The following is a 254185-nucleotide window of genomic DNA, read 5'->3' as shown; positions in this document are numbered from 1 at the left end:
GTAGGGCAGTCTTGAAATTCTCGTAAGTATAGGTGGGACTTCCTGCTTGACCCAAGAGACTTCTGCCTATACATTTGAACCAATTAAGCGCTTGGCCCCTCAAAGCGCTGGTAGCTAAGGTAACTTTTTGAAATTCGTGCACGGGGTAGAGCATGAAGTGGTCATCCAATTTTTCCAAAAAACTGGTTACCGGTGAGTTTCCATTAAATGTTGCTTCTGGTTTCATCGAAGCGCGCATGGTCTGGACGATGTAACCAAATCCTTCCAGGGCGGCAGCTGGCATTTCTGGATTCTGAGCCGCTTCTGCAGGCAGCACAGGTTCTTCTTGAAACTCGGCCATGTTTATTCTTATTCGTTGGGCGCCACTATCAGGTTCAATGTTCCGTCTTACTTTCTTCGGGAACATGCAAGGACCTGACTCGGAACAGAGAGCTTACTAAAGCTATGTTCAATCACTGTGAGAAGTAGACAGGATACACAAGAAGGGTATACAAAACCCTTTATTTTTTTCTATTTACAATAACTTCCGTACTTCGGAATACACAGTCCCACTACTTGTGGTCTAAACGTAAAAATATAAAAAATAAAACTAAACTCTAATTTAACTTTAAAATAATAAACGTGGAAGATTGGCCTTATATTAACAGGAAGCCGTATGTAGTACAGAGAACTGTGAACACTACAATACGTTTAAAAATTATCAAGAGGATTAAAACCTCTGGCCTGGAAGGCAACCAGCAACTGAGTAAAACTTCTAAGGTAAGCGGCCTGCTTCGACTCACTGCTTCCTCTCTCTCGCTTGGCAAAAAGCCACAACTTAAATACTTGGCGTTCGCCAGACAAACTTTGCATAAATACATTAACGCTTATAATTCTGGCCGGAAGTAGAAAATAAGAAGTGATAGTAAAGATTTAAAATAAAATAAACGTTAGTAAAACTTAAGATCCTTACAACTTCCCCGTTTGTTTATATAATCAAAAACACGTGTATGCGAGTCATGCTTCTCTCATTTCAAGCAGAAGGTCTAATGTACATGTATCTGAAACCATATGGACATACAGTGCCATCTTGTAGCAGAAATTATAGTTTGAAAAATGTTAAAAAGTACTGGCACAAATACGTGACAGTCGGTAGACAACGGAACAATCCTCTGGCACGCGTGTCGGCCGGTAGATAAGTGTGTTCGTTGCTGGCACATATACGTGACATTCGGCGCGAAGGGGTTAAGAAACCAGTTATTAATAACTTGAATTAAGGACACAGTTGTAAACTCACGTGATTTAGATTCATTTATAATTCAAGTTATACATCAGCCATGTTTTCAGCTTCATAATTTAGTTTAGTAATAGCCTCTTAATTCCTTATTTTAAATTTGGGTATTTCCTCTCTGTATTCTAAAAGTAGTAATAACATTTTTGGACTGCGCCATTTCTAGATGAATCTATGCCACATGGCTTTCGTAACTCTGATAACGGAATTAAAATAATAATAACTCTGATAACGGAACGAACTCTGATAAGTTACTGATAAGTAACTCTGATAACGGAACTTAAAATTTTGAGAACAGAAACCTGAACCAACCAGAAACCTTTTCTAACCTAAACCAAAAACCCTCTCTTGGTGAGCTTCCATGTTGGATAATTGCGTGCTTTAGCTTCTACCTCTGTGCCGCTTGGAAGGTATTTTATTTTGTTCTCCTTCTATTGCAACAGTATCAAAAATGTAAATATTCTGGAAATAGGAACGGTTAGAATGCCAAGTAAATTGTGGTCCCAAATGTCTGTCGAAATAAAAAATGAATATTTAATCTTACTCGGCTGCTAATTTTCGTGGTCATTACTGATTCAATATTTTGGCATTCTATGCAATCGGAATTCGTCCTTTTCAAAATGGATCAATGTTCTACGCTATCTATATGCTGCGCCATCAAGTATTTCTGAGTTTCTGTGTCTCAGTGTTTCTACATTAGCACTCCTAAATTTCTTTTTATTACATTTGAGCCGGTAGGATGGTTTACCTGTGTTCGCATGGAACTCGGACAGAAAAATTTATTCAGCCATTTCCTCTAACGCTCAAGATATTTACAGGACTGTGCTATTCTATGTGCGAATCGTCCTAAAACAAGTGTGTTATAAATTTTATCTTCAATCTCATGGCAGTGTCTGCACCATCAATCTCCCATCTCTTCAAATCGCAGATTGTGTAACAGAATTCAACACAGGAAAAAATGAAAATGCAACCTAGTCCCAGCTGTTCAAAAGTAATCCAGCATCTGTCTATAATAGATTGATTTAAGAGTATTTTCAAGGGTGCTAACATTCCAAATTATTCCATTGCTTTAAAAGTCAATCTGCGTCAAGTGTTGGATGTGGAAAAACTTTCGCTTTTGCTTTCCCCAGTCACAATAATATTATCAATAATTTATTTCTTAATTGGACCTATTCTGAAATATCAACATGTTATTTATTACTCTATTGGGTTATTTCAAAACTGTACTACTGTTTGATAAAAATATGGAATTAAAATTTTATACAGTCAAAAAAATTAACTAATTATGCATGATATACATAATTTCATAATTATGCATGATAAAATTAAGTAACAAATTTTAAGGTATTTAAACTACTTTTAGGGAAGGACATTAATACAACTAATTATAATTTTTAATTTATATTGAAAATTTTGAATTGTTGATAAGAAGATTTTAAGCAAATGAAATAATTTTGAGAAATTGATATAGAATACCATAAAAAATAGTGTTTTTGAGGATTACCATAGAAAATACCAAGTGTATTATTATAGAGTAGTGTCATAACATATAAAAATATGAGTAATTCAAGAAACTAAATAATTATCACAAGTAGTATGGAATTATGTCAATTAATTAAAAAATTATGTATGATTATATGTTCAAATAAATTTTGATTTTTCTAATATAATAGAGTGGGGTTAATTTTTTTTATGGAATATTATATTGCAGTTCAAAAAGGAAGGTTGCCTTTAAATAAAAAGCGGAGGCTCTTATATGTAACTGCCTGAGCACGGATTAATCATTGGTAAGTATACACCAATTTGTTAATGTGAATTTACCTAATCGATGGAAATGTTTGTACTAAGAGAAAGCTGTGGGGCATTCCAGTTTGTACAACAAAAGTACATTAGAAATGTCGATAATAATAGAAAGCATAATTTTAGTAATATTATTTCAAATGATGTTTCGAATAAAAAAGTATTACATTATAATATTTCAGAATTTCTTGTTAATTTGGTTAATAGATGTGCTTAAAATTTTTATGTTTCAAAAGATTAAAAAGCCTTCCCTGAACAGATACAATTATGAAGTTTATTCATTTTCTTATTTTATATTCACAAAATTATATGTAAAATATATGTATTAGCGAGGTGAACGACAAAGTACTAGGTAGGATTTAATGATATTTGCGATTTAACCTGGGAAACCTAATTTATTCATTTTGTACATGAGTGCATTCAACCAGCTACAAACAAAGGCTTTGGCTTATACACAGAAAACCTTCCGGTGTTTTTCTTCCTATTTTATACAGAAATTTTCTTCCTATAGAGAGCTGGTTTTAGAAACTTAATTGGTTTAGAACATGTATCTCGTTTTCGTCCACAAATTAAGTTCATAATTTCGTTCATAAGCGAATTATGTTTAGGATTACTGTTTGTAAAATCTTGCTTAGCGTAGGAAAAAGACGTATCGGTCGCGTGATTCAGGTGACGTTTACAGTTCCCTTCAGAATTGAGTGTCATCATTGCAGTTTTCCAGATGTTTGGAAAGTAAAATAGTTGCTCTATAATGCTATTTATGATTCTGATGACTCTGAATATCAGCTTCTTGTTGATCTTGTCATTGATTCGAAAAATGCCCGAGATTTTGTCATTCGAAGACCTTTTGATGTAGTTAAATACCTCTGACGATAAGATTGGAGTAATATCATTTATGTTGGGGAAGGTGGAGTGCTGCGAGAAGAGAATGTAGACTGCTTGCTGTGTTGAAATGTCATGAATATCGCTTTTGCAAAACTGAGACTCTAGATGCTGCACTAAGAATTCTGCTTTCTCAGTTTCTGAGTAATGGATCCTTTGAAGGACATTAAGAGTAGGAATGGTGTTGTCATATTTCTTATATCGAGAAACTATTCTCCACAGGGAATCATCAATAGTAGACAAAGAAGTAACACAATTAGGCCAGTAGAGTTGTGTTTGTTTATTTGTTTGAGACCTGTCTAAGCGGAAGGAAGCTTTCCTGCAGGAAACTGGATAGTCTAACCCGTTTCGTTAACGCCTAATACAGTTTTGTTCAACAAGCGGCAGAGCAGCGTCAAAGTCGTTGAACAGTGGTAATTCGACCTGGGTTCGATTCCAGACGAACTGACTACATGCATGGGCGTTTTCGTAGTTTTCCCCATAAATAACTTGGATACAGGCCAGTTTTCGTTAGAAAGTCCTTTACGAAAGCATCCCTCCCCTTAGACACATAGTCTTAGAGTGTTTTGCCATAATAAGATAAACAAAAATAGTTAATCTAATTTCGCTTCGTCTAATACAGTTTCGTTATCTAGTTAGTTTCGTTTTAAACATTATGCATGAGGAAATTCGGGAAAACCTCATGCGGCAATTATCCTCCTTGCTAGGATATCAAACTGAGTCTACGTATTTGTGGTCAGTGGTCTTAACCAATCGAAAATGGGAAGTTTTACATTTCTACAGAAACGAATCAACTGTCACATTAAATGGCGGAATGATAAAGATATAGTTTGAAAAACCCGAAGGAATTTTTGTAAGTTATGCGTAGTAAAATCAGTACCCTTCTGAGAAGCAGTTTTAACTGTTGAATATTATAATACGAGAAGCATGACGAAAAATATCACCCATTGTAGAAGTCTTTCGAGGTTGAGCGCAATGAAGAAAAACCAAAGCTACACAGCTCCTTAAGCCTTGTTTCTGTTTATGCCGTGCGAATGCGATGCATAAATTGGAGACACGCTTCCGTAATAGCGACGAGTTCTGTGAATACCGTAAATAGTTCCTTCCTGAATAAACTTTTGACTTAAACTACACAACGAGAGTTTCGCTTCCTGTCGTCGTGAATCTTCTTTGCACGACGCTGAGCGTTTTACTAAAATATGTGATTGGTTTAATTTCTGGCATGAAGACCGCATCAATTCCAAAATATATTTTCCTTTCTGAGTCAAGGAATTTTCTGAATCAAGGAATTTTCAGTTTCTCACACGCTGTGTTGCCTACGCTTAATAGTTAAACTTAATAGTAGTTCCTAGTAGCAAAATCTTCAACGACTATAATGTAGTCTGAACGTATTTCCAGAAAGTACAATGACGCTTCTTCTGGCTGTCAGCGGTGAACAACTTCTTAATGGGCTTCAGATATTCTCTCTTTATCCCCTTTTATAAAACTTTCTACCAAAGATATGCAAGTTCTTCTGACACAAATTTACGTTTCTCGACCTTTAGACCATACTTTTACAACAAAGTCAGAATCTGTCCCACCTCCTAACATTCTCATCTGCAGCCCTGACCCCAAAGATAAAAAAAACTAGACAGTTGAGGATTCCATTACCAATTCAAATCATAGGTACACAGCTCAAAAAAAAAAAAAAAAAAAAAAAAAAAAAGGGGGGGGGACAGTGCTATATTTCCCGTTCTACTGGGCCGATTGACAAAATTAAAAATGATTTTTCATGTCTCAAAAGCACGACTTAGGATATATATTAGATTTATATATAGCACTATTCTAACATAGGTATTTTGACACAAATTCGGAATTTTTCTGAAATAACATACCAATTTTTTTCCATATTTCGATTCAACGACTCAAATTATGCCAGAATGCCAAGTTTTGCAAAAATCGCACGAGTAGTTTTTAAAATATTAGCTCTCAAAATTTTAGCTCCTCAATGTTAATTGAATTTGGCAAATATTTATTAATATCTCTTTTTTTATTAAACGTTTTTGAATTTTCCTTTCACATTTCGAAATTTCGGTTGATTCCAAATAAAATTTACCCATTTTTTGTGTTTTATGTTTTAAATTTCTATTTTTAAATAATGTTTATAAATTTTTCGAAAAACCTTTTGAATTATAACCTATAAAAATTTTACCATCATCTTAAAGTATGTGTATTTCTAAGCATACCTGCAAAAAATTAGAATTTCTTATTCAAAATTTTCTAAGATGTACAAGAATTTACATATTTTCGCGTTTTGAAATTTAGCAATTTTATATTATATGCAAATAATAATATTATATGCAAATAATTAAAGAGAAATTCTATGTATATTTTTACAGAGTACTAAAATATGCACCATCAAATTCCTGTAAATAATACTCAAAATACATCCGCGCAACCTCACACGATCCAAGTCATTTAGTAGGCGCGGTTAGAAAATAAGAGTGGAGTTGCATATCAGCAAAGTTTTCGATATAAAAGAGTGAAAATTGTAGTTGCCAATAAAATGTTACACAATCGCGCTTTTAATTTCCTACAAATTTGAAAGCATTAGGAAGAGCGAGATTGGAAAATTAATATCATTAATTAAACATGAAAAATTATTAATGATGTGAAAATGTTCAAGATGTGATTCTTCCCCAGATGTCCTAAATGTCTTAAAACTGGTCAAATCATCTAATTCTTAAAAATAAATGGCCCGAAAGCCCAGTACTTATGGTCCAATAATTCTGTTGCCTGCTCCGGGTAAAGTTCGTCCTGAAACGTTGTAATCTTGGAAGGCTAAAGCACCACTTCTATCATGAAGGACACATCGCTAACTGACAGAAAAGGTTCAGAGAGCAAAAATCCACAACTGAAGCCATACAAACAGACCCAAACCAAGTTAATATCAATAAAACAACAAACTGCACTCGGACATCCTGTGTTTTTAATCTTAAAATTGCTTTTGATTCGTTATGGTGGCCCGCCATCCCCCAGTCTCATCGCAATATTTGATGCCCTGTCAACAACTACAAACTCACTGAAAATTTCTTCCATGACTGCAATAGTATTATATTGGACAACAACACACAACACAAACATGTGGATGCTCCCAAAGAGCCTGCATGAGAGCAGATTTTTGGAACATAACGTTCAACGATATTCTAAGCCAGGAATGGCCAAACTTTGCTAAAATTACAACATTTGCAGATGATGTCGCGTTCGTGGTCAGTGGGCAAACACAAAAAAATTCTCTAGCAAATCTGTCAAGAAATATTTAATATTCTCGAATATCAGAATCATGCAAAAGACAAAAACTAGAAATCTCCATTCCCAATTGGCAAGTAATAACCATTCGTAAGCCAGGACAGAACATCAACAAACAACTCTCAATTAAAATAGAAACATGTAAAATTAAAAAGTCTGATGATTAAAATGGCTTGGAATATGGCTCGTTAAAAAATTCAGCTTCATAGGATATCTCAAGGTTATAAAGATTCGCTAAATTAAACAAAATCTTCGCAGGATGCAAGGATTTAACTGGAGACTGAACCCCTAAACCACCAGGATCTTACATAAAACCGTCATCATAAAGATCGTCAGATATGGAGCTACGCTATTGGCCCTACCAATGACGGAAATAAAAAAGAGATTACTAACAGGCGTACAACGACAGTTCATGCTAAACACCCCGTGCGGCTTTCAGGCCACGGAATAAATAAAACCACCCATGGTTTCATGACCTCCAGCTGAGACCTCATCTTTTTTTTGGCAGGCATTATGCCTCTACATCTTCAAACAATTGATGAGGTCATTTGCTGTTTAGTTTTCCAACTCAGAAAAGTATCAGCTTCAAGGATTACATCTGTTCTACAGACGATTATGAACAATGCCCTCCTGCATACAAAAGACATACGGCCGATCGCCATACTAAAATAAAAATCCAGAAAAACATTGATCCAACAACAAAGGAACCGAAATTTACAACGACGGATCAAAAATAGAAGAGTAGGTCGGCTGTGCAGCATTCTGAAGTAACTAAAGAAGGAACTAAAAATATATTGTCAGTCACCGCTGACTGACGTGGTCCGAAAAGAAACTTTAGTGTCAGTTAACGGTGACTAACATGGCGCTTAACGTGTTAAACAAGCCATAAAGTACTGTAGCAAAATTCGTTGGACTGAATCTCTGCGTAATGTGGAAAAATGGTACATGACATGACACTTCGGCTTACCTTTGAACTTTTTCAGTTTCCTTCCATCACAAATGAGCCATCGCCCTTTCTTCAGAATTTGAGGGAAGTGAACAAAACTTTGCTTCCACTTTCACAATAAATTCACCTATTTTATTCATCTCGCACTGGACATATATACCTACGTCTTCGTCAGAAATGATGAAGTGAAGCCTGCTCTTACACCTTCTTACAGCAGACGTTTTAACGATGTGCCATGTAACACAAATCGTTTTACTATGCTAATACACTACAAGTAAACTCTGATGGAAACTGATCAGGCAAAACCAACGTTTCTTGAGATTCTGTCTCCTTTTAATCTTGTAACCAGTAATACTACTGTTCCAGTGCTTCTTCATTTCGTCCCAGTCCTTCACCAATTTCTATAAACCGTGGGGAACCAATCTGATATCACTTTCAAGCGCGATGTTAGATTGATTCATTAATAATGCTTCATGACAATATATTATAGATTCATGCGAATGCCACGTGCTTCGTATTTTTCTTTCATGGTTCTATTATATTTTCTGTAAAAAAATTTGATGTATATATGTAACCATTTTTTTTGTGTCAGTAATTAAAGGTTTAACATCAGAAGTATTACTCTTGTATTCTTGTGCATATGTTGCAAAGTGTCATTTACATACTTTACCTTAATCAAAAGTTTTAAATTAGTATTACTTATAACTTCATTTGAACTCATGTTTTGCGATTGTAAACCACATCTTCTCTTGCCATATTCCGGACAGAAAAGAGAAAACTAGGGATAATGTTTTTAAAGCTTTCTTTCTTTGAAAATCTACTTTTTAACCAGAATCTAACGCTTTAGAGTCGCATCTCTTCCCTGTTTACCTATAGTCACACTTGCGTTAACTACATTTACAATGTTTTGGCCTCTTTAAAGCATTCTTAATGACTTCATGTTTTTTGTCACTAACTCAAGGAGAAATCACAGGTATTCAGGACAAAATGATTGGAAGCCAGTTGATTCCATTTAGAGAGAAGCAAGGAATAGCCGAGGGTAACTCGGTTACACAGAAGTTTCAGAAACTTCGAAACCTAAGTGTCAGGTTTTCCACTTATTAAAGGAATGTGCTAATCATTGCACCATGAGAAGTCATTCGAAGAACAAGTTTAATTTATTGCATTCCCCCTTAAAAGGTGACTTTTGAGAAGAAGGTGATACCCAGTTCGCTCAAGCAATTTGTGTATGAATTAGTTAAAAATTAAGATTAAAAGGTCCATCCTATTCAATTTGGGCACCAGTATACAGTCTGTCATTTTTTTTTTTGGAAGGAGGGGAAGTGAGCAGGAATTTGAGAATTTACCTCTGGCCCCTCGCCATGACTCGAACCCAAGAATTTCCAATTACTATCTGAATGTGTTTACAATTAATAGGGGGACCGGAAAGTAATGTCGCTTTTTTACATTAAATTCAAACGAATAAATTTGTAACAAGTTTTTAATTTTAATCAATAATATAATCACCTTCGTTATCAGCAACCTTTTGCCATCTAGTATGCAGATTTCAATCCCAGACCGATAAAAATCAATTGGTTTTTGAGTAAACTATCTCGAGATGGCATTTTAGACATCATCCAAATTTTCAAATTTTTTGTCACTAAGAAAATGTTGTAGGGATCGGAATAAATGGAAATCCGAGGGTGCGATATCGGGCGAATACGGCGATCGAGGCAGTACCTCCCACCCCAATTCATTATATTTTTCCAGTGTTCGTCTTGCACAGTGAGGTCTTGCATTGTCGTGTTGCAGAATGACGCCTTTTCCATTGACAATCGCCAGATATTTTCGATTAAAGATCACTAGCACTAGATCCAATTGTTCACAATAAAGGTCTACATTAACAGTTTTTCCGGGTTTCAGCAATTCAAAATGAACAATTCCGTGAATACTCCATCAAACATCCAGAAGCGCTTTTTTGGGATGTAAACCCTTTGTAATCCCTATTAAAACTGCCTTTTGAGTTTTAGATTATTATATAGGACTTATTTTTTTTTTGTCTCCACTAATCAAACGATCAAAAAACGGTTCTGTACGGTGCAGTTGAAGCAATACGTTGCATGTGATGGATAGGTTGGCTTTGTTCTTTTCGGACAGATTACGGGGGACTCAAACACCTGCTTTGCTTATTTTTCCATTCTGCTTTAAATGTTCTTGGATGGTCGACCAAGGTTGGTTAAGAGTGTTTGACAGTCCCTCGATTGTTTGACATAGATTTGCTTCCACTTCTGTCCTTAGCATGTTGTCTAATGTTGTTGTCGACATGAGCAGAAACGACGTTACTTTCCGATCTCCCTTTTGTATCACTAGAACACATGGATTTATTTTATTAGAAAGTATCAGTTTAAACAATGGAATACTTATCAGTTCTATGAGGCTTTATCCCATCTTGCATAAACCAGCAATCATTTATCGTCTTGAGTAGCACGATGAAGGAAAGAGTTCTCACAAACTATGTTTTATTAGGATTTGAGTCGATATTTCAAAAAATAATAATAATAAATAAATAAATGAATAAATGAATAAATAAAAAAAATTAAAAAAAAAAGAATAAAAGGGGAAAAAACACAGGGAAAAAAAAAGAAAAAGGAAAAAGGGGAAAAAGTTTGAAAATCCTCGTGGCCAAATAAGCTCGTCAAGCTAATACTGTATGAGAAAGCAGATGAAATTCTTCTCAGTATCAAAACATGTGTCAGCTGTTTGTTGCTTGGTGTATTGATTTAAGGCAACGCACATGAGGCTATTTTCCAACGGAAGGGTACCGTTATGAAGGAATTTTTTAAGGGCCACTATTCTCCATTCATGTTAATTATAGAGAAAAACCACTGAAGTTCCAACTGTTCGCTAGGATTTGGATTCACGTCGAATTAACAAGGCTCTTTAATTTTTCCGTTGATGAAGTAAAAAAAAAGTATGCAAAAGTACTCTATATTGGTATATTAAATATTAGATGACTTGATTTGCTTTCTAGTGAGGAATGCACTTAATGTTTTTCAGATTCTATTAGATTCTACTCTTTCTCTTTGCAGAGTTATCGCATTCCCTCGTGCTTGCTCTTGTGGCAAAAGTAGTTAAGAGATCCGATAAATAGTTGGAATATCCATGGTTCGAATTCTGGATAGAGCACAGTGTATTTTTCACATTTGTTGCATCAAAGGGTTTAGTAATCTCTGCGCTGGAACCTGAGCTAAAAATCAATTGGTTACGAATGATCACCACAGACAGATTTTTAGCTCGGGTTATCATCATTGCCTGATTTTGGTCTCCTAGGTTTCGTGCTTCTTCCCATTCCTCTTTAAAAAGGGGAAGAATGTAGGTAATAATTGTATTCGCTTGTGTGTGTGTGCTCTTGTGTTGTGATGATGTTTAGTAAATCCAGCTAGTATGGATCCATGTTTCGAATTTCGACAAGGCGCTGGTGACTTTCCACGTTTCTTGTTCCAGAAGAGATTAACAGTTCCCAAGTCTTTTTTCACAAGCATCAATTAAAGCCACTTTGAACAAACTGCAGTAAAGCATTTGTAGGGATTATAATTCTAATTCTTGTAGAAGCATGAATAGAAAGAAGATTTAGACTGAAACTGAGGCTGTTTTAGGTTGATATTGTTGGTTTCTCCTTTCTGCTCATTGCGTCAATGATAGCCTCGTTCACATCCAAGTATGAACATCAAGCAGTGTGCAGACGGTTTCAAACTTTCAGATAAGATAATTTATCGAAGGAGCGTATGTCTCAAGGTCTTACAGCTAAAGATTTAGGAATGTTTTGTAGAATTTTTCTTCACAGGTAATAAAGAGTTCAGAATTTTTATTTAGAGTCATTATATTCTTCAGTTTAATGTCAATGTTCAAAGACCAGAAGCCTACACACCTACAAGAAAGTTCAAGAAAGTTCTGTTTACTTGAGCTTTCTAAAAATTCACTTAGCATCACTCACGAAGGGCAGGAAGCAATCAGATAAAAATTCTTTGAATTAATTAGTGTTTCTTTCTTCGTTCAATTGTAGGACAAAGATCCATTGTTTAGCATTAAATGTAATCTACTACCACATAAATACCTTTATTTTTACTTTAATTTCAGGAGAAACTAGAATTTAAATTTCACTCAGGCAAATTCTCCCCCCCTTCTCCTTTTCTTTTATCCTCTCCCTTTTTTTGAAGCATTGCATTTACGAAACGTTGAAACGTATTTGAAACTAAAAACGTGAGTTCTCAGTTCTATCTCTGCAAAATAAAATTCTCCTACGTTTCTGTTTAAAATTAGCAGTTGAGGATTCAAATCATTTCTTAATATTTATGTATAATTCTAGTACTAAAAACACATAATTTTATCAACTTTTTTTGTGACTCTAAATATATGAGCCACTTCGGTAAAATTTTGATAATATTCATGTAAAACCGCCCTTTCCTATAGTGGTTGGCGATGCTGGCTGTCGTATCGTTGGGCTCAGGTTCGAAATTTCCTGCAACAAACACAGACATTCAAATACAGGTATTCAAAATACAGACGATCCGAAAGTCGTTTTGAGAGATTTCGTGGTAGGGAAAGAGGGGTGACATATTCTCTGATCCGAGATCTTTTTCCATCAAAATTGGAAGCGAGCTTCTTTCTCAAAGGTATATTTCGATAGTCCCTGTGGTGCAACCTGGACAACACGTTCTCGTTGATGAGCCGACTAAATGACAGATGGGCTTTGGCCATTCTCAACGAATACAGTACGTTGCAAGTGCCCCCCCCCATTTGGAACAACAGCATGTTCATATAAATAACTAAGCTGTACTATACCATAAACATTTGATGCTGATAAAAATGGCGATAACTATCATAATGTGGTACACTGCTTTCGGAAAACAATGTTTGACGCAATGTACACATGAGATAGGCTGTATATTGGTCACGCTGCCTTTGATAACGCTTTCAGGTTAACTTTGCTTGTATCGTAAAAGATGAAATAAAAAGCAGGGAATCTTCCAGTCTTTCTCCAGAAAACGAAAACATTAACACAATCGACATCGATAATGGGGCCTTGGCATTATAATTTAAAGTACATTTAAAAAATAGGATAAAAATTTTGATATTTTGAAATTTATTCAACATGACGATCTGATATAGCTGCAGTTTTTCTAATTTTTAATTCCTACCTCATTATCTAAAACTAATTTTTAAAATTTATGATAGTTTTTACATGTAAAACTTCATATTACAACTATGTTAAAGACTTAAAAGCTATAAGATATAAGATTTTGACTGTAACAGCAAATACATGTTTAGGAAAAAATTCATAAACATATGCTCACAGACAAATTTCAGTTGAAAATTGTTAATTCAAGCATAAGCAAACATTTTAAGAATGCGTAAAATCTTACTAATGAATTTCATTACTGTTATTCAAATCAACAACAACCGAGTAATTAAAAGCAGTTTAATATTGAAATTTGAATCCTAGAGTCGACCACATAAATGCTTTTATGGATTACTTTCTGGAAACTTTCAGATCGCTCATCGACTCATTCTTTTCTCAAGCTAGAAATCTTTTGATTCCTTGTCATGTTTAACAGACAATCATTATATCTTTCGATGACTTCTTCTTAAGAGTCTGAAAATTGTACCCAGAAAGTTTTAACTCTGTTTTCGTTTACTTTAGGTGCTTTAAAATGTATAAGTATTGTTTCTGAGACCAGTGGCTATGTTTTTAATATTAGACAGGTTTTCTCATGCTTTAAGATAAATACGTGGATGAGAAAAAGTGTTTTGAGCCAAACGCTGCTTTTTATCATTCATATGCGAGCTAAAATGTATAGTTTAGATTTTTAATGATTCAAGAAATTTCAAGTAAATAATCAACAAATGGACATCTCATTTTGATACAAGTTTATTTATGAGGCAATGTCAATACAGGAATAATTAATCTAAAAATAAAATAAAAACACATTTTACTTAAACGTTACAATGGGACTCGGTACCACATATGTCATTATGAAATACAACATTTAATGAAATGAAATATCATGTCCAGAAAACTCTCGTAAACAAAATTTTTAAAAAGTAATGGCTAAGCTTTTGAATCTCTGTTTCACTACTATGGATTTCTATGATGATTGAAAGCAGTGAAACACTGTAAAAAGAAACACTGATAAAAATTCCTGAGTTCATTTATTGAGTACAGTATGCGGTAAGATTTGAATATTTTTGATAGCTATCCATTAAGAAGTAGTAAAAAATATAATAGACGTTTCTAAGCAAATGTGTTCCAACCCTTCCTCCCCCCCCCCCGAAACAAAAGGAGAGGAAAAATTTCTTCCACTTAAAAAAGGCCGGGATTTAGGATCTTTTTAAGCTAAAAGAATCCCAATAGATAGAAAATATTAATGCAATTAACATTGGGCGTTTGTTTAACTCCCATTTCATCCATTCTTTTCCTCAACTTCTTTTACAATGAAAATAATTTTGACCACGAAATGTGTTTGAATAAAGACAACTTTTTCCTCGTCACTGTAGATTTATTGCAATCACTTTCCCAAACTATCATTCACATTCCGTTCACTGATGATGTGCACTAAAGCTGAATTATAAATACAATGAATATTTTGAATGCTGAAGATAAAGTTATTTTGAATGTACAAAGAGATTATTTATAAGTCATAAATAAAAATAGAAATATATGCTTGTATGGCACACTTAAATTAAAAAAAAAATATATATATATAATGTAAACTTTTAGCAGATAATCAAAGTTAGATTTAAAGATGCAAACTGGTAGTTTCTTAATATCACCAGTTTCTTCTTTCGAATGGTGCGGTGAAAAAGCAACTATTCACAGTATCCCATAAAAGAAAATATTCTATCTTTGTTCTTAGGCTAGACTTGAAAAGTAAATAGTTACTACAAAAATATTCATTAAAGATGTTCTTCCGTATTATAATGCCACATTGAATACATTAATGCAATGAAAAAAAAAATATGAAAATTGTACTGTTGCATTTTTGTTGACTAATTTTAATATTATTAATCAAAACTTTAATCAACGATAACCAAATAGCTGGCAGAAGATATTTTTAACAGCATATTCTATAAAATCAAGATTTTTTCCAAGTTCGACCAAATTAACCAAACTTATAACTGCTTCAATGGATAAACTGCATTTATTAAATATAATATTTTATATTATAATTATTTAAAAAAATTTTAAGTACCTAACAATCTCTCCTGCTTACACTTTTAAAAATCTGAAAATTACTCTTCAAAATTAGCTACAATTGCTTTATTCCTAACTAAGGCCGCGTATTCAAAATACATGCGGCACACTGCAACCTTAATAATGAAATTTGAGAAACACTCATAAGTCCAATTTTTTAAATATTGGTTTAGATTCTGAATGTTGTCCTCAAACTGTCTTAGATACGAATTTTCTTTCCGACGATTCCTTGTATCAACAAATTTTCTTTGTGTTGGTTCATTTTACACAGTACATACTACAGTAAAAAGTGTAAGCTGAATAAAAGGAAAACTTTTATTATATTTCTGAAATGCCGTAATTTCCTTTTATTTTTAAAGTCCTTCATGTTTGAATATATTTTTTATCTTATGTTTTTTTTCTTCAAACCTGTATAGATATATCGCACGAGAAAACAATATAATACAATCTTCATTTTTAGAAATAGATTTCTGCTTGGATGCAAATTTCATAGTAAAAAACTTGCCTTAATCGAAAAAAAAAATTCCCTTTCTTTTCGGGAATATTCATTTGCTGACAAATGAACTACACTAACTCAGAGTTTGTTTATCCAAGAATCCTGATAATGTATTACCAGTTCAGTCTAGGATAGCATTTTTATCTAGGGTAGCAAACACTTTTGGGCTCTATAGTTGAAAACATAGGATGAGAATAACCACTAGTTTCTAACAATGTAGCCACAGATGTCCACAGAAGCGTTTTGATGACATTTATTTACATTAATTTAAATTGGTAAATAAGTTTTTAATACTTTAAATTCTAACTACTCTTTACAATGTACTTTAAATGATCGAGTGCTGATTTTATGAAACAGGATTAACATTTAACTCTGTCTTTACGGTGAAACAGCCATCGGCGCTGTTCTAAAAGGAAGCAAAATTTTTATAATAAACATCGTTTGCAAATTTTCTTGATAAAAATGTTTCTAAAATGAACTGTACACGTGGTTAGCCAACACTTTTTTAATGTATTCCACTGCTCTGTTCAGCTAGCTTCATTAAAGAATAAAAATCCTCTTATGCAACCCTTCATTATTTGACATTTATTATTTGAGTGAGAGTTATTACATCTCGTACACTGTGGAAGATAGGTGTAATAGAGCATTGTGCCCAAGAGACGCTGAAACGCATGAATTGTTTATTTCCTTGCAACTACGGACTCTCGAAAACTGTTCTTAAACGGCAGTTACTGAACTCATACCATCTTCTCGTATTTTTCTTTGTCGAATCTCTTCCTGAATGTTTATATCTGGTCTGCAAAGCTTCTTCATTCTCTACAAAGAAAAATAAGTTTGATTAAGCATACATTTATGAATTATCATTACTTCTATAAATAATCTCTGCATTAGCTTACACTTTAATTCAGGAGAAAAGGTCATACTCTTACTTTTGTTTCGAAACAAGAATATTGCACTTTTGTTAATACAGGGTCCAAAAGAAAGTGCGTACGCACCCCTTTTAGTTGGGAATGATGGACCCAGACTACACTAGTTTCGGCTTACATCAAATCAAATGATTATAGCAGATCGAATGAAAGCTAAGATAAATGAAAAAGGTTACTTATGAAGCAGTACAACATCGTCTGTTACTATGGAATCGTCATCTAGAAACGCACTAATTTGTAATAACTATCTGCTACACATTACTAACTATAAATCTACTACAAAATGTTTTACTATGATGCAAACATTATTATAAACAAAATTTAAATTTCACTTATTCTAATAATGCCAGATGCTCATATTTTAGGTTAAGTCAAGCTTAATTATCTTTTATATTTGATGCAAAGCAGCTCAAAAGTATAGCGTTGGAAACGTTGGAAGAATTTATATTTTGTAACCTCACACCAGCTAATCTTGCTTAGAACATGATGTTACATGCACTAATTTTAAATTCAGGTTATGGTTATGGGATAAATAGTTTCACTTACCTCTTTAAATGTACCTGTAGTCGTAAAGTACTTATATAGAGCATAACTTGGTATGCAAAGCATAGATGATAAACCAAGCAGCCAGCCAATGAATTCACCCCATGCAGGATATTTATATCCGATATAAGAGAGAGGTTGGTATTGAACCATACTGAAGAGGAAAACTCCCTGAAAAAGAAATGAAATTAAGGAATGGAATGGAATCTAGCAATACATTTACTTTTGCAACCAACAGGTATCTTTTTCAGGCTATCAATGAAATACGTTGTTACCCTACATTATCATTTACATCAAACTGGCATCGTTTATTGTCCCTTAAATGCATGTAGTTGCTATTTGACAACATACTCATATTCAGTCATGTAAATCAAATCTAAACACAAATTTTTGCTTACTGCATTGTGCAACCAATTGGATACATACTGTTTACGTATATAGTTTTGAAAATTTCAGTGTGGTGGCACCACTAACGGTGTAACGGTCATTATTGTGTGAGTTAATGTGTGGAAATCTTTTGTGCTTACGAGTTTTTGATTGTGTGATTGTTTTTATTGTGATGTATTCAAAGTTTTAAAATTGCTTGAACAACTTTAAAGTTATGTGTTATTACATAAAATTGTTATTACGCATTTGCCTATCATTTTCTTGGTGTGTGTGTGTGTAAAAGTTGATAATATTTTTTTCAAAAATTGGAATAAAAACTTAGTTTAGAATTTTTTTTTTTTTTTTTATTGTATTTTATTTGATATCAATTCTAATGTATTTTTGACTTTAAAAATAAAAATTCATGCATTTAAGGGTTATTGAAATGATGGAGAAAGCCTTAAAAATTTACGCCTTTTGGATTTACAATAAAATCATATCATTTTTATGTGTGTTGGAGATATATGAAATAAAAATATGAATATGAATATAAAATCAACAAATTTAGCAATACAGGTAATGGTTCATAAAAAAAGTAATATAAACATATACATGCTATATTATTTCAAACATTGTATCAGAATAATTATTTCATTTTATATTTATCTATCAGAAAATTAAGATTTTTACTAGATAATCCTTTATTAGTAGATAATTGCAATGCTAAGAACTAAATACACACCAAAAATGGCATCATTAAATGGAATTTGGTGAAAAATAGGCAAAAGATTATACTTTATAACTTTATAACTGAAGATTTTAGACATTTTAAGTGCGATAAAAATTAGAAAAATAAAATGATTACAAATCATAGGTGAAAAAAGCGTTTAAGTGAAAAAAGAAATATTACTTTAGAACAGCGTTCTTAAATTGCGGGTCGCGACCCAAAATTGGGTAGCAATGTGAAATGTTGGGGTCGCGAAAATGTCATTCAGATTAATGAAGTTAAAGAAATTTCGTTAATAAGACTTTTAAAGAAATTACATTACTTGACATTAATGAGAATAATCACATGCCGTATTAAGCTTAAAAGGAATTTGCTGAGCTATCCAGTGACTTCAGTTTCCACAAATACCTTGCACTGAATTTTGGGATTGGAGTTAGAACTGAATTTCTCACAATTTCTGAAATGTCATTAAATTTTATTCCGCCGTTCAGCACTACATACTTATGTGAGCTTATTAAATTGTTCAACTCTGAAACATTTTGAAGATGCTTTACATCCAGCAATGTCAAATATTTCACCAAGATTTAATTAGTTATGCAACAAAAAGCAAACACATCACAAACTATCTCATGAAAACGTGATTTTTTTAAAATTTAAAACAAATTCTAACAATGCTTTATTTCATATGCATAAAGTTTACCAAAGAAATAAATTATTTATGGGAAAATATTTATTTTTATATATTTAGTCCATATTTAATATCTAGGCTCGCAAAAAATTCTCCATGGTAAAAAAGGGTTAATCAATGAAAAAGTTTAAGAAGCACTATTTTAGAATATATCACTTAATTTATTTCTCTATATTCGATTTACACAAAATGGAATTCCTCAGCCTATCCAGAAATCAAAGTTAATTAAAAATTTGCGATATGAACAGGAAATAAAATTTCAGAAAAATATTTGCCAAAAATTTCTAATTACGTCCCTGAAATCGATATCATCATACTATATAAACAAATTCTGTTTATCCAAACAGCAAATCTTCTTACCCCACATACACAAGGCGTGAAAAATACCCAGCACAGTTTCCACCAGAAGCAAGGGTAGTATCCTAGCATGTCACGAAGATTGTCGTAATATCGATTGACTCCTGAAAGATTGAATGATAATAGATCTGTAATTATATTCCTTCTCAAAAATCCTTAAACAATGATAATGTTTCATAAAACCTAGGAGCAAAAATTATAAAAACTGAGAAATACAGATATAACAAGATATATGTTTCTCTTTTTGAAAAAACAGACCTCAGATGATATACTATGGTCACATTGTTCAATCCATTTTTCAAAGCATGTGGTGGAGGCATTTTGTATAAATTGTTTCAGTGAATCTTCTACAGATACAGAAGAAATAATATCACCCCTTGGATTGGACTTTCTTTCACGGAGCTTCTCCAAACGAAACAACTAACGTAATGTAAGAAAGAAAAGTAGAAAATACATGCAGCGAATTGTCTGGACTTAAAGCAGGCTGTGGCATGGTTTTAATTCTGCATTTTGCAAGTAAACGTCGAGTGGAATCAGTGATAAAAGGACGGACGTTATAGTTTCGAAGCATCGCCATTCCTACAAATTCACATCACTTTCTGGATATGTATTATCGCAGACTTTAGAATAACTTTAGAATGCTTAGAATATGTACCACCTTAAAATATGTCGTTCTACCATAGACTATGTACAATTGACAACTGATCGCGACTTTATAATAAGGAAAATATCATCGTTATCTTTTCGACTGATTTGGTCTGAAAACGTCCTATCATTTTTCTGCATTATATTTTTTCTGCATATATATAGTTTATTTGCTTATATAGCATGAAATGTTTGACTTGGGATGGTAGGAGTTTTGATGTACATGACCAGTAAAATGTTAATAATATAGCACATATGTACACGTACCGAGCAACGCATTTCAAGCTTATTAATAATCATAAATATTGTACATTATTTCTAGTATCATTTATTTTTTTACTTTGTATTTCAGCTGGTTTCATACTTTGTTCTTGTAGTTAATTGAAAACAAATCCTACTTACTCACATGTAATATTCCTAAATTTATGTGCTGTATCAACTAGTCTTTATCATTTATCCGTTTAATAATATGCTTTATTTATTTGCTTGAAACAATGATAATGTATTTATTGTTTCAGTTAGACTTTTCTATTCATCTGCATAACAATAAGTACTGTTTATTTGGTTGTACAGTATATTGCATGTAAAATAACAACATAAATCTTACTCTTTCTCCCTCTATATGTTTTCTCTTTTGAGTCTTTTCTGTTTTGTTTTGTTATGTTTTCTCTCTATTCTTATTTTCATTTCTTTTTTGCTACTTTTTAATCTTTTTTTATCATATTATATTCCCTCTTCTCTTAAACGTTAAATGCGAAATACGCTACGCACACACAGCAACATAAAAATCACTGTGAATAATGTAACATTCTAACGAAGCACGAACTTCTGCACCATGTAATATTTTGTGTAACATAACGATAGATAATATGTAATGCTTGAAGTTCAGAAAATGCATGCTTGCTGATCGCTTTTTTTTTCCGTCGGAATGACTTTAATCCGTCAGGTCTTCCAGCTTTAGATGGGATGTCATCTTGATGATGAGAAGTAACGAGAAGTAGAGTAGCCTATTTGCAGATGAGCGAAGCGAATCAGCGTATATTCAGATATTTATTGCGGACTTCGATTAAGTTCCCATTTTTCATTGCCGGTTACTATTTTCTTTAGAAAATTAATATTCTTTTTATTTATTTGTTTTTACCCGTGATACTAATGAAATCTAATTGATATTTATTTTCTCGTCAACTAATGAGGGGAACACAGCTGGAACACATGTGGTGAAGCAGTGAAATACTATGTGAAAGAGATATGGATGTCTTGTTGTTGTTGTTGTTGCTAATCCTCAAGTCCAGGTTCTGCTAGACGAGGTCCACGAGTTTATTCACCTTCAAAAAGTCATAGACTAGCATAGGAAAATTTGACCAGGTCGTCGCAGGACAAACCCAGACACCTAAGAATATGTGCCGGAGAAGCCTGCTCATTGTTACATTTCGCACCCACTATGAATTGTCACCCTTCTTTGCCAGGGCGTCTGCCTTTTTATTTATCCAAATGTGCACATGTGAGAGAATCCACTGAATGTGTACATCACAAGAGGACGAGACTTGTTTTAATTATTGAGAAATTGAAGTTCCAATTTTGTCAACAACGTTACACCAGTTTGACAAAAAGTGGATGATGTCTTAGAAATATTAATCGACTTTTTTTATATCTTCATACGATATTCCCCAATATTCTTATAAAAGTGCCCAGAAAATGCTGTTTTTTCAACAACGTTACACCAGTTTGACAAAAGGTGGATGATGTCTTAGAAATATTAATCGACTTTTCTATATCTTCATATCATATTCCCCAATATTCTGATAAAAGTGCCTGGAAAATGGACATTTCGCAAATGTAATCTCCACTGCTTTTTGCAACACTTTCAAGTTGGTCAGGCCCAGGATTTGTTTTTAATTCCCGGTATTTTAAAAATAAAAGCGGATTACGAAAAATGATTTCCTCTGTAATATTATTTCATTATATTAACTGTTTCTGAAGTATTTTGCTCCAGAATACAACTGTACGATATACTACTGTATTTCAGAATGCTTCTTAATTTTTAACTTTGAATACCTCAACCGCATTGCAGCATGTAAATGCTAACGCCTTCCCCTTTCTAATATTTTTTATATTATATTGTTTTATGAAAATTTTACTAATACGTCTTTATAAAAGAGGTTAATTGAACAATATCATAGCAGCATAATTAGCAATATAAGTTTAATATTACAAAATGCTATATGTAATATTAAGCTTTACTAAATTCCAGATTTCGAGTTATTAAGTTTCTTTGTTGCTTTGAAGAGAAAGATTTATTAATTAATACCAAAAATATTACTTATTTTTAGTTATGCTCACAAATCATTACGCGAAAAATTCACTTAAAATTTCAGTCAAAAAACGCTTGCCTGTAATGTAATCATCATGCGCCACTCTACTAGGATGTTTTATAGCACGGCATTTTATAACTGCGATATTTCATTTTTTTGTAACTTCTTTTCTGCTACGATGTTTTGTCCTACGATGCTTCCCCTTTGCGTTGTTTTGTTTTTGCAGCAATGCTTTCGGCGAATACATTACTGATTAAGTCTGTGGTTCCGACTAATGTCAAATCTACAACTTTAGCTGGAATGGCTTAGAATCCTGATTAACTTGGGATTATATCGGCCACTATCAGTAAAAAGTTCTGTAAGATTTTTATATAATCTATCAGAAAAAAGCTGTACCTGTAAGTTGCTTAGACCTTTACAAGGCAATTATCATATTTTCTCAATAAAGTTTTGAAATATGGAAATACGAGTAGAAATAAATGCTTCGAATTAATCAAGGAAACATAGTAGGTTAATTTAAGCAATTAATTTTATTTGAAATACCTTATTATTTAACTTCATGGAAGGAGAACATACCATAATGAAGACATCATTAACATTAAAAATTCTTAAAACCAGAAATGATTTTTTATAAATGCTGCTCTGTGTACTTACCATAAGACCATGAGATGGAAACAACTTCAAAGAATATTAAGAATAATAGGGAAATCCCGCTAGCCGCGTAGTAATCAAATAACTGAAACACGTACATTCCACCCTACGAAAAAAAAAAGAATTTTGAGAGAAGTATGCGTAAAGATGATAATAGATTACTATTAATACGATTACTATTAATACAGATACTTCAAGATCATAAAATGTTGGTTCAGTTAAGGATTGCTCCACAGGTCCGAAGTTTGGTTTAAATATAAGAAAGAATGAAATACTAGGCTAATATTTTGAATGTTCAGATAAAATGTGTAACGAAGAAATTGCGTTGCAGAAATTTAACACTCAACAATTTTTTAAATCAAAGAGCTTCTACTTTTCTTTCAGTTTAGTACGAATATATGATATTTTCGAGCATGTGTGGTGTTTATAAAATCCGCTCCTCTTAAAATATAATAAATTCAACGTAAGAAAAACATAGATATTGAAACATTCAAAAGAGTACCATTTACAAGAAAACATATTTAAATATGTTTACATCAAGCCGTATCCTACTTCTTATACATCAACCATTTTTTTGGGAGATCTTCGTACAGTATTATCTTCTGAGTGTTTCAGTTTCATCAGAGTGAATGCATACAATAAACATGGCTATTAATACAATACTCACATTCATTTCTTTCTTTCACAAAGTGTAGTATGTTTCAAAAGCATGAAGAAGCATGCATATGATGCATAAGTTTAAGCTGGAATTTTACAAAAACGCAATGACGCAATTTTAGTTAAGGAGATAATAGTCTAAGGTGACATTGTACTTTTAATGGCCTCTTATTTTTTCATTTGTGGTGATACAGCATGGTACGTTATGGTATAAGAACGAAATGTGTTTGACCCTTTCAATGGTGAAACAAACTTATTTTGAATTTTTTAACAAGCTTATTTTTAATAGTGAAACAATGGTATTATTGTTGATGAGTTTAACAATCTTCAACCCAAGAGAACTAACAATACTTATGCTGTAGCCAAATTATTAGAAGAACAACAGTGAAACGTGATTAGCACATGATAAATACTGCAGTAGTTCTTTTCTTGAAAGTCCTTAACTTTGAATGCTTACCCTTGGAATCGGCTACGGCTCGTCAGTGTCCCGAGCGGAACAATCGCTGAATACTTATAGTTCCGATCTGAACTCAGCTCCAGGTGAACGGGCTGACCTGAATGGGTGTTTTCATGGTTTTCCTCATGTATAACGTGTATATGAGTAATTTTCCTTTAGCAAGTCCTCCGTAAAGGAATCTATCCTGATAGGCAGATAGCTCAAGTGTACTTTGCCGTAATCAACTAAACCGAAAACTGGAACCGGATACCAGGAAAGCTCGATTGTATGTGGTTTACTCTGGAAAAATAGCAGCCATTTCAGTTTCAGCTTATGCTATAGTGAAATGAAGATGACCCCCACCAAAAGAAACGGTTCCAGTTCCCAGTAAAGGCTTCTCAGGAAGCCAATATGAATAGCATGCTCTTATGAAGGACTGTATTTATTGACAATTTTTTTTCCATTTTGAATGGTGAAATTAACAAACAGTACAGATACCGGTGGGTGATTTAAATCTGTTATTGATGCATCCTGTCAAAAATGTTGCTGATGCCAAAACCATTATGCAGTGCTTCTTTCACCCCTCAAAGAAGTGAGCTCAGATAATTCCTGAACCAATGTTATGGTGAAAAAGTTGGAAGGAAGAAGTAATAGGCCATTAGAAGTTCATTTACGCCAACATTATAAGATTTCGGTAATTCAATAAGTAGATGTGTAAAGAAAACTGACCACAGCTTTAACTCTTTGAAAACATATATGAGCTTAAATTTACATATCACATGCATTTTTCCAATTTAAAAATCTCGAACAAGATTCAGAACGATTGAACAAGATTCGGATGATTATAGAGATCAGATTCAGATTATTATTGAACAAGATTTGTAGTAATTATTACGAACAAACATGGTTGCAGAAATGGCTTTCCGAAGAGGGTTTACTTTTTCAAAATGCTGCACTCTAAATGCAATTGCTTTATTTTCTTTGTTGATTCGCCTTTCGTTTTCGTTTAATAAAGAGCGCTATCGTCTAATCCATATTACTTCGGAGTTTCGCTTCGTATAATTTCCATCCAACAAGACGTGAATTAACATGTAGTAGGAGGACTGCCTATCTTTAATTTGACTTGTAGATAATGAAAAATCATGAAGCCTAAAAGAGGTCCATGCAAAAAGCATCTGAATTCCTTGGTCTGAAATAATAAAACTAGAAAATTTATGCATCAAAAATCATTTAGAAATACTTTGAGAACCCAGGATTTGTAGTTAAGGTATTTAACTCCATCTGTAGAATTATTCAAAAGTTAAGCTTTGTATAACGTCTCATACTTGCGTGACGAAACAAAGGCCCATAATATAAGACACGACGCACACTCCCGCAATGAAGAGCTCTTTGTGAGGTCTAAGCTGCCGCGGCCATTCGTCAACAACTGCAGTGATGAAACCTTCCATCGTACAGAACTGCAAAAGAGAAATAAAGAGATTTAGGATCGAAAAATCGCAATGAAATTCTTATTGTTCCACAATTGAAGAGTTAAATACTAAAATTCTCAATATTGTTGCCTATTTATATAGGAAAGTTGTTATTTATATTCTCCTTTTGATAAACAAATTAATACTTCCACTAAGTGGATGATATAAGTTTTATTTTAACATGTTATTGGCAAACGATCGAATATAATAGAAGATCAAATAGAAGACTATTTAGGGCATTTCAGAGAAGACAAGAGGCACTCTGATGCATTCAAAGTAGTTTCCTGCAACATTAATGCACTCACGCAGGCGAATTTTCCAACGATTAATGTTCAAACGATCGATTTCGTGGAATCGATAAAAATGGGCTTATATGGCTTCATCAGTCTCATGTTCGGAATGAAAGCGATGGTCATATAATATTTCGTTTTAGATTAAAAAATAGTTAAAAATCACATATAGCAAAATCAGGAGAATAGGATGGATGTTTTATCTTTTTGATGTCCGTGTTATCATAGTGAAGCACGAGTACCCTAATATTCACTTCTCGAAGAATTTCTGGAAGACAGTAGTGTACCAATTAGCTATAACTGCCTTTTGTCCGTCTAACTTGATGGTTTTAACGAGTCTTGCACATCTGAAGAAAATAGCGTGCATGACTGCTCATTGTTTTTCACAACTGCTGCTTGGTCTTCAAAATCCTATACAATTCATCAGCAGTTAACAACTTTAACGTGGTGTCTGCAATCATTAAATAATTTTAGGGTTTATTGGTTATTTCTGGAAAGCTCCGATTTTTTTGTTTGTTTTTGTTTGTGTGTGTGTGTGTGTGTGTGCTCTGTTAACCTCATGACAAATTCATTTTTTCATGTGCATCTCATCACGAATAATTTTAAATATATCGGCTGATCCAAAGTTTTCGATCTGTATGAAATTCTATAAAACATTTCAACATAGTGGCATGACCTAGAGCTTCATTTCCATGTGCTAATTTTAGCTGTCAAAGAAATTCTTTTCAATCTAGCCCCACTTAGAAATCATAGAAAATGTTAGCGTGATAACGTTCTAGCGTCAGTTCCATTTTCCTTCTTTCAAAAGTTATTCTACGATAGATGAATAGCAGTTATTATCACAAATTATTGTAGCTTATATTGTCTCCTCCTGTCTCTAAAATTTCAGAGTTACCTATATACCGCAAATGTAAATAAGCAGTACAGTAGTATGTTGACTTGATTTACTTACGCAAACAAAGACTATTTGCGGAAGTGGGTGAAGCAGATTAGACCTTTGACACATCATTGTTTATACAACCATATTAATTCTTTGAGGCAGTATTTTATTTTTTATATTACGTATGAACTGAATGTTTTAAGATATCAATCTGTTCCAGTGATTTTTCTGAAATTTCAGAAAATGTGATCACTTTGCTTCGAGCTAAAGAACCGCTTTTCATGCAAAATTAAAATTTAAAGAGGGGAAATATATTCAGTAGTTTAAGGATTAAATTGACGCCATTTTGAAGAAAGGCTTTGGAAGAAAGAAGAAAAAGGAAAAAGAGTTTTCTTCTTTTCACATTTATTTTTTGGAACACAGTTTTTATAAAAACTCATGTATCTCATTGCAACTTGAACCCAAAAACTTTGAGTGTCCCAAATTTAATAATATAAAATTCATTATTAAAAAAAAGACAGATTTATCATCGTTTTTCAAACTAATATCAGAAACCAAGTCGAAAAGATATTGTAAACTGTAAAGCTAACAAAGAACTGCCACATAAACTGTAAGGATCCTAAGTTTTACTAACGTTTATTTTATTTTAATCTTCACTATCACTTCTTATTTTCTACTTCCGGCCAGAATTAAAAGCTTTAACTTATTTATGCAAATTTGTCTTGCGAACGCCAAGTACTTAAGTTGTGGCTTTTTGCCAAGCAAGAGAGAGGAAGGAGCTATTAGAAGCAGGCCGCTTGCCATAGTAGTTTTACTCGGTTGCTGGTTGCCTTCAAGGCCAGAGGTTTAATCCTCGTGATAATTTTAAACGTATCGTAGTTTTAGCAGCTCTCTGTACTACATACGGCTTTTTGTTAATTCACGGCCAATCTTGGAGTTAGGCACTTGTTTATTAATCCAAAGTTAGTTTAGTTAGATTTTTAGTTAATATTTTTTATATTTTTACGTTCAGACCACAAGTGGTTGGTCTCTGTATTCCGAAGTTCCGGAAATCATTGTAAAGAGAGAAAAATAAAGGGTTTCGTATACCCTTCCTGTGTGTATTGTCTACTTCCCAAATTTATTGAATATAGCTTTAGTAAGCTCCCTGTTCCGAGTCAGGACAGTTAATGTTTCCAAAGCAAGTAAGGAGGAACACAGAACCTGATAATGGCGCCCGACGAAGAAGAATAAACATGGCCGAGTTTCAAGAAGAACCTGTGCTGCCTGCAGAAGCGGCTCTGAATCCAGAAATGCCAGCTGCCGCCCTGGAAGGATTTGGTTACATCGTCCAAACCTTGCGCGCATCGATGAAACCAGAATCAACATTTAATGGAAACTCACCGGTAACCAGTTTTTTGGAAAAATTGAATGACCACTTCATGCTGTATCCAATACATGAGTTCCAGAAAGTCACCTTAGCTACCAGCGCTTTGAGGGGCCAAGCGCTTAATTGGTTCAAATGTATAGGCAGAAGACTCTTGGGTCAAGCGGGAAGTCCCACCTATACTTACGAAAATTTTAAGACTGCCTTAGTAAAAGCCTTCCCTGTCGTAAGAGATCGTGCAAGATTAGAAACGGAACTCTTCAGCATATACCAGAAACGAATTGAAAATCTCTCAAGCTTTATTTTAAGAAAAATTCACGTCTTCAAACTCTTGTATGGAAACCGTCCGGATCCTGAGATAATTCAAGTGATTTTGCCGAGGTTACTTCCCCAAGTACAAGACTTTATTGAATTAAGGAATCCGACTACACTGGAAAAGTTATTTAAGCTAGCAATCCAGTTTGAAAGTAGAAGAACGGCGGACATTGAAAGAAGACACAAGTATGAGCAACGAAGCCAATTTGGTGCGCCAAGACCACAGGAAAGTCAAGAACACGGCTACGGAAGCAAAGTGAATCAGTGGGCAAGGAAACCCGAGTATCCAAAAACAACCGGCGAACGTGGACAGTTCAATAGTAAGCCAGAAAAAAAGTCTGAAGGCCAGCGGAAAAAGAAGGAAGGCACGGAAAGGAAGAAACAAGATTTAAACTAAAACGGATTTCTGCTGACGGGACGGTGCGGAAATCCGAAGGCCAAGAAAAACCCTCTTCCTTCAAGTTAAATACAGTGATGGTGAAAAATTTGACTCTTCCAAAGATTGAAGTGTTGGTGAATAACATCCCAGCCACCGCACTCCTGGATACAGGCGCGCAGTGTTCCTGTGTGGCAGAAAACGTTTTTAGGAAGTATTTCAGTAAATACCGCATATATAATTCGGATAATACGACAGTGTTAGCTGCGCAGGGAGAAAGATGCAAGTGCATAGGTAAATTACCGTTATACATTCGTATCAAGGACGAGCAAGTAAAGATTATGTTTTTTATCGTAAAGAATTTGCAAGCACATGTCATTTTAGGGATAGATTTTCTTTCAGAGGCAGAAGCAACGCTGGATTCTAACGAAGCGTCCCTTAAGCGGACGATGAAACCAGTTCGAGAAGAAAAAACAGAACCACCGACGTTACACCTCGACCACCTGCCTAAGGAAGAGCAACAAAAAATTCGCCAAGTGGTAAGTGAATTTGCTTCGTTATTTAGTGATATTCCCGGATTTACTCAAGTTACTAACCATAGTATCGACACCGGAGATTCACTGCCAGTTCGCCACAAACCATACCGATATGATAAGAATAAAGAAAAAATTATAGAGTAGCACATTCGAGATATGTTACGTAAAAAGATCATAACGCCCATCTCAAGTAGTTATGCTAGCCCGGTTGTGTTATGTAAGAAAAATAATGACTATCCGGTAACACATCCGAAAAGGTGGCGTTTTGCAATTGACTATCGTAAATTAAACTCCATGACTAAATATCCGGTATATCCGTTACCTATTATTGAAGAAATTCTAAGGAACATAACTTCTACCAAATATATGACTACCTTAGACTTAACGACTGGTTATTTTCAAATAGGGGTTAGACCGGAAGATGTGCTGAAGACTGCTTTTATAACCAAGTCTGGAACTTATGCCTTCCTGCGTATGCCGTTTGGCCTTTCAGGGGCACCGGCAACATTTCCGCGATGTATGGACATTGTGCAAAGGCCTGTTCTTGGAAAGTCCACATTTATCTATGTAGACGATATCATTAATACTAGTGATAATCTGGACCAACATGTACAGGATTTAAGACAGGTTTTTTCATTATTAAATGAGGGCGGTCTAAAAGTTAATGTCGAAAAGTGCAAATTTGCAGCCCCTGAATTAAAATACTTAGGTTACAAAATATCTCAGAAAGGAATCGAGACAGACGAATCAAAAATAATCGCTGTACAAAAGTATCCGACTCCAAACACGGCGAAGAAGCTCTCTTCTTTTCTAGGACTTTGTTCATATTATAGGTCCTTTATAAAAGATTTTGCAGCTATTGCTGAACCATTGTTAAAATTAAAAAGGAAAAAGGCAAGATTCTCGTGGACGGCCGAAGCCAATAGTGCTTTCGAAAAATTAAAGCAAGCATTAACGCAAGCCCCTGTTTTGAAATTTCCTGAAAATGATGAGAATTTAGAAATTTCAGCGGATGCTTCGGATTATGCGGTAGGAGCGGTACTTTCGCAAAATCAGCAGCTCGTGGCATTTTTTAGTCGAACTTTAAATCAAACACAAAGAAATTATTCCGCGACTGAGAGAGAGGCACTTTCAGTTCTGTTAGCAGTGCAAAAGTTCCGAGTCTATTTTGGAAGGGCGCCAATAACAGTGTATTTGACAGTGTATAACAGTGTATGTGCCAATAACAGTTAACTGATCATGCGGCGGTAACTAGATTGTACTCATTGAAAAACTTATCCTCAAGGTTAATACGATGGGCACTCAAGTTACAAGAGTATAATCTGGTAATCAAGCACACCCCCGGAAAGGAATATATCGTAGCAGATGCCCTATCCAGAATAAAAATAGATGAAGAAGGTAATACTGTAAAGATGGCAATGCTCACAGCATGTACGATACATTCCCGAGAAACTGTAATAACCGAACTGGGTAAGGATCCTGAATTTAAAAACATTTATGAGTATTTAAAGGATCCTGAAAATTTTAGCCACCAAGACATTGTGGCGATAAGAAATAGGGCGGCCCATTACGAACTAATAGATGGTCTATTATTTTATACAAAAACTACGAATTCCAACAACGAATTTCGACATGTTATCCCAGCTAGTCTTAGATTAAATATACTGCAGGAGTTACACGACTGCCCATTAGCTTCTCATGCTGGTATTCGAAAAACCAAAGCGTACGCGAAGCAGTTTATTTTCCTGAACTGCAAAAGTTAACAAGGGCGTATGTCCAGTCCTGCCCAACATGTCAAGCAGTTAATTATATTAATTTCCGCCCGGCCGGGTTTCTAAATAGTATTAAATCCGAATTTCCAAATGAAATAATTGGCATAGATTTATTGGACCCTTTCCCAAAAAGTCAGTTAAATAAAAGTCGCTATCTCCTTGTTATGGTTGATCATTTTAGTAAATGGACCGAAATTGTTCCCTTAAAACGAGCCTCCGCGAAATTAGTTACTGATTCTATTTTAAATAAATATATTTTAAAATACGGGGCGCCCCTAAAAGTTATATCAGATAATAGTCCTCAATTTGTAAGTAATATATTTGAAGACATGTGCCAAAAACTGGGCATACGTCATTTAAAAATGATCCCGTATCGGCCGCAATGAAATATAGCGGAACGGGTCAATAGAAATATAGTGAAAATTATCCTAGTTATGTTAAAAATTTTCATAAAAGCTGGGATAACTATGTCAATGAATTAGCTTTCGCCGTTAGGACCGCAAAACATGATACAACGCGCAAAACTCCTGCTGAGTTATTTTTAGGCAGAAAGATTATAACGGCGTTAGATAAATTATTTTATGTTCAACAAAGAGCCCCAGAATTTAAAATGGGCGATATAGAAAAATTAATTAAAGAAGCAAAAAAGAACACTGAAGTATCACAGAGAAAACAGAAACTTTATTATGATATGAAACGACGGGGGGTAACTTATAAATTAGGAGATGAATTGTTAAAAATGAAGCATTCACTTTCTTCAGCACCAGAAGATAAAACTGCCAAATTTTATCCACGATTTGAAGGACCATATGTCATAGAAAAAATAACTCAGGCTGTAGTGGTGTTAAAAGCCAGGAATGGTGAAACATACTCCGCAAACATTGACCAGATAAAACCATTCTATAATCGTAATAAAATGCCAATATTTAAAGATCTTTTGCAGGATCCGGCACTGCAGGCACAAGCTCCAGAGGTGGAACAACGACAATCACAAGGGCAGGCCATTAGGAGGCAGGAGCAATTGGAAAGAAAGTTTCCCCGTTGAAAAATTGAAGGTAGCAAGAAAAAGAAGCCGTTCAACCGACCAAAAAAGAGAGGGCACGACCACCCCCAGAATGAAGAAGGGAGAAGTAAGACGAATGAAAAGAGAGCCAGGAGAAATGACGGCAACTATAACCCGGCTCCCAAACGGAAGATCTACCAATCGGATAGGAGTCTACGCAGCAAATGTCGACGAAATGATGAAGGAACACCAGCTGCGGAGGCAAAGAAACAAGGAAAATTTGAACAGCCAGCAACGAGATCCAAGCAGGAACGAGAGAGAACTGTCCCGGCTCCGCCAAGACCAGCTGCCATCAAACGGCCGAGACCAGAGGCAGAGGCTAAAAAGAAGGTCTTCAAGGGTGACCGAACTGGAAGGAAAAGAAAGCTCTTGGAGGAAGGAACTGAAGGGCGAACCCGCACAAGAAGATGAACCAAACCGTAGTCTTCGCTACCCTTCCAGGACTGGGCAGAAAAAAGGATGTCGGAATATCACAAAGAGAAGTAAAACTTTATGTTACTTTGAAACCTTAAGTTAATTTTTCATTCTTACTGCAAGTGGTAGAATTCAAGAAGTTTTACCTCACGTGAGGCCTACCTTTATCGCCAAAAAGGCGAGAAATGAGTTGTTACCTATTTTGATATTGTTTTTCAATTACTCGCGAGTAAAACTAAAATTAATGTATAATAGGAATGTGTAAATACTTGAATATTGTAAAAGCATTGATAATCTTTAAGAAAGGTACCTTAAGAAAATTGTAAAAATTATTGTATAAAATTTTATTTAAAAGATTCTGGCAAGAAAGAAGTTTTAGTTTGAAAGACTTTTGAAATGTAGTATTTCAATGTAGAAGAATTGGCACTTGCTTGGAAAAGAATAGAAGTTAACAATGTACTACTAATGTATGTTTTAAAATGCGTAAAATTAACGGCATGTAAATATGTCCTTATATACAATGTGAACTGTTATTTTAAAAGTTAAGAAATACTGTGATATGTTAAAAGTGAAAGTAATGCCAAAAACGTTTTACTTATTCGTGTGACTGTAAAAAGAGCAAATTATTGTGAATATGTGTTAAAGGTTGAATGAATGTAGTTAGGCTCTCTGACGCTACACTTCAGAGTTAGCCACTTTTCAGAATAGTACCTCAGGGTTTAGAGATGAATATAAGGTGTGTTCTGAGGTCTTGTTATGTTGAATTTTAACACGTTAGTGTTTTGATTGCAGGCGGTAGTGTTGAACACTTGTACATAGACACGTTCGTGTTTGGTGTTTTCCTTTACAACACATGCCAGAGAGCACGGGGAGATAATTAAATAACGTCATGAATGAAATAAGAATGTTAAAACAGAAATATAAGTATTCATGTTACTTGCCATTTAATTGTGTAACATTTCATTAAACTAGTTTTCCTTCCAGAGATCTGGAAGGAACCAGATTTCAACTAAGAACTCCTGTTTAGATGCAGTACAGATGAAAAATCTTGTCCAAGGAGTTGATAATGTAAAAACGACTTTTTTTTTTTAATTTCTAGTTTCTAGTGAGAAATGTTTGTAAAAGATTGGCCTCGCGTTAGATTCTAGAGCTAAAAGTTTTCAACAAGGTCGTTTTAGACCTCAGTTTCAAACTAATTAACTCTGGCAGGAAGTATGTAAGGATCCTAAGTTTTACTAACGTTTATTTTATTTTAAATCTTTACTATCACTTCTTATTTTCTACTTCCGGCCAGAATTAAAAGCTTTAACTTATTTATGCAAATTTGTCTTGCGAACGCCAAGTACTTAAGTTGTGGCTTTTTGCCAAGCAAGAGAGAGGAAGGAGCTATTAGAAGCAGGCCGCTTGCCATAGTAGTTTTACTCGGTTGCTGGTTGCCTTCAAGGCCAGAGGTTTAATCCTCGGGATAATTTTAAACGTATCGTAGTTTTAGCAGCTCTCTGTACTACATACGGCTTTTTGTTAATTCACGGCCAATCTTGGAGTTAGGCACTTGTTTATTAATCCAAAGTTAGTTTAGTTAGATTTTTAGTTAATATATTTTATATTCTTACGTTCAGACCACAAGTGGTTGGTCTCTGTATTCCGAAGTTCCGGAAATCATTGTAAAGAGAGAAAAATAAAGGATTTCGTATACCCTTCCTGTGTGTATTGTCTACTTCCCAAATTTATTGAACATAGCTTTAGTAAGCTCCCTGTTCCGAGTCAGGACAGTTAATGTTTCCAAAGCAAGTAAGGAGGAACACAGAACCTGATAAATCAAAAATATCAAATCTGATATAAAAACAAACAACTAGCAGCAGGAACGGAGGATGTGGTTGGCCAAACCAAAAATTTTATCTTCAAGTAACTTTCCTTCATTGCGACTAACATAATTATTTTTGCATACTTTCATTTGCTCGTTATTTATTGCGATCTTACGATTGTGCACTAATTCTTTTAGAAAATGTTGATCTTAGACTTTTCTATTAAAAAACAGTGTGTTATAAATCATATAGGCTCTCTACAGTTGGCGTATTAGCCTGGTGAACTTGAATTTCTCGTACTTCGCCTTTTTCTTTATTATTAGAGGTTGACTATAATTATCTCTGTTTACGCAGCGAGATACGATCATTATATGGAATATTTATAACAAATACCAAACTTGAAATTTATATTAATTAAAGCACCTGTGACATGAAAATATTGCCAATGAATTCATAACTTGCTGATTAGTGAAGTAAAAAAAATAGCTGATGATGTTCACAACTTTTATTACTGGCGGGGTGGAATCTGCGTTATCTATGTTAAAAAAAAATGACCCTGGAATAAATCTGGATAATTACACTATAGAATCTGGCAATACATTGAATGAAAGTGACACCTGACTGGCAGAATTCAGTTGTGAAAGATGAAGCTAAAACAGCTAGCAGAAGTTTGAAATTTTTAAATCATAAGATTGATTTGTTTGTATATTGTGAGGTTTATCTATCTATTTTCACGTAATAGTTCATTTTAAGTCAAAAGACTTTCCTATTACTCTATTTTCACCCACGCTTTTTATACCAGAATGTGCATAAGAAAGCAAGAGTGTATTCAGATTAAGGTAGAAAGAAGTGCTATTTAAGCAAGAGCTTCGGAAGTTAATTTTAAAGCGTATCTGCCTTATTCCAGGCCATGTTGTGCTGTGATTATTAGCGACTTGCTTTAGCGACCTTGAGTGTTCTAACCATTTAGCTTTGTCTCGCCGGTTTACTACAGAGCCTTTCCTGCGCGTTTAATTATTCTGTGAAACGTTAGGCTAATCTAATACGCTTTGAAATTACTATTTGTTACGTATTTCTGTTAAGCCAGACATGCTTGGCTTATTGTAACCCGAGTTGGGTCATTTGTTAATTTTATGTTTGAATAAAAAGGCCTTATACATCCTTCTCCTGATTTCTGTTTTGTTTCACAAGGCTAGAAGATAATTCTTTAATAATCCTTTTTTAAAAGTCTATATTCCCAAAGAGACATAGGCTTTAGAATATAATGTAAATATACTGCCATTAAAATTATCTTTGTGTCTTCCTCGTAAAGCTGTTGAAACCATTACTGGACTATGAACGAATTCTCAAGATGAATGGGATACAACTCGGAAATAACCACACCTTTAAAGACATAACGTTTTATTTTAAGAAACCATTTCATGGTTAATTTGTGAGCTTGAGAAACAGTTTAAGGCTGGATTTGTTCACGTTTATGAAACGATAGATATTGTACCTTGATCCCTTAAATATGTTGACTTTTCCATGCTTGTTCAAATGATATGTTTTTTGAAGCCAAAAAATATTTATAAAGAGCAAAAACTAATTTTTTGATGCTTAGCTTTTGTTCTTTTCTCTAAAACGTGGTGTGCGGGCTACAAAGCATGCCACATTATATGTCTAAGGCCAAGGCATCATTTTAGTGTGTTGACATATTCAATATTAATTATAAAGAAAGAAGAGAAAAATATTATCAGTAAGAAAACTGAAAGAAGGAGCCGCAGTTTTTATTTACCATTCATCTATGGAGAAGTTACTACGGTGATAAAAGCAAGCATTTGCTTCAAGAGGAATTTTTTAAGCAAATTGTCTTCGCAGTCTTTCTTACATCCATATCAAGATAATTATTAATGTAGTTTTACAATTAGCCTGTCCCAATGGAACTCCAGAGCAGACATTGTGTTGCTCATTCAGTAACTGGCAGCTCTACTATTCCTTCCCTGAAGCGAAAAGTTAGAACACTGTTTTTATGAACATGCATCATTAATAAAATCTATCGAATGAGATTTCGTAAAAGAATCCGAAGAAATATTTAATGGCATTTAATAAGTTATTGACGATTATAATATATTTCGCTGTTAGATAGTAATCTGTTTGGGGTTATATTTGCATTCTAAAGTTGCTGTTAACGTTTGTTTGGATTTGTGGTTGGTTAGATTAACTGTTGGATTTGCATTCTAAAGTTGCCTAGTTGCTGGAGAACCTATTTGTCATTTGCACATTTTTTCCAGGGGACTGAACGTCAGCGAAGTTCGCAAGGACTAAGGCTTTCCATTTACAAGCCACTAATATGTTGCAACTCAATATTTGTTTATTGAATACGTAAAAAGATGTGCATTGTGAAATGTCATTCATAAGCAGAGGTCTTTACGTGTGTGATCCAACCGCGTAAGAAAGTAAATACTCATTATCTTAAAAAAAATCAAATGATTTCCTTTTTAAAAATGCACTGCTTTCTTAAATACTTAAACAAAGGAATTAACCGCTAAAAGAAAAAGTAGTAATGCGACGTCTGATCCCCTTTAGCTGTGAAGAGCTTATAAGGAATAATATTTTCCCACGCAAATCAAATGTTAATGACGATTATGACAATTTCAGTTGCTTAATAATTTAAAATCTGAAAAATCAGAAGATGATAAATACAATAATTTTGGACCAAATTTATAAGTTTAAGCTATTTTCGGTCTGCTGGATTTTGCAGAGAACTGTAAGTGTACTTGTTACGTTTTTTTCTCTATTTTAAAATGAAAATGCAAGGGGTCGATGAGTCGCCATCTATCACGACCTTATTGCAGATCAATTTCAGAAGTATTCAGAGTTTGATTGATGATATTAAACGGCGAAATACAGTGAGGAAAGTCCCGTTACTTGATAATCAGGCGATTTTTGTTTCAAACTATTTGTTCAGCTTTAATTGTTTGTTATGTCGCAAAAGTCAGTAACATAACATTTGATTACACTGCTGTTAATCGCATCATATTACCCTTCAATGATAAGCAGCAGCACAGGAAATGCAGACTGACTCACAGGATATAAAACGGGGTCTAATGCTCTGGAGCTCTCGTGACTCTAATTTCCGCTTTCATTCTCGCTGAATATGATACTGAATTCGTGTTCCAAAGAGTACTTACAGACTCTTCGTAATGAATATGGTTTTGCTGGACAAAAAGCTTCCTATTCTGCAAAGTATTCATTAGTGTTTCTTTGATGCATCTCAGAACATTTCATAAATATGAGGTGGGTCGAAAATTCGAATGAAAATTTATTATAATTCATCAATATTTGTTCATAAATCGTTATTTCAAGTACAGTAGAGGCTCTTAAAAATGTTTATTTGGTGTTGATTCATCTCGTAAAAGTTACAATCAGAAAGTTTGTATACAGTTCCATTTATGAATAATTTACCTTAATTACTCGCACATTCCCCCCCCTCCCCCTTGGTTTAGTAATTTTACTACTTGGAATCGAGAGAGAAAAATTAACCGAACTATGCCATTTATGAAGTAAAGGATTAAAAGATGAATTTTAAGCAAGAAAAACAGACATGAATAAATGCATTCATATCCTACATTCGTAAGAAACTGATTATCACATGTACAATTTTAGTAAGTAGGAATAATACTTACTGGAATATAAGTGAGTAATATATTTTTTTTTATCTGCATTGTGTCTTAGCTGTCTCGCGATATCGTTTACATTGCTCTCACATATAAAAAGATTCTAAATCATGGGCTGAAAATGCTAGGGAGAAAACACGCACGGCAGAGAAAAACGTGTGTAAACATAATATTAGCAATGCTTAATACTTGGTATAATACTATTCTTCAGAATTATGAAGTTATTCGTTTGAGACTAAATGAAATTATCCTCTTTAATTTGCCACAGTTTTCAATAATATCTTTTCAACGATAGTAAATGAAAGAAAGGTGGCAAAATTTCAGGATTTCTGACTATTCAGACTGCGATATAGAACTATTATAGCGATGTTAAGAACTCATTTACGAAGCAAATTTAATAACCAGCCTATCCAAGTAACAATTCTGCAATACTTAATAGTATCTTTCCTGTCTTTGACTTGCCTGTTAACAAAGAGTTTTTGATTAATGTTGATGTTAATTAATGATATGTGTTTAAATTTTAGACTTGCTTTTTTGATTTTTGACAACTTTTTATTAAATTGTCAAAGAGGATGATGCTTGTTAATGTTTAAGTAAAGCTTAATTAAGAAAATTCCCACGTGAATTTATATATTCTTTCAATGTAAAAATTTCGTTTTAATCAAGTTTCAAGAAAGTTATTACTTAGTTTGAACGAAGAACGTTCAATGTATTATAGTACTTTGAGCGAATTTAAATATACTCGAAAAATGAAAGTTTTCTTCATAAAAGGAAGTTAATGAGTATAAAATAAAACTTTCATGTTATTATGGATCTTACACATATAAGAAACAGCAAACGAATATTAATAAACGTACTACGAGAGGGCGCTAAAGGCGCTATTGTGTGTGTTCGGGGAGATGGATTTGAGACATGACAAAGGACGGGAGTGTAAAATCATCAGCTTGTGATATGTTAATTATAAATTAAATTAATTTTATTATTATTGATTGTGAATTGACTTAACATTTTGACATAATGAACACTGTGCCCATCGATCATTTAATTGATGAAGCGATCCTGTATAGAAAACAGAATATGTCAGAAAGTAAGACATACAATTAGAGAACACATTTAACAAATGGTAGATATTAAATAGAACAACACTTTTCAAGCACATTTTAGGTATAAACTACATACAAAATTTAACGTACCTTATTTTAGATCCTATTTTAAGTCTTCCAGCCAGAAAATAATAAAACTTACCTCTTAAATGAGTCATCCATTATTAGAAACAAACTAAGAGCAGTTCTATATTGACCGCAAGAAAATGCAGAAGTATAATAATGCCATGGAATTATTAAGTATAATGTTCATTAAAAGTAAAATGGCAGGTTATATAAAAAATTCTCTAAAGCTTTCACTAATTATTTCTCCTAAAGTCCTAAATAACTTTTTACCATTTTAAAGTAGTCCACTGGCTTTTGAATTAAAAATGTGTGCAAATAAACATATCTGCATAGAAAACGTAATTTTGAACATTTTCATTTTAAAACGGGTGAACTGTTGATCGTGCTAAGACAAAGTGACTGTTTGTTTTAAAATTGTATTTTGGTGAGTATTTCCCATATTTATGTAGTTATGAGCTACCAGTTTTGATAATTGTAAAATTATTAGTTGTATTACCTGACTGTCAAGACCTAGCATTAATATCATGAGGAAGAAAAGCACAGCCCACAGGGGTGATATAGGTAGCTTCAACACAGCTGAAGGATAGGCTAAGAAGGCCAAGCCAGGACCTAGGTTGGAAACAAAAAGAGAGCATTTAAGATCAAGAAATTTTCCTTTCGAAGTTATTTAGTATCGACACGAATAATAAATCTATAACAAAAGGAATACATGTAGAAACTGGTAATTTTAAGAAACGAATACTTGCAATTTTTTACATATTTTTTCATGCTTGTATTTAAAAAAAAAATAGATAGGGATTATACAGATTTTTTAAATTTAAAAAAATTAGCCCCCCTTTTTTAAAAAAAGAAGGGCCGTAATTTAATTATATTTTTCCATTGCATTATGTTTCCTGAAAATGCTTATAATTTTGCAATGTAACGTTAATTTTTTATAAGAGATTATGGTTTTTTTTTAAAATGTTGACTGCCTAACATTTACAGTACTGGGCATGAAATTGTATAATTCAGTAATCTCAAATTTATATTTACCTTTCTGAATGTTACAAAATATTTTATATCTAAATGATCACACATCATCATTAAAATGTATGAATAAAGTGTTTTAAATATCCTTTACGTTTGTTTTACTGTTGATCCAGAAATAATAACTTACATAAATGAGCGGCAAGAGGACATATCTCGACTTAATAGCTTTCAAGAAACAGAAAAAGTGCTGATTAATAATATTGTTAAGGGTTTCATAGGTTTTAATGCTAATTTTATGACAGAATTTTGGGATAATTAAAGCCGGAAGTTTCAATCTCTATAGCTGTTAAAATATCCAGGACGACAACTATATCTCGACATATGAATTCGTACAAATTTTTAACAACTTTGACGAAACATAAAACGCTAATGATGACATGAAATGCGACTGATACACTCGTGCTAAAAAAAATAAACAACAAACACTAAACGAAAAGGTACGAATATAAAAAGGTAAAATAAAACATACAATTTATATATGAGGTAGAGGTGTTGCATCGCCGAATGTAAATAGGCAACCAAAATTAATACAAAACGCAATCCCGCAGTCACATCACAACGTCTTAAAAAGGGACATGCCGCACTTTTGCATCAGTTTTCAAACAGCAATAGTTCCGTATAATCCGAGATAGTGAAAGAGGAAAGCATGAGTTGAAGAAACCATTTGCAGAACGAAATACGTCGGAGGCTATAGGGGGCATGCAAACAGGTGCGAGATAATCTGCTGTTGCAAGAGAGCTGAATGTACATCATAATGTCATCAGTAGGCTCTGGAATCGTTACCAAAGGGATTAAAACCCCTGCAGAAAACGTGGGTCTGGATTCGAGCATTTACACAGTGGCAGACAATCGCTTCCTACTGCTATGTGCAAGATCCCCGAGTATCACTAACAGAACGACAGCTGGCGTCGCATCTTTCTCTTGCTGCTGAACGGCCCATATCCCGTCAAACTATGTCGGGTCGACTGCTTGAAGGTGGACTGTACGCCCCCGACTACTTGAGGATTGTTTTCCTTTGTCCCCATTGCATGTCAAACCGCGGTTGAATTGGACCCGCGAACATCACAGGTCAGTTTGGAAAGAGGGTCAGTTTGAAAACCTATCAAGCACCGGACACCAGAGCAGTGGGGCCACGAACTCTTTACTGATGAATCTCGATTTAACATCCAGAACGATTCCCGAGAAGCAATAATATGGCAAGAGCCAGGGACATGTTACCGAGTGCCAAACATCTTCGAAAGAGACTTTTACAAAGAAGAAGGCTTACTTGTACGGGCTGGGATAGCAATGAACGCATGTGCATTGAAACGCATATGCGATTGCGTAAATATTGTACCCAAAATCTCAGACAGGTTGTAATAATTCTCAGCTGTCATCCTCGTCACCAGCACAGTCCCCGTATACTCTGTACCTGTAATGAATTTATTTTGCCTTAAGTTAGCTTTTTCTGCTTTTTCCCCCCCTGTTTATACTTATCTCCTTGAACTGTAAACCCTGAATTGTGAACCTTGAATTATGTATTTTGCCTTATTTTATGTATTATTTTCACTGTTTTGCCTTTTTTTATTTATGTATTATTTCGCTTTTTAGTGTTTTACTTTTTATTATTTTTAGTATTGCTATTTAGTATTTAGCCCTATTTTAGAAATTATTTTTACTGCTTTATCAGTCACCCTGTTAATTGTTCATATATTGCACTGAACTCATTTATTGTTCACGTTGTGGATGCCTTTCGTAACCACCTATCCATAACTCTGTAAATATGTAACTGAAATTGTTCTCCTCACCCGCAATGCACCCTTCTTCCATCACTGCACTATCGTCTCGTCCAGCATTTGTTTTCACTGCCCCCAGCACTCGTCTTGAGCACAATATATACCAAAGTGTGTTATGTTCACCAAGTTATTTCTGTCAGCGGGGCTATCTGCCCCAGTGGATCGGCTGCCTCGCTGTCGGTGGAAAGCAAGAAAGAAAACGAACGGCCACACCGACTTCTACGTGATTCTGGTGGTTCTGTTACAGTCGCCCCAATATCTCAACGAAATTCTGCATTTTTTTATGTGCCCTTTTATATGGTACTCTGAGTTGGGTACCGACGCGATATTTCTGTACGATAACGCCCGTCTGCATAGAGCTCGAGTGGTGCGGAGTTATCTAGAGAAAGAAACCATTTCACATCTGCCGTGGCCTACTAAATCACTGGATCTGAATCCCACAGAGCATGTGTAAGACATGTTGGGACGACAGATAGCAGGTAGCAGTGGGCCGTTAAGCAATGTCCATTAACTCCGACATGCATTACTACATGACTGGGCACTACTGCCACGATCAATGGCACTATTTCCAGCTTGCCTCGCCATTGTTAAGTATGCATTTCAGATAGAGGGTATCGTACCCGTTATGTTTCCATTGCACTTTCTTTCGAGTCATTTGGTCTTTCGCAATGTGAGGGTCGTTATACCTGTGTTTTTGTATATTGTTATACCTGTGTTTGCTCTATTGTTTGCTGTGCAGTCTAGTAAGGGCACGCCAACCTCTTAGATCAGTTCCAGGCATACCCATTGAATAGTTTTTGCTTTATTCCGTGTTTTGCCTTTTTTGCTTATTTTCTCAGAAGGAGTGTGTTATTGTTTTATAAGAAGTTTCAATCTCTACAGCGATTAACACATGTCTACGAATGAAGGTATAAAGTAATGCGCTAGTGTTATTTAAATGTAGCGTGCGTGTGTGTAAATCTATTTCGTTGGACATCTAAATAATAATAAGCCTCTTTTGAGCTTCAACGCACAAAACGTTTCCACTTACATTGAGGTAAAATATTCAACGAAAGAGAGAAACGTAGAAAATGCAAGATCTTAGCGCTTTGTGTCCATATTATATTTAAAATAACTAGTATTTGTGTTACCTTCAGAAAAGTGGGCTAATTTGAAAGATCTTAGAATTAATTTGATAGATCTCAAGATTTCGAACATTTTTAATAGGACGCAGTAATCTCTGCAGGCTGCCTATTGAGAAAAACCTGCTTTAGGATTTTTTGTGGCTGCAGATAATTATGTGCCTTATATTATTGCGTATTTTATTTAAGAAAACATTAAATGCTATCTACTTCTTTGCTACTTAATATCCCTAGGTTTTCTCCTTAAGTTTTCTACTGATATATTTGTTTTTAATGCACATTTCAGAACACCAGAGTTCTCTGCTTAATATATTAGGTTTCTTTTGGTGCACAAAATTAATAGACCTAAAAATGTGCTATTGGAAGAGATTTTTGCATAGTATATCAGATAAATCGTCGAATTGTATTTGTAATTCAAATTTAATAATTTCTGTGAAGAACATTGAAACTGGCACATCAGAACTCTTGTGTCATATTCAAAAATAAGTAGTTTTCTATATTTATATCTATCATGCTAATGTTTTTTATAAATCACTGACTACAAAGGATATCTATACTAGTGAGAGAAAACTTTCGTACATAAACTGATAAAATTGCCATACATTAGCATTAAATTTGACACAGGTACCAGAAATTTTGCGCAGTTGTTACATTCTTTTCAAGATATAACTAAGAAAACAAAATAGTTTTATCTCTCAGTTTGGGTATGAAGACTCAAAAAAGAAACGCCCGCCCTCACAAATATTGCAATTAGGGATAGAATTAAGAGTGTAGAGTCATTAGTTTTTTGGAGTAGGAGATGTGAAAAATGTGCAATGCCCTCGCCGGGACTTGAACCTGGACCACCGTTACACCACGAAAGCATGCAGAAAGGGAGAAAATACCTTATAAGAGATTTGATTTAAATAGTAATCTATGAAACTAGATACGTTGCAGAAAATGCAGAAAACCTTGAATGATTTGACAGTGGCGGGAAAGATTTTTTTAAAAAAAAGTGGGAGATAGTTTTATCAAATGATATCTGGGAAAATCTGGCAGGAAGAGAATGTTCTATACGGGTATGGATTTTTATAGGTTAGTATTAAAGTCAATAATTAGTGAAAGCATTGCTCTGACAATTTGTGCACGTTCTCTAAAATAGCATGAAAGTGACGAAAAATGTGAATCTTAGAAAAGGTTCATTTAATTTTTGCACGAATTAGGAATAAATGTTAGGTAAATTTATTTGTTAGAAACAAAGTAAACAGAAGAGAGTATTTTCAGTTTTTGATATGGAAATACTGTGAATATGGAAATGCTGTTTAATAATTCTAAGGAAACTGAATCTAACATTTCTGAGTTCCTGAAAGCGAAAATTTTGGTTGATATAAAAAATTTATGCTACACTTACCATGCAACAACGACACTGAAATCTGCTGTAAAGTGATGAAAGCAAACAAATTTAAAAATTCAGTTTTATGTTTCACGTGATTTTTTTATCCTTCAGAGAGGTGAAATTTTAATGTTTTCTAAGGGAAAAAATAATGTTTTGCTAGCTCACCTGATGCGGCGACTTGACTAACAGGTTTATTTTGCTCATGCGCCATGAATCCAACTACAGAGAATATAACGAATCCAGCAAACATAGATGTTCCACTGTTGATGCAAGAAACAATCAACGAGTCCCTAAAAATAATAAAGAACGCACTTCAATCCGATTATTTTCACAAAATATGTACTTGCATAGACGTTCAGATTTTCCATAAGTGAACGCAAAGCATAATTACAAATAAGATGCATATTGTAGGTTTCAATTTGAATTCTACTTCTCGAATTAAACAGCTCCCTGGCCTCGGGAAGTATCTCCATGTCACTACTACATTATCAAGCTGATAGTCAACATTACTTTTGATTGAAATTAATATTTCAGTTAATTATGTTATTTAGTTATTATTTAATATTCCAGACCACGTCCTCACTGATTAATTCCTTTTCCAAAGCTCTCTAGATCGTTATCAACGTAAAAATTTCGTTAATAAAATGAAAATATTAAATGCGCATTAGAAGGATGTTTTGATTAAAAACAAAAACCTTCTAGTGGAGAGGAATTCATTAGATAACCACAAAGATGGTATGAGATCATATTTAATAATGATAGTGAAATAACGGAACAAGAAAATGATCCAAACTTTGTGTTTCTTGCGTAAGCAATGGAAAAACGTTTTCTGCTAAATCCTGGATTGAATTGGATTATTAAATTATGGCAAAGCACACGAGGGATGGCAAATTTTGGCAAAGCCTAAAGGGAGGGATGCCTTCGTGGAGGTTTTTCTAAGGGAAACTGGCTCGTATACACGTTACACATGGGGAAACCATGAAAGCTCCCATGCAGCCAGTCCGTTCGCGGGATTCGAACCTCGGACCGAACTACCAGTGTTCAGCGTCTTTACCGCTCGGCCGCTTGTGGGCCTTCGATAATTCCTGACTTGAATGTAGAATGTGATATAACCAGGCGAGTCTTTTATGAATTAACGACCGAATCAAAATACTAGTTCGGCATTAAAACCAGTCATTTCTATACTTAGCTGCCCTTAACTGAAATTATAAAGAAAGATGGCATTTAAAATCTTAGTAAAATTTTAAAAGTTTTTAATAGAGAATTCCATATTTCCATGTACTGCATTATAGTCTGTTCCTGTACACTCTTTCTAAGACTTCTCAGTGAATGTGACTGAGAAAGTCTTAACATACAATATAAAGTATTATTTGTTAAATCAAGTGAGAACAAGACATTTTTGTACTGTGCTCTGCATTCTAGTTAATGTTCTCTGCATACTAGTTTAATTTTAATGAGTGATGTAAAAGCATGGTCCGAAGTAGAAATTGAAATGTAGCAGAAATTGAAACCGCAGCAATGTTTGCTATCATTTTGAATGTTAATTCATTTATTGAATATTTAAGAATTTAAGGAGATATTATCATAGTATAATGAATTATTAAAACGAAGCAACTTCATAAATATTGTTTAAATTCTGCTAACATTTACACTTTAAGAGTGTAAGATAAGCAACGTTGATTGACGCAGGTTTTACTTTAGGATAAGCGTTCTCAGTACCTCAGTACCTCTCAGTACCTTCATCAGCTGTAATTAAATGCAATATAAGTACCGCAAAAAGAAGTCTCTCTTTTCTGTAATAGAGATCTCTCTTTCCAGGATGTTTCTCTTTTTGTAACAGAGATCTTTTTCTGTTTTCTTTTTGTAGGTGATACTTGCTTTTAATTTAGGTGTAGCTAAAAAAGGTGATTGCATCGAATCGCTAAGAGCGCTTTTGCAAAAATAAAATCAACGCCAACCAGTGTTTTGCTCTTATACTCAGTTTTACTTGGCATGTCATTCTTATCCATTAAGATAGTGTCCTTTGTTATTAAATAATTTTTATTATGAATATAGCTAAACATACCTGTAAACATTGTTGCTGTACTTATTGTAGCTCCCCAAAGCAATAAGTGAGCCTAGACCCAGACCATACGAAAAGAAAATTTGGGTAGCTGCATCGATCCAAACCTATGAAAGCAAAAGATAACATTTTTATAACCAATGAATTTAATATTTAGTAAAGGAAATTTTACTTCAGGCGAGATGAGGTATAAATAATCATTAAAAACCACATGAAGGCTTTTTTTAAGCCTTTATTCTTGAATATGCTAATATGTAACGACTTACTAATCGTTTTCATGCTAATATATAATGAATGTTAATTTAGAAGTCAAACAACGTTATATTTTCAAATTTTCACAGGACTAGTTTCGATGGTTTTACCGAACCATCACCCTCAGCTGCAAAAGCGCAAATGAACGACATACGATATAATGATTAGATATGATAAGAAAGCCTTGACAGGATACCAGCCACTGGCGCCATCTGTTGATGAAACCAGAAATAAAACATAATTTCTTTAAAGGCTGAAGGCAAAGATGGATTGGAATTAGGGTCGTTAACTAGAACAGAAAGATTTTTAACAATGTGAAATGCCTCTAGAAAATCCAGTTCACCAATGGAAGATGTTTTTTAAATAATTTTGGCAGCAGAAAAATTGAAAGTGTGATTTTCGGACCAACAAAGTTGGGCAACAGAAGACTTCTGCGTTTCCTTTTTTCTAACATGTGCCTCATGTTCCTTAACGCGAAATTTTAAGGCTGTCTTAGTTTGGCCAATGTAAATTAAATCACACTGGCAAGGAATCCTGTAAATAGTAAATACCCCAGGAATTCATATCCGGAATGGGGGTCCTTGACTATGGAACTTTATTGATGGGAGAATAAACGACTCGAAAGTTAAATTTCTGCAAAATACGTGCAACTTTATAGCTAATTGATGGAAAGAAGGGAATGACAACAGAATTTTTATAATCTCCTAAAACAAGAGTGTGCCTTTTGGTGTGTTGAGATGAGAATTTTTTAACTGCTTGATTAATAATGTTGGGTGAAACGTTCTTTGACTTCTAAATTAATATTTGTTCGGCGTGTTATTGTATCTTAATTATATAATGAATGGTTTAAAACATGATTCATTACTAAATATGAGGTGTTCAAATTACATAATGAATTAGCTCTTATTTTATTGTATTACATTGAGTGAAATACATATTATGTAGATAGAAGTATAAATTTATGAGTGTATTATTTCAAATGTATTTCTTCTGCAATAACTACAATTCTTTCCGCAGACACTGAATCCCCTCCCCAAGCTATTTATTATATTCAGCAGATATGTTTACTTTACTTTTCTTTTTAGCATATTTTGACTGAACAGGTATTCCCTATTACGCATGAAGTTTTGCTGCATTTTTGAAAGCATCGACTTGACTTGTACGCCATGAATATCGCACGAAGTATGATGTGTCCGACACTTAGTGTCTTGATGGACCCATGATATGTTTGTACGGTATGCTCTCCCTTCTTAGCATGTGGCTTCGTTGTGTACTTGGAAGCACGTCCAGCTAGCAATCCGGAGATGTCTGAATCCCGCTTAGGGTATAGTTGATTTCCCTCGTTTTCCGTTTTTTGCGTATGAAGTTTTAATGCAGGTTTAAAATCATTGGCTTGACTTTGATTCACACGCCATGAATATTGCGTGAAATATGATGTACCCGACTGTTTGAATTACTGCCTTATAATAGTCTTTGAATAACTTGTACTAGCATATTAGTACAAGTTATTTGGTTTGAAGAGAACCTGGAACCCATTATCATCAATCAAACATCGTGAAAGAGATGCATACGGAGGAGGCAGTGTCTGTTTTTGGGCTCTTTGAGTGGACGCACTCCATGTCTTTCCACGTGGAGCCATCAATGGTCAGGCCTGCATAGATGACATCCTTATCCTTATGCCAGAGAAATAGGTGATAATTTGCTGCTACAAGGCGACAGCGCTAGACCGTATCGTGGATGATTATCTTCAGCAGCAAACAATTTAACGCATGAAGTGGCCAGCTCGATCACTGGACCTGAATCCTATCGAGCATGTTTAGGATGCTTTAGGAAGACGTATAGCTTTCCTCATTCCTCCTCTTCAGACCTTGTCACACCTGCAACTGCTTTGCAAAAGCACTGGCCCTCATTTCCTACGGAAGTGATAGACTGCATAACTGACAGCATCACATTTCTCTGTATGTGTTGTGTTGCTTCTAGGGAAGATCATAGACCATAATGAAGGTAATTTTCCTACAATAAACTGACACATCCATTTTGTTCCTTTTATACATATGCTAATTTCTATAACCCCATAATTATCTGGTAATTTCTTTTCATGTTATTTCTTTTCATGTTATTTTATACATTACTATGGCTATACTGTGGGTTACTTTCATTAAATTCTGCGTGTAACCTTTTGAGTAAACGTCATTTTTGTGATTTTTCCTTAATTAATGATAAACAGTGTATTAAATAATTAAATGAACTATTTCAGCAGCTTTTCCAATATATATCTTTCTTTTCGATGCAAATAAAGAATTATCTGGTGATTTCTAAAGTTATTGGTCTTTTTTTCGAAATATGGGTACAAAATATTAAAATAACACGAATTATAAGAATATTGCTTTAAAAACTCAAGGAAAAGATCCTTTAAATGTAGCCCTTTGTTTGATTCAAAATAATGTAATGAACTTACATACTGTATATATTGTAGATAATTTTATTTGCAGTCTCAGTATTGTTCGAAGACCTTTTGATAAGTCTTTCCTTCTTAAAACAGAAGATACTAATTTTAAACTCAATTATTTATTTAAAAATGTTTATTATAGAAAGAAAATTAAGTAAACGTAAACTGCAAGCAAAAAACTTAATTTATGAATTTTTCACTTTATGTACTTGCTTTATGAAATTTTCGCATCGTTTTCGGAAACTAAAAGCGTTCGCTGACTTTTGTGAGACACGGCACGTATTATTTTCAAAGCACATAAACGCTAGTCAGATCTTTGTCTTCAAAACTAAAAATATTCTCGAATGAAGTAAGAAAGTTTACAGGTTTTAAGCAATTGCGAGAGCCTGATGCCAATAAAATATTCAGTTACGACAGGATTATCAGTTGGCCCCCAAAAATGGCGAATCTAAAAATTCTCTAAGAAATTATTATTTCTGAATCAGTTCTGGGCTTTCGAAAATATATTAATATAATACATTATTTTCATATCACTGTGAGACCACAGCCTTTTTCCTATAATGGAGATTTTTAAGACAGACAAAGTTAGGTTAACTATGAATTACACTAAAATGTAAAATATACATTACCTGAGAATCTGCAAGTTTATTCATGTTTGGCCAAATATAAAATCGGATTCCATCTCCAGCACCTGGCAGAGTTACTCCTCTAATGAGCAAAATGAAGAGCAGAACATATGGGAATAACGCCGTGAAGTAAACAACCTACGAATATTAATACCGGCAGGAATAACACATACAGCAACAGCATATCAAAGCAAACATGCGTACAAATCAACCGACTGATATTTTATGTATTAATGTTTAACATTGTCATTCGCGTGCTGATCTCGCTTTAAAGTTAAAAAAAAATTTCAGCTAAACACTTAGGATTAGCTTTGTAGTTTCATAACTAATCCTCACAGAAAGGAGCTTAAAATCACGCGTTTAATGCAAGATATTAAAAACAGCAATGCGAAATAATGGGGCGACGGGAATTGCTATGATTCTATGAACTGCTATGCTATGCTTTCATCATAAATTATCGTTACGGGAAGAGTTACATGCTTATCTGATAAAGAAAAATTTTAATTTTCAACACATATCGCTGTGAATTTATTTAAAAGGAAAGATTGAAATACATGTTTCTCTCGAATGACAATACTTTTTATTTTATTAGGTTGTTACGATATTACTTCATCATAAATTAACGTGATATTGCAACTTACACTCGTATGTAGTGAAAAAAATGTTAATTATTCGAGATGTAGCTATGCATTTATTTCGCTGAATCGCTTGGGCGTGAGGCTTGCAATAAATGTTTCACCTAAGAAACGAAAATGTTTCATCTCGCTTTTTTGTTTTGCGAGAACGTCAAACCCGCTTGCTGTAAACAACAAACACTTCGTAAGAGGTTTTCTTCAAAGTTTTTAAGTAATCAGAAATGAAGCACCTACTAAAATATAGAGGCAAAAAAGGAAGGAGAAGTGAACATTTTGGCTGTCCTTTTAATTGAAATATTAATCAACACATTATAAGCAATAAGTAATATTATTTCATAAATAAGTTTCCTTCAAAATTAAGCTTTTGTTACAAAGTGACACTATTTTTTACTATTTTGAAATCCGATCTAAGCTGAAAGGTAAGGTTTTGTGGCAAAAACTCAGTTCAAACTGTAAAACCTGTATGTAAAGGGAATTTAAATTTTCTTTATAAATTCAGTTATGTACTTCTAAAGCTAAAAATTTGTCATCTAAATTAACAAATTACCAGACTAGCTGAAAATGAGTGCCAGTTCGCTTTCACCTTTCATTTGAAAAATAAGGTTGACAATATTGTAAAATGAAAGGGTTTTAATTCATAAGACATAAAGACGATTTAAACATAAAGGTGGAGAAAATCCCAGATTTTCTCCACCTTTATGTTTTCAAATTTAAGGCATATGTATCATTTGGCGCTTTGGTAACAGCATATCAAATTTGACTTTGGTTGTTTGTTGTGGTAAACATTTTCAAGCAATCGCGAAATTTTTTTTCCTTTAGATTGCGCTCTCGATTTTACGAATAAAACTCTGCACTTCTGCGGACTCTGCACTTCTGCGGACTACTAAATTAAAATCAAAAGTTATCACTTTTGTTGGACAATGCTATGAATGGAGAACTAGATGATATTATCTTCAAGGCGGATGACAGCAATGCCAGTGATGAAATTGAGGACGATGACATTCACTCGGAGTTTGCTTCGAGCAAAGATTTTGGAGAATTGCTAAAAAACTAAGTAGGATTTCAACAATTTGTTAACCCACAATACAATTTTTGAAAATGAGTTATTAATAAATCATTTTGAACTCGTATATAACCACCGTGATCACCGTATGCAAAGCCTTTCACTCACAGCTGCTTGAGATCAGATTGCGTGAAAGGCAATCTATGTATGTATTCCGTTACAATTACATAACATATACCCCAGTAAAATATGGTAGTTTTATACTTCACATTAATGGGAGTGTATATTTGGTGAGACTCAAAGGAGGCATTATTTCATATGTCGAAAGGGATCATTTTGGAGATCAAGAACTCTTTCTCTAAGCTGATGTAGTTGAAACTAACATAGTTCTGTTTCTGTTTGGCACTCGTAATATCTGAGGTTTGTCGAGCTATATTCCTCAAAAACGCTCATGTGTATTAGAATCTCAGGTAAATTAGGAATGAATTTGGTCCAAGATTCCAACTCTCTCACCGGAATTAAACCCACTGAATGTGCAACTCACTTCCTTGCTCCTAAATTATAACGCCACACTTTCTGACACGGATTATTCAACTGAGAACAATCTCTATTCATGAAGGAAATTCTCTATGATAGGAAAGGCTAAACAGATTTATCAACAGTATATCAGGCCTTTCACGTCAACTGAAAGCCGAATTAAATATTTCTAAGGCCACAAGGGGGCGGGGAGATTCATGTACAAGCAATATTAATCTACACTCTGCCTTCTTTTCACTTTTCCTTCGATTCAATGAACCCATACTTATAATGTCTTCTTCTGCATATAAATAGTGTACTCATCCTTTCGTCCCAAGTTTCCCAGATGTCATGACGTGATGAGCACGCATGCGCAGTTTAGCCGAACGGCCTGCAACCCCTCTCTCTCTCTCATGTGACTTACTAGAGAAGAGTAGTTAGTTAGTAGTTAATAGCGAAGTAACGAAGGTAACATGCTGTATGCCAGCGTGGATGAAAATACGCAGTTATACTTTTGTGTTAATCGTTTGTTCTTATTATTTTGTTCGTGTGTTAATAAAGTCTTTGTGCCGTTAAATGCTTGGCTTTATGCAATACCCACATTACGATACGTCTACGGTAGAAATTAAATATATATCCAGAACCTACACGCCCAAGAAGCAGGATATGACACCAGACATGAATGAAACAAAATCCTCACAAACAGAAATACATGCATCACTATAGTAATTCTTTAGGTGATACTGCAAGTTTGATAAAAACTTTATGAGGCTGGATAAACCTACTAATAATGCATAATTCTAAGAACAAATTCTTTAGAACAAGTGCAAAGGAAAATATTCATTTATTATGAGGAAAAAAATTGCGTGCATCAAAGAACTATCAGTTTACGGGATTTGCCGCTTTACAGTGAAAATTAAACTGACAGATGTATTTAAAATAAATAAAATAAAAAATAAGGAGACATATTTTTATTTACATGATCGAAATTTAAACATTTCCTTTTATATGAAGATTCACGTATTACGAGTTCCTCCAGAGGTGCCAGAAAAGGCATTTAGGGAGCTTTTTAAAACATCAGTTGTGATTTAATTTATAAAATGCGCGATAAAAAATAAGTTGTTGTGATATATTTCACTTGTCTGACTGTAGCAACAGGTCAAATTTCTGAAATTTAGTGAGGAAAAGAATGCAGAATTGAGTCTGTCGCTGACATGAGCTGAGTTTCGTCCTTCTTTTGAAGGAGAATACCTGGCGAATGGATCCAAAGATCTCCCATTTCCTGCTACTGAAACATTCGAAAGGACTTTCGGCTCGCCATGCACTTTAAGTGTCTCCATGCCACAAGGACACTATATATCTACAAGCATCAAAGTTATCTCCGGGATTTAAATTCGGACCCAAAGACGTTACTGCCAGCAACGCTTACCACTTAACAGATCAGGGTAGCTCATATTGTTTTAAAAGACTCATTCAGTTTTATGTAGTCATGATTAATATAAAATAAACACATTTTATTATGGTATTTTATCATTCAGCTTTCACCCATAAATTTACTGATAATTAATTTCGTGATCACCTGACAGAACAATTCAGACAGTAGTAAAAGTTCAAATTTTATTAATTCACTCAAGTATAAAAGTTCTCTGTAACCTCAGATATAGCCTCTATAATCAAGTCAATAAGCAACATTTTTAATGGTGGTTTTCATACGTCTCATGACTTGATTGTTGACGTAAGAGCTTGTAATGTTGTAAACTAATAAGATGCTTGCTCCCTTTACAAAATAGTTGTACTAAACCACACTTAAAGAAACCTATTTTTCTATTTCTGCTCATTTACTGCTCATTTTATTTTATTGCAGAGTTTGTTAAAAATAAATTTGACTTAGTTGCATTTTTGTTATTTATTTGTTTTATTTTTCGCAGCTAATTACTTCATTCATCTAAAAAAATTAGATACGAGACGAGATTTGAAATGTTAAGCATTTACCTTTCCAGTCCATTTGACTCCTTTCCATATACAAAAGTAACAAAGGACCCAGGCTAAAGCTAGAGTTCCAGCGAGAGGCCAGCGCACTTCTCCAGGTTCTCCAAGCCCAGGAGTGATCTGCAGAACATTTCGTCTGAAAAGCAAGATGTCATTGCACATTCCTTTCGAAGGACAGGAAGAAATGAATTTATATACGATTTTGTCACTTCTTAAGTTAACATTTTTATACATAAAAGTTCCCATAATACATAAGTACAATAAAATTAAAATATAGTTGTAATCTACAGCCTAAGTTGTCTTATGTAGAACAGTTCAACCAAAATTTAGCGCAAAATAGAAAAAGAAAATCACGCATCTAGTTAAAAAAAATAGGTTATGTTTTCTGATGACAGTTATTGCTTCTTTGTTAAATCAATAATAATTTAAGAGACAAAATAACTTTCCTTTAGAGAAACCTGTACGCTGTAAGACAGAGTAACTCTAGCCTTTTTTTCACTGCCAGAAATGTTTCAAATGCAACGAATTTTGATCACGGTTTTATCATTTCTAGTCAATTATGTAGTTTTACACACTTTAAGATAATTAACACTTGCTTGGAAATCAAAACAAGTTTTATTCCAAGGACTTTCGCCATTTTTTAAGCTACATTTCAAAAGAAATTAAATTTGAGTAATACATAGTATGTCTAAAATTTTTAAGACACAATGTTTGAGTCAGTCCCAAGAGACTGCCAGATTATATGCGAGAAAAACTGCCTGAACTAATGGGAGTGATTATTAACTTTTTCTCAACTTTTTTTCTTTCTTCGAAATGTCGTCTGTTTATGGAATAAATTTCTAAATAGAAATTATTTTGAATGTACATTGTTCTCACCTGTGATTAAATTTTAGACTAAAAAATGAAAAGCAATAAGGATTTGATTGAAATGGCAGCTAACAATTTCAAAATTTTTAAGCAGATCATTACTAGTGATAAACAATGGTATTTTATTCACAACCCGAAGACAAACCGCAACTATCAGCAAGGATAAGAGATAATTAATCCTAAAACCTTCGTTTTTAGATGCTTCGAGTAAATATTCATTGAGGATTAGTTTCATCGGCATGGAGTAATTCACAAGAAATTTTTATCTTAAAAATGGGACAGAAAGTAGATTCCGAGTTCTTCAGATAGGTGTCTGAATTTTTTTTTGTTGGTTTAGGCAAAAACGCTCAATTAATTAACGGGGTTTTGTTACCTTTTCATATAAAACTGAAATCACACCTACGAAAGCAAAACACATTACGAAATTTGCTTGGAAACTCATTAACTCTGAAACTAATTTGAACAGCAAACTTCTAATTGTAATAGTTTAAAACGATGGAGAACTTGTTTCTACTTTATGTTTCGAGTCTAGAAACCAATCAGAAGGGATGAATGATCTTGGTTTAAAAATTATATAAAATGCCTCGAAACAAGGAACTAACTAGAAATTCACTAACTAAATTTTAACAATGGAGCAGATTCAGCTTATTTTGTCATTACTTTCAAATGAAAGTTTTCAATGTTGTGAAATTTTCCAGATAAATGTAGAGAGTCTTTCTATTTGTAGTGAATGCTAATTAGATTAAAATCTACATATTTTTAAAACTACTGTTTCAGTTTGTCAGGCAAAATTATGCTATCACCTGATCCGTTGTAAAGTGAACGAGAATGCAAACTAAAATTAATTATGCTACTCCAAACACTTTCTTCTGTTGAGTATTATACGCTCAAGAATTTAAAGGTCAAAGCACACACACAGCCTTGAGCGAGCCTATTTTGATTTAGTTTACTGCTATGTTATCTCACTTAGTGTCAATTTAGGCTACCTAGAGTTCAATTAGAAGCAGGCTAGACTAGACGCCTACACTAAAATTGTTCAACAAATGCCTCACAAAATGTCTCTGAGATTGCGTAACATTTATTTATAAGAAAAAGTTTTAAAGATTTAAAAAATATTATTTCATTTTATTTCAAAATATTTGATTCAAATTAGATAAAAATTTAAAATAAAATAAAAACTGTTATTATTTGAATATGGCTTAAAATGTCAAAGAAGAATAATTTGGATGATACTATAGCGTTCCTTTGCGCTTGCATGTAAGAAATATATAATGATTAATTTATTATAATTCTATTAAATTATACAGCAGAGATATTGGACAATGAAACTGAAACTCTTGGAGGATATGGCTCGCAAAATTCAAGCTTGCACTCAAATTTCCATTCCGGAAAAACCTGGATTTATTTCGAAATTTATCAGCAGTAGTAGAATGTGAAGTTGAAATTTTCAGCGGTATTAGAGGTACTGAATTCCGACATTCAAAATCATGAGACACAGATGAGAGATATATGGGATTTCAAAGGAAACAAATTCTTAGTGCTACGCTAATCGGCGTAGCTACCAAACTGGCGTATTTGCTAAGTCTTTTAGATGCGTTGAAGGTCAGGATGTCCCTTGTCAATATTTGTCTACTAGAAAAGCGAAGGTTTAGAAATAAATCATTTGAAATAAATGAGCTAACAAAACGATTTTATCTGAAAAGAGTATTAGCGAAATAAAAATAATTGTGCTACAAATATGGAAGAGCGATTCCACAAATTTTGGGAAACATAAAATTCTCCCGAACTCACATATATATTCACATATTTCGGGAGATTTGAAGGATTTAGGCTCATGGTGGGCAGCTAAAGCAAAGCTTTTGATAACTATTAAGCATGCTAAAGTCTAGTTTCATGGGTGACAGAAGCGTAAAACATGAAAAGTAGACAATGCAGAATGTGTGTTGCTCAGCCATGAAGCCATTTTCATTGCGTTTCTAACTTCTCGGACGGCCTGCGTGTAGAGACGCGTATGATTGTATTATCCCATGTCCTGAATGAAGCGCGAAGGTGGATTGGAGACGGCTGGGACAGCAGTATCGAAGAAATCTTACGGAACACTGATTGGATTCTAAGGTCATATCACTATGAAGAACTATTGATGTATTCTAGACAAATATTTGTTTAGACACTGAAGCCGGAAGGAAGTGCCAGTGTAGCAATTCCAGCTGCAAAACTGGTGATAAAAAGTGATTTGAAAACCATGGAATCTAGATTGAGAATCTTTCATGTCCTGCACAATCATCAGATATCAGTACCATTGAACCTGTCTGGGATGTGCACAAGACGGAGTTGGATTCCATTTTCTTTTTAGTATCAGAAAAAAATAGCCACTCTTTGCAAGAAAAATAACTAAAAATACCTTTAACGTTTAGAAGACGTCTACTGGTTATTTCTTTTTGTATATATAACAATATATTACACTCCAGATGCAAGTGTTTCAGTTTCGCTAGATCAAGCATATTTTATAGAACACTTACGCGAGTATTACTATAAATGGCTTTTAATAATGGTTTCATAAATATATATGTTTTGTAGTACCATTTATAAATCCACAACATTCTTAGTTATATTGAGGCTTTAAGTAGTTTTATAGATAAAAAGGTTAACCTTGATGAGCTCTTTCGTATATTCGCCGTTCAAAATTAATACAATTAGTTATTACCCTATTTCGATAAAATTAAAACTTTGCAGAATTTTAATCTAAACAAATCAGAATTAAAATAATCAGATAATACATACTCCCAGTATTCTTTTACGGGGCTTGTGTAATTCTTTGGTATAACAGCCGATGGACAAACATCTTTAGTACAGTTGACAACAGTGTCATATTCAGAGTGGCAGAGAGGGGTATTCCACCAATTGTCACATGTCCTCCACAAAACGTCCCACCGCAAAGAGTTGAATATATAATAGAGAGCCCATGAAAGCACTACAATGTAGTATGTGTTTAACCAAAATGCCATCACAGCTGCTGCATAACCTACACCTATAAAAGAATGAAGTTTGATTACTTTTATCATGAAAACTGCTTAAAAGGAAAACTGGATGCTGAAACAAAAGAGTTTTATTCATTTCTTATTTTAACGTTTAATTTAAACGAGCGGATATTTATATCATATCCCTTAACGTATACATATCAAACTGGTATATGCTAAGGGAAACCAATTTTTTCCCTTAACATATACATATCAGTTTGAGATGGAGATCTCAAATGTAATTTTGTAATTTATTAAGTAATGTTTCCAGCATTAATACATTACAGCGAGTGTACAGAAATCATGTAACAATTTTAGGTCTCAGAATATAGCGTTATGCATTTTCCGAAATTTTTCTCTCGGATTTAAAATTATTTATTTATTTAAGTGTTGATAAATTAGTAGCGTAAAGAAAATCGTGCGTCGTAAAGTAAAATAAACAGATATCTGTTAAATATTTAACAACAGACATTGGACTTTCTGAAGCTCAAACATCGCTTGAAGGTCATCATATGGCTCACTGCATTCTCACGGAATGCTATCTTCAGTATTTCATAAGTTAAAGTGGCCGACTGTTTCAGCTTAAAACAAATCCAAGCCCAAATTCATTGCTTAATTATATTTACTATTTCATACTATGAGGTGTTACCTCGTACTGCTTACATGCTATCATGTTTCTTGACACTGATTGGGGGCATATTAAGAAAACTGCGCTGACGTTCTCATGAGATGCTTCTACATCTACAAAAAAATATTATACCGGTTCTCAATGAAACTGAATTTAAAGAAAAAATTCAGTCCTGGAATTAACACTAGCATTGCGCCATTTTCCGTTTACCTGACTGCAACAAGACGGACGAAAAAAAATCTGGTATGTTGAAGTTTTTTTAATGAAACATGTTATAATTTAGTTTATTAAATTTATTTTGCTTACATGGTTAAATTTCTTCAAAAACTACTCTTACATTACTTTTTTCCATAATTGTATGGCAGCAATTTTCTTTTTACAACATAAACCATTAATATTAATGTTATATCCTACGCAATTTGTTTTTGCACAATTGTGTTAACATAACTAAATCCTTTATTTCTTAACTTTTTAATTAATTCAAGGAAGTAAAGAAATTTTCAGTAAAAACATTTCTTTCGGTGTTAAAAAAGGCTTAATCAACCAATAAACGGCAGACTTCCTAAGAATTTTTTCAACTGGTTTGTTTTCTTCTTTTCCCAAATAAGCATATACATTTAGAAAGTATTTTACATTTGCATCTGCGAAAAGCCAAATTCCATACCAAATTTATCGGGGGTTTCGGCATAGACTGAATATAATGGCACATTACCTTTGTGGGAACAATTATTCGTCAACTGTAAATTTTCCTCTGCTTTATAACACAATAAACAATTCTCAACAAATGTATACCATATCTCTGAAGCAAGAGAAAATGCACAGTATCTTTGCAATCTAGTTGTCTTCAAGTGAAAGATCAAATTATCCATTATTTCCAAGAATCCGTCCCATGGAATTGCTTCATTAAAGAATTTTCGGACTAGGATTTTTATCATAAATTCAAAATATAAAGTTCTTTGGCAACCAAAGCACCACAAGCATATAATAGAGCAATAAAAGTGTCTAGCTCATCAAGCGACAAGTTCCGGTTTAGATTTCCGTACTTTTGATGCGCTTTGGCTTAAGTGCATTTCTGTATATGATGCAATTCCCTTTGGAAAATATCTGTATATGATGCAATTTCCTTTAGGGAATCCATTTTTTAGAAATAACTAGAAATCACATAGAATTAAGTCAGTTAAATAGTCAGGATGATCTAATTGGGTAATCGTGTTTAGCGTGTGAGAGACACAGATTTCGCAGAAAATTATTTCTCAATTTTTCAGTTAAAATTAGATTAATATTTTTTTGACTAATTGCTCGAGAGACTACATCTATCATTCTTACACTTAATCGTTTGTCAGATCGTAACTTATATCAAATTCTGTTAATAATTACGACTATCATTATTGTTTTTCGGCTCTCTAATTCTGAGATGACATTCCTCACGTTCTTACCAGTCTGAAATCTCTCATGCAATTCAAAAGCTGAATGTTTCATGACCTTTTCACGATACTACATTTTTTATAAATTACCTTTCAATTAAATCTTAGTCGATTTTTAATCAGCAAATTAGATGTTAACATGATAACTCTAAATTTTGATCACTCACGTCTAAGCTAAAGGTACATTCAGATGCATATTCCCAGTCATTTAATTAACACCTCTCTCTGTCGAAATTTAGAATTTTATTAAATCAGTTATATTTAAAGACGAGTTTCAAGTGAATTGGACCAGTTATATGTGTATGGTATTAAACGTCTTTTCCATTACGCTCCCTGTAACCAATAAACTTAAACCCTGATGAAATATTAATGCAGAAATTATTCTGCATTACATAATTATATGTAACGGATTATTCTGATTAATATAGTTGAAACTAGTAGTATGATGAATGTATGATGCAAAGTATAATGTTGCAGAATATCGAATTAAGGAAAATCATTAAATAGGTTTTTAAAACGAGTTCGCATTAATTTCAGATTCTGCTACTTATCTAATAAATGTATTAAGTACAAATTGAAGGTAGTTAGTCTTACGCAGAACTGACAGTATGTTTTACGCGACTTTTTTTCTGTCATGCTGTGTGTAACCTTATAACCTAAGAATACGTAATTACTTCACTCGCAGCCAAATGTTAACAGGGTTAAACGTTAGATTTTTTTTTCCTTTCAGAAAAACCTAGAAGATGTTTGAGCTCCTTACAAAATTTTTTTGTCTATTTTAACCCTAAGTCGAACGTTGACAAAAATAGACACAAGAATCCTCCTGCTTTCACAGAAAAATCTAAAACAGGACAGCAAGAACATGACCGTCTTTGTTCTATTATATAATACGTCATAAGTTATTTTCTCCCTCTTTTCTGCACACTCGGCGCATACTCGAGAGGTCCAGGTTCGAGTCCCGACGAGGGCATTGCTCCTTTTTCCCGTCGCCCACCAGCGGCCGAGCGGTAAAATCGCTGCACACTGGTAGTTCGGTCCGAGGTTCGAATCCCGCGAACGGGCTGGCTGCATCGGTGTTTTCGTGGTTTTCCCCATGTGTAACGTGTATACGAGCCAGTTTTCCTTAGAAAGTCCTCCACGAAGGCACTCCTCCCGTTAGGCAGATAGCCCTTCTGTGCTTTGCCGTATTCTCAATACACACCAATACACCTTTTTCACGTCTCCTGCTTCAAAATAACTTAACGACTCTAGGCGCCCGAACTAAAAGGTGGTGGATGATAATTCTTCACCACCAGGATTTGGCGATTGGGTCCGCTAATGCCCAGTCGCCTTTAAAAGGGACAGTATATAAGGTATTTTCTCCCTTTTTTCTGCATGCCTTCGGGGTGTAACGGTAGCACATTTGGTGGGTATTCGAGAGGTCCAGTTTTGAGTTCCGTCGAGGGCTTTGCTCATGTTTCACGTACTTCTGCTTCAAAAATACCTAATGTCTCTACAATATAATTAAGTGAAATGAAGTGTAGAAAAAATTTAGTTCTGTAAATTAAATCAAAATTCTATTTATAATCAGAGGATAATAGCCATTTTTCATTTGCAGAAAAATTAGAAAAGGTAATTTTCATGGCTATTTATTTCATCATTGGAGCAGAAATTGCACATGCAACTAGACGCTGACTTCTGTTTTAAATCATGATCATATTGCACAATTTAGTAAGAAGTCCAGCAAGCAGGAGAGACATTAATTAATAAAATTTGTTTAAACAATGAGATTAGTTGTAGAGTCATTAGGTTAATTGGAAGCAGAAAAGATGAAAAATATGCAACCACCTTCGCCGGGAATCGAACCGCGGACATCTGGAATACCAGCCCAGCGTGCTACCGTTACACCACGAAGGCACGCTAGGGAAGTGGGAGAAATACCTTATATACTCCCCTTTTTAAAGGGCGACAGGGTTTTAGGGGACCTAGTCGCCAAATCCTGAGTGCGGAGAGTCATCATCCACAACCCTTTTTAGTTCGGGCGCCACTTGTAGAGACATTAGGTTAATTATAAGCAGAAACGATGAAAAATATGCAACCACCTTCACCGGGAATCTGGAATACCGGACCTCTGGAATACCGGCCCAGCGTGCTACCGTTACACCACGAAGGCACGCTAGGGAAGTGGGAGAAATACCTTATATAGTAATTAATTAATAATGATGATAAGATTAAAATTGCTTATTGTCGTAGCAGAAAAATGCAGACCATAGTTCAATGCATAATTATATAATATGATCACAAATTTATTATACAAAACAGATCTGAGGCCACTAACTACATATTTAATTTGTACTGCTCTAAAGAAATATGTTACGACATTTCTATAAAAACAACATCGAAGGTCTCTAAATGCATGGTTAATTTTTTCTCTCATGACAAAATATAATTATAGATTTACCGCAGAAAGTGGATCAAAAGTATGTCTAATTTCAAATCCTCTGACGGAAGGATTTGGTCATGAAATTGTTCTTTTTGTGCCATTTTGTGACTGCATTCCATAAGCATATATATATGTAGGTTTCCTTAAACTAGACATTAATTTTAGTTTTGTATTCTTTTTATTCGTTTTATAGCAAAACTACTGATTTGTATCCTTTTTCGGGGATCATATTCTAAGAATTTACACGGAATTTTGAGTTTCCTTGCGTTGAAATTTGTCTATTTATTCCTATTCTGCTTAAAAATATTTTGAACTTTAACATACATTTTTCCAAAATGTTTTAGAATTTATTATTTTAGTACTTGAAAATTTACTTTTTGTTTCAAGAATTCAATGAGTTTATTATTTACTGCTCATTTCTATATTGCTGAAGGATCTTACTTCATTTTTTATTCTTATTTTTTAGGTAATGGTACTTTTTTGTTTTCGCAAGTCTATTTCTTCACTCACACAAAACATAAGCTTTTTTTTACATTTTATTCTATAACCTAAATTTGACTGAAGCTTACTGTGAAACTAGCGAGTAGTTTGTTACATCTGCGCCTTGTATATTCTAAAAGAAATATACAATACGATGGATATGCAGCATTGCTTAAAAGACTGATTCACAGAGAATATCAAAAAGCAATCCCTTTAATTTGATTTCTTTATTCTTAAAATAATTAAATTCTACTAAAGAACTGTTACATTGACGAATCTTTGAACAGATAGGAAACATTTTGATGTGTCCAGGAATTAATCAAAATTCAGTTTTCGTATTGTGAGAAATTATATCGTGAGTGCAATAGTAAAATACATCCCATTACTATTATATGCCTGAGGATTTGGACAAATTTCTTTAGAAATCACCTAAAAAATTTGCTTTTTTTTTTAAAGAAAAGATTACTATATAATCTGCATGGGATAGTTACGTCCTTGTCAGCAACTGGAAATGACTTTAGTGGACGGAAAAAGAGGCCGACATTGACGTCAGAATCTCGCACTGTTAAGTTAATGAGGGATCTTTTCCTGCCACTCTGTGTTTAATGACATAATGAGTTAAAACAAGTAAGTAGGATGAGAATACATTCGTATCTTCCTTTGTATATTTTTAGATGTATTTTCTTATTTAAGTGTCGGGACTACTTTTTCTATTAATATTGAGAATAAGAGAAACAAGAGTTCAAGGTTTCTTTTTTATTGCTGCCAAAGAAAAATATTGTATTTAAATAAAAATACAATTCTGACGGCATTTATTTAAAAGAGAACAGATAAGAGAACTATGAGTACATATATTTATTTATTATGAGTACATATATTTATTTATTTACAAATGGCCTGAATTTCACCAGCTTAGCTACCAGTGGCCTTGACTCCCAATACCTTTAGGTTACAGCATTGAAACCGTGTAACACAACAGTATTTTAGAAAATGCTGAAATTTTGAGAAAAGAAACATCCAGTATGATTGTCTTTGGTAATAATCAGTTGTTAACTTCGGAAATCATGGTAAGAAATCATGCATTTACCATTCATCTAAAACAAACGCAATATTAAGAAGAAATTTGTTGACATAAATTTAACACAAATCGTAAGATTACCTTTGAAAAGTGGGCATATCTTCCAAACACCAAGACCTCCGATGCTTAGAAATTGGCCTAAAGATGTTTCTAATAGAAATGTAGGTATTCCCGCTAAGAACAGTGTAAGTAGATAAGGTATTAGAAAAGCACCTGTAAATAAGAATAGAAATTATTTTACTTTCTGCAGAAAGAATTAATTCAAAAATCACCTCAAATGACAAGTTATTTTTATTTCTTTATCTATTTAAATCCTCCGAAGAATATTTCAGAGATATCTTCCACAAAACTAGGTAAATACTTTAAGCTTAATTTATAAAATGCATATCATAAAAGTTACAAATTTCAAATAAAATACAGGATGTCTCAATGTATAAAATATCTTAAAACTGATCATTGTACAAAGAAATTTCAAATGATGATTAAAGAGAAAGTGTTTACTTACACTTGCAGGGATTCGGAACTGTATCGTGTATCGTGGTATACAAAGAGTGTGCGGAAAAAATGTCACCCGGAAAAAAGGGAAACGGAAAGAATGTCCTCGGAAAATAAGGAACGGAAAAAATGTCACCCGGAAAATAAGGAACGGAAAAAAAGGGACTCTAAAATCTCGCCAAATAATATCGCCAATCTGATTTGGGGAAAAAGCCAAATTCACATTTAACCAGGAGGGTTATAGCTGGCTGTCTTGAGGGAGTGTTAAGTGTAGCACCTTACCAAGGTTTTCTTTCAAGATGCCTCTGAGAAGATCTCATTTCTCCCACACTTCCCACACTTTGTTTCGTACCGTTCTGGAAAGAGATCCAATTTCAGGGTAGGTCCTCCGAAAGAAAAGAATCAGCGGGGAAACAATTTTTCTTTTTTGCGCTAACGTATTAATGATTACCGTCAGTGGAACTAAACGGTTTCATCTGTCCCTGACTGTAACAGTTTATTCACAGCTCGATTTAGTCCCTTACTTATGTAGGTCTGGAATTCGCTGTTTCATAAAATAACTATATTTCATGAATTACCGTAATGAATCAGTTAAAGTATATTAATTTATTGGATTCTGCGATATAACTAGTTATTTTATAGAATAATGATGACCTAATCGTTATGAAGTATTATTAAATACCTTGGTTATTGTATTAGAAAATGCCTGATGATTAGCAAAGATGGCACGAATAAGCTGCTTTATTGAAAGCAGGACTGAGTAGCCTAATTATTTTTATAAGTTGTAAAAATATAAATATAACTATTGGTGTAGTATAGTCTGTTATTTTTTATTGCTGTTTAATTAATATAGCAACAATATTTATTATTAGTCAAAAGGTAAGACTATTGTTTTCGTTTTGAGATTTTGGGTCGAATCGCTCCGTTTCACTTTTCAAACTGTTGCCACCAAATATTATCGACATATATTATATTTAAAGAAATTAAATAATGAAGAATCTGCATAAATGTATGTATGTTCCTCGCCTTGTGATAAAACAACGATACATAGAGCCATCAAATTTTGAATAAAGTAATCCTCCACCGAATATGGGTATCTGGAAGCTCTAATTTGGAATCTGGAATTTGTTTTATTATCTGTTTCATATTTTGTCAGACATTAAAGAATTTTTGATTAACAAACTTAATGACTTCAAAGCGAAGAATGGCAACACTGTACGGGGGCGGGGCAATTTGTCTCCTGCGCGCGAGACTGTGTATCGGAAATTCTAAAGGATATGCTCATTTTAAAATTATTTTGAGATATTTCTGTTGAATTGAATTTTATGGGTTAAGTGCGAAAAGCATGATATTTAATAAAGGTAACACACAAAATGTTAAAAAAACACCCTTTGGACGTAATTTAAAATCTGAAATCTTTCAGATTTTCTTTTTATGTATTCTGTTTTATTTTATTATTTATCATTTAATCTATCCGCAATATGAAATGTATTTTTTGAGAAAATAGAGATTTATCATCAGCTGTTTTATAAAACAAAGGATTTGTTTTAAAGCCAAATTGTTTATTTTTTACTTTAACAAACTATTAATTTTTAGTTAATCTACAAAATAACTAGTTATTTTACAGAACAATTAGTAAGTGTGACATTATTAATCCATTGTTGTTGTTGTTAATCCATTGTTGACTTATCTCCCATGTCTGACAGTAACATCAAAGCAAGCCCACAAAATTCATTGTGGCATGATTGCGCCTGTCGTTGACAAGAGCCTTGCGCTCTCTACTGTTGATAGTAAGACTTTGCTCAGTTCCGCCCTGAATTTTGAAGGACGGCCAAACCCTATTGAAGGAGGGCTATTAGAAACTAGGGAATTAAAAATTGGAATCCTACATAACCAAGTTAAATAATTAAATTTATTTAATTTTCCGTTCTGATACGTATTAGGTTCTGATTAGATTCTGAATACGAAAAGCTCCCAAGTATGATTTATTTGGGGCGCAATTTAGAGAGTAAAACGAATAAGTTTCTTTAATTTGGTTTGGTTTAATTTGGTTTGAATTATAACAAAGCGAACGAAAGCTATCTGAGAAGAGTTGTTTTTGCGGAGGGTTTTCTAAGGAAAACTCGCTCGTAGGCACGTTATATGTGGGAAAAACTACGAAAAGCCCCTTTGCTAGGAATCGAACCTAGGTCTAACTACCAGTATTCAGCAACTTAACCTTTCGGCCGCTTATAAGTTTCTTTAAGCTTTACACGTAATTGTAATGAATGTAACTACTATGAGTAAAAATCTTTCTAAGATATCCATTCATGTTTCTAGTTGATTTTTGGTATTCTCTGGAAGTTAGAAAGGTTACCTTAGAAAGATAATGTTTAGTGCAGGTGTTTATTTATACCTTTAGAAATGCTGGTCACTTTTGGAAGTGTTCGTCTTAGGGAGGTGGTCGCCAATCGTTTATGGGCTACTAGATGATCCGGATCTAGGTGGATCACGCACTGGTAATACCGTTATTTTTGGGCGAAAAGTAGTTGTACGCACTGGTGTTTTGTAAAGTGTACTCTGTTAGACGTGTCTACATTTCCAGTTATTTTGGTTTTCGGCGGAGGTGGCCGTCTTAGAGAGATAATGCTGAGTACAAGCGTTTATTTCTACTCTGGGCAATTCCTTTGGAAGAAGTCGCCATAAGAGGGTTCATTGTATATTAAATGTTTATATCCAAATCACATGGTTATAGGATCTATTTTAATTAGATTTTAAATTTTTAATAGAATTTTGAAATAAACCTCTTAATTTTTAATAACTATGATTTTCTTGTTTTTCTATTCAGCCTTAAATGCAAATTAAACAATTGTTTCCTGTGCAAATACGCTACTTTTAATTAAAATCAAATGAGAAAAAAAATATGCGACAATTAATTAGCTAAAATAAAATCTGAAAGTTTTCAGATTTTAAATTACGTCCAAAGGGGCGTTTTTTAAACGTTTTCTGTGTTACCTTTATTTATTACATATCATATTCTTTGCATTTAAAGCACAAAATTCAGTTCAATAGCAATGTCGCAAAATAATTTAAAAATGAGCATATCTTTGGAATTTTCGATACACAGTTCCACGCGCTGGAGATATAGTTCGACCGTCTCAAGTGCAACCCTGGTTGGCATTCTGCCAAAACACATAGACTTGCCCAAAAGGGACGGTATTACTTGCTGCGACGTGAAAGGTCTTTTCTTCTCCGGAGCTATGCTGGAGGGAAAGAAAGTCCCTATCCTTCCACCCTACTCTGAGAATAATTCGGTCCGAATGGCTCATGCGTGTTTGCGCTCATGGTCGCAGATGAGGCGGTCGAACTATAAAAAGGTTCCCCCCTCCCGTAGAGTATTGCCATTGCTCGCTTTTAAATCGTTGATTTTGTTACTCAAAATTCGTTAAAGTTTTACAACATATGAAATCTATAATTAAAACAAATTCCAAATTTCAAATTTGGTCTTCCACATGCCCATATTAGTAGGAGGATTACGCCATTCAAAATTCGATGGCTCTATGTACCGTTGTTTTATCACAATGCGAGAAACAGACATACATTTATGCAGATTTTTCATTATTTAGTTTCTTCAAATACAATGCAGGACTCTAACATTTGGTGGCAACAGTTTGAAAAGTGAAACGGACATTTATAGTGAATCAACTCAAAATCGCAAAGCGAAAACGATAGTCCATCAGGGACAAAGCCCCTTTGGACTAAAAATTTTCAATTATGCGACAATCAATGTTTCACTAAACCGCAGCTTAAGGCTATGGGGTCATGGGGTGCGAGGAGAGCAGTTACTAATGTAACAATTACTGACAATGACACCCACTGGACAACCCGCCTTCGCCCGCTGGATACCACTCTATTTTTACCATAATAAGGGAGAAGCAGAAGCTCGCACATCTTCTTGCAATAATTCTCAGAAGTTTCCGTTTATCCGAAGCTACGGTTACTGTGATAAAAAAAAAACTTTTATCTCTCAGCTTGGCGATCTTTCTAAACATGCCTTACATTTTCCATTGCAGACGAAGGGTGACTTATTTTCCGGTGCCCATCTTTCCGTTCCTTTTTCTCCGGGTGACATTTTTTGTTACAACCATACAAAGTGGCTATTTAAAGAACTAGTATTTTACATTTGTACTTAGAACAGAAGCAAGTACAAATGCTAGAAAAATTCACGGAATGAACATTTGTGTGTTGTTAGAGAATAAATCGATGTTTATCTTAGTGCTAAAGTATAAGCCAAATGGCAATCTGTGGTAGGAAATATTTTAATTATCCATTAATTCCTTTAAAACGTTACACGATTTAATTTACTACAGCACGGGATATCTTAAGTTTTTGATATTACCAACAGCAAATCTTTCAACGAACTATCGAAATTTCATCAATTTCATATTTATTTTAGGTCCTATGTCTTAAAATAATTAAACTGACCTTATTTATCTTCATGACCTTCATGAGAGTGACCTTCATGAGTGACCTTCATGAGAGTCGAGTTTGCGAACAAACAGCCTGCGTGTTTTTCTGAAACCTGCGTGCATCTGCAGTAATATATTTATCAACTGGAGTAATTCTAGCGCCGATAAGATGCCATTTTAACTATAAATAAATCAAAGTTTTACATTTTAGGAAGAAAACTATCTAATAAAGATACTGGATAGGAAAAAATATTTACATATCAAGAATGGAAAGATAGATGACAATATGTTACTTTAGGATAAGTGATGATGTTTATAAATAACTAGAATGACTTGACCGCTATTTTCAGTTACCTAGTAATTTAACTTGCATTTAATAAAAAGTTTTAGGAAGAAAGACTGCCCGTCACAAATAGAATTTTATATGTAAAATGGACTAAATAAGCTATTATTTTGAGGTTCTTCTTGAAAATTTTATGTAAATACGAGCAATTTTAATTAATAGAAGGTGGGATGCATTAATGGGTATGATGCATTAATCCCACCCATTAAGTGGCACTTATGGGTGGGATTAAAGGGACCACTTTATAGCATTAACGTGATGTCTTCCACTAATGTATCCCACCCTTTAAGCAGACAGCCCTTATGTGTTTTATAATAACTGATTAAATATACCAACATGGATGATCTTGATGGAGAGATGAGTGATCTTCAAAATTTATTGTCTTTAATCTTTAAACCGCACAGTATGTTATAGTTATAACCCATATGTGAGCTGTATCGTAGAAGGTACTGAAAGAATACAGCAGAATGTTCTTATATTGTATGTTATAACAAGTATGATTGAATTTGACAAAAAAATATCGGAGAAAGTGCTGAGGAAATACAGAATTATGTTAAAGTATTGCCTTTGACTATTAAGTCTTGACCTTAAAATTAGCAAATTTTGTAACATATTTATTTGCTGTTTGAGTAATTTTAATCCTTTTCATTTAAAATTTTATTTCCAAAATTGTTTTCTTAGTTATTTCATAGCGGTTGTTTTTCCTGTTGCATTTTGCTTCTTTGAATTTCAATGTTTATATGTTACATTCTTTAAAGATTATTTACTGTAAGAGGAAAATCAGATGATTAAATATATAATGATGAAGTATACATATCCGTAAAAGTATGAAAACTACTTATGAAATTTTATCCATAGTGCCACATTAAGATTCTGTGCATATTTTTTCATCACTGTTTGTATAAATAGCAGAGAAAGAAAAGAGGGGTGAAAAGAGGGGTTCTCAAGAAATGAAACAAAAATAACAAGATTAACATTTAGAGAAATTTGCATAAAAGGTCACATAAACAAATGAATAAATCAGAGTTATTCAAAAGAGTGGTGCGTAGTTTTTACCGAAGGGTACTAGGGATGATGGAAAATTATGAGCCTTTCTGAGACGACTGAGTAAAGGCAGGGTTGGTGGTCGTCTTAGGGAGGGGAAATTCAATACCAACATTTATGCTCTCAGATATACTGGTCACTTTCAGAAGTAGTGATCTTAAGGAGGTGGTCGTCACGACAAGGTTTATTGCATTTTGAATATAAAAATGAATGGCTATAATAATGGGGAAATTACTCCAATGAGGAGAAGTTAATATGATTTTACCAGAATATATATTTTTTTAAAATTCTGATGAATGTCATAAAAATAAATAATTAGTTAAAAACACTTTATATAAAAAAGCTCACAAGGCCAACAAAACAGGTTAGCCTTTTTTTTTTACTCTCTCTCTTCTTTTTTTTTGGGGGGGGGAGCGATGGGGGCATATCATTAATAATTTTAAAATTATATAATATTCTACTTTAACTGGTACAATGCTTCATGCTTATACAAATGAGAACATCTGGAGCAGATCAATATTTTGCCATTATTTTTTCGTCTTTTGAAAATATATTAACCCAAGAAACATGACAGACAAGCGATCGAGATCATAAAATTGCATAGTTGCCAACTCTCCCGATTTAGGCGGGAGACTCCCGATTTTCGACCGCTCTCCCGCCAACCCGATTTACAATATATTTCTCCCGACTTTTTCTTATTCTTAATATTTCTCACGATTTTTATGGAACTTGGCTTAATACTTCGTTATATGAACCAAAAAAAAAAAAAAAGTGATTTTGGACGTCTGAAAGCAACTGGATTTTCTCTAGATTATATCTAAAATAAAACCTTGCGAATCAGATGAGAATTTCTGCTTTGTGAGTGACAGCATACGTATCCAGAAACGTCGTTCTCCAGTTCTCCAATGGGCATCGAGCTCCACTGCGTGTCATCTGGCATATATTAGCCAATGAGCACAAAGCAAGCTCAAGGCCGTTGCAAAGAAGATTCTTTGGCCGTTGGGCCGTTATTTGGATGTTCTTTCGTTATTTCGTTCATCTTGTCCTGAGTTGTGTGAGTACACGTGCCTTTGGGAAATAGTTTTAGAAATTATCGTCTTTTGTTATGTCTGCGAGAAAGGTGAAATACTCGTGCACGTTTCAAAAATCGTACACAGTTGACTTTCCTTCCATTATTTCTTCAAGGAAATGTAATAAATTTGCGATGTGTACCATCTGCCGTTGCGATTTTTCGATTTCGCATGGTGGAAGGGCAGATGTTCTCAAACATGTGCGTACACAAAAACACAAGGACAACATGAGTTGTTTTGAAAAAAACGAAAAATTAAATTTTTCTTTGGAAACAAAAGACCAAAAAGTGATTAATGCAGAATGTCTGTTCTCTGCCGTTTTACTGGAGCACAACCTGCCACTGAATGCATCGGATCACGCTGCAGCTTTATTTAGAAAAATGTTTCCCGATAGTGAAATCGCTAAGAAATACTCAAGTGCAAGGACCAAATCAGGTGCAATTGTTAAAGAAATGGGTTTGAAAAAAAATCTTCAGTTATTGATTGCATTAAAACAGCTCCGTTCTGTCTCTCTACGGATGGAAGCAATAATACCGATTCAAAACTGTATCCAATTGTTGTTTCTTTTTTTAATCCAGAGTCTTCAGAAATTGAGTGCAGTTTACTTTCTGTCCCCACTTTAGAAGGACATTCGACAGGCTTTAATATAGCACAGCTAATTATTAAAACTTTAAAAGAAAATGCAGTCCCTCTGGATAATTGCTTAGCACTTGGTGTCGATAATGCACCAGTAATGGTAGGCTTGAAGACTGGTGTTGCAGGCATCTTAAGAAAGGCAAATTCAGATTTGCAGATAATGAAATGCACCTGTCACCTCTTAAATTTAGCAGCTGAAAAAGGGGCAGCTTCTTTACCATTAAATGTGGATGAACACATTGTTGATATTTATTATTATCTTGAAAGAAGTTCTAAAAGAAAGGAAAAATTGAAACAGTTCCAACAGCTGCATAATACTGAAATAAGAAAAATTTTGAAACATGTGTGTACACGCTGGCTGTCTTTAAAGAAATGCTTATCTAGAATCCTCGATTAATGGAACCCACTTCTTGCATTTTTTAAAGAAGAAGTAAATGCTTCGAGAGTTAAGATAAAAGGCTCTATTGAAAGTTATAAAGTACCTAAAGTAAATGGAGATGTAGTTACTACTTCCATTGTTAAAAATAGGTTTGAGAAAAATAAAGTAATTTCTGCATCATTCAGCAATTCAACTGGCAGTTCTCAAAATAAGACTGCAAAATATAAGCGTAAAGCTGATACAAATTTCTCTCAAAATAAAAAAAAATTGCTCAACACACGAAACGTTTTCCGATTACTGTAAGTTTATCTTGTGAAGAACGAATATTTATGTTTTTTTCTTCGGACCTTAACAAAGCTTTTTGCTTTTTTTTACAATTCATTTTGCCATCATTCGATGTTCTTAACGCAATTCTACAAAGCAGAATTCCATTAATTCATGTTTTGCAATCAATGATTTATGATCTGTTTAAAGACATTTTATCAAAGTTTGTAAAACCAGTCTGTGTTTTGTCTTGTAATTCTATATATGATGTGATTTATGGTGAAACAGAAAATCAGAAGAAAGATGAAGATTTGGTAATAGGAGCTGCAACTACAAAAGTAGTGGAAGAACTTTCAGAAGAAGACAAAAATAAGTTTTATCTTCATGTTAGAAGTTACTTCTGTCGAGTATGTGATTACATACTACATAAATTCCCAGTCAACGATGAACTGATTTTGCATGCTAAAGTTGCTGATGTTTCTGCTCTAGCAAATGCATCTTTTTCTGATATAAAGTACTTTTTGAACAGATTTCCTGTGTTACTTCGTTTAGTCATGAAAGATGACGATATTGATGTTGCTACTGATATACTGCAGTCGCAATTTTGCAGTTTACAATTAGAAAACTTGGATGAAGTTATAAAATCAGCTAGGATTGACACCCAGTGGAGTTTAATTGGAAAATTGAAAGGTGCTGATGGAATTTTAAAATATAGTGAACTCTCTAGAATTATGTTGGCCATCTTGACAGTTCCCCATAGTAATGCGGAGTGTGAGAGGATTTTCAGTGTTGTTGCGAAAACGAGGACTAAATTTAGATCTAATATTAGTGATGACACATTAGAAAAACTTTTATTAGCGAAAGCAGGCCTACGTGGCAATTGCTATGAACAAAATTATGAAGTTTCTTTCTTAACGAAAGCAAAATCTGCCACTGTCCATAACATTTGTATGAAAACTGATTAAAGTGTCTTTTTTTTTTTTTTTTTTTTTTTTTTTTTTTTTTTTTTTCTTTTTTACGGTGCAAGTAATAAAAATGTTTTTCATGTCTAAGATATTTTTGTTTTGCTTGCATTTAAGACTTAGTAAGTATTTAAAGTTAATTCATCATTAAAAACTATATTTTTATCATTTAAAAAGTATTTTTAACATTGTGAAAAATCTCCTGATTTCTTAAAAAAATCTCCTGATTTTTGAGTGTCATAGGTTGGCAAGTATAATTGTAACTCTGACGGCTAATGAGCGTGTAATTGTAACATGGTATCAGAAGTGAGTAATGGCCTTCCGTACCAGTTCCCTTTCATAAGCCTTGGAATTATTGCATTAATATATTTTATTTCGCATTATTTCACATGCCATAAGAACGCTTTCCTTAAAATCAACTAAAATATTGCACTAAAAATTAAAATATTTTCTGTCATAAGAATCGTAAGAAAATTAGAATTTCTTACACGTATGCATGGAAGTTAAGCTATGGTAGTTATAGTCTTTTCTCTCATAGAACCAGCAAGACAGAAGCTTTCAACCCCAATTCCTTTGAAAACCCGACTACACTGGAAACTACACTCACTTTGAAAAGCGACTAAATGATGTTCTTCAGTGCTTTTGAGTGTTAGGTAAAAATATATTTGAAAGTTTTAACGTATAAAATGTTAGGGGACTAGTGTAGTCCCTCTAGTTTACTGAAAGCACGCCGTCGGTTCGAACATACACGGCGTTTCTAATAAGAGATTAAGAGAGCAACAATTTGCAGGCAGAGATATCAAAATCCTTTCAATGAATTGTTTAATAAACAAAGATTAATGCAAGAGACACACGTTAACTTCAAACTTAAACCTGAAAGACTAATTTGCTTCTGACGCTGTGGAGATGCATATTCGCTTTTCGAATGTATACGAAAAAAAAAAAAAAAAAAAAAAAAAAAAAAGAAAAAAGAAAAAGAAAATCTGAAAGGTTTCAAAGTTTAAATTACGTCCAAAGGGGCGTTTTTTTTTTCTTTACATTTTGTGTGTTACCTTTATATATTAAATATCATATTCTTCGCGCTTAAACAATAACATTCAGTACAAGAGCAATATCGTAAAATAATTTTAAATTGAGCATATCTTTAGAATTTCCGATACACAGTCTCACGCGCTGGAGATAAAATTGTTTTTTCTGTACAACGTTGCCATTGTTTGCTTTGGAATCCTTGAGTTTGTGAATTAAAAATTTGTTAAACTTTTAGAAAATATTAAATCGATAATAAAACAAATTCCAAATTTCAAATTTGGGCTTCCAGATGCCCATATTCGCAGTAGGATTACGTCATTGAAAATTGGATGGCTGTAGGTACCGTTGTTTTATCACAATGCGAGAAACATACATACATTTATGCTGATTCTTCATTGTTTAATTTCTTCAAATATAATACAGGGCTATAATATTTGAGGGAAACAGTTTGAAAAGCAAAACGGACATTCAGAGTGATTCGACGCAAAATCGCAAAACGAAAACAATAGCCCCTCAGGGACAAAACCCCTTTGGACTAATATTCTGAATACTAATGCAATGCCAAACTTTGTAAGAATAGCCAATTTCCTTCGAAAATGAATCCTAAATGAAATTAAATCCTAAACGAAAACATTCATCCCTTCGCAGATAGATTTCGAGAGCTTTGTCTTAATTGAATTAATTAATTAGCTAATTGTCTAACTATCCAAGACTAAATGTCACTTATAGACAACGTGAAGTTAAGAAATACCATTTTTAATGCTACGCAAAGACATAACCGCTAATATTCAGATTGTTTTCCAATAATTTGCATTCGTGAAATGAATGTATTGCATGCTTCCCTACGATCGCTACAACCAATACTCTTTTTTTTAACACCCATAATCAAGAGTTTTAAGTAAAAATGTCATTATTAATTACTATGTTGATGACTTATTTACTTAAAATAAATTCTAGCTAGAGACATGCTGAGGCCGATAACGCGCAACCAGCGGCATACTGGCAAGTTGCGAAGTATACCGGAGCAGATCGCTTTAATTCCTGATGGATGCCACACGTTATTTTTATTTGCTTATCTTTTTAACAGGACCGACCAGTTTTAAATTCGACTAGGTTTCTTTGGTTGATCTCACACTGAAAGAGAAGTACTCCAATGTGAACTTTAAAATTAGGCAAAGAAAAAGCAGTCGTAGTTTACCATAGCGATCGAACAAAATTAACGATTTCGAAAGCGATCATGAACCAAATCCGTAGTTACAAGTGAATCTACGGACAAACGACGGTTCCAAGTGAATCGCGGACGAGAATATAGAGAAGAAAACCACACAAAGGGAAAACGCAGTCGTGAAAACATCCTGGGAGATAGAAAGCAAGAAGAAAACATTTTAAACTCTGAAACCTCGTAGGAGAAAATAAAGCGATGCAAAAACTTCAATTTTGTTAACGTTGTCGTACAAAATATCGTGGTTAAAAATGAAGCATCTAGAAATCATCGCCTTTTCTGAGTGCAAAAATTTTACGTGAGTTTAATGTAATGATTTATGAACAAAAGAAAGAAAAAACAAGTAATATTTTTACTTCTGTATTTTATATTTTTACATGAACTAATAGATTTTTACTGAAAAGGCAAGGAAGAAATTTAAGCATTCGGAATCAAGAAATTTATGCTACACAGAGCCAGTTAATATAATTTTAAACTAATCAGTCTTCCTCTCTCTAATATTTTTTATGCTGTATTGTTTCATGAAATTCTACTAATCCATCGTTATAAAAGAAGTTAATTAAATAATGAGATGACATTTAATTTTTAGCAGCATAAAATTAATAGTCTATTAACTGCTATCCCTACCATTAATTTTTACTAATTTGCAGGTTTTGAATGTTTAATTTTTCTTCACGGTTCAAAGACATCACTTAAATGTTAGCAAGTAAGTTAATTTTTTTTATATAAGACGAAATATCTATAGAATGTTAAAAATTAAGTGCTTTTTTAATCGCATTAAAGTTTTTCTTCGTTTCAGCTGATTACTTATAAAAATGTTTCTTCACGGAAAAAAGAACAGCGTTAGTAAATACATTTCAGTTACTCGCTGAATCATATGTAAACAAAATTCTATTAGATATTTTGGGTTATGTCTTGAATGTGAGTCTCAGAAGAGAGGGGAGAGAAATTCTTGATGCCTTAAAACACATTTCCTGATGATGAAGGAAAAAATACACTGAACGCGAGCTAGAACGGATAAAAATAAGCATTTTGATGTTTAAGAATGATGTGGGTGTCACAGTATAACCTGCTTGCCAGGATAAAAAATGCAATTCTTACCGGCAGGAAAAGCCAAGATTAATCAGAGCTACCTCTGGCAGGATTCAGACCGCCAAAAATATGTACTCTCATAGGCTAATATGAATCTATTTCGAGAATAAATGAGAGTTTCGTAATAAAAACAGACTGTCATTTTTCTCACTTTCATGGAAAATCAATCATCTTAATTCTCGCATTCGATTTCACAATGTATTATAAAAGTTTAAAGATTTTACTCTCCTCTTTCTAACAAAGAACATGAAGTTTCATTAATCATATTTCGTGAAACAAATTCCCGTGAACAAAAGCTCTTTGTGTAAATACACTTACGTCTTTGACTAAATAGGTTACGTAGAGGGAAAACATACAGCTAGGCATTTAAACTATTAGAAGTTAACCAGTGTTTCAAAGCTTTAGTCTCGAGCACTATTAAAAGACCCATATTCTGCTCGTTGTTTGACATAAATGATTTCTTTAGTGGAATCTCATCTTCATATTGCGAACTGATACTAGTGGAGTTGCAACGAATAAAGATCTTAGCTCACTTCCAGGTACCCATGCTCTTTCGTAAGACAACAGAATACTGGTAATTCGACCAGGTTCGAACTAGACAAATGGGCTAGTTGTTTTTCGTGGATTTCTCCATGTGTAGCCTGTGTACCTTATTGCTTGTCTTCAAAGTGAAATTAGAAGCATATCGGAGTAACAATCGGGAGATCCGAAATTCGAATCCTGAAGAGGCCATTTAAGGATTATTCATTGACTTACTAGCTCAAAATTTAACTTTCTTCATCTCGCGATCTCGGCAGTTAGCTGTGATTCGACATCTACTGATACTGACACTGTAAAATAACACCTTCTTACCTGATTACCTGATAGCAGATTACAATGGACAAAAACATACACATTGCTATAAATACATGCAATCAGCTCCTGACTAACCCGGTGCAGATTAACAGGACTATGTCTGCAAAAGAACTATATTTGTTTACTGCGAAGCGATAGAATTAATACCGTCACAAATCATCAAAGTAGAAAGAAAATTTAAAACAGAAAATGTAAACTGGAAAGAATAATGGCCTTTATAACAGTAGTGATAGTAGATGACGTCAAAGTATTTGGAAGTTGTTTTTATCCACAAAAGTACATACCTGAATTATGCGCAATCTAGAATATTTAAGCATCATGCCATAAAAATTTAAGAGCTCTAAACAACATTTTTGTGCGGGTTTGAATTCAGTGACATCATTTATGCTCTCTTGTAAGTATTGTTCTTTAATTTCATTTATACCTTTTTTAGTTTCCTCATTTCTGATGATGTTTATTCTTCTGTTATTTACAACACGTTAAAATTATAATGTGAACTATTCCCCTTTCTTGCATCTTTTTACTTTCGTTCGAATTACCGTTGTTTTCAGTTAACTGTAGACGTCATCCTTGGTATTACTCCGGATAGATCAGGAGTTAATAGTAGATGGTTTAATTAACGGCCGATCTTATAGCTTTATCCAGCTAAGTAATTCCAACTCTAACAAAGTAGTTTTCCAAATGTAACCATAGTACACATTACTGTAATTTATTGACACGTGATTACTTAATTTTTATCTGTTTTCATATATCTTAATATATGACGCTAGTGCATTATTCCATATAAGCATATATGTAAGTGAAGTTCCATTTGTACATTCATTTATCAATTTTTTACATTTATTCTCTGTTTCATCTCACCTTCGAATCATTTCTATTCTCATTAGAAGTAGAATATTTCATTTACGTGACGTATAATTTTTTTATTCGTTGTTTTCCCTTCTTCAATAATACATTGATGTCTATTTGCACAACTCAGATAGTTTCTTTGCATGTCATTCCATTCTTTAGGTTGTATCAGGTCTCTCAGACTGGTACAGGATTTGAAATCCAGTAGGCTGATGGAAGGAGAGGTCACATGGATGGGTCGATTAGATAATGCATTTTGCTGAACGGAATGACTTGCTAATTGGTAATGTTTTATTTCTGTACCATTTGATCAACATATTTTATTTCAATTATTCGTCCTTTGTTATTATATGCTTAGCTAAAAAAACTTGTTGCTAAAGTATCTACAAGAAAGGCTTTCTCCTTAAAATACAGAAATGAAATTTTAAAATAATTTAACAAGAATACAAACTTGAAAAAGTATAATAATTTTAAAAATAAGTGTTTTTATTTCAATACTGAAAACAAATGTTTTCGAGAGAGTAAAAATAGGAGAAAGAGCAATAGCTTAAATCGCTTCTAAGAAACTGCGAATTCAAAGGCGAAAATTTTCCACTGGTTCACAGCATATTAGCCGAAGTTTGCCATTCAGTACCATGCATCAAATATTCCAGTGAACTGGCTTATTGTAATGGAAAAGAAGGAAAATAAATAAAGCATAATAACACTGCAAAAATAAAGTACGGTTTTTTTTTTAACTATCAGTGGCTTCTTAAATTTAAACAACGCTGGGAAATCTCACACCATACCATAATCAAAGAATCCAAAGATGTTCCCCTCCCCCTTGAATCTGCTAGACAGTTTCAGGAATTTATCGGAAGAAGTGGACGGATATTAGTTGAAAGACAGTTTTTACGTAGATGAAATCGACTTCATCTTTCATCTCCCGCCTGCGAGAAACTTTAAAGAAGTTTGCAAAAATGGAGGCTGGAAAAATAACGATCGCTTTACTATGTTACTATGCAAAAATGTTATTTAAAAGGAATTACGGTCAGTAAAGGCCGATTCAGGTAAATTTAGAAGCTGGGTGAAAACAGTGTTGAGACTCTTAGCGGGCGCTGTCGAAAGCTTTCTGTTAATTTCAAGAACTCTGTCCTTATATACGTTAACTAAACTTCATCTGGGTGGGAGCCAACGAAAGTAGAAGTCATAGTACAGACGAAGTAATAAGATAAGGGATTAACAGACGAAAAAAAAAATAACTTAAAATAGCTTACAACTGTTAATTCTGCCACTGATGGGACATTGAATTCAGCAAGACTATAGAAATTACATTCATAAATTAGAAAATAAAGTAAATTCATAAATTAATAAAACAAGAAACATTAAATCGCATTATGTAAAATCCATTACTTTTCAAACTAAAGTATTAAAACAGCGAAGAAAGAAGTAATAAAATACACATGTTTACATCATTGTAGGATAATATGAGAGTGGAATATTATTAGATGAGAAGAGAAGAGATTATTTTTGTTCTTAAATTATAACCTAAATTGGCTTGGTATTATCTAATTATATTTATTACATTTAAATAATATCCTAAACTGGATTGGTACTTAAAATAACATTCTAAATTGGCTTAGTATTGTCGAATAAAGCTGCTGTGTTCACTTCTTGTGGGATTAAGAAGAGTGTGATACCTATATGGAAATTGACAGGAATATATGCTTTAAGGTCATACACATTTTTACACGAAAGTCTTTGACTGATTGAAACTTAGTTAATTCTTATACGCATAATCATACTTAATATCAACGTTCGTAAGCTTTTTGCTTAAAATTTATGTAGTGATTTACAGTGCTTTGGTACTTACCTTAGATTTACGCCTTTTGATTTTAGCATATTCTGCTTTTTCTATACATATTTAATTACATATGCACACCTTCTGAACAAAAATAATGTTAGGAGATAATGCTAGTACATAAGTGCCAATTCTTTTGGATTTTTTACAAATTTAATGTTAACCATGTGCTAATAAATTACTTCTCTTTTTCAATTAATGCGAATATTAACTTGATTAAGCCACTTTTCACCACTTGGTCGTCTATGTGGGCATCTAAAAAATTTTTATTTAATATATAAGAATAGTAAAAGAAGATTAAAATTAAGTATATAAAAAGTGTATTTATCATGCTACTTCGTTAGCAAATGAAACTCAAAGCAAAACCAGTTTAATCCAGTGATAATGATTCATAACAATTGATTAGAAAGCAAATTAAAAAAAAATACAGTTTAGCAACTGTAATCATGCTATCGAGCCAGCACAGCGGCGTTTTTGTCAGTGAAATTAATGACAATTTCTTTTGATGCATTTTGTTTATATGATCTTTACATTTTCATATAAACATAAGTGGTTAAATTATTCGTATACAGTGTAACATAAGAAAAGTAGCAAAATTAAATAGCGAGCAACAAAAATACTAAGCGTTTTCCGAAACATTTTCTTTTATCCTTAATAGATGGCGCTGTGTAACACATGTCGCACCATTTATTTTAAAACTAAATTTTGATTCGTCGTTATTAATTTCGTTACGAAAAATGTAATAAAAATATGATGCGAGTTAATTGTTATGGATACAGGAAATTCCTCATGATATGAAAGAATTTCTCAAATACTTGAATTACTTTTCTACAGCCAGGGTTTAATTTCTAAAATCAGAAGTGTCGGAACCCTATGGAAGGCCAACAAGAAAAGGAACGAAAATAAATAATCAATAAAATAATTATTAAAACTAAATAAATAAAAAAAGAAAATCTGAAATGTTTCAGATTTTACATTACGTCCAAAGGGGCGTTTTTTTAACATTTTGTGTGTTACCTTTATTTATTAAATATTATGTTCTTCGCGCTTAAACCATAAAATTCAGTACAAGAGCAATATCGTAAAATAATTTTAAATTGAGCATATCTTTAGAATTTCCGATACACAGTCTCACGTGTTGGAGTTAAAAATGTTTTTTCTGTACAACGTTGCCATTGTTTGCTTTGAAATCCTTGAGTTTGTGAATTAAAAATTCGTTAAACTTTTACAAAATATGAAATTGATAATAAAACAGATTCCAAACTTTCGGCTTCCAGATGCCCATATTCGCAGTAGGATTACGTCATTCAAAATTGGATGGCTGAAGGTATCGTTGTGTTATCACAGTGCGAGAACACATACATACATTTATGCAGATTCTTCATTATTTAGTTTCTTCAAATATAATACAAGGCGATAATATTTGATGGCAACAGTTTGAAAAGTGAAACGGACATTCAGAATGATTTGACGCAAAATCGTAAAACGAAAACAAAATCCCGTCAGGGACAAAGCCCCTTTGGACTAAAAATGCAAAGAGATAAATAAAAGTTTATAAATTATTATATGAAAGATAATAATTTTAATAGTTAAATTAAAATGCCAGGCTTCATTTTATTAGGGGTTCTGGCTGGAATTACACTTTCACTAAAAATCTGTGAAATAGCTCAGCCGGCCTCTGGCTAAATTACTCTTTGTATATACCCTTAAACTCCTGTTTCAAGGAACTGTAGAAACAAAGACTATTTTTTTTTCAGAGCAGTCAAAAGTGGTAAAATAGTTAAGGCATCACTAATGAGAATAGATAGAATGCTAGAAATATATGAGTATGGAAGATCCTATCACCCACAGTATGATATTTAAACAGCGACGCGTGAATATGAAACAAATTAAGAAGAGTCTGCACTTTCTGACTACCATCCTCTGACTTTAGACAATAAACAGTGAGACAAAGAAAACCCAGATTCGAGAAATGATGTGTAAGGTGATAAATTTCGCCTTATTTTGTTATATACACTCATGTCCATAAATTAAGGATAATGCAAAATCAGGCAAAGGAAGAGTTAGAAGCAAAACAAATCTGACTTATTTGTAAAGCTTATTTATTAAACAAAAGGTAAAGAGCAAAAAAAAAGATGCTATATGTTTGATATTATTAAAAAAATTAGCGATTTTTTCTCCCTGGAGCAAATTACCAAAAAAAAAAAAAAAAAAAAAAAACTATTTACAAAAAAACCAATATTACATGGTAGGTATGATTGTTAATACATTTTATGTCTCTCAGACGATGCAATACAGTCCGTACAACACCTAGGCATACTGAGTATCAAATTATCGATCTGATCTTGGGGGATATTACACCACTCAAAAAGCAATGCTCTCCGAAGTTCCGGTAGACATGTAGGAGGAGGTCGACGGGCTGCAACTCGGCGGCCAAGCGTGTCCCACACGTGCTCTACTGGATTCGAGTATGGTGAGAATGCTGGCCAGTCCATACCTGTGATATACACCGATTGAAGGCATTCGCTTACGATGTTTGAACTGTGAGGACTGGCGTTGTCAGCCATAAACACAAATTGTGCGCCCATGGCGCCCCGAAACAAACGTACATGTTGTTCCAGAATGACGTCTCGATAGATTTGGCTTGTCATGGTTCCATTTGGAACATGCAGGTCAGATCTGGAACCCAGAATAATTCCACCCCAAACGAGCACTCCTGCACCGTAACGGTGTCGTTCAGTGATGTTTTCTCAGTGGTAACGGGTACCTGGAGCTTTCCATATGAAAGTCCGGCGTGAATCAGACTGCAAGCTAAACCTGGACTCGTCGAAAAACATCACACAAGCCCACAGTTGCGGTGTCCACAATGCATGCTCTCTACTCCAGGCTAACCGCAGGCGACAGTGAGTTGCAGTAAGTGGAACGCATCTGACAGGTCTACGAGCATATAGACCAATCTGCCCTAAGCGTCTGTACACGGTCTGCCTTGAAATTTTCGTATCAGTGGCTGAAGACAGCTGACGAGACAGGTCTGAGGCTGTGCTCCGCCTGTTTCTGTTGGCAGTAACTGCCAAATACCGGTCCTCATTCGGCGTTGTAACTCTGGGGCGACCTGTGCTGTAACGTCTACTCACATTACCATCATCTTGGAATCGTTGCCAAAGCCTGGAGATGACACTATGGGCAATTCCAAGTTCGTCTGATAATTCCAGTTGGGTACGCCCACATTCCAGACGGTTGATAATTCTACCACGTAAAAAATCATCCAAATGCGTCCTTTGTGTCATAACTATTCGGTTATTGCACTGAAATGCTTATAAAGCGCCTGCGAACAATTTTACTTCTTTGCCTGTATTCCTTATATATCACTCTCTTACACTCTTGTCATTGTGACGTACCATCGGTGTCATCTGGTTACTTCTTGAAATTTGCATAGGATTTTTGAAGATGTGTGCAGTGATTTTACAGGTGATATATTTATTTTAGAGTTCGATTTCCGCGTGACTCCGAATTATCCTTAATTTATGGACATGAGTGTAGTTCCAAAAAGTCTGTAGGTGCTCTTTTCCGCGAGAAGTCACTTGCAATGGATGTGAGCAACTAAAGTGATCTCTTCTATTACTTTCGGAGGGAAAAAACTTTTCTACTCTTATAATTCATTACACTTCATTACAAAATAAGGCTTTAGCATGTGGGTAGGGCTTTTCATTATTTAAAAGTCTCAGCCTTCTCCAGAAAAAGAGTTTTGATTCTAAGGCAGACATACATTTAGAAGTAAGAATCGATTTTTAAGCCTTATAATTGAAATAAAATATTGGAGATCTAAAGAATTTCCTTCTGAATTGTCTTACATAAAAGAAGAGCCAAATGATGCCCTATTATTTAGAAAACCAAAATTTTAAAAATCATAATTTGGGAAAAAAACTGAGAAGTACCGGAGCCGGGCACCGTTGGGCTCCGGGGCGACATAATAACTTGGGGGGGGGCGGTACTGCGACAGCCCAGGCCGACGCATGTAGAGGCCTTCGAGCCGAATAATGATTTTTTAAATTGTCAAAAAAATATATTTTCGGGCTAGTTTATTGTGTACCCTGACAACGGATTACCTCTCTTTTTACCATTATTAAATTTTTTGTTGCATTCTTAAAGATGGCACAAATATAAATAGTTTAATTAATTTTTTATCATATATATAACTACCACAATTTTATCAAGTCATAGAATAAAATGACTTAATTTATATATATTCTTAGAAAATAATTTAGTTATTTAAGATGACTATAAACCCAGATTAAATGCTAAATAAAAGCTCTTTTCAGTAATTGAGAAGCTAAAATATATTATTGCGTATAGCAATGATGATTTCGACGTCACTGCGTCCTTTTCTAATTTATCCAATGTTAAAAGTAAAGTAAAATAGTCAATATTGTTTTCTTACGTTTGAATTAGGTAGGTTAAAATTTCTTCATATTGTTTATTTTGTTAATTTTTCTGTGTATTTAAATATTGCAGGGAAGTAATCAATTTATTCGCACATTTTAAAGAGCAGTTTTCTTTCAGTGAATACTTCTAATGGTGGACAGTAATGAAAATAACGAAATGACTCTTTCTGGATTCGAGAAATGTAAAAGAAAACCTGAAAAGTCTCTATCTGTAACACGTCTAAGAATCAGTTTCCTTTAGAAAGTGAACCACGAAGATAGCCCGCTTTCTAGACTGATGGAACTTACGTTCTTTACTATAATCAATGTATTAACTAACTAATTTCTGGGAATAAAATACTTAACTGATTTAAACTATGAAAATATTCATAACCTGAAAAGCATTTTGAAAGCTAAGGATTGAAGTAGGTTAATTAAAATAAATTAATTTATAAAAGTGTTGCTGGCTGTTGTAATTTCGATATACATGGCGAACACTTCAGAGAAATAACTTGCCTGAGCCTCTTGGAAAGCAATCTTTTTGACTTGAGGAAAGGCAGAAGTGTCATATGCTGTAAGACGACTAAATGTTAATTGAACTTTCATTTACAGAATTTCGAATTCATTTCTGAACGAATCTACCTTTTCCAGAATTCCTGTCTCAGAATGTTACAACATTTAAAGTTTCTTTTGAAGATAGTCTTCTAATCCTCTTGGTCCGAAAGAGAGAAATATAACTATTCCTGAGCATTTCATCAATAGTTTTATGACAACAAGAAGATGAATATTTGCTTATTCGGTGAGATTAAAACTTCTCGTGAAAGAATATTTCCCCTACAGACCTACATTCAGTCCAATGGTTTAAAAACCATTTTGACTGTATTTTGCAAAACAACAAGTCACAGAAAGCAGGACGTGAGATACGGTTGTTGCTTCCCGTTAGTCAGTGTCAACGAGTGATATTATTCATGAATGAGTCAATGTACACTCATTCTTGTCATTATTTGGAGAAAGTATGAAATATTATAAATTATTAGGCATTTTAAAGACAGAAACCTATTGAAGTGCCATGGTTTGGGCAAGACTGGGTTTGGAAAGTATTAATGATATTTGTATATTTGCTAGTAATCTTCGAACAAAGATTCCTTTATTTTAATGGACGGTAACACGCACTATAACATAATAAATGAAATATTCGAAGTTCGTTTGCAAGGGATTCTAGATCTAGTTCTAAACTTTCTGGCTGTTTGCAAATATAGATTTCGCATCATACGAAATCATGCTTGAAATATAAGAAAATGTACGCTCAATTATGCTGGAGAAACTATAGGGATTTCTCTACAGTAGTATGGATGATGCTGGATCAGGAAGTGTAGCAGGGAATATTTCGCTGATAGTTAAACAGATACTTACAGATGGAGGACAAAATAATACGAACACCTGTGAAATAATGGAAAATCTTTATTAATAGGGGTGTGACCATCCTTTGACTGAAGTACAGATTAAATGCGATGTGGAATAAATGCATATAGGTCATGGACAACATTTAAAGGAATATTAAGCCACTCATCCTGCAGAGCGGTCTCTAATTCCAAAAGTCCGGATGGAGGTGGAAATCGGGAATGAAGTTTGGACTCCAAATATGCCCATAAATGTTCAATAATATTTAAGTCCGGAGACTGAGGGAGCCAAGCGAAATGTTTAGTTACATCGTCATGCTCTTCGAACCATTCTTGAAAAAACTAGCAGTGTGGATAGGGGCGTTGTTGTCTTGAAAAAGCGGTCGCTCCCCAGGGAATATAGCCCGGACAAAAGGACGGACATAATCCCCTAGAATGCTTAGATAGTGATTGGATGTGATCCTCTCATGCAGAATAACAAGTGGCCCAAGACCGCGCCAAGATATCGCACCCCATACCATAATGGCGCCACCCCCATGCTTCACAGTCGGCAAGAGACAGTCAGGATGAAACGCTTCTGTGGACGTTCTCCAGACATAAACCCGTCAGCTCATCTGAAATAGGGTGAATGACGATTCATCTGACCATATTACATGTTGACACTGCTGTGGAGGCCAGCCTTTGGGATTTCTGCACCATTGGTGTCGCTTGAAAGCATCAGTTGCTGTCACCAAGGGTTTACGAATTGCCACTCTGCCAATTAATGCTCACAGCATGAAGTTCCCTTTTGACAGTTTCTGTTGAAACGGGGTCCTGAAGTTGACTGTTCATTTCGGATGTTATCTCGATAACTATTGCTTGTGCTTTCGAGATACTATGCGCTTCAAGATCACGCGCTCCAACTATCATTCCTCTTTGGAACTCTGACAAGCCTGACATTTCAACTTCTCACAGACAATTCGATCGAAGGATGCAACACAGGTGACTGCTGTTGAGAGACTGATACCTTCCTCTTCACTCTCACTAGGTGGCAGACTTCTGTTGCAGATGGCGCGGCTGTACTGCAGGTGTGAAATACGTCATACATTTTCACATGTGTTCGCAGTATTTTGTCCTCCATCTGTATATTAGAAGCAATAGAAAGAAATGGAAGAACAGTTTAGCGCAGCGGTTCTCAACCTTTTGACTAACGCGCACTATCTAAACAAAAATTGAAAAGCTTTAGAACCACCACTACATTACTGCTACCACCAACACTCTTGAACAAAGCTCAGATCTCATAAATTTACGAGTGTTAAAGAAAAACTCCGTCAGGATGTAGGGGTTTTAATTTTTGAATTTAATAGTTAAAAATACTTTGCTTCTTTGCGTACTACCTATATTTCTCTTGCGTACCATCAGTGGTACGCGTACCACCGGTTGAGTACCTCTGGTTTAGCGTATAAATGTCTAAGCCAGGTTTTGGCGCCAAAATAAAGACACAGGCTAAAACTAAGAATCGAAATTAGAAACACCCTCTCTGCGTACATGGGCTATACAAATTTAACTGTTTGAAACCTTTAACCATCGTTACTTCCACTTAAGCATACGACTCTCATGCCTTGTTCTTGACTAGCTAATCCAACAGCGATGTGATCACAGATCCCCATCACAGGGGGATTTGGAAAAGAAAATAGAGTCTGATAACAACTAGCAGCTTGTGGAATGATATATATTTGTTAATTACATTTGAAAAGGATTTAACTTAACAGAGGGTTTGAAGAATAATGTTTACATATCAAAAACTATGGGGTATAATTTAAGTATTACGAGACATCATTAGGGTGTAATATATTCCACTTCTTAACAACCTTTGAAATCGTAGGAAATAATATTAATTTGATTTCATTTAATTTCTCATAAAATTCTTTTGTTGTTGTCGTTAAAATCAGAAACAAATCTTAAAGTTTTTTCGGCTACAGTCACTACATTTGCATGTCAAACGCCTTTTCCTTTCTGGAAAATAGAATAAATTCTCAATAATTGTAGCTATAGTCATTTGATGATTTTCAAGGTATTGTAAAGACCTTATTTTGTACTAATCAATTATTTTTATTTTAAGAAACTTTCCTTTCCCTTCTAATTTGAATTTCCTGCCAGAATGCAAATTTAAATGAAAAGAAAATTAAAATTTAAATGCAAAATCTGAATGAGTTCGGAAATAGTATTTAAGTAGCAGAACTGAAGAGTTTAGAAGTGGAACTGTTATTTAAGACTAGAAGGGGGTTGTCGCCAAGAACGAGTGTATATCGCGAGCGAGACTTATGCCACGTGTTTGCAAGTAGCTCTGTAGCTGAATATTTCCGCTAGCCACTTGCTTTTAGATTATATTGATAGCTTAGACTCGGCTTTGGTGTGTGCAGCAGATAAATCTGATTCAGACTGAAGTAGGATCCAGTCGCGTACTTGGAATTCATTCATTTTGATTGTACATATCATTTTGTATTAAGTTACTTAGCCACAAGTGGCGGTTGGTTTGTGAGCACCGAGTGTATGCATGTTCTGTTTAGTTAACACTTTACCGACAGATCGCCTATTAATCGGCGTTTTATCGCCAACGCCTACCGACCGATAGCCTATTAATTGCTTTATTCTCGGGGCTAACTAAAAATAGCCTATCAATCGGTAGCCATGGAGATAAACAACTCTCATTTGCTATATCATCTGCATTTTATTATTAGTATTGAAGTACATTGTTTACTTGCGTTAAGTGCGTTGCTTCGTAAACTCCCACATTTTCACACCGTTTTTAAAAAAATTACCGTTCACTATGAGCGAAAAAAATGGTACTGGAGAGTTTTATTTAGACGATTTATCAGATTGTCTTTGACAGTTATTCAGGACAGGGAGAATCGGCTGAGCGGCTGGTCGGACATGCGTATGCTGTTGAACCGCTAGCGAGTCGGTAAAGTGTTAAAATAAAAAGGCTGTTATAACCTTCGTCGGCAGTCATTTGTGTTTCAAGCCATAGAATTCACTATCTCGTCTTTAGGTAGGGTCTGCATTTTATGCTTCCTAAAAGAATAAGACTCCACAATGTGACAATTTAATTCGGAGGATACACCTTTAAAAATCATACAGTTAGAACTTTACACTGATGGATGCAGAAATCTTCAAAATGCATCCCATATACATCAATATATTATCTGAGATGCGTTTCTGCTATATATTAAAAGAAACTGTTACCTTCAATTGAATCTTACACTTTGTTAGTATTAACGTCCGTCATTGTGTCTTTGGCTATTCTCTTCTATGCCAACTGTCACATCTTCTTATCGATCTTTGAATCTTTTATGCCACTCAAACACGTTCGATCGTTTCATGATATCATTACTTATATCACAGCGCAGCCATTTTAGTACAGATTTTCTTTCCTATTTGCACACAGAATTTGGTATTAATACCCTGCTCTAAATTTTGATCGCTCATTTTACACACGTTTTTAATGCAAGCGTAAATTTCTATTATCTCTCCAATAAACAGAGTCAACCAGCGGCCAAACGGTAAAGTCGCTGAACATTTGAAATTCGGTTCGGGTTCGAATCCCCAGAACGAGCTGGCTGCATGGGCGTTTTTATTGTTTTCCCCATGAGTAACGTGTACATGAGATAGTTTCCCTTAGAAACTCCTCTATGAAGGCATCCCTCAGCTGAGGCAGATAGCTCTCGTATGCTTTGTCGTAATCAACTAAACCAAACCAAACCCAATAAATAACAACACCTCCTGGCAACAACTTAAAGTTGCCTCACATTTCAGATGAGGCAAGTTCAAGATAAGTTCAAGTACGAATCCTTTTGTGATTTCAAAACAGTTACTTGAGAGCGACATTAAGTGATCATTCTGGGAATTAAAGTGTCGCAACGTCTAACTGTGGATAAAACATCGGCCGAGAGGTAAAGTCGCTGAACACTGGTAGTTCGGTCAGGGTTCGAATCCCGCGAACAGGCTGGCTGCATGGGCCTTTTTCGTGGTTTTTCCCATTTGTAACGTGCATACGAGCTAGTTTGCCTTAGAAAGTCCTCCCTTCCGTTAGGTAGATAGCCTTCGAGGCGTTGCCATAATCACACAAGCCAAGCAGTCTGACTCTGGACTAGGCTCTGCCGTTTAAAAGTTTAATAAGCTAATTTTTTTCGAAATACATCATTCGAATGAAAAAGGCAGCCTCTGGAGAGAAAAACTATTAGCTTTTTATCCAGGGTAATATTTTGGTAATGGGCACATTGTAGACGATCGAGATATTCATAGCATGGGAAGCGCATATAGATATCGTGCTTGAAATATTCTGAGTAAAATTACATCTTTCTTTTTAGTAAAAATATCAACTTACTTATGATATTTTTAAATTTCAAATTATACATCCTTTTAGCCTTTTTCGCTGTGAACAAAGTTTGGCTTCGCATGACTTGAATAATCATTTCACAGAGCATTCTGTCCAGTTTCATTATTTGAATTTACCTATTTGAACTTCAGATACAATATGGATGGCATAAACCTCTAGACGTTTAGCAAAAAAATATGCTTTCTGCGTAGAGCCACTCCCACATATTTATTCATCTGAGGCAAATAGATAATTTTGTGCCCTAATGTAGTATATATGTACATATATACAACTTTAACAGACTCGAAAATGCTAATATTTACCCTATTGGCCTCAAACTTAATACTACTCATGCAATAAAAAATGATACAGTTTACCTAGATCTTCAAATTCTATATTACAAACTTATTAAAATATTTGACAAACGCAGAGATTTCAATTTTCATAAACTCACACTCACTAACTGGAATTCTAACATTTCTAAAAGAGTCATTATTAATACTATTAATTCACAACTTCTTAGAATTAAAAGAATCTGTAATAACACAGACCTTCTCCAAGAAGAAGTACTCTACTTCATTAAAATCTTGCAAAACAATCTTATTCCAAAAACAATCATTAAAAATTCCTTAAAAAAAGCTGGCATTTACCTTTTATTTTAGATTATTTGGAATAGATACTAATCCAAATAAATGAAATGAAAATTTGTATTGGATAAATGTAAAAATGTAACATAGTTTTCTAATACTCCATCAATTTTTTCTCTCTTAAATTGGCACAGAACTTCAGTTAATTTATTAAAATTATTATTTAATATTAATGTTTTCTGGCAATACCTATCCTTTCATTAATTATAAGGGCCAACTTCGTTTCGAACTCGCTTGTCAGCCCTCTAGCGCAAAGAATTACGACTTTTTACTAACAAACTGCTGATTTTTTTCCATTTTCAACCTGCTTCTGGCCAGATTTGCACTTTCTAAGATTTTCACCATTTTATTATCGTATTCACTTTTTAAACGACTCACCTTTGAACAAGACGCCATTTTGTAAGAATTGCATCCGTCTTCCACCTTCCCAAACCCCTTTTTTGGACTGGCCGTTACGTTCCATTGGCTACTGCTTCAGATACGTTTGTTTTCCCCTTTCACGTCGTCTCCCCTAATTAGTGAATTTTGATTGCTTTTCTTTTCTGGCAGCATTTCTTTGGAATTCGTCTAATTCCGGCAAACTTTTTCAGCGATTTTTGTTCACTTTAATTTGATCAGGCCAATGCAATGGATGCAGGTATGTTTGTCTTAATCTTCTATCTTTCTTTGACTTTGGTCTTAGCAGGACCCCTTTTGAGACCTCTTTTTTATGTTTATTTTAATCTTCTTTTTAACAAAGTTTTTATTCTTAGAGTTTATTGGGATTTCCCTTAATTGTGTAATTTTTTGACTAATAGCTTTTAAGCTATTTATTTTAAATTGTACATTCGTCAACCAAGCCTATTTTGTATAGATTTTTCTTGCATTAATAGCAAGTTTTAAATAAACCTTTTTTTTAAATTGCAGGCGCGTCTGGAAAAGAAGCAAAACCATTGAGACTTACTCTATTAAGATAATTTAGTTTGATAATTCTATTAATCAAATTCCGCTTTCTGTCTCAATTGTTTTCGTTTGAAGAAACGCGCTAATGGTGTTAGCTGGATTCGAGTTTTATCACGTTTTTCCCTTGATAAGTCCGAGTTAAACCTCGAGTTGAGCTAATTTGCCATTTTTTGCAATTCTTTGTATATATTTTCTTTGTCTTTGCAATGTTTTTGATTGTTTGTGTGCATCACATAAAATTTTTGATTTAAATTTTTAGTTTTTTTCTAATCCCTTTTTGTTTTTGAAGTATATATCGTTTTGTAGTATTTACAGTAAGTTTTTACGCGATAACTTTTACTGTTTTAGTATTATATTATTGTTAATACTTGGTGTAACTTTTTCACTATGGAAGTGCAGCGTCAAATGTAATTTTAAGCAATAGCTTTTTTGAACTTTCCTCTTCTGCGCTATATATACATAAAACAAAGTAATATGCAAAAAGCAAAAATTTTTAACCTCTCCTGGGCTATAGCTGCAGGATGGAATTAAATTAAATGTAAAGCATCCAAAATCAAAATTAAATTTGAATCAAAGCAAAGCAATTTACTAATAATATTAAATATGTAATCGTGGATAAAAGGTCTACATGGTAGCAAACAAAATCAAAAATAATATAACCATTCATTTATAGAACAAACCCGGAAAAATAAAAATGCAAATTGTTAATAGAAGTAAAAACTAAAAATTAATCTCCTTTGTCTGAAAACTCAATTCAAAATTCAGAACTCATCAGAGGAAAATGAATTTAAGTTTTATAAAGTCGATTATTGTGTCTCGAATACATGTTTCGTTTTTGTGAATCATTTGAGAGTAAAAACCGATAACAGATTCAATTGAATTTTCAATAAAAACATTAAAATTCAATTCAAACCGAAAAACATAATCTCAAACGTATTTAGAAATTACACTACAATTAGTCCATCACTTGGAAAAAAGAGAAAATGAATAAAATACTACATATGCAAAGTGACTACTCTAAAAAAAAAAAACAAAATTTGCCAAAAATACTGTTATGGATTTTGTATTTAATTTGCTATTTCTAGTAGAATTGCAATTAAAATTATTTTATTTCCTCTTGCACGCTTAACGAGTTGTAAGAGCAAACTACGTCGAAAAAGTTAAAATACAGGAGCACGCGCATTTAACATTTAATAAATAGTTATCTCGTAAATGTACTCTTTTGCTTTTCAGAAACCTCGAGAAAATACTAGAATATTCTCGTGCATGATTATAAAGCTTATAAAAGCCGGCGCAAAACATCTCAGTTCAGTTATTTACTAAGTTTTTGTTCTTAATTGTAGCGAATTCGCGGTGGGATCGGATTAGTTTTCTTTGCGCTTTGGATTGAGTTCTATTTAACGACATTGTGATATAGTATGAATATCCGTAAGGAAAAATTTCACCATTTTTGTTTTATTTCTTGTAATAAGAATAAATTTTATTGACTTTTTATCGGATTTGTGCGTTCAATTTATTACGAACCCGTACGCACGCAACAATACATTAAAACGAAAATCTGACTTTCAGAAGAAATTACGACTTAATGAGTAGAAGAATTCATTTTAAATCAAAATGTCATTTAAACAAAACTGAAAGAATGCTTGGTCCTTGATTATGTGAACCTTAAGCTTTTAATAGTAAGCAAAAGAGAATCTTTACTAAAGAGATTTCCATAAATAATTGTACATAAAATTCTAAACCGAGCCTTAATCATCTATAAACAGAAAATCTATTAGAAAGCAAAATACTTGACCTAAATGCAAACTTTCTTATAAAAAGACCATTTCTTATAAAAAGACCATGGTTTTCACCAGGAGCAAAAGAAAGTTGAATCAAAGCTTCTCTTGGAGATATAGACCCGTTGAACTTCTCAGGAAAAACTATGAGACAGTGGTCTAATGTGTCCAGTAACAGAAAATAGTATTTTTACATGTGTTCAAAATGTCCTATCCTGTTAAACTTTGTGTGTGGGGGTGCGAATCGTGGGTGTGATCTGTATAAAAGTACAACCGAATATCATAACCTGATTTTTCCTTTTCCCTCAACTTTAAGCCAGTTAAGTCTTAGCGTTGCAAGATTTTACAGTAGACATTATTTTTTAGAAAAGTTTCATCTGCCACCATTTTGGCGTTGTCATTCTCCTTCTTCGTCGGTTTCATATATATATGAAGGGAAAAAGAAAAAGAAAGGAATAACTATGTTTTCAAAACGAATGTAAGTGCATGCCAACTATTCGGAGAAGATACAAAAAATTATAATCCTCTGTGAAATTTAAAAAAAAAAGTTATTTTTTTAAATTTAAAGCAATATTTTTTGCGTACTAAATTTAAGCTAGCTGGAGAACAAGGAATGTATTGCGAAGGATAATTTTTTTATGAAATCATTTCTGCCAGACCTTTGCACACACAGTCCAGCTGTATTGGCCACTTAACCACATAGTTGAACTCGAATATTTTGAATATCGAGGTCATCTTGTTTTCTAAATTATAGAAAATTTAGTTTCTATAACACTGAAATTCTATGCTATAACTATATGTATATACTATTCCACTATAAGCGGACAGTCTAATTACTGCAATGGAAGATTCTTTAATTATTTTAATATTTAATTCTTTAATGTCTTGCTAGTCTAAAATAGAATTATTCTTTATTGTTTGGATAAAACCGATAAAGCTTCCTTCAGTGGTTAAGGATTTTTTTTTTTTTTTTTTTTAATGTATTTGATACTATTGACCGTAACACTGACGCAAACTGAGAAGGATTTTCATGCTAAAATCTTTTGAAATCCTAAAAGTATTCTAGCATGTTTCTATCACGGTTCGAATTCTGTTTAGTGCAATGGATTTTTCAGCCTTTTCCTTTCCTTTACCGTTAATATAGATCTACGACTAATTCTTTTGAATATGTTAAATTAAACTAGCAACCTTAATTTTAAATAAATATTTCTGATAACGAAAATTCTTCTTAGCAACTATTAAGTAATACTTTCTGTGCTCCTTGTTTTCCCGTAAATGTTCAAGTTCACAGGTGGCCAGAGAGACAACTTGTTTTACTATGATTCTTGGCGAATAGATTGGTTGCATACAGATTTCGGTGTTTTCCCATATGTAGTATTCAAATTACATATGGGAGTATTCAAATTACATATGGGAGGTATTTCTCCCGCCTTCTTAGCATGCCTTCGTGGGGTAATGGTCAGCAAACTCGGCGCGTATTCGAGAGGCCTGAGGTTCGAGTCTCGGCTAGGGCATTGCTCATTTTTCATCTCTCCTGCTTTCAAAAATACATAATGTCTTTACAGTGGCGCCTGAACTAAAAAAGGTGGTGGATGGTGATTCTCCACCACCAGGATTTAGCGATTGTGTCCCCTAATCTCCTGTCACCCTTTAAAAGGGCAATTGTGTATTTCTCCCGCCCTCTTAGCATGCCTTCGTGGTGTAATGGCCAGCACACTCGGCGCGTATTTGAGTGGTCCGTGGTTCGAGACCCGGCGATGGCATTGCACATTTCGTCAGTTTCATGGCATCAAAAAATACCTAATGACTGTACAGTGGCGCCCGAAGTAAAAAAAAAGTGGTGGATGATGATTCTTCACCACCAGGATTTGGCGACTGTTCCATAATACCCAGTCGCCCTTTAAAAGGGGGATTATATAAGGTATTTCTCCCGCCTTCTTAGCATACCTTCATGGTGTAATGGTCAGCATACTCGGCGCATATTCGAGAGGTCCGAGGTTCGAGTCATGGCGAAGGCATTGCTTATTTTTCATCTTTCCTGCTTTCAAAACATACGTAATGTCTCTACAAAACGAGATAGTTCCTTAGAAATATCCTTCACAGAGGTATCCCTTCTAAAGCACGGCTTTACTATAAACGAGTAATCAACCAATTATTAGTTAATATTCGCAGGCTTTTTATCAGTAAAATGATTGTTTATTGAAAGAAAGACTTATTTGAGCTGGAACGTTAAAAATGTTGCAGTGCTGTCGCCGGGACTCGAACGCCAAATCTCCCGAATACGCGTCAAGTGTGCTTCCAGTTACACCACGAAGACATGCGAAAAGAAGGAATAACATACCTTATAATATAAACACAATTTTTAAATTAATAAATGAATTTCACATCAAGATCACTTATAGTAGAACAAGCAGAAAGATTTGTCTTAAGTCTTCATAAAAATTTCAAAATTTAAGCTTGTTTTTAATTTTTTTAATACTAAACGACTCATTTTATTGTTCGAGTAGAGACAATAGAGTAACTGTAGGGAAAAAAAAAGAGAAAGAAAGGGGAGAGAGAGTCACATCTTACCTTATATGTTTACATTTCAGACTTGACAATGAATGAGACAGACTCGAGTCGTTTAATCCGTTCAGCAATATATGGAACTGTTTCAGATATAATTGTTTACTGTATAGTGTAGGCGAAAGTCAAATACGGATGCAACAAAAAGAAAGTTTTTTCCATTTCTGCATGCTCGAAGCACGCTACGCATTCAGTGGCAAATTCCACACAAGAGAGGGAAAAAAGTACTGACATTTAATTTCCGAATATTCTTTTTTAGTCTTCCTATGCTATTCAAATAGAACTTCATGCTTCATTAGGTCTTCAGTAGTAAACTGTAGGCAATTTTGTCACCATCCATACAGGGGATTTTGGAAGGCTTGTTACGGCGAAGAGCAGTAAAAACTATAATTCAGATTAAAGGAACAAAGCAAAAAATTACGAATGGATCGGGAACAAGGTGTATTTCAGGCAAGTTTAATCTATGCAGCTCATTATAACACGCTTCAGTGAACTTCAATACGTTAATTCCAATAAAAAATTTTAATGTTACAAAACAATATATATAGTATTGTGAAACCTCGGCTCATTCGGGGATAAATTAATGTTTTTAATTCTTCCCTTAATTCAACACAAAGTTCATTTGTATAACACAAAGTTCATTTGGTACGTAATTCTTTGTTCCAAAGTTTAAACTTTTCAATCATAATTTCTTTTTTAAAATGTATTTATAAATTTTCACAGCATTTTCTAGTTATTTGGTGCCTTTTCTAGTTCTTCACTTGTATCAACCTTGTCCCGCCTCTGTTTCTACGTGTTTACAATTAATTCAATTTCTTATATTTATCAAGCTCTTGAATCGAATATGCCGCACCTGGCGACATGTCGATTAGATAACTCTCGCTCCACTGACCACTGAAACAAGTTCTAATGATGACGTTTGTTATTTCAGACAAAATTAGGTTAAATTTAAGATAGATTTTAGGCAGATTGACATCGTGTGCTTCGTCTAACTAAAATAACACAATTCAATTACTTATCATTTAACAAAGTATATATCACTGATGTGATTTTATATGTAAAGTGAAACATACTTGAAGAAAAAGCATAAAATGAAATACAGCCTAGAGAAAGAAGGGAGTAGGAGCTATGTTCTGAGCAGTAGTCTGGGGAAACAATATACGTTCTGATCAGCAGCAGCTGCAACCCCAAGATGAGGTTGAGTTCTTTATGCGGTGTTATTCTAAAGGAGGTAATTTAGCTTTACGATAAATATGCGTGATTATATGGGAAATGCTAAATTGGGGAAATTATTTACGGATTAATTGTTTTTTATTTTATTTAATTTGTTTTTTACTTAGAAATTCTTTGAAAGGGAAAGCATGCCTTTTTATAGAAAAAGGTGAATCCATCTAGTTCAAACTGTAAATATATTTTCTTTTTCAGTTGACTACGGTAAGAAAACTAACCCTTCTATGCATCGTGATGCATATATGAATCATACTAATTTTTACTGAATTTAGCATTACAAAAATACAAAGAAGACGGTTTACTGGGCTAATATTTATTTTAATATATCCATATCAATGTTTAGCTGTTCTTTTCCCTAGTAGATGGCAGCATAAAGGTGCACTCTTTATTTCATTAGTGCCAAGAACACAGAATTCATTTCTGTTTTATTCAGTGTTCAAGCTAGCTTTGTATTCATAAATTCGTTATTAGAGGCTTAAAAATTTTACTCTATATAGCTGAAGATATACTTCTCCTTTCTCGGTTAATATTTAACCACAGAATTGTTTTAAAATGAAATATTTAAATTTTTCTGTTTGATTTATATATGCATCACTATGCATGTATGATTAGGCTTCACTCTAGAGTCCAGTTTGATGCATATATGAATCAGGTTAGAATTTAGATTGGGTTGTTAATTATAAGACTTCATAATACCTTTTATTTCATGCTTACTTTTATACTCGATGTTTGCATGCACTGGTTTTATTGAGAGTCATAAAATATTAATCTCTAATTATGCAGTATATATGTTATTTGTTTGCATTGAAAATTTCTTTGATTTTTTTTTTATTTATATTCATTAGTGGGTAATTGTTTTCAAGCCATTTTTTTTATGTGGGCTCGACGGATATGCTCCTAAGTTTGAGGTATACTCAAGGCAGGAAAATATACCTCGCAATCATATAGCAAATGAGGCAGAACTGGGCGTCAGTGGAAATGTTGTGATTAGACTTTGTATAGAGGTTCCTCGTAATCAAAATTTCAAACTGTATTTCGACAACTTTTATACTTCAATTGACATAATAAAGTGTTTAGCTGATGAGGGCATTCTTTGTTTGGGAAATGTGCGTAGGAAGAGAATTCTAGGTTGATGAGGAACTGAAGAAAGAGTCGAAGGAAACAAGCGTTGAATGCGTTGCAGACTGTGGTGGAACTGAAATATGTAATTTAGTGTGGAAAGACAATAAGTATGTGTTCCTCTTGTCTACGTTTTCTGGGAAACACTCCACCGAACAGATATGTAGAATCGATAGAAATTAAAAAGAGACGGTTATTGTGTACTCCCCAAATGTTGTAAAACGATACAACAAGCATGGGGGGGGGTCGACATAGACTTGCTCGGTAGCGACATAAGAAGATACAAAAACACTCTGAGATTAAAAAAAAAGTGGTATATGAGACTTTTTTACCACTGCTTAGACCTTGCGGTGATAAATGCGAGGCTGTTGTATAAAAGACTCTTTCTACAGAATGTAGCTAACCCCAAGGATTTGCTAAACCTGTCCGCCTTTTGGGTTGAGCTAGGTGTTGGACTGTGCAAAATGAGCGAATGTTCAGTTCCTAAGTGTGGAAGACCGTACGGTCTTTTACAAAATGACTACTATGTGTAAAGACAGAGAGGCCCTGCATCAAACATTCCTCCAACCTGCGTCAGACATAAAATTCAACATGTTCCCATATGGAACGGAAATCGCAGTCGTAAAATGCCAAACTGCAAATTCCAAACATTTATTGAAAGTAAAACATGCGCTGTAGCATTATGTCTAAATAAGGATAGAAATTGTTTCAAATTTTTCCATGCAAGATAAACTGCACAATAAATGTACTCGTACATTTACAAAATATTTGATATGTCATTTTTATTTAAATTTTGAACAAAATTTTAATTTTTATAAAGTCTGAGTATGATTAATTGGAGTTAAATTTAAATAAAATTTTAATTAAAGTCAATATCTTCTGAAAACAATAAATAGTTATTTTATGCCAATATTTATTAATTATATTATCGTAAATGATTTTTATTTGGTTTACATTTTAATGCTAAATGCATGACGATGCATATATGCTTCAAACCTAAAAATTCAAAAAAACAAATTTACCATAAAAAATTTTAAATAATGTTTCAAATATTTTTCCTTACTTATTTAAGCCATGACCATGAAGGAAAAAAAAATGTTTGGTAAAAATATAAAAAATCATGCATTAAAGGGCTAAGATTGCTGTTTGGGTGAGATGAATATATTTGAAATCAAGAGTTTGTTCGTCTAGTGCCAAAAGTATTTCTAGCCAAGCTGTCTGTCTGCAGTCCAAATTGCTGCCAGTGCAGACTCGTCAACTGATTTTTATTCTTTGCTAGTGTTTATACTATTTACAAAATGTACCTTATCATTCGAAGGTCTTGACTTTTATTGCGGTGAATTTCTTTTAAAAGTTAGACTTAAATCAAGCTCCGAAGACTCCGAAAATGCTTGAAAAACTTAAGAAATTACATTGGGCTCACTCCAGAGGTGTCATTTTCCTGGAAAACACTAGTTTATTATTGCGTCTTTTAATCCCGGCAATCAAATCTCAAACACTCAGTATGCTATCTCGTTTCTGACAAATACATTTGAATTCAAAGCGCTTTACTATTCATCAACCACTGCGCAGAAAATAAAAAATAAAAAATGACGTTGAACTCTGATTTATATTATTACTAAATTTCCGTGCATGCCATTACGCCTGCTCTATAAAAAATCCTCTTTTTATCTCTGAGAAAATAGGAAAGCAAAAAGTGCAAGGAACCTAGGAAAAATCTGATTTTTTTTTTTTTTTTTTTTTTTTTTTTTGTCAGTTAAAGATACTCGGAGATACATCATTGGTATCTCAATAGATTCAACTAATTTTATACCTTTCACAATATGTATTCAAAATTATAATGAATCTTAATTAATTATAATGAATATAATGAATTAAGAAATTGGTTGCAAACCGAACATTTAATAATTTGTCATGACAAATTCTTATATATAAACAAACTCAATATATCTATAAACAAATTCCAGATTGCGAGTATTTATGAGGAAGCGTTTGGCTAGAGATAAAAAATATATTTAAACACTGATTTTTAAGGCTTTTCTTTATTTGCATTAACTTTATGTTATATTTTCTTATAGCACATATAGAATATTATTTCATTATAATATAATTTATTTTAAACATTTTCTCTAGCCGGCGCTTTCCATTATTTAATTTAAGCATATTTTTCAATATTTGCCGCTGAATCTTAGTCATGATGGGGAAACTAATGTTGCACTTCCGCAGTAATGTCGTCAGAGACCGATGACTCATAGGTGAATTCCCTTTAAAATACAGTCAGGCGGATAATTTATTTATTATAAACCATGCTGTAAAATGTTGAGAGAGTAAAAGTGTAGATTATGTTTTAAGATTTGATAAGATGAATTTCTTCAATAAATTCATTTCACTCGGACGAATGCTGACGTATGAAAAACGAGGCATAAAACTTAACGTTAAGGTATCTTTAGGTTAGAATGCAATTATTTAAATTTTCTCTCGTAAATCTTATTTCTTTATTATCAAACAACTTTTCCCAATGAAAACTGTTTTAGAGAGTTTGGAAATGTATGGAAACCTCTTTAGATAATTTGAAGATTAAAAAAGACAAAGAAGAAATGGAAGAAAGGGGAATCTTCTGAATTGATAGCAAATGTATCGTTATTGAAAATGCTGTGCTATTATTGCAAAAGATAACTTAAAGCTGAAGTTACAATCATGCCTATTCAAGATTAATGGCATTATACAGTGAAATCTTGGTACGTTGAGCCTTATGGGATAAGCGATTTATATCGAATTTATACAGGTAGAGAGAAAATTTTGATAAGAATATTTTGGCAATTTTAGTTTAAAGTTAAAAAAAAAAATAAAAACATATCATATAATTATTTTTTACGCAAATGTAAACAAGTTTATATTCTTTTATTTATTATAAGTTACATATCAAGTCATTACTTATTTGAATCGAGAAATATGAATTTCAACTCGTTTAAAATAAAGATAAAACATTTGAAAATATCCTGAGTGATAGTTTGTTTTTGCTCATTACTGGATGTAAACTATCTACGTGTTAGTTATCAAAGCTACTGTTGTATCACCTTAGGTTCTGAGAAATCGATGAATTATATTTGGGGATAAGTAAAGTCTCTTTGCGAGTTGGAGTGTCAAGTTCATCTTCTGAGATTTCTCCCTTATACTTGAGTATTCAGGAAACAGTCATGCTTAAAATTTCTTAGCTTATAATCCCTGCGGTAGCAAGATCATTATAATATCTTAGATTTTATTCAGATTCTGATTTCTTATTTTTTAAATCCATGTCAATCACATACTATTCTTAGAAAATGTAAGGTAAACATGTAGAGATCATTAGGCATTTTATTTCGGAGTAGGAGACTTGAAAACTATGCAGTATTCTCGCCCTGGCTCGAGTCCCGACACTCAAGATTGCCAGCCGGATGTGCTTCTAAGTACACCACGAAGGCACTCGGTAAGGAGAGAAAAAGTACCTTACATTCTCCACCACTTATAAGGGCACACGCGTGCTCAAAACTTTGTGTCTCACAGCGCCGACGTTCTCAAACATCTGGGAGCAGGTAGCAGCCGCTACAAACTCAACAAGGCTGATCAGAAGATCATTTAAGACGTTCTAGAACTGGCACAAAAATATATAATCGAGCAAGAGACTATTATCGCAAATCTTACAGGGCAGAAGGACTCTCTGCTTGGTCACTCATTACATAAGATTTTACCAACCACTGCATCCTCTTCTGTTATCCCGGTAGCTTTAGGCTTTCAGCCAGCTCCGGGATCTTCAGGACATCAGCCAGTACTTGTACCTCCCTCAGAGGCATTGCAGTCTCCTTTTACACTGGTCCAGAAAAAGTCGGCGACAGAGACCCATAAAACGTCCCATAGACCATAGACCGTCCTACAAAGACGCGCTCCAAACTCTCCTGAGGACCGCAGACAATAAAACGGACATTCCATTCAGCAGAGCTATACAACATTAGAATTTCTGCAGTGTAATTCACTTCGGATCACGTACTTACCGTCTCTGCCAAAGATCATAGAGCCACACCCTCTAATATTCAGCGCCAATTAGCCTCGGGCATTAATTCAAAGAGTTTGGGATTCCCAAGTCAACAGATACGTCCAACAAAATCGCAAGACCTATTAATTCAGTGCGCTACACGGCAGAAGTTAACGAAGGTAAAAGAGTCAATTACGTCTGAAAAGAATTTAAGTGAGTCTCTAACAATAAGAGAGCCCAAGCCCATGACAGACACTATAATTCTCTTCGGGGGTGTCACCAGAGTACACGACGGAAGATCTCAAAGTAGCATTCGAAGAGCATCAGCCATCTGATAAAGAAAGAGCTGTACAGCCCCGCACACCCCTTCGACGTCCAGACTCTCTTGTCAACTTGGCCTGCAAGGAAGCCTTTATCTGGATTTTAACTCCTGCTCTTTCAGAAGGTACGTCCGGCTTACACAGTGCTGCAACTGCCAAGGATTTGGTCACCTAAGCAGGAACTTCCACGACTCTCCATCGTGCGTACAATGCACAAAGGTGCACTGCAAAACTGTCAAAACTTGTAAAGAACAGCCGCAGTGCACTAATAAGACGTTATCTGCAAGATCGCACAGTGCAAGCAACTTTAGACTCGGAAATCGTTGAAGATAAGATCCAGCGGGGATGCCCACAAGGATCCCGCTTGGGTTCTGTTCTCTGGACAAACTTGACAAACACCATCCTTAAAAACTCAAGAACTTTCCAAATTGCAACATCACCGCATACGCGGAAGATTTCCTGTTAGTCGTAAATGGCAGATCAAAACTAGAGTCTACAGCGCAATTAGTGCTAGAAGTTTTTAGCAACTGGGCAAGATCTAACAAAATCACAATATCGACGACAAAAACGATTGCAATGTGCATAGGGGCTAAACGCCAATTTCGAAGAAAACCTACCGTGAAATTATTGGGAAGCTCCATCAAAGTCGCAGACCAACTTAAATACCTGGGTCTGGTTCTAGACATAAGACTGTCGTGGATTCCCCACCTGAAATATGTTAAAAAGTGTCACGGGAAAGAATTTTAGCGTTTCCTACCCTATGTTGAAAAGGTGGTATCTAACAGTCGCGGAACGGATTATCCTTTACGGCTCGGTTATATGGGCCAAGAGACTTAATACCCACCAACGTAGAATTCTATCATCTATCCAAAGGCAACATCTCCTGCAGGATAAGCGGAGTTTACCGAACTACAGCAACAGCGGCCTTAGAAGATATAACCGGCATCCCGCCACTCGACTATTTATCTGGGCGGAATACTGTCCCGTTGAATTCGGCGGGCTTTTTAAGCTCTAGGACTGTTGCTGCAATGGCATCTATTTCAGCTTCTATGGATAAGGGACGTACTCCCGCAAGTACTTGAAGTGCGTTCGTTGAGGTTGTGCAAAAGGCTCTAGTGATATTTATTAATTGTATTGAGTTCAGCATTTTGGCTTTTCTTACAGTCATTGGGAGTGCCCATATGGGTGCTGCATAGTTCATAACAGTCATAACAGTCTTTAGAAGAATCTTCATAATATGGTTATTTAGGCCCCAATGATATCCTCTCATTGATTTCAGCGCTTTGGCAATTTTTGAAGTTTGGATCCTCTTTTCCTGCAGATGTGGAATCCAGGTGAATTTGGAATCTATTATCAGGCCCAGGTATTTGACTGTTCTTACACACTTAATTTTTTGGTTGTCTGTCTTTATTATCGGTATTCTTGTTTATTTGTGGCCAGGTTTATGGATTATTAATGCTTGTGATTTTGTGTGTGAAATACGGAGTTTTATTTGTTGACATGGAGAGTGAAATATTGACAGAGTACTTTTACAGTTTTCCTCTAGCGCATTGCGCGTCGATCCGTTGACTACAAACGCCACGTCGTCAGCAAATACAATGATATTCGTATGGTTGGGCCATTGGTGCTGAATGATTTTGTTGAAGGTAATGTTCCAGAGGTCTGCGCTCATACAGGACCCCTGTGGGCATCCTCTCGTCTGCTGTTTGGTAACTGTTATATTGTTATGAGTGATTATACTTTTTAGTTGTTTAGGTATTATATTGTAAGCAGAAAGCAATTTTAGGACAGTCCATCTAATAAAAAAGGCAGTTAATCTAACTCGCCGTTTCAACACACAGGCTCAAATTTGCAGTGACTCCTTATCTAGCCTAAAGGCAATTGCTGGCGCTAACAGTATGAGCCCCATTGTCCTCGAAGTGCAGAAACTAGCCATGCCACTTGATCATCGACCGGTATTGAGCTGGGTTCCAGCACATACTGGCATTGCCGGTAATGTGCTAGCCGATCAATTGGCTAAAGAGGCAGCAATGGGTGCATACTTACCGAAGCACGCACTACCTCTCCCAGGCCCTTACCTCAAAAAAGTAACATATGGTTGGTTAATAAGACAATGGCAAACGAGATGGGATACTTCCAGCACTGGACGACAGACGCATAGCTTCATCCCTAGGGTATCAGGTACAACCTTTTCGTTTTCATCTGCCATCCCGACGTTTCTTACAGGGTATGGTCCATTCCAGACCTACTTACATAGATTTGGATTTGTGGACAGCGAACTATGTGAGTGTGAGACGGTGGGTTCACCGGACCACTATGCCTTCGACTGCGCGTTAACTAGATACCACCACCTAAAAAGACCCTCAGAGCGTCACTGGAAGGAATGGACCCTTCATCTCGTAAAGCACCCAGCAACACACACAAAACTCAACAAGATGCTACAAATTTGCATTGAAATAAAAAATAGAATTTTATCGACTTAGCATTTAATCTGCATAAAGTATGTGTAAAATTCTATTCTATTTTAGTCAGTCTTCTAATCTGCAAATGTATCCAGTATCCTACTATGTTTTCTAATTTGAACAGTATGTATTCTCTCTGTATATACCCATGTAGACATTAAGAGACAATCGTTACCTCAATCTAAGTTACAAATGTCCGGTCGGCCAGGTTCTCTCAAATTCTCATCTGAGCTAGTATTACTCCGCTTGGTTTGTCCTTAAAACGGAGATCTTCTCAGAGGGTTTACCCTTTACCCACTTATAAGGCGACTGGGGAGAATAAGACAATATTGCCAAATCTTGGTGGTGCTGAATTATCGTTCACCACCTTTTTAGTTTCTGCGCCATTGTACGGTCATAAAGAATTTTTAAAAAAATTAAACGTGAGCAATTAGCAATGCCTCGCCTGGGACTCGGACATTCCGATGGTTAGCCGGACGTGCTTTCCACCACAACGGCCCGAAGTAATCTTACATTGTCCCTTGCTTAAAGGGGGAAAAGGAGACCCAGTCATAAAATCCTGATGATGATGAATGATCCTCCATAACCTTTTAATTCGGATGCCAATATACAGACCATTAGGCATTTTATTTCAGATACGTGAAAAATGTACTGTGCCCTTGCGAGACTCGAACTTCGGATCTTTCGATTGCAAGGTGGACATGCTTCCAGTTACACTATGAATGCACGCGGTAGAGAAGGAGAAAATACCTCACAAAGACGTCTTTTTTTACTTCCTCGTAGGAATAAAAAGAAGTATTGTGATCGCAAAATTCCCAGTATCATATTTCAACGTAAAATTTCATTTCGACCTTTCCCAAATCTGTTTGAACGATTGTTTTGAGTGACGTCTGTACGTAGGGGCAGAATAAAGTACTGTTTTCCCCCCAAAACGGATTGTAAATTGGATTAAGAAGAGACTTTTTCTCGATGACTGTACATACATATGTACGTATGTATCTTGCATAATTCAAAAACGATTAGTCGTAGTATAAGTTATTTTCTCCATCCTTCCAGCATTCCTTCGCGGTGTAACGGTAACGCACTCGCCACGTATGCGAGAGGTCCAGGTTCGAGTTCCGGCGAAGGCATTGCGCCTTTTTCATATCTCTTGTTTCAAAACGCCGAAGTAAAACGTTGGTGGACAATAATTCGTCACCACCAGGATTTGGCAATTGGGTCCTCAAATCCCAAGTCACCCTTCAAAACGGGGAGTATATAAGGCCTTTTCTCCCTCCTTTCTGCAAGCCTTCGTTGTGTAAGTGTAAGCGCACTTGACATGTATTCGAGAGGTCCAGGGCTGGAGTCACGGCGAGAGCACTGTAGTTTCTTCAAGTCTTCTTCAGAAAACCCTAATGATGTATAGTAGAACGTTGAAATTTTGCATATGGAACTGCTATAACATCTAGTTATGCACCTTTTCTTATTGCAATCTGCAACTTCGACATGTATTCGAGAGGTCCAGGGCTGGAGTCACGGCGAGAGCACTGTAGTTTCTTCAAGTCTTCTTCAGAAAACCCTAATGATGTATAGTAGAACGTTGAAATTTTGCATATGGAACTGCTATAACATCTAGTTATGCACCTTTTCTTATTGCAATCTGCAACTTCGAGCGTATATATATATATATATATATATGTATGTATGTGATGGTTAGTTCGTTGCAGATAATTTGATATTAGATGACTGATTGACTAGGGAAGATGGCAATTATTCTGTAGTTGCTAGTGGACTGAAATTAGAAGATCACTCAAATATTGATTACGTAGCAGAAGCTGGCGGGAACTTTTGAAGAATGCCAAAATCATTCAGTAATTCAAACGTATCTTTTACCTGTTGATTATTCTGTGGCATGCCACATGACAGTAGGGACAATATGAACCCCACAATTTTGATAATGGCATATTATATTTTTAACAATAAATAGAAGCAGCCAAGCAAGAGACGTCTTTAGCTAGCAAGCATAGGCAGCAAAAGAGGAGGCATAGTTAGTAGCAATTGCTTTTTATAAACTTGAAAATTCTTTGTTTTAGTCCTGGATATCGATTGGGAAAAAGTTTGTAGTACTGCAGTTACTGCAGAGAAATTGCAGATGCCTTAAAGTGGTTGCGCTTTAATTGAAAATTGGTACTTTAAAGGTCTGTTGTCACTTTGTTCAGTAAGTTTCAATTTAGTAATGAATTTTTCTTCATATTTTGATGCCTTACATATTTCACTCCTAATTCCCATATTATTGGTTTTTCTAATTAGGAGAATCAGCTACGGCCGTGAACTGACTGAGTAGTAGTATTTTTTCCATCAGTCACATTTCTTTGAATATAATTTCAGCACAAAGTGCTACTACATGCAGCAGACTACATACATTTCAATTTTTATTTTTTAATAACTATTTTTGTTATTATTGTAGGGTAATGCTGGATTCTGTTTACTAAATTTCTAAGACATAATTTGAAAATACAAGTTAGTCGTAATTTGAATTTTAATTTTTGCATATTTATTTGTTTACAATTCAGTAAAGTAAAAGAATTTTTATAGCCATAAAACTAAACTGAAACTTTGATTTTATCATATAAATGCTAAAACTGGTTACATTGTACACTGAACGGAGTTTTGTTTTTTCTTTGAGTAATTTTATTTAAGCATTCTACAACCATCAGCAAGTAGTCACGCTAATTCGCTTGTACAAGACCTGCCATTTTTGTCAAAGTTTATTATTATACTGTATTTTGTTTGTTTTTATATATTAAATACTACATTACTCTAGAATACCAAAATCTGAATTTATTTTATACTGCGTAAAATGCAATTTTATAATTACATACTAGAATCATTTTGATCTCATATTGATTTTAACACGCGGTTTTACAAGACATTCAACTGACTGTAAAATTCCGGATGTCTTCATGAGATTCCTTTTCAAGAACTCTGATCGTACTCAATGGTTAATACTCTACATTCAAGACATTTGGAGAAAATGTTTACACACTATTTCAAGAATTTTACAAACTTATCTTTCAGAGACTTTCAAATTGAACTTTAATTCCATTTCCAAATTATATAATATTTTGTTAGTATATTTTAAAATTATGTTTCTATACGTTTCTCTATATTCAAATATGAGAAAGTTTATGAAGCTAAGACGTGGCATAGCGAACTTAAACGCTGTGTTCTCGAAGCATTTCCTTTGCTTTCTCGTTGCAATTATAAATACTATAAATACTCTACAAAATTTCTCTTTCTTTGCTAACACACTAATGTTTTCTTTCCAAAAGACGTTTCTCTCACCAAACCTTTTTCTCCTTGAAGGGGGACATTACATAAAATATAAAACATAAAACAAAATTATTAAATTTAAGTGGAACCAACCGGCAATAGATCTTTAAATTCATATTTTTTCATTAAACACATCCCAGCTTCAAGGATACGCTTTGCATCATTTTGCATCACTCTGCAGCATGTTACGTCACACTTTCCCTGCAGTTTTTTTGCATTGCGAAATCTTTAGCTCAGGATTAAAACAAAGACTTTGCGAGCTTATGAGTACGACCGCAGTCAGTACGCATCACTTTTTCGCCTGCTTACTCTGCCTGGGAAAGTCAAGTCTCTTCGTTAACCCTCAGTGAGTTATGGACTTAGCCTTAAAATGTCAAGATTCCTCAGAATGTCATGAATAAATGGCATTTTCTTTACTATAATTAAAAATCTGATGTGTACACCACATGACTTCCTTGTACGGAATATTAAATTATACGCATTTTTTCTTGCATTTTATTTAAACTTATTAGATTGAATTAAACCTACTTCGTCGACAGCGCATAAACCACAATAGAATAAATGCATTCTTTAAAATTCACTTTGTTTACCATAGCGACACTCTGGCGCTAGGTTTACTTAACAGTATTATATTTCATTCATATTATAACTCAGAATGCACAAAATGTATATCATTTAAAGAATTATCTAATCGTTGCCACATGTTCTATTCAAATACTATAATAAAGCTAGAACTATGTATAAAAGAAATTAAGCAAACAAAACCAAACAGAAATAGTTTTTCACAGACGATTGAGTATTTCTCATTTAATTAATTCAGTTCTCACTTGGCGAGAAGGCAAAAATAGATAAAAACTCAAAATATCTATATTAAAAATTACGAAGTAAATCTCAAACGCTTATTTCCTCGAAAAAATTCCAGAAAGAATTAAGCATGATTTAATTGGCAATAATAAATGAATGCGTTATCTTTGTTGTTGCGAAGCTAAGTTTCTCTAGATTGGCAACAAATCCACTAGTCTCCTGTTTCAAATGTAAACATCAATGGCTGCCATTAAAAACAGGCTTAGCGGCAATTAAACAACTTTAAAATTGCTGATAATTATAAAAATATTGCACACAGATTTACTAAAAGTCATAAAATCCTTAACCGGAAGATAAAAACAACATAATTCAATCATTTTTAAAGCAAAAAAATGTACAATTTACAAACATATAAGAGTAAAGAAACTGAGATCACTGAGCCGGGTAATAGAGTGGATATATATATAAATATATTTATATACGTTTGGTGCTGCCGATTGCAACCAAAATACGAGATGCACATCTACATGTTATAGCAGTCCCTATATACAAAATTTCAACGTTCTGAGGCTAATCGTTTTTGAGTTATGCGAGATACGTACGTACATACGTTCGTGCAGACGCCAAGAAAAATTCTCTTCAGAATTAATTTTAAAGCAGTTTTATAATTTTTTTGAAGGAAAAGAGTATTTTATTCTGTCCTTACGTACAGATATGACGCAAAAACATCGTTAAATTGCATTCGATAGCGGTCAAAATGGATATTTTCGTTGAAATATGCTGACTGAAACTTTTCGCGATTACAATACTTCCTTTTTACTTCGTACAAGGAAGTAAAAACGACTCTCTCACTTTATTCCTTTTTTCCAATATACACCAACTCGAACCCGAAATCTGATACATTAAAAGTTAGCATAAATTTTCATGTGTAATGAATACGAGAAACACCCTTCCATACGGAATTTTACGTCCATAACGCTGAGGGGGTTTTAAGATCCGTTTTTTATTATCTAAAATTTAAATTGCGTATATAGAAATTGTGTGGCAAGTTTAGCATCCCTAATGCTGTACCAGTTTAAGCAAAGTATCTGTGAATAATTATTCCTGTTCAAAAATAAAAATGATGTTTTAACGATTAAATCAGTTGTGATTTTCTCTCCAGTCATATCTCAACAGCAGTTCTTCTCGGCCATGTATGAAAAGTGATTGGTTTCGTCTTTTCGAATCAGCTGTCTGCTAAATTGTATTAACGTACCACGACTACAGACCTCTAAAATAGTACATTATATTAATTACATACATAGGTAACTATATAGACGTATAGATAACTACAAACGTCTACACTTTATCAGGAGCTTTAATCTGGGCTCAAAGATATGGCAACCGACATCACTAACTAACATTCTGAAGAAGGTGGTCTGAATGAAATGTCTGCTAAACTGTCCTCTAGACATTTTATAAACTGTTCTCTAGACATTTAAGAGCAAATTAATATTTTTCTCATTAGGAAAAAGCATATCTTATATTAGAAAAGACAAAGAGAAAAAATGCGTGTGTTATGGGTGCACTCAAGAAAGTTGCCATAATACCCAATATCCGAGGTAATAAATTAGCTTCATTTGGCATTTATTCGCCCTTTGGTGGTTTATAATTCAAGAGGTATTCCATTCTGGAACTAACTATGTCCAATAAAATTGAAATTGTTTTCTGTTAACTACTAGAAATTTTTTACCTTACTGAACAATGTTTTCTCCAGAACGGCGCTTTCTAAATTAGAGTACGAGGAGCAATTATTCGAATTCTCGGAATAGTCTTAGTTTATAGTTCAAGGCTTAAATCGTAAGTACTCTCAAAAATGGGGAAATACAAACTTATCTTTTATTAATTTTTATAAATATTTTATAAAACTAAATTTTTGTAAAGGTTTATTAACGAGACCAATGTCTGATGCAGTATTTGCTCTGTATTACATTTATTAATTTGTAAAATTTAATTTTAAAGTTGCATTAAAATAATTAGTATTTAATTAAAATAGTTTAATTTTTAGAGTTTATTAAATCCAGAAAAAATGGTATTTATTCAATGTAACTTATCGAAAATGTTAGAATGATTTTATTTAATTAGTTAATAACATATTATAGTCTATAAAGGGGAACACTAATTCCATTATCGATATGTTGTAAAACATTAATTTAATTGAATGTAATATAATTATTATTTATTAATAACTGTTAATTTACAAGCGTAATTTATCTTATATTACAAAATGCATGTGGCGTGGACGCATTCAGCTGATCAATGTTTTTTAATGTAAACATTTTTCCTATCCGAAACAATGTGCACATTGGAAACTTTGATTAATTTCATGATTTTGTTAATTTTACTGCTCACTGTTACCCAAAGTTTGAGATATGCTGAAAAATAAAAACAATAAAATAACTGATCCACTTTCATTGAATCGTTATTTAATTTACTTTATTTATTATTTAATTCGGTTAATATTCTCGTCAAGTCTCAAAATGTACACTTTCCGCTTAAAAAATAAGCAACAAAGGCAAAACACGGAATAAAAAAAAAAAAAAAAAAAACATTTAGGGGATATGCGTGAAATTCGTCCAAGAGGTTGGTGTGTCATTATTAGACCACATAGCAAGCAATAAAGTAAAGACATACAAAAATACATATATTACGACCATCATACCGTGAATCAAATGGGTCGGAAGAATGTCCAACGGAAACATCACGTTAATACACTCTAACTGAAATGCATGTTTGACAACGGCGAGACAAGATGGCAATAGTGCCGTTGATCGCTCGTTGTGGCAATAACGCTCCTTTATATAGTAATGCATGTAGGAGCTCGTAGGCAGATATGGAAAAATTTACTCTCCAGATCAGCGGTCGTCCACTAGTGCTCCGTGAAAACTTTGATGGTCCGCAGAAAAATTGCCACATTGTTTATATTTTTATGAAGATTCAGTTGTAGAGACATTAGGTATTTTTTGGAAGCCGGAGAGATCAAAAATAGCAAACGCCTTCACCGGGAATCGAACAACGGACCTCTGGAATACCGGCCCAGCGTGCAGAACAACTACAATACGAAGGCACGCTAGTAAAGTGGGAGAAATACCTTACACAGTTTAAGAAATGACGAGTAACAAAACCTATTAAGGAATATGGTCCTTCTGAATTTAGCGACTTTTTAGATACTTTTGCAGATGTATCTAGCGACATTTGAAAGTGCGAGTTGGCATCCATGGAGATGCTGCTGTTATCAATAATAGCGCGAACTGGAATTCTCTTTCCTTTTGAATTACAAACATATGCTATTGTAGTCGTTAATAACACAGTTTTCTCCCTGTCAATAAGCAACTAGATGGATTTTTATGAGAACCATCTGCATTCTTGTTTATAATTGCATCACTGGAAGTTTCCGTTTTTGTTTTATCTAACTGTTGATCGATGGCGCTATTGCTGAGTAAGCGATGATTATTATGTTTACAATAATTAAAATTGGCGGCATAACACTCTCCGTTTATTGATATTGCTTTGTGTTTGCCGGTTTGTTCTTGCTTTTCGTGAAGTTCCTTTTCAGTAATATGGAAATGCGAAGCTTTCTGTACAAGGGGGGAAGATTTTTGTACTTTTCGTATAATTTTTCAATGTGAACGAAATATGTGCATCAGTGAGATGTTAATAGAGTTTTAATTGTTACTTATAATCAGGGGCGTAGCCTGAATTTCCATAAAAGCATGCTGCTGAACATCATCAAATGTTTCGAAAATTATATTAACAAATGAAGACTAGAATTACATGTATTGGAATGTCGAATATTGTTTTTGCGTATTAATATTTTGTTTTTAAGGTCTGATTTAAAGTATTTTTTTAATTCATATTAGTGGTTCGCCAAATATAAAGTTATATATATAGTGGTCCATGTCTAAGGGTTGACGATCGCTGCTCCAGATAACTCCGCACTACTCGAGCGCTATACAGGCGGGGATTATCGTCCATAAATATAGCTTTGATCATTGCAGCGATAGAAGGGCGCACAAGAGGGTGCAGAATTTCGTCGCGATATCGAACGGCTTTGAGAAACTACCGGAATCACGTAGAGGTAGGTGTAGTCGTTCGCTATTAAGCCCGTATAAGTAAGTCTCCTTCTCTATAATGGTCTCCTTTTATGATGTCTGGTCCCTGATAGTGTGTCCCTGGCTATCGCTATATCATTGTCCTTTGAGAATTGTTCTGGATGTTAAATCGAGACTTACCCATAAAGAGTACATGGCCCAATTGCTCTGGTGTCTAAATGCGATGTTCACGAGCACAATTCAACCACGGTCTGACATGCGATGGGGACCAAGGAGCACAAACCATAAGTCGTCGGATGTACGGTCCACATTCATGCAGTCGACGCGACAGAGTTTGGAGAGATATGGGCGGCCCTGCAGCAAAAGAAAGATGCGACGTTAGCTATCATGCAATTAGTGATCTACAGCGTCTTGCAAATGGTAACAGAAAGTAATCATCTGCCGTTATTGAAATCCTCCGGCGTCTAGACCCACGTCTTCTAGGATATATAGGAGTTTTGATCTATAGGAGTCTATAGGAGTTTTGATCTCTTTGGTAACGCTTCCACAGCCTATTGATGACACTGCGATGCACATTCCACTCTCTCGCAACAGTGGATTGTCTTGCACCAGCTTGCAACATCCCAACAGCCCTTCAAAGCATTTCAACGGACAAATGGTGTTTCATGCTTTCGGTTTTGGATATCTCGGAATACACGGAATTATCGCTGCTTGCAAACTGAGGCACTTGTCCAGCATATCCCTCTTTAAAGGTTTGCGGTAAGACTGCAGCATTGCGTTTTATGCTGATTTTGGTTGCCTGTTTGCATTCCGCGATGCGATCTCTATCTCCTACGTAAATTGTTTGTTTTAATTCCCCTTTTTACTTTCGTACCGTTTCTCTTAGCGTTTGTTTGATATTTTTTAGCTTGTGTGTGTGTGTGTATATATATATGTGTGTGTGTGTGTGATAAAAACAAATTCAGAAGTAATAACTAGTAGAAATTTTGATGGCGTAGAAGTGTTGATTCATAATGAATAGGAAATTGGAGGGAAGATTAAATCTTCATTTTTTATTTTAGCTTCATGTTGCGGCCACAATCAGGGACGGGACGAGGGTGAGGCAGGTGAGACACTTGCCTCAAGTGAACAAATAGAATGGGCGCCAAATTAGCTATTCGATCCAAAATTCAGAAATTTATTTTTCCAGCTTTTTAACTTTTAATTTCGGAATACATCAGTGAATATTAAAAGAATTTGTATTTAGTTGTTCGTTGAAGTCTCTCATTAGTTTGACTTACGTTTTTAACTTAGTCATAACAAACTTGCCAAAGTCCACTAACTGACATAGACGGCGGCATAACTGCTGAGTTTTGCAGTAACATAAACGCCTTCTGGAATATAGCATCCGAAGAATAAACAAGGGGGACTGAAAATGAAATGTACCATATAATTAGTTATTGCACTTTTTTCTTTCTTTCCTTCTTTTTTTTTTTTTTTTTTTTTTTTTTTTTTTAAATCTATATATATATATAAAATTTTCCAATAAACGAGGCGCATGAATCGAAGTTTTTGGCTTGTACTGACACTCATGTTGCCCGGGAACTGTATGGATTTTTTCATTTAATGTTATTTCTGAAGCAGATGTTGAAGTATTAAACAAACTGGTTCACTCTTTGTTAACTAGGATGTAAAGATATAAGGTAACATAAATGTTTTTTAATAAGTCTATTGTTTATTTTGAAACAATAAAATAAATTTTTCAGTTTTAGAGAACTAAGAAAGAAGGTTTAAAATTTTGAGTACTTCGTGGAAGATTTAAGACAAACTGTTCTGGCTAATTCTAATGTAATTAATTGATTTTGACGTAAAAAATATCTTTTAAAAAATTTAGCTTTGTTGCGTTGACTCTAACGGGATCACTATAAAAATATATTTAAAATATATGTTTCTTGCTAAAATATTTTAAGAAATAATCGTTGCTGTGAATAAAAATTAATGATAAACACCTGTCATAATCACGAAATTTAACACATAGAAGTTTCTTGAGTTAACTGATAAAGCGCAATTTAAGTAAAGATAAAATATGAAGTATCATTAGTACTTGTTAATTTTAAAATTATGCTTTTATTGTCAAGATACCATGAGATTGTTAGGAAAAAAAGCGTCTGACAGCCAAATTATTGGAATATTTAAATTACATGGCGTATAAATTTCTGCTCAAGCTAAAATAAACTTTTCATCGGAGGTGGATAGTTTAACTGATGAAAGATTTTGTGAATAAAGACTGATTTAATTAATTAATCTATAATAATTTACACTTATGCTCGCGACACCATATGCTTTAGAAGCGATGCTTTCGTAGAGGATGTTCTGATAGAACTGTCTGATACTCAAAGTACAGATTACTAAATGCAGTCAATCCGATCACTACAATAAACTGTGGGAACAAGTTGCATATGTTTAACCCTCGGCCACTTCTGAACGCGAACGACCAGAAATGTAAAAATTATTACTCAGTAGTTGTTAAGAAGAATTTCCGCGATCAAAAATATCTCTTTACAGAGGAGGATTACAGAGGAGGAAACGCTTTCAAACATGCCCATTCTGTGTATATGTTAAGCTTATGACTATGTATCCTTAGATCGCCAGTAGATGGCAGTAGTGTTTGTTTGTGAAAAGAAACTGCGATGTCATAATTATGTATGTGTATCAGTTCGTCTTTGGTGTTCGTCAATGAACGTTGTGTGAAATAACGCTCTTTGTTTATTACTTTACATTCTATCCAGTCTGATTATTAAAGACTTACACATATTTTGTTTATGGTGCCTGCAAACCGGGATTATTACGAACCAGAAAATCGACAGACTGAATAGTTCGAAAATGGAGGGCTTTTTGAAAATTTGAAAAAGAAACGAACGGTTGTTAAAAGACAACTAACTACGAAACTGATAACCAAAGTCGAAACGAATTTAGCAAATAATATTCCGCTAAATGAGAAAATTGAAATTATCGAGGATTTGTATGAACTGTTAATTGAAAAAATCGACGAACTGAAAAGTTTAGATTCCGAAATCGAAACAAAATTAACTTCGGAGGAGATTGAAAATGAAGTTATCTTAAGTCAAGAATACCAGGATAAAACTGTTATATGGAGAGGGAAAATGCAACGATTTTTAAAAAAGAATTCGGAATCTTCTAAAATAGTTCATCAGAATGAAAGGGCTAATGTTGCACTTCCAGATGAAACGAAAACATTGAAGTTACCACGTCTGCAATTCGGAACTTATTACGGAGATTCGTATAAATGGTTGGACCTTTGGAACCAGTTCGAAAATACAATTCACAATCATAGTGGATTGAGAAAAACTGAAAAATTTGCGTACCTAAAATCCTTACTTTGCGGTAATGCTTTAGCTGCCATTTCCGGTTTCGCTTTAAGTGACCAGAATTATGATTCCGCAATAGAAATATTGAAAGAACGTTTTGGAAGACAAGATGTTGTTATCACTTTGCATGTGAATAAATTATTATCTCTTGAACCAGTAGGGAACATTTCAAATGTTAAAGCACTGCGCAAACTGTACGATGGATGCGAAGTCAACATTCGAAGTTTAGAATCGTTAAATGTTACTTCTGGAAGTTATGGAAATATTCTCTGTCCTATCATTTTGCAGAAATTTCCAGAGGAATTAAATTTGGAATTTAATCGAAGTCGAAAAATGAATGCAGGATTTGAGATAAAGGAACTTATAGAATTCTTAAAAAACGAAGTTAACTGTCGAGAAACTGCAAGTTTAATGAACTCTGCGAAAACGAATCAGAAACCACACATTCGTTAAAATGAACAACGCACGAAAGCTTATCCGAATTATAAACTGAAAGTTCCGACTGCTTCAGCTTTATCAACAATTGGATACAAATGTATATTTTGTGATAAAGAAGACCATACGAAATATAAATGTACTGAGGTGAACTCTGAAGAGAAACGCAACATTTTGAAACGTACAGGAAAGTGTTTTCTGTGTTTTGGATGTAAGCACTTAGCTATCAACTGTAAGAACAGACAGTTTTCCTGCAAAAATTGTCGCGGTAAACATCATGAAAGTGTTTCTGTAAATTCCGCATCAGCTGTCTCCAGTGTAAAAAATTAGGAAACCGAAACATCGGCGGAAATTGTTCAAAATTCTTCTGCCAAAACTGGATCTAATATTATGCTTCAAACGGTGTATGCTGTGGATGAGGGCAGAAATAAGAATTGTATTGTAAGATGTCTTCGTGACGGCGGTAGCCAAATCTCTGCAATTCGAGAAGATTTATCAAGAAAATTACAATTACCAGTGAAAGGAGAAACTATTTTAAATCTGCATACCTTCGGTGAAAAGAACGGGAAGCACTGGCGTCGAAAGAAAGTTGAACTTCGCTCCGAAATATTAATGACCCTGAAAAATGCATAAACATGGAAGTCATTGAAGTGCCCGTCATAACAACCACGGGTACCAGATGTCGAAATAAAATCCAACCTCCAAGCATTCGGCATCACTTTGACAGACTGCGGCGGCGCCGATGGAATGAGTCATATTTCCGTTTTAATCGGCGTGGATATTATGTGGAAAACAGCAAGCGAAGAAATAAAAAGGATAAACAGAAATGCCGTAGCTATGAAAACCTTGTTTGGGTGATGTATACAAGGCAAAGTTTCTTCATCAGACTTTCACATCCATGATGCGTGTTTAAACGTAAGTGTGTAACGATCCTAAGTTTTACTAACGTTTATTTTATTTTAAAACTGTACTATCACTTCTTATTATCTACTTCCGGCCAGAATTAAGTACTTTAACTTGTTTATGCAAATTGTCTTGCTAACGCCCAAGTATTTAAGTTGTGGCTTTTTGCCAAGAGTTAGGAGAGAGAGAAGGAGATTTAGGAAGAGAGCCGCTTGCCACTGTAGTCTTGCGAGTTTTCACTCGGTTGCTGTTTGCCTTTAAGGCCAGAGGTTTAGCCCTCTTGATATTTGAAAACGTATTGTAGTTTCAGCAGCTCGGCGTACTACATACGTACCCTTTTAAATAAAGGCCAAGTCTTAGTGCTAGGCCTTTGTATACTAATTCAAAGTTAGCTTTTAGTTAGAGTTTTAGTTAGAAGTTTTATATTTTTACGTTCAGACCACAAGTGGTTGGTCTCTGTATCCCGAAGTTCGGGAGTACCTGTAAAGTAATAGAGAATAAAGGGTTTAGTATACCCTTCCTGCTTGTGTCGTCTATTCCATACAATCTGGAACAGAGCTTTAGTAAGCTCTCTGTTCTTATTCAGCATACAGTATGTTCCCGAAACAAGTGAAGAGACATACGTCTCCTGACAAGTGTAGAAGAAAAACTTCTAAAAGGCGTCGAATCGTTTTGGGATATTGAATCTATAGGAATTAAAATTATTTCTGAGGAAGAACAAAATGAAATGGCCTCACAGATATTTGATAACTCGATTACACAAAAAAATCAGATGAGGAGGAGAAAGCTGTACAAATATATCATGAAGCCAATGATATAATGAAAAATGCTTCAATGACTCCAAATGGAATTCTAATTCGGATACTGTAAAAAACCAGTATAAATCAAGTAACAACTTTGTTAGCTTTAAATTGCCTGATTGTGATTCCCCCTCAAAGATTCTTGGACTTCATTGGGATACAATTAAGGACATCTTCTGTTTTAATGCTCAAGACGTTATTGATTTCGTCCAGTCAAATGACCAAACAAAACGTTGTGTTTTGAAAGCCGCTTCAAAAATCTTCAATCCTGTTGGGTTTCTTGCTTCATATGTTATTCAAGCAAAAGTTCTGTTTCAGGATTTATGGCTGAAAGGTATAGATTGGTATGAAATTATCCCATTAGAATTGCAAGACAAGTGGAACAAATGGTATAGGGAACTATATGATCTACCTAATATCCAGATACCTCGGTGGTATTTTCGTGATGTTGATGAAACGCCTGAAACACTAGAACTACATTGTTTTTGTGATTCATCTCAAAGTGCTTACGGAGCAGCAGCGTACGTGAAATTCTGTACCTTAAAATATTCTGGAGCAAGTTAAGTAATAGCCAAGAGCAGAGTGGCTCCCCTGAAAAAATTATCTTTACCAAAACTCGAGCTCATGGCAGCAGTGTTAGGTGCAAGACTTGTAACTACAGTCCGTGTAACATTTTCCTCAAGCTAAGATTCATTTATGGGCAGATTCTTTTATTGTGCTTCACAAAGAACTCACCACAGCGATGGAAAACATTCGTACAAAATAGAGTGTCTGAAATTCAAGACAAAATATCCCCGAGTATGTCGCATCATTGTGCTGGCTCAGAAAATCCAGCTGGCAAAATCACACGTGGTGTTAAAGTGAGTGAGCTTGTAGTAGATCAAGTGTGGTGGCATGGACCTCCATGGCTTGATCAAAATGAAATAAATTGGCCTAAAGTGAACGAGCATTGTAATATAGTAGATAATGCTGAAGAAAGAGTTGTGACTCAAGTTACTAGCAGTGTTCAACCTGTAGAACCTGTGTTAAAAATAGAGAAGGTAAAATTTAGGTAAAATTTATAAAAAGGATAAACAGAAATGACGTAGCTATGAAAACCTTGTTTGGGTGATGTATACAAGGCAAAATTTCTTCATCAGACTTTCACATCCATGATGCGTGTTAAAACGTAAGTGTGTAAGGATCCTAAGTTTTACTAACGTTTATTTTATTTTAAAACTGTACTATCACTTCTTATTATCTACTTCCGGCCAGAATTAAGTACTTTAACTTGTCACGTCACATGCATTTAGATTAATTAATAATTCACATGCATTTAGATTGAGTCACGTCACATGCATTTAGATTAATTAATAATTCACAGAATAGAGTGATTGGTTCTGTGTTCAAAAAGGAAATATGTAATGTTATGTGTTATTTTATTAACTTATCACAAGCTGAGTACTTTTTTGCAGAATTGAATGATGTTAAATGTAAAAAACCATTGTCTCAAAATTCCAAATTGTTTGGAATACAGTAAGATAGCAGGAGTAAGATAAATAAGATAGCAGGAGCAGACAGACAGCAGTTCAGCTGGGCCAAAGCGTAGAAAACCAGTGCGTTATGTTCAGGGTGAAATCTTAATTCAGACCGAGTTAGTTTTGGTTCTCAATGCAATTTGATTGGATAGTTAATATTGCTATAAAATTACTATTGGCTGCCTGAGGTTTAGTTCCATTTACATCACCAGAATTATGTAAGAGTCATGTGACATGGATTAATCTAGAAATGACGCAGTGCATAGAGAGGTTACTATTTTTAGAAGTCGGAAGGGAAATGTCCGTTGCTAATTTAATCATTTACATATCTGCAAAGTAAAATATTAGCAACTAATTTAATCTTTTATATATTAGCTTAACGCGCTTACTTTCTACGCTTTGGTCTAGCTGGACTTCTATCTGTCTGCTCCTGTTATCTTACTGCCGATTTATCTAAAAATGTAAGCTTTTTGTAATAGGCACAATTAATGTGCCAACTTGATTGTGGCCGCAACATGATGCTAAAATAAAAAATGAAGATTTAATCTGCCTTCGCCTATAATTTCCTATTCATTATGGATCAACACTTTTACGCCATCAAAATTTCTACTAGTCATTACTTCTTAGTTTGCTTTTATCATATATATATATATATAATGTTGTATGATCTTAAATCCATTTAGTGCGAATACAAGTTATTATTACTTGCGCAATTGCTGCAAAGTTAGTTAATAATAATTTATTTCCTAAACACTATTGATTAATTGATTATATTATCTCCTAAGTTTAATTAAAGTAGAATTATTTTAAAAGTGTGAATCTAACTGGTAAGTTATATTTTGTATTCTCAAAAAAAAATCTTAACAGACGGTCTCTCTCAGATAAGAACTCCACAAAATACATCCCTCAAGAATTCCAAGTCCCACCCACTACCATAAATTACTTCACCCAAGTCTTACCGACTGATATTATTCAAAGCCCCTACTGCCGCTAAGAATTTTCGGACACCCTACACTTCTGAGTCAGACACGAAGAGAACACTTTGCCAACTCCCCCACTAGAAAGAATGTAAGTTACTTAATACCTTTTCTGGCCTTTATATCTTCATGTACATTCACTGATCTTATTTATATTATTTTCTATATTATTTTTTAAATTATTTTTATATTGTCTTTGATTTGTTTTTACAAAGATTGCATTATTTATCTTTTTTTATAATCTTCTATGTTTATTTCAACTTTACTTTGAATTCGATTTCATAATCACAATTTCCAATGTTTAATTTCTACAAATAATATAGTACTCAAATGCATAAACATGAAAGTGTCGGGGACGATTACTCGAGTTAAATAGGATTTCTCTACAGTAATTGATTTTTACTCCAAATTGAATTGACTAAAATGCTTCATAAATTCTTTGAATATCAGCATTGATTCATAATTCCTTCTATTCGCGGAAATATTTGGCCTGACTAGAATTGCCGGTTTGGCTTTAACTTATAACTCGAGTAAAGACGAAACACTTTCGTATTTACGTATTTTTATCAATTATTGTTCATTGAACGGGAGTTGGTTTGTTCCCCTTGAAAAGTCAACTAATCTCCGATCAATGACAATGATTACATGTTTTAATTTTTCCTTTTACAATTGAAATTTTATTCTTCGGGATGATTTAACTCCAGTCCCCGTTAAAACATTATTAACATTTTGCTTTCAAATTACTTCAAAACATCTTTCAAAATATAACTTACCAGTTAGATTCACACTTTTAAAATAATTCTACTTTAATTAAACTTAGGAGATAATATAATCAATTAATCAATACTGTTTAGGAAATAAATTATATATATATATAACTTTTAAGTTGGATTTATTCTCTATTTTTTTTAATCTCTTATTTTAATTCCCAAGCAGTCCATACTGTAGAGAATTTCACACGTCCGTTTATTCGATTCGTTAAAGAACCACAGGCTTACTAATCGAATATATATTGTGAAATAATGTACAGTAACCCATAATATAAAAAAATAATAAAGAAGAATCTATTGCCCATTTTGTAAAGATTAACTGATTTAAAACAAAGCAAAACTGAACTGAAGCAGTAAGTTCACTTCACTACCTGCCAAACTCAACAATGACTGAAAAGTTTACATTGTATAAGAATTATTAGATTATATTTGAACGTTTTCCCTAAATTATCATGATTATGCCATAGAGAAACCGTTTTTCCGATTTTTTAAGATGGCCAGTTATGAATAGATGCATATGGGTAATGGAGTGAGAAATATGTCTTATTCTTAATCAAATTATCTTGCACAGCTAGAAAAGGCAAAATTCCTTACCAAAAGGAATTCAATATTAGCTCGACCGCATGTTATAATAGCTTATGAAAACTTTTTTCGGGTACTTTTAGTGTGATGAAGAAAGAGAAAATCAGTGTCAGTCACTCTTGAAGAAGTTGAGAGATGAACACCTGCTGTTAACTATGAGAAGATGATTTTGCGTGCAAAGATTGTTTTTTTATCCCCTATGTATCGGATCTGATAGAGCAAACGTATGTTTAGTAACGGGAACATTCACCTGTGGTAATCAGCACTGTTCACAGATCGCAGCTTCATATTTCAGTGTTAGTAAAGTTATAATATGGGTTAACCAATAAGAACTGCACGGAACAGCAATGGACAGGAAGAAATTTGATGATGCGTTTGACAATGCTTGACAAGAGATATAATTTATGGAAATATTCAACCTAATATTAAAATTGGTTTCATAGAAAGGCTTTATGCATTCCCTTTTCTTCAAGAATAAAGAATATTCAATAATAAACACATATAAATTGTTTAACCCTCTATTGTTCTTTTATCATTATTTACATTTTATTGCATATTTATTTTTAAAACATGGAACAAAATATATATGCAGATATTAAATGGTACATTTAACCTCTATATAAGTATTTTGTCAAGAACTGATCTCACTTTGTCTATTCACATGCAAACAGATTGTCAAAAAATTCTTTAATAGCATAATCATGCAGCGCAATTTTTTCTCGAATTCTAAGATTTATTCTTGTTTAAAAAAAGTAAAACTATTAGAACACATTAAATGTTTAAGCGTTAAACGGGAATCTCTTTGTATGTGAATCTAAAATAATGTTGTGATCAACTCAGAATCAGTACTAAAAGTAATGTCCACTGAGTTTATATTGGATGATGTTGGCCAGAAATATTTAAACGTGCATCTTTCCAGCGTGAAATAATTATAGGAAACTCTAATGTAATGTAATCTATCTATTCCAATCATCTCTAAAATAATATATGTATGAAATAAACTAATGTTTCCAATATAATTTACGGAAATAAACTAGATCGGAGTATGTGTAAAAATTGCTTGTCAAAAATTCCTCTAAATACACAAGACTGCGAAAAAAGCTCGAGGTGGGTTAACAGTTTTATGATTCCCTTTGACCCAGCAGTAAAGTATACTGCGAAAAAAAAAAGTTGGTCAGTTCCTACATCTCCCGTACTACTGGGCCGATTGACAAAATGTTTTTATAATGCTAACCAATGTAAGTATCCATAAAAGAACTTGATCAGTATTTGGAAAGAACTCGGTTCAATAGCAGAAATGCACAAAATTTCACTAGAGAGGCATTGAGAGATTTTTAAGGAATGATACGTAGACGACTTCCTTTCACATTCTCCATATCTAGTTTACAGAATCAACAGGATTTTTATAAAGTGGAAAAACGTAAATCCAACCACGCACTCGCCTGAAATTTGAACCTTGGGTCTTCTACACACTAGCTGGACTTGTTGCCACTTACAGCGTGAGAGCACGCACGGGGATAGTCGTTGGCCGAAGCAAGCGGCTGAAGGCTTTAACTTATTTTATTTGCCTAGAAAGCTAAAAGTTTAAAAATTTCTTCTTGAGAAAATGTTATGAAACATCTTTCTGATAACAAACAGAATTAATTAATTTAGAATTAACTTCAGTCCTTTCATATTTTTCGTTACGACAAAATCTCCAAGAACCATAAAATCGCATAAAAACTTTTCACATCATTTAAGATGTAAAACTATGGAATTTTCCTCACACACAGGACAGTAAAAAGGCGGATCGGAATTAGAACTTGTGAATCCCCAACTTGCGTATATTCTTAAAAGACGATTTTCTGTGAATCAGGTGGTTTATTGTAAGCTGGGGGTTAAAAAGCACGTCAGAAAGTAACTTAGAAAGTCCTCCTTGGAGGAATCCTTATTTAAGCAAATAGCCTTCGTGTGCTTTGCTTTAAACAATTAAACATACATGTATGAGAATATTTCATTGGGTTGTTGAATATTTTTCTGAGACTAAGAATTTCACTTTCGGAGCAACGACTAGCGTCTGGTGTCAAGTGTCTCATCCCGGCAGATATATATCCAGTTACAATTCATTTTTATCTAATCACAAATGTGGCCGATAGATCGACAGTCTGATAACATTTTATGGGTTATATTTCTAGTCGTATTCTACTATATGAGAGCAGTTTTAAAACTAATAAAGTTTAAATGACATGATTTCCTTTACTTTTAAGCCGCCTCATAAGTTAGCTCAAAGGGCTCCAAATCTAATGAATATGATAGGTGTTGTGAATAAATTTTATTCGCAGTAATCATCATGATTGTCTCTCCCAGTTTAATCAGTTTAAATCTCTTAATTTCAAATTTTAAATTTTCAAAGAAAAAGCCTTTCACGTTCATTTATTTTTCTTTCTTTAATTTCCAGTTCTTCAGAAACTGTATGTTTGAAACTTCTTTAGCAAGAAACATATTTTTTTATGTATATTTTTATTCAAGTTTCCTTAGAATCAACAGAAAGAAGTTAAAGATTTTAAAAAGCAATTGTTTTATATCAGTACATTAGAATTAGCCAAAACGGTTTCTCTTAAATCTTCCACAAAGAATTCAGAATTTTAAACTCCTTTTTTACATTTCTTTGATACCAAGCAATTCATTATTGCTTCATTATAGACAACAGAACACCTCAAAAAGGAGAGTCATGTTTTACTATATATATGTTTACTTCCAAGTCTTGAAAGGCACGTAGACGGTTCGGCACACAGTTAAATCATCATTTAATATCTCCAAAAATATGTGTTACTGCTCCAAAAATTACAGTAAAGCACCAGTTGCAATACATCTAATGTAAATTAAAAACTAACCGTAAACCTACTTTAAAATAAATATGGATATAAAACAAAATCTCGAAACGTATGTCTCCTTCAATCACATCTTAATCAAAAATTAAACAAAAGACACATAATACGATATGTTTCAGCTCCTGAAACAATGTGTAGACAAATGGGTCGCCATCTATACTAGGTTAGTGGACTTTGGAAAGCTTCTTACGGCGAAATAAGAGTTATAGTTCAAATTAAAGTGAAACAGAGGAGAATTATTTTGTCACAAGTGTGATGCTTTATAAAAATGTTTATAACATGTATGCAACGAGAAATGGTGTACCACCGGGGTGCCTGGGTCAAAGGACCCTACCCCCAATCGAAAATACGCTAATTCGAACAGAATGCAAAATAATAATATGCCCAAGATATCTAATATATTTTTTTTCTTTTAAGTTAATATATATTAACAAACTATTTATGTGAAGTTAGAGTGAAGTTAGGATGACCATTACTAATTTATGAAAGCGTACATGATCACGTGAAGAAAATGCCGTCCAGGAAAGCTACTAGAAGGAACAGAAACAGCAGTACATAACAAAAACATGCAAAAAGTTTGGTAAATGCAAGACCCAGCTTTCAAAATTAAAAGAACATATAGATACAATTATTCAATAATTTACACAGTACAAGTTAGAAGTGACATTAATACGCAACACAAGAACATGCCATTAAGAAGGTGACCAAGGTAAAGTTGAACTTAATCAAAAGTGTCTCTAAGAATGGCCATAACCATTAAGATGTTACGCATTGCTAGTTGAGCGAAAAATTTCTTCAAATATTCAAAACAGAATAAATAGTTTATCAATAGCATGTTCTGCACTTTGCAGTTCAGGCATTTTTTCCGTAAACGTTTTTAGTATACTCATGACAGAGAAGCCTCTAAATACTTCACAGACTTTATAAATACCAGAAAATGCATTGACCGAAAAGTAAGCACTTTGACAATTTTTTCCTGGGCGAAATACCCCGACTTATTTATACGATCTGCCTTTGGGTTACATTTGAGTAGCTTACTCCAGGTGATACATTAGCAATATTTTTTTCACTTGGTCTGAACTGGGAATTAGTATTACTAGAGGGTTTAGCATCATTGTTATCATTAACATTTCTCAGATTAGAATTTTTATGCAATTTAGGAAATTTGGGACATCCACGGTAATTCGCGGTACGTCCAGATTGACAGCAATTACAACACAGTACATTTTCTAATCGCTTCGCAGAGCAATTTTGAGTTTTATGCAACCCCGCGCACTTGACGCAGCGGGGCTTGAATTTACATCGATTAGAAGAGTGGTGGAAGTGTTGGCAGTTATGACACTGCACAATACTTCAACTTGATCTATATACACGGAAACTTCAGCATGAAAGCAAATTAAATAAGTTAAGTCGTAAATTTTATCAACACCTGGGAAAGTTTCAATTTCCAATTGGAACAGTGGCATGGGTGTCTTTGAACGCATCCTGTGCATTTGCGCAACCTTACGTATTTTATACCCTAATTTTTCTAACTCCTCTTGAATTTCGTCAACAGGGAAGGCTATCGGGAGCCCTCGTATAACTGCTTTGATAGGCCTATCTTATCTAGTGGTAATAATATAATGATAAATTTCTTTTTCTTCCAAATATCTGGTAATTATCCTATGATCCTCCTCCGAACGAGGAAACACCTTTAAAAACTCACCATTAATTTTAACGGAGAATAAAATCCGAAAATTTAACATTTGGCTTTACCATTGCTGGCTTAATTTTGGTGGGGGGTTATTGCAATCACTTCAGTTTCTTCCGGCATTTCAACATCATTAACATTTTTATCATTATCATTACTCAATCTTTCAAATCTATTTTCAACAGCTATGTCAGTATTGCACTTAAAAATTTTGGCTGGCCTGGCCACATTACGTGGCTGAATAAAGCCATCACAGTCCTGTAAAGCAGTTACAGTACGTTTACCTTTTTTAGATCCCCTCTTAGGTTTAGATTTATCAACACACGCATCAGTTTTAGTTTTACATATATCAATTATGGCAATGTCATCATCAACTTTTTTCTCGCTACTCTTACACATCGAACCATCAGCATTACTAAGTGAAGATTTAGCATTATTTGGCACAATTTCATTAACACTACTAGTTACGGATTTAAAATTATTTGAAGCATTTTCCTCAGCAATATTTACAGTATTTTCATTTACATAACTAGGATTTTGCACACTGACAGTCTCGCACTTACCTTTGAACAGCTCCATGAGTCCTTCAGCGCAGGCTATGTCACCCAGAAATCTAGCAAGGATATCTGCCTTGTCCTGTTCCGAACGATTTTTTTCATTCAACTGCATTTTTAACACACGAAGAGAACCTTTTAGCCGCGCAATATGACCTGACATAGTGAGGTAGTCCTGCATCGTAACACAGTCCAAATCCAGTGAACTTGACCTGTCTCCCTCTAAAACTGCATCACCAAAAGCACGAACTTTATCCGACAAAACTGCCGCTTTTTGTAGAACTATCCCAGCATTGGTGGCCAGTGGGACTTCATTTCCCTCCATGGCACGTAAAAATCAGAGTCACTAAATCACGATGAATTCAAACACTAAGCATACACTTTAGAACCAGCTGGCAATCCACAAAAATAATCACATCGCAGTCCACCGAATACGGATAGTAAAAGCACGTGGCTCGTAACAGGAGCTCAACACGAACGCGTCCTGCCAGCACCAAGCACCTCCACCGAATCCAGAAGCAGAATGTTTCTCCCGCCTTCTTGGCATGCCTTCGTGGTGTGGTGGTCTGCACGCTGGGCGCGTATTCCAGAGGTCCGTGATTTCTATTCCCGGCGAAGACGTTGCATATTTTTCATCTGTCCTGCTTCCAAATACCTAATGTCTCTACAGGTTTAGTTCATTCAAAGCTCATAACATCCAATAAATTAACTCCAGTGCATTAGTTCTATTAATAAATTTTAATATTATAAAACATTATATACCGTACTGTGAAACTTATGAAAATAAATTAATTGTATTAATTAATCTTTAATTTAATATCGATTGCTTAAATGTAATGGAAAATATGCGATAAAAAGAGTACCAAAGAAACCTGATTGTGGTAAGGCAATAAATTAAATTGGTTAATTTATATTTAAATAATTTGCTGTTTATTATTTTGACTTTATGCTGTGTTAAATATAAACCGAGAAGCGCCACCCTGACCGAGAAGACAGATAAGATTGACAAAAACCAGTAGCAGAATAAAATCAGTAGAAAATAAAAGCAATATCATGAATATATTTGTTTTAAATTATCACAAATAATGTTAATATTTTTTAATATGTCTTGATGTGTTAATCTTAATTTCTTTTTCAAAAGGAATACTTAATACCTCACTTGAGGAGAGCACCTCACTTCAATCCCCCTAACACTGGCTTTGTCATTGCAGAAATGAATCGTTTTAGTTTCAAATGTATAACGATTGCACGCTTGATAAACAAAGGACAGATTTGTTCATTTTCTGAGGGATCTTTTACTGCATAAAACTGCAAAGGCAAGATCTTGCTACCTTATGTACGATATTTTAAGACAGCCGATGAAGGTGGGAAGACATAGTTTTCCTTGAAACTCAATTCTGCTAAACGTATGATGTAAGCGTAATAGTATGTCACACATCACTCCCTCTGCTATCGAGTAGCTAAGAACACATCGCTGGAAATGAAGATCATTTTACAGAAATGATTAACTGTCTCTTCAACAGCTGGAAAATATACTCTAAAAACTGATCGAGCAGAGTATAAGGTTATGTTAGAATTTTGACTATTTTTTACATGTAATCGAACTCTAAGTGGCTCATTCTTAAGCTTGACATAGAAGTTACTACTATTATTGTCTCAGACAACACACTATTATTGTCTCAGACAATAGCAACGAGCACAAAGTTTTAAATAAGCTTTAAACAGCCATCTAAATAATCACAAGCTTTGAAATCAAGCTAGAATTTGTAACATCTTAGGCTTTAATAATATGTAAGCAGCATTAACTTGCAGCAATACAACAGATCTCCTCATTGTAAGAATTTAAATTAGCCCGCATAACATATATAAGTCTGCGAGACAATAACTACCTAGTTTTCTCTTTTATTTGTAATCATAAATTTCAAAAGAGATTTATTCCTACAGGAAATTTATTTCTTCTAGAAATACTTATAGAAGTTACAATTCAAACAAAAGTACGTATTTTAACGCGAAGGCTAGTCAAATGCATCTTATTTACACATATACTTGGTTTATTTACGTTTTCGTTAACACTTTTTCAAAATAAGAGGGTGAAATACTTGTAGAAAGATAGGATAGTAAAATTAGATACTTAATAGGATATTAAATCCTTATAAGTCTGCTTAAGTTTTTCCGTTTTTTTTTTATTTGCACACCTCGTACGTAGCTCGGAGTTTCTTAGCAGGATGCTTATTTTTCAGCATGGAACTTCTCGCTGCGCACATCCAGTAATGCCTTCTCTTAAACCCGGATTGAAGTGAATTAGGAGAGTTCCAGTATATTAGAATACCCAGAAAGAAAATAACAAATAAGAAACGAAATGCATATCTGACTAGCTTTAGATATTTTAGACTTGTATAGGATTTAAGATGTGGAACTTTAGCAACATTAATTGTGGATATTCGCCCTTAAAGTTCGCAATCTATCAGAAGTTTCAAATTTTGGAAATACTTGAATTACACTGTAGAGACATTAGGTATTTGGAAGCAGGCAAGGTGAAAAATGAGCAACGCCTTCGCCGGGAATCGAACCACGGACCTCTGGAATACCGGCCCAGCGTGCAGAACCACTACATCACGAAGGCACGCTAGAAAAGCGGGAGAAATACCTTATAACACTAGTAATCAAACTTTTAGCGAACGCAATAAATGAATACTTAGTTTTAAGAAAATCCATTTTTGTTAATAAACTCTACAAAATCAGAGTGCATTTTAATTGTGATCGAAACATTTGATAAAGGTAAGGGTTTATTAAGTCCATTTTTTCTTTATGTGTACGTAGTAATTGTGATTACATGATATGGATTATAATCCATACAGATTTATACTTATACAGTTACAATACAGATATATACTTATACAGGTTTATATTTAAACAGGTATAATACTTATACAGCTATATGCAGGTATAATGTGCCTAAAAATGATACCGCAGTATAAATTCTATTAATCAAAAATTCTTACAAAGCATGAATGAAATCAAAATTAATTATAAAAATCTTTTATAACATTCTATATAAATTTGATTTAAATTTATGCATTTATTAATTTTGCTTTCATCTTTTTTCTTGAATATTACCCCAAAATAATATAATCGCTCGAATAAAGTATTCATGTACTACGCAGTTTTACAGTCATTCATTTGGGGAACAAGAACTAGTTTGCTTAAAAAGGTTCTCCATGATCTTTTACGTTAGGTACATACAATCTGCTAGTGCTAATTAAATAAATATACTATCATTTATCAGACAGTTTTGACCCCCGGAGACATCTGTTTCAATGATTTCCTTTCTCATGTTTGAATTTGATTCGTTATGGAAAGATGAAATACTCTGACGGGAAAAATTAAAGAAACAACATTAAAAACTCATGTAAGGTTAAAGAATTGTGCAATAATTTTGCAGCTAAGAACATGGAGCATACAAAAATCTTTAATTTGTCGTTCCTGGCATACCTTCAAAACACAGAATTGATTATTTCTTCAAAAACAAACAAATAAATAAAAAGAACACAGGGAATGGGCTGCATTGATGGAAGTTGACATCTTAGTATATCTCACACGCATTCAATTGGATTTAAATAGAGAGAATCATGCGGGCTACTTCATCAGCTGAATTCCTTCACACTTAAGATAATTCGTCTTACTTAAGAATATTCGTCTTACTTATCCGTACTCATGATAATCCGTCGCAGGGCTGTGAGAACGAGTAGTATCATTTAATAAAAGGAAGTTATAATGAATTGCATCCCCTAAACAACATGTCATAAAATTTAAAAAATTCATTTTCTTATACTTCAGCATTTATAACTGCACTAAAAAAAGTGAATAGGTCATCGCGGCCATTCAAAATGATGCTCATCCCGTACCATTGTTCCACCACCTCTATACTGGTACCGTTCACGGATATTTTCAGGCTTTTTGCGTGTATTTGCTGTGTCCAGATTACGTGTGTGTTTGCGTATGTTTGCTCTCTCCGAATCTCTTCATATATATTTAGATTGGAATCACTCCTTGAACTAAAACGAGCCTCATTAGTAAAGATGACTCGACTTCAGTCTGTCGTTCTCTAATCACGATGATCTTTCCACCACTGCAACCGGACGCATTTCGCGCCCCCAGTCAGTCAGACACAAATAATATGTTTTCTTGCATATAGCTCCCTTTTATGCAGCCTTGTTGTTGTTGCTGCTGCTGCTTATGTTCATTTGTCTCACGTAGTCAGCCCAAGCCCACGAAATTCCTCGTGGCAAGCAGCAGAATATTACACTTGTCTTTGTCAACCGCCTTGAGCTCCTAACAGGTGACAGTGCGATTTGGCTCAGTTCCGCCCCTAATTTTGATGGAGAGCCCCCAGGGAGACCCGTCCCCCTGGGGGTCTATATATAGACCCGTCGTTATATATGAGGATTTGGTAGTTAATTTTAGACGAATCGTTCTTTTGAATGCATATAATCAACTTTAGGTTTTCAAACTAGTCTTATGCTTAAATTTAGAAGATCTTCTTTGTCAGTAAATTCAGCAAAACTGTATCATTATTTTTCTATAAGTAAGTAAAAAGAATGATGCTTGTTTTCTTTAGAATTTTAAATATCGAAGAAGAAATGCAAAGAAAGATTCAGCTATAATTTGACCAAAGACCTGAAACTATCCGAAAGTTCAGAAGATTTTTGCGATTGGTTGTTGCTCTTTTGAAGAAGTTTATAACCTCAGATATTTATTTCAAAAATTTTGCAGCCATCACTAACCAAGGGATTAAAACCGCTCCAAGGATGCGATTTGCTCCAAGTGTAACATGGGTATGAGCCAGCTTTCCTTAGGAAGTCCTCCACAAACATCCCTTTTCGTAGGCAGATTGCCTTCATGTGCTTTGCTGTATTTTAATAACCTAACCCAACCAAAAATTCTGCAAAGCACAAAATTACAAAGAATATCTGCAGCAAAGTTTTAAGAAACCATATTTCTCTTATTGTAATATACCTGCTCGGATGAAATTATACATCTTTGCAGTAAAACTGGAAACAAAACGAAAAGGCAATAAAGTTAATGGAAAGGGTTAAGAAATACAAATTTCAAGATGTCAAAGAACCAGTCGTTTATTCAGCTAACCAAAATTGTGCATCAGATCATAATTTTTTTACTGCACTCTCGGCATCATAATGAATGCATCTGTTTGAAAAATTCTTTAATAATTATTAACTTTCACGAAAATGCTTTAAAACTGCCTTAAAAGTTTCAAAACTTTTAGTGATATTAGAAGCTTCATTGCTGGTGACATTGTGAGACTATTGTACACGAAACAAGCTTAATCTCAGAATATGTTATTCAATTATTCATGTTTAGCTAAAATATGGTACAAATCCAGGAGTGAATGGCACATAAAGACTGATAGTAACATTGCAACGAACAAATCTTTTAAAATGGTCACATAATATAGTTAATGTATCTGAGATATACAGGCATACAAACATAACATTATGAAATGTCCAGATTTAATGCAATTAACTAAATATTTATTTATTTATAATGCTTCATGAAACGCTCAAAAATACCAGTTAATTGTTTTAGTGCTTCTCATTTATTTGAAATTTTCCATTAACGGAAAGTTCTTGAATCCCTGGAGTTTTCGAAATAGAATTCAGTGAGAACACTCACATACAAAAATTTTGGTCTCACGATTGTTCGCAAACGGGATGTTCAACCGAATTTGGATTAACATTGTTTCATTCATATTTTGGACCTATTCACGTACATATAAATTTATTTTATAAGCTGCTAGAAAAGTTTAAATGTTATAATATTTTAATTCCCCATCAGCTAGAGCTCTTTCTTCTGTGTGTTACTTTAAAAGTGATATGGCAGTATGTATAATAAGTTGCCAGAAAATTTTGATTTTTAATATTTCGATTGCCCTTTCAACTAGCATTCCTCTTGTTTGCGTTATTATGAAATATATATTGCAGTATATTCCTTTTTTTGACTTGTCGTTAAGTTAATAAGGCTAGAAAACGAGAACTAAAGCGTAAATAATGTATAAAAATGGTGAATAACAAAAAACATCTTTACAGGTTGTTTATTATCCTGAGTTACGGATTTGAAAAATGCTAAAATATATAAATAATGAATACATTTATTTCATGCAACGCGTTTATTCTATAGTCTCTATTCTTAAATATTTTAAATAATTAGATAGTAAGATTTCCACTTCATTCCAGCCGTTTTCAAACATTAATTTCCCTTTTGCACCGAAAAAATTGAAGCATATTTATGTACTCTGACAAATAATAAATAATTGTATATAGGTTATTAGCAACATAATGGCGCAGTTTGGGGTTAATTTGTATGATAATAGATTTCAAGCTATCTTTTTTCGGAAATAGTATTATTGCAGTTAATGACTAACACAGATTCTGAAAAGTACTATATTGTTTCTGGTTATGTGTCATTTGTTGACCTGGTGCTACTCATGCATCCATACTCGAAGAACTTCTGGAATGTGCTTCAAAAATTCTCCCGTTCAAATCAACAAGACTGATAAACTTTTCACTGTATATCATTGCTTCTTATGAGCTTTATTTTCTTTTCGATATTGGTAATTTAATTTTTTTAATAAAAGGAACTAAGGTAAGAGAATTTCGCTTCATGTTTTGCTTTCAGAACTATAATGAAGCCATAAATACTCAGAATTATAAAAATCTTCGAAATTTCAGCATTTGAGCTTCACAAGTAACTAGTGATACAGTTTAGAGATGTAAATTGTCAGTATTTTTACAGTATTCGGTCTGCTATTTTAATTATGAGAAAAAGATAATTCCTGCTTTTAGAACTACGATGATAGCATAGAAGTATAGCATGTAAAAGATAGCAGAACTTCAGCATTTGCGATAGGCAAGTAACTGACGCAGACAAAAGATAAACGCAATAAGTGCTTTTACAATATTTCAGGTAACTTTAAAATTCCAAAATGAATAAATTTCTTTCTTTATAATTCTCTGAGAGCAATCAGTGCAAGTGAAGTATAACATAGAATAATGGGTTTCACAAATCTAATAGCATATGAAGCATTTCATTAGATTATTAGAAATTATAAACTTACGTTGAAATTTAACCAGTTATGAATTAAAAACGTTATTTTCCGAAATAGCCGATAAATTTCTACAATTATTTTAAAAGAATTATTTGCTATTTATTATATTAAAAAGAATAATATTTACAAAACAGATCTTACATATTTTATTGCAGACTTCTTTCTTTCTTAATTAAAATCATAAATTAAGAAGTTTAAAAAATTCTTTTAGTTGTCTATCAGAGTCAATTACATACTGTTATAAATTACGTTTTGTATTACGTATTACTTAAATGTACTATTACATCTTATCACTAGTTACCCGTCAAGCGCAAATACTGAAATTTCGAAGTTTTTTATAATGCCAAGTATGCATGATTTCATTATAGTTCTGAAAGTAAAACGTAAAGCGAAATTATCTTCTCTCCCTAGCTCGCTCTTTTAAAAAATTAAAGTACCAACATCGAAGAGAACATAAGGCTTTCCCCTTCTTTCCTATATAAGATACACTTCTTAAAGATGAAAACGACTATATCTCTTTTGTATGCATCACAAATATCTAAGAAAAAAGCTAAAAGCGAAAAAATAAACGCGCAACGCAATTTAATAGCATTTAAACTAAACTAAAACTCAACTCGGCGGCCGGCACAACAGCCTTTAGAGAGCCATGGCCCGGCAGTGCCATGATATCTGCTTTCTAGACCGTGGGCTCCGGGGTGCGTGCATATGTCCCGGACAATTGGTCAGCTTGTCGCAGGGCCCTCGGTGTTTAGTCCCCAAGCGAACTTGGTACTCATTTTATCTACCCCTCAAGGAATGAAAGGCTGAGTCAACTTTGCCCAGCCCGAGGATCGAGCCCCGGACCTGTGGTGCTGCTGCGCGATGCACTGGCCTACACTACCGGGCCTCTATTTAATATCATTTGAATAATTATAAACAATTGTCACCAAACTAGTAAATCTGAAGTGAATATACACTTTGTCCACTAAAGTGTAGGACATATAATGTGTTTATTTTATATGTGATATACATATGTAGGGTTTATATTTATTTTAACTAACATTTATTTTAAGTTTAAACTATCTTTCCTGTCAAGCCTTACTTTCCCCTGGAACTGCCAATGCCAGAATATGTAAATTTGAGTAGAACGCGCAAGCATTCAAATTATCAGCGGAAGTATTCTGATTTAAATAGAAGGAAACGAGTTCGGTGTGATATTCTTACTGCACGAGCGCGGAGGTAGTTAGCGAGAACTGAAGAACCCCGCGTTGCGGCCTATGTGCTTGGCGGGAAGTAGTGTTAATCGTTCCAGTGAGCTTCAAGTCTGCTGAATTAGCAGCGGTATTGTAAAACGCGGTGAGTTAGTTATTTTAGAGAACCTCGTAGTTAGAATCTTGTCTTTAGTTTCTTTTCAGGTTATTATTTTTATTTGACTGCCGAGTTGGCACCGTCTGTAAGCGTCAAGAGAACGCAATTGTAATTTATTACGTTGAATAAAAAGGGACTTAAACCCTTCACAAGGCTCTATCTTTTATACAAGTTTTCACAGTCACCTCTTGGTTGCGTGCAAGTTGGAGGCGCGCAACGTTATACATAAATTATTTATTTTTTGAAGCTTCTTGAAATTACGGTTCAACTTCATCTGATCCCCTTTTAATGTGTCTAACAGCTAATTACAACAGTTAAATGCTTGAGTAATTTTCTCTCACGAAGCATATGTAGGTTTACCAACTATATAAATTGTATGAACTATATGCAGTTTTACGAAAGTTAGCGTAAGAAATCGCATTTCCCTTTGCATCGGATAGTGCATATAAGTTAGCATTCTTAGGCTTAACATAAATTGACGGTAAATGCTTTTTTATCCTTATTGTATTCTTTATTAATCAGTTTAACTTCCGTTTAATGCATTTCGAAGGCTGCATAAAAGTTGTCTCGTCAATTCATTGACTATTAATGATGAGATTTTGCTTAAAAATTTCTGAAAATTATTTTCGTGAGCGAACTGGCAAAGTCAGAAATGCCGTTAATAAAACTGTGATTATTCCTCATCTTGAGTGGACATAGGTGTAATTTCATTGTCTGCAATTATGTTTATTTTCCTTTTCACGTGTCCTCCTGTCATTTGAATTTTAAATTAACGGGAAATATGTTGATTGTTTTATCTTTATGTATTGTTATATGGTATTTGTTTCACTTCAACGTTAAAAATCTGCGATCTCTGCAATTTACTCCAATTTGTCATGAGCTTTATTTTTATTCTCATATTTACATATTTTTATTGCTATTATTCTTTGTTTACACATTTTAATGAATTGTCAACTGCTTCTAAAAGAGGGGATGTCTCATGTTACTTTTGTTTAATACATTCTTGATGCTAAATAAGCAAACTTAGATCTTTATAATTACTTTATTTGAAGTAAGCAACTTTAAGAACGCTAAAAATTTAGTTATGTTTCATGATTTGTCTTTCGAGTTTTGCTTCGAGCCGTTTTGCGAAAAGCAAAGCAAAGACTATGAAATCACAAATCAATTGACCAAATATCTCTTATCTAAGTCCAAAATTTTATAAAATAGTATTGGGAAGAAAATACCTGACAAAAAATTTAGACGTTACAGTGAAATTTGAAGAAATTACCATTGTGATAAAAGAAACAGTGGACAATAAAATTATATATGCAATATATTGCCGATTAACCGGGATAATACTAGGAACAGCATCCATGGGTACCTAAAAATCACTGTTAATCTGAGGGTAGGTATAAACATACTAGGAATAACCCATATAATAACTGTATTATAATTAACCGAAAGCCAGAAGTAGCAAACATTAACAGAAAATCATGGTTAACTCAAAATCACGGTTAATCCGAAAGTAGTTATAAACACACAAGGAATAACCCACATTATAACCGTAAATAATCCATATTATAATTAACAGAAAACAAGAAGTAGTCCATATTATAAGTAACAGTAAAAAACTTATTATCAATCTATCATTTTTTCGAGGAGTTTAATTTGGAGAATAAATTCATCTCGTTATGCAAATTTAAGTATTGTTTAAAGCACTGATTTATTTTACGTAAAACCAGCGAACAGATAAAGATTTACGGTATATAGATGAATGTTTCTATACTAGTATTTTTAACGTAAACCTTTATGTGTTTGCCTTCTTCTCATCAAGTCCTTTTATTTGACTAATCAAACCTTTCATCAGCATTTCAAATCCGCTCATCCGACTAAAAAAAAGTTAGCTTCCTTTTATTCTTCCGTTTTATGATCATTCCAAGATTATTTCGCCGACTCAGCTCTTGATCAAGTATTAAACTTCTTAGAAGCAGTTGCTATCGACCGAGGCTTTTCATCTATAATTATTGACCAAACGGTTAAAAAATTCTCATCTCAACACAACAAAAAGCACTCTCTTGTTTTAATTAGATTAAAATGATTCTGTAGTTATTTCTTTCTTTCCATCTGTCAGCTATAAAATTGAGCGCATTTTACAGAAATATTACTTTCGTGTCTTTTTTTCTTCTGGTAATAAAATTCACATTTCCATACCTAAAGACCCCATTCCGGTCATAAACTCTTCTGGTATATATAGAATTCCTAGCCAGAGTGATTTAACTTGCATTGGTCAAAGTAAGAGAGATATAAAACTTTGCAGTAAGGAAAATGAAACATATAAATTCTCTGTTGCCCAACCTTGTTGATCAGAAATTCACATTTTCCATTTTTCAGCAGCTAAAATTATTCAAAAACCGTCATCTGTTGCCTAATTATACCTTCTAAAAACGTTTCACATTCATAAAAATCTTTCAGCTCTAGTTAACGATCTCAGTTCCAATCCATCTTTACGCTCAGCTTTTAAGAAAACTATTTCACAGTTATTTTCATTTTTGATCAATAGATGGCTCCAGTAGCTTGATTTCTTTCCTCTCATTGTTGATCACGGGCTTCTCTTTCGTCATCTGCTCTTCTACAGCTGAAAAAGGAGGTTCTATATTTAAACAAATAATTATGTTTAAACAAACAATGAACAAAAATTTCGAAACTAGTCCAGAAATTTATGAAAATTACTCTGATTCTTGTTGCCTTAACTCCTGAAACAAGTGAACAACTATTGTAAAAGGAAACAAAATAATATGACAGCCGTTCCAGAATCCCCAGATAAACAGTATAAAAATAAAATGAAAAGATAAATGCAAATAAGTTTTAGATCTCCGAAGATGTGCCGTGCTTACCAGTTATTAATTTCAGAATATTCAACTTAAAGTATATTTTACAAAAATTTAAAAATGAAGAAAAAACGATTTTTTTTTTCGGCACAGCATTTTTGTTATATGAAGCTGACATATTGATGTCACTGAATTTACCAAATTATTGGAGGCTTGTGTAACTGCACAACACTCTTTTTAAAGTGCCACATCCTGGAGGGTTCGGGGAGGCATATGGTGCACTTCAATTTCCTCTTCAATATGCCATGTAACTGTCTGATAACTTTTATTACTATTTATTTAATTTTTAACAGGATAAAATGCAAGCCCTTTAAATGAAATAACCCGGAGAAAAAACATTTAATATTAAAAAAATGATATTATGACAGCATAATAAATCCGCAATAAGCAGGTCTATGGGGAAAATCGCTGAACAGTAGTAGTTCCAACCGAGCTCAGATCTCGCCGAATGTGGTAGCGGCATGGGAGGTTTCGTGTTTTTCTCCATGTATATCGTAGTTAACAGCAAGTTTACCTTCGAAAATACGTTTTCTTTTAGTCAAATAACCCTCGAGTTCTTTGCCGTAATCTAAATTATCCGATCTAATCGATAAAGAAACACAAACAGAATATATTAAACACCTCACAGGAATAAATAAAAGGAAATAGCAATGTCATATGTAATAAATTATAGTTTTTTAAATGTGATAGAGTAGAAGAATTTTCTCTCTTCTCTCTTTCTCTTTTTTTATTTTTGTTTTTATTTAATGCAAAGTAACAGACAAAAATTATTTGGCAGTTCCCTTTCAAATCATTATTTTGCTGCTGAATGTTTTAAAATCAAAGCATGGATCTTGACTCACCAAAGACGTTCATGAAAAGTCATCTTACATATCGGATCAAAAAGACAACAAAACTCAAGTTGAGTTTTTATTTCATAAATTTTTATGATAAATTAAACAAATTTTAAAAAAGTCTGGAAAGAGATTCAATTGAAATTTAGTAAATTTTATTACAAATTAATTTAATTCAATTTAGAGAATGTCTGTCATTCTCATATTTCACAGTACAGCTTCTTTTCTTAATAGTGAGTTCATTAGTAATTATTGAGGAAAAAATCGCACCCATTGGAAAGTCTGTGGTGCTATACGTTGAAAAAGTTTAGTATCAGTGGTATAGGATATATTTCGCATGTTTGGATTAAGTTCTGTTACAAAAGAATCCTTCATAAATTGGGACGGTACTGATGGAGGTCAACGACAAAAAGAGTTAACAGTTCATTGTTAAGCTATTAATTAGCTAGAATTGGAGAATGGCTATTCTATGACGTAAGCTTTTCATTCTGAAAAGACATGAATTGAATAGATCTTAAGCACCGCATCCTAAAGTCTCAATTAATCGTCATTTCTTCACAAGGCCGTGAATCATCGTACTCCCAGCGAACAACTCTGACTAATAGCCAGATGCTAAGAAAAGTTTCTCTTTGTATCACGTGAGTTCATTCTTTAATTAGCCCACTTCTTTTCACGCGTAATGTTTTTACTCTTTACAATATTTTAGATAACACTTAAATTCATTATGAAAGCTATATCATAAATGAATTACTCCCCTTTGATATAAATAAAGCAATGCAAAGTAAAGAATGATTTTGATTTTACTTGTGATTGTCAGAATGATGTTACTTTTGAATTACAAATGTATATTTGATTTCTAAGAGTTACTTTACACCAGGTGATATGTGACGATTACCAAAATACTATAAAAAAAATCTACACTAGCCACTTTTGTTTGATACTTGAGCAAACGGTTTTGTAAAATACTAAGAGGAATATCTAAATGTGCTCAAGGTAACACTCATTTTTATTAACGAAAATAATTGCCATACACCAAAATACACTCATGTCCATAAATTAAGGATAATGCAAAATCAGGCAAAGGAAGAGTTAGAAGCAAAACAAATGTGACTTATTTGTAAAGTTTATTTATTAAACAAAAGGTTATCAGGTTCAGTGTTCCTCCTTACTTGCTTGGGGAACATTTAAATGACCTGACTCGGAACAGGGAGCTTACTAAAGCTATGTTCAATAAATGTGGGAAGTAGACAAGATACACAGGAAGGGTATACGAAACCCTTTATTTTTCTCTCTTTACAATGATTTCCGGACTTCGGAATACAGAGACCAACCACTTGTGGTCTGAACGTAAGAATATAAAAATATTAACTAAATTCTAACTAAACTAACTTTGGATTAATAAACAAGTGTCTATTCGAAGATTGGCCGTATATTAACAGAAAGGCCGTATGTAGTACAGAGAACTGTTAACACTACGATACGTTTAAAATTATCATGAGGATTAAACCTCCGGCCTTGAAGGCAACTAGCAACCGAGTAAAACTGCTAAGGCAAGCCGCCTGCTTCTACTAACTCCTTCCTCTCTCTCTTGCTTGGCAAAAAGCCACAACTTAAGTACTTGGCGTTCGCAAGACAAATTTGCATAAATAATTTAAAGCTTTTAATTCTGGCCGGAAGCAGAAAATAAGAAGTGATAGTAAAGATTTAAAATAAAATAAACGTTAGTAAAACTTAAGATCCTTACAAGGTAATGAGCAAAAAAAGATGCTATATGTTTGATATTATTAAAAAAATTAGTGATTTTATCTCTGGAGCAAATTACAAAAAAAAAAAAAAAAAAAAAAAAAAAAAAAAAAACTATTTACACACCAAAAAAAAAAAAAAAAAAAAAACACAATATTACATGGTTGGTATGATGGTTAATACACTGTATGTCTCCCAGACGATGCAATACAGTCCGAACAACGCCTAGGCATGCTGAGTATCAAATTATCGATCTGATCTTGGGGGATATTACACCACTCAAAAAGCAATGCTCTCCGAAGTTCTGGTGGACATGTAGGAGGAGGTTGACGGGCTGCAACTCGTCGGCCAAGCATGTCCCACACGTGCTCTACTGGATTCGAGAATGCTGGCCAGTCCATACCGATGATATCCCCCGATTGAAGGCATTCGCTTACGATGTTTGCACGGTGAGGACGGGCGTTGTCATCCATAAACACAAATTGTGCGCCCATGGCGCCCCGAAACAAACGTACATGTTATTCCAGAATGACGTCTCGATAGATTTGGCTTGTCATGGTTCCAATTTGAACATGCAGGTCAGTTCTGGAACCCAGAATAATTCCACCCCAAACGAGCACTCCTGCACCACCGAAACGGTGTCGTTCAGTGTTGTTTTCTTGGTGGTAACGGGTATCTGGAGCTCTCCATATGAAAGTCCGGCGAGAATCAGACTGCAAGCTAAACCTGGACTCGTCGAAAAACATCACACAAGCCCACTGTTGCGGTGTCCACAATGCATGCTCTCTACTCCAGGTTAACCGCAGGCGACAGTGAGTTGCAGTAAGTGGAACGCATATGACAGGTCTACGAGCATACAGACCAATCTGCCCAAAGGGTCTGTACACGGTCTGCCTTGAAATTGTCGTACCAGTGGCTGAAGAGAGCTGACGAGACAGGTCTGAGGCTGTGCTCCGCCTGTTTCTTTTGGCAGTAACTGCCAAATACCGTTACATTCGGCGTTGTAACTCTGGGCCACCTGTGCTGTAACGTCTACTCACATTACCATCATCTTGGAATCGTTGCCAAAGCCTGGAGATGACACTATGGGCAATTCCAAGTTCGTCTGATAATTCCAGTTGGGTATGCCCACATTCCAGATGGCCGATAATTCTACCACCTAAAAAATCATCAAAATGCGTCCTTTGTGTCATAACTATTCGGTTATTGCACTGAAATGCTTATAAAACGCCTGCGAACAATTTTACCGCTTTGCCTGTATTCCTTATATATCACTCTCTTACACTCTCGTCATTGTGACGTACCATCGGTGTCATCTGGTTACTTCCTGAAATTTGCATATGATTCTTGAAGATGTGTGTAGTGATTTTACAGGTGATATATTTATTTTAGAGTTCGATTTCCTCGTGAATCCGAATTAATTTATGGACATGAGTGTAATTACACTCATCATTCTTTTCCTATTGTTTCACGAGGGGGACATTATCGTTATTTGGAAAACATCATGTAGGAAATTAAAAACTCGTTACTACAGAAAAAAAAAAGAGCTGTTTAAAGCATGGCGCATAGAAACGAATAACTACTAGTGTACGAATGACGTTGTCCGTCAAAAACATCGCAGCAGAACTGCCGCGGAGAAAACAGCGCAAGACGAAAACGCAGTCGTACGATCATCGTGGGAGAAAAGAGAGCAAGATGAAAACACCGCAGTTCCAAAACATTTGCAGTATAAAACATCGCCGTCGAAAACAAAGCTATTAAAAATATTGCATTTTTTAAATATTTTTATAAAAAATATCATGGTAAAAAATAAAGCAAGCACCTACAAATCATTTCATGACGATAACATCGCAGACATGTGTTTTTTAGGTTTTTAAGCTGCATCTGTATATTCACATAGGGATTTATAATTACAAGAAGGAATGAGGAATAATTTTACCTCTCTATTTCATATTTTTGGATTAATTAATAATTTTTTGCGAAAAAGCAAGAAGGAAACTTAAACATTAAAAAAACTGAAAACGAGTAGAAAATTAAGCCTACATATAGGAGTTAATAGAATTTTTAATTTATGTACAAGGTGATCGTAATTAAACTTGGCCTATTCACAACATTCTGTAGCTGCAACTAAAATACGGGTTGATTCGAAAATTTTAGACAGACAATTCAAAGAATGCTCTGAAAAAAAAAAAAAAAAAAAAAAGGTTTTAATTTTTTGTTATGAGGCATATAGCATCGGAAAGCAAACAAGCTACAAATTCCAATAAAAACATCGTTTATTTTTTATAGATTGCTTATGAATGTATATTGTGGGCCTCCTATTAAGGTGTAAATTGTGCAGGTAATGAAGAGGATGTTCAACTTCTGACCGCTAGTGATTTTTTCCACATGCAACGTTATACAGTCCTTCAGGTCAAGCAAAGTTCCAAAATCCCCCAGATAAACCACGCTGTTTAAATAGTCCCATAACCAAAAATCTTGCGGAGTGAGATCAGTAGAATGGGCCGGCCAAGAAGTAGGCAATAAACGCCTAATCCCCCCTGTCATAGTAAAGTGTAGCCGAAAAAGAACCTCTGCACACGGAGTCTTTTATTTGGAAGGACACCATCCTGCATAAAAATGGTATGGTGAAGCTGAGGAAAGACGAAACTGTTGAGCATGTCCCGATGATATTTCAGGGCCGTTACAGAGCATGTTACAAACTTATTTAATTATTACCTTATTTAATTTACATTTTTCGTATCTTCCTCATTTTCCTACGAGTTTCGCTCATTTCAAAACTTATATGTATATTCAAGTGGTAAGTAGTTTTACTACAAGTTAGAAGTGCGCATAGTTGTATGTGAGAGTTTTGTCTCACGACGCTACTTTGCCTCGTAAAGTTTCACTCTCATTTGGCGACTTCAACGTTGGATATGTAGTGTGGATACTAGCCAGTTTCCCTTAAAATGGCCTTCTCGAAGACATCCCTTCCCTTACGCAGATAGCCCTTGTGGAGTTTGTCCTAATCAAATAAACCAAACCATACCAATGCTGACGTTAATCTTGAATTTAGTGCAAAGACAGTTTTGGAGTTTGTAAGCCTCTGGTAGGATTAGATTAAATGTTTGAATTTATAGCAAGTTTAATTATGCTTGTATTTAAGCCAAGCCCCACATGGCTAGTGAATTTGCGTTGTGTATGCTTTTAGTTTAACTCTCATAAGTGATGACGTAGAATAAATTTACAATTACCTGTGTTTATAGCTATGTAATTTATATTTCTGAGTCCGTTTGTTTTTAGAGTTAGAAATTCTACTGGTGATGATTCCTCCCCCCCCCCAGAATCTACGTAGCATCCTTATTTGATTGTAAGTGAAATAGCAAGTTTAACTGACCCAAGTTAGGTGCTACAACATATAATCGAAAAACCATTTGCGTGCATATAACTGTGTGATAATTATAAAACAAGCAAGTAATTGCAAAACATATAACTCCACACTGTATTTATTTTTTATACAAATTTGCTGCGTTTTGCAATTGGTTAATCTTATTGTTTCCTTTTTCCGTACTTCAAGTTTGTTACATGGTCATTTAGGCACTTCAGATTTAGAATTATTCGAAATATCATTGATATGCGCTTCATTTGCTTTCATCTTTAATCACTTAAACACTGTAATACTCTTAAATTTAACAATGATACAATGCATTAAATACCTCTTCATATGCTTCTACTTACATTTGTCGAATTTTAGTAGCAACGTTTTTTGTGGCCTTTACATTACTGGATCGAGTTTGAGAATTACTTGCTGTTCATTTCCGTCTGGATAATCGTTTATAACAAAAACTCCTTTTCTGTCTGTGACCATGAATGTATTTTAAACGAACATTAGGCTTTACTACGAGCTTTCGACGCTCTAGAATACAATACGAAGCGGATATTATCCGAAACCTTGAAAGCGGAGGCTCCTAATGACGGGCGATTTCCTGCCTTATTGAGGATGAGAAACAACATTCCGTCGGCTCCTGTGTGAAACTCTCGTCACCCCCAGCTACTCATGCCACAATTCTTCGTGTATACTAGTTTCCTTTAATTCAAAAAAATTCGAAGAAATGTCTTTTGTAGCCCAAACTGGACAAGTATAAATTAATTAGGGCAAAGGCGAAATCTTAAGTATACCCAAGAATGCTTAAGTCACTGGAGAAAATTCAAGAAACAGTCATGTATTCGCTGAAAATAAAATTACTTTCTGCAATGGGCACAAATAAAACTGTCATTGTCTCATATCTATTCCTCATATCATTATCTTACTCGTGAAATTTGTTGCTTAAATTACTGTTTCTAAAATTTATGTACCATCCTATAGACATAAAACAATAAAAAATATTGAGCTAAAATTATCAAACTCAAAAACGGAATTATATTTATGTTAGTTGCATTAAAACTGCATTTGATTGAATAAATTCAATAAAATTAACACCTAGGCGATCAGTACACTTTAATTATTTCTATCATTTGATGATAACAGGATGTTAAAATAATTCTTCGTTTAAATATGGCAAAGCGTGATAGGATTATCTGTTTAGTGAGTCGATTTACCACTATTCATCCTTATATTCATTCGACCACTGGTGAGAATTATAAAGGTAATAGCGGAAGAAAAAATAGAGATTTATACTGATACCTGTTATCTTCGCAGTTTTTATCGAAATTCCATTTCAAATTTAAGTTAAAAAATGTGAAACAAAAAATAATCATAATAAAAATGGTAAGCAACAAGTTGCCTTTTTTGTTACATCTACTATATCTAAAGTTATTAGAATACAGCAGTAATCTTTATGTTAGTGTTATAACAAGAATACAGGGTATTTTTTCAAATCTTCATCTCAGAACTAGAAATGAGCATCAATTATATGAACTGATTTTTTATTAATTGTGAAGGAAACATCTTGTCTTTTATTTCACTTAAACTGCCAAGTACGCTGTACAGAGGGGAACTGAAGATGGTACGGGGCTGAATTAATTGAAAATATTTCATCAAATACATAGTATAGCAAAGTTTTTCTGGTTAAATTTACTATAATACAAATGTTTAATTTATCCCCATTTCCCCCCCCCCCAAATGTTTAGATGGCTGGTCTAGGATTAAAAATTATATATCATCTGTATCTGGAGTAATTGCAACTTAAAATTAACTGCAGAACACTCAATTTTCTATTACTTCTTTAGATGAGGCTGTATGCTAGTGAATTCTTATTGGTGCTATTTGGTGATAGATGCTTTTTTTTCTGAATAATTTTCTTTCATAAAATATTTTAATTTTTCCACGTCTGAATTAGAGTACAGCATATATATCTCAAACTACTATACATTGTAGCATTACATGTACATATATAAAAAGAAATGCAATTTAAATTAAATTTACTAGTACATCCCTCAAGAACTGCAAGAGAGTTATTTATCTAATAATACTACTATTTAAGTTCTGTGCCACCAAACTACTATTTAAGTGAAATTATTGTAAATTTTTGCAAAATTTACTAAAATTTAAATTGGGTACATCTTACAAATCCCCTCCCGGGAGTCGACTTAGAGAACTCTGCGAAACTACTGGCTAAGATCTGTAGTCAGACAGTCTCGGTTACGGGGCTATACAAATTACGAATCTAGTAGTTCTGGAGGCCCCGGAAAGGTCCCTTATTGGCCAAGCCGTAGGTCTGGCAAATCCTGGAAGCTGAAGGCTCTATAGCCCGGAGTGGCGTCTTGGGTACGCTGGATCCTCGGCGATCGGCAGACCGAGCGACTATCAGTTTATAAATTATAGACAACGATCGGTGCCGCAAAAGTGATGCGTCCCTTTCTCCAAGGTGTGAGGGCAGACGTTGAACTTCTGTGCCTGGTTCTGCAGGATGAGGGGTCTCTCAGGGCGGTTTAGTCTCGCGGAGAGAGAAATGCCTATACCATGTATCATATTTTACAAATTCTTCAGCAAACTGAGTCGTCAAGCATGCTAGAGATTTCTTAATAGCTTTCCAAAATCTCATCCCTTAAAAAATATTTCAAGAAAATTTTTTTTAATTATCGTGTAATTTAACGGTGCTGAAGATATAAGGGTATATCAGAAGGTGAATTAGCTTTCATTTCAAATAAAAATAAACAGCTATAATTCCCTTGGGTATATGTGAACGACCATTTGAACTGCTGCACTGTGCACTTAGCTTCACCAGGGAAGTAACGTATTCTTTGAAATTTTCTCTAGATTGGCTAAAGCACCAAACGTTATCCAATTAGATTGCACTTGTTTCATCAATTTAATAGCCTCCATACATTTTAAAAAGCTTGAAAAAATATTAAACACAATTACCAAGATCATTTTAATAGCTCTAGAATGTTCTGTAATATATAGACGAGATGAACTGAAGATTATGAAGCCATGATGTTTTCTTGACTAATCCGCATAAATATTATTATTACTAAATCTTGAATAAAGAAATATCAATGAAAGGTCATTTCGTTGAAACCTTTCCAATTATTTTCACAAAGGAATAAAGTTCCTTAGCTTAAGAAAGACGTCGATGGATTTCTTACAACGGCGCATGGCGAGAGTAAACATTGTAAACCATACTATTCCATGCTGCTTGCAGAACACGTCAATTCTCGCGGAAACAATGCTTCTTTTCTGCACGATGAAGATACTCAAGTTATACTTGTCGTTTCTTGAAGACAATTACTACTTCATCCTTTCATGAAGAAGCCCAAGCTTGAGGAAAATCTCGATACATGATCAAACACAGGTAGCGGAAGAAGGGGCCAGATAGGCCTTTTATACTGCATGCCGCTTACGAGGGAAGAAATTAGTTAGACGAGAATTTATATACTGTCTTCTGAGCGACATCGATAATGATTAAATAATCAAATTTCAGATGTGAATGTTTGAGTTCACAGCTGGCCAGAACAACACTCGAATATCCTTTGTATCAAGGAAGGTCAGGACAATACTCGCCTGAAGCCATCGTGCATTATCTTATGAAAGGATGGCGTCATGCAAGCCTCGAAGACAGAGCACAACACTAACCACTGGCCCTAACACATCAGAAGAGTAATGGTGGCCGCCCACATTAACGGTTATGCGAACAAGAGTTGTCCGGAATGTGTACCCAACTTCACCCAATTTCAGACTAGGTTTCAGACTTCCCATATGATAACGAGGAATTCAGGTTGGCGACACATGGCGGTAGAAGTTTTTCCTTCTTACGCCACGTAGAACACGACCTGCACACAAGCAACCACCATTCAAATGTGATTTCCAAATGCAAACCCGTTGGATAACCTTCCCATTTATACAAAATGTAGATTGCGTTACTTATGCATGCTTTGTGAGCATGAGCTGAAATGCTAATCATTTGCATATCCCAGCAGGTTAGGAACTTTCATGAAAACATGACGTGCGTTGCATGATGCCTTGATGATAAAGCAGTTTTAATTGTTAGCAGTGTATATGTAACCTCTGCCCCAGATCTGGCACATGATTCCTTTTTGTATCATTTGCCGTAAAATAGAAGTATTTTGATTTGAAGATTTTGTAATATTATCTAATGGAATTTAATAAAAATTAAGTTAAGAACTTTAAGGTTTTTGAGCGATGTGATTAAATATAAATTCGAAATATATTAAAATTATGAATAGCAATTGATATTTAAAGTAATAGCACTACAAATTATTCTACTATACAACCATACTTCTAAATTACGTTCGAATTGCACGCGTGTAACTTGTTACAAATAATATTAATAAATAAGTTATAATTTCTAAATACTCATCTAGCAGGTGGAGAGAGCAGAAACTGAATATGATTACCATCACTCATACTGAATATGATTACAGTGTCATGTAGCAGACACTGAATATAATTACAATAAGCACAAACATGTTGAAATACAATGTTCAATTCTTAGAAAACGTTCAAATATAGGTACACAATACATTTTCTTGTATCTAGATAAATTTACAATAAACGCTTCTAAATGTACAATCGAAAAAATATGACCTTATGAAATATTTTACAATCAAAAATATTACAAAAGCTGAAAATTCTTCGGAAAAGAGAAGTTCTATGTAAGACTGATAGTGTTGATTATACTTGTGTAAGTATACTAGCACTGGTTACGGCCTAAAGTGGCACGAACATTTAACAGTTAAATAGTTTTGACCACTGAGGATAAATGAATTAGCAGTCTTAGCAACTGATACGCATCCCTAGTTTTCTATCAAGAATTTATTTTAAAGAGAAATGAACTGCGATATAGGCATAATAAATGTTTTACTTGCATTTTAAAAATAAAATTCTAATAGTGGTAATACGCTAGCTAAGCACACTTGTGTCCGATGCAGTTCAGGGTTTGATTTCAGCGTTTATTGAATCGGGTTGGCAGCTGAAGATGTGGGAAGTTTCAAGACAGAGGGTCTCTGACACCAGAAAACAGTTTAAAGATTCTGAAATATTTGCTAGGAAATACGACACAAAGTCACAGAAGAAAAACAATCGCCCGTCATTATCAGTTTCTGTCCATATCTATCCATCGACACGAGAATTTGACTGCTAAGAAGCTGGGTGTAGAGCTTCCAGCCACTATTGGAGTTTCTATATCTTCGAAAACTGATTACAAGAATATAAGAAAAAATTTCGATGAAGAAACAAATGTTAAAGAAACTAATAATGAGCAACAAAACATGAGCATAACATGAGTACTCACATTACGCCGATTCTTGTTCTTCCTTATTAGCATATAAATTAATTAATGACAAAAGCCTTCAGGATAGAACACTAATGATTTGTATTTCATTTCTCTCGCAAGAAAATAGGTCCCCTTGAAATGGTGCAAAGAGCTTCAAAGGAATGTACTACAATATTAGATCTGCGTTCTCTTCAGTGATTAGTCAAAGTTCAGTTTAGCATCTGATTCTAAATGTTGTTACATCTGGAAGGACCAGGGAATACGAAATAATCCCAACAGCACTAAAGAATAAGACCATTACGGAGGTGCAAATGAGATGATATAGAAAAGAATAATAATCAACGGGCGTACTCTCCTGCACAGATCATACAGAGTATATGTATATGCCCAGCGACATCAAGATGAAATCTTACGTCGCTGCAAAAGTGCGTGCGCATTAAGTTTCTTTTTATAGACGACAAAGTATTTAAACTAAGGACATTGAGAAACAACAAGCCAGTTAAATCTCGTAATTAGAGTCCCACAGAAAACTTATGGGACAACTTTGAAAGAGGTACTCTCCTCCGAAATTCTCCCTCTAGTTATCTTAATGCTTTGGAACTCTATTACTATACTCAGTATTATTAGAACAGGAATGGCATTTTTAATCTCTAAATGCTCTAAGAACATTATCGAGACCTTGGAATTGCATTATAATATACATGCACCAATTAGGGCAGATCGCATTCGTATTAATGTCAAAAGTGAAATAATTACCGAAATATTCACTTTTTTCCTAATATTTCATTGTCACATATTTCAGTTTATCTGTTTCATCATATTGTTTCGTGTATACGTTCATATTCGATTCTTCATTTTCTATTTATGTATTATGATGCTATGTATTGCCTTAAAAATCCAATCAGCTTTTTTCCTTTCCTATTATTTGCAATTTTTGAGTAATCAGTGATTTTTTGTTTGTGAAGATAATTTTAGACATCCGTATATATCTCTGCTGCCCAATTCGGTAATATGTGAACTACGTGAACCCGAATTACCGGATAATATCAATGCTTTCAATTTAATGATGATTCCTGATTAAATTTTAAACAATTGATAAGACGTATCAATTGTTTATTTTCCCTTAATATTCGGAGTCTGGGAGGTTGGAGATGAGAAAGAGTTTCACTTGCACATGTAACAGCAAATTGACATTTAAGAGAATAAAATTTCTGTTTTAATTAAATTCTTTTAAAGCTATGCATCTATACAGATATTTGAAATAATAACACAGAGTAACCCCACTTACGAAAATAAGTCGGTCATGGTAGATAAAGTAATCAAATTTAGTCATCGAACAGTTGTTAATATACTATCAATGAAAATTTTGTATGCCCATATAGTTTTCCGCATAGTAATAAACACTTATCAAATTTGCAGAATACTTACATCGTAAATAAAATAAAGGAAATCATTCAAACGTTTTATAATGACTGCGAATCTGTAGCTGTAAGTTTGCTTAAGTTGTAAAAACATTTTGTAAGATGATTTTTTTTTAAATTTCATGTAGAGAATAAGCTGGTTGTTTTTACTTTCACCTCCAGTATAATTTTAATTGTGTTGTTCCCAAACTTTTCCGAGTGGTGGTGCCTTTTTTCAATTGAAATTTTTCCATGGCTCTCTAGCCTAAGCTAAAGTATATGTAATCGTAAGTTAGAGATAAAAATAAATAAAATTCTTGTATCTTCATTATTTTACTTTATTAACATTAAATTAATAATTAATATGATGCATTAGCCTGCAGATCACTGCACATTTTCTGAAACCTTAGAATTAAATTGGACACGACCATCCACATTTCCGTTTCCACGTTGATGTTTGCTCTGTACATGCTTTTTATTACAGCGACCGATAAAAACCAAACTTCACACAAATAGGACTTCAAAAAGGAAATTAGAATCTACTGAGCCTTATCACATAGAAAAGAATATTCATTTTTATTGAAAACTAAAATTCTGTCAATTCCCAATCTGCCAAATTTTGCTTTCAGTTGTTGATAAGATAACTCGATAAGATCCTTTTTGTCCTCAGCAGTAAATTCAGAGCACTAGTGTTAATGGATCGTGTTCCATACAAACTTATTTAAATTCTCATTTTGAAAGTAATTTTCAAACCAGATAATTAGCTGCGAAAAGGGTCCTTCAAACGTAGTTTTTATACCTGAGAAAGATCAAGTTCATTTGATTTCAAAAATTTCTGCTACATTAAAAAACAATCTTTGTCTGTATCTTCATTCAATTTTCTTCTCCATAGTTTGGGTTTTTTTTTAAATAAAAGATGACACTTTTCCATTGAATTCAAAAGTTACATGTCCCGTCGAAGAGAGATTAAGGGAGTTCAGCTTTTCAAAAATGTCGCATAAATATGCCAACTTTATTAAAAAAATCAGAATCAGCAAAATCTTCTGGAATTTTTCGCACTTCCTCTTTAAAGACAATAAAAAAATTTTCTCGCATTTCAAAGATACCTGATGAAATATTACCACGAGAAAACTATCATGCACTGCTATAGTAAAGGGTGTCCCAAAATTAACGCAAGATTTGAATTTGGCGCCATTTTTGAATTAAGTTGTTGGCAACCCTGAAAAAAGAACAGTTTGAAAGCCGAGAGTTTAGGGTTAATGAAAATGGAGCGTTATACGATACAAGAACGTGTCTTCATTATTGAACAATATTTAAAAAATAATGAAAGTTTGGCGGCCGCAGTTTGAAAATTTTATAGAAAATATGGTAAAAATAGTGTTTTAACCTCGTCAACTGTGAAAAGATTAATTAAAAAATTCGTGGAGACTGGATCAGTTGGAGACGCTAAACACACCGGTCGTCCAAAAACAAGCCGTTCAAATGTCAATATTGAAGCAGTGCGTGAGAGTGTTGGTGAAAACCCAGGAACATCAATTCGAGGTCGTGGACAAGAACTGCAAATTTCAAGAAGCTGTCTACAGCGTATACTCACAAAAGATCTGTGTTCTCGCGAATTATATACTAGAGATTACTAACTTTTCGACTAATTTTCGATGTTTCCTTTCTTACTCTACTAATTTTTTAATTTAAATTATAAACACAATCAGCTTCGCAATTACATACATTTAAATTTTGAAAATATGGTCTTGCTCGTAAACTGTGATTTTCAATATATGGGAATGTGCTCTTAGATATTTTACTTCCAATGCTTCCATGTATCAAAGATCAAATTCACTCTCATCTGAGATTCTGAGTCAAGTTTAATTACTCCGCTTTCTAGAAGATGGAGTCGGTCAATTACATGAAAGAACTGTGGTTATTCGAGAGGAACAACTAATTATGAATAACCTTTTTAAATACCATTAAATGCATTTGCTCCACTCCAAGAGGTTAAATAAATAGTGCAAATAGGTTGAATAACTTGGCATTGCATGACTTATTAATGTTTAGATACTAGTTATGAATCCCTACAAAAGAAAATGGATGTCATTGTAAATTTACACCGTTTTTAACTCTGCCACACCGATCAGAAACGTATTTCCACAGTTCTATGTTTTAGCAACATTTTGTGCTATTCTGGGTAAAGGATCCGAAGTTTTACTTAAATGTTTCATCATTTTTTTTTCTTCCTTAAGGGAATCTGAGTTTGTCTGTATATTAAGTTTCCTTCGCCTGTTGGCTGTGTTATTACTAAAAGTCTTAAAGAGTGGAATGCATTTAGTTGTTATTACTGTTGACTTTAGAAACATGTATTGCAGATTTTTTCTAAAATTTTTAGCCCTCCGAGCCCATTGTGTTACTTTATAGTTCGCAACTGTGAATGTATCATTTATTACCTAAGCTCCTCAGCAAGGGTTGCCGAAGAACAAAATATAAGAATTTTTAATTGCCTTTCTCGCGGCTTTGTAAATAATTAGTTCTCATATTGCTGCCATTTGTTAACTGTTTAAAGGGCGGTGGTTACTTACAGTAACCACCTTTTCTATTGAACGTCTTACTCACTAGTGTGAGTGGTTTTTCAAGACCGACCGTTTCTGAAGTTCCCTTGTAGCTCACTAGATGACAGTCAAGAAACATAAGCCAATCAAGAAACGTAAGCCAGTAGTTGATGCAGAAATTCGTCTTCAAGAAAATAAGCATCAGCCATCGAAGACAACATCACGGCGATGTGCACTCTGCAACACCAAGAAAAAGTCTGTAAGAACAGTGTGGGAAAGCAGCACATGCAAAGTTGCACTCTGCTTGAAAAAGAAAAACTGTTTCCATGAGCACCATAGAGACTGGATTTGTAGGGATGTGTTCTGTGAGTGGTGGTCACTAATACTAACCAGCAGAAGTGGTCATTTTTTTTCACGCGTCATGGACAAAATATGTGTAATTGTCGCAAATAATTTCATTGTAACATCTGATATAGTAAATAAAACAAGAGTTTTGCTGAAAAAGTTAATTGCCTTTTCCTGCCCCTCAAAGAGTTAAACCGTAAAATGTTTGATTAAGTTTTCAAATTTAATATATCTATAATTGCTTAACAAATTCAGTGATATAAAAAGAGTATTTTTAATAACTTAAATATTTATAAAATTTTAGAATAATATATCCAGTGGATAAAATTAAAAAAACGTTTTATTTATGAGATATGCTACAGATAATTTGTATGGCTATTTTCACCATTATTGTAATTAATCAAAAAAGTTTTCAACGCCATTTATTATGTACCTAATTATAGAATATTTAAGTTTCTTTATCAGCTTGCATTAAGTATATTCAATTGACCAATCATTTTTGTGTTAATTCTGACCTTATAAGTTGGAAAAAAAGGCAGGAAAGTTAAAAATTACATCTACTTTTATGTATATTGATCTATGAGTTCAGTAATTTGGCTTCAAAATTTTGATAAGTAAATTCAGAACAGAAATTTAAAAACAGACAGTTGTGCTCAACCTTTAAACCCTGGGAAAAAAATGCTAGAAAATAAGGTCATCCATTTCTTACAGTCGACGAGACTTCTAGGGCAGAAATGGACTTATTAGGGTACAAGTATACAGCTTATACAGGATCTGAATGCATAGTTTGTAGCTTACTACAGGATTCGAAACCTTATGCTTCCCCTCTCACAAGCGAAATACGTTTTAGAATTTCGATAATGTCTATAATCCAGTTCGAAGAGAAATACTTCGATGCACAATTAAAATTAAATTAATTTTTACCTTCTCCTGAAAACGGGAGACTTGAGTCTGACTGTCAACATAATCGACAGAATTTTATTTAAAATCATCGCCAAACTATGTTGCTTCTTCGATTAACTTTAACCCCAGTTGTTTTTACAGAACATGCATCAAGTTTATAATTTGAAACATTATTCTTTAATTTTACGACTCATCTGATTCATGCTCCGTAAGACTTGTGAGTTACTAAAATTCTAAAAATTGTGTCTTTTTAACTTATCTTACACCAAGCTGCATCATAATTTTCATTACAGGTGCATCACATTTTAGAATTTCCAGATAACCTTGTAAGGCATATTTTAATTTTATAACAGTTATTTTTATTTCAATATACTTTCCTATTGATTCTTGTTTCAACTTACAGCTCCCTACCAGAATGAGGCTTTAGAATCGCGTTGAATGCAAATGAGTTAGAAGTAATATTAAAGGAAGGTTCAACTTACTTCGTGAGAGAGAGCTAGGAATCCTGAGTAGCGCGCGTTTGCCTTCGGGCTGTCTCTCTAGAAGCTGTTAAGCTCGGCCGTATATTACGTGCGTTTTGATAGTCGCCGGCTAGTTTAAATTAAGGGCCAATTGCGTTAAGTTTTTCTCTTAGTTCTTGTTAGTTCTTATTTCTTATTTTGATTTCAAGCCCGAGTGGAGGGTTTGTTGTAAGCCCGAATAAGGGGCCAGCTCTTCATTTTATTTTGAGTAAAATAAAGTGTAGTTAACCCTTCTTGAGTTTACTACCTCTGTTATTTGAACTCAGCGATAAGTCACTTAACAGTTCACTAGGCTCCTTGACATTTACTTTAGTGGAATAAGAGTGACGATCTCTACAACTTTAACGAAATTGCTTAGTTTCAAAACTTCCAAGACTAGTTATTCTAAAGCAATCTGTATTTTCTTTTCATATTTATAATATCACAGTGCGAGAAGAATAAACACAAAAATTTCCAGCCGATAAATAGCCGATAAATTTGCCTAATGAATAACATCGTTTTGGGAATGGCGCATGGAAAACTAGAATTCATTAAAATGATACATGAGTTTTCAATTAACCATAAATAAAAAAAAATAAATAAAAATGCAAATAAAAGTTCTTTCTATTGTTGCCTTTGTTCTTCTCCCCACTTATCAACGAAGAGAAAAAAGGTAATTTATTTCTCTTCAGTTCTTTCCTCATTAAAAGGAAAAGATGTTGAAGTTGTAGCTTAAATCAAGAATGGACAATCTCTATATATTCGTAAGCCGATTAACTTGTGACTTGGGACTTCGGATCTCGTAAATGCTATGTTTAGGAAATATATAGGTATGTCTCCTTGATTAATAACACCGGTTATTTTAAGATTCGTGTGGTATTAATTTCAAATAAACCTTGCGTAAAGGTAATCATATGCTTATTATAAAAATAAAAATATACTTAATTTGTAGAGTATTTCGTTCTTCGGAAAGATATTTATAATTTTTTTCTGCATTCTATGGGAATACATTGAATGATGCTTATTTCTTCTGCTATGGCGTAGTACTTTTATACGACTTTTTTAAGTTGGTTTTACTACCTGCTTGCTTGTGTAGGTAAAATCTTGAAATCAATTTCTGACTCACTTCGATGAAACTGATTTTCTTGAAATGCTGGATAAATTTGTGTTGAAAATGCAATGTTTCAACAAATTTGAATTGATTGAAATTTTTTGCATTTGCAAATTATATGGTTGGATTCCTAGACTTTTCAAAATGCTAAAAACATTTTCTAGTGCGTTAAGAGAGAAAAGAAAAGAAAAAATACACGCAAGCAGATTCGAGCATTGCAGTCCTGCGTACTTCAAGGGTCAGTTGTAGCTGCTATTATATCAGTCTTCTAGAATCATTGCTTGACCTTCAGTTTCTGACTCAATCATGAAGAGCTAATAGATACTGCAGATCTCATTATTTATCAAGATTTCCTTTCATCGACGTGCTTAGTCTGCATCGGGATGTTGATTTTAGACATGAGTGATATCTTATTTTTAATTTATATTTTATTAGTGTACGAGTTTTTTTCATCAATTTATGATAGGAAAATTATTTATATTATGAATTATTTCATCTACCATTGACATCCGATTTTATTTGCTTAATTTTTCATTTCAGCCGTTTGTACAAATATATCTGTTCCTTATATAAATGTTCCAGAAAAATAAAATACTTTACTTTTAAAACTCTTAACACCAGCATTGAGAATCTGAAACGTATTCACACCCGCAGACTACGCGAATAAAAGCAACATTTAAATGACGTCTCCTATTATATTCGTTAGATAACAGTAAAAATAAAACTTACAACCGATTTCCGTTTACTAGCGTTAAACTTATACTTTAAGTTTTCAAGTAATTAACCATAATGTTTTTATTTCTTTATCATATACTGCCTTTTTTATGCAATTCTTTTTTTCGAACATACTGAAGCATATGCAAGTGTAGTCATCTGAAAATATTTCTGATAAAGGTTCAAAATTACATCATACATTTGTTGTGGTAACATGGTATTATTTTAGTTCTTTTTCATGTAAGTACACTCAAAAACTTCTTTGAGTAAAAACAGTAAGCTCAATTTAAATGTTTCTTTTAATCTTTCTTTTTTAATCAATTACTCACACTGTAAACGTATTACATATGAAAAAGGAATAAGAGAAATGTTTGATTTTATAAACATAAAAGTACATTCTAAAAAATAAATTCAAATTATCTGAAAGGAAAATCCAATTTTTCAGCGCAAATCTGCTTAAGTCTGTTAAACCTGTAATTGTGTAAGTTGCTTTATTGTTAATAATATTCCTCCCCCCAATTAAGATTAAATTGGGTTCTTTAGTTTAAGCAAAGTATACAATTGCATTCTATATTAGTTGCATTCTGAGTTGACCCAAGGGTTCTCAGGAGATAGAATCCGAAATCCTTGTACCCTTGGCATTTCCCATCACTAATCTATCTAGAAAACGATCGTTTTGACACATTACGAGTACCCCATGAAGCAAAAGTATGACATTCAAAAGTATCCTTGCCTATGCTTTATCAACAGCTTGGGAAGCAATTAGCTTACTGTCTGACCACCATATTGCTCTTCGAGAAGACCATAGTAATTTCACAACTTACTTTTAAATGAAATGCTTTTCGCAAGAAAACTTACAAAAAGTCCTAAGCTACAGAAATAGGTACATCAACCGAGTAAAGTGTGCGCATTAACCAGGAAAACAAAAGCAGAAACGTTTTCAGAAACGTCTGGGCTTCAGATGTGAACGTACTTGCTTGCGTGCTAGTACAGGGAAGTTTTAGGAATCATGGAGTCATTCTTCTTAATGTTTCTTCAACTGAATTCGACAACGTGGTTTTAAAAATAGTATCCCTTAAATGCTGTTTCAGTTGCATTACTTGTTATTCTCAAGAAACTACGGTTCGAATGTTTTGCCATGATTAAAATAATCTAACCTCGCAGCTTAAAATTTATTTGATTTTTTTATTAATTCTGCAAATTGCCAGAAATATTTTTTCAGAAGCTCAGATCTATCTTCCACAGTAAATTTGAATCACTTTAAGTCACTTATTTGCTTTGCTATAAATACTTCTTCATCACCAACAGTAAAAGTAGTTTATTCTAAAAACATACCGCAAATAAAGTACAGAAGAACTTATCGAAAGATAAGTTATAGACTTATTATTTTTTAAAATTTATGAAATAACTTAATTATCTTGCATATTATGTTATACTGTATACTTTGTATATATTATAATGTTCACTATCTTTATAAAAAGTAAAAAACAGCATTTAATAATGAGAGAACATTCTAAGAAATTCAATATAAAAGGGAAATTTGATAAAATCTAGTAACATCAGGAAAATTCAGACGTTTTTTCCTTCAAAAATAAAATTTTTTAATTTTCAAATATTTCTTCTGTGAGGTCTGACAGGAAAGAACAAAATGATAAGAATAATTAGAATCTTGATTATTCTTCACGTCTATGAATTCTTGTTATGTTACTTCACACTTGATCTGATGTAAGTACTTAAGTTTATATCGTTAAACAATACTGTGGATTTTAAACATAGGGTGTTAAACAATACCGTGGATTTTAAATATAGGGTATTAAACAACCGTGGATTTTAAACGTTGGTTTTTAACATTCTAGCCAAAATTGCCTAAGTACTCTTATCTAGAGGCTTAATAAGAAAGGCTAACATCAAGGTTGTGGGCTATAACTTATTAACAACAAATACGAATAATTAAAATTTAATAAATATTACTTATACTTACAGAAAGTTAATAGTAACTGCTCCTGACGAGTCAAATTTGCAACTTAGAAGCAATTAAAGCTAAAAATTCAGCCTTATTCACTATGAATGATCGGAACTATCATACACCTGTAGATCAGCTAACAACTATAAACTCAGAAATTTCTGCTTGCCTGCTGAAGTCAGGAGTAAAGAGGTCTTAACAGGTACTCCTTCGACAACAAGAGTACGGAGTAGAGTAATCACAGCAACAGATCGCTTCATCACTAGTAATTTCACTTAGTCGTCAGTTAAATTAAAGGGTAGCATTTATAATTTGTTTTTAACATCTTATCTATTTTACAACTTCTCTTGAGTTCTTATATGAAATCAAAAGGAACAGGCTACAGAAAAGATTAAAAGTAAATTATCAGGAACTTAAAGTAAAAAGTACAGGGCAAGTTGCACACTGACTACTCTGATTAATAGAGACCTATGTTAATGCTCCTAGACAAACACTGTGCCTTTTTATCTGAATTCGGTAGAGCAATTTTGAATTCCCTATTTTTAAAGTTAATGCATTTTTCTTGCACACATTATTAATTACATGCCTATTTATTTGGATAATTGTTACGCGACCTTGATGACTATCTCATGTGCTAAATGTCTGCGGTTGCCGTATACTTACACGTTAGAAGAGTCCTGCTGCGAATGTAATTTTTATTAACCTGAAGTCTAATCAGCTACATATATAAGGAAACAAGCATAAAAAGATGCACGAAGATCCAGAACAAAGAACAAATGAGGCATTTGACTCAGAGGAACAATTCGACGGAACGCCATATTAGCTATAAAAGTCAGAAGTTCATTTTAAAGAAAGAAATTATGATTTTTAGTTTTCAACTTTGAGACACAGATGCATCATTTTACAGTATAATATGTAAGTAAAGTAAAACTTTATTAACACTATTTATTAGAATTTAAAAGCAATTTACTTGATACTTTTTTTCATGCTCTGGATTACATGGCCAACTGTCTGTTTTCCGTTAACCATCTTCAGTAACTATCTCTTACGTCGGATGGTCCTCTCAGTTTATGTTTGACACAGCTTAACGCCAACAGAATAAATAGTAAAAACTAATTAAATGTGAATTATATGACTGACTATATTACCTTATCGCAATAAGTTTCTTTAATAGATAGGCCCACCGATGGCTGAGTGGTTAGGACCGCTGAGTACTGATAGTTCGTCTTGGCTTGGGTTCAAACTCAGGCGAACTGGTTGACAATTTCATTTTCAGTTAAGATTGTAATATCAAAAGATTAGGTTCTAGAGTTTTATGTTTAATAACTTATTATCTTCTTATTTTAATCTTTGCTGTCATTTCTACTTTCGTTGTCTCTCCCCCCCCCCAAGATGCTAATTAAATAATAAATGTAACAAAAGAGACAAAAGAGTTTTTAAAAATAAGAGAGAACTTTTGGCAGAGATCGCTGACCGTCTTCGAACTATTTTCTCCCAATTTTTAGTTTTATCTCAATCGGTTTTAGCGTCTACTAACCGTGTATGCTCGCGTTATTAGAGGGTCTGAGCCAAAACTTCTAGCAGCACTTTGCCATGTGAATTTAAATTTTAATTGCTTAAGTTTCCTTAACTTTATAGTTCTATTAAAACCCCAACAAGAGGTGAATTTTTATGTTAATACGCCAAATTTATAAAAGATATAAAATGATATGACTTCGAATGACGGTCCACCAGAGTCCGAGCGGTGAAATTGCTGAACGCGGGTAGTTTGAAATGGGTTCAAACCCTGGCCAAGGAACTGGTTACATGGGAATTTTCGTCCTTTTTGCTATACATAACGTCAAAATTAGCTGTTTCCCTTACAGAACATTTTACGAAGGTGTCCCTTCTGTTAGATAGCCCTTGTGTGCCTAGGCGTAATTTATTTCAATCTGCCTCAAGCATCAAATGATAAATCTTTAGAATGGGCTGAATATGACAGAATCGTGAAGAAAATCAATTAAAAAAGGTCTATGTATTGTCTGCAGCAAATTTAACACTGAAAGAAACAGAAAAGATAAATAAAGCCTTGCAACAAAAACTGTAACTGTATATTAAAGCATGTAACTTTAACTGTACACCTATTTAATAGAGAAAGAATTGCTCTGTTAAGTAAATACATGCTTTAATGTACTCTAATGGTTACATGAATCTATTTTATAGAGAGATTAATCTGCATTTTTAATTTTCGAGAATACGCTGGTTTCATGGATGTTTTTGTTGATTTCCTTATAAATAACGTAAATACGATCCAGTTCTTCTTAGAGATTCCTCAACGAAGGCATCCCTTCCTTTAGAGAGATAGCCCTTGTATGCTGTCGCTTGTTTATTAAACAAGCATAATAATAGGAAGATAATCGAGATGATAATAGTAAGATTAACACTTTCTTTACAGCGGGTAAGAGAAAATATTTCTGAAAATATTCTTTAACATGTGAAAATTCAAGAATTACATTAGCAAAATAAGCAATACTTCAGATAATTTAAGAAATTAAAGATGAATGTCTCAAAAGAATTTAAGAGAAACGAGAAAGAAATATTAACAAATCAGATTGTCAATAACCAATTGATAAAAGAACTCATTTTTTAGAGAAAACCTTTTTTAAAGTAGAAATGAAACAGGCTTTACATGTTTTAATTCTACAAATGCAATGGATATATGAAAAAATTAACGAAATATTTTTAAAGTTTTTTTACTGGTGAAATAAAAGAAGTACGTAGCGTATTCGGAAACTAAGTACCGTTTCATTCTAGCGCCGTCGCAGCGCTGTGGTAGGCGTCCCGCGCATGCGCACTAGTCTTTCTCGTTCACTGACTTTCAATTAGTGCTGTAGAAGTAACGAGAAATTGTGTACCCGTATGTATTCGTTACTCGGTGAACCAGTACTCGTTACTATCGTATCGTTACTCGTTACTTTCGGTAAAATCGATCGGTATCCGTATCCTCAGCCTATTTTATCGGTCTACGGCCCTAAAAAGGGCCTTGAAACGTCGCATTGCATTGAATCACGTGAGCTATTCTACCCCGCGGGAACTGGGTAGTGCTGCGATAGGGAGCTTTGCGTCGCATTTTGGGGTAGAATTAATTCATTTTATTTTGGCTATTATTTTTTGGTGCACTGGATTCATTATTAATTTTTCTATTGCTGTCAGGGCTTAGTTTCTAAAGTCAGAAGGGCCTACGGAAGGCCGTCAGGAAAACAGGAAAAAATAAAATAAAAAATAAAGAAAGAAAGGAAATAAATATTACAATAATAACATTAATTAGTAATTAAAATAACAAAAAAACTACTTATTAAAAACTTAATAATTAAAATAATAAAAATAGTGATTAAAATAATGAATAATTAAAATAACATAATAATTAGCAACTGACATATAAAATACTTATAAGTACAATTTAATAAAAATGTAAAAACAAATAAAAATTAAAATAATTTTTAAATTTATGATGACTAATTAAATAATAAAGTAAAATACCAGATCTTGTCTTATTGGCTTAGTATCGTTTCGTCCTTTCTCATTTCATCCCCAGCTCGAAAAAGTGTTATTTCGTTCGCTGCCTTCCCCCACCAATTCCTTCTTTCCCGTTTCATCCGCTGTTTGAAAAATAGGTGTTTACTTTACGATAAGGCGAACGTTTGTTTACTTCAATTAAAATGGTTTAGAAGAGATGACTGTTTCTACTTCGACTTAGCTTTTGATTTTTTAATATTATTTAATATTTTATGCAGACAAATTATGTTGAGCAGAATAATGAATTTCAGACGTGTTCAAAAGGTGTATCTGAATACAATAACATTTTTGTTGTATAGTATCCATTTTTTTAATTTCACACATTTCTAAAGCAACAGAAGTACGTTATCACTATTTTGGAACACACATCAAAAACGTATAATTAAGATTAATGTTACATTTCTTATTAAAAGTAATGGGTCCTCATTAAATGCAACCATTCATGCTTTTAGAGGATTTTACATGTGGTGGTCTTAAAAAGATGATGTTCACTACGAATGTTTGTTTATGTTCCCAAAAATAGAGATCTCTTAAAAGGTGACCTCTTAGAGATGTCGTAAATAGATGATTTGCTATAATTATTTGCCGACAGATAATGGAATTAATGTAATTTAATGTCAATAACTCGAGGAAGCAAGTTTAAATACGGTGCAACAAAAATACAGAAGTATTTTAAATGACGAAAATATTCATATTTTGTCAATGTCAAATTTAAAAAAGAATTAATTTTGGACAAATTATGAAATCTAACTTTTAATGTCGTCTTCTGGTTTCTATATTTATATCTGGCAAAGTTTTATACTTGTTATGAAGAAATAAAAATACAAGAAGTTTGAGTCTCGTAGGACAAAGATTGACCAGGAAATTTAGTTTCAAAATTTGCAATGTTTGATGCCATTTGTAACTTGCCTTCGGGTATCGCTTAATTGAGTTAGAATAATTCGAGGAAATAAGTTTAAATGAAGTGCAGAAAAAATAAGCATAATTTAAATAGTCGTAGAAGGAAGTCATGCGGAATCCATATCAAATTTTCACTTTTTCATAATGACCATAAAACTTTCCCAAATACAAATACAGAAACTGGGAGACCGCATTAAAGATTAGCTTTCGTTATTTGTCCGTTATTCGTAATTTCGTTTGCTGCTTCCCCCACTCCCTTCATCAGAATTCATCATCATTCATCCCTTCGCAAATGTATAGGTTAAGTAAGAATAAGAACTTAAAAGAAATTTAGAAATCTATAAAAGGTAAGGAAAGTTTTATGTTACTTTATTAGAGATAATAGTGAAGCACTAAATATTTCAATGTGTTATTTCATAATGCTATGAGTATACCTTTATTCATTTAAGAAATGGCCCACCAGCGGTCGAGCGGTAAAATCGCTGAACACTGGTAGTTCCGACCTGAGTTCGATCTCAGGCAAACGGGTTGGCTTCATAAGCGTTTCGTGGTTTTTTTTCCCGTACCAGCTTACAAGCCAGCTTACCACGTACCATACGAGCCAGCTTTCCTAAGAAAGTGCTCTACGAAGGCATTTTTCCTTTTAGGCACATAGCCCCAGTGTGTTTTGTCATAATCAACTAAACCAAATCATTTAAGAAATATATCAGTTGATCACTGCTCAGTGTACATCTGCTGTTTGCTTATAAAAACACTTTGTAAAGACGTTTCCATTATTTTGCTAATAATTCTGGAAGGCTCAAAGAGTCCGAAATTATGTTACACTAGCTAACAGAGAACTTAAGTCTGCTTAATACGACAAAAATCTGCTTGATTTGCTTTCGTGTCTTTGGGAAACGTAAGTATATGCAGAAATAAATATTAAAATCTATAACGTATATTTGTAAGGATGTAAAGCATACTGTTTTGGTTCACGATAATGATAAATATGCATCATGTTACGACAGTTTTAAAAGATCACAAATAACTATACATATGCTAGACTTCTAACAAAATTTCTGTTACAATATGAATATGCATTTATTATTATATGAGTCATAAAACGGCCCACCAGTGGCCGAGCGGTAAAGTCGCTGAACCCTGGTAGTTCGGTCCGAGGTTTGAATCCCGCGAACGGTCCGGCTGCATGGATGTTTTCGTGGTTTTCCCCATGTGTAACGTGTATACGAGCCAGTTTCCCTTGGAAAGTCCTCCACGAAGGCATCCCCCTTAGGCAGATAGCCATAGTGTGCCTTGCCATAATTAAATACACCCATACACACATGAGTCGTAAAATTCAGTATTCGTCATTTTTAGATTCTAGGTATATGACAATTTTTTTTTTTTTTTAATTTTCGTTTTGTTTTTAAAAATTAATTCACTTTATAGCTTTTCTTCAATTTATTATAAAGGAATAGGAGTTTAAATTTTGATTTATATATAATATGATATAAATTCATCATTCATTAATAATATTTTATGTATAACAAAAAAATTATCATTAATGTTCCAAATTTTAATTTGTTTAATGATTTGTCTTACATTTGTTGTATATTTGTTGAATGCATAGCTAAATATTTCAATTATACACAATAAAGGTTATGCAGAAAACAATTCAGCTGGCATGATAGCTAATTGCGAAAGAAAAGTTAGAGTCTTATTGCTCTTAACTCTTAGTACAAGCAGCCATTTTTAAATTGACGTTAAAATAAATTTATTCTATGGTCTATTAGAAAATAATTATACTGAATCATTTATTGACGACTTCTAAGAGGTCGCTTTCTGAAAGAGACCTGTATTTTTGAGAACATAAACATACGTTGATATTGAACATCACTTTTTTAAGATGCCAGAGCAAATGCACCGGGCTCCAAAAATCCTCTAAAAGCATAGACGGTCACGTTTTAAAAGGCTGACTATTTTTAATAAAGCTTGTATATTAATGTTCATTATACATTTCTCCCATTTTTACTTTCTTTCAAAACAGCGATGCTGTGGTTCAATTGCTTTAGAACTATGTGAAACTAATAAAATGGGCCCTATGTTATAGAAACCTAATTATATTCAGATACACACCTTTTGAACATGTTTGAAATCTATTATTCTAATCAGAATACTTTGTCTACAGAAAACATTGAATCAATATTAGAAATCAAAAGCTAAGTGAGATTAAAGTAGGAAGAGTCACATCGTCTAACCCATTTTAATTGAAGTAAACAGGTGCTTACTTTATCGCAAAGTGAACACCCGTTTTTCAAACAGCGAATGAAAAGAAAAAAAAGAGCCCATCAGAGCTCGAGCGGTAAAGTCGCTGAGCACTAATAGTTCGGTCCGGGGTTCAATTCCAGGCTAACGGCTAGCTGCACTGGCGTTTTCATTGTTATTCCCGTGTGTAACTTGCATATGAGTCAGTTCCCTTTAAAAAATCCTACACGAAGGCCTCCCTCCCCGTAGGCAATAGCCCTAGTGTGCTTTGCTGTAACCGAATAAACCGAAACCGAGGGAAAAAAAAAAAAAAAAACAGGAATTGGTGCTGGAAGGCAGCTACGAAACGTCGTTTTAGAAGAATGGGCTACATAACCAAATTTCTATCTATACTCTGGTAAACAGTACATTATTTGCTCATCAAAAGCCTAAATTTAGCTAATGCTCGGCTTAGTTCTTAAATTGCAATTTTAGCCACAGCCCCCAAACAAGACGATGTTTAGTATTTTATTTCATTACTTAGTTATTCATCTTTAATTTAAGAATTAATTAAATTTTCATTTGTCATTAAATTTTTATTGAATTATAATAATAATCATTTAATATTCTAGTTGCTAATTATTTTATTATTGTAATAGTTATTTTATTTTTATTTATTTATTTATTTATTTATTCATCTTTTCTGATGGCCTTCCATAGAGCTCCAGCACTTCTAATTTTAAAAATTAAGTCCTGACTACAACCAATGATTGCGAAAATAAAAGTCAAGTAACTTATTTAGTGATAATTAAATAAAATAAAAGGCAAAGCTTTTATTTTCGCCTTACTTGGCTTTTATTATATATATATATGTGTGTGTGTACTTTACATTTAATTATAAGGACATATATATATGTACTTTACATTTAATTATAATTTATTTGATATATATATATACATATTTACGTTTGGTAGTATTACCGATTGCAATAAAAAGGGAGGTGTAGATGTTATAACGGACCCATATACAAAATTTCAACGTTCTATAACTAACCGTTTTTGAGTTATGCAAAATGCATACATACGTACTTACACATCACGAAAAAAATCCCTTTCAAGTATCAACTTAGAGTCATAATCATTAGTCATAAGTATCAGCTTAGAGTAAATGGGATTACATTTAACAATAAGTTTTTTTGAAAAAAAAAAAAAAAAGAGAGAGAGAGAGAGAGAGAGAGAAAGTTTTTCATTGTGTTCGTACGTACAGGCGTCAGCCCAAAAAATAATTCACATGGATTCCGTAATCGTCAAAAACGGATATTTCCGTTAAAATATGATACCCAAAAGTTTTCTCGATTACAATAATTACTGCCATTTTATTTGATACAAGGAAGTAAAGAACCTATATTATCCTACATATTCTTATATAAACAATACCTAAGTGCAGTATATAAATATTTCAAATCAATAAAATCTGATTATGGCACGCTCAAGGAAAAAAAAAAAAAAGATGAATCATCTAAATTTTCAAATTACAAACATAAATAGCAATAGTAAAAAGCAAATACAAAATAACGCTTCACGCTATCAAAATTGCTCATTTTCTTAAATATCAACAACTAAATAGTATTTCAACTAAAACACATAATGTAAACAAGAGTTTGCCCGATGCCCAAAAAAATTCAAAATTATCTATGAAAAATATGAGCGCATTGTTACGCAACCGTATCATTCGTATTCGAACAGCAACCGCATCATTCGTATTCGCATAGAAACCGCATCATTCGTACTCGAACAAACCGCATCGTACGACAGATGCGAGTAACGAAGAGATGCGAGTAACGAAATGAATTTGTGAGTACCGAATCGGTACTTCGAGTCAACCGACGTACCCGTTACTCAGTAACGAATACATGCGGTTTGCTCCAGCTCTACTTTCAATTGTCGCCATTTTGTTTGCTCTATGTTGTGTTTTCAGTTTGCTGTGCACATTCAAAATGTTTAAGACAATTAGTTCTCCCGCTGACTGTGAGATTCGTGCCGTAATTAAATTTTTGAACGCGAGGAATGTTAAACCGGCCGAAACTTATCGTCAAGTGACAGAAGTTTACGATGAATACGCGATAAGTGATGGAATGGTGAGAAAGTGGGTAAGAATGTTTAATGCAGGTCGAACAAATGTCCACGCCGAGGCTCGGAGTGGTCGGCCTTCTGTTGTCACCGATGATTTGGTAAGGAAAGTTGATGAAGCAATTCATGAGAACAGACGCTTCACAATGACAACTCTTTCAGAGGCATTTCCACAAATTTCACGTACTGTTTTGTTCGAAATTGTGTCTAACCGCTTGAATTATCGCAAACTGTGTTCCCGATGGGTTCCAAAAATGCTCACTGATGTTCACAAAACAAAGCGACTTGGTAGTGCCCTGACATTTCTCACGCGGTACAGTGATGAGGGAGGAAACTTTTTAAACCAAATTGTGACAGGTGGTGAAACTTGGGTGTGTCATTTCACACCAGAATCGAAACAACAATCGATGGAGTGGAGACACACTCATTCTCCGAAAAAACAAAAGTTCAAAGTGACAACGTCATCACAAAAAATCATGTGCCCTGTCTTCTGGGATAGGAAAGGCGTTTTGCTTACTGAATTTCTTCCCAGAGGTGAAACCATTAATGCGGCACGATATTGTGAGACTTTAACAAAACTAAGCCGTGCCATTCAAAACAAACGAAGAGGAATGCTCAGTAAAGGAATTGTGTTGCTCCATGACAATGCTCGGCCCCATACTGATGGTGTCACTCAATCGTTAATTCGACAGTTTCATTGGGAGCAGTTCGATCACCCGCCGTACAGCCCGGACTTGGCGCCGCCCGACTATCACTTGTTCCTGCACATGAAGCGCGAGCTTGGTGGCCAGCGCTTTGGATCTGACGATGACACGAAAAATGCTGTGGAGTCGTGGTTATCGAAACTGGCGGGAAGTTTCTTTGACGATGGTATACAAAAACTGGTCACCAGCTATGACAAGTGTTTGATCATTGGCGGAAACTATGTTGAAAAATAGTTTAAGACATGTATTTTCATGTAAAATTAAAATTATTGTTTTACTATTTTTTTATTTTTATTTTATTTTATTTTATTTTTTTTCAAAACGGTACTTAGTTTCCGAACACGCCTCGTAGCTTAGCTTTTATACATCTAAATGTTAAAAAAAATTTCAGATGTCTACCGTTATTGAAAGTAAAATTATACATATGAAAAATATGAAAATAACCAAAACATTTAAACTCCTATGTTAAGAAATGAAATATTTCTACGAGTTTTTATTGCATTCTGTATTTTTAAAATTTTAAAATTCTGAGATTAACTTCATAGACTGTACTCTGAGAAGTTTTTAGATTATAAGTTTATTATCGGGAGGTCCAAGATAAACCGAACCGCAATATGGGAAGCTTCACTTGCTTTGGATTCAGTTTATCTTTTTCTTTTTTTTTTTCTTTTTTTTTTTTTTAAGCACCCGATAATATTTTTTTCTATTCCGTCGTCACCATTTCCTGTGTGGAAGACCCAGGCTTGATTGTTTTCAAAACATGGAACTTGTATAAAGATTACTTCCTGTTTACATTAATTAATGCTGATATCATGTGTAATATTTATAGACATATCCCAATGGATTAGTTATTATCATTTACTATTTTGTTCCTTTTGCATTATGAAAGATTTTAAACTAATTATGCTAGTTAAAATTCCTCGGATATTTGTTGCATATTGATGATTACTATTCATGAAAAAGGTCCATAAAGTAAAGCAACTAATCACACAAGCAACTAAAGAAAAGCATCCGAATTTTTAATAACATGCTAACAGCATTATTGAGATACATGCCATCTAAAAAAATTAAAATAATGTTTTTCCCGTACATAAAAAATTACAAGATTATCTAAATGAAGCAGAGCAACTAAAAAAGAAAAAAATACGAGAAAATTTCATACACGATTAGAATGCAAATCAAATATACAATTTTAAAGAAAATTATGTATTCATAAATATTTCTCCACTTTAAAAAATAATTCTATTAACATACTGGAAGCAGCAATTTTATAAATAAAAGATACTTTCTGACCAGACCAATTTTATATTCATTTTTTAATATATATGCATATTTTACATGCAAATATTTTATTTATTGATTTTATAAGGTATTTCTCCCGCCTTCTTAGAGAGCCTTCGTGGGATAGTCGTCTGCACGCTCAGCGCGTAAAGTCCGCTGTTCGATTCCCGACGAAGGCGTTGCTAATTTTTCATCTTGTCTGCTTCTAAATAATCCTAATGTCTCTACAGTAGCGCCCGAGCTAAAAGGGTGTCGGATGATGATTCTCCTCTACCAGGATTTGTCGAATGGGTCCCCTAAGAACCCCAGTCGCCCTTTAAAAGGCGGAGTATATAAGGTATTTCTCCCGTCTTCTTAGCGAGCCTTCGTGGTGTAGTGGTCTGTATGCTCAGCCCGTAATTGAGAGGTCTTCGGTTCGATTCCCGGCGAAGGCGCTGCTAATTTTTCATCTTGCCTGCCTCCAAATAATCCTAATGTCTCTATAGTTTTATGATTCAATAAAAAATCTATATGAATCTGAAGTAATTTATAAAATAAAATGTAGACACCGTTTGGTGATATGAATAGCACGACAATTAGTTATATTTAACGTATCAATAGTAACATTTTAGCTTCTATTTTTTCTATTCGAAAAATATGTTCCTGCTTTTGGAAAGATATAAAAGCATAAGTGAGACTCTTGGAAAATCTATTACTTTTGATTTAAAATGATTTTGAATATTCGTGAATTCTATCATGCGGTTCTTGTCACCCCCGCCCCGTGCTGCTCTACAGAAAAGGTTCTTGGAAAAAATTGCCTTTCTAAAACATCGCGCTCATTCAAAAGACAGCCATTGGTGATTCGAAAAAATAAAATGATCTCCACTTATCACAAAAGAAATTTCAAGAATGTTTTGTGCCCTGATTGCTAGTGGTGGCTTTGAAAGGAGGAAGGAAAATATGCTGTAAAACTTGTATGTGATTATTTCCTTAATATTTTTTGTACGCATGTTCAATATTTGAAACATATACTTGAAGTTAGCGGTTGGAAGATCGTACCAGCCATTTGTAAAATTTGTCTCTAATTTTCAAGTATTTTTTTCAATCGTTTCTTTGTTTACTTTGTATAAATGACGTGGCCGGGATTCGAACTCTAGACTTCCCGAATACGTGTCGAGCGCGCTTCCAGCTACACAACGAAAGCATATGGAAAGGGATAAAACACTATATGTGCTCCCCTTTTAAAGCGCGTCTGGGGATGAAGAGACCCAGTCAGATCCTGGCGGTGGTGAATTATCGTCCACCGCGTTTTTAGTTCCGCGTTTTTAGTCCACCGCGTTTTTAGTTGTAGAGACATTTAGAATTTTTCGATGTCAAGGAACTGAAGAATACCGCTAATGGCGTTTTCAGGAAAACCACATAATGAAATTAGAAAAAAAACTGTAAAGTGGTAAAAGAAGGCTAAAGGTCGCATAAAGAACGTTAAAGTCATTATAGAAACAGTCGCTATTAGTAGCTTTGAAGTTAATGATCTTTCTTCTCGATGAACAATATTTTTGCAACAGTATCTTAAACTATACAATATAGTTCGCACTTAATGATGATCTCTTTAAATGGGAAACATTTCAGAAGTTATTCCTGAAACTTATGTTAAACATATTTTTTGAAAAATCATCACATGGGCTTAATAGATCAGATGACGTAAAGGCTAAAAAAAAATAATGTGTGGCAGCTTTTGGCATAAATTGCGTTGCATAATTAAATTCACTCAGTAATTTTTGTAACTTTTTATATTTTATAAACGCTTAAAAGAATTTTTTTTAAATTTATTCTTGTTCATTCACAATTGCTGGCATTTTTTTATTTTAAAAAAAATCTAATGTGTACACCACATGACTTCCTTGTACGGAATATTAAATTATACGCATTTCATTTAAACTTATTGGATTGAATTAAATCTACTTTGTCGATACCGCATAAACCACAACAGAATAAATGCACTCTTTAAAATTCACTATATTTTTTTACCATAGCGACACTCTGGCTCTAGGTCCCCTTAACAGCGTTATATTTCATTCATATTATATGCCAATGCCAATGATTATAAGTTACGGAGTGCCTATGGTTCAAAACCATGTAATTCATATTATAATTCAGAATGCACAAAATCTATATCATTTGAAGAATTATTTAATTGTTGCCACATGTTCTATTCAAATACTATAATAAATCTAGAACGAAGTATGAAAGAAATTAAGCAATCAAAACAAAAAAGAAACAGTTTTTCACAGACGATTCAGTATATATCATTTTCGTTCTCTCACCAAGCCTTTTTCTCCTTGAAGGGGGACATTACATAAAATATAAAACATAAAACAAAATTATTAAATTTAAGTGGAACCAACCGGCAATAGATCTTTAAATTCATATTTTTTCATTAAACACATCCCAGCTTCAAGGATACGCTTTGCACCATTTTGCATCACTCTGCAGCATGTTACGTCACACTTTCCCTGCAGTTTTTTTGCATTGCGAAATCTTTAGCTCAGGATCAAAACAAAGACTTTGCGAGCTTATGAGTACGACCGCAGTCAGTACGCATCACTTTTTCGCCTGCTTACTCTGCCTGGGAAAGTCAAGTCTCTTCGTTAACTCTCAGTGAGTTATGGACTTAGCCTTAAAATGTCAAGATTCCTCAGAATGTCATGAACAAATGGCATTTTCTTTACTATAATTAAAAATCTGATGTGTACACCACATGACTTCCTTGTATGGAATATTAAATTATACGCATTTTTTCTTGCATTTTATTTAAACTTATTAGATTGAATTAAACCTACTTCGTCGACAGCGCATAAACCACAATAGAATAAATGCATTCTTTAAAATTCACTTTGTTTACCATAGCGACACTCTGGCGCTAGGTTTACTTAACAGTATTATATTTCATTCATATTATAACTCAGAATGCACAAAATGTATATCATTTAAAGAATTATCTAATCGTTGCCACATGTTCTATTCAAATACTATAATAAAGCTAGAACTATGTATAAAAGAAATTAAGCAAACAAAACCAAACAGAAACAGTTTTTCACAGACGATTGAGTATTTCTCATTTAATTAATTCAGTTCTCACTTAGCGACAAGGCAAAAATACATAAAAACTCAAAATATCTATATTAAAAATTACAAAGTAAATCTTAAACACCTATTTCCTCGAAAAAATTTCAGAAAGGATTAAGCATGATTTAATTCGCAATAATAAATGACGGCATATCTTTGTTGTTGCGAAGCTTAGTCTCTCTAGATTGACAACAAATCTACTATTCTGCTGTTTCAAATGTAAACAAGCATGTCCGCCATGTTATTTAAACATTAGGTTTAACCGCACTTAAACAGCTTTTAAGTTGTTGATAATTCTACAAATATTGCCTGCAGATTTTTTAAAGGCATAAAAACCTTAACCGGAAGATATGAACAACATAATTCAATAATTTTTAAGCAAAAAATGCACAATTTACAAACATATAAGAGCAAAGAAACTGAGATCACTGAGCCGGGTAACAGAGTGGATATACGTATATAAATATATTTATATACGTTTATATATTTATGTACGGATATATATAAATATATTTATATAGGTTTGGGGCGGCCGATTGCAACCAAAATACGAAATGCACATCTACATGTTATAGCAATCCTATACGCAAAATTTCAACGTTCTAATTCTACTCGTTTTTGAATTATGCGAGATACATACGTACGTACGTATAGACACCACGAAAAATTCTCTTCAGAATTCATTTTAAAGCAGTTTTATAATTTTTTTGGAGGAAAAGAGTCTTTTATTCTGTCCTTACGTACAGATGTCATGCAAAACCATCGTTAAATTGCATTCGATAGCGGTCAAAATGGATATTTTCGTTGAAATATGCTGCCTAAAACATTTTGCGATTACAATACTTCCTTTTTACTTCGTACAAGGAAGTAAAAAGCAAAAAATTTAATTAGAATTTAATATTTTGCTATTAGAAGATAAAGAGTCCTTTACTAAAATTTTCTTAGCTCACCAATGCTAAAAAATATACTTGAGTGTACCACTGAGTGGTTCCCAAGGTAGTGAACACGAGTTTGATGATTTTCTCATCCCAACATCACTTGGCCGAACTAGGGACAGGAATAAAAGCAGTTCTCCGTGCTTAGTGTGCAGAACGTGCCAGGTATTCCCTATGCCGGCTGATGTATATTTATTTAAATACGGCGAGCACTTCAGGACTATTTGCGTAAAGGAGTTTTCATGGAGAACTTCCTCATAGAATCTGGCTTATATTTAAGTTACGCAAGAGGAAAATCACGAAAATATCCATGCAGCCAACCCATCAATCAGAATTCAAACCTGGGTCGTACACTCGGTCTTATAGATTCGACCTTTGAAGAAGATATGTTTTGTAGAAGCTCATGTTTAATTCTGGATTTCATTTTCTTCATTCTGTGCATTATAAAAAATTCCTTAACATAGTTGAAGTACATTTGCTTGTTTTAAAAGCTGAATCATTTTTTAAAACTAATTGAATAATGTTAGCTTTCTATTTCGGTTCAAAAGTTAAAATATATTTTCTAGTTTAAAAGCAAAATATAGTAAATCTTTTTCTCGTGCTCCCCTCTCGAAGATGACACCTCTAAAAATAGTTAATACTCGTAAGAAATAAATATTAGTACTGATAATTAAAATTGCATTCTCTAAGATGAAAGCATTCTAACCCAACAGAGACCATTTAATGTTCACGATTTTAAAATTTCACTGTCTGATTTAAAATTCTTTATGTGTTTCATATGCCAAAAATTCTTATGCTTCCGGTTGACATTGCATTAGAGAAATTATTTTTATGGGCAAAACGTTAATCATTATTTCAGTGTGATTTGTGCTGCAAAGCACACCATATGACAACTGTTTATTGAGTATCATGTAGTCTACGCTATAAGCTTCCTCAGGATATTTTTTTTTTGTTCGCAACTACTTTGAATGATCTATCGCATTTCCATTTTGTTTATATTAACATTTCATTTCCTGTTCTGAACAATTAGTTCTGATAAAATAACATTGAAGTTACGCCAAAGGTAAATGATTTTTATCTTTAACTTAAACGACTTCCAGTCATTCGCACTGATTTCGAAATGGACTGTTCGATGTATCTAGCTGTACATGGCTTCTTTTTTTAACTTAGTAAATCTTAAATAATAATTAACCTCAGATTAAAATATTTGCAGATAAAAAAAATGAAAGTTTTAAATTTAGAAACATGACCGAAATTTACTGAAGATATTGTCTGAATAATGAAAGTAAAAATAGGGTTAAAAGTGTGTTGTAAAATATAATAGTATATTGAGGTAAGTTTATTTTTTATACTTATTAAAATTTTCCATGCAGGCCTTGTTAATGTCTTACAATTTTGAATTTAATGAAAATATGCTTTTGTTTTGCTGAAAGTACTATGCACTTTTCTTAATATTATACAGGGTGTTTCATAGATCATGGGACAAACTTGGAGGGGTGATGGAGCGTACTAAATCATGCATTTTTATAGGAATCTAGGGTCTAAAGTGACGGGTTAAGGCAGCAACGCAAAAAAATGACACGAGAGGAAAATGTGTTTATGTTCAAAATAAACGCAAAATACTTCTTTGTAGCAATACAGTATTCACAATAAATGTTCAGAATTGCGACCACCAGCAGTAATACATGCTTGGTAACGTCGCAGAAGGGATTGACGAACATTTTGAAAAACGATAGGCATTTCGCACATGCTTGCAGGCGCAATAGATAGTCGTGCAACGAGGTCCTGCAGTGAGCCAACGGGAGTCTCATAAATGACGCTCTTCAGATGACCCCATAAAAAATCCAAGCTGGATAAATCTGGCTAACGGGGTGGCCATCGAATGGGTACACCACGGCCAATCCATCGGCCCAGAAATGCCCCATCCAAGTAATTGCGGACCCGCACGTGGTTCTTGCAAATGGAGCAAATGTACCATCATGCTGGACCCACAAGCGACCACGAACGGCAGCCGGAACATCCTGCAGCAATTCCGGTAGCACCTCTTGCAGAAAAATATGATAACATAAGCCATTTGTACGTGCCGGTAAGAGGTATGGGCCTATGAGGTAGTCGTTAACAATACCCGCCCACACATTCAAGGAGAAGCGGTTTGGAGTGCATGTGGACGTGTGCCGAGTGGATTATGAGTTGCCCACCCGGTGCATGTTGTGGGTATTGAAGATGCCGTCCTGTAAGAAAGTTGCCTCGTCCGTGAATAGCACATCCGATGGGAAATCCGTCTGCGCCGCACACTGCTGCAAGAACCAATGACAGAAATGAACTCTAAGAGTCTCTTGCAAGGTTTGGACTCTCTGCAAATGGTATGGATGCAAACCATTTTCCTACAGTACTCTCCAAACTGTGTCCGCCGATAACATTGCGGCAAAAACATCGCGGACGAAAACGTCGCGGAGAAAACAACACAAGGCGAAAACGTCGTCCTATAAAACATCGTGGGAGAAAACATCGCAGTTATAAAACATCGTAGTACAAAACATCGTCGTCGAAAATAAAGCGATTGAAAAACTTCGCAGTTTAAATACATCATCGTCGAAAATATCGTGGTAAAAAATAAAGTATTCACAAATCATCGCATGACGATAACATCGCAGACATGCTTTTTTCAGGTTTTAATAATTGTAAATGGATATTCCCATAATGGTTTGTGAGCCCAAGATGTAAAGAAGGATAATTTTTACTTTCACATTTTTTATTAACTAATAAATTTTTGCTGAAAAAGTAAGAAGGAAATTTAAGCACAGAAAATTAAATGCAACTTATAGATTATACTTTTCATGAAAAATTACCAGTAAATACTTTATAAAAAATGATTTATTAATGGCCTTTGTTAGTTAACTATGTCGGTTTAAAATTCTATTAAGTGCTATAAGTTGCATTAATTTTCTATGCTTAAGTTTCCTTCTTATTTTTTCAGCAAAAATTTACTAGTTAATAAAAAATATGAAAGTAAAAATTATCCTTCTTTCCATCTCGCACTCGCAAATCATTATTGGAATATCCATTTACAGTTATTAAAGCCTGAAAAAAGCATGTCTGCGATGCTATCGTCATGCGATAATTTGTAGATACTTTATTTTTTACCACGATATTTTCGACGACGATGTTTTGTATCACGACATTTTCGCCTTGCTTCGTTTTCTCCCCGACGTTTTCGTCCGCGATGTTTTCGGTTGTAACCCCTGGTGATCGGGTAGCTTGAAGCTCACAAACCACTAGTACGTTCTGACTTTGATATCGAAACGGCCTTGTCTGGATGGCTCTTTCGAGATTTTTTTCCATTCCAACATATACACGAAATAGCTTCTCATACAGACCTTTCAAGCAGGCAACTCTCTTCTTTTGCTCTAGTGTGTTTTGCCCCAATTAGTCTAATTCACTCTTATTTTGGCATTCCATGCTGTCGTTCCTGCATCATTAAATGTTAGTGTTTGTTCAGTTTACTACATTTATATGAAACATTGATAAATCAATACAGCAATCATGCACTGAATATATTACAATCACACATTAAGTTCATTTATAAGAAAGCGGCATATATATATATATATGAAGATAGACTTCTAAGTAAGCTATCTTTTATATGAAATAAATGCCAAATCATGTTAAATAGTATATGATGCGTTTTTAAAGTTGCAAGAGGAGAAAGCAAATAAAAATCTTTTATTTACTTTTTTATTTGACGGTAAGTTTTTTTTTATTTAGAAGGACACTTGAATTTAAAATTAACCTCTTAATAAAAATACTTGATCACATATTATTAAATTTAATTTTAAAGAATGCCGATACGTATCCCTATTATATCTAAAATTCTTTTTAACTATTCTGTTTTATCTTGGCATTACATTAAAATTTACATAACTGAACAGTTATCTTGCCCTGGTGCTATATTATTAACTAGCCGCTACGCGACCAGCTCTCGTCTGGCTTTTAAATGCACCAGAAAAATGATTAAAGCATTAAAACTAACATTAAATTTAAGAACTGCACAGAATTTTATTCTGCAGAACAAATTTAAAAACAAAATTCAATAAAAATGTATTACATATTAAAAAATGCAATGAAATAAGCAATACCCCTTAATACAAATATTAACTATCTTAATAAATAAATTAACCAACTTCTCGTTGCCTTCTCCCGACAAACGTCTTGTAGAGAAACATTAAATTAAAAAACTGCAGAGAATTATCGCCCTCATTTTTCCAAGTGGCAACAGTGCTGATATCAGCAACAGTGGCACGTAGCCATATAATGAGAGAGAGTTATCGATTTGATGTAATTTCATCAAAAGACATAAAATCATTCGAATTTTGGAAAACTCGCTTCGAGGTACACTGGCTCTTGTCTAGATACACCATATGTACCAAATTTTGTAGCCCTGGGTCAATTAGCTTACGCGCAGCACGAACGAAAAACACACACACACAAACAGACTCTTCCTTTTATATATATATAGGTTGTAGCGTTGCGCGCCTCCAACTTGCACGCAACCAAGAGGTGACTGTGAAAACTGGATAAAAGACAGAGTCTTGTTAAGGGTTTAAGTCCCTTTTTATTCAACGTAATAAATTACAAGTGCGTGCTCTTGACGCTCACAAACTGCGCCAACTCGGCGGTCAAATAAAAATAATAACCTGAAAAGAAACTAAAGACAAGACTCTAACTACGAGGCTCTCTAAAAGTAACTAACTCACCGCGTTTTACAATACCGCTGCTAATTCAGCAAACTTGAAGATCACGTTGAACGATTAACAATACTTCCAGGCAAGCACACAGGCCGAAACGCGGGGTTCTTCAATTTCTGGCCAACTACCTCCGCGCTCGTGAAGTAAGAATATCACTCCTCGAACTCAATTCCTTTCTATTTAAATCAGAATACTTCCGCTGATAATTTGAATCCTTGCGCGTTCTACTAAAATTTACATACTCTGGCATTGGCAGTTCCAGGGGAAAGTAAGGCTTGACAGGAAAGATAGTTTAAACTTAAAATAAATGTTAGTTAAAATAAATATAAACCCTACAAGGTAACTAAAAGTGGATCATAAAAAGGAGAATGCTGGTTAAAAGTTTTAAAGTTATTATACCAATAAAATGTTTTTGGTATTCCAAGCTTTCGCCCCGACATAGTGTCTTGAAATTCGGAGAACTTTTTTTTTTTTTTTTTTTTTTTTTTTTTTCAGTCTTATATTCTCTTATTCAGAGTACTTCTGTTTCTTATAACGTATTTTTCTTTGTATAGTTAATTAATTAAGTATTTATTTAAGTTTAAATATATGGAGCATTTTCAAATGAACTACTAACAAAACAGAGATTACAAAGAGTCATCTACTACACAGTGACAAGCTACACAAAGAGACAGAAAGAAAAAAGAAATGCGTTCTCATGGTTGAAAACGCAGAACTTAGAATGCGTAAAGGTTTAAACATTAATTGATACGTAGTTGCTATTCTGTTACGTATACTTTTCAAATTATAGAGCTACTTCATTAAGATATCTTACGAAGCTACTTCATTAAGATATTTTATGCATTACTGTCTCTAAAATAATAATTAAATCCAATACAAGTAACGCAGATTTTAATAGCACTTCCATTCTTTGAAAGAATGCTTGCACGTTTTTGTGATTTTTCAAATATCGAATTGTTAACAACTGCATTTTCAAGCTCAAAATTTTTATTTGCACTTTCAATTTATTTTCAAACATTTAAAATATCATTGTTAAAAATATTTGCATTTTTGAAGTTGTGTACTCAGATATTTTGTAATAAACTCTTACAGGCGTGAGTGCAAGTATTACATCGGCTGAAATTCAAAATCCTTAGTAAAGGTCCGTGCAATGAGTATGACTGCTTAAGTATCTTCATATCTATGCATACAGGAATCACACATAACATAATGGAAAAAGTATTTTAATATCGTGATTGCATTTCTATCGATTTATTTACAGCAAGGCTATATTATAAGAGTTTATTAACATTTTAAGTTAATACCATACATTTTAATAAGGAATCCTTGGCCCTGAAAAACGTCTTTTCGTCATAACAGGATTTTGCGAAAATAACTGAAATAAAATCACAGCTTCATGTGACTTCAGTACAGACGTTTGAAAGGAGAAAGCTCCTATTGAGAAAATTACTACTCGATAACGTTTAAGGTTCCGATGTTTATTCATTTTTATAGTGACCATTCTCATCGTGATTCTCTTATCCCTTTCAAAGTTTTCAGCTTAAAGGCAAAAATTAATTCTCTTCTAAATCCTTTTTATTCAACAGTTGCACGAGTTATCCAAAAAACAAAATCTGCAGTTATGAAAGAATGTCACTTTACGGGAAAAGTGGAAAATTCTAAAGTACGTAAAAAGGTTTTCGACAATTATAGATCTAAAAAAATTAGTTGCAAGGAAAATAAAGTCTTCCAGATTGATTATGTGCAACAGTGGTTACAAAATGGGGGCTCGCGGACCTCATGAGGCTCTGAAACAATTTTATGTCGCCGATGAAGTTATTTCTATTATGTATTTGTTGTAAATATGGTGCTGCGAATATTTCAGTATTTTAGTCATTTGAAGTCCGAGCTTACATTATTTTCATTTTCATTAAAAACGAACACTAATAACTGACAAGAAAATCTATAAATTGAGCTAAATAATTTACAATGTGATCTATATTTTACTCAAAGATTTGAAGATACGTATTTTCTTAACTTTCCTTCGTTCATAAATAATTGAGTTCAGGTACGAAATTTTGCCCCAATAAAATCGCTTTGTTTTGAAATACATTTATATGTCAACAGCGTTTTCTCACAGTTAAAATTTAATAAGTGAAGAACCCGATTGACAGATGAGCGTTTGCAATCCATGATGAAGACCATTTCTAGGAATTTCTCTCCTATGCTACAAATTTTATCAGAATCGATACGCCATCAAGAGTCAAGCTTTATTACGAAATAAAGAAAGTTATAATTATTTACATAAAGTATATATATTTTTATTAATAAGTCGAAGAAAGATTTAATAAGTAAGAGAAGCAGACTAGGTTGTTATGATTTATTTTCAAATTTTATACCACTCAGTAAATTTTCTCTGAAAACTTAGGAAGTTTCATTAATTTGTTTATTTTTAATTTAAATTAAAATAAATTATTTAATGATTAATCAAGTATGTTAGAATTACTTGAAAGAAATATCAGTATGAGAATTTCATATTTATCTGGCAATGGATTTGAATTACAATAAATATCCAACAAAAATGCCTTACAAGCACCAAACTTTAAATCTGAGATAGAAAATAAATATAATTTTGAGTTTTTTGCCTTTGCGATATTATTATTGTTTTTGTTTATGTATGTTTTGATCAATATTTAGTAAGCAAAATTTGCTATTTATTTAAAATACTTCTTATTTTGTTAATAAAGTTTTTCATTTTGTTTTCTAAAAAACATCTGGCTCATCAGCTGTTTTCAGATTGTGCAGTTAGCCAGTCTTCAATTTTAGTTTGAAATTACTGCTATACAAGACGCACCTTTGTCTACTCTAAAATCATGTCAAAAGAGAATTATATATATATGGAATAAATAACTTATATCTTAGTATCTCTAAAATCCATGAAACTTTATCATATGATGGGCAATAACTTCAAAAATAATTAACTAATTATTTCCAGAATACAATATCACCGAGTAGAATTATGGGCAGTTGTTGGCTCCAGAAATTTCACCCAAATCTTGCCATCAAGCATGATTCGTCGTTATAGGTTTTTTATTCGATACAAAAGAAACGATGATGCTTTCTCTTGGCGTTAAAAACTTTTGTAAAATATTAGTTAAATGCAAAAGCTGTTCATTCGAAATTTCATCCTACGGTTTCTATTCTCCTCTAATTCAAACAAGTGACCATTTAATTTGAAACTGTATTAAAGGCAGCATGTACAAGAATGACCGAAATGTCCTTGAAGCAATTATTAATGAAGCAATATCCATAAGCAATTATGAGAGTTAGTAAATCTGTAAATTCTGAGGTAATAAAAGGTATAATTACAAAGTTCAAAACCTCATTTATACCGTTATAACTGCAGTAAATAAATATTTTGAAAACTATAAGCTTTAAAATTCTTCCATTTTTTTAACTAATTAAAATGCATTTGATTTATTTATCATATTATAAGGTATTTTTTCCCTGCTTTCTGCATGCCTTCGTGGTGTAACGGTAGAACACTCGGCGAGTATTCGAGAAGTTCAGGTTCGAGTTCCGGTGAGGGCATTGCTTATTTTACATGTCTCCTGCTTCAAAAAGTCCTAATCTCTACAATATGTAATTTTTAAATAGTTCTCCTAAACTTTTCATCATAATATATCGGCTACCTTATAAATACAAACTTATATGCATGTGTATTGACTTGTTCCTTCAGACGCATGTGCTTGTTTACATATGCAAACCTAATACGTCTAAATATGCCTACATCTGTCTTAAATCATTCCTCGTTGATTTTCTTTGGAATTCCCCGACTTTGGGGTAATCAAAATCCAAAGTCATATTGTAGAGACATTAGGTATTTTTGAAAGCAGGCAAGATGAAAAATTAGCAGCCGCCTTCGGCGGGAATCGGACCACGGACCACTGGAATACCGGCCCAGTGTGCAGAATCACTACACCACAAAGACACACTAGGAAAGTGGGAGATATACCTTATATACTTCCCTTTTTAAAGGGCGACTGGGGTTTTTAGGGGACCCAATCGCCAAATCCTGGGTATGGAGAGTCATCATCCACAGCCCTTTTAGTTCGGGCGCCACTGATTTTAAAAGGTATTTTTAAAATCAGGCAAGATGAAAAATTAGCAACCGCCTTTGCCAGGAATCGGACCACGGATCTCTGGAATACCGGCTCAGCGTTCTGAATCACTACACCACGAAGGCACGCTAGGAAAGCGGGAGATATACTTTATAATATAGGTTGGTGACATGTAGCTAACCATCTCTCTTCATTCAGTAATTAAATGACTACCTCATAAGATGGAATTTTATCACTGAAGTTACTGCAAGGTACAGAAAACTAATCGAACTAGCTTGCACCGAAGTGAACTGACGATTATCTGGACTAAGACTCTTCAACACATGTAAAATAGACTTCTGATATCAACCCGAATAATGCCGGAGACGAAATCCATATTTAACCCCAAATCCCGGCTAATCTGATAGCAGTTAAACAAACCCAGGAAAAAGTAATGTCCCATGTTATAACTAACAGAAAAAACCTTTAATCTGGAGAATAAATTCTTGTGGTTATGTAAATTAAATAAGCATTCGAAACAACAATACACTTCAAAACAGAAGAATAATCAAGACAGAACAGAAGCACCCCAAAGTAATGCATAAAATTAGGCAAAGCAAGAACCTTCTGTTTGGAGTAGATTTTAACAAAACCTCTATCGATTTCGAGGTACAGGTCCCTCTTCATCCGAAGCAATGGAGTTCTGTAACGGAGAACGGAGCCACAGCCGTTTACTCCTCGTTACAGATTTACCTGTTCGTTCTTGAGTTCGATAGAGTCTACAGCAAACACAACCCTGTTTTGTTGCTTTGCCTAATTGTAAGAAAGAACAATATTTTTGTATACATTACCCTTGTTTATTGATAGGAATCAGTAGAAAGAGACAGGGTTAATGCTTGTACACTAAATTTATTTTGATAATTTAGCAATTCATTTTTAATGGATATTTTAAAAATGTATGTATATATTTCAGATTATGTACATTAAATTACCTATTGTTGTAGATAAAAACAATTCCTGAGCTTTTTTATTATTATATATATTTTATTATTATATATATATATATTATTATATATATTTTTTATTATTATATATATATATTTTTATTATTATATATATTTTATTATTATTATATATATTTTTATTATATATATATATATATATTATTATATATATATTTATTATATATATATTTATTATATATATATATATATATATATTATATATATATTTATTATTATATATATATATTATTTTTATTATTATATGTTATATTACCTATTATCCTTTTTGATATTACCCTGCTATCACTACGATTATCGCATGCATTTTCTTCTCCTTGTGGTATTCCCGACGAAATTTACTTTATTCTGATGGTTTATGATAGTAATATTTCCATCATCCAGCAGAGAACACAATATTTTTTAGAAAAGATCCGACTAATCCGCCGAGTTAATCTGACCCCGGTTAAACAGGAGTTTATATTAATGGCGTTTCTGAACTTCAGATCTATCTCATTGTTAAATGCACTGACAAGGAAGCAGTTCTCTATAAATCTTCACAGCATATAGAACTGTTCTCTAGAATATTTTAATTTAATTTCAATATGGTGCAATGGAAAATTAAGATCAACCTTAAACAAAGAAATTTTATGCTATTCAGAAGAACAAAGACTAGGAGAATCAGCAACACTGATTCGTGTTATCCCAATAATAAATACTTGCAAAGTATCTTAATATCTCATATCTCTTCTTTACTCAAGACTTTATTATCTGAGCATATTATATGTACTGCTCATAAACCTAATAGATTTTTTATGAGCATGTCCATTTGTTATAACAATTATATCTGAAATACATACTCCAACATTTGAATTTAAAATTAAGTAATAAAGCAATCTAGTTATAAAGTTCTGCTATGTCAAATGTAACTCCATTACTAAAAAAATATAAGATGTTCAGGTGTCAACAGTCAAATGTAACTCCATTACTAAAAAACATTTAAGATATTCAGGTGTATTTCTGATGCCACTTCTTCCAAGAGTGATTCTATCAAACAAAATAACTACTTGTTAACGACATTGACAAACTATTACTTTCAAGTGGCATTAAATCCCTCCATAAAGATGTTTACTTCTTTAATTGAGAAACTAAGTCTCTTACTGAATGTGATGCCAAAGATAGAAAACCAACAACATTTGTTCGTTGTCGGTTTTTCCTGCACATTGGCGGTCAAATGTATTTTTTCATTTGGATTTCCATACATATTGTTATCACTGTTCTAAAATTTATAGCTCTTAGACTAATGATTTATACACACAATTGATTTAAAACTAACAGAAAACGCAGGCGATGTTATTACTATTTATCTTAGACTAAATTTTATTTCCTGAAAAATGATAACGTTTAAATATACGAGTAATAACATATCATTTATTAATTTGGAAACAAGAGGAATATTTTCAATATTTCAAACATTCTGTTCACAAAAATGATAATTTTGATATTGTGATACATATTTTTCTCAGAAAAAGTATTTTAAAAATTGGATAAAATTGGATAAGTAGCAAATATGCAGTTAAAAATTGGATAAATAGCAAATATGCTTCTCAGAAGAAAAGTACAATATATCACTAAAATGTTTTATGTGTGTTTGCTTAAAATGAATGAAGTAACTTCTGTCTGGGTGATTGTCTTAAAGAACAAATTTTTGTCTAAGCGGAATAAATTAATTACTTAAGTAATTAAAACTAAACTTTAGATTAATGTTTATTTCTAGAGAAACTTTTATGCATTTCCAAAGAATTTGACACATGCTTCTGCTCTTGAAGAAATAAAACTTCTTAAAGAGAGTCACACGAAATTCTGTCGAATGTGAATAAAACGTTTATTTTTGCATTTATTCATTTATTTATATATTTTTGCTAAAACTAAAATCAACCTAAAGTTGAATTTTGTCTAATTTAAAATTTAAGTTGGTATTGTCTTAATTTACTATATTACTTGTTATCCTATATGAAGTTAACTATTAAAATTACAGGAAGAAAAACATTTATATTTAGTTTATATATAAGTCTATGGGTAACGTATATATAACGTATAAACTCGATGTTTGGGCAAATAACATTTAAAGGCAATCAAGTATTCCTAATTCCATTGTAGTAATTAAAAGAATGGGGAAGTTTTAATCATCATCCTAATTACGTACGGCTAGTTTTTCAAATTGTAAACACAAATAAACTTGCCAAATATCCTAAGAGAAAAGTGTTAATATTTCTAAAGTAAAAACTCAGTTTAAAATATCCGAACCAAAAATCATTTCTTCATTTTCAAATCTTTTATCGTTTTTTTTTTTTTTTTTTAATCAGCATTAAGCAGTAACTGAAAAGATCACTGTTAAGAACTAAACTAATACATTAGAATGCGGGAGTCAGGTATTTTATAACAAAATTTTGTTGATTGGTTTGCTTTGGTTTCTTCCTTTATGAGCCCGCGTTACCCCTCTTCCCCACATCTTAAATAAGAATTAAATCTTTTTAATTATTTCTTTCTTTCTTAATGCAGAAAAAGGCAAGATAAGTAATTTTCTTTTCCATTCTCAACGTCTTTCCGCTACGTCGTATTAAATTTAAGCTATTCTAAAATTTTTATAAAATTGAAGCCCATAATGGTTTCTATTAAAAGAAACAAAAAGAAATTTCTGACAAATTCTGGCATTTTTTTTTCCTCCTCAAACTTGAACTTTTTCTTCGACATCAGGGCCCACCAGCGGCCGAGCGGTAAAGTCGCTGAACACTGGTAGTTCGGTCCGAGGTTTGAATCCCGCGAACGGGCTGTCTGCATGGGTGTTTTCGTGGTTTTCCCCATGTGTAACGTGTATACAGTTTCCCTTAGAAAGTCCTCCACGAAAGGCATCCCTCCTCTCAGGCAGATAGCCCTAGTGTGCTTTGCCATAATTAAATACACCAATCTTCGACATCAAATTCTTTTCATAGAAAATCTGGCTTCCTAAGGATTTTTTTTTCATTCCACATTCTTAAATGACGACTAATTACTTCCATTGAGGAAATCTTTAAAGAAAGCCTGTCTTTTAAAATTTGAAATTTTCTGTAAGATTCACAGGAAGAAATAAATCCATCAGAAACTTTTGATCTGAAAAACAATGAAGTTCAGTTATGTCACTTGAAAACATAATTTGTTATTCCTTTTTAATTCCTTATGTGTTATTATAGGATGTTTCATTCTTAGGTATAATGTATTCTTCTATATCTAGAACGAATATGTAGCTAGAAAAATAAATATTGGCCTTTTCACACTTATGCACGATTTCTTCCTTCAAAAACGCCTAAAATGTTTTCCTCATACGTTACTTAACTGAAAAGTAGTTTCCCTTAGAAAATCTTCTTCAGAAGCTCCCTCCTGAATAGTTTTATTGTAAGTAAGTGCCCGATATAACCTTGGTTTCGGTTTCTTCTCACGCCACCACCCTCGTACCATTTTGCCAATTCATTTTTTAGTTTTAAAATAATCTTTCATTTCATAAAATTTACAATTTTTATTATTTTTAAATAAATTTTTCTTTATTAAAATTATGTTCTTTTTCCTTAGTTTTAGATTTAACGCCGACTATAAGAAGGACATTTTTCTCTTAGATGAAATAAGATCGTTTTAATATTGGTTCCATCCTATAGGATAATTACCTTACTTATACCTTACTTTGGAAGATTATTTGTATCTAATTTATGATTCAAATTTCATAATTTTTCTAAAATTATTTTCCAGTCCTCTTATTTTTTCTTAGTGCAAGAGCACATCCGTTAAGTTTTATCACCACCAAAGACTTCTAAGTTGATTAAGTTGACACTAAATTTCTCCACACATTGGTTGCTATAAGGCAGTTACCTCAAAGAAAATCTTCCTCTTGATTTGGTTTATTATTAATAATTTCCTAATATATTCTCTGTTTTAAATTTCTTTTTCCTTCGTTCCTCCATATTATTTTGCTAATTGACAGCTGTAACTTTTTAAATGGCTGTAAATACTCGCAGTTGCATTCGTGTTAATTATGCCTATATAACTGAAATCCATTTATTTAATATTTAGAAGATTAAATTTTTTAAATGGAATTTAATCAAACAAGGTCGTATAGTTTCGGGCTAATAAAATAAATAATAACCAATTTTACGGATCGCTATAGAGCCAAAAATAGAATGCAGCTGAAGAGCAGTGTATCTGTTGCTACTAAGAGACTCGGGAATGCTTTTTTCTCTTGAATTAGATGAACCTAAAGCATCACCGTCAAAATTAATATAATTTTATATAAAATCTGCAAAAGCCTAATTTTACATAAAAGATTCCAGTTATGTTTATTAATTAAATTGCAAAACTTCAGACTTTGAGATACTAATATATTGAAACAAAACCTCAAAATAACAAATATTTAATGCACCTTGGAGAGAGAAATTAAGAAAACCACTAATACAGTTTTGAAAAAAGTTTTACATTTCCTGTGATCCAAGAATATCCAAAGAATGCAAATATTCAGTTTACATGACCCTGAAAAGTAGAACACCTGTATTTTGTGGAAATTTGTATATTTGTAAAAAAAAAAAAAAAAAAAAAAAAAAAACTTTTAAAGACCAAATAGGTAACTTTTAATAAAGGGAACATTCATGAGATTTTCTATTTATTTCATTTGGAAATCCATTTACTGTTCGAGAAAGAAGTCCAATTAAGTCCTCAGACTTTCAACCGTAAGCGATTCTCGATCAGAAATATATTAATCATAAATGAAAATAAAAAATGCTCTTGCCAATTAAATGCTCTTGCCAATTAATTAAAATGCTTAATAATTAGCCTAACACGTGTTTAATTAAGCGCAAAGGAATTTTTCCCTTTGATTTTTAAATAGCCAGGTAGCCAGGAAGAAGCTCCTAATATTGGGTGTAATACACTGCAGTTGAAAAAAAAAATGAATGTGCACGCAGTATGGGCAGTCATTGTGTAAATTAGCCGCTTATGCAAAGAAGAGTTTCATACAAGATTCAGGATTAGAATATAACAGAGAAATATTAGTGGATAAAATACTAGAAGCAGAACTGAAGACCTATGTTCGTCCAAAGTGTTGTTGTTGTCGTTATACTGTGCTGTTTAGTTTTCTAAGCGTTATTTTAATTTTTGAGCATTTCCTGAATTCTCTGATTTCCCCTAGCATTTTCTAGCCAGGAGGCAAATTAAATAGATGAACGAGAGTATTTAAACTGTTGAAACGAAAAGGTTAGACAGAGCGTGATTTCACTAGTGAAGTACACATTTGCTATTTTGTCCCCCAGCTGTTAATTTTTGCAGCGGCTATGCATTCTGGCCAGTTAGTATACCGCCAATGTAAGTGTCTGTGTCAGCCTGTTAGATTTAATTGAATTGTGTAGTTTAGAACTACCTCCTTTAACATTTATTGTTATCGTTTAAGTTCTCAACGCAAATAGATGGTGCTTTTGTGAAAGCCCGTAAATCCGAGCCTTCGGTTATACAGTTTGTGATAAACAAAGGGGCTTTTACACCCTTTCCCTGTTGTGTTCATCTTCATGCCTGTGCAAAAAGTCGTCAAGTACGAACTTTAAGTAGATCTAGTAGCTTTCATGCTTTCAAAACACACTAGATATGGCCACATTGTTACTGATCCTAACTGGTCAGCCGTTAGGCTAGACCAGATTCATGAATCCAAGAAGAGTCATTAAATCCAAAACGAAGGTAGGTCTTTTCAATAGGTCCTCCTTTTCAAGTTCCAAACAAGTGAGATGTTCAAGAGCGAAATGATGAGTATTACATTTCCTGCAGATCATCAAAAGTTCATCAGATACACAAATCTTCTGTTGCACTATTAGTAAACTTTTAAGTGCAGTGACTCTTGCATCAGAAAAATAGCGCCAAAATAAGCAGTTGCTACTCTTGGAAAGTACGGATGATGAGTTCATTAAGCACTTGCAGAAATAAAACGTTTCCACAACATATATTCTTACAAAATACTAATAGAAAATAATTTTTTTTCTTCTCTTTCCGAAAATTAATTTTGCTTTTTTCAGAACAGTTCAATATTACACTTTAATTTACAAACACTGTAACAGCTTTAAATTTGAGAAATATTATTTCCTTATCATCAGCCTTAGAATAAGTTTTAAGAATAAAAGCGTCAAAATAAATTTAAATGTAGTAAAATAATAACACAAGCATAAAATTCTTTAAATTAGAACAACTAAAAATAATTAATGTTGTCAAATTCACTGTATATAAAATGTCTTTAATGATAATTTCTAAATATCAGTTTCATAATTTTTAAAGCATTTCTAAAAATTTTTTTAAATACCCATTTTAGCTAAAAAAAACTATTTGACACGAAAAGATTGCTTGTTTATCTTCATTTGATTTTTATTTACATTTAGCTTATATGAAAGAACTTTAGTTTAAATTACAATAAATGCTTATTCAGCTTAGTACCTCATTTTTTAAATTTAAAAACATAACATTTGAAGATCTCATAAGAGTACCTTATCTACAAAATCAGCAGCGTAAAATAACTAAAAAAATACTTTAAAAAGTTTTTTTCAGTAAATTAAATTTAATTATGTATTTTACTAACTTTAGCTCACTTTTATGTCACTTCTCCTGAAATCTCCAACCACGTAAGTAAATTTTTAATAAATTCCAGCAAATTCAATATATTGAAACAGAAAAGAATCTAGTTTGACTAAAACCGAAGTAGTTTGTTCACTTGCACTCGAAAATCACTAGTGAGATTTCTTTGACTGTAAAGCAATAATTTTTAAAGAAAAAACTTACCTCCTCCATTCTTATAACAGAGGTAAGGAAATCTCCAGACGTTTCCGAGTCCAATGGCATAGCCGACGCATGACATAATAAAGTCCAGTTTTCCAACCCAGTTGCCGCGTTCGGGCAGGTCATCATCGGGAGCCATTTCTGCAGCGGGTCCCGAACCCTCTCCCCCGTTGGCCGGAAAACTATTCAACTCGTGGCTCTTCTTGTCGGCCATGCCGGAAAGTTGAACGGAAGGGCGCGCGGCACGGATCACACTCGAGCATTCACTGAGCAATGCAAACTATCATCCCTTCAGCATCATCCGTTTCGTCATGTGATGCGCTGCCAACTGTTGCTTCCCCTTTCGTCGCTCCACCTTCTCTCGTTCCGATCCTTCCCACCTCTCTCCTCACCAGGCGCCGAAGAACGCTCTTCGCGGATAAACATCTTCGTGAATGTCCTTCTTCTGTTGTTAAAGCGACAAAATCGTAGAATGTTTTTATACGGCTTCCAAAAATTAGGAAAGATGAACATTCCAACTTGAATTCCTGGCAGTCGGAAAAATAGTGGGGAAGTTAATAAGTAACAATAACAGTCTTTATCAACGGAAGAAAGCTGTAATGATACAATGACATACCGCATTAAATTTTGATAACTGTGTATTCATCTAGTTAATTACTGAAATTATTATTTTTAGTTACTAACCAGAGATTAGTAACTAAATATTATTATTAAATAATTAAATAATTATTCATCATTAGTTACTAATCAGAGATATTTTATGTTTGTTAACAGTTGTAATCACTAAACCGTAGTAAACGCAAAAAAAAAAAAAAAAAAAAAAAAAAAAAAAAGTAAGAGTCCAATAAATAACAAAAACTGTTGCATTTTTTCTAGTTTAAAGACAGGAAGGCTCATCAGTGACCGAATGAAAAAAGCAACCTATTAGCGGTAGCTCGTCTTAGGTTCAATCCTCGCTTACAAGCGTTTGTTAAAGCTCGGCTAGCTGCATAGAATCTTCATGATTTTCAGAATTTCGAAGTATTAATCATAAGCCATTTTGGATTATCAACTCCCCCCAAAAGAAGAAGATAATCTTAGAGACCTTTACCTTAATTTTTTTTAACCAGAAACCATCCATACCAATGGCAAACTAAATTACAATCAAGTTATATTCTTAACTTATTTAAAAAGCGATTGTCGGCCACCTGATAATATTATTCTGCGTTATAACTTTTGCCAAATAAAATTAGATTAACAGTTTGCGGAAGAAAATACCACTAATTAACTCATTTCATTAAATTACATCTTCAATGTAGAAGTGAGAATATACGGAAACACTAAATTCTTCATACAAAGGAATGCAGTCAAATGCAGGGTCATCCCAAAATCCGAAATAAAAAATTATTGAAATTAAGTGTACTAAACGGAGTTGTATCTTAGAATCATGGATTTACGTCTATGATTCAGAACTATTACTGTTAAAATTCAGCATTATGTTTCCTGTTACGAGACAATGTTATTTTTAATCTAAAAACAAGAGCAAGCATTGGATTTCGTGGCATTCATACAGGATGCACATCAGCTCGTATTGAATTTTTCATACAGCCAACGTTGAGCAACATGCCTTCGCTTTCAGTATAAATTATTAGATGAATTTCATTTTCATTTAACTCACATTTTAAATTTTGTTTTACATAAAGGCTTCTAATAATACTTAAGTTTTCCCCTTTCTTTTTATTATTCACATTTGAAAGCTTCGAGAGATACAAGAACTTTTTAAGATTTTGGTACAAGAAAGTTTAGAATTCGTCCCATTACTATCAAAACCTTATTATGTTACGATTACTTAAAACATGACTTTTTTTTATCTCTTCTGTTATTTGAAAATTCTATCAACTCAAAGAAAACTATAAGATTTCAATGTTTAAATGTAGTGTATTGAAAGCTGTATCATAATTGTAATGCTTTAATTTATAATACTTATGTTATTCACTTTAAAGCATGCAAAAGGCCATTTTATTTAATTAATAGTAAACCAGCTTTATCAAAGAGTTACAGAAATTCTCTGCAGCTGTTTTTATATTTTAAACTTTGGATATTTGAGCAAATTGATTTTCATAAAATAAAAATTTTAAAAACAAGATAGGAATGTAAAAGCGATAACAATCTTAAAAAGAATGGTGTTTTTAAGTCATATACTCTTTCATCATTAATGGCAGCACTTGAATTGAATAATAGATTCTTGTTCTTAACGACGTTATGACTCGAAAATCTTGCTGTTCCTAACCACTTCCACTTTAAACAAAACAAGTTACCATAATTTACTGAATTTTAAAGTGACTGAGAGTTTAGTCCTAACATACCCATATATTCTATTTAGTTCTCAGAAAGTGAATTCCAATACCTTATTTCTTGTTTTGAGACTCATAAAGTTAATGCCGCACCTAACTGTTCTTTATTAAATAAACTACTGCTTATAAAATAATAATGTACGTGATTAACTCCGGCTTTATGCTAAAAACAGTATGTCCTTAATGTCATCAAGAAAAAATATCAGAATATTCCCTTTCATTTCTCCAGATTGTGTTATCTCATTGAATCAAATCGAAAGAATGAAAGGAAGTGTTATGGTCATCCACTTCGTTATGAACTGGAGAGAAAAGCAAAGTAATTCTCGCTGCAAGCGATTTCCTTTCTAATTGCTATAGTAACGGGCTACCTTGTTCGGGTAAAATTTAAAGATTCCTCTATCCTGGTACTATTTTAGACGTTTTCGGTGATTTGCTTAAGTATTTATACACAAAAACTCTGCATTTATTTCTATCGACGTTGATCTAGGATATGACGAAATAGAAATTTTAATAATAACAGTTACATTGGTAAAAAGGGGATGAAAGTAAATGATGAATTAAAAAGAATCGATATGAAGAAAACGGATTGCGACTGTTTTCTTATAAACTCAAAAAAAATTGAAAACAGTTAACTTCAGATGATTCTTCAATGTATTATCTGATTACACTTTAATAACCTTTTAGAATAAATATCGCTGCTCGTTTAAAATTAACATGCAGTTTTGACTAGTCAAAAGCTATCACATTTTACCCCTATAAACCACCAAGTAGACGTTAATACAGCTTTATTTCAAACAGAATTGAACGAAAGCTTCGAATTCAATGCAATTCCTCTATTTAAAATCTTTAAAAGCTTATAGAGATAAAACGTTTTCTTGCTTTTTATCAAGAAAAGGCAGTTAAAGTCAATTTGTATCAATTTAAAGACAATCTGCTAAGTTTTATTAAATTTAATTCGTTTTCCTTATGTTCAAAATCTGACCTAATCTATTGTGCCAAGGTTCTCTCTTTACGTGCATGTTTTTTTATAGAGAGCTGTTGACCCTGAGTTCCTCTTCACTGATGACAACCTTACACTTCATCGAGACAATTTTTGTACAATTAGACAATTTTTGTAGATAGCTCCCGTATGGATTGGCTTTCATTGTTGTCCAATTTAAATACAATCGACTACACGTGGGGCACTCTCGGGAAGCACTTGACAGCAGGTCGCTCAACTGTCATAAACTATTCTATAGCTGCGTCGAGGCTGCAAGTTCTCAGACGATCTCGTAGCGATGATCTCATAGCATCTTGCATTGCAATCAAAGATGCTCATACATCATACTGAGAACATAATTTTCTTACTTTCTGCTCATGATACAGACGATTCGGTTTTCTGCCCATCTGTGCTTGAAGCTTATATTTCACTAAAGATAATTTGAATTTTTGGATTTATCTTTTAGTCAGTCTTGTTCACTTTTCCCATAGTCTTATATCTCGATAATTTTAAGGTACGCTTAGTATTATACTTAGTATCCATTCAAAACATGGCTGAGCGACATTATATGCAAAAAGATCTATCTTAGCCTTGATTTTTGCACACCAATGCATTAGTCTTACAGCCTCAAATGCCAAGACTACGGATGCTGAAAGAACCATCTAGAATTACTCAAATGCCTCAAAAATAAATACAAGAATAAATTACATAGAAAATTAACTGCAAAAAATTCAGCCATCATTTTTACAACAATAATGAGAATGGCACAAAATTATATGCTCTAAATTTCTTTCCTTTGCCATAAATCTGTTATAGTTTGTATAACCAATGTATAACCACTTTGGTGTCTATACTTAAAAGTCCTGGCATATATCCGTTGTCCATGATATCGGGGAAAGAAAACGAAATAACCTAGACTCTCGACTAATCGGGGTAATACTAGAAACGATGTCCAGGGTTAACACAAAATCGCAGTTAATCCGATGGAAGTTAGTCATAACCGAATGGAAAAAAGTAAAAGAACAAGTAAAGAGGAATAACCAGTAGTATAATTGATATAAAATAAATAGTAAGAATTTAACAATTTATTCTGAAGAATAAGTTCATTTAGCAAAGTAAATTAAATTAGCACTCACTTCAAAAGAAAATGCTATAACTAATGAAGATTAAACATCATTAGAAATGAAAAAATTAAATTATAAATGGCAATAAAAATAATATTTACAGGAAAATTACACAGTCCGATTAAATTCAAACGCACTTGAAAAATAGCTTGGATTTTTTTTATTTCTTTGTTTGTTTATTTTTATTTTAGGAAAGTTCGATTTTAAAGAAAAATTTCAAAGAATTTAGAAAAATGTGTCAGATACAGCAAGTTACGTCTAGGCTAAGAAAACTGAAGATAGTAGAAGAGCGTTTGGAAATTACTCATTGTGAAAGTAGTGCTTCTGCTGTTTGTGATATTTATTTAGATTACTATGGTATATCAATTGGAATCAGTTTGAAATGACATTAAATGGCATTGCAAATGAATTATTTTTACGAATCAGCTGTTCACTTTTAAAGAATAATTTAACAATGTTCATGTATTTAAGAATAAAAATATTTGTAGACCAAGCTTCCAAACATTATAACATCATCTGTTATCATTGCTATTATTTAGTGCGTTATTTTTCGTTTTTCGTTTTTGATAAACGAGTCTGCGTTGATTGTTTGCAAGAGTAATTTTTCCACCGTTCTTCAATAAACAAACTGAATATTTTTAGATGAGACCAGGTTAATGAGCAGTCGGGTTAATCTGCCTCTGGTTAATCAGGAGTCTATTGTATTTGTTTAATTAAATTAAATTATTTAAAATTATAAAGCAGACTGCGTGCAAGGCACAGATGGAGGACAAAATAATGCGAACACCTGTGAAAAAGTATGACGTATTTCCCACGTGCAGTACAGCCGCGCCACCTAAAACAGAAGTCTGCCACCTAGTGAGCGTGAAGAGAAAGGTATCAGTCTCTCAACAGCAGTCACCTGTGTTGCATGCTTCGATCCGAATTGTCTGTGAGAAGTTGAAATGTCAGACCTGTCAGAGTTCCAAAGAGGAATGATAGTTGGAGCGCGTTTAAGTGGAGCATCGGTTACGGAAATAGCAAACCTTGTGGGGTGCGCAAGGAGTACGGTATCAGCCGTTATGACAGCGTACACGAAAGAGGGTAAGACGACGTCTTCAAAGCACAACAGTGGCCGAAAGTCAAAGCTGGCTGACAGGAATAGACGGGTCTTGAAGCTCATAGTAGCTCGAAAGCACAAGCAATCGTTATCCGAGATAACACCCGAAATTAACAGTCATCTCCATGACCCCGTTTCAACAGAAACTGTCAAAAGGGAACTTCATGCTGTGAGCATTAATTGGCAGAGTGGCAATTCGTAAACCCTTGTTGACAGCAACTAATGCTTTCAAGCCACGCCAATGGTGCAGAGATCACAAAGGCTGGCCCCCATAGCAGTGTCAACAGGTAATATGGTCAGATGAATCATCATTCACCCTATTTCAGACGACCTGACGCGTTTATGTCTGGAGAATGTCCATAGAAGCGTTTCATCCTGACTGCCTCTTGCCGACTGTGAAGCATGGGGGTGCCGCCATTATGGTATGGGGTGCGATATCTTGGCACGGACTTGGGCTATTTGTTATTCTGCATGGGAGGATCACATCCAATCACTATCTAAGCATTCTAGGGGATCATGTCCATCCTTTTGTCCGGACTATATTTTCTGGGGAGCGATCGCTTTTTCAAGACGACAACGCCCCTATCCACACTGCTAGGTTTTTCAAGAATGGTTCGAAGAGCATTACGATGTAACTGAACATCTCGCTTGGCTTCCTCAGTCTCCGGACCTGAATATTACTGAACATTTATGGGGATATTTGGAGTCCAAACTTCGTTCCCGATGTCCACCTTCATCCGCACTTTTGGAATTAGAGACCGTTCTGCAGGAGGAATGGCTTAATATTCCTTTAAATATTGTCCATGACCTTTATGCATCTATCCCACATCGCATTCAATCTGTACTTCAGTTAAAGGAGGGTCCAACCCCCTATTAATAAAGATTTTTCATTATTTCACAGGTGTTCGTATTATTTTGTCATCCATCTGTAGGTTTACAATTTAGTTAGATGTAAGCAGTTTAAAGCTTTTATTCAGCAAGTTAACTGAAATAATGTCATAAATCTTGTTCTCTGCATTTCATCAAAGTTCATTTGTTGAAGAAATAAGTTTAAGCTCTGAAAATTGAAATATGTTTTAATGTTATCGTTTATGAAATCTCACTTTTGTCCATTGCAGATTATCGCATAATTATTATACCACATATGTTTTCTGTTTTAATTTATTACTGAAGTAATAAACACCAATTTCCTGCTCTACGTTCGCTGTTGTGTAGTATTAACACCACTCCTCATGCATTTGGGAAACGCAGCATGATCACCGATGGTCATCTTGTTTAGTATTTTTTGTGTGGGTAAAAAACACGTATTTTCTTTTCATGCATTTATTTTGGAAGCAGCAACGTTTATTTTAAAGGCAGTAAATTAATTTATCAAATGTTTCATTACTAACTTTAATACATGTTTCGAATCAGGAATTTGTTATTTTTTCATTGAAACCTAATTTTATATCTTGAATGTCGTTTCAACTTATTTCTTTGAATTTTATACCGCGATTATTTTCATTCTTTCCTAATTTACAATTTTGTGCCAAAAATTTTAAAGTAGGCAGCCACAATATTTTAAGTTATTTTATTTTCTGGAATTTTTTGTTTCTTCTTTAATTTCTAATTTAATTTTACATTTCATACCATAATTAGTAGTTTGCTTATAAACAAGTTTAATTCCTTATTTATCACTCAGTTTGTAAACTAATTGTTATAGGAAACAAATTACATTTTTTTTTAAATTTCTAAATTTTTAAGTTTATACTTGTTCTGGTAACGCTGTTTAGTCCAATAAACCTAACAGACAGAAAGCATTATCAATATTTCTAAAATAATAAAAAAGTTCTGAGAAGCTTAAAAATAACCTTTTTATTTAAACAAGTTATAATGCAAAGGAACTCTCTTGTGCTACAATATAACCACTACTCGTAATGCAACTAAATAGAACAGCAAAATTTAGATCAAATGATACTAGAAACTGGCTCACTACTCTACCAGTGTGTCAGAATTAAAATTTCTGCAGCAATAGATCGCAAAGCCGAATAATTACAACTATCAGAGCTCGCAGGAAATTAACATGTAACGTGAACGCGATGTCAGAAAAGCGCTGTTTCTTAAAATCCATAAACCTCAGTTTAAATACTGACTACTCATTTGCATTCTAGTGAGGAATATGAAAAGGAGAAGATATAGTAAGGACTATAGTTATAAATGGCCGATTAGTTAACATTAAATTCCCTACGAATTCATTTGTATTTTGATGTAAATTTTTTAATTTCATTCTATAATTTGTAGTTTTTAAAAGACTTTTCACTTAGCAAACCGCGACTGAAATTCTGAGTAATAATTTTCATAATTTGATTTGTATTTTATTGTCTTGCTTTCGTTTGTATTTCTTTTTGTTATTTATATTTTGAAGCAGCGTAGGTTCTTTTCGCGTTCATATGGTCATCAAACTACATCTGCATGACATTTTAGAAAATCTAACTATTTTTCAGTGATTGCCGTAATATTTTGCTTCCCTCTCTTTAAAAATTTGTCGATTCGCTCTCCTTCCTGTCTCTCTCCCTCTGCAGAAATGTTTCACCTACACTGATATCTCTGCGGGTCGAAACGTCTGATTCTTGTGTTGATGTAAACCGACGCAGTGATATAATAAGAAAAGCTAACTCGATATATGAAAAATCTAAACATCACATTTACTTTTATTAGATTTTTTTACTTAGATTACTGGTAATATTCTGACTTCACAGCTGTCTAGAAAAGAAATCATGAGTTAGTTTTGATTCCTTATATTACTGTATCATAAAAATATGTGAATATATTTTGGTTTTAAACATATTTACTAAGTTTTTGAATGATAGCTTCTACAAGCAAAACTTAGCAATGTATATAGAATTTCTTTAATTTTATGTTATACTTTAATGTTTCCTCTACTTGATTTCTCTCCCGCCTCCGTTTGACTGTATTTGTGTTTTCCTAGCTACATCTAGTTCATTTTTTTCCATATTTTAATCATTTTATTCCTCTTATGTTCCTAACTTTCCCAACATTAAATTTATTTTCTGGTACTTTCATATTTCGGTTTCTTGTTTCCTTGTTTAAGCAGAGTGTTGTTTTCTAACTTATATTTTCTTAATTTAATTGTCTTTATTCAAATATATGGTTTCTGAATTATTTTCATTCCTTTTGTACGAATTACAAATCTGCGAATCAAGTGAATTCCATTATTATATCAGAATCATGATAATAATTAAACATTTTTTCTTATTCATCACTCCTAACAACCTTTATAAAACAGATTTCACTAAAATTTACTGAGTAAATAATAGTAACATATTCGCCGCAGCAAAGAATTTGCACTGAAGCAGACTATGTGCTAATTAAACTTTACCTTCTACGATTACATATCCTTTTGAATTTGAAAATCCTCAATTCCGCATGAAATCTATCTCCATTCTATGGAAATACATTAATTAAAATATTCTTAATTAATGTAGTTACATAGAAACGAGGATGGGAAAATGGGGAGAAATGCGATGTTACAACGTGGAGAACAGAATTGGGGCAACGTTGAGATGCGATGTGTTTATGCGATATGGTATGCGTGTTTATACAATATGACAACGTGGAGAAAATATTGATCAAATATTTTCCAAAATTAAAGTTACTGAATAAATTCTATACAATATTATAAACTGCAATAAATTTAGAGCAAATAGCTTTAAAGTTTGCAGTTATGCACAGAACCAGACGGGCGCAAGAATGTACCGGGTAAGAATACTAATTACTCAAGCAAGTTGAAATCCCATGCGATATGGTACTTTTGGAGACGCCTGTTGAAACAATAAATCATCTGATCAGGGAACGCTATTTTAATTAAAAAGCATGTTTAAGTCTTAAGGGGTCATGTACCCTTTTAGGGTTAAAAAAATCATTTTTTTATTGTTTTATATTAAAGAGCTAACTAATAGCAACATTTTAAAACAAACCGCATAAAAAAATTCCCACTAGAACGAAAGATATCGAGGAAGAACCGAAGCCCAATTTTCAAAAGTCAGGATCGAGGCATCTGTTTACCTGTTTTGACAGCTGGATATTTACAGCTGCGCTCGTGAAGAGTGGCGATAAATTCCGTTTATAAAAGCAACCTAACATTTTTTTCTTGTGATGGCTTGGAAATAGATATATTTAATAATTATTTAATTCTCATTGCTTTTTCTAGAAGAAGAAAGCAATATATTAACTTTAACTTTTACTCATTCATTCAGTTTGTTTTGCTTGCGAATTTTACAACGTGTTCTGTATTATGTGATAGATTTCTTCTTATATTTCCCTTCATTTAATAATATAATTAAATATTGATATTGAAAAGTCATTCCTAAGATCAATATGAATACGATAGAATGTAGATTGACACCTAAACGATCATCTGGCAGTAGAAATAAAAAGAGAAAATTTACTGGTAATATCCACAAGCGAAAGCATTGCCAGTTCTCTACTGCAGAACTGAAGGTGAGTGCTTCTGCAAAGAAAATAAAACTTTCTAATAAGCAGTTGGAAAATGAAACTAATGATGATTTTAAAGGTTTTAGGATCTTGGACTTGAATGTAATGATTTCTTTTTTCGAAAAAGAACTGTGCTGCAAAACATGTGGCAGTGATGTCACTATAAAAGAAGAAGTTGTGTGTGGACTAAGTTCGAAATTTTCTTTAAATTGTGGAAATTGTATAGAACTGCGTACATTTAAAAGTTCAAAAATGATTGGTAAGAAGAACAACTGTGCTGAAATTAACATACGTTATGCTTATGCCATGCGAACAATTGGAATGGGCTACTCAGCAATGAAACTATTTTGTGGCATTATGGATCTTCCACACCCAGTATAAAAAAAACATACAATGCTACAGTAAAGAAGTTTAAGACGTGCTCAAGTAATGTGGCACAACAATCCATGAAAAATGCTGCTTGCGAAGAAGTTCAGCTAACGGGTTCTTCAAATGTTGTGGTTAGCGGCGATGGTTCATGGAAAACCAGGGGACACACATCACGAATAGGTGTGTGTACCGTTATTGGAGACAAAAGTGGTAAGGTTCTCGACACAGAGGTTCTTTCATCTTTTTGTAAGGCATGTGATACATGGAATTCCATGAAAGGTACACCAGAGTACGATAACTGGAAAATAAAACATGAAGCGGAGTGTCTTATGAATCACAATGGTTCTGCGGGTAAAATGGAGGTCGTCGGTATGGTTCGGATTTTCCAGCGGTCAGAAACGAAGCATGATGTAAAATATATTGGATACATAGGCGATGGAGATTCCAAGACGTTTCAATCTATAACGGAGGCCCAGCCCTATGGTTCTGATGTGTCCGTTTCTAAAATCGAATGTGTTGGTCATATTCAGAAGAGACTGGGAACGCGGCTCAGAAAATTGAAACAGAAAGGTATAAAATGTGCAGATGGAAAATCTATCGGAGGAAAAGGTCGCTTGACTGATACACAAATTGACAAATTGACTGCGTACTATGGTAATGCAATTCGAGAACACAAAACTTCTTTGGCGGAAATGCGTAATGCTATATGGGCAATCTATTTTCACACACGGTCAACTGATGTCGAACCGCTGCATACTTTTTGTCTAATAGGTCCCAGTACTTGGTGTAAATACCAAAAAGCTGTAGCTAATGGAACTGTGAGTGAATTCAGACATAAACCAACACTTCCTTTTTGTGTTATGGATGTTATTAAACCAATATTTAATGATTTATCACAATCGACACTATTGCGAAGATGTCTTGGCGGAAAGACACAAAACTGCAATGAATCTTTAAATAATTTGATTTGGAAATTGTGTCCCAAGACCCTTGGTTCAGGAAGAAGAATTGCTGAAATAGCAACAAGTGAGGCCACAATACTTTACAATGAAGGTAATCAGGGAAGATTAAAAGTTATGGCGGAACTTGGGCAATCAGTTGGTTCGTGTTGTCGAGCATGTCTATGTAAATTAGACGAGCAACGTGTGAAAACTAGTAAATTACGCCATTTGCAAAGCACAAAAGAAATGCGGAAGAAAAAGAGAAATAAACAAAAGGCTATTGCAGAGAATGTGTTGTTACATTAAGGCAAAAAATATTCACCTGGTTCATTTTAAATATGTACGATTTACATTTTTTTGTTTTCGGACAATAACTTATATTGTCCATTTTTACAACCTGTATTATATAATTTTAGAGAATTTTAAGTAATTTTATTCAAATACCACTCAGTATGAAAAAAATTAATCTCAGAATGTGTTGTTACATGAAGTCAAAACATATTCACCTGGTGCATTTTAAATATATACGATTTACATTTTTTTGTTTTCGGACAATAACTTATATTGTCCATTTTTACAACCTGTATTATATAATTTTAGAGAATTTTAAGTAATTTTATTCAAATACCACTCAGTATGAAAAAAATTAATCTCCAAATGACTAGCCTGAATAAAAAGTGAATTTGTGTAAAAATTGTAAATTTTCTCGTCATCGCGTTAAAGTTTTCGTTTCATATTTTCATGAGTTGTGTGAACTTATTTTGTTTTTAGATGTTTTTATACTTGAGTATCCAGATATAAATAATTATATCATGTGTTTGATTTAATATGAACACTTAGTTTTCTTAAATAATGCATATTTGTTTGACAAAAACATACTTTTATCTTTGAAGTCAATTTTCTCAAAACTATGATTTTACTCACTGCGCGCAGCATTTCTCTGAAACGGCTAATCCAAAGTGCACCAAATTTTACATGGATGTTTATATGCTAGATATGCTTAATATGACGAACCAAAATGGTTCTTATGTTAAAACTTTTAAAATTGTAGCTAATTTATGCCTAAAAAATTTGATAAAAATTTGAATTTTGTTTTTAAAAAATTATTTTTGCAGGAAAGGAACATTTGAATAAAATAAATCTTCGTCATTTTAAAGATACATTATTTTTCTACCATATGAAAAAAATTGGGTTCCTCTTATGCTTTATATAGTTGCAATGCTGCGCGCAGTGAATGTCCAAATATTAGCTATAAAAAAAGGGCTCTACATTAAAATATTTATTTAAAAGTTTTACTAATGCACATGACTTATTTAGTAATCTTAAGCAAATAAGTAAGGGTTCTACTATATGTGTTAGAAATTTCATTTTTATGGGACTATTAGTTTTGGAGATACATCACTTGTAATTTGAGTAATTTTTTGACATATTTTACCCTTCAAAAGGTACCTGACCCCTTAATGCAAGTTTCAAATCTGCTATGGTAAGAGTACTATTAGAGTTAGATAAGTGTTATTGATGATTAAAGAATGAATGAGAGAGAGTTATTGAGATTTAAATAATAGATTTTTAAAACGACGTTTTACATAGAAATAGTATTCTACCATTGTAGATAGATATATGCAGAAAATACGCAACACACCACGGATAATTTTGCTTTTACTCTAGGATATATTTAGAACTGTACGTAAATAGGTGGATGCTAAGGCTAAACTGTCAACAATGTTTGAAATTGTATTTGGTGTGAATATCCCGCTTCACATTAGAAGAAAATTTGTGTTCGAAGAGATATCTTAGACAAATGGTATCATAATTAAGTTATTAGCTCCGATACTCAGTGGCCTTAACAGTTCTTCCCTCTCACATTTCATAAAATAAGCAAACAAGTATAAGGATAATTATAAAAAAGACATAGTATATAAATCCCGGAGCACCAATAGTTCTTTAGACAGATTCGGGATATTGCCGTGAAATATTTAGAGTCAAGTTCGCTTAACACAGTGCAGACGGTGTTTTCATATCAGTAACAGTTAAAGCTGAACGAAAAATAGTTTCTGATCTGTATGCTTGATTTCAAGGATATGCTCGCACATTTTTAACAAAAAATTACAGACAGCATAAAAGAGATTTACTAATACAAAGACATTCGAAAGTACTTTCATGGAAATAGAAGAGGGCGTCCATCCTAGCGAATTTACTGATAAATAAAAATTTCGTAAAGAACTGAAAAGAACATGGAAATAATTGTGGAACATTCTTATTCAGAAAACTTTTCTGAAAATTTGCAGACACAAGCTATGAACCTGGATTCAAGTCTGGAAAGAAGTATTCAGGTTTAGCATATGACCTCAAAACGCACTGAGCTGCTGAAAAGACAAGTATGAAGAGAAAAGAAAACAAAAAAGTTTCCAAACTGCTTTAGATAAAATTTTGTCAAAAAAGGCATTATGTTTTCTCAAAAATGGCAGCATATATTTTATTATGTAGTTATAGTTTAGACGTTTTATTATGCATTTATGCCGCAGGAATAATTGAGGAAAAATACAAAAAGATAGAGAGAGAATTAATCGACCGAATTACGATATTTTATGTGTCACTGTAAATTTGAATAACATGATTCCATCTAATATGCCAATTCACATGTATTTTTGTATACGCATTCGAACGTCAAGAATATGTCTTTAGGAAAGCACTGAAATGCCTAGCCTTTGGCTTGAAAAATAAGTTTATGGATTTTGTTAATACGAAAAAAACTGCTCTCTTTTCTTAGAAATTTTTTAATTGAATAGTACACGCTGCTTATTAATGTCAATGGTTAACAATATCATCCGCTTATTACGTTCAGATCTGCAGGAACAAAATAAATATACACTTAATTTAGAAGTCAAACAACAAAAATACGCGTTATATTTTCAAATTTTCACAGGACTAGTTTCGATGGTTTTTACCGAAACATCATCCTCAGCTGCAAAAGCGCAAATCAACGAGATAATATATAATGATTAGATAAGAGAAGAAAGCCTGGACAGGATACAAGCCACTGACGCCATCTGTTGATGAAACCAGAACTAAAACATAATTTCTTTAAAGGCTGAAGGCAAAGGTGGATTGGAATTAGGGTCGTTAACTGGAACAGAAAGATTTTTTTGAATGCGAAATGCCTCTAGAAAATCCAGTGCACCAATGGAAGATGATTTTTAATAATTTTGGCAGCAGAAAAATTGAAAGTGTGATTTTCGGACCAACAAATTTTGGGCAACAGAAGACTTCTGTGTTTCCTTTTTTCTAGCATATGTCTCATGTTCCTTAAAACGAAATTTTAAGGCTGTCTTAGTTTGGCCAATGTAAATTAAGCCTCACTGACAAAGAATCCTGTAAATACACCAGGAATTCATATCCGGAATGGTGTCCTTGAGTATAGAACTCGGAATTTTATTGATGGGAAAATAAACGACCCCAAAGTTAAATTTCTGCAAAATACGTGCAACTTTATAGTTAAATGATGGAAAGAAGGCAATGCCAACAGAATTTTTATAATCTCCTAAAACAAGAGTGTGCCTTCTAGTGTGTTGAGATGAGAATTTTTTAACTGCTTGATTAATAATGTTGGGTGAAAAGCCCCTGTCAATAGCTATTGCTTTTAAATAATTTAGTTCTTCATCGAGGGATAGTTTGGAGGAGCAAACTTGAAGAGCACGGAAAACATAGGAATAAAATGTAGCTAACTTTTGTTAGTCGGATGACCTGATTTGAAGGCAAACTGATGAAGCTTTATGGTAAACCGTAGTACTGAATTTGGATGTGTTACGTGTGACCAGAATGTCGAGAAACGGAAGAGAATTGCAAGTCTCAAGTTCAAAAGTGAACAGAATAGCAGGATCAATGCAATTCATTGTTGAAATAACTTCATTTAAATCATCTTTATTACCTTCAAACAGGGTAAAAGTATCGTCTACGTAGCGGAACCATACCGGGAAGTTTAAAGTATCAAACAATTTTGATTCATAATAATGCATGTAGATATCAGCCAGGATGGGACTGAGGGGGCTTCCTGTGGCTAATCCATCAGTTTGCTTGTAATATTAATTTTGGAAAACAAAATGCGTTTATTTCAAACGGAGTTGAGTGAGAGAAATTAGCTCATTAATTTCAATGCAAGAGAAATGAAATTCGCGAAACCTGGTTTCTAGACATCTTAATGCACCCTCCACTGGAACATTGGTGAATAATGATTTTACATCAAAAGAAACCATGAGCAAATTTCTATGATAAATGTTTTTAATCTTTTTTACAAACTCTATTGAATTTTTTATGGTGTAAATGTTATTGTCTAATAGAGTTGAAAATCTAGAAACTAAATATTTAGCTGACGGATACGAGGCAGTACCTAAATTTGATGCAATAGGACGGAAAGGAATACCACTTTTATGAATTTTGGGAAGAGCATATAATCTGGCACAATTCACAACAGATGGGATAAGCGAATGTTTTAAGTTGCTTGAAATGATTTGTGAAGATTTGATCGCAGTTTTTATTTTTGACAGGTCCGAAGGTGAAGGATCTTTAGGGATCCGATTATATGGCCCTTTGTTTAAGAGTTTAGTGACACCATCGATGTAAGTGTTCTTATCCATGACGACTATCTGGCCACCTTTGTCGGCCTTTGAAATGATAGTATCCGGGTTAGAATGAATTTCGCGAATCGTTGCTCTTTCATCGCGGTTAGATTTGGTTTCAAAGGTTTATTATTTAATTTCACATTATGAGCGATAAGATGCTTAATCATTTCTTTCTGTGAATCTGAAACTTTACAGAACAAAGCTTTTTCGATAGGAGCCAAAATCTTTGAAATTGAGGGTTTAGAGGTTTGTGAGAATTTAAAATTACAATTCTCTTCTTTCTATCAATTAGCTATAACGTTGCACGTATTTTGCAGAAATTTAACTTTTGGGTCGTTTATTCTCGCATCAATAAAATTCCGAGTTCCATTCCGGATATGAATTGTGCCAGATTATATGCTCTTCCCAAAATTCATAAAAGTGGTATTCCTTTCCGCCCTTTTGTATCAAATTTAAGTACTGCCTCGTATCCGTTAGCTAAATATTTAGTTTCTAGATTGTCAACTCTATTAGACAACTAGGTGTACCCGCCCGGCGTTGCCCGTGCATTTAGAAAATGCAGATAAGTGAATAGCGCAGGAATAGTAGTGTAGGACATGTAGACTGTCTCTCTCTCTTCCCCCCCACAAGCTACAAAAAAGAAATGAATTGTAATTAATCGATTTAATGTATCGTCAAAACAGCAAACTAACGCTAGAATAAAGAAATCAATTGTTACAATCGAACGTTATTTGAAAACAAATAATAATATCAGTGAGTCAAAAAAACCGTGATTAATTAATTATAAATAATTTTTTTAAAATTTTTCTAATTCAAAAATCGAAAATCGGGCTTCGAGGTCTGGTGGCCAGCCCCTTTGTGCTTCCGTATAAAAAATTCCAGGTCCCTGCGTGCGATAGATTTGGCTGGAGAGCTCGGTCAGACAGACAGACAGACACATTACACTTGCTTTTATTATTATAGATAACATTTACACCATAAAAAATTCAATAGAGTTTGTAAAAAAGGTTAAAAACATTTCTCCTAGAAATTTACTCATGGTTTCTTTTGATGTAAAATCACTATTACCCAATGTTCCAGTGGAAGGTGCATTAAGATGTCTAGAAACCAGACTTCGCGAATTTTATTTCTCTTGCATTGAAATTGATGAGCTAATTTCTCTCACTCAACTCTGTTTGAAACAAACGCATTTTGTTTTCCAAAATAAATATTACAAGCAAACTGAGGGATTAGCCATGGTAAGCCCCCTCTGTCCCATCCTGGCTGATATCTATATGCACTATTATGAATAAAAATTGTTTGAAACTTTAAACTTCACGTTATGGTTCCGCTACGTAGACGATACTTTTACCCTGTTTGAAGGTAATAAAGATGATTTAAATGAAGTTCTTTCAACAATGAATTGCATTGATCCTGCTATTCTGTTCACTTTTGAACTTGAGGCTTGCAATTCTCTTCCGTTTCTCGACATTCTGGTCGCACGTAACACATCAAACTTTAGAACTACGGTTTACCCTAAACCTTCATCGGTTTGCCTTCCACTACACTTTAAATCATGTCATACGACTAAACAAAAGTTAGCTTAATTTTATTCCTATGTTTTCCGTGCTCTTCAAGTTTGCTCCTCCAAACTATCCCTTGATGAAGAACTAAATTATTTAAAAGCAATAGCTACTGATAGGGGCTTTTCACCCAACATTATTAATCAAGCAGTTAAATAATTGTCATCTCAACACACTAAAAGGCACACTCTTGTTTTAGGAGATTATAAAAATTCTGTTGTCATTCCCTTTTTTCCATCAATTAGCTATAAAGTTGCACGTATTTTGCAGAAATTTAACTTTGGGGTCGTTTATTCTGTAAGGATCTTAAGTTTTACTAACGTTTATTTTATTTTAAATCTTTACTATCACTTCTTATTTTCTACTTCCGGCCAGAATTATAAGCGTTAAGGTTTTTATGCAAAGTTTGTCTGGCGAACGCCAAGTATTTAAGTTGTGGCTTTTTGCCAAGCGAGAGAGAGGAAGCAGTGAGTCGAAGCAGGCCGCTTGCCTTAGAAGTTTTACGCAGTTGCTGTTTGCCTTCCAGGCCAGAGGTTTTAATCCTCTTGATAAATTTAAACGTATTGTAGTGTTCACAGTTCTCTGTACTACATACGCTTCCTGTTATTATAAGGCCAATCTTCCACGTTTATTATTCTAAAGTTAAATTAGAGTTTAGTTTTATTTTTATACTTTTACGTTTTGACCCCAAGTAGCGGGTCTGTGTATTCCGAAGTACGGAAGTTATTGTAAATAGAAAAAAATAAAGGGTTTTGTATACCCTTCTTGTGTATCCTGTCTACTTCTCACAGTGATTGAACATAGCTTTAGTAAGCTCTCTGTTCCGAGTCAGGTCCTTGCATGTTCCCGAAGAAAGTAAGACGGAACATTGAACCTGATAGTGGCGCCCAACGAAGAAGAATAAACATGGCCGAGTTTCAAGAAGAACCTGTGCTGCCTGCAGAAGCGGCTCAGAATCCAGAAATGCCAGCTGCCGCCCTGGAAGGATTTGGTTACATCGTCCAGACCATGCGCGCTTCGATGAAACCAGAAGCAACATTTAATGGAAACTCACCAGTAACCAGTTTTTTGGAAAAATTGGATGACCACTTCATGCTCTACCCCGTGCACGAATTTCAAAAAGTTACCTTAGCTACCAGCGCTTTGAGGGGTCAAGCGCTTAATTGGTTCAAATGTATAGGCAGAAGTCTCTTGGGTCAAGCAGGAAGTCCCACCTATACTTACGAGAATTTCAAGACTGCCCTACTAAAAGCCTTCCCTGTTGTAAGGGATCGTGCGAAATTAGAAACGGAACTTTTCAGTATATATCAACAAAGAATCGAAAACCTCTCAAGCTTTATTTTAAGAAAAATTCACGTCTTCAAACTCTTGTATGGAAACCGTCCGGATCCTGAAATAATTCAAGTGATTTTGCTGAGGTTACTGCCCCAAGTGCAAGACTTTATTGAATTGAGAAATCCGACTACACTGGAAAAGTTATTTGAGCTAGCAATCCAGTTTGAAAGCAGAAGAACGGCGGACATTGAAAGAATACGCCAATATCAACAGCGAAACCAATTTGGTGCGCCAAGACTACAGCAAACTCAAGCACACGGCTACGGAGGCAAAGCGAATCAGTGGGCAAGGAAACCCGAGCATTCAAAAACAGCCGGCGAACGTCGACAGTTCAATAGCAACCCAGGAAAAAAGTCTCAAGGCCAGTGGGAAAAGAAGGAAAGCACGGAAATGAAAAATAAGTTAAACTAAAACAGATTTCTGCTGACGGGAGAGTTCGGAAATCTGAAGGCCACGAAAACCCCTCTTCCTACAAGTTAAATACAGTAATGGTGTAATGGTTTGACTCTTCCGAAGATTGAAGTGTTGGTGAATAATATCCCAGCCACCGCACTCCTGGATACAGGCGCGCAGTGTTCCTGTGTGGCAGAAGATTTTTTTAGGAAGTATTTTCGTAAATATCGCATATATAATTCGGATAATACGACAGTGTTAGCTGCGCAAGGAGAAAGATGTAATTGCATAGGTAAATTACCACTATATATCCGTATCAAGGACGAACAAGTAAAGGTGATGTTTTTTATAGTAAAGAATCTGCAAGCACATATAATCTTAGGAATACATTTTCTTTCAGACGCACAAGCAACACTGGATTCTAATGAAGCGTCCCTTAAGCTGACAATGAAACCAGTTCGTGCAGAAAAGGCTGAACCGCCAATGGTAAATCTTGACCACCTGCCTAATGACGAGCAAGGAAGAATCCGACAAGTGGTAAGTGAATTTGCTTCGTTATTTAGTGATATTCCAGGATTTACTCAGGTTACTAACCATAGTATTGACACCGGAGATTCAATGCCAGTTCGTCAAAAACCATACCGGTATGATAAGAATAAGGAAAAAATTATAGAATGGCATATTACCGATATGCTACGTAAAAAGATCATAACGCCCATCTCAAGTAGTTATGCTAGCCCGGTGGTTTTATGTAAGAAAAATAATGACTATCCTTTGACGCATCCAAAAAGGTGGAGATTCGCTATTGATTACCGTAAATTAAACTCCATAACTAAATATCCGGTATGTCCGTTACCGAACATTGAAGAAATTCTAAGGAACATAAAATCAACCAAATTTATGAAGACTTTAGACTTAACGACTGGTTATTTTCAAATAGGGGTTAGGCCTGAGGACGTGCCTAAGACTGCTTTTATAACCAAGTCTTGCACTTATGCATTTTTGCGTATGCCGTTTGGCCTTTCAGGGGCCCCGGCAACATTTCAGCGATGCATGGACATTGTGTTAAGACCTGTTCTTGGAAAGTCCACATTTATCTATTTAGACGATATCATTATTACTAGTGATAATCTCGACCAACATGTACAGGATTTAAGACAGGTGTTTTCTTTATTAAATGAGGCCGGTCTAAAAGTTAATGTCGAAAAGTGCAAATTTGCAGCCCCTGAATTAAAATATTTAGGTTACAAGATATCTCAGAAAGGAATAGAGACAGACGAATCAAAAATAATCGCTGTACAAAAGAATCCGACTCAAAACACGGCAAAGAAGCTCTCTTCTTTTCTAGGACTTTGTTCATATTATAGGTCCTTTATAAAAGATTTTGCAGCTATCGCTGAGCCATTGTTAAAATTAAAAAGGAAAAAGGCAAGATTCTCGTGGACGGCCGAAGCCAATAGTGCTTTCGAAAAATTAAAACAATCATTAACGCAAGCCCCTGTGTTGAAATTTCCTGAAAAGGATGAGAATTTAGAAATTTCAGCGGATGCTTCGGATTATGCGGTAGGAGCGGTACTTTCGCAAAATCAGCAGCCCGTGGCATTTTTTAGCCGAACTTTAAATCAAACACAAAGAAACTATTCCGCGACCGAGAGAGAGAGGCACTTGCAGTTCTGTTAGCAGTGCAAAAGTTCCGAGTCTATTTTGGAAAGGCGCCAATAACAGTGTACTCTGATCATGCGGCGGTAACTAGATTGTGTGTGTGCGTGTGTATTTTAATTACGGCAAAGCACACTAGGGCTATCTGCCTAAGGGGAGGGATGCCTTTCGTGGAGGACTTTCTAAGGGAAACTGGCTCGTATACACGTTACACATGGGGAAAACCACGAAAACACCCATGCAGCCAGCCCGTTCGCGGGATTCGAACCTCGGACCGAACTACCAGTGTTCAGCGACTTTACCGCTCGGCCGCTGCTGGGCGCGGTAACTAGATTGTACTCAGGGAAAAATTTATCCCCAAGGTTAATAAGATGGGCACTCAAGCTGCAAGAATATAATCTGGTAATCAAGCATACCCCCGGAAAGGAAAATATCGTAGCAGATGCCCTATCAAGAATTAAAATAGATGAACAAGGTAATACCGTAAAGGTGGCAATGCTCACAGCATGTACAATAAATTCCCGAGAAACTGTAATAACCGAACTGGGTAAGGATCCTGAGTTTGGAAGCATTTATGAGTATTTAAAGGATCCTGAAAATTTTAGCCACCAAGATATTGTGGCGATAAGAAACAGAGCGGCCCATTACGAACTAATAGATGGTCTATTATTTTATACAAAAACTACGAATTCCAACAACGAATTTCGACCTGTTATCCCAGCTAGTCTTAGATTAAATATCCTGCAGAAGCTCCATGACAGCCCTTTAGCTTCTCATGCTGGTATTCGAAAAACTATCCAACGCGTACGCGAGTCAGTCTACTTTCCTGAACTGCAAAAGTTAACAAGGGCATATGTCCAGTCCTGCCCAACATGTCAAGCAGTTAATTATATTAATTTCCGCCCGGCCGGGTTTCTAAATAGTATTAAATCCGAATTTCCAAATGAAATAATTGGCATCGATTTATTGGGCCCTTTCCCAAAAAGTCAGTTAAATAAAAGTCGCTATCTCCTTGTTATGGTTGATCATTTTAGTAAATGGACCGAAATTGTTCCCTTAAAACGAGCCTCCGCGAAATTAGTTACTGATTCTATTTTAAATAAATATATTTTAAAATACGGGGCGCCCCTAAAAGTTATATCGGATAATGGTCCTCAATTTGTAAGTAATATATTTGAAGACACTTGCCAAAAACTGGGCATACGTCATTTAAAAATGGTCCCGTATCGGCCGCAATCAAATATAGCGGAACGGGTCAATAGAAATATAGTGAAAATTATCCGTAGTTATGTTAAAAATTTTCATAAAAGCTGGGATAACTATGTCAATGAATTTGCTTTCGCCCTTAACATGAATTTGCTTTAATTTAAAACATGATACAACGGGCAAAACTCCTGCTAAGTTATTTTTAGGCAGAAAGATTATAACGCCGTTAGATAAATTATTTTATGTGCAACAAAGAGCCCCAGAATTTAAAATGGGTGATATAGAAAAACTAATTAATAAAGCAAAGAAGAATACTAAAGTAGCACAGAGAAAACAAAAATTATATTACGACTTGAAACGACGGGGAGTAACATATAAAGTAGGGGATGAAGTTTTAAAAATTAAGCATTCACTTTCTTCAGCACCAGAAGATAAGACTGCAAATTTTTTCCACGATTTGAAGGACCATATGTTATAGAAAAAATAACTCACGCTGTAGTAGTGTTAAAAGCCAGAAATGGTGAAACCTGCTCCGCAAACATTGATCAAATCAAACCCTACTTCGATCGTAATAAAATGCAAATATTTTCAGATCTTTTGCAGGATCCAGCACGGCAGACACCGCAGGCACAAGCTCCAGAGGTGGAAAAACGACAAGTACAAGGGCAAGCCATTAAGAGGCAGGAGCAAGTGAAAAGAAAATTTCCCCGCGGAAAAATTGAAGGTAGCAAGAAAAAGAAGCCGTTCCACCGTCCAGAAAAGAGAGTTCACGAATACCCCCAGAATGAAAAAGGGAGAAGGACGACGGATGTGAAGAGAACCAGGAGAAATGACGGCAACTATAACCCGGCTCTAAAACGGAAGATCTACTCATCCGACAGGACTCTCCGCAGCAAATGTCGCCGAACTGCGGAAGGGCCATCAGCGGCGGAGGAAAAGTTACAAGGAAAATTTGAACGGCCAGCAACGAGGTCCAAGCAGGAACACGAAAGAAGTTTCCCGGTTCCGCCAAGACCAGCTGCCATCAAACGGCCCAGACCACAAGCAGAGGAGAAAAAGAAGGTATTCAAGGGTGACCGAACTGGTGAAAAAAGGAAGCTTCCAGAGGAAGGCACTGAAGGGCGAGCCCGTACAAGAAGGAGGATAAATCAAACAACTATCTGCAATACCTTTAAAGACTGGGCCCAGAAAAGGATGTCCGAATATCACAAAGATAAGTAAAATTTTATGTTACTTTGCAAACTTAAGTTAATCTTTCATTCTTACTGCAAGTGGCAGATTTCAAGAACTTTTACCTCATGCGAGGTCTACCTTTATCGCCAAAAGGGCGAGAAATGAGTTGTTACCGATTTTGGTATTATGTTTTTCAATTACTCGCGCGTAAAACTAAAGTTGATGTATAATAGCGTTGTGTAAAGACTTAAATATTGTAAAAAGTTATTGTATAAATTTTATTTAAAACATTCTAGCAAGAAAGAAGTTTTAGTCTGAAAGACTTTTTGAAATGTAGTATTTCAATGTAGAAAGAATTGGCACTTGCTTTGAAGAGAATAGAAGTTAACAATGTACTACTAATGTATGTTTTCAAATGTGTAAAATTAACGGCATGTTGATATGTTCTTATATACAATGTGAACTGTTATTTTAAATGTTAAGAAATACCGTGATATGGTAAAATTTTTCTTATTCGTGTGACTGTAAAAAGACTAAATCATGGTGAATATGTGTTAAAGGTTGAATGATGTAGTTAGGCTCTCTGACGCTACACTTCAGAGTTAGACACTTTCAGAATAGTACCTCAGGGTTTAGAGTTGAAATTAGGGTGTGTGACGAGGTCTTGGCATGTTGAATTTTAACACGTTAGTGTTTTGATTGTAGGAGGAAGTGTGGAACACGTAGACAGAAACACATTCGTGTTTGGTGTTCTTTTAAAACACATGTCAAAGAGCACGGGGAGAGATAATTAAAATAGTCATGAATGAAATAAGAATGTTAAGTGAAATATAATTATACATGTTAGTTGCCATTTCATTGTGTAACATTTCATTAAACTAGTTTTCCTTCCAGATCTCTGGAAGGAACCAGATTTGAATAAGAGCTCCTGTTTGGATGCAGTACAGATGAAAAAAAATTGTGTATCCTGGGAGCTGCTATTGTAAAAACAAATTTCTTTCTTTTAAATTTCTAGTTTCTAGCGAAACATATTTGTAAAAGATTGGCCTCGCGTTAGATTCTAGAGCTAAAAGTTTTCAACAAGGTCGTTTTAGACCTCAATTTCAAACTAATTAACTCTGGCGGGAAGTATGTAAGGATCTTAAGTTTTACTAACGTTTATTTTATTTTAAATCTTTACTATCACTTCTTATTTTCTACTTCCGGCCAGAATTATAAGCGTTAAGGTTTTTATGCAAAGTTTGTCTGGCGAACGCCAAGTATTTAAGTTGTGGCTTTTTGCCAAGCGAGAGAGAGGAAGCAGTGAGTCGAAGCAGGCCGCTTACCTTAGAAGTTTTACGCAGTTGCTGTTTGCCTTCCAGGCCAGAGGTTTTAATCCTCTTGATAAATTTAAACGTATTGTAGTGTTCACAGTTCTCTGTACTACATACGCTTCCTGTTATTATAAGGCCAATCTTCCACGTTTATTATTCTAAAGTTAAATTAGAGTTTAGTTTTATTTTTATACTTTTACGTTTTGACCCCAAGTAGCGGGTCTGTGTATTCCGAAGTACGGAAGTTATTGTAAATAGAGAAAAATAAATGTTTTCTATACCCTTCTTGTATATCCTGTCTACTTCCCACAATTAGTGAACATAGCTTTAGTAAGCTCTCTGTTCCGAGTCAGGTCCTTGCATGTTCCCGAAGAAGGTAAGAAGGAACATTGACCCTGATAATTCTACCATCAATAAAATTCCGAGTTCCATACTCAAGGACCCCATTCCGGATATGAATTCCTGGTGTATTTACAGGATTCCTTGTCAGTGTGGCTTAATTTACATTGGTCAAACTAAGAGAGCCTTAAAATTTCGCGTTAAGGAACATGAGACATATGCTAGAAAAAAAGAAACACAGAAGTCTTCTGTTGCCCAAAATTTGTTGGTCCGAAAATCCCACTTTCAATTTTTTTGCTGCCAAAATTATTAAAAATCATCTTCCATTGGTGCACTGGATTTTCTAGAAGCATTTTACATTCAAAAAAAATCTTTCTGTTCTAGTTAACGACCCTAATTCCAATCCATCTTTGCCTTCAGCCTTTAAAGAAATTATGTTTTAGTTCTGGTTTCATCAACAGATGGCGTCAGTGGCTTGTATCCTGTCCAGGCTTTCTTATCTTATCTAATCATTATATCGTATCTCGTTCACTTGCGCTTCTGCCGATGAGGATGATGGTTCGGTAAAAATCATCGAAACTAGTCCTGTGAAAATTTGAAAATGTAACGCGTATTTTTGTTGTTTGACTTCTAAATTAATATTTGTCTGATATCTGAAATCAGAATGTATATCAAGTCAGTTTTTGTAATTTGTTTTTATTTGAGTTTAGTTATAAAACTCCTCTATCATACAGGTAAGTGGAAGCCAACTGAATTATAATTTATAAAACACCGATGTACAGTTCATTATATTATGTTTTCACTGGTAGTGAGGTCCAAAAATTAACTTTACCTTCTACTTAAGTTTCATTTTAAGTACGGTGTTAGCTTCAATTAATTGTTCTCTTTCATTCAATGAAAGTTTGTTATTTTCAGTATCTCAGTGGAAAGGATCATAAACACATAAAAATTCGATATATTTACCATTTGGAAATCTATAAATTTCATAATATATCAGTCTTGGGAGAAGAAAGGATAGATGATTGCCATGTGTAATTTCCAATCATTGGGGTTTTCAGCTATAGTTTGATATAGGCAGTTAATTCGAATTTGGTTTTTCCTCTTTCTTGGAAATCTAGGAGGAACAAAGTTGCAAACTTCGAGAAGCACAGACTTAGAAACACTGCTGTAGAGGTATTGTAAATGCGTGAGTATTCCTAGGCATTAAATAAAAGATTATACTTTATTGCGTTTTTCTGTTCCTTTTCGAACATTTGTTAATAGGGAGTGGAAATACAACCTTTGCATTCTACCACGTTCAAAATCAATTAAGGCACACGCATTATGTTTACAAGATGTTCTTCTCGACATCCTTCTTTACGTTATTTTACACTGAAGGAGAAAAGGGGCTGATGAAAGAAGCAAAAAAAAAGGTTGGAAATGTCAATAACCAATAAAGTAGGAGATAGACTTAACAGACAAATTGCAGTCTTCCTGCTAGCTAGAAATGTGAATTCTGAATTTGAAAAATCATTGGGATGAACATTTATTTTATTTCCTGTTTGCTTAACTTGTAACAGGTCGAAAATAAATAAACGAAAAAATTGAATTCTGAAAGAAAAGAATAAATTATTAAAATGTTATAATGCGTTTGTTAAATGCAGACCAAGAGAAGCTGCATTTAAAATGATAATTTGCCCAAACAGCATTGAGCAATTCACTTAAACAAAGAGTCTAAATGAAGAACTAGTAACAGATGCAAATGTAAGCGCAGAAAAGATGGAACATCCAGAGATGTTGAAACTGCTTTTCTAGAGTGGTTTCAGCTTATGAAATTTAAAAGTGTTCCTGCTTCTAGAGCTGTTTTGGCCACAAAAGCTATGAAATTCACTAAAATGCTAGGATTAAACTTAACTACCAACTGACGGATTTCTCACAAGATGGAAAGAGAAAAATACCATTGTTTATCAGAAATTGCATAGTGATAAGTGAGGAAAAGATCAGCATTCGCCTGAGAGCTGCATAAAAGACGTCTTACTCGTGCTTCTAAAAGCATACAAGCCACACGAAATTTATAATAAACATGAAAGTGGTACATTTTACAGAGAATTATCGGAATACACATAAGCGTTTAAAATAAAGCATCATGCGGTTTTAAGAAATCGAAGGAACGATTTAGGGTATTATTAGAATGTAATATAAATCAAATTCAACAATTAAAAAGGTATAATTGGTTATTGAAAAAAGAAGAAAACCTCGATGTCTGAAAGGATTTAAGAATTTAAGAATGACAAGTAGTATTTTTACTGATCTTAGTTTGAAATGGGGCAGCGAATTGAAAAATGAAAAATAGCTTTACTGTTAGATAAATGCACTGCACATCCCTCTGACCTCTTTTTGAAAAAACATTAAGGTTTATTTTTACAATTTCTGTCATTTAGCGTTTCTACCAAGGTATTATAAAAGCTTTCAAATGTTATTATGGAAGAAAATGTCGTTTAAAAAAGATGAACGAAATCGAATCTCGTGAAAATGCAAGCATTCCAAAGGAAATAACTAAATCAATATCTTTACTAGAGGCTACACATATTCTAGTGAATGCAAGAGGAGAAATCTCTCTAAACACAGTTAAAATTTGTTATCGAATATGGAGTTTTATTTAGAAGAAGCCTCGGATAAATTTCAAACTGTAATTTAACCAATATTTCGGATGGAATTTATAAAGATTCATTTCTAGATGCAATTGGAGACAACACTACGATAGCAACTGAAAATCTGACTGCTATTTTATAGAAAATGCAAAAAGAGATGCAGAAATTGAAATTGACAATGAAAGAAAGGGACTACATACCAACTGGATCGAATATAAAAGAGCATCGCAAACTGTAAGAAAACGCTTGAAATGAAAAGCGGGACAAGAAAGCTGTCATCAGTTTTCACAGCCTAAAAATACAGATGGAAAAGTGTTGACAAAAAACTTCAAGCAAACACGGATAGATCAGCTGTTTCTAAAAGTTTAAAATTTCATCAGGTATAAAATTGCAAGAAAAAAAATTAAAATTAGTTTCAAACTTACATAATAATAAATTTTTAGCATTAGTTTTTAATTACGATTTGAGGTATTAATTACTACATTAATTTTTGTATGTATAGCTTTACTTTACTTTACTAATAGTTATTTTTATTTTTAAGACAGCTTTCCTTTACTCTTCATTTTCCAACTTACGCTTCCCTGCCAAATGGACTTTTTAGTTTCAAGCTTTGCGCTGAATAGAAGAGAAACTACTATTTAACCTGAGATCTGAAGTACTGCAGTTAACAGAAGTAGAGAGAGCGTATTCTACCTTTTAGTCACGTTGCTGTACAAGCTAATGCTTGCTAGTTTTCAGCCGTGCTTATTAGGCGCCTGTTAGTCTACGCCGGGCCCACCAGCGGCCGAGCCGTAAAGTCGCTGAACACTGGTAGTTCGGTCTGAGGTCCGAATCCCGCGAACGGGCTGGCTGCATGGGCGTTTTCGTGGGTTTCCCGATGTGTAACGTGTATACGAGCCAGTTTCTCTTAGAAAGTCCTCCACGAAGGCATCCCTCCTCTTAGGCAGATAGCCCTCGAGGTCTGCCATAATCACACACACACACAGTCTACGCCGGTGATTTTTAAATAAAAGCCAGCTACGCGGTAACACCTCTGCGCAGCTTAGGCTGTTTATTCTACTTAGCTTTAGTACAATTTTATATTTTCTATTTTAAGTTCAAGCCGAAAGTGTCGGCTTCCTGTACACCCAAGAGATAGTCTGTCAATATCTTGAGTTCAAATAAAAGAGTGACCCATCTTCGAAGTTGTTACTTAGCGAATAGTCGCTACATAGTTCTACTAGATTCTACTATTCAAAAAGCTTTATTTCAGCTAAAACATTACAGTTAGTTACAATCTTACTAGATAAGTTTAAAACTGGTATCAAAATTTGCAATACTTAAATCACCGTTTATTAAACTCAGCCGCTTAATAAACTCATATGTGCTAGGAACAGAACGTATTTTAGTAAACAATGCATTTAAATGTGTTTACACTTGCCAATTTTTGTTAATTTTAGAACTTGTAATGTATTTATATGTATTTTAAGGCTGCATATAAAACCATGTTGTACTTAATACGAGTACTTGCTAGTTTTATAAGCTTCGTATTATATGTTGTGAAGCACAAGGTATTAAGAATTGAACTTTAAAAAAATATCAAAAGGTTAGTTTTAAGTTTCGTCTGATGCAATTATTTGTATGGTAAGCACTATGCTTATCGCAATATTATGCATCATTATGGAAAGCTTGTAAAGACACTAGGATTTTTTTTTTTTTTTTTTTTTTTTTTTTTTTTTTTTTTTTTTTGAAGCAGGAGATGTGAAAAATGAGCAACGCCTTCGCCGAGACTCGAACCAAGGGCCTCTCGAATACGCGCCGAGCGTACTGACCACCACACTGCGAAGGCGTGCTAAGAAGGCGGGAGAAATACCTTATATACCCCCCTTTTAAAGGGCGACTGAGGCTTAGGGGACGCAGTCGCCAAATCCTGGGGACGGAGAATCATCATCCACAATCCTTTTAGTTCGGGCGCCACTGTAGAGACATTAGCAAAGGCATGCTAAGAAGGCGGGAGGAATACCTTATAAGCTTTTATTTTAAAAGCTCTCAAGTTTTTTTTTTTTTTTTTTTTTTTTTATGTTGTAGAGTCATTAGGTTAATTGGAAGCAGAAAAGATGAAAACTATGTAACCGCCTTCGCCGGGAATCGAACCACGACCTCTGGAATACCAGCCCAGCGTGCAGAACCACTACACCACGAAGGCACGCTAGGAAATTGGGAGAAATACCTTATATACTCCCCTTTTTAAAGGGCGACTAGGGTTTTAGGTAACCTAGTCGCCAAATCCTGGGTGCGGAGAATCATCATCCACAACCCTTTTAGTTCGGGCGCCACTTGTAGAGTCATTAGGTTAATTGGAAGCAGGAAAGATGAAAAATTAAGAGCCGCCTTCGCCGGGAATCGAACCACGGACCTCTGGAATAGCGGCCTAGTGTGCAGAACCACTACACCACGAAGGCACGCTAGGAAAGTGGGAGAAATACCTTATAATGTGATCAAATACTTTTAATAGACGCAGCATAGCCAAGACTGAATATGAACGTTTCGAAATAATAAAAATAAAAAAATAAAACTTTTATGATGACTATAACATTAAATTCCTTCTTGGCGAACTGTGAGAATGGAGAGAGGTTAGTACTTTAAATGATCTACCTAAAAACTAAAACTAAGCTTCTTTTCAAAAAAATATTTTGCAAAGACGATAACTGACATATAGATCGCATGTATTATATTTGACACATGCATATGAAATATATGCATTATTAAAAAATATAATATTAACTTTAAAAAAAAGGCAGTTTTTACTGTATGATAAAGCGAGATATCTTCAGCTACCTTCCAGAAAGTGCGCGCTTTAAAAATATTGCAAAAGTATATTTCATACAAAATTAAGAGACTTGTAAAGTTTTAGAGGAGTAGCCCGCAAAAAGGGATTTGTATCTATAGGATTTCTTACACACTTTATACACATGGAACATACCCAAATTATGTCTGATTTCATGTACTTTTGTAAAATATTTCATCTACTGTTGCATTTTATTTATTGACCATCTCGATGATGTTGCAAAAAATTTTAACACATTAGGAAAATAAATTCCGAAAGACGAAGTAATCTTTTATAAATAGCATCAAAATATAAATTCATATTCGAGTAATTCTAATATGTGCCCTATTCAAAATAATCTACGTGAGACTTTGTAGCTAAGGTTATAAAAATGTAGTGCTTGTTGCAGAATATTAGAAGGTTTGTTTGTTTATTAATTACGGCAAAGCACTCGAGAGCTATTTCCCGAAGGGGTGGGACGCCTTCGTAGAGGATTTTCTAAGGGAAAGCGGCTCGTATATACGTTACACATGGGAGAAACACGAAAGCGCCTATGAAGCCATCCCGTTCACCGGTATTCGAAGCCCGGCCAGAACTACCAGTGTTCAGAGACTTTACTGTTCGACTGCTGGTGGGCCGAATATTAGAAGGCAAAATATTGCATTCATTTCCCATTTAAAAACTAAAGAAAAATCTTTGATAGATAATGTTTACATTTTTATTTTCATAAGGCAAGAGACTTTTATTTATTAGCTTAACCAATTAAATAGTAAATAAACAAGTTTTACATCATCAGTGAAACTTAATTCATTTGTAGATTTATTCCGGGCACAACAGAGAAAACACCACATATTCTGGTATTAAAAGTTACTTATTGTTAACTAAATCGCTAAGATTAACTAAATATTTAATGAGAAATATGCATGAAAGCCTTATCAGAGCTGCATCATATCTCTATATACTACAAATTTATTTAAATATTTGTCTACAAAATTGCGTGACAATTCTTGTGGTTGAAACATCTTTACATGGGTAAGGAATTCACACAGCAGAGGGGAACGTTATATTTAGAACTTTATATTTAGAAATTAAAAGCAAGAGTTTCATATTTGACTAACTATCACATAAAAGTAAATTAAAATTGAATATAAAATATATGCAAACCCTTTAGGAAAAATTATTTAGTTAACTGCTATTTGCTGTGATCGATGCGAATAAAATGCAAATAACCAAATTTCTTTCAGCCATTTTTTTTATTGCGATTATGTTTTAAGCATTAAATCTCCTCTCTATGAGTTTGACTTTCAAATGCTAGAGCAATAATAGTTTAAAAACCCTTCATATATATATATCTTAAACTAATTTTCGAAATACTGATTTAAGAGTGCATCATAAATTAATAGTCATAATTATAGTTTAGAGTGCATCATAAATTAGTAGTCATAATTACAGTTTAGAGTGCATCATAAATTAGTAGCCATAATTATAGTTGAACTGCCATATTATATGAACAGGACTATAAATTAAAGTTATAATAAGATAAAATAACCCATAAACACCGAGATATAGTGTATTTCAATGAGTTTTGCTTTATTCTGAAAGCATTCGACCTCCCTTACGTAAAAATAAAAATTAAAAGTCGCAATAAAAACATTCACTGTTGTAATGGGGTTTGACGACAATTCATTAATATAATGTGGTTTGATGATTCGTTAATGTAATGCGGTCTGACAATGGTTTGGTGAGAATTATACTAATGAAACTGCTTTTTCGTAATTCCCTGTGTGAAGTGTGGATTGCAAATGCAATAATGAGAAAGGAGATTCCACTATAATAGATTCCGACTTTGGATAAAATTATTTTAAATTCTAATCATGAGCATTGTTTTTGCATAATAAATCTTACTTTGAAATTTTTAGTTTCTCGATTACATGAAATTTTATAGGAAAATACTTACATCTCGAGTATCGTTATTTTACGACTTTGGAGATATAAAATTCCGTCTATCATTATCTGATTGTGTCTACATAGTTTGATGGTAAAAAAGAAAATTTATTTTATAATATAGCAAATGGCTGTGCTCTAAATAATTATTATTTAACCTAATGTGATGCTTTTAAAAATAGATGCATCGTTTTTAAATGCTCAAAATTTGCGCAGCAAAATGAAAGCGAAATCTATCATCAACATTAGTGCAGTAGGACACACGCACCTAGACAGCCAAACAATCCATTTCAAATGGAATGTATACAACTGTGATACAGCTACACTTTAACAATGCTGTCCGTTAAAAGATTGAATAAATAAGAAGAGCAAGCGGAGTAATCGGAATGCTACTATTGGTTGCTGCCACTTGAACGGTTACTTTGCCTAGCCATTTGACTCGAGCGCTGACATTATAATGAGGAAATGGATACGGAAAGCGTGGATGGACCAAAACCAGGACGTCCTGTATTAAACTGTAGTCGAAGTTTCGTTCCCAGTGATGCTGTGCAACGTTAAGAGTTTAGACGGTATTTCTGAAGAAGCCAGTCTGAAGTCATCGACGTGCCTTGTTAAAATATTGTTTAAAGTTTACATTTTAAGCAGAAGGAATGAATGTTACTATTGGCAGTTTATGAAGACCTTAAATTAGATTTACCTTGCTATTAAGCTGAAAACTTCTCGTTGATTTTCCTTAAGAGAACGTCGGGTATTAAAATCCCTTAATCTGTTTTTAATTGGTTACTCGAAGAGAAAATTAAGTGAGAGAATAGCACAGGAAGAGAGCATCATCAAGCGAAACAAAGTCGGGTTCGATATGTAGCGTGAGATAATTTAATGGTGGAGGCCGAAAGAATTAGGTTGCTTAGAAATTAGAATATATATATGTATGTGTGTGTGATAAAAATTCTGATGTGGAGGACGTAGAACGTGATATATCTGATTCATAAAGACGTATTTGCAATCATAGCCGATTCTACACTTCTTTATTCTTGACAAAGCATTGTTGAGTACAAATAAACACTTGTCAGGTAGCGCACAATGAGCACCCATTTTTCGATGATATCATTCATACTCAGAGAAGCCAAAAAGAAATGCGTAGATTATAATATGGATGTTAGTGAAGTTACAATTCCCCTATATTTCTACTACTTAAAGGTTTGGATTGTAAAATATAGCATTATCATCGTCTAAAAATTTTAGCATTATGTAAATGCATATATCATGAGTTTTGTACAAGAATCATGTTACGAAACTTAAATGTCAAATGGCGCAATTCATATAGATTTATTATAAGCGTGCTACTATGTTAGGTATATAACAAGAACCGGGATGTCCAGCGAGAGGTTGCTCCATTTTCCCGTCTCGTGAAATAAAATGGTCGACAATAATTCGTCACCACCAGGGTTAGTGACTGGGTCCCAGCCTCCCCAGTCGCCTGTTAAGTGGAAGAGATGTAAGGATTTTATCCCTCCTTATCACATGCCTTTATGTTGCAAATGAAAGCAGGTTCCCTTGGTAATCGGAAGGACCGGAGTTCGAGTCTCCGAGGGTACTGCACATTTTCCACGTTTCTTGTTCCAAAATAAAATACCAAATATCTGATAGACCCTACAACTACTTTTAAGATAGAAAAGCTTCTTGCTATGTGTATGACAGAAAAGGATAATAACCAAATTAAAAAGGAGACTTAAGGGAGTATTACGAATTAAGTTATAATTTTACTTTACAAATTATTACATACAAACATATATATATATATATATATATTCCTTTATATAAGATATAAAGGAAAACTACTAATTTTAATTTAGCAAGGTCCTTTTAATTCCTCTTTTTAATTTGTCTACGTCCCCTTATATTTCTCGTTTTAATTTGGGTACATCACCTTAAATTCCTCATTTTCATTTGGATACGTCCTGATTTGAAACTACTAATGCATGAATCTAAAGTGTGTCGTCTGAAAATTAATCCGCATAACGCCCCTACGTAAGATTAGCATTACGGATGATTTGTACGCAATCGCTTTTAAAATTTAAACAAAGAAACAGATTTTATAAATGTAGTTCTCCACTATCGTAGCATGTTTATTAAGAGAAAGGTTTCGGTTCAGAAAATTTTAAGTTTGAATTATGTACGTCGTCATCGCCATATGATATGGATTAATCTAGAAATAACTCAGTCCAGAAAAAATTATTATGCAACTGCTATTTTTAGAACAGAGAGCGGAAGTACTCATAAAATAAAGAACTAAGGGGCTATTGCTTAATTAAGTTATAATTTTGATTTATGCACTTTTTATTCTGCTTATAATTTAAAGTGTAATCAATACTGGAGATAACTGGAGATTTTAAAACAGCTGCCTTCATGACATAACGCAGAATAGCTTGCAGACTTGACTTGGCGTAGACTGAACTCTTAGTTTTCTAATAACTAATTTTTAACATACATAATCTTTACACATCATCATTATGGATGCGACGAGAACCCCACAATTTTATACAACTGATCATAGACAACAGATGAAGCGGAGTAATGAGCAGCTCAAAGTAGCACAGTGAAACAGAGGCAAACACAAAAAAAGAGTCCTTTATAGAGTTGGTTTCTTTGCTTAAATTTTTAACTGTGATTGCATAAAAAGTATCCGAAATGCTACTCTTAAGCAACAGCGTAATGCGGATTACTTGAGAGAGAGATCTTCCCCAGAAATTTCCCCAATATATGGACTCCTAGTGGCCTAACCGCTCAATGAATCAAAATGAAATTTCAGACATTGCTATTTAAAAGTATGCGCTCGAGATTGTGATGATTTAAAACAACAGAGCTCTCACGGTTACGGTTACAACAAAACATAATCCGAAATTTTCTAATAGCAACAGCCATTGATTTTCTGTGCAAACTGAGCAGCGCATCGAAAAACTATGAATGGCGTTGGAACGGTACACATAAGAACGAAAACTGCAGGCTTAAAACATTGTCTGCTGCAGCGTTTTGCAATCTGCATCCAGCAAACAGTCATTAAGTGTTCCGCGAAAAATTATGCAGCGTCAAAACATTGTCCGTTTTTATATATGTGACGCAATTAAAAAAAAAGCATAAAGCCAAGTGGTGTAAATAGCGCGAATAATATATTTAATAATGTAGCATGACATTATATGGTTTACGTTGCCAACAAAATACATGTGGAATGCATTTATGGTAGGATTTCTTTTCTGTGCTTAGAAGAGAAGAAGTATTTCAGTGCCGCTTTAGATTTTAAAAATGTTAATTTTCTCTGTACTCTCTTACATTTTTTATCTTCTATTTGAAATAGGAAAATAACTATAAAAGGTTTACTTACACTAACTAATAAGTATAATAGTTTTGTATCGTTAAATGGTATTATTTTTAAAATGAATGTTATAGTTTTCGGCATTCCGGAAGTATACCAAAAAAGTCAAATTTCACTTGTTATTTTGCGATCACTTTTCTGCCAATGAAAAGCCTTTACATTTTGCTTGAAATTTTACAGGCTTTTTTGTTAGCTAATTTTAAAAGTAGTTCTACTATTTTCCTTGTCTGCATGCTTTCCAACACTTATTGTAAACTTAGCCATCAGTTATCATTAACGCATTAAGTTACAAATAAATTAGCCACCGAAATTTAAACGTATGTAACTGTATGAATACGTACGTATATCTATGTTTATGCATAGTCTTACATTTATATTTAAAAAAATCTTATTTTTATGACTAAATCTAAATATCTATTAACAAATAAGCATCTATTTCATTGACTATTTTGGGGGTATTCAATAAAAGCTATTATTATTATAAATTACACACCAAAATTTAAATAATTAACAATTCCGATAGTTTTGCAACCATACTTTTCTATCCAACTTTAATTTTTCTAATTTTTGTTCTCTCTTTTTTTAACCAACCTTACTTATTTACTGTTATAAAAAGATTATTTAAAATAAAAATAGCCCATTCCCTGTTGTATTTTTTTTAATATCTATTTTTCTGAAAATATTACAAGAACTTTTTTTTAAACTAGGGCTTTACCTGTAATGGGAATAAAAATTCCGCGATGCAATGTGTGTTGTACGTAACTAAAATTTTAGTTATAATTTCATTATCTCCAACTAAACTTACTAGGCATTTCTAAACCGAGCACTCTGATTACAACGAAAAAACTGTTGTGACTTCCTTGTACGGCCTAGTAAATTAAACACATTTTTTTACTGCACTCCATTTAAACATATATTCTCAAATTTTATTAGAGATATATTTCTCATTCAATCAATTCAGTTCGCACTTCATAGTAAGGCAAAAACATACATAAACTCAAACGTCTTCATTAAAAATTATAAAATACAAAAAAAAAACCCTACAAAACCAAATACAGTAAAAAGAATTAAAAAAAAAATTTGTGATTACAATTATAGTTTCTATTAAAAAAAAAGAGCAATTCAATCAACGCCTGGGAAAGACAAAATTTTCGGCGCACAAAAACTTAGAGTTAACTTTTCGTCCCACGGGACAAAATGATATTGAAGTTGGTGCACGAACTGACGTAATTCACTCTACTACTAAGAGTATCAAATGTAAATAAATAGTCCACATGCTAGGCATAGCACCACTTACACTTTTAAACTGTTGATAATTCTATAATTATTGCATACAGATTAACCAAAGGCATTAAAACCTTAAACGGAATATAAGAACAACATAATTCAATTAAAGCAAAATAAAAAAAAATTACCAACATACAAGAATAAAAAACAGAGCTCACCGAGCCGAGTATGAAGGTGGGAGAGATTTATCTCTCTATCTATATACAGACACAACGTTTCGTGCGGCTGATTGCAACAAAAAAAAAAAAAAAAGAGTGCACAACTAGATAATATAGCAGTCCCATATACAAAATTTCAAACTTCTACGGTTAATCATTTTTAAGTTATGCGAGATATATACATACGTACTAAATACAGACAAACATATATACGGCAGGGAAACAATCCCTTCTGAATCCATTTTATAATCCGTTTTCGGGGGAAAATATCGTTTATTCTGTCCTTAAGTATAAATATCACGCAAAAAAATCGTTCAAATGGATTCGAAAGCGGCCAAAATGTATACTTTCGTTGAAATAAGATAAGCAAAATTTTTCGCAATTACAATACTTCCTTTACTTCGTAAAAGGAAGTAAAAAAATTATATTCCTTTAGAAGATAACTTAACGCGCTGGAAAACTCTTACCTTAAAGTGATAAAAACTGACAAAACTAAAACCGAAATGACAACAAAAGCATCTCATCGCATGAGTTACAGCATTGCACATTGCACATAATTGTGAAAGCATATACTTGGACAAACACTTATTAATCCTTTCTGAAAGAAATTTTGTCCAGAATGTTCAAAGAAGAATCCTCTAAAAAATTGATTCATTATAACTTGTAGAGTTGCGCGCCTCCAACCTGCACGCAACAAAGTGGTGACTGCTGAAACTGGAAATTAGACAGAGTCTTGCGAAGGGTTTAAGTCCCTTTTTATTCAACTTAAGAAATTATAATTGCGTGCTCTTGACGCTCACAAACTACGCCGACCCGGCGGTAAAATAAAAATAAGAACCTGAAAAGAAATAATAACAAGATTCTAACTACGAGGCTCTCTAAACGTAACTGACCTCACCGCGTTCTACAATACCGCTGATAATTCAGCAAACTCTGAATATCACGGTGAGAGATTAACAATTCTCCGAGGCAAGCACACAGGCCGAAACGCGTGGTTCTTCAGTTTCTGACTAACTACCTCCGCGCTCGTGAAGTAAGAAAGCACACTTCGAACTCGTTTCCTTTCTATTTAACTCAGAATACTTCCGCTGATAATTTGAATCCTTGCGCGTTCTACTAAAATTTACATACTCTGGCATTGGCAGTTCCAGGGGAAAATAAGGCTTGACAGGAAAGATAGTTTAAACTTAAAATAAATGTTAGTTAAAATAAATATAAACCCTACATTTGCCGCTGCCAGAATTTGGAAAACTTGGAAGCAGGTCCTACAAACGACCTGTTGTAAAGTTTCTATAATTCTGAACTAACTTTCAAGAGCCTCGTTTACACACAAAAAAAAAAAAAAAAAAATCTTATGTAACAAAATGTATACTAAATTTCTGTCGATACTTATATAAATCTCTCTTCTTACAGCAACTTTTCCTGGACTTCATCAATCAATCTTGTTCATTTCCTTCCAGCATCTGGAAGGAATAAGTATCAGTATCTTTCTAAATACATTATAATTTACACTTTCTTGACACTGAATAAATTTTTGTTTTTAAACGATTCGTTTTCCTTAGTTATTGCTTAATTCACATTCATTCAATTTTTCAACCATTAATTTAACTTTACCCTGGCTCTCCACCATGTGTGGTGTCAAACGGGAATATTCGTGTTTTAGTCTTACAACACTTCCCCTAACCACGATGATTTGTTAGAATTCAACGACCAAATAGACACACCTTACTCGACATTCGACAACTCGATGAGCTACTTTAACATTCTTAAAAATTCAAGTGTAGGTGGAGAACCCTACAAAACACATTCATTCTAACTTCCCCCTCATTCATCTTTAGACATGCAGGCTTTCGCTCTAAAGCATGATTTTATCTACAGTTTAATACTTAAATTCGAATTCATTGCTTTTAAGCATTTACTTTTAGCATCTAAAATTTTATGCTTCTATACTAAATTCTGCTTTTACATAACTTTCAAGTATTTACGTATATTTACAAAATTTTAATATATATGATTTTTACAATTTACCATAAAATGAATAAGAGAAAATAAATTTTTACTTTACTTATTCTTCGCCAAGCTGGCGGCACTGAAACTAAAATTCTTATTAATACAAGAATACGAAGTTATTTTTATCTTCGGCCAAATTTTGGCTTTAGCATAACAGAATTAGTCTTTCGACCAACAGAAAATGCTTGTTCTTAGATTTGTATTTAAAGAAAATAATACTTTTACCTTAGCTAAATAAAGTAAAACAAAACTAAGTCTCAATCGAGACATATTGACTTTCGTCAAAACATAGAACTTCGTACTTATGCATAACATTTCGGAACAAAAGAAAAAATTTTATAGAAGATTTTAACTTATCTTTGAGTTTTCGATGATTGGAACTCCGTCATTCTTTTCTGGCAGAACTGTTCCCACGTTATAGGTTTCATGGACGTCAATCTTCTCCTTACTGACCTTCGAGTGTCGTCCACATTAGTTTTTCTTTTGCGTCCTCTGCATGCTGGCCTCTTGGCGTAGTAGTCGTCGGGTTGCTGTCTTTTTCGTTTTTCCCCTGGACGGCTGGTCTTTTCGTTCCTCCTGCTGTCTTTTTATTTTCCGGAACGGCGGCCTTGTTTGCACCTGACTCTCTGGCCCTGGGAGCGTTCTCCTTGATGTATAATTTCTACTGCGATACGTTGTAGGTGGTGTTTTCCTCTTTACCAAGGTTTCTTTACGCGGTGGCTTTGCATTCTTGTTTTTCTTAAATGCTGGAGTCTGAAAGTTTTCGTTTTTTTCTTTTCGGTATCGTCGCCTGGGTTGTAGAAGGGCTAGGTATCTCTTCAGTTCTCTGCTTCTTGGGTGGTGGAACGGGTGACGTTATTTCTGGACCTTCTACTTCCTTTACGCTTGAGTCCTGCAAGAAACTTTTAAGGATTTCAAAATCATTTTGATTATAGTATTTTTTCACCTGGTCGGGACTTGCTTTACAGATTTCCCCTCTCTCGTTCTTAAGGTACAATACGACTCCTTTGATTTCCTGAATTACATAGGGGCCTTCAAATTTTGGAGCTAACTTTGCAGTAAAATTGTCTGGGGCACTTGATAAAGAAAATTTTCGCTTCAACACTTTATCCCCAACTTTAAAATCTGCTTCACGGCGTTTTCTATCGTAATATATTTTTGCCTATTTCTTACCGTATCCGAGCATTTAAGCGCCTGGTCAATACGTTTTTGCACATCTTTCTGATTAAATTCTTGCTCTCTTTGTTGCACAAAGAATAATTTATCTAAAGGCGTAATTAACTTTCGGCCTACAAATAATTTTGCTGGAGATCTTCCCGTAGTATCGTGATTTGCCGTTCTTAAAGCATAAGCTAACTCATTTATGTAGCCATCCCAGCGCTTGTGATGTGTGCTAACGTAACTGCGAATTATTTTTACTATGTTTTTATTAACTCTTTCTGCTATGTTTGCCTGTGGTCTATACGGAACCATTTTGATATGGCGTATGCCAAGTCCAGTGCGTACGTTTTCAAATATTTGACTAATGAATTGTTTACCGTTATCGCTAATGACTTTTATCGGTGCACCGTATTTTAAAATGTATCTGTGTAAGAATGCATCTGCGACTGTTTTGGCTGACGCGCGTTTAAGTGGAACAATTTCTGTCCATTTTGAAAAATGATCTACTATTACTAAAAGAAAACGATTTTTATTTAACTCACTCTGGGAGAAAGGACCAAGAAGATCTATGCCTAAAATTTCATTCGGAAATGTAGCGCGAATGCTATTTAAGTACCCGGCCGGGCTGTAATTAATATCATTTATTAACTGACATTGATTGCAGGACCTGACATACGCAGTTACTATTTTGTATAATTGCGGGAAATATACCGCCTCGCGTACCCTTTTTAAAGTCTTTCTGACCCCTAAATGACCCGCTGTTTTCGCGTCGTGTAATTCCTTCAAAATGCTTAATCTAAGCGAGGCTGGGATGACTGGTTTGTACTCGAGATTTTCGTTTGTTGTTTTCGTATAAAATAATAAATTATCTATTATTTCATAGTTTTCTGTTCTATTTCTTATCGCATCGATATCTGTATGTTCAAAGCTTTCGGGGTCTTTCAAATATGCATAGATACTTCCAAATTCAGGATCAGCTTTCAGCGATAATTGTTTCTCTAGAATCTAAAATTTTTGAAGTCAACACAGCACATTTAAGTTCATTACCTTCATCGTCCAGTTTTATACGAGAAAGTGCGTCAGCTACATTGTTTTCCTTACCCGGTTTATATTTTATTATTAGATTATATTCTTGGAGTTTTAAAGCCCATCTTATTAACCTGGGCGTTAGGTTTTTCCCCGAGTAAAGTCTACCAACAGCCGCATGATCCGAAAAGACTGTTACTGGCGATTTGCCGAAATAAACTCGAAATTTGTGTACAGCCATTAATACGGCTAATGTTTCTCTCTCTGTAGCTGTATAATTCCTTTGTGTGTGATTCAACGTTTTACTAAAAAATGCCAGAGGATGGCTATTTTGCATAAGAACCGCACCCACCGCATAGTCCGACGCATCTGCTGCAATTTCCAGGTTTTCGTCCCCCTCCGGGAATTTTAAAACAGGGGCATTAATAAGCGCTTCTTTTAATCTTTCAAAAGCTGTGTTAGCTTCCGCTGTCCACGTGAATTTACTTTTCTTTCTTTTAATTACTAACAGTGGTTCAACAATATTAGCGAAATCTTTTATGAATGACCGATAGTAAGAACATAACCCAAGGAAAGAAGAAAGTTTCTTGGCGGTGTTGGGCGGTGGGAAATTCTTGATTGCTTTTATTTTTGAATCTTGCGTTTCTATACCCTTTTGCGAAATTTTATAACCCAGATATTTAAGTTCTTTAGTTGCGAACTTGCATTTTGAGGCGTTAATTGTAAGACCGACCTCTTTTAATAATTTAAACACTTCTTCTAGATCTTTAATATGTTGTTCCAACGTACTACTCGTTATAATTATATCATCTATATAGATTAAAGTCGATTTTCCTAGGACAGACTTTAGAACAATGTCCATAGCTCTCTGGAATGTTGATGGGGCCCCACACAACCCAAAGGGCATGCGTAAAAATGCATAAGTGTCAGATTTTGTTATAAACGCGGTTTTATGTATGTCTTCGGGTCTCATAGCTATTTGATAGCAGCCAGACGTTAAGTCCAAAGTAGTCATGTATCTAGTAGATTTAATCTTTCTAATAATTTCCTCTATAACCGGCAAAGGGTAAACTGGGAATTTAGTAATACTATTCAGTTTTCTGTAATCGATAGCAAACCTCCAAGCCCTTTTATCCGAAGGAGGAAACTCGTTCTTTTTCTTACATAGTACGACTGGACTCGCGTACTCACTATTTATGGGCGTTATTATTTTGTTCTTTAACATTTCCTGAATATGTTCTTCGATGATTAGGTCTTTTTGTTTATCATAACGATACGGTTTAGTCCTACAAGGTTTTTCGGCAGTTAACTGTATCTGATGCGTAACTATTTGACAGCTACCAGGCCTTTCTGAAAACAAGTTGGAAAAATTACTCACCACTTGCTGGATGGCTTGACTTTCATGGTCATTCAAATGGCTAAGGTCAACTTGCGGTTGTTCCACAGGTTCCACCACCCTCTTGTCCATCTCCAGCACAATAGAACTGTCCTGAAAGTTCAATTTGGCCCTCGCGGCCCTTAAAAACTCCATACCTAAAATAAGAGGATTTTGCAGATGTTTTACTACAAAAATTAATACTTTGAGGCTTTCCTCTTTTACCTGTATGTTTAATGATAATTTCCCGATGCAGTGACAGGTTTTTCCTTGCGCCGCTATAATTTCTGTGTTTTTGTTTTTAAATAATGGTAACCTATAAAAATTCTTTTTGAAAAATGTTTCGCTCATAAAATTACCTTCTGCTGCTGTATCGATGAGGGCTTCTACTGGTACATCGCCAACCAGGACTTGTATAATTGGTAGATGTGAGTTCTTTACGATGACCATATTTAAGTGTCTTTTTGAGGGTTTTTTTAAAACTTCCGGGGTCTGGACCCTCGCTTTCACAGGCCCCTCTACTCGTTTAAAGCTTTCCTTTCAACTTCTGCCTTCTGGGTACGCGGACGTTTGTTTTCGAATTTCCTTTTTGGGCCTTGACCTTCGAGGTTCGATGAGTTAGCTTGATAGCTCTTTCCCCCATAAGAGCGGTTTGCATTTCTGGTCTGCTCATTTGAAGATTGCCATCGGGTACTTTGAGAATACGATGCCCCTCTAGCTTTTTCCGCTATTCTGCGATTTTGAAACTTCACCGCCAATTCGAAGAGCTCCTGCAATGTGCTTGAGTTTCTAATTTAGTAGTCTTGAACAGCAGGTAACAATCTTGGTAAGATTATTTCTATAATCTCCGCGTCGGTTTTCTTCCTATACAGCATATCCGTCAGCTTAATTTTTCGCAGAATAAAGTCCGTCAACTCTTCTATATCCCGTTGATAGAAACTATATAGCTCGGCTTCCAGCCGTGCGCGATCTTTCACTATGAGGAAGGCCTTTACTAACGATTTTTTGAAATTTTCAAATGTATATGTCTGGCCTCCAAATTCCCCTAATAAAAATTTGCCTATATTCTTCCACCATAGCGCGGCCTGTCCTCTTAGTGCAGATGTGACGATGGCAACTTTTTGTCTTTCAGGCACAGGGTAGAGCTGAAAGTGGTTGTCGAGGTTTTCTAGAAATATCGCCACCGAATTTTTTCCGTCGAAATTGACGTTTGGCTTGATTGACGCTCTCAACGTCTTGACCAGGTATCCAAATCCTTCCAATTGGCTTGCCATTTCTTGTTGTTGTCCCGCGGCTTCCATCCGATTTTCGGCCATTTCAGTTCGACAAGTGTTCGGGGGCCAATGTAGAGTTGAGCGCCTCCAACCTGCACGCAACAAAGTGGTGACTGCTGAAACTGGAAATTAGACAGTCTTGCGAAGGGTTTAAGTCCCTTTTTATTCAACTTAAGAAATTACAATTGCGTGTTCTTGACGCTCACAAATTACGCCGACCCGGCGGTAAAATAAAAATAAGAACCTGAAAAGAAATAATAACAAGATTCTAACTACGAGGCTCTCTAAACGTAACTGACCTCACCGCGTTCTACAATACCGCTGATAATTCAGCAAACTCTGAATATCACGTTGAGAGATTAACAATTCTCCGAGGCAAGCACACAGGCCGAAACGCGTGGTTCTTCAATTTCTGACTAACTACCTCCACGCTCGTGAAGTAAGAAAGCCCACTTCAAACTCGTTTCCTTTCTATTTAACTCAGAATACTTCCGCTGATAATTTGAATCCTTGCGCGTTCTACTAAAATTTACACACTCTGGCATTGGCAGTTCCAGGGGAAAGTAAGGCTTGACAGGAAAGATAGTTTAAACTTAAAATAAATGTTAGTTAAAATAAATATAAACCCTACAAACTATCCAATAAAACCGTTTCGCACCGCATTGCTAGTCCTTCTACTGATGCAGAGATATAACTAAATAATCGGTTTTGTGCTGACTTTTGTTTTACAGATACATAAATCAACCGATACCGCAAATCTGTCTGCTTTACTGGTACTTGTGCGCCTTTATGTATAGTAACAACAATGAAAGAAATTTACTCTTTTGCAAATACCTGCAAGAAAGAGTGACTGGGCAACATGTATTTGACTGCATTAATAATTAGGTTAGGTTAATCGATTAAGGCAAAACAACTCGAGGGTTACTGCCTATGAAAAGAGAAGCCTTCATGGAGACTTCCAAAAGAAACTGACACGTATCTAGCACTAATAATTATATTTATGAAAACAAACTTGATAAAGTGTACCAACTCTGCAGATGAGTGCACAAGCAACAGTGGACAAGATGAAAGGGACTGTGATGCACATTTTGAAAGTAGTTTCAATTTCAACAAAAAGCCCCTTTGTTATAGATAAAGTGGTACTAGTTACAAAAAAAATTAAGAAGTACTTTAATGTAGTTATATAAATAATCAACTATCTAAAATCTCGACAGCTCCCATCCAAATCACTACAATTTTATACGATGAAATGAGCAGCCAACATAGGGCATTTTATTGCATACTTAAACAAGGTAGGGAAAGCAATGTCGTGATTATTTGAATTGCGTAAGAGTTACAGCTTTTCTTTTCATCAAACAATCTGGAGCAAAATTTCATTGAATTTTTAAAAAATCTTACACGATTAATGGTTATAGCCGAAAACATCGCGACCGAAAATGCCGCGAAGAGAAACGACTCAAGGCGAAAACGTCGTGGTACAAAACATCGTGGGAGAAAATAAAGTTAAGAGAAAACATCGCAGTTCTAAAATATCGTCGTCGAAAATAAAGTGGTTCAAAAACGTCACAGTTTAAAAACATCGTCGTCGAAAATATCGTGGTAAAAAAATAAAGTATCTACAAATCATCGCATGACGATAAGATCGCACACATGCGTTTCTAAGGCTTTAATAATTGTAAATGGATATTTGCATAATGATTTGTAAGCGCAAGATGGAGAGAAGGATAATTTTCACATTTATATTTTTTATTAACTAGTAAATTTTTAAAACACAAAACAAGAAATTTAAATAAAACAAGAATAATTTTCACTATAAGAGTATCAAATTTACATAAGTGAAGAAAATAATCTCATATTCAGCAATTTTTTTATAGATAAGGTTATGAGGTATTTCTCCCGCCTTCTCAGCATGCCTTCGTGGTGTAGTGGTCAGCATTCTGGACACGAATTCGAGAGGTCCGTGGTTCGAGTTCTGGTGAGGGCACTGCTCATTTTTCATCTCTCCTGCTTCGAAATGACCTAATGTCTCTAGAGTGGCCCCCGAACTAAAAGGTGGTGCATGCTAATTCTTCACCATCAAGATTTGGCGATTGGGTTCCCTAAAACCCTAGTCGCCCTTTAAAAGGGGGAGTATATGAGGTATTTCTTCCGCCTTCTTAGCATGCCTTCATGGTGTATTGGTCAGCACGCTCTACGCAAATTCGAGAGGTCTGTGGTGCGAGTCCCGGCGAGGGCACTGCTCCTTTTTCATCTTTCCTTCGTTCAAAAAATACCTAATGTCTCTACAATATACTTTTCATGAAAAGTTACCAGTAAAACGTTATAAAAATTAATTTATTAATGACCTTTGCTAGTTAACTATGTCGGTTTACAATTCTACATATTAAGTGCTATAAGTTGCATTAATTTTCTGTTCTTAAGTTTCCATTTTACATTTTCAGCAAACCTCTGAGCGGCACGGGTTTTGGGATTCGTCGCGAAGACCTATATTTGTGTAGCATTTATTAGCTAAATTTATATAATTACTCCTTTTAGCCTCTATTTTCATAAACTTACATTTACTCTATTTTACAAACTTACATTTACATAATGTAAATGTAATCATTAAGATTACATTTACATTATTAAAGATTAAGTTATAAGCTAATATGTATCAAGTGACAAAAAAATCTTATGACCGGATAAAGCCGGTCATGCCGCTCAGAGGGTTAATAAAAAATATGAAAGTAAAAATTATCCTTCTTTACATCTTGTGCTCACAAATGTGAGTTTTTACAATTATTAAACGCATGTCTGCGATGTTATCGTCATGCGATGATTTTGTAGGTACATTATTTTTTACCACGATATTTTCGTCGGCGATGTTTTTAAACTGCGAAGTTTTTGAACCACTTTATTTTCGACGACGATGTTTTAGAACTGGTCCGTTTTCTCTCCTATGGTGTTTTGTACCACGATGTTTTCGCTTTGCGTTGTTTTCTCCGCGATGTTTTGATTAATGAGTGTTGCGTATTGCAAGCAAGAAATAAATTCTGTTTTTAATGCAATTACGTCTTTCTAGCAAAATCTACTACTTTAGCTTTCTTTATTAGAAAAGAAGAAAGCTGACAGTTTTTTTTTATTTTATTTTAAAGGACCTTTTAAATAAAAGAAAAACGTTTAAAAATAGACAATGACTTCTGCATTAAAATGTTAGAACATCTGCATGATTTGAAGTTAATCGTTGGTTAATATCTTCCATCGTGCCAGGAAAACAGTGCTTGCATTACTACGACAGCTAAACTAACAGATATAAGCACAGCTGATTTTAAAAAAGTAACTAATTTGACAACTGATTCCGGCATAAAACAAAAATTTAAAGATTACAGTTAACTAATTTGAAATAAGTTGTCAGATAAATATTTGAACTTATCAAAACGAGCTACTCATATTTTATTTCATTTTGCGACAACGTATTTGTACAAGGCAGGTCTTTCACTTCACGCTCCAAAAAAATCCAAATTTAGAAACCAACTTGCTACTGCATCTTACATAATAATTAATTCAAGTTTCTAACATTGAGCCAGATAGTAAAAGAATCTGTCTTTAGAAGATTCAAGCATATTTTAATTTTGAAACATGTAAAAATGTTTTAAGTTTTTCGTATGTTATTTTGTTACATGTAATTAATTTCATGTGCTATTTTCTGTAAAATTAAAAATTCGAAAACGTTCGCTGATGAGGAAAGATTGGAAGCACTGGTCTAGTGTACCATGAACTTATGTCTCAGAGTAGGATAATGATTAAAGAGTTTTGCAAGAATATTCTTCAAAACTGTTTTTTAGAAAACGGTGGAGAAATTTGATCTCTGCCTGCACCACGACAACGTTCTGTGTCATACATCAGTGCTCTTAGCCTATCTCCTTGGCCAAAAAAAAATATTCCAGAGTTTCTCTAACCCCAGTGCTCTCCTGTTCTTGTCTCTTGTGGGCTTTTCTTAAGTTGAAAGCTGCTTGCACGAGGAGAAGATACGATATTAAAGATTTTGCACAAAACACGGTGAAACAACTTCACATCATTTCAAAATAGCTGTTCTAGCACTGAGTTGCACCGAGGTTAAATTTAGAGTAAAGCAGCAGAAAAGGATTACTTTGTGACATCATACATTATTTGTTAAATCAGAGGTTCGCAAACTGTGATACGCGTACCCCTGGGAGTACTCCACGGCTAAATTTAGGCTACACAAATAAATTATCAGTAATGGCGGAAAAGAGGAATATCAAATTGTTGTAATAAATGCTGATGAATAAGCAAAATATTCTGAGAGTTTAAATTTGTCATAAGTAATCTCGAGGATTTATGCTGTGACCATTATTGATCGAAATGTATACAAAAGCAATGCTATTAATTGTAACTAGTCACAACCATAACAATCATATTGCTTGATTCATTACACACCGCATGTAGCTCCTCCTCCTTTGCTCCCTCATTTCGTATTGTATTATAAAGAACGACTGGTAGCCAATCATACTTTTAAGATTTAGTGAATCGTCAACTGCGCTACATAGCTCTGCTTCTTCACAATTTTGACAATGAAATCAGATTGAGTGTAGAGCTTGTTTTAAAGTAGTTTTTGTTCTTTTAGAGTTATTAAATATAAAGTGTTGTTTACATAAGTAATAATACATGGTTAAAAAATAGTTTTTCGTACAGAACCGAAACTATCGTTAATTGTAACTCTGATTTGGTGCCTGCGCCAAATAATTCCAAGGAATCAGTGAATCTAACAGTTGAAATGGTTGTTCTGGTGAGAGATAGGCCGAAAAATGATAAGAAAATTCCAGATAGAGGTCCTTCCCAGCTGAAAAGAAGTACTCTAATGAATAACTAAAGTAGGAATTTTCATTCACTTGACACGAAAACAGCCCTAATCCTATCTATGTAGTACATAGGAAGGTTTGACCAAATGAAAGTATGTAACCTACATTGTATCATAGAAATGCCTCTCTTTTCAGGTTTTAGTCATTTCTAAATATATATGCAAAATCTAACCTTCTCATAGTCATTAAGAGAAGTTGAATCTATAAAGTTTTGTGTGAGCCTACATGCTACTTTTGGGTATAGAAGTAAAGTTACTGTCGAGAGGGAAAATATTAGATTGTTCTGAATTAAGAATTCAGGTTCAAGTGCTTTTCAAGGCCACACATTTCAATTAAGCTTGAAATTTCACGAAGATGAATGGCTTCAAGGGCTCAAATCTGATATTTTTGTTCAGAAATAAATATTTGTCTCATATTTTTTCAGAAATAAATAGACAAAGTTTATGATTACAGAACAATTCCATAACTATTTTTAGATTGTCTGAATAAATTATTCTACAATCAGAGCGTCATATTTACAAGAATCCAATGTATAAAAAAATCAGATCGAAAAACCTTCAGGCATTTTGCGTCTTCTTATCATAAAATAATTTTCAACATGCAAGCGAAGTCAAAGAAAGAGTAATAGCCTACTTAAAAGGACTCTAAGAGTCGTTTAAATATTACTTTCCTAAATGAAGGGAAGAGAAAACTGAAATTTATATCTTTTCAATGAACTTTTGACTTATTCCTTCTTGAAGGCCCTATTTAAAAAGAAGTATATTTTTACTTTCTAGATTTCAACAGAAGGAAGCGTGTGATAAAGCATTAAAATGTTAACTGCAAATTAAAAACACTAGACTTGTAGAAAGAACGTTCTCATCTTACACATATGTTAAAAAAAAAAGCATCGCAATAAATTAGATGCTGCTCTTGAATTAAGACTCATGATTTGATCATGATTTCAAAACGCTGAGCAGAACGAAACAGGTTCAAGGATCAAATTAGTACTGAACAACATTGTAGAGGTATTTTTAAGGTTGTTGTTTAATGCTTTTTTATTAATGTTTAAATGCACAATATAACATTGTTTTGTTCAATTTGTATTTAAGTATAAGGGCTATTAGCTTTTTCTTAGAGATCGAGTCTTTGTATTAAATTTATTATGAATGTAGTCACATAAATCCATTTTAAATATATTATAGGAATAGTATTTAATTGTGGTACAATACGACTGTTGCAAGAATGCTTAGAATCATTGGTATAAGCCTAATTCTCATCAATAGCCAACAGATTCATTTTCACATTTCCCTTTTACAAAAGATGATCTTCAAAATAAATGTAGCACATTAACAATAATATGTTTTGGCTTAAAAATAGGTATTTTCATTGTCTTTATTTGAACTAAATAATGCAATAATCAGAATTCGTTTGATTACTCTGTTCTTTTCTTATTCATTGCAGTCTATTCATTTTATGTCGTCAAAATAAAGCAATTAAGAAAGAAAATACTGTAGAAAGATGAAGGGAGTCACATATTCTGAAAAGGATAGTTAAGGTATGAAAATCTTATTAAAAGGTATGCGGAAGAAACAAAAGCTGGGAACTGCTGCGTTAAGTTATTTGTGTAGATTTTAAGAAATTCGGCCGGGGAATTTAATGTATAAACATCATAATAAAGATTTTGATTTTCGATGAGAGCGAATATACATGAATCAAGAAAGTCTAATTCTTAAACCTTTCTGGTATTTCTGTGGAGAAAAAATTAACTTTCTCTCATTAAAATGTTTAAAAAATTAATGGAACGCTGACCAAATGCTTATTTTGGCACCAATCAGAAAACAAAATTGTAAATTTATGACTTTAATTTGTTCTTTTTAATGCTATAAAAAAGAAAAACTCTGAATTAGCATGATCACTCTGCACGAATCCTATCTGTTTTTAAATATTAAGCTCTGGATCCAGGAATCCAATCAAACGATTTATCGCTCTGTCTTAATGTTTCATTAAAGTAACCCGCATAGATGAACGTTTAAAATAAACCACTTTTTTAGTTCGTCAGCCTGTGTAGTAACATAAATAAAATTCCACAGTTTGCAAGAATAACAGAAGCAAAGCTTAAAGTAAAATTTAAAGTATTAAATCTGCAAGGTAAACTGTGTCTACAGCTATGGCTGAGAGCTTTAAACTCTCGCGAGCGATTATGGCTAATAAGGCTAAGACAATTCAAGTAATTCAGACGCCGAGAGAAATAGTAACCAGATTATCAGCTATAAGCTGTCGCATGCTGTCTCCTGAAATCAAGAATTCTGCGCTTAAATACATTAATTAATTGGGAACGTGGTGGGATTAGAAGATAGTAAAAGTGAAAGTAGAGGAAAATTATAATATAACTGGTTAATAAACTTAAAACTCTGCAACTTCTCTACTCTAGTGTACTATGTGTGGTCAAGCTTTGTAAGAATGTAACAAACATACTTTGGTTGAGAGTTAAACTAAAATCTTTTATCACCAATAAATTAAAATATTCCCCCCAATACATCTGAGTAATATTTATACATAAGCAAGATGACGCATCAATCTGGGAGCAGTCCAACCTGTTTTTTTTTTCCTAATCGTGCATTTACAGAGTAATTTCAAATCGAAATTGGTCGCATTCCAAGTCTCTGGAAGGAAATTAACGGAGTGAAAATACGTCACTGCTACCAAAATTTGAAATGCGTCTAGGCACGCAATTTCAAATGATCTCTTTCTTAAGTATATTTTTCAAATAATTTACAGAGAAATTTCAGTTTTACAAAGAACGTTTAATGCATGAGTGGCATGGTAAGTAAGTCATATCAGAGCCCAGCAAGAGCATCAGCTCTTAGGAAAATTATTCTTAGCTAAAAGAAATTCATCAGTAAAAATGCTTCTTTATGTTTATATAACTTTATGTGTCTACATACTAAAATATAAAGATAATTGAGCTAAACATCTGCATAACAATCTTACAGATTTACCTGTTAAGAGCTCTTAGGATTCTGGCATATTCTTGACCAGATCTCATTAAACTGTGGGTCGCGACCTCAAATGAGGTTGCAAAGTGAAGTTTTGGGGGTCACGAAAATTTAATTCAGCTGCATGAATTTAAAGAAACTTCAGTCGCAGTCCTTTGATTATCCTTAATTTAATATAAAACATTTTCTATATAGCGCAATTATAAAATCGTAACACTGGTCAATCTGATTTGTAGATTATATTCACATACTGCAAAATACCACTAAGCTCATGATAACAGCGATGTCTTATTTCAGTTTCAGCATATAAGTAATTTCAGATTCAAAATATTCTTCAAATGCGCAGTCGCCACCGCTGCGACTAGTATAGTTGTATAGTATATGCTATTCCAGCATAGTCAGTTATTTCTGTTTCATAACAACAAGCATATGCCTCGCAAGAACAATACAAATTGTATCTTACTTTTTACTAGACTAAGGTTGGTATTTATTTGAATAATTAATATACTTGTGGATAAATAGTTGAACTTAAGCCGAAAAGGTAGTGACGCAGATGGCAGTGTTAAAAAGTCTCTTCAAGTTGGAGCTAGTTATAAGAAACAGAAATGATAAGATATTTCTCATATTTGGCTTTACTTTCAACAACTGAAATTAACAACTTCGTTTAATTTTCACTAACCATTTGGCTATGGAGAATATGAGACCATTAAATTAGAAACGCATTTTGAATTCGAGGATCCTTCGTACGTCAATAAATCAAAAAATATTTCGAACGGCTGTTAAAATATTTAAATAAATAAAAACAATAGTTTGAGAAATTTATAACTGTTAGCGAAAATTATTTACTTTCGTCATAGATGTTTCATATCTGATTGCCAAGAATAAAAGCCATACATCGTTGTATAACGTTGCGCGCCTCCAACTTGCACGCAACCAAGGGTGACTGTGAAAGCTTGTATAAACCACAGAGTCTTGTAAAGGGTTTAAGTCCCTATTTATTCAACGTAATAAATTGCAATTGCGTCCTCTTGACGCTTACAAACTGTGCCAACTTGGCAGTCAAAATAAAAATAATAACCTGAAAAGAAAGTAAAGACAAGATTCTAACTACGAGGCTCTCTAAAATAACTAACTCACCGCGTTTTACAATACCGCTGCTAATTCAGCAGACTTGAAGCTCACTGGAACAATTGCCACTACTTCCCGCCAAGCACATAGGCCGCAACGCGGGGTTCTTCAATTCTCGCTAACTACCTCCGCGCTCGCTAAGTAAGAGAATCTCTCACACCGAACTTGTTTCCTTCTATTTAAATCATAATACTTCCGCTGATAATTTGAATCCTTGCGCGTTCTACTCAAATTTACATATTCTGGCATTGGCAGTTCAAGGGGAAAGTAAGGCTTCACAGGAAAGATAGTTTAAACTTAAAATAAATGTTAGTTAAAATAAATATAAACCCTACATTTGCCGCTGCCAGAATTTGGAAAACTTGGAAGCAGGTCCTACAAACGACCTGTTGTAAGTTTATCTAATTCTGAACTAACTGGCGAGAACCTCGTTTACACAAAAAAATCTTATGTAACAATTATATATTAAAATTCTGTTACTCGTTACAAAGCTTTCTTCTTACAGCAACTTTTCCTGGACTTCATCAATCAATCTTGGTCTTTCCTTCCAGCATCTTTGAGTTTTCGATGCTTGAAACTCCGTCATCCGTTTTTGGCAAAATTGATCCCAAGTTAGAGGTTTCATGGATGTCAATCTTCTCCTTATTGATCTCCGAGTGTCGTCCACGTTGCTCTTTCTTTTGCGTCCTCTACATGCTGGCCTCTTGACGGAGTAATCGTCTGGTTGTTGGCCTTTGCGTTTCTGCCTGGGACGGCTGGTCTTGACGTCCTCCGGTCTGGAGTCCTTCTTGAATTTCTTCTGTTCCTCGTATTTTTGTGCCTCCTGCTGGCGTTTCAGTTTCCGGAACGGCGGCCTTGCTGGCACCTGACTCTGTGGCCGTGTGCGCGTTCTCCTTGATGTGTAATTTCTCCTGCCATCCTTTGTAGGTGGTCTTTTCGTCTTTACCAAGGTTTCTTTACCCGGTTCATCTGTATTTTTGTTTTTCTTAAACGCCGGAGTTTAAAAATCATTTTTTCTTTTTGATACCGACGTCCGGGTTGTAGAAGTGCTAGGTCTCTCTTCAGTTCTCTGTTTCTTGGGTGGTGGAATAGTTGTTGCAGGCTCTGGCCCTTCTATTTCGTTTAGACTTGAGTCCTGCAAGAAACTTTTAAGGATTTCAAAATCATTTGGATTTTAGTATTTTTTCACCTGGTCGGGACTTGCTTTACAGATTTCCCCTCTGTCGTTCTTAAGATATAATACTACCCCTTTGATTTCCTGAATTACATAGGCGCCTTCAAACTTTGGAGCTAGCTTTGCCATAAAATTGTCTGGGGCACTTGATAAAGAAAATTTCCGCTTCAATACTTTATCCCCAACTTTAAAATCTGCTTCACGGCGTTTTCTATCATAATATAACTTTTGTCTATTTCTTGCCGTATCCGAGGTTTTAAGCGCCTGATCAATCAACTTTTGCACATCTTGTTGTTTAAACTCCTGCTCTCTTTGTTGCACAAAGAATAATTTATCTAAAGGCGTAATTAACTTTCTGCCTAAAAATAATTCTGGTGGAGTTTTTCCCGTAGTATCATGATGTGCCGTTCTTAAAGCATAAGCTAATTCATTTATGTAGCCATCCCAGCGCTTGTGATGTGTGCTCACGCAACTGCGAATTATTTTTACTATGTTTTTATTAACTCTTTCTGCTATGTTAGCCTGTGGTCTATACGGAACCATTTTGATATGGCGTATGCCAAGTCCATTGCATATGTTTTCAAATACTTGACTAATGAATTGTTTTCCGTTATCGCTAATGACTTTTATCGGTGCACCGTATTTTAAAATGTATCTGTGTAAGAATGCATCTGCGACTGTTTTGGCTGACGCGCGTTTAAGAGGAACAATTTGTATCCATTTTGAAAAATGATCTACTATTACTAAAAGAAAACGATTTTTATTTAACTCGCTCTGGGGGAAGGGACCAAGGAGATCTATTCCTAAAATTTCATTCGGAAATGTAGCGCGAATGCTATTTAAGTACCCGGCCGGGCTGTAATTAATATCATTTATTAACTGACATTGATTGCAGGACCTGACATACGCCGTTACTATTTTGTATAATTGCGGGAAATATACCGCCTCGCGTACCCTTTTTATAGTCTTTCTGACCCCGAGGTGGCCCGCTGTTTTTTTTTTTCGTGCAACTCCCTCAAAATGCTTAATCGAAGCGAGGCTGGGATGACTGGCTTATACTCAAGATTTTCGTTTGTTGTTTTCGTATAGAATAATAAATTATCTATTATTTCATAGTTTTTTGCTCTATTTCTTATCGCATCGATATCTGTGTGCTCAAAGCTTTCGGGGTCTTTCAAATAAGCATAGATATTTCCAAATTCAGGATCAGCTTTCAGTTCAGTAATAACCGTATCTCTAGAATCTAAAATTTTTGAAGTCAACACAGCGCATTTAAGTTCATTTCCTTCGTCGTCCAGTTTTATACGAGAAAGTGCGTCAGCTACATTGTTTTCCTTACCCGGTTTATATTTTATTGTGATATTATATTCTTGGAGTTTTAAAGCCCATCTTATTAACCTGGGCGTTAGGTTTTTTCCCGAGTAAAGTCTACCAACAGCCGCATGATCCGAAAAGACTGTTACTGGCGATTTGCCGAAATAAACTCGAAATTTGTGTACAGCCATTAATACGGCTAATGTTTCTCTTTCTGTAGCTGTATAATTCCTTTGTGTCTGATTCAATGTTTTACTAAAAAATGCCAGCGGATGGTTATTTTGCATAAGAACCGCACCCACCGCATAGTCTGACGCATCTGCCGCAATTTCCAGGTTTTCGTCCCCCTCCGGGAATTTTAAAACAGGGGCATTAATAAGCGCTTCTTTTAATCTTTCAAAAGCTGTGTTAGCTTCCGCTGTCCACGTAAATTTACTCTTTTTTCTTTTGATTACTAAGAGTGGTTCAACAATATTAGCGAAATCTTTTATGAATGACCGATAGTAAGAACATAACCCAAGGAAAGAAGAAAGTTTCTTGGCGGTGTTGGGCGGTGGGAAATTCTTGATTGCTTTTATTTTTGAATCTTGCGTTTCTATACCCTTTTGCGAAATTTTATAACCCAGATATTTAAGTTCTTTAGTTGCGAACTTGCATTTTGAGGCGTTAATTGTAAGACCGACCTCTTTTAATAATTTAAAAACTTGTTCGAGGTCATTAATGTGTTGTTCCAACGTACTACTCGTTATAATTATATCATCTAGATAAATTAAAGTTGATTTTCCTAGAACAGGCTTTAGAACAATGTCCATAGCTCTCTGGAATGTTGATGGGGCCCCACACAACCCAAAGGGCATGCGTAAAAATGCATAAGTGCCCGATTTTGTTATAAACGCGGTTTTGTGTATATCTTCGGGTCTCATAGCTATTTGATAGTAGCCAGACGTTAAGTCCAAAGTAGACATATATCTTGTCGATTTGATCTGTCTAATGATCTCGTCTATAACCGGCAAAGGGTAAACTGGAAATTTAGTGATACTATTTAGTTTTCTATAATCGATAGCAAACCTCCAAGCCCTTTTATCTGAAGGAGGAAACTCGTTCTTTTTCCTACATAGTACGACTGGACTCGCGTACTCACTATTTATGGGCGTTATTATTTTATTCTTTAACATCTCCTGAATATGTTCTTCGATGATTAAGTCTTTTTGTTTATCATAGCGATACTGTTTAGTCTTACAAGGTTTTTCGGCATTTAATTGAATCTTGTGAGTCACGATTTGACAGTTTCCTGGTTTTTCTGAAAACAAATGAGAAAAATTACTCACCACTTGCTGTATTGTTTTACTTTCCTGGTCATTCAAATGGCTAAGGTCCAATTCAGGTGTCTCCACAGGTTCCACCACCCTCTGGTCCATCTCCAATACCACGGAACTATCTTGAAAATTTAATTTGGCCCTCGCGGCCCTTAAAAAGTCCACACCTAAAATAAGAGAGTGTTGCAGGTGTTTCACCACAAAAATTAATACTTTGAGATTTTCCTCTTTTACCTGTACGTTTAATGATACTTTCCCGATGCAGTGACATGTTTTTCCTTGCGCCGCTATAATTTCCGTATTTCTGGTTTTAAATAGTCTTATCCTATAAAAATTCTTTTTGAAGAACTTTTCACTCATGAAATTTCCTTCTGCTCCTGTATCGATGAGGGCTTCTACTGGTACATCGCGAACCAGGACTTGTATAATTGGTAGCTGTGAGTTTTTTACGATGACTGTATTTAAATGTCTATTTGAGGGTTTTTTTAAAACTTCCGGGGTCTGGACCCTCCCTTTCACAGGCCCCTCTAGTCGTTTAAAGCTTTCCTTTCAATCTGTGTCTTCTGGGTACGCGGAAGCTTATTTTCAAATTTTCTTTTTGGGCCTTGACCTTTGAGTTTCGATGCGTTAGCTTGATAGTTCTTTCCCCCATATGAGCGATTTCCATTTCTGGTTTCCTCCTTCCTTCGGGTATGTTGAGAATATGTTTCCCCTCTCGCTTTTTCCGCTATTCTGCGATTTTGAAACTTCACCGCCAATTCGAAAAGTTCCTGCAATGTGTTTGGGTTTCTAATTTCAAAGTAGTCTTGGACAGCGGGTAACAATCTTGGTAATATTATTTCAATAATCTCCGCATCGGGTTTTTTCCCATACAGCATATCCGTTAGCTTGATTTTTCGTAAAATAAAGTCCGTCAAATCTGCTGTATCCCGTTGATAGAAACTATATAGCTCGGCTTCCAGCCGTGCGCGATCTTTCACTATGGGGAAGGTCTTTACTAACGATTTTTTGAAATTTTCAAATGTATACGTCGGGCTTCCAAATTCACCTAGAAGAAATTTGCCTATATTTTCCACCATAGCGCAGCCTGTCCTCTTAGTGCTGATGTGGCGATGGCAACTTTTTGTCTTTCAGGCACAGGGTAGAGCTGAAAGTGGTTTTCTATACCTTCTAAAAATACGGACACCGAATTTTTTCCGTCGAAATAGACGTTTGGCTTGATTGATGCTCTCAAAGTCTGGACCAGGTATCCAAATCCTTCTAACTGCGTTGTCATTTCTTGGTGTTGTCCAGCGGCTTCCATCCAGTTTTCGGCCATTTCAGTTCGATAAGTGTTCGGGCGCCAATATAACGTTGCGCGCCTCCAACTTGCACGCAACCAAGGGTGACTGTGAAAGCTTGTATAAACCACAGTCTTGTAAAGGGTTTAAGTCCCTTTTTATTCAACGTAATAAATTACAATTGCGTCCTCTTGACGCTTACAAACTGTGCCAACTTGGCAGTCAAAATAAAAATAATAACCTGAAAAGAAAGTAAAGACAAGATTCTAACTACGAGGCTCTCTAAAATAACTAACTCACCGCGTTTTACAATACCGCTGCTAATTCAGCAGACTTGAAGCTCACTGGAACAATTGCCACTACTTCCCGCCAAGCACATAGGCCGCAACGCGGGGTTCTTCAATTCTCGCTAACTACCTCCGCGCTCGCTAAGTAAGAGAATCTCTCACACCGAACTTGTTTCCTTCTATTTAAATCATAATACTTCCGCTGATAATTTGAATCCTTGCGCGTTCTACTCAAATTTACATATTCTGGCATTGGCAGTTCCAGGGGAAAGTAAGGCTTGACAGGAAAGGTAGTTTAAACTTAAAATAAATGTTAGTTAAAATAAATATAAACCCTACAGTTGGAAAAGATCGTATATTACCTTCTGCTATTTAAGTATTAGAAATACTTCCCAGAAGTAAAATTTGGAAAATTTTGTTAAAGGACACGGTCGCCAAAAGAATTTATAGAATTGGCAACAACATTTATTACTAGGCTTGAAAAGAAAGCCCAAAAGTTACAACTCAAATGGACGAAACAAGTAATATTTCCAAAATGGTTAAGTTGTTAGTACAATCAGATACATTTATAAAGAAAACATCGATGAAGAATTATTGCTGCTGTTCATTTATCATCCACCGAGAAGTCCTCTATTCATATAGATAACTTAAAAGTTGTAGAAACATAGTCTTGAGAACAAAAAATTTAAATTTTGATTTCAAAATGTTATCTTGAATACAAAAATCATTTTTGATTGACAATTATGAATTAATCACCTGTCATACAAAGAGTTGTCTATGGCAGAAGAAATTTGCTGCCCAAAAGGAATTTGTTGAGCACTCGAGTGACTCAAACTTAAAATTTAAAAATCCTTGACTGAATTTAGGATCAGAAGTAAATGTCCTTCTGCCATTCAAAACCACATATTTACGTGAAACGACCTTTTTCAGATTTAACTGAAAACGCTTAGCTGGTTTCAGCTAACTTTTATGACTGTGTCCAGCTTTTATTAAAATCTAAATATCGTTCAACGGTAAAAAACGTTGAAGATGCTGAAACACTGAAAACAATGAACGTTGTTCAATACTGAAAAACGATGAGGTCTAGTTTGTTATGCAGGAAGAAAACAATCAGATGTCTCATTAAGACACAATTTTTCCCTAATTTTTGTGCACTTCAAGCAAATCCCCAAAATAAGTCTTTTTATATGAATATTGTTTGCTAAAAAATAAGTTATTTATGTGAAAATACTTATATTTATATCTTTATGTTATATTTAATGTTCGGGATGCGAAAAAATCTCGATGATAAAAAGGTTTCATGAAGTATAAAAGTTTAAAAAGCACTGTTCTATAAGAATTATCTGTGTTTGTCTTCCAGATGCATTCAGAATTTCCTGTTTGATCAAAGTGACATCCTGTAATAGTTCGAGAAACGGCATCATTTGCCTCAGTTCCAGTAATGCAAAATTATAAAGAGTTCTGTCAAATAGAATCGGAACTGCAGCTTTAGACCACCGAGTTACCAGTGATTTACCTACAATGCTACTTAAGCTAAGCTATCTTTTTTTTTATTAACTTCATATTTATAAAAGATTAGGTGCACTCACATTTTTTCACACAAAGATTTGTGTACAAAGTGCATGCAATATAAAGTTACTAAGCTCCCAGTTTCTATTTATTATTAGCAGAGTGATTCACACCATTATTAGCCGAGTGTTTTAGACCACTGAATACTGAGAGTTCGGCACAGCTTCCATCCCAGGTGAATGGGTTAGCTGCATGGTGGGTTTCGTGATTTTACCCGTGTGCAACGTGAACACGAGCCGACAAACTTCTCTTACCACCGGAACGAAAGTACTGCTTTGTACTGAAAAGTAAGTTAAGAAAAAAATTTGAAGTTAATTATTGGATAATGTATAACGAATTTTGTTGAATTGTAATGATAAAAACGTTACCTGCAAGAAAATAAAAAATAAACATTAATACACTATAGCAAAAATAGATGGTCTATATAGCAGTGAAGAAATATCATCAGATCTTAGGAGAAAGCTTTCACATGTTTTGCTGCAAATAGACGAATATGCGTATGATGATAGCTGGAACAAGCACACAAACCGAATTGTTTATTTCCAGATGAGAAAGGTTGTGTGGTTCCGTAATGGTCTAAAATGCATTTACATGGCATGATTTAAGTCCAATGCTAAGAAATCCAAACCCAATATTACATTTGCAGTCAAATTCCTCATTACATTACTTTTCGTTCTTAGGCTGTACATTTAAAATCACACTACCTATGCACTAAAAGTACTGACCTTAAATTGTGAGGACTTTCATCCACAACATCAGACAATTCGTACCAGCTAAAAGTTTTCCTAAAACCTTTTTTTTCCAAAACACTACTCTGCGTTCCTATATCCAACAAGACCATTGAGGAAATGCCACTTGAAACTACCTGCATGTAGGGCTACCCCACATTTTTTGAACAAAACCGTATTTAAGGTACTTGAGAAGCTTTATACTTTTCCTCAGGGTAAGGAGAATTGACTGACTCCTGATCTTCAACGTCCCTGCCTTGGTTAAACAACTCATTTTATTTTTTCTGACATCCGTAATGTTTTGCTATTTATGTCTTTCTTCACTCCCTCTCAGCAGATTCGTTATCTGATCACTTATTCTACCTATTCTGATTCACTTATTCTACTTATTCTGATCACTTATTCTAATATACGTACCTTTCCGTCATCTTTCCCATCAAATCTGCTTCCTTACCCGCACACCTGTGTTCGGTTGATGTACAAACTTCATACCTCACTGCCAGTTCGAATGATTCTTCCGACATACCGGAATTCGACAATTGTATTCACCAGTCGTGCACTACGGTAACAATCTCAGCATAATCAATTGCATTACCTCACTGCAAGCCTAATCGGTATGATGGTTAGAAATGCTGGCTGCTGTATCATTGGGTTTGGATTCGAATCCGGAAAAATTCTTGGATGTTTGAAAGTGTATAATGTTTGCGTGGCTAGAGGGCACTCAAAATACATGGTTAACCAAAGTCTTCTCGAAAGATTAGTGGTTGGGTAAAAAGGGTGGGAGATCCTCGGTCAGCCTCCCGAGGTGTTCTTCATCAAAACTGGAGTAGAGCTTAATAGCTAGTGCGTAAGACTACACATGTATTACCAATAATGAAAAATAACTGATATCCCGCTCCACTTATACACTGCTGCTTGTACCTGTATTACTTTACTATCTGGCTACTTTCCATATAATAACTTTACAATTTCAGCTTTCCGCAATACAAAGGAGATCAATTCTTCAACTAACATCTGATATTTTCCGAATAATTCTGATTCGAACCAAGCCTCTCACTTTAATTAGTGAGGCCTTGAAAATATCAAAATTTTACATCTCCTTTTGCTGGGTTCCCCTAACAGACTTTTCCCGATGCATTTGAACCAGCTTAGGGCACGACCTTTCAACGCGGTCGCTGCTGTCACGACCCTTCTTCCGAACTGGATGCCGAAGAAAGTGTCTTTCAATGCCCTCCCTAAAACTTAAAGCCGGGCTTCTACCATCCAAACTGATACATGGTTTCATCGAAGTTCGCTTAGCATCTATCAGATATTGGTGTGGTGTGGTGGTGTATTTAATTATGGCAAAGCACACTAGGGTTATCTGCCTAAGGGGAGGGATGCCTTCGTGGAGAACTTTCTAAGGGAAACTGGCTCGTATACACCTTACACATGGGGAAAACCACGA

At 34.0% G+C, this 254185-nt stretch overlaps 1 protein-coding gene across 1 annotated transcript; it reads right to left on the bottom strand.

Annotated features, from left to right (window-relative positions):
• Positions 1-14078: 14078 nt before the first annotated feature.
• Positions 14079-192436, bottom strand: Gat (sodium- and chloride-dependent GABA transporter). The gene is made up of 13 exons (XM_035370180.2): positions 192130-192436; positions 64162-64293; positions 57813-58059; positions 54168-54300; positions 50025-50159; positions 46698-46801; positions 44798-44922; positions 39829-39941; positions 25547-25678; positions 23132-23234; positions 19524-19624; positions 17386-17553; positions 14079-16729 (listed from the first exon to the last, which is right to left on the bottom strand). The coding sequence occupies exons 1-13, from the start codon at positions 192338-192340 to the stop codon at positions 16631-16633; spliced, it is 1803 nt and encodes a 600-aa protein (XP_035226071.1). The 5' UTR covers positions 192341-192436; the 3' UTR covers positions 14079-16630.
• Between the last annotated feature and the right edge of the window lie 61749 nt (positions 192437-254185).

Source organism: Stegodyphus dumicola, chromosome X1 (genome assembly GCF_044657685.1).
Source record: "Stegodyphus dumicola isolate Sdum_Otavi_A_Nest chromosome X1, ASM4465768v1".
Lineage (NCBI taxonomy): Eukaryota > Metazoa > Arthropoda > Arachnida > Araneae > Eresidae > Stegodyphus > Stegodyphus dumicola.
Note: the sequence above shows the minus strand (reverse complement) of the source record. Positions and strands in the feature narration are given on the sequence as shown.

What these genes read in the sequence shown, in the direction of transcription:
- Gat (XM_035370180.2), bottom strand. Translation starts at nt 192,340, where the DNA reads ATGGCCGACAAGAAGAGCCACGAGTTGAATAGTTTTCCGGCCAACGGG. An exon ending in GATATGCCCACTTTTCAAAG is followed by an intron (nt 58,060 to 64,161) that starts GTAATCTTACGA and finishes ATTCTTTTATAG; the next exon opens with GTGTAGGTTATGCAGCAGCT. An exon ending in TGCTAGGTCTTGACAGTCAG is followed by an intron (nt 25,679 to 39,828) that starts GTAATACAACTA and finishes TCTCTTTTGCAG; the next exon opens with TTCTGTACGATGGAAGGTTT.